General features: G+C 43.9%; 6 protein-coding genes across 10 annotated transcripts; 5 read left to right on the top strand and 1 right to left on the bottom strand.

The window, feature by feature from the left end:
* Positions 1-15,320: 15,320 nt before the first annotated feature.
* Positions 15,321-45,099, top strand: LOC100975037 (phospholipid-transporting ATPase ABCA3-like). 3 transcript variants are annotated; one of them, XM_055099960.2, is made up of 11 exons: positions 15,321-15,873; positions 16,697-16,827; positions 17,698-17,882; positions 19,668-19,776; positions 22,557-22,709; positions 24,648-24,735; positions 31,827-32,014; positions 32,651-32,821; positions 33,247-33,428; positions 37,677-37,750; positions 38,148-38,427. In XM_055099960.2, exons 1-11 carry the CDS (start codon positions 15,814-15,816, stop codon positions 38,286-38,288), a joined length of 1,482 nt encoding a protein of 493 aa, XP_054955935.1. In that variant the 5' UTR covers positions 15,321-15,813; the 3' UTR covers positions 38,289-38,427. The 3 variants fall into 3 exon arrangements, with proteins under 3 accessions (XP_054955935.1, XP_054955934.1, XP_054955936.1); XM_055099959.2 differs by lacking the exons at positions 37,677-37,750; positions 38,148-38,427 and adding exons at positions 40,181-40,322; positions 43,664-45,099 and having other exon boundaries at positions 15,327-15,873; XM_055099961.2 differs by lacking the exons at positions 37,677-37,750; positions 38,148-38,427 and adding exons at positions 40,181-40,322; positions 44,324-45,099 and having other exon boundaries at positions 15,327-15,873.
* Positions 45,100-46,583: 1,484 nt separating this feature from the next.
* LOC100972888 (cytochrome b-c1 complex subunit 2, mitochondrial) lies at positions 46,584-76,605 on the top strand. Its single transcript, XM_003807825.6, has 14 exons — positions 46,584-46,722; positions 50,502-50,585; positions 50,684-50,833; positions 51,802-51,866; positions 55,735-55,791; positions 56,036-56,160; positions 58,680-58,777; positions 61,908-61,965; positions 64,805-64,900; positions 65,203-65,402; positions 67,158-67,238; positions 69,425-69,501; positions 73,800-73,953; positions 76,341-76,605. Exons 1-14 carry the CDS (start codon positions 46,690-46,692, stop codon positions 76,422-76,424), a joined length of 1,362 nt encoding a protein of 453 aa, XP_003807873.1. The 5' UTR covers positions 46,584-46,689; the 3' UTR covers positions 76,425-76,605.
* Positions 76,606-76,626: 21 nt separating this feature from the next.
* Positions 76,627-94,957, bottom strand: PDZD9 (PDZ domain containing 9). 3 transcript variants are annotated; one of them, XM_003807828.5, is made up of 4 exons: positions 94,267-94,957; positions 89,586-89,765; positions 81,834-82,023; positions 76,627-77,905 (listed from the first exon to the last, which is right to left on the bottom strand). In XM_003807828.5, exons 1-4 carry the CDS (start codon positions 94,295-94,297, stop codon positions 77,512-77,514), a joined length of 795 nt encoding a protein of 264 aa, XP_003807876.2. In that variant the 5' UTR covers positions 94,298-94,957; the 3' UTR covers positions 76,627-77,511. The 3 variants fall into 3 exon arrangements, with proteins under 3 accessions (XP_003807876.2, XP_054955962.1, XP_054955963.1); XM_055099987.2 differs by lacking the exon at positions 89,586-89,765 and having other exon boundaries at positions 94,267-94,955; XM_055099988.2 differs by lacking the exons at positions 89,586-89,765; positions 94,267-94,957 and adding an exon at positions 88,511-88,535 and having other exon boundaries at positions 76,741-77,905.
* Positions 94,958-101,531: 6,574 nt separating this feature from the next.
* On the top strand, positions 101,532-178,404 carry MOSMO (modulator of smoothened). Its single transcript, XM_003807824.6, has 3 exons — positions 101,532-101,657; positions 169,251-169,463; positions 174,455-178,404. Exons 1-3 carry the CDS (start codon positions 101,552-101,554, stop codon positions 174,637-174,639), a joined length of 504 nt encoding a protein of 167 aa, XP_003807872.1. The 5' UTR covers positions 101,532-101,551; the 3' UTR covers positions 174,640-178,404.
* Positions 178,405-185,810: 7,406 nt separating this feature from the next.
* VWA3A (von Willebrand factor A domain containing 3A) lies at positions 185,811-251,114 on the top strand. The gene is made up of 36 exons (XM_063598480.1): positions 185,811-185,883; positions 186,022-186,198; positions 186,282-186,410; positions 191,398-191,484; positions 192,105-192,228; positions 194,764-194,888; positions 194,987-195,064; positions 198,049-198,103; positions 204,056-204,154; positions 205,463-205,569; positions 209,919-210,044; positions 211,114-211,222; positions 211,466-211,531; positions 213,245-213,370; positions 215,313-215,448; positions 215,861-215,964; positions 217,428-217,508; positions 217,954-218,048; positions 220,499-220,618; positions 225,766-225,840; positions 226,146-226,290; positions 227,484-227,679; positions 228,960-229,030; positions 232,968-233,120; positions 234,762-234,852; positions 236,187-236,297; positions 237,277-237,374; positions 238,862-238,999; positions 240,851-240,959; positions 242,775-242,919; positions 244,403-244,547; positions 245,311-245,462; positions 247,126-247,249; positions 249,846-249,943; positions 250,130-250,195; positions 250,311-251,114. Exons 3-35 carry the CDS (start codon positions 186,397-186,399, stop codon positions 250,179-250,181), a joined length of 3,555 nt encoding a protein of 1,184 aa, XP_063454550.1. The 5' UTR covers positions 185,811-185,883; positions 186,022-186,198; positions 186,282-186,396; the 3' UTR covers positions 250,182-250,195; positions 250,311-251,114.
* A 99-nt stretch (positions 251,115-251,213) lies between these two features.
* Positions 251,214-286,703, top strand: SDR42E2 (short chain dehydrogenase/reductase family 42E, member 2). Its single transcript, XM_055099957.2, has 11 exons — positions 251,214-260,953; positions 261,423-261,518; positions 263,952-264,009; positions 265,332-265,450; positions 266,754-266,829; positions 272,614-272,696; positions 276,000-276,137; positions 276,693-276,758; positions 278,665-278,728; positions 281,204-281,277; positions 284,632-286,703. The coding sequence occupies exons 1-11, from the start codon at positions 260,150-260,152 to the stop codon at positions 284,884-284,886; spliced, it is 1,833 nt and encodes a 610-aa protein (XP_054955932.1). The 5' UTR covers positions 251,214-260,149; the 3' UTR covers positions 284,887-286,703.
* Positions 286,704-288,358: the final 1,655 nt, after the last annotated feature.

The following is a 288,358-nucleotide window of genomic DNA, read 5'->3' on the forward strand; positions in this document are numbered from 1 at the left end:
AGAGCAACTTAAATACTTCACTGAAGAAAGCAGGTCATCTGTTGCTACCAACAATGTGTTTCCAACTAGGAAGCATCTGATTTCCAACTAAACTGTAAAACCAGGAGCAGCTTCCCCGTTGGTTAGAAATAAGGTTTCTAAATCCCCTCAGTTATGAACACTGAGATTTTTTTCCCAAAAAAAATCTGTGTTTTCAGAAATATAACAAAAAAAACTGGAATAGAGCCACCGTCTCAGAAATACCAGAAAACTCCCTAGTTGCCAAATTATTTTAATACAAATTGATCAAAGCATCCCCAACCAGAACTCAGGTTGTAAGCATTCTGAACCTAAAAGCACAAAATGGTTTAGCATTTATAAGAAATGTCTATTTTTATACAATCTTGACTGCTTAGGTTTCAAAAAATGTCAATGTCAGGCTGTTAGCACCAACAAGATCATCCCAGTCCAATAAATAGAGAACTGTTAAAGAACGGAAATGAGCACTTAAAATGAGGCAATCAAAGCCACAAAATAGAAACTGCAGATTTGAACTCCAAGAAGCAGGCATGAATGTTAGGCTAGTTAGTTAGAAGAGCTGAAAGGGATATCATCTGCCAGAATTAGTGTCTCAATTTAGTGAAAAAAGAAAATCTATCTGTTAAGTCTAAGAATCCTAGCAAGGATCCAAAAATACCTCTACAGCCCCTTTAATATTCTAAAAATATCATGGAGAGAAAAAAAAAGAAATGCATAAATTTCCCCAAAACGATCAAACTGAAGTTAAAGCCTGATGTACATGCCACATGAGAGGTAAGTTTCTAAAGCTCATACCTCAAAAATCGCCTTGGGATGTTTTGCATCAAGTCAATCTGTAAGACAGTCGTTACGATATTAGTGAAGACAGTGGGTTAAAACATTTGTTGTTCAAACATGGAGCAAATATCATTCATGAGTTAGGTGCCTTTAGTTGAACTATGGTCCCATTAGGGTTCATACATTAAAGCAAAAATTGAGGTGGAAAGACACTCTGTGCCTTACAGGATAAAGAGGCTTAATGTGGCAACCAAAAAAATTTTAGTACATAAGAGAATTTAAATGTTAACTATAACATACAAATCACATGCAAATATAGTTACCACTTATTTTAGTTACCTATTCTCAATATACAGAAAAATGCCACAAATCTAGGAGGCCATTCGTTTCAAATGACCGGAATCCTCAGACCTCACACCAACAAGCCACCATGTGCTGGGGATGGTATCGCCTGACTAAATGTAGCCTTGCAGTCCATTCTTGTAAGTATTAGAGAGAAAAAGAGAGAGAGCGTCATCTCTGGAAAGTGTGAAGTCAGGGACTTCCCTACTAGGAAGCATTTCCATAAAGCACCCCAAAATGACTTGATGCAAACACCACACCTAGTGGTGTCACTGGAGTAAGCATCATATTACTTCAAATTGCTTTTACCTAGGTTTATTAAGGGATTTTGCTCTCATGGTGAGATCTAATTTGTAATGGATATAAACCAGGAAATGAGATTTGCACTAAAGCCAATGAAGTAGGAATGTACTTATTCTCTAAAGTAGCAAAGATAGTCTCACTGTCACAGAGCAGTTACAGGATATGTTGCTTTCCATACTAATGGTTAATACCACTTGGAAATGATTTACCCTTCAAAAATAAATTCAAGGTTTTCCCCTGTAATGCCTCTTACCTGGATTCAAACATGCTTTAATGAGGAATAAGAGAAAGGGTGAAACTATGAATAACCCTGGGCCTTGTATCATTACATTAGAAACACTGCTCTAAATATGAGTCTATGGCTAAAATATTAATTTGAGAGGCTCAGGGAATTTATTATACAAATCTCTTCTTGCAGAGAACTTTTAAGTTCAAATTTAATAAAACAAAACAGAACCATTCCATGTCAAAATTGTAAATGAGTATGCATCAGTTTTGCAATACTGAAATATTAAATTAATATAATTTATTGGTAAAACTAGCTTAGCTACCTAAGTATTAAGTGTCTATAATAACCAAATCTTAATTATCCATTTATGGGTGATTTGTTTCCTTTTTTGAGACAGGGTCTCACTCTGTCACCCAGGCTGGAGTGCACTGGCATGACCATAGCTCACTGCAGCCTCGACCTCATGGGTGCAGCCTCGACCTCATGGGTTCAGCCTCTCAAACAGCTGGGACCACAGGTGCATGCCACTCCATTTAGCTAATTTTTTATTTTTATGTTTTTTGGAGACAGGTGTCTGATTATGTTGCTCAGGCTGCTCTCAAATTCCTGGACTCAAGCAATCCTCCCACCTCAGCCTCCCAAAATGCTAGGATTAGAAGCATGAGTGACCACATCTGGACTGTCACCAATTTTTAACTGTCTGTCAACTAAACAGCCAATATAGACTGATAAAATATACTTAACTATTGTAAAATTGTCAAGAATTGTATCTTCACCAACGAGAGGTCTGGCTTTTACCTGTGAATTCTGGAAGGTAATCTCTAAACTCTTGAAATGTCATACCTAATAAGAGGGTCCTGGCCAGGAGCAGTGGCTCACACCTGTAATCCCAGCACTTTGGGAGGCCAAGGCGGGCAGATCGCTTGAGGTCAGCATTTTGAGACCAGCCTGGCCAGCATGGTGAAACCTGTCTCTACTAAAAATACAAAAATTAGCCAGGCATGGTGACGGGCACCTGTAATAATCCCAGCTACTCAGGAGGCTGAGGTTTCAGTGAGCTGAGATCATGCCACCGCACTCCAGCCTGGGCAACAGAGCAAGACTATCTCCAAAAAAAAAGGGGGGGGGGGGCAGCGGTGGGGGAAAGTGTCCTTGTTCATCTGGGGGCTTTAGGCCACAGCAGAGTCTACTAATGTGGCTTATGGTGGGGGCTTTGAGTCACATGGATCAGCTTGGCCTCCAGTGGGGCTGGAGACTAAGGTTAGCCACATGGGCATGCAACCATGGAACCCCAGTAAAAACGCTGGACATAAAAAATAGAGTGAGCTTCCCTGGTTGGCAATAATCCATGAGTATGGTCGCACACCAGTGCCACCAGGAAGGTGTCATTTTTCACAACTCTACAGGGACAGGACAATTCGAAACTCCAACATTTGGAACTTCCCCGAACTCTGCCCTATGCACCTCTACCCTTGGCTCGTTCTAATCTGAATCCCTAAACTGCAATAAACTCTAACCATGGGTATGAGAGCTTTCAATGAGTTCTAGTGAGTCCTCCTGGAAATCATCCAACCTAAGAGTGGTCTTGGCCAGGCACAGTGACTCAAGCCTGTAATCCCAGCACTTCGGGAGGCCCAGGCAGGCAGATCACTTGAGCTCAGGAGTTTGAGACCAGCCTGGCAATATGGTGAAACTGTCTCTAAAAATATAGAAAAACTAGCCAGGCGAGGTGGTGTGTGCCCATAGATCCAGCAACTCAGGTGGCTGAGGTAGGAGGACTGCCTGAACCTGGGAGGGAGGAGTTCAGGGTGCAGTGAGCCGTGATCATGCCACTGCACTCTCACCTGGGTGACAGAGAGAGGCCCTGCCTCAAAAAAAAAAAAAAAAAAGAGTGGTCTTGGGAACCCCCAAACTTGCAACTAGTATTAGAAGCAAGGGTCATCTTATGGACTGGACTCCCTCTTACTCTGCACTCATATTTAAAACCATTAAATACACTGTAGCTCAAAAAAAGTTGCTTGTTTTGAAAAAGGGTCTCACACTGTCGCCCAGGCTAGAGTGCAGTGGTGCAATCCGAGCTCAAGCAAACCTCCCACATCAGCCTCCCAAGTAGCTGAGACCACAGGCTTACTCCACCACGCCCAGCAACTTTTGTATTTTTTTGTCCCATTCTCTACAACATTCCCAAAATGTTGCCCAAGCTGGTCTCGCACTCCTGAGCTCAAGTGATCCACTCACCTCAGCCTCCCAAAGGGTTGGGATTACAGGCATAAGCCACTGCACCCGGCCATAAATTTTGTTTTTTAATAACATTTCTAGCAAACATGATAAAGATTTGACTTCAGTGTTGCTTATTTTCCTTCCAAGGAACCTCTAATATTCTCTATTTTCAGAACTCCAATCAAATTAGCCAGAAAGAGCAAACGAAGCCAATAAATCCAGGAGGGCAATAGATCTGATTTTAACCCTTGTTTCACATGCACAATTGTCTTCAGAGAAAAGCTGAAGAAAGTACCCCCTCACCTCCATGCCCCAATGCTCCTTTTCTCTGACTTCAAGTGGGCCTCTGATGCTGCCCACATTTCTCTCACCAGGTTTCTTTCCTTTCCAAAACATCTGTAAAACTTTCTGCACCTTCTTCCTTCTCCCACCACTACCAGTGGATGACCTTATAGATTTCTGCTCCATGAGAAATAGAAGCCATTTGACAGCACCCTCAGCAAGAGCTAACATTTTAGCTCCTAACAAGAGCTAGTGGGCAACTGATCCAAGCAGTTTACATATGTTTATCATGTCATTTCGTGTTCAACACAATCCTATTAGTTATAACTTGATAACTAACGTTTCATAACTGGCCTAAGGTTGCACAGCGTGTAAAAGGCAGAGTCAGAACTCAGACCCAGTACTGTCTAATGTTTGAGCTCTTCAACACTCCATCACTGCCATCTTCCTTCTAATATATCCACAAATTCACCTGCATCTGCACATACAGCTGTTCTTCCCATCATCTTCGCATAATGGAACAAATAAACCTCCTATCCATAGAAATCATCTGGATCTGTCTATTCCCCCCATTTTCCAAGGTATGTCTTGTCTTTTTTTTTTTTTGAGATGTAGAATCGCTCTGTCGCCCAGGCTGAAGTGCAGTGGCGTGATCTCGACTCACTGCCTCCCGGATTCACGCCATTCTCCTGCCTCAGCCTCCCAAGTAGCTGGGACTACAGGCGCCCACCACCACGCCTGGCTAATTTTTTGTATTTTTAGTAGAGACGGGGTTTCACCATGTTAGCCAGGATGGTCTCGATCTCCTGACCTCGTGATCCGCCCACCTTGGCCTCCCCAAAGTGCTGGGATTACAGGCTTGAGCCACTGCACCCGGCCTGTTTCTTCTGTACGTTGCAAAATCTCCCATTTTACTACTGCTTATCACATCATCAACATACGAGCACTCTCAAAAGTCTTACTTTAAAAAAAACAAAACAAAAACAAAAACAAAAAATGGCCGGGCACGGTGGCTCACGCCTGTAATCCCAGCACTTTGGGAGGCGAAGGCAGGCAGATCATAAGGTCAGGAGATTGAGACCACCCTGGCCAACATGGTGAAACCCCGTCTCTACTAAAATAGAAAAAATAAAATTACCTGCGCGTGGTGGCACGCACCTGTAGTCCCAGCTACTTGGGAGGCTGAGGCAGGGGAATCGTTTGAACCCGGGAGGCAGAGCTTGCAGTGAGCCGAGATCGTGCCACTACACTCCAGCCTGGTGACAGAGCGAGACTGTCTCAAAAAAAAACTAAAGGCCGGGTGCGGTGGCTCACGCTGGTAATCCCAGCACTTTGGGAGGCCAAGGTGGGTGGATCATGAGGTCAGGAGTTCAAGACCAGCCTGGCCAATGTAGTGAAACCCCGTCTCTACTAAAAATACAAATATCAGCCAGGCGTGGTGGCGGGCGCCTGCAATCCCAGCTACTCAGGAGGCTGAGGCAGGAGAATCACTCGAATCCGGGAGGCAGAGGTTGCAGTGAGCTGAGATTGCACCATTGTGCTCCAGCCTGGGCGGCAGAGAGACTCCATCTCAAAAATAATAATAATAATAATAATAATAATAAAATAAATTTAAAAATTAAGAAAATAAGGCCAGGCACGGTGGCTCATGCCTGTAATCCCAGCACTTTGGGAGGGCGAGGCAGGCAGATCATGAGGTCAGGAGTTTGAGACCAGCCTGGGCAACATAGTGAAACCCCGTCTCTACTAAAAATACAAAAAATTAGCCGGGTGTGGTGGTGGGCGCCTGTAATCCCAGCTAGTTGGGAGGCTGAGGCAGGAGAACTACTTGAACCCCGGAGGCGGAGGTTGCAGTGAGCCGAGGTCGCGCCATTGCACTCCAGACCGGGCAACAGTGTGAGACTCTGACTTAAAAAAAAAAAAAAACAAAAAAACCCTTTAACTGCCTTTCTCCCTCTATCAATCTAATAGCCTGGACTCTTCACAGACAAACCTGTTGAAAAATTTATCTTCCTTGCCTTCATTTACTTTTTAACCCACTTTAATCTGGGTTCCACCTGCAACACACCACTGAAGCTATTCCTACTAAGGTAGGAACTGCCACTCAAGGCCTTCTTGGCTCTAAAATCCCATGAACCTTTTTCAGTTCACCTTACAATTTCTCAATACCACTCTAAAGTTTATGAGTTTTTTAGTTAACTTTAATTCCAGTGACTCTTTCTACTTTATCCCAATCCAAGTATTCTCCTCCGTCTTCACTTTATTTATTTATTTATTTATTTTGAGACAGACTCTGACTTTGTTGCCCAGGCTGGAGTATAGTGGTGCAATACTGGCTCACTGCAACCTCTACCTCCAGGTTCAAGCGATTCTCCTGCCTCAGCCTCCCAAGTAGCTGAGATTACAGGCCCCTGCTACCACACCTGGCTAATTTTTGTATTTTTAGTAGAGACGGGGTTTCACCATGTTGGCCAGGCTGGTCTCGAACTCCTGACCTCAAGGGATCCACCCGCCTCGGCCTCCCAAAGCGTTGGAATTACAGGCGTGAGCCAATGTGCCCGGCCCCTTCTTCACTTCTTTAACCAGCTTAGATTTCATTGTGTATCATTTCAACAACACTCTTGCCTATACCCTTAACTCTTAAGATTCTCATCACACCCATCTGGCAAAACCCCAATCCTGGATAAACCCAACGATCCATCAATAAGCACCACACTCCCAGGTCCTCCAGTGTTTACTTCCCATTCTATACATGCACGATCCAGACATTCCCATTCTCTTCAAATTCCAAAATATCCTATCACCTCCCCTCCCCATACACACATTCTACTTCACCAACAAGAAAAAAGGTACCAGCTGGGCACGGTGGCTCACGCCTGTAATCCCTGCACTTTGGGAGGCCAAGGCGGGTGGATCACTTGACGTCAGGAGTTGGACACCAGCCTGGCCAAAATGGTGAAACCTCATCTCTACTAAAAATACAAAAATTAGCTGGGTGTGGTGGTGCGCACCTGTAATCTCAGCTACATGGGAGACAGAGGCAGGAGAATCGCTTGAACCCAGGAGGTGGAGGTTGCAGTGAGCCAAGACTGCACCACTGCACTCCAGAGCCTGGGCAATAATAAGAGTGAAACTCCGTCTCGGGGTGGGGTGGGGAAGATACCATAAAATACTTGCACCCGATTCTAGACCTTACTGAGGATTCCATCTACTTCCATCTTACTGTAACTTTTCAAATACTTTTCCCACTGGACTAAATCCCCCCCATAAACATGCAACACTTTCTAATGTATCCCATTGAAAAATACAAAAACATATAAAAAGGAAAAACTCCATCAATCCCACGTCCCTCCATCAAACAATCTGCCTTTACTTGCTGCAGCCAAACTAAAGTTGTCTAGATTCCCCTCTCCCATTTCTTCACTTCTTCTAGCTCCTTAACACACACTGGTCCAATTTCTGCCCCATCACTCTTGGCAAAATCCATTATGACCTCCAGGCTGCTAAATCCAAGATACAGTTCAGGCCTCAATCTGCTCATCCTTTCAGCAGCTTTCACAGGGCTGCTGAGTAGGGTTGAGCAGTTTTGCCCTGCACACAGGTGCCCTGCAGAGGAATGAGGTGGGCTGAATGAAACTCCTGTTTTAAAAATTCTTGGCTGGCATAGTGGCTCACGCCTGTAATTCCAGCACTTTGGGAGGCTGAGGCGGACGGATCACTTGAGGTCAGGAGTTCAAGGTCAGCCTGGCCAATATGGCAAAACCCCATCTATTAAAAATACAAAAATTAGCTGGCCGTGGTGGCGGGCACCTGTAATCCCAGCTACTCGGGAGGCTGAGGCAGGAGAATCACTTGAACCCAGGAGGCAGAGGTTTCAGTGAGCCGAGACTGCGCCACTGCACTCCAGCCTGGGCAACAAGAGAGAAACTCCATCTCAAAAAAAAAAAAAAAATTGTTTATGCCAACTAATTGTACACCTAAATGCACCAAGTTCATGACTTTCTCCTTGCATTTATTTATTTATTTATTTATTTATTAATTAGGTCTCACTCTATGTTGCCCACGTTGTAGTGCAGTGTGTGATTACAGCTCACTGCAGCCTTGAACTCCTGGGCTCAAGAGATTCCTCTGGTCTTAGCCTCTCCAGTAGCTAGAACTACAGGTATGGAGTGGCTCTCTGCCTTTATTTCTAACCCAAGCTACCTTACAACCTTAAAAAGAGACGCTGCTTCGCCGGGCACAGTGGCTCTCGCCTGTAATCCCAGCACTTTGGGAGGCCGAGGTAGGCGGATCACGAGGTCAGGAGATCGAGACCATCCTGGCTAACACGGTGAAACCCTATCTCTACTACAAATACAAAAAATTAGCCAGGCGTGGTGGCGGGCACCTGCAATCCCAGCTACTCGGGAGGCTGAGGCAGGAGAATTGCGTGAACCCAGGAGGTGGAGCTGGCAGTGAGCCGAGATTGCTCCACTGCACTCTAGCCTGGGCGACAGAGCGACACTCCATCTTAAAAAAAAAAAAAAAATTTATATATATATACATACACACACACACACACACACACACATACACACATCTCCCTAGAAGCATCAATATTTACTGAATTAGAGTATTTCATTACCTGTTACAAAAAACAAACAAAAAAACCTTCCATTATACTAATTTATAAAGGAATCAAAACAAAATGGGTTGGGGGGTCCAGGCACGGTGTCTCACTCCTGTAATCCCAGCACTTTGAGAAGCCAAGGTGGGAACTTGAGGTCAGGAGTTCGAGACCAGCCTGGCCAACATGGCGAAACCCTGTCTCTAATACAAAAATTAGCCGGGCCTGGTGACATGCGCCTGTAGTCCCAGCTACTCGGGAGGCAGAGGCACATGAATCACTTGAACCCAGGAGGTCGAGGTTGTACTGAGCCAAGATCGTGCCACTGCACTCCAGCCTGGGAGACAGAGTGAAACTATGTCTTTAAAAAAAAGGCGGTGTGCAGTGGCACACACCTGTAATCCCAGCACTTTGGGAGGCCGAGGCAGGTGGATCACCTGAGGTCAGGAGTTCACGACCAGCCTAACATGGTGAAACCCCATCTCTACTAAATATAAAAAAATTAGCCGGGTGGGGTGGCACATGCCTGTAATCTGATCTACTTGGGAGGCTGAGACAGGAAAACAGCTTGTACCTGGGAGGCGGAGGATGCAGTGAGCCGAGATTGCACCATTGCGCTCCAGCCTGGACAACAAGAGCAAAACTCTGTCTCAAAAAAAAAAAAAAAAAAAAGTTGGGGTGAGGGGAAGGTTCAACTTAAAGATACAATTACTAAGCGTTTCATAAGGAATGACTTATTTCATAATGGAGTAGGAGTTTGACAACAGCATGGGTAACATGGGGAGGCCCCATCTCTACAAAAAAGTAAAAATAAAAAATTAGCGTGCCAAGCATGGTGGGTCACACCTGTAATCCTGGCACTTTGGGAGGCCAAGGAGGAAGGATCACTTGAGCCTAGGTATTCAAGACCAGCCCAGGCAGCATGGCAAAACCCCGTCTCTACAGAAAACAAAAAAAAATAAAGTAGCTGGGGTGGTAACATGCACCTGTGGTCCCAGCTATTGGGAGGGTGAGGTAGGAGGACTTATTGAGCCTGGGAGGTGGAGGCTGCAGTGAGCTGAGATGGTTCCACTGCACTCCAACCTGGGCAATGGAGCGAGACTCTGTTTCAGAAAAAGAGAGAGGAGGCCAGGCGTGGTGGCTCACGCCTGTAATCCCAGCACTTTGGGAGGCCGAAGCGGGTGGATCACCTGAGGTCAGCAGTTCAAGACCAGCCTGGCCAACATGGTGAAATCCCATCTCCACTAAAAACACAAAAATTAGCCGGGCATAGTGGCATGCACCTGTATTCCCAGCTACTTGGGAGGCTGAGACAGGAGAATCACTTGAACCAGGAGGTGGAGGTTGCAAGTGAGCTGAGATTGTGCCACTATACTCCAGCCTGGGCAACAAAGTAAAGCTCTGTCTCAAAAAAAAAAAAAAAAAGAGAGAGAGAGAGGAAAAATAAATAAATTAGCCAGGTGTGGTGGTATGCACCTGTGGTCCCAGCTACTCAGGAGGCTAAGGCGGGAGGATTCCCAGAGCCCAGGAAGTCAAGGCTGCAGTGAGCAGTGATTGCACCACTGCACTCCAGCCTGGGCAACAGATCAAGAGCATATCTCAAAAAAGGGGAAAGAAAAGAAAAGAAAAACATAAAAACAAATGTTCCTTTAGTTTTAATTTTTATTTTTTAGTTTATTATGGCTGTTTTACTCTCCCCCAAGTAAAACAGCCATACACAATTTGCTGAAATTTTCCTTAGTGTACTTTGAAATCTGTGGAACAGAACTGGCAATCGCTAAATTCTATTTAACTCTAGTTCCATTTAATATTAGACTGGTGTGGAAGTAACTGTGGTTTTTGCCAAAACCGCAATTACTTTTGCACCTACCTAACAGGTATAAAATATGTAACTTCACTTAATTTTATCCTTTATGTATTTCCCTATATTATGTACCTATGGACATCAAACTTAGTACAGACTGATAAAAGCCTGAATAGACAACTCTGGTTTCAAAAATCCAGCTTCTCACAACATCAGACATACTAGTATACAGCTTTTCTAATTTCACAACACATTTCCATTTTTTGGTCTTTCACAATAGAGAAGATGTGTGTACTTTTGAATACTCTGATCTGTCTACAATCTACCCAAATTGGAAGGTGTTTTTATTATACAGTTCCATCCTTTTAGAAATATAGAAAGATCCTAAGTTTGGGCACAGTAAGACACTCAATATAGATCTACTACTAAACAAGTAAGACCAATTACACAATTAATGTCCTAACACCCCGAGTGGAGAAGTAAAATCTACTTGTTTTCTGTTGACTTGAATGCCTTCTCTTCTTTGCTGAATTAATCAATCTGACTCCAATGTCAAATTAATCAATGCCACTTTAGAATATTAAAATGTACAATTATGAATTACACATTTAATTTTAAAACACATCATTCTGATCTCTGTCTTGATTGATACTAGAAGATTATCTTCCAAACTAAGGTGGAAAAAATGACAGACTTTAGCTATTGGCAATGATAGGTCATTTTTTTAGGGAAGAGGAGTAAAGAGGGCCACCTCCATAGGTCAGATATCCCTTTGTTCTAAGAAGCCACCACCCCTGTTTCTTCATATGAAAAAAACCAGAGGCATCCAGTGGTTCCCAAAACCTTCTCAACTTTACGCTTGAGGAACCCACAGATTTCAAATAATACAACTGACCTAAGACCACTCATTTGTTTAACCATTCTTTTTTTAATTTTTTATTTTTATTTGAGAAGGAGTCTTGCTCTGTTGCCCAGGCTGGAGTGCAGTGGTGTGATGTCGCTCACTACAACCTCTGCCTCTCAGGTTCAAGTGATTCTCCTGCCTCAGCCTCCCGAGTAACTGGGATTACAGGCATGCACCACCACATCCCGCTAATTTATTTATTTATTTTTTTTTTAGTAGAGACGGGGGTTTCACCATGTCGGTTGGCCAGGCTGGTCTCGAACTCCTGACCTCAGGTGACCCACCCACCTCAGCCTCCCAAAGTGCTGGGATTACAGGCGTGAGCCACTGCCCCCGGCCTGCTTAACCATTCTTAAATGTCGGGTGCAGTGGCTCACACCTGTAATCTCAACACTCTGGGAGGCTGAAGGTGGGCAGATTGCTTGAGTTCAGGGGTTCAAGACCAGCCTGGGCAACGTGGTGAAAACCCCATCTCTACAAAAAATACAAAAATGAGCCGGGCTGTTGGCAAGCGCCTGTAGCCCCAGCTACTTGTGGATGCTGAGGCAGGAGGCTCGAGCCTGGGAGGTCGAGACTGCAGTAAGCCAAGTATCTGTGCCGCTGCACTCCATCCTGGGTGACACAGCAAGACCGTCTCAAAAAAATTGACAGAAGAGTTGACTGAGAGCACAGTGAATGAAAAGGAAGACTATAAGCCAGTGCCATATAAATGCTTACTGTTGGAGGTATGCTTCTATGGAACACGGGTTTGCTCTCTTGCCATATGACATTCACATATTCAGCCACCTGGAACACTTCCTGTCAGTATGTGTGAAGTATCATGTGTGGTCAAAATTGTCTCAACAGTCATTTTCCACACCAACTGGCAAACTAACACTAAAAGAAATCAACAAGTATTGCTTTTTCAAAAGCCTAAATCGGCTGAGTGCGATGACTTACACCTGTAATCCCAGCACTTTGGGAGGCCAAAGCAGGCGGATCACCTGAGTCAGGAGTCCAAGAACAGGCCGGCCAACATGGTGGAATCTCGTCTCTACTAAAAATACAAAAATTAGCTGGACACCTGTAATCCCAGCTACTCAGGAGGCTGAGGCAGGAGAATTTTTCCCTGTAACCGGGAGGCAGGGGCTGCAGTGAGTCGAGATTACACCACTGCACTCCAGCCTGGGAGACAGAGCAAGACTCCATCTCAGGAAGACCAAAAAAAAAAAAAAAAAAAAAAAAAAAAAGCCTACATCAAGGAAAACAGAACCAAAACACCAGGGACAAAATGGTACATAAGAGGCAAAAAAATTTTCACCAAAATTATTCAGATGAACCATAATAAATGTGCCTGCATCTGAAGATGTTCTAAACCTTCATTTAAGCAAGAAGCAAGATCAAGATCTGTTCCGTCAGTTACCTGGAGTCTGTCATCTTTCTGAATAGGGGACAGAATCACCTCAAATTTAACTAATAAAAATTTATGACTTGGCAAACACCCCAGGTATTTTTATTGACTAATAAATCAGCTATGACAATCTTAGCAACAAATCAAGTTATGCTATGGGGTATGTCCACACTTCCCTGTTCCCTCTACAACAGGAGAAAATCAAATTTTTCCAACATCCTAACAAACTGTTACTGCCTGTAACCAAATGTATCACAGTATCGTCTAGCAAGGCGTTACATCCTGAAACTTTCCTACAAAAAGCACAGCTTCAAAGAAACCTTGCAAGCTTTCTTGTAAGCTCCTCCCTTCCCCCATCGCCCCTCCCCAGAGCCAAGAAATAAAGCACTTGAAAGAAACAACATGGATAATATTTATTAATAGCTCATGTACATATTCCATAACTACATAAGCCATTTGGCTTCATACCTGTCAGCAATGAAGTCAGCTGGCCCTAGCACGTGGCTGCGACTCTTCTCTATTTATTTAGAACTACAAACTACAATTTACACTTTTCCAAAAGCTGTAGGACTATTTGGGAAGGGCACTTTATTCTTCTAAAAGGTTACTAAATTCTCTTATATACTTATACTGATCACAATACTGAAAAATAATAGAAAATCCATTGTCATTCATTTACCACCTAATTTGTTAGATGCCAGAAAATCAAATTTCACACATTTCAATAAAAAGGCAAAACTAAGCATGTCAATCATAGGAAAAAAATACTTAATCAACTAATTTTATTTAAAGCACTCACAAACTCTTAAGTGGTACAAGACAAGTCAACGCTGTTTATCGAACAATTTTTTTTTTACGACTAAACATCTCAATTCTAGACTCAGGCACTAATTATTAAAGTCATCTAGTTATATACACCAATTCTCAACAGACACAGGTTTTTTTGGAAAGGCATATTAAACAGACTAAGATGTGTACTACCCATTAGCCAAAGATAATTTTATTGATTTTTCTAACGAGTCTTCAAATGTTACATTCTAACATCTTAGCAAATTATTTCCAAATACTGCTGGAATTACATGTAACTATCAGGAAACAAAAGGGCTTCTCAACAACTTGTGCGTTCTACATTATCTGGCCAGTTTCCGGACAATTATAATACAATTGTGCTCCAAAGTAGGAGAGTTCCATGAATCAATTACCCCTAAAATATATTTCTGTATATTTAAGGAGTTCTAAGCATTGGGTTAAATTCCAAACAGACTCTGAATACAAGCATTTATTTAGTAAGAGAGGTTAGAATAAATCAATCCTAAATTAGGCACAGCTGCCCTCCCCCCATTGATCAAAAAGACAGGAAATTACATTTATTTAAAAAGTTAATGTTCCTAATATATTCAAATCTAACTAAGCCCCAAAATGGTCTGACATCAAATCCTCCATAAAAGAGGAAATTCTCTAGACTTCTAAGTGGGTGCCCAGAGTTCACTCAAGTGTCCAGGTATGAATTACGATTCACCAGAGTAACCGGCCTTGCACTTAGGGAAAACTTCCATCGCCCAAGACCAGAGTGGGTCGATCCCATCAACAGTCACACAATCTCATCTCACGCTCCCACTAATGAATGTTCTGCCTAAAGTCAGAGCAATGCCTTAGCTGGAGTTTTGTTTTGGTTTTTTCAATATTACCACGTGGGGGTCACAGAAAGGAACAGAGGTTAGAAGAGCTCTCACGTGGCGGCTGAAAGACTGGGGAACCGAGAAAGTGAATGAGTAACAGGGAGGGTCCTGGACTCTCAGGATCTCCCAACTCGGGGTCAGGGGGAGGCGGTAAGTGGAGTGCCCCCCGCCCCCCCACCCCCGCCTCTTTCTCACCTCCTGGTCCGGACCCTAGGCCAGTGCCACCGCCGGGAGCCCCGGGTCTCGGCTCCAGCCCCGGGCTGAACAAGCAGGGAGGGGAGAGGCACTTAGGCCTCGCCTCCCCGCGGCCTTCCTCCCCCAGCCGGGGCGGAGGAGACCCAGGAAGCCGCGCCCGGCTCCCGGGGGTGGAGGGCCTAGGCCCCGCTTCCCAGCCCCGCGGCCCTAGGCCTCGGCCCGCCCGAGGCGGAGCCCAGGAGGTCGGGGCGGGGTCCCGGGCCGGTCACTCACCTGGGTTGCCAGTCATTCCAGCTCCGCGAATAGTTGGTGCCGTTGGTGCCGCCGCCGCCGCCGCCGCCGCTCAGCCGAGACCCCGGGGCTCTGCGGCTCATTACCTTCCCCGACACGACATGGCCAAGCGCCGCCGCCGAGAGAAGCGCGAGTCGCCACCCGAACCGGCCGCCGCCAACACCCCGCTCCGGCCCGGGGCTGAGGAGGAAGCCGAGAAGGAGGAGAAGGAGGAGGCGGCGGAGGGCGGGGGAAGAGGACGGCCGTTCCGGGTTCCGCCTGAGCCCGCAGCACAGGACGAGGAGGCGGGAGCGGCGCGGTGAGAGAGGGGCGGATGAAGGGGAGGCGACGTCTCTTCCAGGGCCGTGCGCGGCCCACGTCGCCGGGGCCCCGGAGGACGAGGACGACGAGGAGCAGGCGGTGGCGGCAGCTCCTCACGCTCACAAGGCCACTGCTTCCCCGCCTCCCGGCTCCGCCCGCCGCGCCGCCGCTATCGCACGGCATGCTGGGAGCGAGAGGCGCGGTCGGCCCCGCCGGGCCTGGGAAGAGAGGCGGGTCCTGTCGGCGGGGATCTCCACTACTGCGGCCACACACTTCTCCCAAACGCTTCCCGGAAAGCACCGGGATTTTAAAAACTTTAGGCTTTGTCTTTTCTTCTTCTTCTTCTTCTTTTTTTTTTTTTTGGTGGGGGAAACAATATAGAAGGCTTTTCCTTCTCTGCAACGATTTTGTGGCTTCCTAGAGGTCAGGAGAGTGTTGGTCATGGGAAAGAAGGTTGAATTCAGTCTGCCCACATGGGCGTGCCTAGCTTTAGAACAGCGCTATTTAGGAGAAGTTGGAAGTTACACCGTTTGGTGAGAAGCTGTGTCTGTTTTTTTCCATGATTGGCATAATTAACTCAAATACCAGCTGTACGTTAGTCCGTATTTCTGTTCATGGTTGAGTTCAGTGTGTCCAGAGACCGGAAGGTGCTTTGCACTCACAGGAGTGCCCATGTGGAGCTCCATGGGATGTGAATTATTGTTGGTCACCAGTTCTGGCTGACATTGGAATCACTTGAAGAGTTTTTATAATATGTGGATTCCAAAGCCCTGTCACAAACCTATTGAATTTGTACCTCCCAGGTTGAATTTTTTGTTGTTTTTTGTTTGTTTGTTTTTTGAGATGGAGTCTCACTCTGTCACCCAGGCTGGAGTGTAGTGGCATGATCTCAGCTCACTGCAACCTCTGCCTCCTGGGTTCAAGCGATTCTCCTGCCTCAACCTCCCAAGTAGCTGGGATTACAGGCACCTGCCACCACGCCTGGCTAATTTTTGTATTTTTAGTAGAGACAGGGTTTCTCCATGTTGGCCAGTCTGGTCTCGAGCTCCTGACCTTGGGTGATCCACCCGCCTCGGCCTCCCAAAGTGCTGGGATTACAGGCGTGAGCCACTGTGCCTGGCCCTGGGTTGATTTTGATGCTTAGCTAGGTTTGGGATCCATTGGATTATTTAACACCCGAGGTGCCTTTTGTTTGTAATGATATTCTCTCAACGTGTTTTAAAAATGAAGCCCATGAGATAGTTATGAGATAGTAGAACTTTTCCCTACATTGGTGAAGTAAAAATCTTGGGATTTTGATAGCCAGATTATCTTAGGCATTAAAAAATATCACACCGACGCCCTCTCTTTTTATAGGGATTCGCAGAGGCATTTTTGGAACATCTTTGGAAAAAATTGCAGGATCCAAGTAATCCCGCCATCATCAGGCAGGCTGCTGGAAATTATATTGGAAGCTTTTTGGCAAGAGCTAAATTTATTCCTCTTATGTAAGTAGCCTAATTTTCCGAGTACTTTTTAATATCATGCTTTAAAAAGAGTATAGCATTGTCTCAAGTCAGAAATATCTCCCATATGTTTTTGGCATGTTTTTAAAGTGAATAAAATTCCTACTCTGTGCAAGATGTTTATATTTCTAAGTGGTGATTTTAGAATAAAGTGTCTCCTTTTTTATATATAAAACCCTGTGTGTAAGGCTTTTGTCATCTCTTTTGTGTGGTTGCACTTAAAGATCCATTTGTTTTGTGGATAGAGGACAGTGTTGTATACTGTTTTGATTCTTTTTGTAGGTTTGTCATTTTTTCATTTGCATTCCAAATCTATTGTATCTGTTAAAGCTGAAGAAAACCCCTTTTAAAGATAATAGACCTATCTAGGAGGCCAGTTTCTTTCAGTGGCCCATGAAGATATCTTTGGACAAGGATGCTGTTGAAACCCTTCCCCAAGAACAAAATTATTCACCATAGGACTTGACTGGATGCATCAGGGAATACTGAAGTCCACCAGACTGTCTTTCTCTTGAGAGGTGTTGGTGAACATGTCCTATTTGGCCAATCACCCTAAGAGGGGTGCCTTTGAGATGGTTAGGAGAACCTGCTTTCCATCCCTTGGGACGTTCTTAGGGGCTCACCTGTTCCTAGAAGGTCAGAGCTACTCTGCCTTGTAATTGGAAGGTTGTCTTCCTACGCACCCATCCTTATCCTTCCTTTCTTTGCTTTTCCTCTGTACCCATGGGTATGATTTAAAGAAACCTATGAACTTACTTAGCATGGTTTGTAATGAAAGGCAGTTGTGTGTTTTTATGTTATTCTGGTTTTTTTATGAAGTGTAAAGTTGACTTGAATTTTTCTTTTCTCTAGTACTGTAAAATCATGCCCAGATCTTTTGGTTAACTGGCTGCACATATACCTTAATAACCAGGATTCGGGAACAAAGGCATTCTGCGATGTTGCTCTCCATGGACCGTTTTACTCAGCCTGCCAAGCTGTGTTCTACACCTTTGTTTTTAGACACAAGCAGCTTTTGAGCAGAAACCTGAAAGAAGGTCAGTGTTGTGGGAGTGCTGGACTGGATTTTCCTTGTGTTCTTGTCACCCATCAGAATGGTGATTCATTACTTTTTTGAGATTTTTATAAAAACTGGATTCAGAAAACTGCATGTACACTCAAACTTTTAATAATAATTTCAAGCAGCTCATAGGCCCCTACAAACCCCTTAAGATAGATTTGAGCTTGAGAACCCTACAAACCCCTTAAGATGGATTTGAGGTTAAGAAAGAGGTTTCTGCCTTTGAAGGTTTGAAATGTGAAGATGTCTCCAGAGGTGAGGCTGAGCCCTGGGCTGTGCCAGCGCCCTGTACAAAGCTTCAGTTGGATGCACCTTCTCTTTGTTGTCCTTGTAACAGCCCAGTAAATGGCAGGTATTCTCCCTTTACAGACAGCACCAAAGCACAGGAAAGTCATTTTCCCAAGATCACATGGTTACTGGCAGGATTAGAAAACTGAAGCCAGGTTCAGCTGACCCTAAAGTTTGAGTTATATAGATTACACTCTGCCTGAAGCCTTGAGACTTAATTGACCAGTATTGTTTTGCTAATTTCTAAGAGTTACTTAGAATTCAAATCTATCAGTTGAAACTTATTAGATTAGTGTATTTTAGTTGAAGAGAGTCTCCAAGAACAGTGTTTATAAGTCATTGTAAATTGTTCTGTTTATGTTTATGAATAATTCATATGGTTTTGTGGGTCACTTCCTCTAAACCAGGGTCTGTCAAGCCTGCATGATTGCCATTTGGGCTGCATCATCCTTCATCATCGGGGGCTGTCCTCTGCACTGTAGGATGTTTAACAGCCTCCACCTACTAGCTGCCAACAGCAGTCCCTGACCACCCCCAGCTGTGACAACTAAAAGTGTCTCCAGACACTGCCAGGTGTCCTCTGTGGGGGTTGCAGCCTCCTTAGGTTAACAGCCACAGCTCTAAACTGAAAGTTGTACGTGTTGCATTATATATGTTTACCTACATCCTACATGCTTCTAAAAGATGTTGTATGAACTAGTAGGATGAGGTTTTATCACAAGGTAAGTAAATACAAGCTCTGCTTTTCTTTGTATAAATTAATGCCAGGGATCTGAATTAAATATCTTGTTTTTGTAAGCAGTGACATCTCATTTAGGTAATTTTTATTGAAATATGCATCAAAGAAACTCCTAAGAAAATATACTTAAGTACAAGTTGGTCAGCTTGCCTCTTAAAATAAATGTGATGTCTTTATTTTACTCATGTAGGAAAGAATTGTATTCATTAAGTCTAAGAAAGTGGCTTCTGTCTAAATTTGCCGTCCGTTGAGGTAGAAGGCAAATTTGGAGTTTTCTTGTTTAGAAAAAAAACTACAGATGACTACTGTGCACCTGAAAACAGCACTCAGCTTCACTAATGAGACATGCAAGCTAGAATCAAATTGCTGTTTTGTTTTGTTGCCTGTCGTGATTGTTAGCTGAAACCAAATCACAAGGTCTTTTTCTCCCTCTGTGTTATCTCAGCATACACTGAGCTTACAAACATATGAACTTCACGTTGTCGTGGAATCTTACAGCCTGCTAAGTTTCCTTTAGAGAAGCTGCCTTGGTGACCAATGAATGTGGTTAGCCTAGTGATACTCTTCTGGGCCATATACTGTGTGACTATCTGCATGGACCTTTATTTAAAGCATTTCTGCAAATAATTTTTTTAAGTTTTTTTTAAATGTGTGATAATTTGTGCTTTTAAAGATATCTTACACTTTTCACTTATTTGTACCTTTAAAAAATGTTTTTTTTTTTTAAAACCAAAGGTTTGCAGTATCTTCAGAGTCTGAATTTTGAGCGGATAGTGATGAGCCAGCTAAATCCCCTGAAGATTTGCCTGCCCTCAGTGGTTAACTTTTTTGCTGCAATCACAAAGTAAGTTATTTACGCTTTCTTGATGGGAGTTAAAAAAAAATTTTTATTTATGTTTATCTAGTATTGTAAGAGTCTGTTAAATTTCTATGAAATTAGTAACATTATAAAAGGCCAGGCGTGGTGGCTGACGCCTGTAATCTCAACATTTTGGGAGGCTGAGGTGGGAGGATTGCTTGAGGCCAGGAGTTAAAAGACCAGCTTGAGCAACATAGTGAGACCCTATCTCTATAAAAAAATTTTAAAAATTAGCTGGGTGTGGTTGCCTGTGCCTGTAGTCCCAACTACTCAGGAGGCTGAGGTAGGAGGATCACTTGAGCCCAGGAGGTCAAGGATGCAGTGAGCCCTGATTGTACCACTGCATTCCAGTCTGGGCTCCAGAATGAGACCCTGTCTCTTAAACAAACAAAAACAACCCAGTCCTTGCAGGAAATACTGTGATACAGCTATTGTTTTCATACTTTGATGGCATTGGAAATTACTACTACTTCTTATCCAAAGGGCAGCACTTTGAAATAAGTATGGCAACCAGTAAGCTGAGAGGGGCAAAGCCATAGATGCTTATTAGAGTGACTCCTGTAATAGTAATAGAAATAAACTGGACATGAGGCAAATGTTGACCTGTAAGAGATTGGTTTAGAGAGTTCTGTTCTCTCAGGTCTGGTAGCTATGGCTAATCCATAGCCTTTCCTCTGTGCCAGGCAGTTCTAAGCACTTTACATAGAACTCATTTGATCCTCAAACAACCCTCTAGGATGAAACCCTGTTTATCGACAGGGAGGTAGAGGTACAGAGAGGTGAAATTACTTGCCTAAAGTCATAGAGCTAGACTGGCAGCACAGATTTAAATGTAGTCTGGCTCCTTTGTAAGCTTTCACTAAGTTATTCTGCTTTATGGAGAAAGCGAATTGGAGAATTGAATATTCAATGAGGATATTTAGGCCAGATCATAGCTTAAAATCTTCAAGAGATAAGAGCCAGCAGCTTGCTGAGCTCTGTCAGCCTCTTTAGTTCTCCTTTGCTAAGTGTCTGGTTCAAGGTGTCCTCTCTTCTGAGTCTCAGTGATAGTAAAGGATTAGGAAAAGGCATAAAGAGACCAATAAGCAACGGCGGTGAGTGGGTGGAGGCTTCAGCACGTTGGTTAAGATGGTGAGCAGCTCAAAGAGTGAGGATGGATGAAGCAAAGCAGAGGCCGCTGCCCCTGGTATGTTCTCGGGGTGGGGACAGAGGACTGCATTTGTGAACCATCTGGTCCAGGGGCTCTCGATTTGGGGTTGGCATGCGCATTGGAGGGACAGAGTGTGATGCGATGTGAGGCTAAGAGCAGGGGATTGAAATAAAAGTCTCTGCCTAGGTACAGATATGGTAAATAAAGGCGTGTACCATTCTGTAGCTGTTGCTTTTGCCTGCTTGATGCTTTTGAGATTGAACCATATTGACACAAAGCTTTAATTTGATTTTAACTGCTGTGTTATGTTCTGGGAATCTTTTTTATTGAGTCTTTGTTGGGATTTCATCTGTTAGTTTTTGTCTTTTTTTTTTTTTTTTTTTTTTTGAGACAAGGTCTTGCTCTGTCACCCAGGCTGGAGGGCAGTGGCGTGATCTTAGCTCACTACAACCACCACCTCCCAGGCTCATGCAGTTCTCCTGCCTCAGCCTCCCGAATAGCTGGGACTACAGGCGCCTGCCACCACACCCAGCTAATTTTTGTATTTTTAGTAGAGACGGGGTTTCATCATGTTGACCAGGCTGGTCTCAAACTCCTGAGCTCAAGTGAACCACCTGCCTCAACCTCCCAAAGTGCTGGGATTACAGGTGTGAGCCACCGCGCCCAGCCGGCTGTGTTAGTGTTTTAGTGCTCAGGAACATTCTTGTGTGTGGGCACACGCTTCCTTGTCACACACCCAGAAGTGCGGTCAGTTGCGGGGTTGTAGGAGATGCAGATCTTCAACTTTACCTGATAGTGCAAACCACCCTCCAGTGTGGTTTTGCTGATGTGTCCTCCACCAGGAGGAGGGGTCAAGTGCTGTGAGCCTTGGCTAACAGGACAGAAATCAAAGTGTGTGGCTTGAAGTTGCCATGGTGACCTGAGAACCTGAGATGGAGAGTGACAGAAGTGAGATCTAAGTCCTCATCTTGGAGAAGCTGTCCAATAAATAATTTTTCAAGTTGCTCAATCATTTAGAGACAACTACTGGAAAAATTAAAAACATAATTGTCTTTATTTTATGTTTTCTTCTATGCATTTAACTGTTCTCACTCGGCATGCCTAGTCCTTTCTGTGCCTGTTTTTGAGGTCATGACTTAGTCAACCCCATGTCCCTCCTTCAGTAAAGGCTTATTTCTTCTTCAGTGCTTCTTCAGCAAGTCTCTTCACCAACCACTATTTCCTCCTGAGTAACTCCTGAATCCCTTTTCCACCAACCTTCTAATTCTTTTGCAAACAGTAAAAATAAAGACACCTGTAGTTATGTAATCTAAGAGTTTTGCCTTGCAAACATTTATTTTTAATGAATAATATCTATTACTCGTTAAAATATAAGCCCAGTTTCACATTCTGAGTGATAGCCACGTTTTCTTTCTCCTTAGCAAACTTGCAGATAGAAGACCCATAGAACGGTATCCTAAAAGTGTTACTTTCTGCTTTATATTGTTATTTTTACCAGCACTTGTTATATTCAGCAATTTCTCTGTGGTAGGTACAGTTGTCACATGCAGCTCACATCCGCAGAGTCACTCCAGCATGTTAATGCCTCTGTCTGTGTTGTTTTTTTGTTCCACAGTAAGTACCAGCTCGTCTTCTGCTACACCATCATCGAGAGGAACAATCGCCAGATGCTGCCAGTCATTAGGAGTACCACTGGAGGAGACTCAGTGCAGACCTGCACAAACCCACTGGACACCTTCTTCCCCTTTGATCCCTGTGTGCTGAAGAGGTAGGTACTTTTAAACATTGACGCTGGAGGAGGTGGATTTTTTTTTCTTTTTGAGACGGAGTCTCGCTCTGTCGCCCAGGCTGGAGTGCGGTGGTGTGATCTCGGCTCACCTCAAGCTCCGCCTCCCGGGTTCACGCCATTCTCCTGCCTCAGCCTCCCAAGTAGCTGGGACTACAGGCACCCACTGCCACGCCTGGCTAATTTTTTTGTATTTTTAGTAGAGATGGGGTTTCGCTGTGTTAGCCAGGATGGTCTCGATCTCCTGACCTCATGATCCGCCCGCCTCGGCCTCCCAAAGTGCTGGGATTACAGGCGTGAGCCACAGCGCCCGGCCAGGAGGTGGATTTAAACGTGATACATGTTTGCTTTTCCCAAAATTGGGATTTAGGGCTCTTCACCAGAAGTGGCCCTTCCTCGCTGTTGATGAGCATCTCGTGGTCTCCCTGCGTATATTTCACAGACGCAAAGTAGAGGATGCCTAGCAGGACTTGCCGAGTGGCGCAGGCACCCCAGAGTGGGTAGATCTTTGCCTCACTAGGAGCCAGACTGACATCAAGGGTTTTTTGGGGGTTTTTTTGTTTTTCTTTAAACTGTTATTTAAACATGTAAGGTTATGGGGATAATGGTGCCAGGATAGGGGAGGGTGCTGTCTTTTCTTGCTTCATAATTTTCTGCCAAGTGTCTTGTTCCTTCCTCTAGAGACCATATCCCATTCTGTTGCACAGGATAAACAAAAAACAAACGATTGGCTGGGCGTGATGGCTCATGCCTGTAATCCCAGCACTTTGGGAGGCTGAGGCGGGCGGATCACTTGAAGTCAGGAGTTCAAGACCAGCCTAGCCAAGATGGTGAAACCCTGTCTCTACTAAAAATACAAAAATTAGCCAGGCGTGGTGGTGGGTGCCTGTAATTCCAGCTACTCGGGAGGCTGAGGCAGGAGAATCGCTTGAACCCGGGAGGTGGAGGTTGCAGTGAGCCGAGATTGCACCACTGCACTCCAGCCTGGGTGAGAGAGTGAGACTCTGTCTCAAAAAACAAAAAAAAAACAAAAAGCGATTTATCTAGATGAGTTATTCTAGAAAACCACTGGGCCAGCCTTAACTTGGCACTTGTATAAGGAAGCAGGATTTTTGCTTATTATGGTATCTAAAATAACTAGCAGCATCATGACCATCTGGGATTGTCTGGTCCCTGAAGTCTTGGTTGACTGAAACCAGATTAGTTGTTTTTCCTAGACTTACTTTTCAGCAAATTACTACAGAAATATAAAAAAGAGAGTTCCAGAATATTACGGTTTCATTTCCATTTGGATATACTATATCTAACTGACTTGTCAGTTTTTGTAAAGTTTAGAAACAATTTCACATGAAAATGGAAAGATGAAAAACGGTAGTTCAATACTCCATCGACATGAGTGAATGAACTCTTATACAGAAAGAGCCACATTAGTTACAGCATTTACATAGAGGGTTGTTTTTTTGTTTTGTTTTTTTCTTTTTTTTTTCTTTTTTTGTTTTTTTGAGACAGTCTCGCTCTGTCGCCCAGGCTGGAGTGCAGTGGCATGATCTCGGCTCGCTGCAAGCTCCGCCTCCCAGGTTCAGGCCATTCTGCCTCAGCCTCCTGAGTAGCTGGGACTACAGGCGTCCGCCACCACACCCGGCTAATTTTTTGTATTTTTAGTAGAGATGGGGTTTCACCGTGTTAGCCAGGATGGTCTCGATCTCCTGACCTCATGATCTGCCCACCTCAGCCTCCCAAAGTGCTGGGATTACAGGCGTGAGCCACTGCGCCCAGCCAGGTTTTTTTTAATGTAATTATTTAAGCTGTAGTTTTCACTTCTTGGTTTTGGGTAATAGATCTTGTGAGAAAAGATCCAAACCAATTTTGACTTCTGCTGAAGTATTTAACTTGACTTTGAAATGTGATCTTTGTTGACAGATCAAAGAAATTCATTGATCCTATTTATCAGGTGTGGGAAGACATGAGTGCTGAAGAGCTACAGGAGTTCAAGAAACCCATGAAAAAGGTCAGTTTGTGATTGATTGAGCACACTCTCGGAATCTCCTTTCTGGTTCCAGGTCACAGTCAGATAGTAAGTGGCAAGTCGCTCGTGCGTGTAATCCCCACACTTTAGGGGGTCAAGGCCAGAGGATTGCTGGAGACCAGCCTGGGCAACACAGTGACACCCTGTTTCTACAAAAATTTTTTAAATTAGCTGGGCGTGGTGGTGCACACCTGTAATCCCAGCTCCTCTGGAAGCTGAGGTGGGAGGTCAAGGCTGCAGTGAGCTGTAAATGCAGCATGGCATTTCATCCTGGGCAACAGAGCAAGACCCTGTTTTCTTTAAAAAAGCACACCGAAACCGTGTCTTACTCATTCTGCCTTTATAAAATTCCAGGCCCAGGTTTTGTTGTTATTTAAAGAGTCTATGGCTTTTTTGGATAAATTGCTTAAACCAGACACTTCACATACTGACATGTGAGAAGCGAAGGTTAATTACAAATTAGCTGAACAAATTTAGATCTTTGCCACTTGCGCATTCTCACCAAGTAACAATCTCCAGTTGACTCATGTTGAAATTGCCCCAGCAGTTTACATTAGTTTTATAGATCTTCATGAATGGGTGGTGAAGACGCAGGTTGCAACATACCCTCCAGGTCACATGAGGTGGAGCTGAGACAGTTACAGTTAGAGAGGAAAGTTAGAATCCAGTAATAAAGAATTTCGCTGCTCTGTTGCTTGGGAGCACATTTGTTTTCTCATTAAAAGCAGCTTCAAGATGGCTTGTTATTGTTGTTTTTCATAAGTAATCATTAATAAGTAATCGTTGGAAAGCCCCACCACACCCAACCAATTAGCTGCGTGTGGTGGCAGGCATCTGTAATCTCAGCTACTCAGGAGACTGAGGCAGGAGAATTGCTTGAACCTGGGAGGCGGAGTTTGCAGTGAGTTGAGATTGCACCGCTGTATTCCAACCTGGGCGACAGCGCCAGACCCTGTCTCAAAAGAAAAAAATAATAATAATAGAAAGTGACCAGGTGTGTTGACTCACGCCTGTAATCCCACCACTTTGGGTGGAAGCAGGTGGATCACTGGAGCCCAGGAGTTTGAAACCAGCCTAGGCAACATAGTGAGACCCTGTCTCTATATTAAACACACACACACACACACGCGCGCACACACACACACACAAAGGCAGCCAGACTATGCACTAGGAACTGCCCTGGGAATCCCTTTGTGTTCTCACAACAATCCCATTTCACAGATGAAGAAACCAAGGCACAGAAATATTAAGTAACGTGTCCAGGTGCGGTGGCTCACACCTGTAATCCCAGTACTTTGGGAGGCTGAGGCAGGCAGATCACAAGGTCAGGAGTTCGAGACCATCCTGGCCAACATGGTGAAACCCTGTCTCTACTAAAAATACAAAAGTCCTAGGGGTAGTCAGCCCCTCTCACCCCGCCCTCATCCTCTCACACAAGAGTCATTTACTGTCCCTCCAGTTATGCCCAGTCATGCAGACAGTCTGCTGCTCAAATGCCCTCACCCCATCCTCAGCCTGCTCCCAGGCCACCTCCCTCCAGAATCCATCTTGCCTGCCAGGTGGCCATAGGGACCCTCGCCATACTGTCTGCTTGTGGCAGTGCCCTCCAGCCTGGGGGTCTTCCAGAGCAGATCTCTGGCCAAGCGCAGTGGCTCATGCCTGTAATCTCAGCACCTTCAGAGGCCAAGGCAGGTGGATCACCTGAGGTCAGGAGTTCGAGACCAGCCTTGCTAACATGGTGAAACCCCGTCTCTACTAAAAATACAAAAATTAGCCAGGTGTAGTGGTGGTGCATGCCTGTAGTCCCAGCTACTCAGGAGGCTGAAGCAGGAGAATCTCTTGGACCCGGGAGGTGGAGGTTGCAGTGAGCCGAAATGGTGCCACTGCACTCCAGCCTGGGCAACAGTGAGACTCTGTCTTTAAAAAAAATAAAAATAAAAATAAAAGAGCGGAGTTCTGATATAAGCTGCCCTGGCACACAGTGAGCCTCCAGAAATGGTCCCTTGACCTCTAAATGCACCAAGACCCAGGGAACACGCCCTCTCTGAGCACCCTGACAATGTCCCAGTCCCAACACGGTACCCTGAAGCTGTCCCCAAAGTTTCCCCTGCCACACTCCCTGACCACTCTCTGGTATCTCAGAGCCCTAGCAACAGCCCTATAGAGGGAGGGTTCTAGGCATGGGGCAGGCATGAGCACTGTGCTTATAACCAAGCAAAACACTCCCTCTGTGCCAACATAGGTGGGGCAGGTCACGCTGGGGTCTGTTTGCCCTGTCTGCCCGCTGCAGCCTCCTCGGGGAGGGCCAGGGTTGTCTGTGCATCCTGTGAGCCCCAGGGTCTATGTGCACATATGTGTGTCTGTGCCTTTCTCTCTCTCTCTCAGTGTGTGTGTGTGTGTGTGTGTGTGTGTGTGTGTGTGTGTGTGTGTACACGGTGCATCTGAATTGTCCTGAGTGCCGTCTCGGGTATCCTTGAGCTGTGTGTGCATGTGTCCCCCTAGCGGTATCTCAGTATTTTTGCCTGTGGGAGCAACACACCGTGAGCTGCAAACCTGAGGGCCAGGTGAGTCTGGGGCTGGTCCTGTGCCTGCGCATCTGTGTGCTGGCGGTGTCTGCATAGTATTCTGTGGCTACATGTATCTGTACACCCCAGAAATGGGCAGTCACCCAGGAGACCTCTCTACAGTGAACCCAAAGGATGGATAGTGGGGTAGGGACAGTATGTTCTTTTTTTTTTGGTCACAGGGGTTTGTTGTACAGGGGCACAATATATTCTTCTCCCACCCCCAAGCTGGGCCCTTTCTGCCCCTGCTCCTCCCACCCTCTGGTGTCTCACATCTCAGGGACAGGTGGAATGAAGGATAAGTTCGCGGACCCCAGATCAGGACAACCGGGAAGCTTCCGGGCTGCTGGAGAGGGTCACAGCCGGTTAGGGGAGGGAGCCAGGAGAGGACTCTGTGGCCCTGGGGTAGGGCTGGGCTAGTTCTGGGTCCCTGGGAGGAGTGAGTGGGGGGCCCTGCAGAGGGCTGGGACCCAAAGTGTGGGTGAGCATTAGAAGAGCAAGCTGGGGGCTCTAGGGCAACTAGGAAGTTGGAGAGGGATGGGAGGCAGGGCTGCTGGGTCCCTAGGAAGGGCTGGAGGAATCCCGGAATGCCTGAGTTCCGGGAAAGCCCCTTCCTCACTCACCCTCGCCAGACCTGGGGCCAGGTCCAAGCAGCAGCAGCAGCAGCAGCAGCAGGAGCAGCATGATTGGCAGGCATGCAGGTACGGCCCCATCGGAGGGTGGCAGAGGTGGGACGGTGCTGCCGGGCCACCAGAGGCAGCAAGCCCAGTGGACACACACCCTGGCTGCCACGCCCTGGCCCGGCCCCCCGACCTCACCTTCCCTTAGGGCCCAGGCGGAGCCAGCTAGAGGCGGGCACCTGGGGCGGCGCAATGGCGTCCTGATCTCTGCATCTTGGTCACTGAAGGGGCTCGAGAGGCCGCGGGGCGCTGGGGACAGGACCGGGAGTCAGGCCCAGGAAAGTCTCCTCGGAATAAGGGAAGAAAAGGCGCTCTTTTGATGTTATTATTCCCCCAGCCCCTCCCCCGCTCACCTAATCCCGTGTGTACAGTGTCATGGAACCTTACCATGTTGTGTGTGTAATCCCGTGTGCGGTGTCATGGAACCTTACCATGTGTTGTGTGTTATCCCCTGGGTGCAGTGTCATGGAACCTTACCATGTGGTGTGTGTAATCCCCTGTGTGTGGCATCATGGAACCTTACCATGTTGTGTGTGTAATCCCCTGTGTGCAGTGTCATGGAACTTTACCATGTTGTGTGTGTAAGTCTGCTCTGTTAGCAGCTCCGCAGGATTCATTCACAGGTGCCCCCTCCACAGTTGACTCTTCTCTTTCAGAGGGCTCCTGGCATAGTCTGTCTGATTTTTCCTTTATACACAACCCTATAGGGAAGATCCTTGCATATATGTCTTGGCAAATAGATAAGTTCCTGGAAGTAGAATTGCTACATGTGTTTAAAAGTTTGTTAAGACGGTAACAGGTTTTCTAGAAATGTTTTACTAATTCTTCCACGGACAGTGCTTGAGAACAAGTTTTTTCTACACCTTTGCTAAGGCTGGTAATTTTTAAAAATGGTGTTAAAGGCACATGTCTACTTTGAAATCATAACTGTTTGTTTGTTTAAAGGAGACCCTTGAGAAATGAAACCCTAAATTTCAGGAATTTCATCTCTTCATCTGTGAAAACACTTTGTCCACACTTACTGTTTTAAAAAGATTTTTTTTTTTTTTTGGCCATAAAGTAGTATATGTTTTATTGTTCTGTTAAGTTTGAAGTGACCAGCCCACCACAGTTAGGTCACTGAGTGTTTCGGTTGCCTGGTTATTCTTTCAGGAATGTTTGAATCGAAATGCTCACAATTTATTCCCCCAGAAGAGAGAATTTTCAGAAATCTCCTAAGAAAGTCTGATGTCCGTTCATATGATCTGTTTGCTTTGTTAGTAGAGAAAACTACCTTTGGAGACTAGTTGTAGCATGGAAGGGGAAGGCAGTAGAAATAGTTTTGGGGTGAGGTGAGCAGTCCCAGGGGAACACGAAGGCAGCGTTTCAGGAGTGCTGCTGGTTAGTTTTCCACGCCATCACTGCACATTATTTTACAAATCCCTGTTTCTAGTTTAGAAGGCAAATGACAGTTTCTTTAGAAAATGTAACACTGTAATCTTGTAAAATGAAAGTGTTCCAGTTACATCATTTTCGGTGATTTCAGAACCATTAAAGTTCTGACAGCCTACTTCCCCAATCTCTTTGTAGACTGTGGCCCAAAGAAGGCTTAGAGAAATAATTTTGAATCTTGATTTTGTTCCAACTCTTCCTTAAATGCCTAAGAACTGTGATTTCTTGAGTATTTGTTAAAAGCCTACTGTGTCAGCCAGGCATGGTGGCTCATGCCTGTAATCCCAGCACCTTGGGAGGCTGAGGCGGGCGGATCACGATGTCAGGGGATCAAGACCATCCTGGCAAACACAGTGAAGTCTCTACTATAAATACAAAAAAAATACAAAAAATTAGCTGGGCGTGGTGGTGGATGCCTGTAGTCCCAGCTGCTCAGGAGGCTGAGGCAGGAGAATGATGTGAACCTGGGAGGCGGAGCTTGCAGTGAGCTGAGATCGTGCCACTGCACTCCAGCCTGGGCGACAGAGCAAGACTTGGTCTCAAAAAAAAAAGCAAAACCTACTGTGCACAGAGCTCCGAGGCCTGCCCCAGTACAAAGCCTGCAGTCTCTGACCCAGGAGAAAGTGTGCACAGCTGCAGGTACCTTGATGTGTCAAACACCATTGCCTCTGGCTGCCGAAGCTTCTGATATCTGCTGATAGTCTTCAGAGACTTTTTTAAAATGTGATACATGGCTTCTGTCTTCCTGATTTCAAGATTCTGTCTCTGTCTTTGGCTTTTGCTGAATTGATAATAACATGTCTTGGTGTGCGTCTCTTTGAGTTCATTTTACTTAGAGTTCATTGGGCTCTTGGATGTTTATATTCATGAAATTAGGAAAGTTTTCAATCATTATTTCTTCAAATTATCTCTCTGCCCTTGTCTTTCTTCTCCTTCTTAAATACCACAATGTATATATTAGTCCACTTGATGGTGTTCCAAAAGTCCCTTAGGCTCTGTTTACATTTCTTTGATCTTTTCTTTTTTTTTTTTCTTTTTTCAATCTTTTTACTTCCTGTTCCTCAGACTCAATAATTGCCATTGTCCTATATTCAAGTTAAGTAATTTTTTCTTCTGCCTATTCAAACATGACTTTCAATCCTACTAGTTAATATTTTATTTCAGTTATTGTACTTTTCCACTCTAGAATTTTTTTGTTTCCTTTTAAAGTTTTCTACCTTATTGATATTGCCGTTTTGTTTGTACATCATTTTCTTGACTTCCTCCACATCTTCCTCTAGTTTTTAAAGCATCATTAAGACAGTATTTTAAAGTATTTTTCTAGTATATCTGCCGTCATGTCTTTTTCAGTACAGTTTCCATTCATTTTTTTTTCCTTTGATCCTTTGATGGGCCATAATTTCCTGTTTCTTTGTATGCTTCTGAGTTTTATTAAAAACTGGACATTTGACTCTAATAAAGTGGTAATTCTGGAAATTATATTTTCGTCATTCTCCTAGGTTTGCTGTTGTTTTTTACTTTTTATTTATTGTTTTTGTTTTTTGGATTGTTGTAGGCTCTCTCGGTGCTTAGGATCAGCCTGGGGTGTGAAACTAAGTTCTTCTCAGGCATTTTCTGAGCCTGTGTCTTTCCCTGAGCATGTGTGGTTACTTTGTATTTTTCTTTATATATACAGTTGTGTTTTAATGCCCTAATACTTAATATATGAATCCCAAAAGAGGAAAATGAGAAAAATGAAGGATGGTGTGTAAAGGGAGCTAGTCCTTTAAAGCCCCTGTCACTTCAAATAGAGGGGCAGGAGCTTGTGCCATGCCAGGAGTTTAGGGGGCATTAATAGTTTGGAAACACTGTAAATTAATTAGTAATTTAATTTAATTTAAATTGACAGCCTTTTCTCTGTCTCTTAGGCTATGTGCACCTCAATGTAAATCAACAGAAGGGTTTGACTAATTGGTGAAGCAACATTTATTGCAGTCTCTGGTTTGGGGATGAATGCAGAAAGGCTTTGCTTCTGGTTCAGCCTTACCCTGGAACAAGATATACATATGGCTCTACAGGTTAAACAAAGCCAAAACATCATGGTTTCCATGCTCCTTAGAGTTCCTGATTAATGAGAAGAGCATCTCATATTCCAATACTCCTCCAAATTGTGTGGCTCTAGAATTTTATTTCTAACTTCTTTATCCCCAAGATCATTAAAACTGAATTACAGAAGCTATTATCCCAATGTCCTACAATAGGTCTGACAGCTGTAATTCTGTAGCCCTTTAGGAAAAAAACAGTCTTGGTAGGACTCTTAGAAGCATGGCTTGGAGGACTGCAGGTTTGCCATCTCATCCATGGATGTAGAGTGGGATGGATGACTTGGCTCTTTACTCAAGGCAATTTTTGTTATTAGGTGAGGTCAAGAATTGGCTACTGTCCTCAATTTGATGCCTTGCTGGAATATATGACTGCTCAGGAAATAATGATTATGTATGCCAGAATATGGGGAGTCTCTGAGCCCCAGATTGGGCTGTATGTGAACAAATGGTTGAATTCACTGGAACTGGAGTCTCATGCTGCCAGGCTTATCAACACCTACAGGTAAGTCACTGTGCTACTGCTCTTTTCTGTTGCTGCTAATATTGAGGTTCTTGCTGTTTGAAATGAAGCTTACAGCTCCACCTAAGCTCCTCTTCCCACAATTACCTACTTGTGAAACTATCTAATGTTCTGCTAGGCTTCAGATGCCAGTAACAAGGCAAATCAATACAGTTCCACATCTTCCCTTTTCAGAGATGAAACGCAGTCTTGGTTCTATTTGAGCTATATCCTCTGAACCTCAAAAAAAGGAGTGTCTTCTCTTCCTAGTGTCCCTATAGTTCTTTGTCTACCAAGTAAGGAGGAATGTAGGCCCTTTGAATTATGATGTGATTTATGTGCCTTGGAAACCGTAACACTCTAAGAACATGGGTAAATAAATGCCACTGATAATGCTGCCAAAATTAATTACATAAAAGTCACTCCTCGATATCTCAAATTAAAATGAATTGATATAGACGTCTGTAATTGGGCCTGCTACCTAATCAAAGTCACATATAATCAGCATTGGGACATCCATGTTAAGTGTTTGCTGGGACTCTCAGCATTTGGGAAATTTGTACTAACTCTTTCCTATACATAGCTGATATGTATAGCCATTTTTTCTCTCACTTTTTCTCTCCTTCTTTGGCCGTGAAGTGAAGGAAACAAACGTAGGCTGAGTACTGCTATTGCCCTAATGGGAAGGTCTTCAGTCATCTTCCTGGATGAGCCATCAACTGGCATGGACCCAGTAGCCAGACGCCTGCTCTGGAACATGGTGACAAAGACACGTGAAAGTGGAAAAGCCATCGTTATGACCTCCCACAGGTATGGCTCATTGGGAGGCTTGGTTGAAGGCTAGCAAGAGTTTTAGTGGCTATAAGAAGAAATTATTTAGGCCCAGTGGATAATATTGGACACTAAACTTGCCTGAGTATGTTAGCTCCTCATTAGGAATTAGGATTCATGTTACTCCTAATAAATCAAATGGCTAAAAATCCTCACTGAGTTTAAAAAAAAAAGTGAGGAAAAGACAGGACTTCAGAAGATGTTCTATTTGAAAATTGAGCACTGTGTTCTTTTTCGTTTGAAAAATGCCCACTTACCATCTATGTGCTTTATGATTGGAAAAATACAAATTCTGATTGACAATAGGGTCACAAAATTCTGGCTCTGATTGAACTACACAATGTCTTCCAAAAGAGAACTTTTTATTTTTACCCTTACAACGTTCTGCCCTTTTGTTTTGCAAGTATGGAGGAATGTGACGCCCTCTGTACCAGTCTAGCCATCATGGTGCAGGGGAAGTTCACTTGCTTGGGCAGCCCTCAGCATCTCAAGAGCAAGTTTGGCAACATTTACATCCTGAAGGTCAAGGTCAAGACTGAAGATAAATTAGAGGATTTTAAATGTTATGTTGCAACAACATTTCCAGGTAAATTAAGTTGTGCTACCTTTGTCAGAAATGTATTAAATTGGCCGGGCGCAGTGGTTCACACCTGTAATCCCAGCACTTTTGGGAGGCTGAGGTGGGCAGGTCATTTGAGCTCAGGAGTTTGAGAAATGTGTTAAATCATATTTGTTGTTCTCACCATCCGTATGATTTATGTCTTCAATACCAGTTTTCTGTGAGTTATTGATAGGTATTGATTTTCTATAATGTTCCTTTGGCAATGTTTGATATTATAGTCTCTTATGCCAGATTATGCTAAGTTTCACAAAAAGCAGAAGTCCTCACAAACTCTTACATCACCTAACAAGGCACTTTTATGTTTGTGCTGTCCATATAAATTAGTTGGGCGCAGTAGCTCATGCCTGTAATTCCAGCAACTTGGAAGGCTGAGGCCAGAGAATTGCTTGAGCCCCAGGGTTTAAGGCTGCAATGAGCTATGATTGTGCCATTGCACTCCAGCCTGGCAAGACCCCATCTCTAAAAAAATTAATGATAATAAATAAAAACTAAAAATAAATTATATATCTAAAGTCCTATTTTAGCATAATTCTCAATTATTTTTACAGATTATTCATGCCAAATTTTAAGGTTTTTTCCTTCACACTGCTCATGCAACTTTATGCTTTTGCTGTCTCAGCTAGGATATGGTATTGAAATGCAAATAAGAACTGGTATTTCTCTCCTTTGAAGAGTAGTTTGGTTTCTGAGTGCTGTTTCTTCATGCTAAATTCAGTAAGCACCTCTCCGCCTACATGGAACAGTACAAGAGAGAGCATGCATTTCGATCTCTTATCTCTCTTTCCTTAACCTAAAGCATGGGCAATGGCAAGGCTTTTAATAATTCTGGTTTTTCATCTTAGTTTCCACTTTGGTAGGCTGAGCAAAATACCGCAGAAGTTCCCGTTGTGTGTTAGGCTAAGGGGTTGAAAATTTGTCTCCTAGGCAATGGAAAATAGCAAAATTGATTACACAGTAAGAATGAAAATCAGGGCCGGGCACAGTGGCTCATGCTTGTAATCCCAGCACTTTGGGAGGCTGAGGTGGGCGGATCACCTGAGGTCAGGAGTTTGAGACCAGCCTGGCCAACATGATGAATCCCATATCCATTAAAAATACAAAAATTAGCTGTACATGGTAGCACACACCTGTGGTCTCAGTTATTCAGGAGGCTGAGGCAGGAGAATTGCTTGAACCGGGGAGGCGGAGGTTCCAGTGAACAGAGGTCATGCCATTGCACTTTAGCCTGGGTGACAGAGAGAGACTCTGTCTCAAAAAAGCAAAAAGAAAAGAAAACCAGAAAATAGATACGAAATGGATGGTCAAGCATATGTGGAGAACGAGCTGTGTAGAAAAATTATCACCTCGGTGTTGGTCATAGTGTTTATGGTGTGCCCTTGACACATGTAGATGGATATGTCCATTAAGAAGTTGAATATTCATTTATGCATTCATGTGGCAAATATTTTTGAGGACTTATTGTGTCAAGAGTTCTATTTGATGTGATCAATAAATCACTTTAGGAAAGCTCTATAGGCTGGGCACAGTGGCTCACGTCTGTAATCCCAGCACTTTGGGAGGCCAAGGCAGGTGGATCACGAGGTCAGGAGTTTGAGACCAGCCTGGCCAATATTATGAAACCCCATCTCTACTAAAAATACAAAAATTAGCCGGGCATGGTGGTGGGTGCCTGTAATCCCAGCTACTTGGGAGACTGAGGCAGGAGAATCGCTTGAACCCAGAAGATGGATGTTGCGGTGAGCCAAGATCGTGCCACTGGACTCCAGCCTGGGCAACAGAGTGAGACTGCATCTTAAAAACAAAAACAAAAACAAAAAGCTCTGCACACTTCAAGATAACACAGAAAAACAATTCAACAAAATCGGGTAAACAATAAATGACCCAGACTAGTAACTTAATAGAGAAATTGAAATTACTTTTTAAAAAATCAAACAGAAATCATGGATATGTAATATACAGTGAATAAAATGAATAATGCAGTAGAAAGCATTAACAGCAGAATTTATCAAGCAGAGAAATATATCTCAACTCAAAATAGGTTTTTTGAAAATATACAGTTAGATGATTAAAAGAAAAATTAAGAGGAATGAAGAAAGCTCATGGGATTTATAGAACAGCATCAAAAGAGCCAGTGTTTACATTATTAGAGTTTGTGAGGAAGAAGAAAAAACAAATTGTTGGAAAGCTTAAAGAAATAAAAGCAGAAGATTTTCCAAATACTAAGAAAAACATAAATATCCAGGTACAAGAGGGTCACATATCTGCATTCGGATTCAATACAAACAAGGCTACATCAAGACATTATAATTAAATGGTCAAAAATCAAGCACAAAGAGAGGATTTGAAAGCAGCAAGAGAAAAAAAAAGCAAATAACATATAAGGGAGATTCCATAAGGCTAGCTATAGGTGTCTCAACCAGGACCTCATAGGCAAGGAGAGAGTAGGATGACATGTTCAAAGTACTGAAGAGAAAAAAACCCTGCCAACCAAGATACTGTATCCAATACTATGTTGAATAGGAGTGGTAAGACAGGACATTCTTGTGCCAGTTGTTCTTGTGCCAGTTTTCAAGGGGAATGCTTCCAGCTTTTGCCCATTCAGTATGATATTGGCGGTGGGTTTGTCATATGTCATGTCATGGCTCTTATTAGTTTGAGGTATGTCCTTTCAATATCTAGTGTATTGAGAACTTTTAACATGAAGCGATGTTGAATTTTATCGAAGGCCTTTTCTGCATCTATTGAGCTAATCATGTGGTTTTTGTCTTCAGTTCTGTTTACGTGGTGAATCACATTTATTAATTTGCATATGTTGAACCAACCTTGCATCCTAGGGATGAAGCCAACTTGATCATGGTGGACAAGCTTTTTGATGTGTGGGTGGATTCAGTTTGCCAGTATTTTATTGAGAATTTTTGCATTGATGTTCATCAAGGATATTGGCCTGAAGTTTTCGTTTGTTGTATCTCTGCCAGGTTTTGGTATCAGGATGATGCTGGCCTCATAGAATGAGTTAGGGAGGAGTCCCTCCTTTGGTCACCAGCCTACATGTACCTGTAGGAGGTAGCTAGAGACCCCTATTGGGAGGTCTCACTCAGTCAGGAGGAAAGGGATCAGGGACCCGCCCAAAGCAGCAGTCTGGCTGCTTATTGGTAGAGCAGGTGTGCTGTGTTGTGTGGGACCTTTCCTTGTTCGGACTGCCTGTATTCTTCAAAGCTGACAGACTGAAGCAGCTGAGTTGACCAAACCACAGAGATGGCAGCTGCCCCTCCTCCAGGAACTTGGACCCATCTCAGGGAGACTCTTAACTCACTGCCATTTGTTGGCTGGGATTCCAAACCAGTAGGTCTTAACTTGTGATGTGACGTGGAAGTGGGGCCTGCAGAATGACACTGCTTGGCTCCCTGGATTCAGCTTCCTTCCTAGGGATATGTACAGATGGACCTCTCACCTTGCCAGGGATCCCAAGGCTAGAGTATATAAAACTCCTGGGTCTCTGTGTGTGCCTGAGTGGATGCTCTGTCAAGACTTCACACAGCTCTGTGTATCAGACCCAAGGCCCTGGTGGTGTGGGCTCATGGGGGGATCTCTTGATCTGTGGATTGCAAAGATCCATGGGAAAAGCGTGGTTTCCTGGGCAAGGTCTCACCATCACTCGCTGCTTCTCTTGGCTAGGGGTGGTGGTTCCTTTGGCTCCGTGTAGCTCCTTGGTGGGCCATCTCCACTCCCTGCTCTTCTTTGTTCTCCATGGGTCGAGTTTTTAGCCTAGTTGGTCCCAATGCGAGAACCTGGATATGTCAGTCAAAGGTACTAAATTCACTCACCCCTCTCCGTTCCTCTCCATGAGTGCTGTGAACCGCAGCTACTTCTAATAGGCCATGACGGATCAGGTCCCTCTGCAAACATTAGACTTTTAGAAGGCTCAGTTTTCTTACATTGGGCATGTCAGCTGATAATTTATTGTACCTCAAATCCTGCCCTCAATAATTGCTATGAACTCCACATAATAAGATGATTTCATGAGGAATAAATCTGAAAGCATTAACCGTGTCATGGATACCAAAAAGAGTGGGTTAGCGGTTTATATCTCCTTTCGTATTGACCTCCTCTATTCACCCCTCCACAGTATATAATTAAGTAAATGTAGTAACATTTTGGCGATTTCAAATGAAGCCTGTAAGATTATTCACCTGTCCTATTTTCCTTTCTTAGGTAGTGTCTTAAAACATGAAAATCAAGGGATCCTTAACTACTACATTCCTAGCAAGGACAGTCGCTGGGGAAAGGTGATGGTAGAAACCTTGCCCTTCTAACATTGCATGTTAAGAGAGCACTAACGATGGGGAGTATTTGGGATTCGGGAATGTGGAATGGGAGCCTGGCATTATTGGAGGAGTAGCACCATTAGGTTGCTTTTCAAACACCCCTAGAGTTTAATAGCTTCAATTTCTTCCCCTGAATTCCATTATTACTCCATATCCATCAAGAGAATGGGAACAGAGAATGGCTTCCTCTCACTTTCTCAATTCTCTGTTCTTCTACCTTCTCACCTCTCCCTTCTGTGCCTTTTGTCCTCCAACATACACTTGATAGGAATTGGGGGAGTGGAGGAGAGGCTTATCTGAGTTGGGGGCTGAAGGGGAGATTGCAATGGTAACTGTGTTTTTGTTGCTGTTGTTAAAGGTGTTTGGCATTTTGGAGGAAGCTAAAGAGCAATTCGATTTAGAAGACTATTCTGTCAGTCAGATCACACTGGAACAAGTCTTCCTGACCTTTGCTAACCCAGAGAAAGCATCCAGTGATGATGAAAACGAGGTGCCATGAGATTCAGTTACAACCAGTGACCCTTGTGTCTCTCATAGATGACACCTGGATGCATAGGGGGACCTTCCTGTGCATGTATATCTTGGTGTACATATATTTATGTAATAAAGCTTTTCCCAAAGGAGAAAGTTTGTCCCCTTCATTGCAGATTTAGATGAGCGGCCTGTGTATCCAGCATGCTCAAATCCAAAGACATTTGGTGAAATTCCCATTTTCTCTCCTTGAGATATGAAAGAGCAGCATTTATCAGGGTTGGGACAGGAACCTGTTCCTGAGTGTTCTGGACATTTGAACAGAAAGATCCAGTAATGATGGAGCTGTCAGATGGGACAGCCCAAAGAACAAGAGCTTTATGTTTCAGCAGTTGAGTTATGGATAAGAAGCGCATAAGGCCTGGATCACATCAGCTTTCCCATGGATACATACACACACACATTCACACTCACACACGCGTGCAGATATACATGCATATAGACATATATCTAATATAAATTCATCAATGTTGGAGGGCTGAGTTGGGTTACTATTTCAGACATCCAAAATAAAGTTCATATGCTTCAGTTGAAAGAGAATTTTTGCACCAAGAACATTTGGGATCCATGACCAGAAAAAAAAAGGATTATTTAAAAATAGTGTGTTTTCTTTTCTACAATTGTCTCACCTCTGATAAAGAAGAAGGAGAAATAAAGTGGAGAGAGAGGGACACAGAGATATTTTCTTCTGATTCTTGCCTAGGTAGATAGATGGAGTCCCCCATAAATAATATGAGAAATCTAATCACCTCTTCAGGATTCATAGACAACTAGGATGGTTCTTGCAGAATTGCAAGATGAAGAGAGTCTATAAAGGTGCTCTATTTTGGGGTGGCTTGTTCAATGTTTTCAAATCCTTAATTGGATATTGTTTATTATAAAGTGACACCCACCAGATGCTTACTGTTCTTTGTTGTTGTTAGATAAAGAGGGGATTTGAGTTTGTTTCTATGAAGTGTCTAGGAGCATACGAAGTCTCCAATTAAAACAAAATTGAGCCGGGCGCGGTGGCTCATGCCTGTAATCCCAGCACTTTGGGAGGTTGAGGCGGGTGGATCACCTGAGTTCGGGAGTTCGAGACCAGCCTGACCAACATGGAGAAACCCCGTCTCTGCTAAAAATACAAAATTAGCCGGGCGTAGTGGCACATGCCTGTAATCCCAGCTACTAGGGAGGCTGAGGCAGGAGAATTGCTTGAACCTGGGAGGCAGAGGTTGCGGTGAGCCGAGATCGTGCCATTGCACTCCAGCCTGGGCAACAAGAGTGAAACTCTGTCTCAAAAATAATAATAATAATAATAATAATAGAATATAGCTCTTTCTCTGGTTCATAGGCTATGCTCACCTGAGTGTAAATCAACAGAGGTGTTTGACTAATTGCTAAAACAATACTCATTGCAGTCTCCAGGTTGGCAGGGTGGGGAAAGGCTTTGGTTCTGGTTCAGCCTTTATATGGACAAGATGTTGTACAGGTTTAACAGTGCAAATACCTCCATGGCGGCCATTCCCCCTGGAGTTCTTGATTAATGAGAAGACCATGTCATAATCTAGTACTCCTCCAAAATGAGTAGGCTGTGGAATTTCATTTCTAACTTCTTTATCCCCAAGATCATTAAAACTGAATTATGGAACCTACTATTCCAATGTCCTACAATAGATCTGACAGCTATAATTTTGTAGCCCTTTAGAAAAAAAATATCTTGGTAGGACTCTTAAAAGTATGGCCTGGAAGACTGCAGGTTTGCCATCTTATCCATGGTTGTCTAGTGGGATAGATGACTTGGGTCTTTACTTAATGCAATTCTTGTAATTAGGTTAAGGTCAAGAATTGGTTATTGTCCTGAATTTGATGTCTTGCTAGAATATATGACTGCTCAGGAAATAATGATCATGTATGCCAGATTATGGGGAGTCCCTAAGCCCCAGATTCAACTGTATGTGAAGAAATGGTTGAATTCACTTGAACTGGAGCCTCATGCTGATGAGCTTATCAACACCTACAGGTGAGTCATTATGCTGCTGCACTTTTTGTTGATGCTGCTAATGTTGAGGTGCTTTCTTTTGTCCCTGCTGTTTGAAATGAAGTCCATAGCTCCACCTATGCTCCTTTTCCCACAATTACCTAATTACGAAACTGTCTAATGTTCTACTAGGTTTCAGATACGAGTAGTAAGGCAGATCAATGTAGCTTCACGTCGTCCTTTTGCAGAAATGGAACAATAAATCTTAGGTTTTTTTGAACTGTAGCTTCTGAACCTCAAAAGGGATCAATTAAGAGGGAGTTTAGGATTGCTAAAGCAGCTAGAATTTGAAGAGCAGGGTGATGATAAAGACGAAGCGGGGGCCCAGAAATTTGAATGGGGTTTGCTGTGAGTCATGAGCTGGCCTGTGCCATGTGCAAAGGGAGAGATGCTGTGAGGCCTATCAGAGAATGGCACCTGCTAGACTGAGAACTGAATGTGTTACCGGTGGAGGATATCTGAGTTACTGGCAGTGAATCTGTGTACATCTGCAGCTACCTCAATTCTTGCCTCCTCAGAAGAAAGAAATCAACAGAGGGGCATAAGGCAGAAAAAGAGACTAAGGCAAGTTTCAGAGCAGGAGTGGAAGTTTATTTAAAAGGCTTTAGAACAGGATAAAAAAGGAAAGGAAAGTATACTTGGAAGAGACCCAACCAGGCACTGAGGTCAAGCGCCCTGTTTAACAGTAATCTTTATAGGCTGGCCCCTTTCTCATGATTCTTCCCTTAGGGTGGGCTGCCCGCATGCCTGGTACCCCCCTCACCCTTTGGAGGTGAGCATGCGCAGCGTGTTTAAGAAGTTGTACCCATGCTCATCGGAGACTTTCTTCCCTATTCTGGTGGAGTAACCCTGGAAAGTCATACTCCGCCATTTTGTCTCTTAATGCACATGCCCAGGAAGTTGCTTCTCCCTGGTGTCTGCATTCAATTAACACTGTTAATTTAGTGCAACGGGTGTGGACTATCAGGAAATGGCCTCTCCAATTTATCTTTTTTTTTTTTTTTTTTTTTTTGAGGCAGAATTTCGCTCTTGTTGCCCAGGCTGGAGTGCAGTGGCGCGATCTCGGCTCACTGAAACCTCTGCCTCCTGGGTTCAAGTGATTCTCCTGCCTCAGCCTCCTGAGTAGCTGGGATTACAGGCACCCGCCACCATCCCTGGCTAATTTTGTATCTTTAGTAGAGATGGGGTTTCTCCATGTTGTTCAGGCTGGTCTCAAACTCCCGACCTCAGGTGATCCGCCCGCCTTGGCCTCCCGAAGTGTTGGGATTACAGGTCTGAGCCACCGCGCCTGGCCCAATTTATCACTTTTAGAGAGGCAATGTGATAACTGCCAAATCATCACCCGACATTCCTGGTGGATGGGGGGAGAGCCCTCTCCTGTCCCGCTCATACCTGTCTAACTACCTGTAACAAAGGTAGACCCAGAGTTTACATAGTGCAGAGAATGTCGGAATTCTTACTGAGAGCCACAGTAGAGATACCTTACTGAGCACCCCTTACAGTTATAACTCCAGAAAAGCCATGCCTTAGAAGTAAAGATCATGTCCTAGAATAAGATCAAAAACCTAAATAGACCCACCCTAATAAAGAATAAAATAAAAGCCTGACAGAATCAAAGGGAGCACGCAAAATATACGAAAGCTGGGGAAAGACGTTTACTTCTGTAAACCAAATATCTGAGACAGGTCTCAATCAATGTGGAAAGTTTCCATTGCCAAGGTTAAGGATAAGCGCCTGAGAGGTATGTCTATGCCTTTCTCCAAAGATGATTTCAAGGGCTTCAATATTTAAGGAGAAAGGATTGATATGGGTGAAAAGGAAGAAAATTTGAAATCTTAATTCCAGCTCTTTGGGAGGCCAGTCCAGTGGACTGCCTGAGGTCAGGAGTTTGAGACCAGCCTGGGCAACATGGCAAAACCCCATCTCTATCAAAAATATAAAAATTAGCCAGATGTGGTGGCATATGCCTGTGGTCCCAGCTACTCAGGAGACTGAAGTGGGAGGACTCCTTGAGCCCAGGAAGTACTGGAAGCACTCAAACGTGAGTGACAGATCAAGACTGTCTCAAAAAAAAAAAAAAAAGAAAAAATTTAAAAATGTGTGGGTATACAAGAGACAAAGGGTTGCATCCCCTTGAGTCTTTGATCAGCCTTTCACTGAATATACAATTTACATGTGAGAGGATGGGCAGAGGAATACTCACTTATGTCATTGTCTGGCTCAGAGAATCTTCATTTTTTTTACATAATACAATGTAAACAATAGGGCAGAGGAAGCCATCAGATACATATTTGTTTAAGATGGACTTTGAGTTCTGTCCTTTGTCCTGCACCTGTGAAAATAAGCTATCAGGCCTGGTGCGGTGGCTCACACCTGTAATCCCAGCACTTTGGGAGGCCGAGGTGGGCGCATCACCTGAGGTCAGGAGTTCGAGACCAGCCTGGCCAACATAGTGAAACCCTGTCTCTACTAAAAATACAAAATTAGCCGGGCATCATGGCACATGCCTGTAATCTCAGCTACTCAGGAGGCTGAGGCGGGAGAATCTGCTTGAAACCAGGAGGTGGAGGTTGCAGTGAGCTCAGATCATGCCATTCCACTCCAGCCTGGGCAACAAGAGTGAAACTCTCCAAAAAAAAAAAAAAAGGGAGGAGGGAGGAGGGAGGGAGGAAGGGAAGGAGAGAGAGAAACAGAGAAAGAGAGACAGAGAGAGAGAGAGAAAGGAAAGGAAGAAAAGGAAGGAAGGAAGACAGCTATCAATTTACATTGCCAGGGTGAAATTCAACAGAACTCTTTTAGGGTAAAGATCCTCAGATCCACATGGAATTGCCCTGTGGGCAAATTGTAAGGTAAGTTATGTAGCTTTTTATCCTTATAGCTATCTTATTTAGGAATAAAACGGGAGGCAGGTTTGTCTGACATCATTCCCAGCTTGAATTTTCCCTTTGGCTTAGTGATTTGGAGGCCCTGAGATTTTTTTTCCTTTCACACTTCCTAACTCATTTTATCTATGACAGAAAAATGCATGAATGGGGGGAATGAAAGTGACAGTTAAAGCCAGTATCACTCTGGAACATAAATGCACAAATCCTAAACAAATAAGTAGCAAATTAGGTCTAGCAATATATTAAAAGAATAAAACATCCAGACCAAGTTGGGTTTATAACAGGAATGAAAGGTTTATTTATAATTTGAATCAATCAATATAACACAGAATAAGACCAATCTGTTCACCTCAATACATGGAAAAAGTATATGTGACCAAAAACAATAATTATAGAATATTAGAAATTGATATGAACTTTTTTTTCCCCCCGAGACAGAGTCTCGCTGTGTCGCCTAGGCTGGAGTACAATGGCGGTGATCTCGGCTCACTGCAACTTCCGCCTCCCAGGTTCAAGCAATTCTCCCTGCCTCAGCCTCCCGAGTATCTAAGATTTCAGTCAACTGCCACCACGCCCAGCTAATTTTTGTATTTTTTTTTTTTTAGTAGAGACAGGGTTTTGCCACGTTGGCCAGGCTGGTCTTGAACTCCTGACCTCAGGTGATCCACCCACCTTGGCCTCCCATAGTGCTGGGATTACAGGCATGAGCCACCGTGCCTGGCCCAGGGAATATTTCATCAGAGATAATACTTGACAGGGTAGGATTCTGAAAGGAATGGGGAAGGAAATGCCAACATCGAAATTATGCATTGGGGAAGCCATGATTAATGCCTCTGGCCCTAAGATGGCAAGGTAATGTTGTTCCCAAGTATAAACCCACATCACCTTCCTCTGGTGTGTTTTACTCCTACTGTTGCCTGCTTTCTCTTTACATTCTCCCACCCCATACTCACCGCGAGCGCTCAGGCTAGGTAGTTAGGCTCCATAGAGTCAAATTGGACCCCACATTAACGAAACTAACAATTCGAGCTTTCCAGCAATGAACTCATTTGCTCTTCCATGTCTACTCTTTTCCTGTCTGCTGGTTTCCTCTCCCAGGGCTTTCAGTGTGTTCTACGCAGAAACCAGTTCAAGGACTGGGTTTTCTTCTGCAATAAAATGCTGAAGTTGTGGCAGAGACCTCCACAGTGAGAACAACCACGGAGTTGGCTAGGAGGTGACATGATGTGGAAGTGGTGGATGTGTCCACAAGATGGCACTCCTAATTTGTAGCTTAATGCTTAATAGGACATTTTGCAATTGACAAACTTGGGATTTTATGACTTATGTAGCTGATATCATGAATTATGTTTCAAATCCTGCCACATTTTGAACAGAATTTATTTTTGCCCCTTTCTGATATTGGGTCATAACCTAAGAATGAGAGGACATTATAAGCAGGGGTGTGTGTGTGTGCGCGTGCGTGTGCACTTGAGTGTGGAGACTTTTGTGTTCCTCCTACCTGACCTGAACTGTTGAATGATGAAGTTACAATGACTGGACTCAGGGGTGCAGCTAGCTAACTTGGGAATTGGGGTTTTGAAGTACTGGAGACAGCTTTGTATGCCATGTTAATGAATTTGAACTTTATCCTGAAAAACGTGGCTGTCGTTGAAGAATTTTAAGCAGGCAGGTAGCTTGATCAGAGCACTGCTTCCCAGATTTCACTCAGTGGTACCTGTATAACACATTCATGATTTTTGCTGTATCTCCGTATCATCAAGTTACTTAACGTTTTTACACCAACTTTTATTATTTTATAAATGTACTTAAAGAGGAAATTCACTACTAGCATTGCTTGCCATAATCAAAATAAATATATTATTAAAATGGAACAGTGCTAAATAAGGTGTACACATGGACATAGAGTGTGGAATGACAGACACTGGAGACTCCGAAAGGTGGAGGGGTGGGAGAGAGGTGAACGATGAGAAAGTACTTAATGGGTACCATGTACATTATTCGGGTGATGGGTACACTAAAAGCCCAGACTTCACCATTACTGCAATATATCCATATAACATAACTGTACTTGCGCCCCTTAAATTTATACAAATTTTTAAAAGGAAAAAATGGAAGTGTTCATCTATGTACCAACTTAAAATCACCTCACGCACCACTAGTGTTAAATCTACCACATGTGGGGAAACTGTGTGGTATGAATTGGGTTGAGGGCGTCCCCAGCAGGCACAGAAATTGGGTTGGTGCCAGGTTCTTAATGCCCAGATCTTAATTAGAGAGCCCAAGTCCGTTGTAGGCCTGGAGCAATTCAGACACAAGGCAAAAAGAAAGTACATTTGCCTATGCCTTGTAACGTCTACACCACCAGCCTTTCTGAAACTATTGTGCATACGAAGTCATCCCAGGATCTTGTAAAAACACCGATTCGGATCCAATATGGGACCTGGAGTTCATACATTTCTAATCAACTCCCAAATGATATTGATGCTGATACTGTCGGTTTCCCAACCAAGCAACGTAGCAAGGTACGAAACTCTAAAGTCCCTAAAGGGCAGGGACCACGCCTCTCGCGTTGGCATAGTGCCTGGCTCAAGGCACTTTCTGGGTTAACACTAGCTGAGGACCGGAGTGAACGCCCCCGCCCCAAGTCGTCACATGACTGACTTTCTCCAACTGCCGGTTTCGGCTCACATAACACACCTACTATCCAAAACATTTCTATTTTCCTAGCACAAAAACTATAGCTAAGTTTTAATATTCTATGTAGCCCCAGCCTAGGACGTAAATTCCACGAGACCAAAAGCCTTGTGATGATTCTCCCAGGTTGCTGACCCTCCCGGTGTGTCCCGGGCCTGCTCTGGGGGACACAGCGGCGAATACGTTGAACGAGGCCCCTGTTTCACGGAGCTAAAGATCCAGTAAGGACTTCACCCAGCGAGAGGCAACTACGCTGGGCTTCGATACCCAAAACCTCTGCAGAAAGGTGGAGTGGCAGGAATCTCCTGAAGCCTCCAACGTCCAGGAACGCGGAAACCCAGGGCCTCCAGTGCAGGTGTCACCCCGGAGGGCGCATGCGGAGTCCCAAGAGAGGCGCGTCCCATTGGACAATCCCGAGAGGAAGAGCCCAAGATAGCGGGGGGAGTTGTGACAGGCTGCTGCAGACGTACTTAGAAAAGGGGTGCATACTGGATATTCAGGCCAGGAGAAGAACGCAAAAAGCAGTGACGTACATTATTCTCTGCATATTTACTTGGGAAATTGTGCGTCTCCCTATTCTGAGTCTTGGAGGAATTGGACTGGTCCAACCTTATAAAGAGAGCAGTAGAGCGCGGCAGTATAGAGAGTACCTCACGAAGGGGACGTGGGAAAGTGTTAGCGGGGAACGCTGGGAAACTCCCGGCCTCCGCCACCATCTTGCTTTCCTTTAATCCGGCAGTGACCGTGTGTCAGAACAATCTTGAATCATGAAGCTACTAACCAGAGCCGGCTCCTTCTCGGTGAGCTCAGGTGGCGGGTTTGGGAAAGGGCTGGGGAGCAGTGTGTCGACAAGGTGATACGAGGCGGAGGTGTCTGGTCTGGGGTCTGGGCCTTGGGATTCGGTCTGCCCTTCAGCTGAACCCTGCGGGCCAAGTGGGCTGCAGACTGGGTCAGGCTTTGGAGGCCCAGCTCATGCTGTGAGCACAAGAGACCTAACACCGGGAAACCTGAAGAGAGGGGCAGGACGTGAGAGCGGAGTTGAAGCGACTCCCTGGAGAGACTTCTGAAGGTCACTCCGGTACTCAAGTGCTGGAGAAAGAGACCGTGAAACCCAGGGGGAGCGGGAGGACGGCGCACTTAGCCCCCCACCTTCACTTTATCCGCTGCAGCCTCTGCTCCTTGGTTTATCACGGAGCGTCAGTTTCCCCAGCGAATAAAAGTATAAGAAAGGAGCTAATGCAGATAGAACACTTATTACAGTACCTGGAACTTCATTGTTAAATACTATGGTGTCTTAGTAGTCTAACGTTGCTTTTCTTGATCGTATGTTAGACGGTTCCTCCAAGACGTCTCTGTTTGTCCTCAAAAGCTCCTTAATTAAGTTTCCCCTTCAATCCTAAATTAAACATAGCTGTCACTTGGGGAAAACTCACACATCAGGGTTATATCACTGTGGGACAGTGGTTATTAAGAGGGCTAAGGGGGAACACTTAAAAAATCATAGCGAGGGACAGAATGCCCCCAGGGAACCGGTGGCGATGTTTGGAGACATATTTCGTTGCAACAACTTGTAAGGAGGGTGCTATTGGCATGGAGAGGCCAGGGATGCTGCTAAACTTCGCCTTACAGCAAAGAATTATCTAGCCCCAAGTGCCAGTAGTAGTACCTGTGTTGAGAAACCCCCCTAGATAGAGATGCAGAAGACCAGACCTGGGCATGGAATGTTCTTATGCTTTATGTTTACATAAATGTGCTGTGGGCTATATCGATTTAGGCTGTAATTGCATTAACCTTCCAGGTATACCTAGACACACCAGTGATTACCCTTGGAGGGAAGCACGGTTAGATTGGCAAAAGACCCCAAAATTTCCTTCTCCATTCTATTTTGCAACAGAAAAAGCTCAGAGAAAACAGTTGGAGAGGCCCAAAGTAAACAAATTGCAGTAAACTTGAAAGCAATTATTTATGTGTCTAATTTTAGCACTTTATATAGGAGAATAAACTTAGATATATCTTGTTATTAGAACAAAATAATTTAGAAAATTGCATGACAGTTACTAGGATAATTTGCTGATTTGAATGGGACGATTAAGAAGCACATTACAGGCCAAGCGCGATGGCTCACACCTGTAATCCTAGCACTTTGGGAGTCAGAGGCAGGCGGATCACTTGAGATGAGGAGTTCGAAACCAGTCTGGCCATCATGGTGAAACCCCGTCTCTACTAAAAATACAAAAAAAAAAAAAAATAGCCGGGCGTGGTGGTGGTGGGTGCCTCTAATCCCAGCTGCTCGGGAGGCTGAGGCAGGAGAATCTCTTGAACCCAGGAGGCGGAGGTTGCAGTGAGCCGAGATCGCACCGCTGCACTCCAGCCTAGGCTCCTAGGCGACAGAGCGAGACTCTGTCTCAAAAAAAAAAAAATTACCAACAAAGAGTTACTATTTGGGCACATTTGGTTGGAAAACACCTAAAATCTCACTTGGTAACGGAATTATAGATTATTCATATTTGAATTGCTATGCCCATATATCTTAAAAGTTTACTTTTTGGAAAATTATAGGCCAAAATTACAAAGAAGGTTAACTATACCATACCCAGCAAACTAAATTGATGACGATAAAGTAAAGCTAATTGTAATTCATAACTGAAAAGCAGTACTAAAAGCAAGTGATGACCAGCAGCCAACCTAGTACAGCACTAATGATGTACAACAAACAGCCTTCTGGACAGCACAGAGTGGAGGCATTGCAGACTGTGCAGGGATGTCCGGGAAACTCCAGTGAGGAGGTGTTCATTGGGTCTTGGGAGCACCAAATTTTATTCACTCATCATCTCCTCTAATAACCTCATGAACTTTAGTCATAATCAGAATGATTTGTATGGCATTGTATAACATTTGCCGAAACAAACTGAATAAAATGAATGCATTTTGGGTCCATTATCTAATATTTAATGGGACCCTTTTACCCTACCAGTAACTGCATTTTATATATTGAGAATCTGATGTGGATGAAGCCATTGTTAATCTCAGGATGACATACATGTCATAAATGTTTTATTTAGTCAAAAAAACTAAGACCTTTGGTTGTGTGGTCTTAATACAGCACACAAGAGTGAAGATACAATGGAAAATATTGAGGGCTTGGAGGAAGTTGGTATATACTTTGTCTTTTTCTTTTTTTTTTCTTGAGACGGAGTTTTGCTCTTGTTGCCCAGGCTAGACTGCAATGGCACAATCTCGGCTCACTGCAACCTCCGCCTCCCGGATTCAAGTGATTCTCCTGCCTCAGCCTCTCCAGTAGCTGGGATTACAGGCATGCGTCACCACGCCCCGCTAATTTTGTATTTTTATTAGAGATGGGGTTTCTCCATGTTTGTCAGGCTAGTCTCGAGCTCCTGACCTCAGGTGATCCGCCCACCTTGGCCTCCCAAAGTGCTGGGATTACAGGCGTGAGCCACCGCGCCCAGCTAGTTTGTCTTTTTTAAAGGTTACTAAGATGATTAAGGAGATGAAACCATTTCATTTGGAAAATAGACTGAACGGATGACATTCATTGGGCAGATAAAAGAAGCAAGAAGCTGAAACCTATAAAAGGTTGTGGACACAGGCCAGGTGTGGTGGCTCCCACCTGTAATTCTAGCACTTTGTGAGGCCGAGGCGGGTGGATTGCCTGAGCTCAGGAGTTTGAGACCAGCCTGAGCTATGGGGTGAAACGCCATCTCTACTAAAATACAAAAAATTAGCCAGGCGTGGCAGCATGTACCTGTAATCCCAGCTACTTGGGAGGCTGAGACAGGAGAATCGCTTGAATCCAGGAGGCAGACATTGCAATGACCCGAGATCGCCCTGTTGCCCTCCAGCGTGGGACACAGAGCACGACTCCAACTCAACAAAAAAGGTTGTGGATGGGGTGATCTGACACTTTTTCAAAAAATGCCAAAGCTTTAGAACTACACAGAACCATGAAACTTTTATAAGGTAACTGAAAGATAAGAAAATACAGTGATTCTTTACATCATTTAAAAAATAAGCATCAAGAACTCTATAAATCACTAATAAATAGAGGTTTAAGAATGGCTTGGGTAAACTGGTGGGTTAGTAAATCCATAATAAGTTATGCAGCTAGGCAGGGTGCAGTGGCTCACGCCTGTAATTCCAACACTTTGGGAGACCAAGGTGGGCAGATCACTTAAGATCAGGAGTTCAAGACCAGCTTGGCCAACACAGTGAAACCCCATCTCTACTAAAAAATACAAAACAAAAACTAGCTGGACATGGTGGCACGCGCCTGTAATTCCAGCTACTTGGGAGGCTAAGGCAGGAGGATGGCTTGAACCCAGGAGGTAGAGGTTGCAGTGAACTGAGATTGCGCCACTGCACTCCAGCCTGAACGACAGAGAGACACTCTGTCTCAAAAAAAAAAAAAAAATGTTATGCAGCTAAATCCTCCCATGGAGGTGGTTATTGCTCCTTCCACCCCCGAACACCCTCTGTCGCTTGGGTACCCTAAGATACCATGCTTTTATGTAAAGCACTGTTCTTGTGAGAAATACGTGTAACCTGTGTTTTTTATGTTTAGAGATTTTATTCCCTCAAAGTTGCCCCCAAAGTTAAAGCCACAGCTGCGCCTGCAGGAGCACCGCCACAACCTCAGGACCTTGAGGTTAGTCCCACTAACTTGCTCGCTGGAAGCTATACATGCCTTACTCTCCTTGGTAATACGAAGACATTCGTTATATCTCTACTTTATTTTAAATACAGTTTACCAAGTTACCAAATGGCTTGGTGATTGCTTCTTTGGAAAACTATTCTCCTATATCAAGAATTGGTTTGTTCATTAAAGCAGGCAGTAGATATGAGGACTTCAACAATTTAGGAACCACCCATTTGCTGCGTCTTACATCCAGTCTGGTGAGTATCTTCACTTCCTCAAGTGTTTGGAAATGCTGTGGTATCTTGGTCCTGTGAAAAAGAAAAACTAAGATCAGTGTCTTTATATTTTGATTCCTTGACCTGCCATAACAAATTACCACGGACTGGGTAGCTTAAACCAAATAAGTTTATCCTGTTACAGTTCTAGAGGCTAGAAGTCCAAGTCAAGGTGTCTAAGCCAAGCCAAGATATCAGCAGGGCTGTGATCCCTCTAAAGGTTCTAGGAAGGCACAAATCCTCCCCTGCCTGTTCCTAGCTTCCAGCAGTTGCCCACAACCCTTCATGTTCCTTGACCTGCAACTGCATCACTGCAGTCTCTGCCTTTGTTGTCACATGGCCTTCCTTCTGTCTGTGTCCACATTTCCTCCTAATAAGGATACCAGTTACATTAGATTTAGTGCCCACTATAATTCAATATGATGTCATCTTAAGTACTTAAATCTGCAAAGACCTTATTACCAAATAAAGTAACATGCAAACATTCTGGCTGGTCATAAATTTGTGGGGGAACACTGTTAAACCCAGTACTGTCCCCTAATGTAAAATGAGAAACCACAAGATATTTGCCACAGAGAAGCACTAAATTAGTATCCATATGAATGTTGATGTTAGAGCATAAGAAATCAGTAAACAAATTTTTAACAGGAAGTGCCGCAAATTGAAAGAAAATTAACTCTTTTTTTCCCATATACAAGTCTCTTTCAGAATAGACTAATGAATCCAGTAAGCTTGTATTTGACAGTGGAAATTTTACATGAATGTACTTAATGTAAAAATCTATACTTAAGCTTTTTGTTGAGCCTTGTTTTATAATTCTTAACTAAAAAGGATGCAGGAATTTAGTAAAATTCTTTTTAAATCTGCTCACAACAGATTTTGATATAGTGTGATGTTTGGCAAACTTGGCATTGAAAAGCTACAAAGATAATCATTCTTTCTTTTTCAAGACGACAAAAGGAGCTTCATCTTTCAAGATAACCCGTGGAATTGAAGCAGTTGGTGGCAAATTAAGGTTTGTTAAATAAGTAATAGAAAATAGTGAAAATGCCAGAAAATATTCAATTTTAAGGGAACTTTTCTCTGTTATCAAGGAGGTTGAGGATTTCTTAAGCAACACAAGAAGAAAAAGACTGATGAATTTGAGTACATCAAAATGTAAAACATCTTTATGTCTTAAAGTAAAAATTTAAGTAACTGTCTGGGAGTAGATATCTGCAATATATAGGCATACCTCAGAGATGTTGCAGGTTCTGTTCCAGACCACCACAGTGAAGGGAATATTGCAGCAAAGCAAGTCATAGGAATTTTGTGGTTTCCCAGTGCATATAAAAGTTATGTTTACACTATACTGTGGTCTACTAAGTGTACAATGACATTTTGTCTTGGAAAAAAAGTACATAACCTTCATTTTAAAATATTTTATTGCTTTAAAAATGTTAACAGTTATCTGAATCTTCAGCAAGTCATAATCTTTGCTGGTGGAGGGTCTTGCCTCCACGTTAATGGCTGCTGACTGATCAAGGTGGTGGTTGCTGAAGGTGGTGGTGACTGATAATTTCTTAAAATCAGACAACAGTGAAGTTTGCTGCATTGATTGACTCTTCCTTTTGTGAAAGACTTCTCTGTAGCATGAGATGCTGTTTTTAGCCATTTACCCACAGAACTTCTTTCAAAATTAGTCAGTCATCTCAAACCTTACCACTTTTTTATCAACCAAGATTATGTAATATTCTTTTTTATCATTTCGACAGTGTTCACAGCATCTTCAACCAGGAGCAGATTCTATCTCAAGAAACCACTTTGTTTGCTCATCCATAAGAAGCATCTCCTCATCTGTTCAAACTTTATCATAAGATTGCAGCCATTCAGTCACATCTTCAGGCCCCACTTCTAGTTCTCTTGCTACTCCCACCATAGTTGCAGTTTCTTCCCCCTCTGAAGTCTTGCCTCTCAGGGTCATCCATAAGGGTTGGAATTGGCTTCTTCCAAACTCACGTTAATGTTGATACTTTGACATCCTCCCATGAGTCACAAATGTTCTTAATGGTGTCTAGAATGGTGAATTCTTTCCAGAAAGTTTTTTAATTTACTTTGCCCAGATCCATCAGCGTCTTCACTATCTGTGGTAGCTGTAGCCTTACAAAATGTATTTCTTAAATAATAAGACTTGAAAATAAAAATTACTCCTTGATCCATGGGGTGCAGAAGGGATGTTCTATTAGCAGGCATGAAAACACTGTCAATCTCCTTGTACATCTGCATCAGAGCTCTTGGCATTGTTGTAGTAATAATTTGAAAGGAATTTTTTTTCTGAGCAATGGGCTTAAAATATTCAGTCAACCATGCTATAAACAGATGTACTATCATCCAGCCTTTTTTGTTCCATTTACAGAGCATAGGCAGAGTAGATTTAGCATAATTCCTAAGGGCTCTAGGATTTTGAGAATGGTAAATGACCTCATCCTAAAGTCACCAGCTGCATTAGTCCCCAACAAGAGTCAGCCTGTCGTTTGAAGCTTTGACGCCAGGCATTGACTTCTCTAGCTACGAATGTCCTGGACGGCATCTTCCAATGTAAGGCTGTTTTGTCAGCATTGAAAATCTGTGGTTTAGTGTAGCCACCTTCATCGATGATCTTATGTAGATCTTCTGGATAACGTGCTGCAGCTTCTATATTAGCATTTGCTGCTTCACTGTGTACTATTATATTAAGAAGATGGCTTCTTTCCTTAAAGCTCATGAACTAACCACGGCTAGCTTCAGACTTTTCTTCTGCATCTCACCTCTCTCAGCCTTCATATAATTGAAGAGAGTTAGGGCATTGCTCTGGATTAAGCTTTGACTTAAGGGAATACAGTTTGATCTAATCCAGACCAGTAAAACTCTGTATTATCAGCAATAAGTCTGTCTTGCTTTCATATCATTTATGTGTTCAGTGGAGTAGCACTATTAGTTTTCTTCAAGAACTGCACTGGTGCAAGAGGCCTAGCTTTTGACCTGTATCCGTTTTTAACATGCCTTCCTGACTTCCTTAGAAGCTTAATCCTTTCTAGCTTCTGATTTAAAGTGAGAGACATGAGACTCTTCCTTTCACTTGTATACTTAGGGGCCATTGTCGGGTTATTCATTAGCTTAATTTCAATATTGTTGTGTCTCAGGAGTAGGAATATCCAAAGACAGGGAGAAAGACTTCGGGAGCAGCTGGTCAGTGGAACACTCAGGACAGAAACAGCATTTCTTTTTTTTTAATTACTTTATATTAAAGACAGGGTCTTGCTCTGTTTCCCAGGCTGGAGTGGAGTGGTGCAGACATACCTTATTGCAGCCTTGAACTCCTGGGCCCAAGCGATTCTTCTCCCTCCGCTTCCCAAGTAGCTAGGACTATAGGCACATGACTCCATGCCTGGCTAATTTTTTATTTTTTGTACAGATGGAGGTCTCACTATGTTACCCAGACTGGTCTTGAACTCCTGGCCTCAGGTGATCCTCTCACCTCAGCCCAGCATGCTGGGATTACAGATGTGAGCCACTGCACCCAGCCCAGATTTTTTATATATTGTGTTGTCAGTGGTAAAGATGATAGAGAATGTCTCATTCTGCTGATAGGAGTATAAATTGATACAACCACTTAGGAAAGAATCGAGGAATATCTGGTAATATTGAAAAACCCCACAGTTTTTAATCACATTCACAAAGGTATTCTTTATAAAGACTGGAAACGATCTAAGTGTCCATCTTTAGGGAAATGGGTAAAGTATGACAGAGTCATGATGAGACCACTATACAGCCATTACGGAATGAACTAGATCCATACATCAACATAGCACAACTGAAGGGCAAAATAGAGTGTGAACAAGCAAGTTTCAAGATTTCTTTAAGGTATTTTAATTTTTTAAGCAGAAAAATACTATGTAGTGCTTATGATTGTGGTTTCCAGAGTGGGAGAGAGTGAGGGAATTGGTCTTGGAAGGGTGCGAAAAGATCTTCAACTTTATTTGCCATTTTAAAAAATTGTGGTCAAATGTATATAACATAAAATTTATATATATATATATATATATATATATATATATTTTTTTTTTTTTTTTAGACAGTCTCACTGTGTCGCCCAGGCTGGAGTGCAGTGGCATGATCTTGGCTCACTGTAACCTCCGCCTCTTGGGTTCAAGCGATTCTCCTGCCTCAGCCTCCGTGGTAGCTGGGATTACAGGCGTGCGCCACCATGCTTGGCTAATTTTTGTATTTTCAGTAGAGACCATGGTTTCACCCTGTTGGCCAGGCTCGTCTCAAACTCCTGACCTCAAGTGATCCACCCACCTCGGCCTCCCAAAGTGCTGGGATTACAGGTGTGAGCCACTGCGCCCGGCCCAAATTTATCATTTTCTTAAGTGTGCAGTTAAGTGGCATTCAGCAACCATCACCAACATTCAGCTTCAGAACTTTTCTATCTTCTCCCACCTGAAACTCTGTACCTGTTGAACAATGGCTGCTCATTCTCCCCTCCCCTCAGCCTTTGGCAACTGCCATTCTCTTTTCAGTCTCTACAAATTTGACTGCTCCAGGTACCTCATAAGTAGAATCATACAATATTTGTCCCTTTGTGACTCGCTTATTATCCTTAGCATAATGTCCTCAGGGTTCATCTGTGTTGTAACATGTGACCAGATTTCACTCCTTTTAAGGTTGAATTACTTGCTGGTTTTTAAAAAAATTTTGAATTTTAGTTGGTTAATATGTGGAGTTTTGTTATATTATTGTTCGCACCTTTTATACTTCAGAAATTTTCTTTCCAAAGGAATTGGTTGATATAACAGAAGATTATAAGGGAAAGCTTACTATACTGATTCAGATGATTTACTCTAGTTTATTTTCCGATTCAGTGTGACCGCAACAAGGGAAAACATGGCTTATACTGTGGAATGCCTGCGGGGTGATGTGTAAGTACCTGTGTGTGTTTAGGACTTCTGCTTTGAAAGAAATACTAAGCTGCTCACTTCTGGTCTTTGTAATGCGTCATTATGACCTCTGACTTCCATTTTGGATTATTGTTCATAAACTGCTCAAAAACACTGCTTACCACAAGACCTAAAGTTTCACATTGAGAGCATTACAGCTATGTAGAATCTCAAATGTTGGCTTTACATTTTTGACTCGTAATTCTTATCTCGATGTCTTCTGTAGTGATATTCTAATGGAGTTCCTGCTCAATGTCACCACAGCACCAGAATTTCGTCGTTGGGAAGTAGCTGACCTTCAGCCTCAGCTAAAGATTGACAAAGCTGTGGCCTTTCAGAACCCGCAGACTCGTAAGTACATTTCCAGATCACATTTGATTCTAAGATACTGGGTTTTTTAGAAGATCAATTTATAGAAGAAAAAAAATTGCTGTCAAAATTTATTTTTTTATTTTTATTTATTTATTGTTTTGAGACAGAGTCTCACTCTGTCACCCAGGCTGGAGTGCAGTGGCACGATCTTGGCTCACTGCAACCTCCAGCTCCCGGGTTCAAGCAATTCTCCTGCCTCAGCCTCCTGAGCAGCTGGAATTATAGGTGTGCACCACCACACCTGGCTAATTTTTTGTATTTTTAGTAGAAACAGGGTTTTGCCGTGTTGGTCAGACTGGAGTTCAGTCTTGAATTCCTGGCCTCAAGTGATCCACCCACCTCAGCCTCCCAAAGTGCTGGTGTTACAGGTGTGAGCCACCATGCCTGGCCAAATGTTTTACTCCTTGAATTTGAAAATATCTTTTTCAAAAATTTGTTATTTAGATTTATTATTCTTTTGTTTCTAAACATTTATAATCATTTTTCATGTTTGATGGTAAGTAAATTGTTTGTAAGATCCTAGAAGTTTTTCCTGTTTCCTTCCCAATGTTTTGTTTTTGTTTGTTTGTTTGTTTGTTTTTGAGACAGGGTGTTGCTTGTTGCCCAGGCTGGAGTGCAGTGGCACAATCTCACTGCAGCCTGAACCTTCTGGACTCAGGTGATCCTCCTACCTCAGCCTCCCGAGTAGCTGGGACTACAGGCACACACCACCGCACCCTGCTAATTTTTATTTTTATTTTTTTATAGAGATGAGGTCTCACTCTATTGCCCAGGCTGGTCTCGAACTCCTGGGCTGAAGTGATCCTCCCACCTCAGCTTCCCAAAGTGCTGGGATTACAGGCGTGAGCCACTGTGCCTGACCCCTAGTGATTTTTAAGAGTTGTTTTGCTTACCCCAAATCCTGCACCAGTTTATTGCTGCTGCTATTATTGCTTACTGTTGTATTGCTATTATTGTTTAGCCATCTCCTCTTTATTGAGTCTTTCCAAAGTAAGTAACTTAATTTTTTTAATAGGAGTCTTTTTTGCATTCATATTTTATGTTTATATAATGTCTAATATAATCTTGACAAGTACAACTGGTAATACAAGTCTGTAAGCAAGCGCCGCTGACTCTTGGGAGTCATACAACTTCTGGTGGGAGCAGAAATGTGCAGGAAGAGCAGAAATAGCTCAACTCAGTGGCTCAGCATGGGACAGGCTCCCCTCCACATGCAGGCCTGGGGACTGATGTTATTTCATGATGATGCTTGGTGTCACAGAGGAGCATGATCTTTGTTGCTCAGGATTTCTACTGAAGAAATAGATAGAATAGTACAATTTTAGAAAAGATGACCTATGTGTCCAGAGTGGCTTCTTCCCCACTGGCGGCAGTGAGGCACCAGCCTGCATCTATTCTGCCTGAACAGTTACTGTGTAGTCTCCTGGCTGATGTCAGCCTCCAGGTTTACATCTTGAGTCCATCTCCCACACGGCCATTACAGTGATCCTTCTGACGTGAAAGTAAGCCTTCTTATTATCTATGGGATAAAGTCCAAACAGCATATACGTATATGGCCTTGCGTGATCTTACCCCAGCCCACTTCTCTTACTTTATGCTCTACCCTCTTCTCCTTCCAGCTGCAATTCCCATTTGAATCAAATTATTGTTATACTTTATGCCTTTGTTTTGTCTGCTTCCTGTGACTAAAATGCTGTTCCCAAATGATTTCCCCTGGGAAACACCAGCTCATTCTGTAAGATGGATCCCACATATTACTTGTATTAATTGTTTTCCAATTCCCACTGCCCTTGCCTTGTACCTCTACTGCACTTTTGACACACTGCCGACATTGCACCCATAATACTTTATTTCACAGTTTTTCCTCTTAAAATTTGAGGGCAGGCATTGTATGTTCCACATCTCTGTATTTCTAGCACCTAGCACAGTGCCTCGCATAGGCAAGTTGCCAGGTAATGAGCAACTGAAGGAAATACTGCAGGCAAAAAGGCATTGAAGCAAGAAAGCAGGGAAAGCACCAAGCACCACAGAGGAGTAAGTCCCAGTGGAAGCTCCCATTGGTCCCCTGAAAGCTACCTGACAATCTCCTTATTACCTAGAGAGGAAACCTAGGAGTAAGTAAAGTTCAGATTAAATGACTTGTCCAAGGTCACATGGCAAGATGGCGGCAGAACCATAACTAGATGGGGACTTCCCAAAACCCAGGCCAGTATACCTTCCAAGTGATACCAGCTAGGTTAAAGTTAGAAAAGTGGTTTAGGTGGACTCCAGTATATAGAAGCTGCTGCCATGTAATCTTTTTTATTTTTTTCTCAGCACATTCTACTGGCAGAAACTGGCAGTTACTAGAGGTTAAATAATAATAAATTTTAAGTCCTCTTAACATATGAATGCCAGAAGATGACCAAATTTGTATAGGCTTGTTGCTTTCTAGGTTTTAAAAATGTTGTCTTTACTGAAAGTGCATTTCCCTAAATGCTTCTTCACTTATCTCACAGATGTCATTGAAAATTTGCATGCAGCAGCTTACCGGAATGCCTTGGCTAATCCCTTGTATTGTCCTGACTATAGGATTGGAAAAGTGACATCAGAGGAGGTACCAATAAAACATATTTTGAAATGTGCTTGTTTTTCACATTAAATTGAACATCTCCCATTTCAGATTTGTTTGTTAATTTTTCCTTTTATCTTCTAACTTTAAGAAATTCAACGTGCTAGCTTTTTCATCCACCTGCTTTTTAACTAAAATTTTATCTGAACAATTTTTGTGTCTCCTTTAAGAAATGTTTTCATGACTAAAGGGACATGATCGTTACAGAAAAATTAAAAAGTAAAATCAAACAAAATGAAGGAAAAGAAAACATCTCACATACCTAAAGGCACTCAGTGTTAATACCTGGTATATTTTCTTCTAAACCGTTTTCTGTGTGTATGTATCTTTTTTGTTTGTTTGTTTTAAATACGGGGTCTTGCTGTGTTGCCTAGGCTGGTCTTGAACTCTTAAGCTCAAGCAGTCCTTCTGCCTATGCCTCTCAAAGTGCTGGGATTACAGGCTTGAGCCGTTGCACCCAGTCTGTGTATCTTTTTTAAACAGTATTTAAATGTTTAAGTATCATAATAGGGGCTGGGCCCAGTGGCTCATGCGTGTAATCTCAGCACTTTGGGAGGCCAAGACAGGGATCACTTGAGGCCAGGAGTTCAAGACCAGCCTGGGCAACATAGCAAGACCCTGTCTCTACAAAAAAAAAAAATATATATATATATGTGTGTGTGTATACATATATATAAAATAGGTCCTTTGACTAAAACTCTTTGGTCTCTCTGAATTTGTAAATAAGACTTGAGCCCACTTCCTTAGCTCCTGTTCCATCCTCGCTCACTCATTCACGTTCTTCAGCACACCAGCCTCCGTTTGCTGGCTATAGGGGTTTGTCACATGCCACAGCCATATGTGCATCTTAGAACTTTGTTTCCAAAACATGAAACATTGAATGCTAAATCTACAAGTGTAGATATGTGCGTATAATCTTAATTTCCTATTCCTACCACCCAGACCCAAAAACAAATTTTATCAAAAGACATTAAGAGAAAAATTTGGAATTATCAACACCTTCAAAGTATATCTGACTCAAAAATTCAAGGTTTTTATTCTCGTTTTATTCTTAGTTAGCTGTTACAGAAAACTAAACTGTATCCCTTGCTCTTTTTGACTTATCAATTAACAGTTTGATGCCTTTCATTCATATGGCACTTTTATTTAGAAATTTTAACTTATATCATCCAACTTGAACAGGCAGCCGTTTTCATAAGACTGGACTCTAATGAGTTTTGAAATTTTTCAGAAATCAAATTCACCCTCATGAAGATGTGTCATTAAGTTAGCTAAAACATAGCAAAAGTTTATCTACAAGGATGGCTATTGTAATACTAGTTTATAATTGTGAAAAATTAGAAACAAGTTAATATCCAGCATTAGGGAACTAGTTAAATAACTTATAGAATGGAACAGTATTCAACCATTCAAAAATATTAGTTGATACATAAAACTCCACAGCATGTTGTCACATAAAGCAATTTATGGATTAGGACATACCAAAGGGTCCCTTTTTTTAATAAAAGGTATGTATGTATGCATTATAGACAAATATCAAGATGTTAACTGTGATAACTTGGTTATCTCAAAGTTAGTAGTATTTTTTAAATGTGTCCCTAGGCTAAAGGAAACTCTAAAGAAATTGGCGCTAGAATACTTGGAGCAATGGCAGCATCAGTAGAAAAACATCAATAGAAAAAGAATATGACTTTCCAAGGTTACTCCATAGATACAGACACCATTCATTTTAGGGCGCGGATTATGATAAATTGATTAAAAGTTCAGTTTCATTACTTTAGCCCAGTGATTCTCAAAACGTTATCACTTTCCTTCCTGAGGAGCCTTTCCAGCCATTTTTTTCTAAACCTCTTACTTTTAATACCACAGATAGAGTTTATGTGCTGTATATTTGTACTTTTTACATAGAAGTCATAAGTTTTTTTTTTTTCTTAGTTACCCCAAACCAATTTTCACCCATCTGGAAAGGATAGCATTTCTGTTGAAAGTACATGTTTTAGCCCTACTTTTGTATATTAAGCCTAAGGTGGTAATATAAACCAGTGATAACCAAGTCTCACCAATCTTCAGATCGCCTGAGTGGTTGATTGGATGGATGGGTAGTTGGTCGGTTTTAAATAAGGATTCTAGGATTCCACATTTAATATTTTATATCAGTCTGTAGGGTAAGTCCCAAGAATGGGGGACAGTGACCGTTTTTGTTTTTCAAGCTGAGTAATTGTGATCTTACAGTTTCGACACCCTGGTATAGACAATGACTTCATGGTCAGAAAAGCTTTATAGAGATTGGCTTCAAAGATGGACGAGAAGGGTGTTGTGGTAAAACTCTGTTAGCCCTGTTATAGAATATTAATAGTGCTTCATTACTACTTATATAAACACAAAAGAAACCTGACATACTACGTAAGCTACATTATAATAAAAATCATAGTCCACGTTTTCAAGTTTAGGCCAGTGTATGCTCTAATTTCTTTTTATTCCTTTTTTTTTTTGTTTTTTTTTTTTTTGAGACAGAGTCTTGCTGTGTTGCCCAGGCCAGAGTGCAATGACACGATCTCAGCTCACTGCAACCTCTGCCTCCTGGATTCAAACAATTCTCGTGCCTCAGCCACCCATGCAGCTGGGATTACAGGCATGCACCACCATGCCTGGCTAATTTTTGCATTTTTAGTAGAGTCAGGATTTCGCTGTGTTGCCCAGGCTGGTCTCAAACTCGTGGCCTCAAATGATCCGCCAGCCTTGGCCTCCCAGAGTGCTGGGATTACAGATATGAGCTACTGCACCCAGCCTCTTTTTATTCCTTTTATAAATAACAGCTTTGTTGAGATGTAATTCACCATACTATACAACCTATTTAAAGTGTACACAATTCAGTGGTTTTCATTATATTCACAGAGTTGTGCAACCATGACCACAATTAGGTTCTAGTTCTTTTAAGCAATAGTTTTTATAATAAAATCCCAGGGTAATTCACCTCAGTTAGTACCTTGTAGTTCATTACAGCAACTTATAAGGCCTTATAAGTATTTATTTTCTTCCAAACTGTACTTTTATGTTTTTACAGCTTTTTATATTTATGCTAATATAACCTAATAAGTGTTTTTAACTTCCTCAGTTACATTACTTCGTTCAGAACCATTTCACAAGTGCAAGAATGGCTTTGATTGGACTTGGTAAGTTTAGAGTATTGCCTGCCTGTCAGTTTGCTTCCTTAAGAGCAGTTCCTTAAACTGTAATTACGTGAACATAGGATTGAACAAAATTTGAAAACTTCGGCCTTCTATTTATGTCAGACAGGCAATATATCATAGGATTTTAATTGCTAGTCATTTGTTTTGGAAAGCAGAATCCAACATTTAAATTTGTAAACCACTGGCTTTAAATTCTTTACAGTATTTGTAAAACCTGTGACAAAAGGTGAATTTCTCAAAGCAAAGAGCTTTTACAAACTTTTTTAAAAGGAAGTACAGCTTACTAGAAAAACAGGCAAAGGGCATGAACAGACAGTTCATGGGAGAAATATGTTTGTATATGTGTAGCCAACTATCTTTGTTTTAAATGATCGGCCTCACTAATAATTAAGAAAATTTTAATCTGTGATATTGGCAAAATTAAAAGATGGACTTTGCCCAGAATTAACCAGGGTATGGAGAAATAGGCACTCTCACAAATTGTTAGTAGGAATATAAACTAGTACAACATTTTGGGAGATCTTTTTGAACATATCTGTTAAAATTCTAGGCTGGGCATGGTGGCTCATGCCTGTAATCCTAGCACTTTGGGAGGCTGAGGCGGGCGGATCACCTGAGGTCAGGAGTTCAAGACCAGCCTAGCCAACATGGCGAAACCCCGTCTCTACTAAAAATACAAAAATTAGTCGGGCATGGTGACACATGCCTGTAATCCCAGCTATCGGGGGGCTGAGGAGGAGAATCGCTTGAACCCAGGAGGCAGTGATTGCAGTGAGCTGAGATTGTGCCACTGCACTCCAGCAAGGGCGACAGAGTGAGACTCTGTCTCAAAAAAATAAAATTCTAAATGTTTACACTCATAGACCCAGTGACTTTTAAGAATTTGTCTTACAGAAACATTAGGTCAAGTTTACAAAGTAGTTGCATAAGAATATCATTTGTAATATTTTTTGTTTTGTTTTGCAAATTACAGCTTAAGATATAATTTACATGCTATAAAATTCACCCTTTTGAAGTGAATAGTTCTGTGGTTTTTAACAGATTCAACTATTACCACTACCTAATTTCAGGGTGTGTTCATCATCCCCCCAAAAGCCGCATACCCATTAGCAGTCACTCCCCATTCTCATCTTCCCCCTGCCTGTGGCATCCACTAATCTACTTTGTTTTTGTTTTTTTTTTAAAGAGATGGAGGTCTCATTCTGTTGCCCAAGCTGGAGCACAGTGGCACAATCATAGCTCACTGCCTTGAACTCCTAGGCTCAGGTGATCCTCCCACCTCAGCCTCCTAAGTAGCAATAATCTACTTTGTCTCTATAGATTTGACTATTCTGGACATTTCCTATAAATGGAGTCATACGATATGTGGCCTTTTGTAACTGGCTTTTCTTACTTAGCATAATGTTTTCAAGGTCCGTCCATATTGTAGCATGTGTCAATTCAATGTCTTATTCCCTTTTATGGCTCAAGAATACTCCATTACCACATTTTGTTTATTCATTGATTGGCATTTGGGTTGTTTCTACCTTTTGGCTGTCGTAAATATAAACATTCACGTGTACATTTTTCTTAGGAAACCTGTTTTTAGTTCTTTTGGTTATGTCTAAGAACAGAATTGCCAGGACATATGGTAACTCTGTTTAACCATTTGGGGAACTGCCAGACTGTTTTCCAAAGTAGCTGCACCATTTTACATTCCCACCAGCAATGCACAAAGGTTTTGATTTCTCCACATCCTCACCAACACTTATCGTCTGTCTTTCTGATTATGAACAACCTACTGGGTGGGAAGTGGTCATTGTAGTTTTGATTTGTATTTCCCTAATGACAAATGACATTGAACATATTTTCATGTGCTTTTTGTCCATTTGTATAACTTTTTTTGTTTGTTTGTTTTTTTGAGACAGAGGCTTGCTCTGTGGCCCAGGCTGGAGTGCAGTGGTGCAATCTCAGCTCACTGCAACCTCCACTTCCCAGGTTCAAGCAATTCTCTGGCCTCAGCCTCCCAAGTAGCTGGGATTACAGGTGCATGCCACCATTCCTGGCTAATTTTTGTAATTTTAGTAGAGATGGGGTTTCACCATGTTGGCTGGGCTGGTCTCGAACTCCTGAGCTCAGGTGATCCACTTGCCTCGGCCTCCCAAACTGTTGGGATTACAGATGTGAGCCACCGTGCCCAGTCAACTTTGGAGAAATGTCTATTCAAGTCTTTGCCCATTTTTAAGTTTTTTTTTTTAATTGTTGAGTTGTAAAGGTTCTTTATATATTTTGGTTACTCAAGCTGTTAGCAGATATATTATCTGCAAATATTTTCCTGCATTTCATGGGTCCTCTTTTTACTTTCTTGATACAGTGTTCTTTGATGGACAATGCAATGTTGTTTTAAGAGCTAACTATTAGAAACATGCTAGCATCCATTAGGAGGGGATTGATCAAATAAATGGTGGTACAGCCATAGAAAGGGATTCTTTATAACCATTAAATATTTGATGTAGACTACTCACTTAGAAATTTGTAAATTATGAAAGATAAGTTAGAAACAATATCAATAGAATGTTACCATTTTAGAAATAAATTGAAGATAATATTAACTACACAGAAAATTCTAGATGAATAGTAATACTAAGTATATAGTAAATAGTTTAGTAATAGTAAACTGTAATTGGGTATCTCTGGGAGAGTGGCATTATGGCAGGAAGACTCTTATTTATTTTGTAGTGTTTGGATTTTACAATCGTATTTTTAAAACAAGGAAAAAATATTTTACAATTGTGTTTTAGTAATTGTGGTTCTAGCTTTGTTTTTGCATCTGTTGAAACAGGTGTGAGTCATCCTGTTCTAAAGCAAGTTGCTGAACAGTTTCTCAACATGAGGGGTGGGCTTGGTTTATCTGGTGCAAAGGCCAACTACCGTGGAGGTAAGCATTTCATTCTATTAGGGCTAATTTATAAGAAGGGCGTTTCCCCACTAGAATAGCATATTGAGGTGGAATAGGCCTGAATATTTACTACTGAACAGTCTCGGCATAGAATTGGATGGCTTGGGTGTTGTATTTTGAGCATATGTTTTGTGTGTGTTTGGGGACAGGATGGCATGGGGAAAGCACCGAGCCGCAGAAAAGACTCGTGGGTTAATACTGTGTTGTAGGAAATACTGGAGAATGAAACCAATGGTGAACAAGCCATTTTCTTCTTCCCTCTATCCTTAATCTGGCCCCAGGTGAAATCCGAGAACAGAATGGAGACAGTCTTGTCCATGCTGCTTTTGTAGCAGAAAGTGCTGTCGCGGGAAGTGCAGAGGCAAATGCATTTAGTGTTCTTCAGCATGTCCTCGGTGCTGGGCCACATGTCAAGAGGGGCAGCAACACCACCAGCCATCTGCACCAGGCTGTTGCCAAGGCAACTCAGCAGCCATTTGATGTGAGTCTGAACAGTTGGTATCTCTCTTTTTGCTTTCAAAGGCTCAGTATTTAAGATATAATTCTGATAATCTACTCTTAAAATGTAAGACAAACACACAGAAAATCTTTGTACAATTGAAGAGATAGCCAGGCTTGATTTTAGTATCTTTGAAGGCCTATCAAAAACTCACTGGCTTTTCTACTTTGTCTATTACTTGTCATTAATAATATAAAAAGAGGAATTGAATGCTTAGAAATAAAGGGAATCCACACATCCATTCCCTTTAGAATAAAGTTGTAGATATTAAACTTTCCCCTAGATTCTAACTAGTCTTTTTTTCTAGATTTTCTTCTGTCCGCTTCTGTTCTTTTGGTTACTTCCTGAATCTCACTATTTGTTTTCCAACCAAGTGGACAAGATGAACACCAAGAAATTGTTTACAGACTCACTCATTCAGCTTGAGATTAAATTTGAAAAGAAAAATGAGAGGCTGGGCACAGTGGCTCACAACTAAAATTCCAGCACTCTGAGAGGCCGAGGTGGGCGGATCACTGGAGGTCAGGAGTTCGAGACCAGCCTGGCCAACGTGGTGAAACCCCCATCTCTCCTAATCCAATGAAGTAATTTAATAGAAATTCCTAGTTCAGAACTCAGCCAGAAATTTAGAGTATAAATAGGATGGCCTCAGAATTATAATTAAAGAAATTGAAGTCCAGGCCAGGCACAGTGGCTCACGCCTGTAATCCCAGCACTTTGGGAGGCCAAGGTGGGCGGATCACAAGGTCAGGAGATCAAGACCATCCTGGCTAACACAGTGAAACCCTGTCTCTACTAAAAATACAAAAATTGTCTGGGCGTGGTGGCGCACGCCTGTAGTCCCAGCTACTCGGGAGGCTGAGGCAGAAGAATCACTTGAACCCAGGAGGCGGAGGATTCAGTAAGCTGAGATCGTGCCACTGCACTCCAGCCTGGGTGACAGAGCAAGACTCTGTCTCAAAAATATATATAAATAAATAAATAAAAGAAATTGAAGTCCCTTCTTATGCTTTACATGGACTGAGCCAATGGTTCTCCAAGTTTATTGTACATAAGAATTACCTGGAACACTTGTTAAAAATCTGGGCTCCCAGGCTGCATCCACAGGGACCTGAGTCAGTAGGTCCATTTTGGGAATCTGAAAGTTTGTATTTTTAATAAGAACTTAGATAATTTTTATGTAAATGGTCCACATAAACACTGCAAATCGGGTTCACCCTAGAGAGCTAAAAGCTCTGCTCAAACCAGATAGCAATATCCCTGTTTGATAGCTTGGACATCTGGATAATGACCACTAAGCAGAAATTTTTCTCTAACTTTTTGACATGAGTGTATAAGAGAAATGAAAGTAAATTGGTGAAAAAGTCCCTACCAACAGCAGAGAGAAGAAACCAGGTCTGCCTAATGCCAAAGCCTATCTATATTATAATAATAATGTTTGCAGATTAGTGTTTGCATAAACCTTTAATCATCTAAAGCAGGTTAGAAAATACCCAGCATAAAGGAAAGGGAGCAGTCATTTTAGAAATATTTAAATGAAAAAACAAAGCCGTGATAGTTCTGAAAGAGGTAACCTATTTACAGAATACTTCAGTTCGTGACAGAACTGGCTAAGTAAAATATTAATCTATTTTGTTTATACCGTGAAGGTCCAAGTTTTTTCTAGGCAAACTTAAAGAAATCGTGCCCTGTTTTACTTGGTAGAATATCATACAGTAAAGTCTCATTATCTTTCAGGTTTCTGCATTTAATGCCAGTTACTCAGATTCTGGACTCTTTGGGATTTATACTATCTCCCAGGCCACAGCTGCTGGAGATGTAAGTTGCAAACTCACCAAACTTCTTTCATGAACAAGTTATTTCTCCCCCCCGCCATAAACATGTTTTCGGTTAAAATATGGAATGTTTGAATGCAATGCAATGACTTATCATAGCTCTGTATAGTATGATGTCATTGAAGCATTATCTGCTATAGGGAAATTTACACATGTATACTAATGCTTCCAGGAAAGAGGAGAGAATTGCCTCCTTCATGTTTTGGTTCTGGTTGGACAAGTTGCATTGAGTTGGCTCTGAGACATCTAAATTGAGAACCCAGGAGAGGGGAAGACCAGGAGGTTTATTTGCAAGTCTTCAGTGTAGAGATTGTGTTGAAATCAGGGATATGTATGAATGATTGTAGGAAAAGAAAACTAAAGCTCAATTTCTGGGAAACAACACCATTTAAGGAGCAAGTGGCTAAGAAAAATGGCCCAGGTAAACAGAAAGATAAAGAGAAGCTGATATATTTGAAGGATAGGAAAGAGAGTATGTTTAACACCATTTTGACCCACAGTGAAATAACATTACCACTGAGAAGTCTGGTAGTTTCAGCAAGCTAGGACATCATGGGTGATCTTAACAGTTTTGACTAGAGTAGTGGAAATTGGCTAAAATGTGTAGTGATTAAGGAATGAATGACAAGTAAGAAATGAGAGGTTGGTGTGGGCTAGTGGAGCTTAGACATTCAAGGAGCAAGTTGTTTTAGGAGAGTTTACACTGAGAGATTAGGTTGAAAGAGACATACTGAACAAAAAGATCGGAGCAGATATCGGAGATAGAAAATTATAAATGGCTCAAGTCTGAGAAAGGAATACGTGGGATCCAGCACACAAGTGGACCTTTTAGCCTTACAGACAGGCTAATATTGGAAGATATTGGGAAGATGGGGAAGTACCTCCTCAGTGAGACAGGAGGCTAAGTCATGTTTTGACAGACGTGAGAGGAAAGTTTAAAGAAAGTAGTGAAGTTTGGGACAGACAAATAGTGAGGTACACAAAAAGTGGGTATTCGCTGTAGTGTAGATGTATCCTTGAAATCAGCGACCACAAATTCATAGTACAGTCAGTCAGCACTGTCATGTAATTTTTCTTCAGTTGCATTCAGAAGCCTAATGGAGAAATGGAGGAGGTAGGTATTAGGGTTAATCCCAGGTTGGAATCCTGCAAAGTGGGCAGGTGAGAAGTATGAGGAGATAGCAAGGGAGTTGGGAGCATTGGCAAGAGTGATTAAAAGGATGACTCAGGGATCTAGGCTCAATAGAGAAGTGAAGCCAGAGAGGGCCTGATAAATTGAAAGACTGGACAAGTCAAGGAACTAGAGATCTTGATAAAGTGGAAGAATAAGGATAGTGAGATTAAAGACTGAGGTCGGGGTCTTAGAATTGAGGGCTTCAGAGGTATGCAAATTTAGGCTATGATCAGGTCTGGGGTGTGGCTCTGAAAATGGGCAGCTAAAATGAAGGGGAAACAGAGGTCCTAGAATTTAGGTGATCAGAGGGAAAAATAAGTAGCAGACCCAGCCAGCACTGGGATGGAGAAAATCATGGTCAGATTTATTTATTTATTCAACAAATATTTACCAAGTACCCACATCCCCGGAACTTTATTCTTTCTTTCTTTTTTTAAATACCATACAAGGATTCAGATTCCTTCTTGACTCTGGCTTACAAAGTATGGACAAGCCTTACAAATTGGCTGTGTATGGATTACTACTCTCTTCTTAGTGAATAGTAAGAGATAGCAGTATTAATGGCATGACACTGCAAGAGTCTGGGGAAGTTTTAAAGGTGCTTATTCTTTATGGGTGATTAGAAATCCATGTGTTTGGCCGGGTGTGGTGGCTCACACCTATAATCCCAACACTTTGGGAGGTTAAGGTGGGAGGATCACTTGAGCCCACACATCTCTACAAAAAAAGCTAAAAAATTAGCCAGGCCTGGTAGCATGCACCTGTAGTCCCAGCTTCTTGGGAGGCTGGGGCAGGAGGATTGTGTATAAACAGCTGCTTTATGAACATAGGAAGAATAAGGAACCCATAGTGATGACAGCATTCCACATGGACACTGTGCTGTTTGTCTGGAACTAACCTTCCATCTGTGTTTTTGCCTCAGTAAAGAAGTGTGTCAGTGCTGCAGGAGACTCTGGTACTGACCACAGATGACCAACTTTTCTTATCTGTCCTAGGTTATCAAGGCTGCCTATAATCAAGTAAAAACAATAGCTCAAGGAAACCTTTCCAACACAGACGTCCAAGCTGCCAAGTAAGTCTCAGTATTAACTGTGTTTTATGTTTTTGTTATTTGAAAGTTGTATTCTTTTCAGATTATAACAATATTACAATCTATGCTCATAAGGACTGAGAAGTACAGAAAAGCGTAAAAAGGGAAACACCCATATCCTACCACCTAAAGATATAATTGTTAACATTTTGGCCAGGCACAGTGGCTCACTAATCCCAGCACTTTGGGAGGCCAAGGCAGGTGGTTCATTTGAGACCAGGAGTTTGAGACCAGCCTGGGCAACATAGCAAGACCTCGTCTCCACCAAAATTAGAGAATAATTGTTAACATTTTTGTTAGTTTATTGATCATGCATTTTTAAACATAATTGTTAATATTGTATATATAGATGCTGCTTGACTTACACTGGGGTTACGTCCTGAGAAATGCGCATATCGAAAATGCATTTAATACCCTAATAACCCAGTCATCCAGCCAAACAAACATAAGTCAAACCATCATAAGTTAAGTTAGGGACCATCTGTATACTTTTTTATCTTATTTAAATAGCATCCTTATTATAGAAGTTTGAAAATTACAAATAAAAGACAAAAATGATCTCTGATTTCCCTAGCAATGATTCTGTTTCCATTGATTCAAATTACTAAAAATTTAAACAATATTCATTGGTGTGTCAAAATACACTTGTGCATTTTCTGCAGTTATAAAGATATCTTTGGGCTTAAAATATTTTTGTGTTTCATATTACTTTCTTGGTGTAGATTCCCAACTAAGTTAAGAGTTATAAACATAACGAAAGACTCCATGTTAGAGTGTGTGTATGTGTGTATGTTTAAATAATACATTTGACTAGGCGCAGTTGCTCATACCTGTAATCCCAGGACTTTGGGAGGCTGGGGCAGGAGGATCACTTGAGGCCAGGAGTTCAACCAGCCTGGGTAATGTGGCAAGACACTGTCTTTACAAAAAGATATTTAAAACTAGCCAGGTGTGGTAGTGTGTGCCTGTAGCCCCAGCTACTCAGGAGGCTGAAGAGGGGGGATTGCTTGAGCCCAGGAGTTTGAGGCCGCAGTGAACTAAGATCACGCCATTGCACACTAGCCTGGGCAACAGAGCAAGACCCTGTCTCTTAAAAAAAAAAAAAATGTATTTCTAAGTCACAAATCTAAAGAGATTGTACCAGTTTATAATCATACCACCAGTATATAAGAGTACCTATTCTACAATAGTTTCTTTCTTCATTACTAATTTATACCCAAAAAAGATCTGATTTTGTTTTGTTTTATAAGAAAGACTAAAATACTTGTCTGCTATTTGGCAATTTATAAATCCCCACTGTCCAGATTGAAAGTGCTATCAACACTCCTAATTCATTAGTAATTCGAGGGTTTCTCTAAAAGAGACAGACTTGGGACAAAGTTGGAAATCAACCTGCATTTTCATACAGCAGCTTAAGACATTTAAGTTTGACTCCATCTACTTAGAACAATTCAAAATGTGAATCTTGCAACTCCAGTGGTTGTTATGATCATTTAGTATTGCCCACAGGGGAAGCAGAATTACAACCCAGGATGGAACAACCTTTTGGTCATTTCTGTTCCCATTAGTATTGTTAGTTTTGTTATGCTGAGCACACTACAAAGTTGCATCTCTTGTATAAGTACAACACAATTTATTAAATATTGTATACATAGAACCAAGAATCGATAGGATGCAGGGCTGCTTGATTGTACCAGAAACAAAACATGATGAGAATACATTGAAACACTGGATTTACTTAAGAAAAACCTAAGTTTTTCAAATCTAATTTATTTAAGAAAACGTATTTTCTTAATAAGTGTAACACAGTTCTTACAAGGTATGGTAATAAGCAGAAAGTAGAATTTTGAATATTAATGTCAAGGTATGTTTTCTGCCATTTTGATGGAGTTGATACTTTTTCTTGTAAGTTCTTCCTGTAGTGAAAGAGAGAAAGTGAGGTGTCATTGCCGAAAGGACACACTAATAACCTCTTGGTAGTTTATTGCAGGTAAAATCATTTTTTAATTAAGCTGACAACGTGGTAAAACTGCAGCATTAAATTGTAATTATGTTTAAATGGAAGTCTTTCTGTAGAGTGTTAAAGGATGATAGTTTGAGGTTCAAATAACTCGACTGTCGTATCAAACACCATGTCTATAAGTAATAAGTTTCTGGGAGAATTGTGAATTGGATTTTGTTTTATTTCAAGTGGATGCTTTTGTGCCCATATTTAAGCTGCCGTTGCTTACAAGACCTGTACTGCCCTTCCCCACCTGCCTTTTCCATCATACCCTATGCTCACAGACAAATCTCAGCAAGAGGCAGGAGTTGCTTCACTAATCAAAACCTTACATTAAAATAGTTTTACCTAGATCTAAGTTCTAGTCCCAAATCAAAAAGCAATCTGTGGAGTTTTCAGTATAATTTCGTACTGACAGCTTTCCAAATAGTAACATAAACGGTACAGTACTTGGTGAACTGAAGAAATAGAATGGAGGCCATTAGCACTGTAAGTTGTTAGTTTGCCTGTTTACCAAAAATATGTTGAGTTTCGGGGCACATACCTTAAAATTGCCCTGTTTCACTGTGTAAGAGGAACTGGCTTGACTACTTCACCCTTGGTGGAAACAAACAGGCCCTAAAAGAGGCAGCAACAGCTGAAGTGGATATCACAGAAATAAACAGACAGCAGAAGCTCTTCAGACACCCCCGAAACCTGCCAAAACTTACAGGTAATACAAGTGAAACGATAGCATAAGAAGAAAATAAACATGAGAATCTTCAAACTACAAGCATTGAACGGTATCCTCCATCCAAGAAGAGAACCCACTTCATACAAGGAAAAGGCAAAAGGAAAAGGTCAAGACTGTGACCTTTGTAACACTGTGACCCCAGCTGTGGGCCAGGTGGAGTTGTCTGTGGTGACACCAAGTACAGGCCTGACACCCTGGTTTGACAGAAGGCTCTTCAAGATCCCTGGTCTTCACACTGTAGCAGCCAAAAGGTAGGTTTACAATATACACTGTCCCCAACTTGCCATGGATCAATTATAATTTTTCAACTTGACTATGGAGGAAAACCATCGCAATTCAGCTTCCAGTCATGGGTCACATAACGATGGGGATACATTCTGAGAAATGTGGTGTTAGGTGGTTTCATCACTGTGTGAACCTCAGTGTTCAGACAAATCTAGATGGTATAGCCTACTACACACATGGGCTCTATGGTATAGTCTATTGCTCTTAGGCTACAAACCTGTATAGCATGTACTATAGTACTGAATACTGTAGGCAGTTATAACACAAAGGTAAGTATTTGTGCATCTAAACATAGGAAAGGTACAGTAAAAATACAGCACAAAAGATAAAAAAATGGTATGCCATTTTTATGGCATAGCTCCTGCTTTCGAGTGAGTCAGTGAGTGAGTGGTGAGTAAATGGGAAGGGCTGGGACATTACTGTGCACTGCTGTAGATACTAAACACTGTAAACATAGGCTACGCTAAATTTATTTTTTTTAAATTGCACTACAACATTATGTTGTCAGTAGGTAATAGGAATCTTTCAGCTCCCTAATAATCTTAACGGGACCACCATCATATATGTGGTCCATGATTGACCAAAAACATCATTATGTAGTACATGACTATACCTTGAATTTCGATCTTTTCCTAGGCTAGTGATATGCAGTACATGAGGTAATCAATGCTTCCTTACAAAATGGGCTTATGTTAGAAGACTTTTGCCCAGCTGCAGGCTATTGTAAGTGTTCTGAGCACATATGAGATAACCTGGGCCAAGCTATGATGTTCGATACGTTAGGTGTATTAAATGCACTTTTGACTGCCATCTCAGTGGATGACAGCCTTCTCACTGACAGCAGAGAGATCTTCCTCACTGTGCCAGTGGGCAGGAGAAAGAGCATGCTGCGACTGGCCAGTGACATGCAGAGGATCCAGATTGCACAACCGGATCCAGAGGCCTTGGGAAGCATTAGGGAGCTCTCCAGCTGTCTCACTCAAATCTGTAGCAGCATATGGACCCACAAATGGAGGCCAAAGCAGGCCCTCAATTGGACACTTTGGCAACCCTGAAGAGACTTCTTCCCTTCAGACTTACTGTTTTAGTATGTTCCAGAGAAGGGAGTGGCGTTCTTCTTGGGGAATTCAGGAAGAGGGAGACACGCTGTTACTCTATCCATTAAATAAAGCTTTGATGTTCACAGCCCCCCGCCACCACTCAGAAAAAAAAAATAATTGCCTTGCTCTCTAAAACCGACTTCTGCCTTTTATTGGACAGGAACAAGCTGAAAGCTGGATACCTAATGTCAGTGGAGTCTTCTGAGTGTTTCCTGGAAGAAGTCGGGTCCCAGGCTCTAGTTGCTGGTTCTTACGTGCCACCATCCACAGTCCTTCAGCAGATTGATTCAGTGGCTAATGCTGATATCATAAATGTAAGTAAATGAAAACTTAACGATTTAACAACAGAGAACTTAACCTTAATGATCCAATTTCAGAAGGATGCATAAGCGTCCTTGGGCAGTGTATTATTCTCATGTTTGGTGCTCATCTACTTAATGTGGAGGCAGGAGGGCTCATTCCCATAAGATCCGCAACAAGCTTCCCTGTCAGCTCGAGTGTATGTATCTTCCTCCTTCAAATAAACTACCATTAGGTTAAACTGTGATGTCAGTAAGAGGGCTGCCATCCACTGAGATGGCAGTCAAAAGTGCATTTAATACACCTAACGTATCAAACGTTAGGTTAAACTAATGGTAGTTTATAAAATGGGCTTATGTTAGATGACTAGAGGTAAAGAAGAGTCAAATATTAGCAGTTTCATATGATCCAACCTAAATAGTGAAGTTTGCTATTTTTCCTCTTCAGTCCTATCAATATTTCACCATCTAGCATCTTAAGATTTTCTTTACTCTTCTCAGCCTAGGACATTCTCCTGTTCTTGCTAATTTTTTTTTTCACATATATTATTGTTCCCTACAATATTGAGCTGTTTTGAGGGCAAGGACTATGTCATGTACTTCTTTGTGTTCCCTACTGTGCCTAACAAGCACATGACCTACAGAATTAATCCAAAGTAAGTGGGTTTTCCCCATTTTCTACATTAAACTTGCCAACTTGCTTTCTACTGTAGATGTCTCAGCCATCTTCTCACCAACAGGTCTACCTTGTATAGGGACAGTGGGGATAAGAAAAAATAAAAAACTAAGCTGGGTGCAGTGGCTCATTCCTGTAATCCCAGCACTTTGGAAGTCTGAGGTGGGCAGATTGCTTGAGCCCAGGAGTTCAATACCAGACTGGGCAATGTAGCAAAACCCCGTCTCTACAAAAAAGTACAAAAATTAGCTAGGCTTGGTGGCATGCGCCTGTAGTCCCAGCTACTCAGGAGCTCAGGGGGCTGAGGTGGGAAGGTGGCTTGAGCCTGGGAGGCAGAGGTTGCAGCGAGCCGAGATCATGCCACTGTACTCCAGGCTGGGCAACAGAGTGAGACCCTGTCTCAAATAAAAAAGAGACAAGGCTATTTTAAGATAGTAACCCTGACTTGATTTCACTTGGCCCCAATTGTCATTTCATACTCTTCTTTTTTTTTTTTTTTGAGACGGAGTCTTGCTCTGTTGCCCAGGCTGGAGTGCAGTGGCGCGATCTCGGCTCAGTACAACCTCCGCCTCCCGGGTTCACGCCATTTTCCTGCCTCAGCCTTCCTAGTAACTGGGACTACAGGTGCCCACCACCACGGCCGGCTAATTTTTTGTATTTTTAGTAGAGACGGGGTTTTACCATGTTAGCCAGGATGGTCTCGATCTCCTGACCTCGTGATCCACCCGCCTCAGCCTTCCAAAGTGCTGGGATTACAGGTGTGAATCACCGCGCCGAGCCCATTTGGTACTCTTTTAAATGGCTGTCTTCATCTTATATCCTATCATGTGCGTCCCAACCCGACTGCTTCCACCACCACCTCTCCTTCATAGTAATAAGATAAGCTGGCCTGACAGAATATGGGGGCTGCTGCTCCACCTACACCTGACTCATGATACTACACTTAACCAGCCTTTGAACTTGGAAGTAGTGGCATAAAGAATCCTCTAGGGTATAAAGTTTTACTTTTAAGTTAACAATCAATGTATTTTTATTGACCCAGACTATTTGCCATTGTAATACCGAAACAGGAAAGTATATCCCTGCCTGAAGCCACACTACTCTATTTGACAGTGTCAGTGTTGTTTTCCTTATCTCTCTTTGAACAGCTACCCTCTTACCAAAGTGTTGCTCTTGCTTGGTTCATTACACATACAATGGGACTTTCAGAGAAACAGCTAAGCTTTTCCTCCCACACTGTCCCAAATTAAAGCACCAGCCATCTCCTAGTTAATTTTCACAACAGCTATTATAGTAATTGCTGGCTTAGAATGTCCTATCGAAGGCCAGGTTGGTGGCTCACGCCTGTAATCCCAGCACTTTGGGAGGTTAAGGTGAGTGGATCACTTGAGGCTAGGAGTTTGAGACCAGCCTGGCCAACATGGCGAAATCCCGTCTCTACTAAAAATACAAAAATTAGCTGGGCATAGTGGTACATGCCTGTAATCCCAGCTCCTTGGGAGGGTGAGGCAGAGAATTGCTTGAACCTGGGAGGCGGAGGCTGCAGTGAGCCAAGATCGCAGCACTGCACTCCACGCTGGGTGACAGAGCGAGACTCCACCTCAAAAAAAAAAAAAAAAAAAGAATGTCCTATCCGTAAATTCTTGAAATGACAAAATAAGTTCACCTGCTTGATGATATATATTTTTATTTTTGTTAATTTTGTCTTTTGTTTGTTTCTTTAAAGGCTGCAAAGAAGTTTGTTTCTGGCCAGAAGTCGATGGCAGCAAGTGGAAATTTGGGACATACACCTTTTGTTGATGAGTTGTAATACTGATGCACACATTACAGGAGAGAGCTGAACATTCTCTCAGCCCAGAGCAGCAAACACATGAAAGTCAGAAGTCTCTAATATATCATTTGTCTTTTTTCCAGTGAGGTAAAATAAGGCATAAATGCAGGTAATTATTCCCAGCTGACCTAAAGTCAATAAAACATTCTGTTTAAGTGTTTTTCTTACGTTTTTCTCAATGAGTTAACAAGTATTTATTATGTGCTGATATCTTTGTTTTAGATGCTTTAAAGGAGACAGGAATATAATTATTGAGTACAGAAGCATCAGAAACTATTAAAATTGAGGCTAAGTGGCTATCGGGGTAAATAGTGCCAGATTACTATTGGTGGCGTTTAAGATGAAAGCAAGTTCAAAATTTGTCATTTTGGGTGTCAACAGCTAAATGGTCTGGTTTTTACCCCTGTTTTGCCTTTTTTGCAATAAAATTATTTCCAAAAAACATACATTTCCTATCAATCATATCCTATATTCCCATTCATTTTTTTATGTCTGATTTATCTTCATTGACAGAGTTTTGTTTTTCTCTCATCTCCTGTCTCTCCCTTATCTGTTACCATCCTGTCTCTTCCAAATAATTAACTCTCAATTCAACATTTACAGTAAAAGAAGGGCTAAAAAGGGGAAAAAAAAAGAATTCTAATGTGAATAACTAGCCAAAGAATTATGTCTCTTAGTTATTTTAATTATAGTACTTGAAGTTTACCAAAAAAAAGAGAGAAACTAAATATTTAAAGAAAAATGTGGTGTTTACATAAAGTGACATTCTCTACTATGTTCAGACATTCTGATATTGGATTTCTCTATGGCATTTTCTAAAAGAAAGAAATTCTTCTCAAAAAGGAGGGTCTTATTCTGAAAATAAGATTTGCGAGGCCTGCAAGAACCCAAGGAAGTCTTTAGATAATCCTGTTGAAGAACATCTCTAAAGGCTTTATAATGCAGTCATAAGAGAAGAGAATTGGTGAGTCTACAGACAGTCCTTGATAAGTACAGCAAACTTGTGCCTGGTGAGGCACAAAACTTGGGTGTCTGCAAGATAAATGCTCATATGACCACAGATTTGCTAACCAACCTTTGATACCAGTTGGGCTTTACCCTCTTCAACTTGGGCACAATCTTCCAGCCAAAATGCATCTGAGGTAGAGGAGGTAGAGGAGGAAGAGCTTTCAGTGTCTTGCTTCACCATTATCCAGTATGGAGAAGGGGCCCTCACTTCTTTCTTGTCGTCTCTGTGAATCATCACGTCACAATTAATGTCTTTTCCTACACTAATAGTATGGTTCTTCTTCTTATATCCATGCCAGTCTCTGGAGATGGATATTGGTCTCCTTGCAGGGTGATGCACAGTTGACCACGGATATCTATAATATTGAAGTCTTTTATCTAAATCTACATTTTCATTATCATCACTGCTTGTGAAAGATTCATCTTTTGCCAGCTCAATTTTCTTTGGTGTGCTGAAATGAAAAGAATAGTGAATAAAATAGATTCTTCATGTCTAAACATTTATGGTCCCCTAACAAGATGCCTTATAACTTGCTTTGACTCATAAAAGATACAATTTAGCTTTAGCATTACCTTTCTGTGTCATTGAAATGTTTCTCTTTTTAAAATTATCTTGAAATCTTTTTCCATTTCTAAATGGAAATCAAATTCTGCCTTAAATTACTTCGCCATACCTTAAAAAGTTTTGCACAGACTTATACTAGACTACTGACCAGAATATTAGGAGGTGTTAAAGGGTAGGTTAATTTCACTGCAGCTAAAGTGACGGATTCAACCTGGCCATCTCCTGAGAACTCTATTCTTGTGGCTCACGTGGCATTAACACAACATTACTGATTTCCAGAGGAGTCAGGAAGTCAGGAAATAGTGGGCCTTAAGGATCTTCAACATCCTAGTCATTAGTAAGTCTTAGAGTCTTTTTTTTAGAGAGGGTCTTGCTCTGTCACCCTTGCTGGAGTGCAGTGGTACAATCATAGCTCACTGCAACCTTGAATTCCTGGGCTCAAGTGACCCTCTGGCCTCTGCTTCCCAAGTAGTTGAGACTACAGGTGTGTATGCTGTATGCCACCGCACCTGGCTAATTTTTATTTATTTTTATTTATTTATTTATTTTTAAAACAGGATCTCCCTATGTTGCCCATGCCTGTCTCAAACTCCTGGCCTCAAGCAATCCTTACTTTGGCCTCCAAAGTGCTAGGATTACAGGCATGAGCCACTGTGCCCAGCCAGGTTTTTGTTGTTGTTGTTGTTGTTTTTAACTTTCTCCAATTATTGACTTTCTTGATTGTTGAAACTAGGTGGTGCTTGCCTGCTAGCACCTCCAGGTCTCTGAACTTTCCTAATGCCTACAGTACCTGTGCTTGCTTTAACTTTCCAGAATGAATGCTCTGTCACCTGCTTTCCCTCATCCTGGTGCTATTGCCCAGCAGAACCAAAACTAGATCTTTGTGATTACAAATCTCTGGTACATTCTGCCCTGCTAAAAGGAAATAGGTTTCTTCCCTGCCAACCTGTTAAGACTTCTGGTGTTATCACTAATAACCTTGGCAGTCTGCCTGTTGTATTTGCTTCCAATAATTTGAATGGCTTTTCCAAAAGTTTATCTCTTCCAGTAATAAACAGTTGATAATGAGTAATTTTTACTGAGAGCCACTAGTCTTAAATACTGATTTTCTTTGTCTGATTTGCCTTCAGACACACCTAGGTCTTCCTGAACAGCACATGAATTTTTTTTTTAAATCCAAGTATTAATAACTTTTTTTTTTCAGACTGTAGGGGGAATCCTTGGCAACTCTGATGGTTAGGTAACCATAAAGGACAGGTAAATTGTCATTAGGTAATAAAGCCACAACCCTGCAGAGGTCAGGATTGGCTAGAAACAAACTTTCTATACCACTTGGCCTACCCAGAGCGTTACATGGAGAATTTCTCCAGTGTGTATACCCAGTGCCATTTTCTCCTGGAAAAGTTTATACTAGCTTTGTGAAAGCATCTTTTTCCTTCTTCTTTCCCTGCCTCGTTATACATAAGTTACTAAAATGCCTCAGATATGGGTACTTTGCCTAATTAAGACAAGGAATCAGCAGGTGCTTGGTATTGTTTGTGGGTTTTCGCCTCATACTTAAGTTGTACTGTTCTATCTTTTCTTTGCTTTTGAATGGTCAGTCTACCATCCTTAGAATTTAATATTCTGGATCTCAAAACTCCTCCATGTAATGAAAATGCTTAGAACATAGTTGTTATGTAATCACATGAGCCCAGGCTTTTAGAGTCGTGCCCTCCAGTGTAGGAGTCGCTGAGTAGGATTTGATTGTGAGTTGTGATCGTGCTACTACACTCCAGCCTGAGTGACAGAGTGAGACCCTGTCTCAAAAATAAGACTTTTAAAATTAAAAATTAAAAACAAGTGAACCACTGACCACATGAAAGTCCTAGGGCAATTTTAGCAAAACAAGACAGACTCAGTCCCTGCCTTCATGGAGTTCACATTCTCCCAGGGAAACACAGTGAACAACTGATTACACACATTATTTCATTAAAATTGGGATAAATGCGAAGGAGCGAGCTGTGAGAGCATATGTCAGGTGGACCTGTTTCTAGGAAGACCCCTTGGAGAAGTTACACTGGAGCCTTCAAGGGTGACTACTGAAGAGCAAAGTTACAAACATGTTGCACACAGAGAAGAGCAAGTGCAAAGACCCTGAGGCAAAACAAAAGGCAGAGAGCTGGAAGCTAAAGGGGGCTAGAGAAGGATGGGGAAAGCAGTATGAGTTGAAGTTGGAATGGTTTGCAGAGGCCAGCTGAACCCCATAGAGCATCATTGGCCAATGTGAGGATTTTGACATTTATCCAAAGAACAAAAAGTCTTAAGAGATTTTTTGCAGGAACATGCCAGGATCAGATTTGCATTACAAAAAGATCATTCTGGCCAGGCTTGGTGGCTCATGCCTGTAATCCAACACTTTGAGAGGCCGAGGCAGGCAGATCACCTGAGGTCAGGAGTTCGAAACCAGCCTGGCCAACATGGTGAAACTTTGTCTCTATTAAAAATACAAAAATTAGCTGGGTGTGTTGGCATGCGCCTGTAATCCCAGCTACCCTGGAGGCTGAGGCAGGAGAATCACTTGAACCCGAGAGGCAGAGGTTGCAGTGAGCCAAGGTCACGCCACTACACTCCAGCCTGGGTGACAAGAGCAAAAGCTCATCTCCAAGAAAAAAAAAATACAGTTTTGGTGATAATACAGTTTGAAAGTAATTAGCATGTGGATAGTCATAGAAACCACAGGCATCAATGAAACTGGCTAGGAGAAAGGACACCAAGAGGAAATGGCCAGAGGTAACAGGAAAATCAGGGGAGTGTGGTGTCACAGAAGCCTGGGAAGTGCTATTTCAAGAAGAGAGTGGGTGGAAATTGTTAAGCGTCTAATGCTGCTCAGAAGTCAAGCAAGATAAAGACGGAAGAATCTAGTGGGATCAGAAGTGTGAAGGCTATGGGTGGCCCTGGGAAAAGGACTCAGCCAAGGGATGAAAGCAAAGCCTAGATTGAAGTGGGTGGAGGAGTGTCTGGGAAGTGGCGTCTTTCGAGGAAACGGAGGTGTCTAATACAGCTTTTAGCAAGTTGGGAGGGGATGCAAAAGACTCCAGTGGCTAAAGAGGGTAGGGAGAGGAGAGTGGACTGAAGATAGGATTTGCCAAGATGGAAGAAGTTTAAAAAGGCTTAGATGTTATTGGGAAGGACCCAGAGAACAAAAAGTTGAATACGGAAAAGAAAATAGGATTTGCAAGAGGCACTTTTTTTTTTTTTTTTTTTTTTTGAGACAAAGTCTCGCTCTATCTCCAGGCTGGAGTGCAGTGGTGCGATCTCGGCTCACTGCAACCTCCGACTCCCTGATTCGAGCGATTCTCCTGCCTCAGCCTCCCGAATAGCTGGAATTACAGGCACGCGCCACCACATCCAGCTAATTTTTGTAATTTACTAGTAGAGACGGGGTTTCACCATGTTGGCCAGGATGGTCTCGATTTCGTGACCTCATGATCCACCCGCCTCAGCCTCCCAAAGTGCTGGGATTACAGGCATGATTCACCACACCTGGCCCACAAGAAGCATTTTAAGGGCTGAGTCGGGAAAGAGGGGCACCATACAGGTAGGCATGGGGACAAAATTCCCAACCAATGACTTGCTTTTTAACTCCAGGTTGACTTCATCGTGCTTTCTCATATTAGATCCTACAGATCTAATACCAGAAACCCCTCTGACAGTGTCACCAGTCCTCCTGTCATGATCCTTATCATTTGATAATTGTCACATTAAACCATCTATGCCTCACAGGCCCTGGGATTCTGTATTATAACAAAGAGTTCCTAAAATGAACTATTTACCTTGTTACTGGGAATTTGGCCTCAGGGATTAAATCATATATTTCTTGCCATTCTTCAGGAATGTTAATAAAATCTCGGTAAACCTTGATTTGTAGCACTGTTCCAATAGTGATATGTTGCAAAAGCTGTAAAAATTCTCGAAGAGTATATCCTAACACATTGGCATGGCCAACACTAATCAGAACATCACCTGAAGAGGGAAAAAATTATATATCAGTAAAACTAGAGGTTTAAAGGGACTGTATTGATTTCTGGCTTTATTGTGAGGTATTTCATTTTCTGGGTTCATATTGTTGATTCTTTTTGAACCAAAACCAGGCTTCAGCCTTTTTTTTTTTTTTTTGAGATGAAGTCTAACTGTCACCCATGCTGGAGTGCAGTGGCATGATCTCAGCTCACTGCAAGCTCCGCCTCCCAGGTTCAAGTGGTTCTCCTGCCTCAGCCTCCCAAGTTGCTAGGATTATGGGCATGTGCCATCAAGCCTGGCTAATTTTGTTTTTTTTTTTTTTAGTAGAGATGGGGTTTCACCATGTTCGCCAGGCTGGTCTCAAACTCCTGACCTCAGGTGATCTGTCCACCTCGGCTTGCCAAAGTGCTGGGATTACAGGCATGAGCCACCGTACCCGGCCCAGCCTTTATTTAATAAAGATGTTCATGTCCATGATATGAATGTCCTTTGCATACTGAAGAATGTATGCAAGATGTTTCTTAATAGCAGTATATTGGTAGACATTATATGATGTTTTTGAGACGTTTCTGAAGTTCTTGGTGTGACAGAGGCTAAAAAACATTTATAATCGGAACCAGCTGTTAGGATTCTAAACATAGATTAGTTTCAGATAAAATGAATGGCTATTACTAGAAAAGAAAAAACCACTTACACTAAGTGATGAATAAATGACCTACTTTCTATTATACCTGCCTGGCAATTTCCAGTGCCCTCCACAGTTAATAGACCATATTAAACATAAAGCCTTTCATTTTAATTCTCTACCCTTGTGCAGTATTAGTTGAGCAAATAATTCTGTATAAAACATTGGGCAATTAGGCATGCTTTAATTAACTGTAAGATGTGTATGCAGTGAGTATGTTGGTTTAAAGGGATTTGACAGCTAGGTTTCCCTACCTTAGGGCAACGCAGGATAAGGAAAGAAACAAGATGGGCAACCATGCAGCTTCCGAGTCCCTGGCAGGTGGGAAGAGGACTACATCTTGAGCACTAATCCCCGAAATCCCCAAATTGAAGGAAGCTAAAAAGACCAATTTTTCACTTGCTCCAACCTCCCCCATGTCCCCACCTCCAGCAGCTAGGTCATGGACCTGTGAGTGAGATCCAGCTACTTGACACTCCCACCTGGGTCACTGAACCTGGAGGAGGAGATGCAAAAGAGTGACAGGAGCTTCTAGTTGCTAGGGGTAGTTACACACAGCTCTTGGTTCTCTCACCATTTTCCAAGCCTGCTTCTCCAGCCTTTTGGGAGATTCTGTCAGACTCAGTATCCCAAATTCAGTGCATTAACAGAAGTGTTTTCTGTTTTTTGCAATGAGGAACCCTGGCTGCTACAACGGCATTCAGCAAGACTTCAGAAAGGAATACAAAGGATTTGCTTTTTAAGGACCAGCTCACGTTGGGCAAAATCTTAAGTCTTCAGATCTTACTAGTACTGACCTTCTGGAGACCCTCAATCAGCCTCATTCTAAGACAGCTGAAGCCTAACCTCAAAGAAGAAAAGGGTCAAGAAGTGCCTTCTCTGATGCATGCACTGGGCTTCCATCAGGAATTACACTGATCCCAAAAGAAGCCTCCAAGGATGCCAAGGACAAATGTCCATAGCTCTAGATCCTATCAGAAACAAAAGTTCCCAGAATTCCAGAAAACAAATACTTACAAGGGTGGAGAAAAACCTTCTACTTTGGTCTTAAGCAGTAGCTGGGGGTAATACAATCAACCATGTATCTGAAGCTCACTTCAGAATGAAACAAGGCTACCTGCAGCTTGAGCAATATGAAACAGCTGCTCATCCTACTGAGGTTAATTACAATGGCAAAACAAAACAAACAAACAAAAAGCAAAAAAAACCCTCCCCGGATGAGCTTACTTACCTAATGTTAAAAGCAGTGTTTATAGCTGAAAGCTATGGCTTGGCATTCTGCTTAATTATGTTGTAAAAGGGTGACTTTTATCAAGAGGGCAGAAAATAAACAGCTTAATTTCCTGACCGTTCTGGCTGTAAACCAAACATGTCAGCATGTGAATGTGATTACTCTAGCAATAGATATTAACATTGCCCTTCATACAGAAACACCAATTTGGTATTTATGAACACCAACCTCATTACACCTTTTTTTTTCTGTTTTAATGGGCTATAGGATGACATTATATAAACTTTGTCTCGATTACCTACAGTAAATCAACTTTGCAGCAGCCAAGCCACTACTGAAAAATATTTTATCTTTTTCATCTCTCCCAACTAGGCTGGAAGTTCCTTAAGTTCCTCAAGGCTAAGGACCATGTCTGTGTCGTTCACCACTACACCCCCAGTGCCTAGCTGGGTGTCTGCACACACCAGGCCTTTAGGAACTGCTTAGGCAGTAGCCAGTCCATGACTTGTATTTACTGTTGAAGCTACATTAATTTCTTTTTTTTTTTTTTCTCCTGAGACAGGGTCTCACTTTGTCACCCAGGCTGGAGTGCAGGGATACAAATACAGCTCACTGCAGCCTCGACCTCCAGGGCTCAAGCAACCCTCCTGCCTCAGCCCCCGGAGGAGCTGGGACTGCAAGCGCATATGCCCACCATGTTGGGCTAGTTTTTGTATTTTTTATTGAAATGGGGTTTTGTCATGTTGCCCCAGCTGGTCTCGAAGTCCTGAGCTCAATTTGCCCACCTCAGCTTCTCAAAGTGCTGAGATTCCAGGTGTGTGCTACCGCACCCGGCCTACATTAATTTCTTAAGACTTAGAATGTCAGAATCTGTTAAGGCCATACTGGCCAAAAGGAACTAAAAGTTTAGCCAGAATAAACTAACACTAAACTAAATTAGGAAATCAAGGTGAAACCCTATCCTGAAACACCAAAGGAGAGAAATTTCAGCACATAGATAAAAGATAATGGGGCTGGGAGGAAACGGGGTCAAAGAAATAGCATGTTTCTACAATTATCATCTCTCAAGATCTTATCATCATTGTCTAAAACCACTCAGTTACAGATTTTAAAGCCTAGAATGATGCCGAGGAGAACTGGCAGGCTTGTCACGAAGAGATTTGGGGCTCTGGACTTCCTCTGTATTCAAATCTCATTTCTAGTTGTTAGGCAATTGGCTAGGAAGGTATGGGCTTTCTAGGCACACATCGGTTCAAATCCCAGCTCTGAACACAGACTCAGTTGTATAACTAAGATGAACAAGTTATTTCATCTCTCTACGCCTCTATATTTCATTATCTACATTTCAGGAGTGTTGCAAACTTTAAATTAGATAACACGTGGGGCCAGGTGAAGTGGCTCATGCCTGTAATCCCAGCACTTTGGGAGACTGAGGCAGGAGGATTGCTTGAGCCCAGGGGTTCGAGGCTGCAGTGAGCTATGATTGCGCCACTGCACTCCTGCACTCCAGCCTGTGTGACAGTGAGACCATGTCTCTTATTCAAATAAAATTAAAAATTGGAGTTAAAAAAAGATAATAGATGGGGAAATATCTCCCACAATGCCTAGGACAAATATTCATTTATTATTTATTTATTAAGCAAAGACATAACAAATGAGCCACAACTTTAGGTGTGACGGTTAATATTGTCAACTTGATCGGTTCAAAGGATGCAAAGTATTGTTTCTGGGTGTGTCTGTGAAGGTGTTGCCAGAAAAGATTAACATTTGAGTCAATGGACTGGGAGAGGCAGACCCAACCCTCAATCTGGGTAGGCACCATCCAATCAGCTACCAGCAAGGCTAGAAAAAGCAGGTGGAAAAAGGTGGAATGAGCAGACTTGCTGAGTCTTCCAGCCTTCATCTTTCTCCTGTGCTGGATGCTTCCTGCCCTCGAACATCAGACTCAAGTTCTTTGGCTTTTGGACTCTTGGACTTACACCAGTGTTTTGCCAGGGTTTCTCAGGCCTTCAGCCACAGACTGGAGGCTACACTGTCGGCTTCCCAACTTTTGAGGTTTTGGGACTCGGACTGAGCCACTATTGGCTTCCCTGCTCTTCAGCTTGCAGATGGAGGGGCAGAACAATATGGTTGGGTTCTGTGTCCCCATCCAAATGTCATTGCCGATTGTAATCCCCACATTTTGAGGGAGGGATCTGTAATCCCCACCTGTGGAGGGAGGGAGGTGATTGGATCATGGGGGTGGTTTCCCCCATGCTGTCATGATAGTGAGTGAGTTCTCATGAGATCTGATGGTTTTATGAGTGTTTGACAGCTCCTCCTTCACACACTCACACTCCCTCCTGCTGCCTTGTGAAGAAAATGCCTGATTCCTCTTCCACTGTGATTGTAAGTTTCCTGAGGCCACCCCAGCCGTACGGAACTGTGAGTCAATTAAACCTCCTTCATTTATAAATTATCCAGTCTCAGGCAGTATCTTTACAGCAGTGTGAGAATGCACTAATACAGTAGGTGAGTCCTGGATTTAAAAGATGAAATTCAAGACTGTTTCGAACCTCAAAGAGCCCACTAACTATAGCCCTGCCATGAGATTCTCTGTTGCCCACCTAAAAGCATACTCCTGTCCCACTCTAGCACCCTGGAGTATGCACCCAGATCATCACCCAGCATCTGTCACCTGACCTTGAAGAAGCTGAGAAGAAGCAGCTTCCCCATGGGACCTGTCCTGGAGTTCTTTTGTTCTGGTAAGTCCAGAACTCTCCACCGGCCGCCGTTTGTTCTCCACCACCAAGTAGTGATGTGTGGGGAAAATGCTTTGGATTTTAAGGTATAGCAAACTGTTTCATAAAACCATTATGTATCTGCTTTCTTCTTTAATCCATTGCTTGGAACCCTTAGCTGCAAATTAGAATCACCTGAGGAGCTTTTAAAACATAAACTGCCATGTCCCAGTCCAAGAACGATTGAATCAAAAACCTGTAGGGAGATAGGGACCAGGCATCTTGGTTTTAAAAACTTCCCAGATGATTCTAACAGGTAACCAGAGTTGCAAACCAGTGGCTTAATCCACTGGGACCCCCATACAGCCATCATTTTTTATTAAAACACACACATGCAAAAGTCTAGAGAATCTGTAAGAACAGCCTAAGAGATGATTGCCAATATTTCTGTAGCACTTCAGTTTTAAAAGCACTTTCATAAAAATTATTTCATCAGGTTGGGCTCAATGGCTCACACCTGTAATCCCAGTACTTTTGGAGGCCACATGGGAGGATTGCTTGAGGCCAGGAGTTTGAGACCAGCCTGGACAACATAGTGAGACACCACCCACCCACCACCTCCATTGCCCATGTCTACAAAAAAATAAAAAATCAAATAAAAATTAGCTGGGCATGGTGGTGCACGCCTGAGTCCCAGCTACTGAGGAGGCTGAAGCAGGAGGATCACTTGAGCCAAGGAGTTTAAGGCCGCAGTGAGCCATGATCAAGCCACTGCACTCCAGCATGGGTGACAGAGTGATACCCCATCTATCAAACAAACATGCATTATTTCATCAAATCTGCGCAACCTCTGACAAACACAGGAATATCCCAATTCACAGATGAGGTGACTAAGGCCTGAAAGGTTAAGTGGCTTTGCCCAGGGTCACAGAACTAAAAAGTGTCAGACCCTGAGCCTGAATCAGGACAGCTAACACAATATGTTTTTTCTTTCTCACCATGGCGCCAGCCCATTCTGCCTCCCCAACTCCTGGGCACAGTACTAAGCCCAGGCCAGGCACTGAGAAAACACCTCTTGAACTGCATGGAAAATTCATTCACCCAAAGACACGAGGAGCAGGGCAGTATTGGTAAAGCCCTTAGGCTCTGGAGTCTGACAGAGAAGGTTCAAATCCCAGCTCCTCAGAGTGACCATGGGAGAGTTACTAAACATCTGATTCCTTGTCTGCAAGGCGGTTTCATGCAGAATCTAGCTCAGGGATTGTGAGAGTGAAATGAGATCATGCAGCTAAGTGTTAGCAACGCTTAATACTGCCTACGAAAGAAAATATCTTTACGCACCGAGAGCCATAGCTCTGGAGTAACATGGTCCCTGAATCCCCACTTAGGAGAAACAGGTGACCTGGACAAGGAACTCAATCTCACTGACCCTCATTAAGTACATTTAATTTTTTTTTTTTTTTTAGAGGTAGGGTCTCACTCTGTTACCCAGGTTGGCATGCAGTGGCACAATCATAGCTCACTACAGCCTCGGCCTCCTGCACTCAAGTGATCCTCCCACCTCAGCCTCCTGAGTAGCTAGGATTACCAGCACACACCATGCCGGGCTACTTTCGTTTTGTTGTAGAAATGGTGATATGGTTTGGATTTGTGTCCCCGCCCACATCTCATGTTCAACTGTAGTCCCCGGTGTTGGAGGAGGGGCCTGGGGGGAGGTGACTGGATCACAAGGGCAGATTTCCCCCTTCCTGTTCTCGTGATAGCGAGTGAGTTCTCATGAGATCTGGTTGTTTAAACGTGTGTAGCACCTCCCCCTACTCTCTCTTCCTCCCGCTCCAACCATGTAAGACGTACCTCCTTCCTCTTCACCTTCTGCCATGATTGTAAGTTTCCTGAGGCCTCCCCAGCCAAGCTTCCTGTACAGCCTGCAGAACCATGAGCCAATTAAACCTCTTTTCTTATAAATTACCCAGTTTCAGGTATTTCTTTATAGCAGTGCAAGAACGGACTAATATAGACAGCATCTCACTGTGTTGCTCAGGCTGGCCTTGAATTCCTGGCATCAACGGATCCTCCCACCTTGGCTTCCCAAAGTGCTGGAATTACAGGTGTAAGCCACTGTACCCAGCCAGAATTAAATGAATTAATATGCCCAACAGTGATAGTTATATAAGTGATAGCCATTGGCTGGCCCATAGAAAGTTCTCAACTAATGTCATATCCTTTTTTTTTTTTTTTTTTTTTTTTGAGACAGAGTCTCACTCTGTCACCCAGGCTGGAGTACAGTGCTGCCATCCCGGGTTCAAGAGATTCTCCTGCCTGAGCCTCCTGAGTAGCTGGGACTACAGGCGCCCACCACCAGGCCCAGCTAATTTTTGTATTTGTATTTATTTTATTTATTTATTTATTTAATTATTTTTTGAGACGGAGTCTCTTTCACTCAGGCTGGAGTGCAGTGGCGTGATCTCAGCTCACTGCAACCTCCACTTCCTGGGTACAAGCGATTCTCCTGCCTCAGCCTCTCAAGTAGCTGGCATTACAGGCATGTGCCACCACACCTGGCTAATTTTTGTATTTTTAATAGAGACAGGGCTTCACCATGTTGGCCAGGCTGGTCTCGAACTCCCTACCTCAGGATCCACCTACCTCAGCCTCCCAAAGTGCTGGGATTACAGGCATGAGCCACTGCTCCCAGCCAGTTTTTGTATTTTTAGTAGAGACAAAGTTTTACCATGTTGGCCAGGCTGGTCTCAAACTCCTGACCTTAAGTGATCCACCCCGCCTTGGCCTCCCAAAGTGCTGGGATTACAGGCATGAGCCAGCATGCCCGTCATATCCTTATAGTTACACTGAAACCCGGTGACCCGAGTCACCCTGCAGGCAGATGGGCAGGATGGGTGGTTGGGAAGCATGGCGAAAGGGCAGTCACCTGGCTGGAGTTTCCCGTCGTTGGCTGCAGCCCCCTTCCTGATGAGGTGGGTGATCTGGAGGTAGGGTCCATGCTGGATGATGATGAGGCCTAATCCCAGGCTACCCACAGTGAGTTTGGTCTGCTGTGTTTTGCTCAAGTTGTGTACAGATGTTTTGACCTTGTTGCTGACTCCTCTTTCTAACCAAAAGAGGGGAACTTATTTCAGTCCTTCACCAAGACAGAAGCATGGCCATACCTACTGGGGTTCTGAAGCCAGATCCCTGGGACAGTTATTTAATCCCTGTTCCTCAGATTCCTTGTCAGTAAAATGAGGATAAAAATGTTCACCTTGGAGAGCTCTTCTGAAAATTAAATGGGTGCATTAAAGGGCTTTTGCAGAGTCTGGCATATTGTGAGTGCTTAATCAATATTAGTTAGTATTATCTGTTCACTTAACAAATATTTATTGATACAGTGTGCTAGGCCCTGGGTTTACCATGGTGAGCAAAACAGATGTGTTGGGTTTTTTGGTTTTAACAGACAATGTCTCACTCTGTTGCCCAGGCTGGAGTGCAGCGGCATTATCAGGGCTCACTGCAGCCTCGATCTCCTGGGCTCAAGGGCTCCTCCCACCTCAGCCTCCTAAGTAGCTGGGACTACTGGCATGTGCTACTATACACGGCTAATTTTTATTGTTTTTGTAGAGACAGGGTCTCACTCTATTGGCCAGGCTAGTCTTGAACTCCTGGACTCAAGCAATCCTCCTACCTCAGCCTCCCAAAGTGCTGGCATTACAGGTGTTAGCCACCGTGCCTGGCCCACATGTGTTTCTTGTCCTCATGAATTTTACAGCCTAGTGGAGGGGACAGATATCAATCAGTCATGTAAATATATGTTGGATAACAAACTGTAACTCATGCTATGAAAGAAAAGGATGGAGGGCTCTGAGAATGAGTAACAGAGGGCCAAAGTCTCATCTGGGGATGGCGGGTCAAGCTTCCAGCAGGGCTAAAATTTGAATTAAGGCCAAAAGGACCAATAGGAAATATTTAGGCAAAGAAAGGTGGATCAGGAGCAAATTGTGTTAAGGTCTGAGAAAGGAAGGAAGAGTCCCGGTCAGAGGAGGGGGAGGCAGGAGGAGCGAGGACCAACCAGACAGAGACTGCTTCTCAGACTTCCTTAGTGAAAAGGCTCCGAAGTGAGTAAAGCTGGACATGGTTAGATGAAATGAAATGACATGAAAATGACAGGGTCCTGGCACATGTCATGGCAGTGACAGCGGAAATGAGCAGTGGATGGACCCAAAAAGCACGTGGGGGAAAATCCGAAGGCCTTGGAGACAAGGGGTAGTGGGAGGGGTTGAAATATGTTTTCTACAGAACCAAATCTCACAAGAAAAATTTCAGGGACTAAAAGGACATTCAAAACAACAAGTTAATTTCCCAAGAGGAAGTTGCTAGGAAACTCCTTTTCGGTACACAGGAAGCTCCTGGGGAGATCTGTTTTCAGCACACTTTTCCAGCATTTCACACACAACTCCTTTCCATAAGGACAGGTGACACACAAGCTTGCCAAGTCCATGTGACTGTGGTGTTTTCAGGGCCACTGCTGAGGGAGAGGCTCCCCCAGCTCCCTACCTCTGGCTGTGGGGAGCTGGAGGGGTTCATGGCCCTTTCCTCTAAAGCAAATGTCCTTGCCCATCTCCAACCTCACCTTCCCCCAAACCACAGATGCTCTCTGTTTGGGAAAATAAAATAGCATAATATAAACAAGATACCATCTTCAGAGACCTTTCAGGGTTCTGGGAGCAACTGGGGGCAGGATACGCCCTGCCTGAGCCTCTGGTTCCTGAGCAAACAGAGAAGTCACATCTTGGGCAAGGTCCAGTGGTTCCTATCTCAGTTTGTAAATTCAATATGCTTATAAGGTAAGCTACCAGGAGCCCACTTTTAAAAGTCAGCAGGGTTAAGTAAAAGAAGCCAGACTCAAAAGGCTCCTTACAGAAGAAGGACATGTCTCAGGAGTTTGATCCAGACCTCTATAAGCAAATGCAGAAGTTCGGGAAGGCAAGAAACACAAGTACATCTTGAAAAAAAACAAAAAAAAAACTTTGTGCAAGGCACGGTAGCTCACGCCTGTAATCCCAGCACTTTAGGAGGCCGAGGCGGGCAGATCACGAGATCAGGAGTTCGAGACCAGCCTGGCCAACATGGCGAAACCTGTCTCTAAGATACAAAAAATTAGCTGGGCATGGTGGCGCGGGCCTGTAATCCCAGCTACTTGGGAGGCTGAGGCACGAGAATCGCTTGAACCCAGGAGGCAGAGGTTGCAGTGAGCTGAGATGGCGCCATTGAACTCCAGCCTGGGTGACAGGGCGAGACTCTGTCTCAAAAACAAAAAAAAATTATCTGGGCATGTTGGTGCATGCCTGTAATCCCAGCTACAAGCCTGGGTGACAGAGCAAGACTCCATCTCAAAAAAAAAAAAAAAAAAAGAGAAAAAAACCTTGACAAAGTGAAGCTGGATGTGGATTTTCTTGGAGCAAGTAAATACATGCAATCTCCTGTCTCAAATGCTAGCAACATACCAGACCACTCTGCTTCATTTTGGAGAGAAGACTTCTCACACTATGTCAGCCATCCATGAGAGCTTCACAGGTTATCAGCCATATGAAGTCACTACTTTAAAGCACTTACAAAACCCTCTGAAAAAACTAGTTGAGAAAGAAGAAAAGAAGCTCACCCAGCAGGAAAGCACAGATGTAACAGTGCAGGAGCTGAGTCAATTAATTTCATTAGAGGATGGAAACCACGAGAAGGAAAACACTGAAGATGGAAAAGGTATTTTATGTGTTTTAGGCAAAGGCTCTTCACACAGTGCATGCTCAGGATGAACTATTAGACATGAAACCTGAGGAAAGTGCTCGCTAGGGCCCAGTGGCAGGGACCCTGGAACCCGAAGGTACTGACAAAGATGACCCTACTGCTGTTGAAAGTGAGATCTTCAATGCTTCCTCCCTGGAAGAGGGTGGGCCCAGAAAAGAGTGAGCCGCTGTGTTTGGGGACAACCAGGTGGAGGAGGCAGCACTATGGTCCTCGGAGAGCCAGACCCCAAGCACCAGACTAAAATATGAAAGACTTACAGGTTTTGCTACAAGGCTAGTCAGACAGCAATGTCAACCTTCCCAAGGACAAGCAGTCCAAATGACAACAGCCCTGCAGTGAAAAAGCCTAAGGCTGCCTGGCACTTGCCTGCCTAGTTCAGCCTCTTTGCCAACCTCAAGTCTTATCAAATCCTGATGCTGTGCGGAAAAAAGCCATAAAGAACAAGAATTGCTCAGTGCAGGAGTCTGCATCCTTCAGTAAGCCCACCTGGGGGCTAGCAGAAGTATAAAGTGATTAGAGCCTGGGCAACATAGTGACACCTCATCTCTTCTATTTAGGCTGGGCATGGTGGCTCACACCTGTAATCCCAGCACTTTGGGAGGCCGAGGGTGGGCGGATCACTTGGGGTCAGGAGTTCGAGACCAGCCTGGCCAGCATGGTGAAACACCGTTGCTACTGAAAACACAAAAATCAGCCAGGCGTGGTGGTTCACGCCTGTAATCCAAGCTACTCTGGAGGCTGAGGCGCAAGAATCGCTTGAACCCGCCTGGAAGGCGGGGGTTGCAGTAAGCCAAGATCATGCCGCTGCACTCTAGCCTGGGTCACAGAGCAAGACTCTGTCTCAAAAAAAAAAAAAAAAAAAAAAATTAGCTGAGTGTGGTGGTGCATGCCTACAGTCCCAGCTATGGGAGGCTGATGCAGGAGGATTGCTTGAGCCCAAGAATTGGAGGCTGCAGTGAGCCAGGAGCATACCACTGCACTCCAGCCTGAGCGACAGAACAAGACCCTGTCTCTAAAAATAAAATACAGTGACCCGTATGCTATTTTAAGATTTATGTGCCCTTTTAATAAAAATGAAAGGGCCAAAGTCCCTATTTACATTGGTATAATTTTTTAAAGGCTCCTTACTATGTGATTTCATTTTTATGATGTTCTCCGTGGAAAAGGCAAAAAAAAAAAAAACACACTGTAAAAAACAGATGGGGGTGTGAGGAGCTGCAGTGGGGTGGGGTTTGGCTGCAACTGGGCATTGCAAAGTAATTTTAGGGAGTGGTGGAACTGTTCCCTATCTTGATGGAGGGGGTGGTTCAACGTGGGTATAGCTTGTCAAAACGGTAGCTGTACTTTTAAAAGGTGGGATCTTACTGCATGGAAATTATACCTTGATAAAAATAACGATGGCCAAGGCGGGCGGATCACTTGAGGTCAGGAGTTTGAGACCAGCCTGGCCAACATGGTGAAATCCCATCTCTACTAAAAATAAAAAATTAGCTGGGCATGGTGGCAGGCACCTGTAATCCCAGCTACTCGGGAGGCTAAGGCAGAGGAATCACTTGAGCCTGGGAGGCAGAGGTTGCAGTGAGCTGAGATCGCGCCACTGCACTCCAGCCTGGGGGACAAAGCAAGACTCCTTCTCAAATGATGATGATGATGATGATGATGATGATGATGATGATGATGATGATGATAACAACAACGATGGAGAGAGGTTATCTCCCAGGCCAAGAGTGCACCGTTGCCATTTTACAGAGGAGGAACATTGACGAAGGCTTGGTCCCCAGGGCTTCTTCACCCGCTTCCTTCTCCCCAGTTACCTTTTTTGTTTTTGTGGGAGGCCTTCTGCATGGTCCCGGGAGGTCAGGCAGCCCGGGAGGGCCTCCCGGAGCAGAGGCTGGAGTCAGTCCCAATGCCAACAGTTTCGAACCTTGCCCGCGGGCACTGCCCTCGGGATGGCCGCCAGGGGGCGCTGCGCCGCCACTGCCCAGAAATTGGGCGGCAGTGAGGTCGCCGCAAGGCTTCCCGTGGACCCTGCAAAACGTGGCGTGGGCATTGCACACCACTGTACTGTATGGAAACTTCTGCAGAGGTTAGCACCGTGCCTGACCCACGGTGGTTTCTTCATTCCTTCTTTTCTTTTTCTTTTTTTAAGAGACGGGCAGGGGGTGGGGGTCTCACTATGTTGCTCAGGCTCAACACAACTGTTGCACTATGGGCTCAAGCGATCTGCCCGCCTCAGCCTCCCAAAGTGCTGGGATTACAGGCATGAGTCACCACGCTTGGCTTCTTCATTCATTCTTGGTGAACCTAAGAAATAGGGAGGGGGAGAAGGCACAGAGGAGGGTGTTTCAAAGATGTGAGGTGGTCTGCAGAGGAAGATCACAGCCAGAAGATCACAGGAGATCACAGAATACCTAGAAGATCAGAGAATCCCCCGCTGCACTTCTAATAATGGTATATTAAAAAAATTGTTACATCAGTAGCTCCAATGCTTTGGAACTGCACTTTTTTTCATGAATGTTTTGAATAAGAAAAGGCCCCAGGGTGGCCTAAAAAAAAATGAGTCACTATTAGGAGAGGCACTATTAATGCTTCCTTCTTTTTTCCAAGATAATTCTTCCTCCCACACACATTCACTCATACAACAAGTATTTACAGGGAGCTGTTCTGTCGTTTACTGATACTGGGGACACAACAGTAAGCAAGACAAACACAGAAACACAGGCTCTATCCTCTTGAAACCTGTACTTAAAAACAGATGAAGTGGACAATTTTAGGAAAATATAAATTATTAAAAATAAATTCTAGGCCAGGTGTGGTGTCTAACACCTGTAATCCTAGGTACTCAGGAGACTGAGGCAGGAGGACTGCTTGAGCCCAGGAGTTTGAGATCAGCCTGGGCAACATAGTGAGACCCTTTCTCTATTAAAAAAATTTAAAAATTAGCTGGGCATGGTGGTGCACATCTGTAGTCCTAGCTACTCAGGAGGCTGAGATGGGAGGATCACTTGAGCCCAGGATTCAAGGCTGCAGTGAGCTATGATTGAGTCACCACCTTCCAGCCTGGGTGATGGAGCAAGATCCTGTCTCAAAAAATAAAAATGAATAAATGAGTTAGTAAATTCTAGAAGAAAGAGAAAACCTAATGAGGTAGGCCCTGGTGTTATCCCCGGTCTGATGAAACTGAGAGGCTAAGCACCTTGCCCCATCCCTTCAACAAACAGTCATTAAGCACCTATTAGGTGTCAGGCACTGTGCAAAGATTTCCATGGTAGATCTGGTTATGTCCAAGCTTATTCTGTTGTTTCTGTGGCTCTACACAGACAATAAGCCAGGGCAGATTCCTTTTTAGGTTCCTTTTTTCTTTTTCTTTTTTTTTTTTTGAGATGGGGTCTCATTCTGTCACCCAGGCTGGAGTGCAGTGACAAAATCTCAGCTCACTGCAACCTCCGCCTTCCAGGCCCAAGCGATCCTTCCACCTCAGCCACCAGAGTAGCTGGGACCACAAGCCTGTGTCACCACGCCCAGCTAATTTTTGTATTTTTAGTAGAGACAGGGTTTTGCCATGTTGGCCAGACTGGTCTCCAACTCCTGAGCTCAGGTGATCCACCCGCCTTGGCCTCCCAAAGTGCTGGGATTACAGGCGTGAGCGCCAGGACAGATTTCTCATTAGATAAAACCTGTGTCGTAGAGACCAGTACAAAGGGCTATTCTCCACCTCAAGTCTCCTGTGGGTGACTTCTTGTGACAGGTCACCTTTCCTCTTCCAAACAGTCTGGCAGTGGTCTACATAGATACCAACTTAATTCTATCATAAAATACATCTTTTTCCTCCATCTTCCTACCAGCAGGAGAAGGGTAAGAGTTTGTGGGAATAGAGCCCATCAGCATATATGGTTCTGTGATGGAGCATATCAGTGCCTGGCCTCCCCTTAGTCTTCCCTCCACCCCAGGCTAAAAAGTGTCTTTAGAGCGGAGGTCTCTACACTCCACCAAGCCAAGTAAGCCAAGGTCACACCGATTGGTGGAACTGCAGGATACAAACTGTCGTGGGTGCTGTGCTGCCCAGATCCCCCTTCAGGGCTGAAAGACTTACACTTCCCACCCTCACTACTACTACTGGCTGGAAAGAACGCCTTGCCCAAGATCTCACCTTCCTAGATTAACTAGCATCTGGTGACTGGTCAATGCAGGGCCATCCCAGGTTCAGAACTCCCCACGTGGTCCACTGCAGCCTGACTTTTCCCTCTGCCCTGTCCTGCTTCATTCCTTTTTTTTTTTTTTAGAGAGAGTCTCACTCTGTTGCCTAGGATGGAGTGCAGTGGAGTGATCTCGGCTTACTGCAACCTCCACTGCCCAGGTTCAAGCAATTCTCGTGCCTCAGCCTCCTGAGTAGCTGGGATTACAGGCACCCACCACCATGCCCAGCTAATTTTTGTATTTTTAGTACAGACAGGGGTTTCACCATGTTGACCAGGCTGGTCTCAAACTCCTGACCTCAGGTAATCTGCCCGCCTCAGCCTCCCAAAGTGCTGGGATTACAGACATGAGCCACCATGCCCGGACCCTGCTTTATTCCTTCTTCCAAAGAGTAGATGCTAGGATGGATCACCTAATACCCAGGTAATAATGAGGTGCCCATCCCTGGTACAGGAGGAGCATAGCTAGCCTCTGGCAGAGGGAAACTCTAAGATGGCTAATTTTTTACAGGCAGTAAATGGGATGGTATACCAGGGGGAGAAAGCAGACAAGAGTATTCAATTACCAGGAAGGAATCAGGCTGAGACTTCACATCGGGGCAGGGAGGAACATTGGGCACCCACGTGATCTATTTAGGTGTCTCTTAGTACTCCTTTGCCCTATTTGGACAGTAAATGGACAAATACAGCAACCACTGCCTGAGAAGTGCACAGCAACTAGGTGCTCAGGCTCTCTAAGGATGGAGGTCTAGACCACCCCATCACGCAGGCCACCTAGATCATCTGAGGTGCTGGCAGAAGAGGAGAGGTTTCTAGGATGGATAGAAGAGGGGAATGAAGGGTATGTTCGTTATGCCTCTAGATGAGCTGTAGCGGCGGCAGGAGCTGTAGTTCCCACTAACCCTCCTCTATATGTTTCCCACAGGAAAAGATTCCCCAGGGTCCTGAAAGTGCTGCTTTCCAAACTTAAGTAGCAAATGAGAGGCACAGCACCATGTGGGCACTATTGCAAATGCTGCACTACACTGCCTCGGTCAGGACTGAAGGACTATTCCCCGCCTACCAGGTGGGTGGTAGGTTGACAGATCTCAGCTGTCAGCCCTCTTGAGGAATTGTCTTTGTCTGAAGAGAGCTGCCCTCCAAGCTCCATGGCAGGTCAGTGCAGGGATGAAAAGACTTGGCCCATTTACTCCAACTCAGGCCAACTCAGCAGCTATCCTAGTTTCAGAACTCCCCTGGGGGTCTGCCAAAGCCTCCCATGACTGCAGCACAGACTGACTTCTCCCTCTTCCCACCCCTGCTTCCCTTTCCCCATAGGACTTGATTCTCAAAGGCTCTCTAATAAACTTTCTGCACTAATCAATAATCGCATTTCTGAGTCAGCTCAAAGGGAACCAATCCATGAAACAAACTGAGATTTGAGCCCGGGCGCAAGCTGCTAACTCTGGATTTAGTTTCTTGTGTCTTCTCTAACCCCAGAAACCCCAGGTACATGTGTGGTGCGTCCACCATGCTCTTGGCCCACGAAACCTAACCCCTAGGGAGACAGTGTGTTTATTGTCAGGCTGAAGATACTCCTTAAAGAGAAGAGTGATCACACAGTCCCTTCCACAGTTTTGCCCGTGGTCCCATCTGGATTCAGCCTCTTCTGGCCAAGGCCTGCCATCCATCACAATAGAGCATGCCATGTTCATGGCCCTTTAACAGCTGCAGAATGGCTGTTTATGACTTCAGGCTGCACAGCATATCTCCCTCCTGGAAGCCTTCTATGTTCTTCTGGGTCCCCAAGGCTTTCTGCCATAAGGAGTCTTGTGGCTCATTTCTGAAAAGTCCCAGCTGCTCTGCTTAGGGGTGGGTGAGAGGATGGGACGCTTCTGTCACCGAGGCCAGGAGTCTTGTTAGGCCAGACGGGGGGAAAAGGCCCAGAGAGGTGACATGGCTTTCCCAAGGTCAAGTCAGTAGCAGGGCAGGAACTAGAACATAGTTCTGTATTCTTTCTGCTTCACTCCATCACCTCTCCCAAACCCTTAGGGTTTGCCTCTGCTAAAATCTAGACTGAGATACAGAGGAGAAGGGAACTGATCTGTCCTGCAGATCTCAGAGACTGGGGACTTTGAAACACCAGCCAGGCACAGTGGTGTGGGCCTGTAGTCCCAGCTACTTGGGAGGCTGAGGTGGGAGGATCACTTAAGGCCAGAAGTTGAAATCCAGCGTGGACAACATAGTGAGACCCTATCTCTAAAAAAAAAAAAAAAGAAAGAAAGAAAGAAAAGAAAAGAGCTATAGGGATAAAAAGAGGGATTAATGGGAAATCTCTAAACAGTTTGGCCCCTGCCAACCCCACCTCCCATTCTGGATGGTAGGAAGGTTTGGGATAGGTGACTATTCTCTGTACTGATGTGCAGCCATTAGTATGATAAAAATGTTTTAAATTCTTTTAACTCAATACTGGTTGTTCTTGTGCTTTAATCTTAGACCCAGAACCATTTGTAGAGGGTAAAAGGAAGAACTGTATTATTTATTTATTTTATTTATTAGAGACAGGGGTCTCACTGTGTTGTCCAGGCTGGTCTTGAACTGCTGGACTCAAGTGATCCTCCCACCTCAGCTTCTGGAGTAGCTGGGATTATAGGTGCAAACCACCACGCTTGGCTACTTGTATTTATTGTAAACACAAGAACCCAATCATCATCATTCTATTCAGCTGGAGTTAGAATATGTGCAAACTGTTCAAACATTCAGCCCTAGGATTCTTTTAAGCTGGCCAGTAGAGAACATCAGTGGATATTATCTGGGAATTTAGTCCTGTATAGTTACAGTTTCTTCTATCACTGGGCAATAGAAAACCCCAACAAGAAGCCAAGAATATGACTCAATTAAATTTCTCCAGTACTTATTTAAAAAAAGAAGAAAAGAAAAAAGAAACTGAAGACTATTGCAGTAATGTGATATGCATTATATCTGGATCCTTGGAGTATATGAATTATCTTGTGTCAATTTCTGTGGCAGAGGAAAAATAAATTGTATAATAACAACAACAAAAAAACCTTTCCCCCAAGAGACCAATGTTTGGACAGAAAAGTCAATATAGACCAGCAATCAAACCCTTCCTTCTCCCAGCTATGTAGTGACACTGATACTCTGTTGCACATTTCTGCAAGGCTGTTGGATTTGGTGGAATTTGAAACCTCCTGAATTTTGTGGACATGTAAGCATTCCAAAAATAGAGACAGATGTCACTCTTCTAGGTCTTTCTAGAGACGACCTATGTGGCATTTAAGGAGAAAATGAGTGTTTCATCTCCATCTGCTGCACGGAGTACCATTAGGGAGAGCTGGATCAAACGTCAGGGTTAGTGGTGATTCGGCCCATGAGCTGTGGAAGAAAAGAAAACCTCCACCATAGCATATGCTGACAAATTATGCAAATGCCTTATTTTCCTGTTTATTCATCCAACTTAAGACGCTGCACACACAACTCAGTAAACGGGCTCATAACACCTGGTTGCTCAGGTCAAAAACTTACTCTTGAGTTCTCTTTCAACTCCTTCCCCACTATCAGCAGGTCCTTCCCTCTATCTACAAAACATCCAAATCTGTCCATTCCTCTCCATCTTCACTACTCTCACCCTAGCCAAAGCTACACTTCTCTCTCGTGGACTACTTGGCCTCTTAACTGGCGTCCCTGTTGTCATCTTTGCCTTTCCCCCATACAAGCTACACTATGGATCTTCACAGATTAAGTAAGATCATGGGATTCTGCAAACACCCTCCATTGCCTTCTCATTGCACTCAGAACAAAATCCAAGGCCCCCAAAGCCCTACACCTGGCCTCTGCCTACCTCTTGTAATACTACTCTCCTGCCACACAGGCCATTTTGCAATTCCTTGGACACGCTGATCTCTTTCTGCCCCCCTCCCCTAATGATCTTTGCATTGGCTGTTCCCTCTGTCTGGTCTTGCGCCAGGTCTTCAAAGTGCAGGTCTTTACGATCGTGATGGTCTCAGCGGAAATGCATCCTTCCCTATCGCAGGTATCGCTCCGACTCCCATCACACTGACCTCCATTGAATTCAGGGATCTGCACCTGAAATTATCTTTATTTTACAGATAGGTTCTTAATGTGTTTCTGTCTCTTCCCACCAGAATGTGAGCTCCCCAAGAGCGGGCGCCTTGCCTCTGTCCACTCCAGTACCTCTGCACCTACAACGTCTGACGAAGAGGGGTGGTCGAAAGCTATTTGCTAAATGGGGCAATCCTGGGAGCTGACGGCCGCGGAACGGGCAATGAGAATACAAGGTGACAGGGACCGCGCGGGGCCCGGAGTCGCTCGGCGGGAGTCGGGGCCCGCCTCCTGCTGGAAGACGGGCAGCTCCCCACTCTCATTCCAGTTTTGCTTCTGAGGGGCTCAGGAGGGGCCGCAGCCTGTGCCCAGTCATCAACATCAACAATCTTATTAGTGGGCAGAAAGCCAAGAGGTGGCGTGGCCTGCCAGAAGAGACCGGGACCCGGGCAGGGACCGGAGCCGGGCCGGTCGGGTCCGGGTCCAGAACGTAGAGGCGGGCGGTGCGGGGAGGGGCCCAGGGCGGCGGGCCGAGCCGGGAGGACGGAGCTGGGGCGCGGCGGCTGGGGAGCCGGGACCGGCCTCGCCAACGCCGCGGCTTCGCTTCCGGGTGAGGGGCGGGCGGGCCGAGCAGTTCCGGGGCGGGCGGCGGTTCCGTCTGTGCGGGCCGCGCCGCGGCTGCTGGTCCCGGGCGCTCGGAGGGCGCGAGCGGCGCGCGGGGGCCGAGGGGGCGCGAGGCAGCGGCGCGGGGACTCCGGGCCCCGGCGGCGGCCCATGGGGCGGGAGGCGTGAGGCCGCTGCCTGTCCGGGGCTCGGGGGGTGGGGGGAGCGGGGCGGGGAGATGGATAAACTGACCATCATCTCAGGATGTCTCTTTCTGGCCGCCGATATCTTCGCCATCGCCAGCATCGCCAACCCGGACTGGATCAACACCGGGGAGTCTGCGGGTGAGCCGCTGGCGCGCGGGGCCGGGCGGGAGATTGGCTGAGGGCGACGCGAGGGAGGGGAGACCCGGACTGAGGAGAGGACGGGGTGGAGGGTCCCGGCCGGAGGCTAGCCTGAGGAGACCGGGGGTGGAGGGGAGACCCGGGCCGCGGAGGAAAGGGATGGAGGAGAGGAAGCCGCCGGGCGCCAGCGGGACCCCCGGGCTGAGGGGAGAGGCGCCCCAGGCCGGGTGAAAAGTGGCCGAGGAGACCTGGGCTGGGCTGGCAAGTCCCGGACCGGGGAGGAGGGGAGCAGCCCTCCGATGTGAGGGATCGCAGAGGAATGAGCTTCGTTCTGGATTTAAAAAAAAAAAAAAAAAAAAAAAGTCAAGGTGGGAGACGGGAGGAAACTGAGGCTCCTGCAAGGGAATTAGAAACCAGGCGGAGAGGCTAGGGCTGGGAGTGAGGCAGCCTGCGGGGCAGTGCGGGAGCCACTAAAGAGCTGGTGGGCGAGGGGAGGCCGAGAGGGATCAGGTCCGACCCCAGACCCTCCACCACCAGAGGAAGCTGCGGCCGGGGGCGAGCCCGGGCTGCGGGCTCTGACCCCACCAGGCAGGGTGAATGGTGGGTGCTGGGAGAGCTGGTGGGGTTGGTGGGAGTGGGGGACGCCGGATTGGAGCCCCTCTGCACCGCCGCCCCCGCCCATCCCCTGCCCGCTTGGCAGTGTTTGAGAAGCTTGTGGCTTCGGATTTTCCCTTTGAAGTGTGTATGTGGTTATAATTCTGCTTTATTTTAGGCCCGGGAGCTATAATACTACTACTAATAAACCTCATTTTATGGAGCGTCTTTCCAGAGCATCACAAAAACGCTGGAGAGATCTTAATAGTAGTTACAAAATTAAATAACACATTAGAGTTGCAGGCAGCCCGGCAGCGGGAGCAGTGCTTGCTGTACCACCACGGAGCTGTGGGCGGGAGAGGCAAGGTGGTGCCCTCGGGAAAGAGGCGGGCATCTTTTTGAAGGGTACCCCAGGTGAATGCGCTTCCAAGATTTTTCTCAGCTTGGGCCACTTCTTTCCCTGCTACCTCTTCTCCCTCCCCTCTTCCCCCGCCTCTCTTTCTCCCTCTCTCCCAGACCTGTGAGACCAAACCTTAATTAATGTAAACAGCTGTCAGGAGAGCTGCTCCGATTTAAGGAATGGTCTTGTTTTTTAACTGCTTGTTCAGTGCAGGTGAAGGAACTTTTGGAGGGTTGGGAATGTCAAGCTCCCTCCATGGATAATTTCTTATAAAAATGCGGCCGGGCGCGGTGGCTCACGCCTGTAATCCCAGCACTTTGGGAGGCCGAGGCGGGCGGATCAGGAGGTCAGGATTTCGAAACTAGCCTGACCAACATGGCGAAACCCCGTCTCTACTAAAAATACAAAAAAAAAAAAAAAAAAAAAAAGAATTAGCCGGGCATGATGGCGCGCGCCTGTAATCCCAGCTACTCAGGAGGTGAGGCAGGAGAATCGCTTGAACCCGGGAGGCAGAGGTTGCAGTGAGCTGAGATTGCGCCACTGCACTCCAGCCTGGGCGACAGAGCGAGACTCTGTCTCAAAAAAAAAAAAAAGAAAAGCATCACTGTGCTGTCAAAACTTACTTTTTAAGTATTACTTATGGTTCTGTATTTATCCTGCAATATTTTTAGCTCTTAGAAAAAAAGTGGTAGCTGGGACATTTGTTGCTTCCTCCTCCCTCCCTTCTGTCCCCCAATCTAGACCTAGTAACACAAAATCATGCTGTCATATTCACTGGTTATTAAAATAACACTCTAAAAATTCTGCTACTTTTCTTGCCCATAGAGTTTTAGCAGAACTCTTAATTGTAAAATATATGAAGAAAGAATCAGGATGGTTTCGAATTTGGTGGTACTATGGGCTTTGTTTATGAAAATATTGTTGCTGCCCGACAACTTAACACGGTTACATGTATGACATCCAGTTCGTGACCTGTTGATGTTTTTATCCTACTTACATGTGTATTGACTCCTTTTATGAGACTTTCAGGCTTCACGTACTTAGGGGAAAAGGGGTTTCAGTGCTGTAGCAGAAGGAATCTTTTTACAAAGAAGTTTTAGATAGAATCCCAATAGATAAAATAGACTAAATGACCATGCAAAAGATATAGTTGAAAGAGAAGAATTGTTACATATAAAAGAGAAGAAAGATAAGTGATAGCATAACATTCCTAAGATGGAAAAGGGCATAGCCGGGTGTGGTGGCTCATGCCTGTAATCCCAGCACTTTGGGAGGCCAAGGCGGACGGATCACCTGAGGACAGGAGTTTGAGACCATCCTGGCCAACATGGTGAAACCCTGTCTCTACTAAAAATACAAAGAAGTTAGCTGGGCGCGGTGGTGCATGCCTGTCATCCCAGCTACTCGGGAGGCTGAGGCAAGAGAATCGCTTGAATTTGGGAGGCGGAGGTTGCAGTGAGCCAAGATCACGCTACTGCACTCCGGCCTGGGCGACAGAATGGTACTCCGTCTTAAAAAGAAAACAGAAAAAAAAAAAAAAAGGGCAAGCTCCTCTTGTATTCAGAAGAAAGCAAGGATAGAATGAGTATAACTCTTTCAAATTTGGAGGCAAAATTGGCTGTGAGTTGCCATGGAGATAGGAGCAATGGATGTCCAAGGTCTGAGGAAATAGAAACTGTTCGAAATAATTGCAGAGAAAGCTTGCCAACGGTGATAAGTAGGATTGTCTAGCAGCACTGATGCGTCGTGGAAGTTGATGGTCATGAACATACAGTGTGATAACCTATCTGCCCTCTTGACCTTTTCTAGTAGTGCTGTGTCATTTTGGTACTAAGGTAGGTGAATTTTCCAAGTGTTCTTGGAAATAAGGAAACATCAAGAATAATGTAAAAGCCTCATATACAATAATGAATAATAAAGAATAATGTGAAGGCTTCATTCAAGGTTGGGGTTTGCCAGATACATTGCAACAAAATGACAGAGCAGCCAAGGTATTTAGGATAGTGGCCAAAGTATTGTAATGATGGCTTATGGAGTGTCAGCTGGATAAAGAGTGAAAATGAATAAAAACTAATGGATTGTTCAGTCGAATAGCAGATGGTACAATGGTACATGGCCAGTGGAATAGGGGACCCAATAAAATTGAAGACCAGTCAGAGTGGGAGTGATCAATCCAGCAAAGTGGAATGGCAGGGGATCGTAGGCACAAGGTCCAGAGTGTAACAGTGACAATGTGTGGCTGATGTGGGATCGAGGAAGTGATTGTTTTTTTCTAAAAGTTTCCCTTGCCATCTCAGGATACCACTCCGTTAAATATTATGGCTAGAAAGAGGAATAAGAGATACTAGGAACATAGGAAATTTTTAAAATTCTTATCTAGCGTGTATTTCTTACCTTACATATGTCAGGCAGTAAACCCCCCAAAACATAAAACGAATGGGACAGTATGTTCCTTTGTTTACTGTTGTGCTTGAGCTTGTATGCTGTACAGTCTCACCTGAGCAGGCAGATGTAGTCCTGAGTTTAAAAAAAAAAAAAAAGTGCAGAGTTACACCTTCCAAATCAATGAAACATTTACAAGAAGTTCAAGTAAGATCTCAGTGGTGACAGGTCTAGCTTTATTTCAAGAGCTGCACAAAAGCCACTTAACCTGGCAACAAAAAGTTAATGTGTTGGTTCCCTTTGGTGTATTATATTCAGTCTATAAAGTTTTGATTGTGATGTTTTCATTGCAATTTTTATACCGGATAAAATGTATTTTAGAAGTAGAACTTTTGGAGCTGAAATAGTCTGCAGAATGTAGCTTGAAAACCACTGCAGTGAACTACTACGGGAAAGTTTCAGAATTCAAGTCTAGACTTCATCACTTCATAGCTCTGTAGCTTTAGGGCAGGTTCTTTAGCCTCTCTTTGTCTCCGTTTCCTCCTGTGTAAATTAGGGATAATAAAAGTATCCATCTCATTGGGATATATTGATAATTAACTGAGTTAACCCATGTCAAACATTTAGAACAGTACCTGGCATACAGTAAATGCTCAATAAAAATTACATATTGTTATATTGCTGTTCTAGTTTATAAGAACAGGTGTCAGAATCCAGTTTTGAAATGAAAGCCCAGAACTGTGAGAAATGATGTTTTCTCTATTAGATGTTCTAGGAAATAAGGAAACATCAAGAATAATACAGCCATGCTTAGAACAAGTTAAATATATGTCCCTCTTGGCTTTGGACTTTCTCTGTCACTTCCGTGCTGTTCTTCCTCTTCCAGTCTTTCCATACTCTAATCTCTGTTCTCAGCTTCTACTTGAACTACCATAGAAGGAATAGGAAAAAAAAAAAAAAAAAGAGTAACTTCCTGAAGTCCCTATTGATAAACTATGTTACTATAAGATTATGGACCATACTTTGGACAGCAGAGTTTTTCATGTTTTTATTGTCTTGGTCTAGATACAGAGAAAGTACATCCCTTTTATTTTCACCTGTGTGATTAACATTTCATTTACTTCTTGTAATGGCTTGTGGATTATGCACAAACTTTTGAAGATCTGAAACATATTGTATGTATGGGGGAAGGCACTCTAATGAAGACTGTTTGTGTTAGTGTAACCAGAAATATTAAATGTAGATGAATACAGTGGCAAAATTATATAATTCTGCTATGCTAAGATCAAATTTCTGCTGGTTACTGGAACTCAACACCAACAGGAATATCTTTGATTTTATATAATGCTTCATAGTTTTTGAAGCACTTTGACATCCATTACTTGATCTGATTCCTTAGGATGTTTATATTTGGCCAATGTAAAATAGTCATTTTCACATTTTCCCCCACATGGTAGTGCTTTGCATGTGAGATTTGAGTTTCAGTGCTGCAAAGATTCCATTGAAGAAAATTCTTCACTGAAGTATTACCTATATGTTATTTATGCACACCTTTTACTTATCTTAAATGAAATTAAAATTCTTCAGTGGCTGGAGGTTTTCCCAGATTACAGAAGAGGGAAAGAAGGAGACTTGGGTTTCAGTCTTGAAGTAATAGTCTTTGCTTTGTACAAGCTTCTTAATTTCACTGTCACTCTCTTCTCACCCCTGAAGAGACTTTTTGTCAGGGGGAAAAATTAGTGTTAATTTTAACAAGATAAACAGTTAAGTAAAGCTGCGTCTCTGATAAATATAAATGGTCTACAGATCCCTTTAGTGAGGAAGGCATTATCCCCTCACAGCAAGGATTTCAGTGACCGTAATCCTACTCATCCTAGATAGATTTGCCTTATGTTCTTTATGAAGATTTCCAGATGTTCCCCAAAAGTCTCTTTCAAGTAGCTGAAAGAACTTCTCCCTTATGTCTCGTCAAAATTTCCCTAAAGTGGTTATCATATTCATGTTATAGTTTGTCATAACGAAGTTAAGGTTAGTGTATTCATTTCTGAAGATATTTTCATTCTTGTTGTTTTTAAAATTGTCTAGATGGGATGTTACTGTTTGTGGGGGGTGGAAATCTCAAAAACTGACATGTTCTTCCCTGCTTGTATTCTGAACTAGTTGAGGGGCAAAAAAATAAGGTATTTAGGGGCTAAAATATTATTTTATTACTAAGAAAGAGGATATTGGAGAATGTCACTTACATTTGGGGGCACGTGACGTCCTACTCCTGGACCTTAAAATTGAGCAGACTTAACAATCCAGTCCCAGACAGAACTGGGAGAACTGCCCCTATAACACTTCCAGCATGACAGAGGAGAGATGAGTGCTTCCAAAGGCAAAATGTTGGATCACATATGCCCAGTATTTTCTCCTAAACTACCAGTCAGATGAAGTCAGTCCTTGTGACCTGACAGGGATTGAGTGAGGAGACACAAATGAGCTAAAAGTATTATGCCAACAGGATTCTGTCCTCTCCCCCGGTCTCCATTGCTCATGGATAATAAAATCGGGAATAAGGAGAAAGCCTTATGTGTTTAAAACCCACTATATGTCTAGCATTTTGTGAGGAAGAGTTTTCATTTTCTTCAGGTCTAAAGATTGGCAGGTGTTCAGGGAAGTGAAAGCCTTGGTGGGGGTATCATTTCCTATTCTGCTACCTCCTACCTACTTCATAGGAAAATCTGGTAAACCTCAGATAAGGGACTGTGGTGCTTGACATCTATCTCATAAGGGTTCAAGATCTACAGGTAGATCCCAGCCTATGCACTGGGGATCCTCAGTTTAAAACACTAAAATTACAAGTTGCTCAAGCAGACCTGTTTATTAAGTAATAGAAAATGATTAAATCATTAGTCCTTTCCCTGGAACTGTAACAACTTCAAAGGTCACAAAGGTACTTTGACATGAAAGAACTCTGTAACATCAGTTGTTAAACAAACCTATCTCAAACTTCATTTTATTAATCACTTTGGACATGATTTATAGAGGACAGGATTTGGTTACCTAAAAGGGCAAATATTTTGAGATTGCGTTCTCCTTGAATTTAAAAAGCATTAATAATATTTCTTCATTGGTCTTTTGAGCCTATTTCCAGTAAATTTTTTTAAAGAGCTTTATTGAGATGTAATTCACATAATACTAAAATTCATCCATTTAAAGTATACAAATAAAGTATTTAAAGTATACAAATCAGTGGCTTTTAGTATCTTCATAAAGTTGTGTGCTACCATCACCATAGTCCATTTCAGAACATTTTCATTACTCCAAGACCAGGCTAAGAGGTGCCTCTTAGCCTCCTAGGCAACCCCTAATATGCTTTCTGTCTGTTGATTTGCCTATTCTGGACATTTCCAATCATAGAATCTATGTGATCCTTTGTGACAGGCTTCTTAAACTTAGCATAATGTTCTCAAAGTTCATACATATTATGACTTTTTTTTTTCTTTAAGAGACAGGGTCTTGCTGTGTTTCCCAGGCTCAAACTCCTGGGATCAAGCAATCCTCAGCGTGGTAGATGCACGCTGCCACACCTAGCTATGTATTTCTTTTTTATTGCCAAGTATTCCATTATGTGAATAGACCACATTTATTTAGCCATTCATCAGTTGGTGGACATTTGGACCACTCAGTTTTTTACTTCCAAGCATAAAAGTCTGTGAAGATAAAGTGATTAAAGATGTTTTTTAAATGTGATTTTTTAAAAAGTGACATTATCAGTGTAATCTATTTCAGCATATCAAGTAATAATTATCAATAAAAATTCAAAAACCGGTCTTTTTACAGTACTCACAGGACATGCTTAAAGCTTGAGATCATTTATGATACTGTGAATTCCCAGAGTGGACTAGATTTTCCAATAGGAAATTAGATCTCCTGAGCAAAGCATTAATATTTCCTTTACAACCTTAGTTCCAAACATCATCTCTTTTATCATTACCAACAGAGATGGAACCACTTCAGAATTAAGACTATAAATAAGCCTAAATGTTTTTGGAGAAGGGGAATTTAGGATGAAGAACATGAACAGCAGGCATGAGTAAATGGAAATCACTAAAAGAAGGAAATTCAGAAGAAAAAAAATTAGAGTAAAGACTGCTGATGCATTTGTTAGATTGGCCATACTTATTGAGTCCTTCCTTATTTGGCTGCCAGAACCCCTTTCAAATTTTGCATAGTAATGGTTACATATATCAGTTCTCCACTGTTCTGCTTAGTGTGACCAAAAACATCATTGTTTAATCCCTTTCCTGGTAAATACTGAGTTTGTATTGGAGTTGCAGTTCTGTAGGATTTGGAGTCAGGCATATCTCTATTTGATTCTTGGATTCCCTTTTTATTAGCTTTATGATTTGGGGCATGTAATTTGATTTTTCAGCTATAAAATGGAGACAATACATTTACCTCAAAGGATAGTTGTGAGGAGATAAAATGTGGCATATAAGAGATTAGCACATTGTCCGATACTTAGTAAATGCTCAAATGTTAGTCATTTATTATATAAAAGATCAAAACATCTGGATTTTTAGTGTTTCCCTTTTGTACTGTCTGTCTTATTTATTTACTTATACCTGCCTTGTTCCAGAAAGAGATTTAAGGCAACATAATGTGTCTGTATTTGAATGTTCGTGAACCCAGCTGGGTCCAATCTGGGAAGAGAGACTGCATAGTCAGTTGTTGTGGTAATACACACTTATGGGACACATGTAACTACCAAAACCAAGGAGTACTTGGGTTTTTATGTTTCTGGAACAGATTGAAGAGGTTTTCTAAGTGAAAGACAGCCTAGCGTAGTGGAAATGGCACACGGGCTTTGGGGCAAACCAACATGTAGCCAAGTCCCAGTCCTACTATTTACGAGCCGTGTAATTGATCTTAGACAAGTTGCAGTTGAGGGTTTTTATTAATGAAAATTATATCATTCAGACCTGATTAATACCTCTTTCAGCACTTCCAATAGTTATGCAGGTTTAGACTCCAACTTTGTTCTCCTGTGGGTTAAAGAATATTAACCACAGTGTATTGTTAAGATCATTTAGTTCAGAGGTTAGTTTTAAAGGAATTTAAGAGCTGGTAGTACAGTTGGAGTATCAAGTCAATTTTTCTCACCTCAAAGTGTGAAAATAAGTTTGAAATATATGAGATAGTTGGTTCTTTATAGAAACCTGGCAAGCGATATAGCTGAAGATTTAGTTTATGGAATAAATTTTTTTCTAGTTACTAGCTTCTGTAATGCAACTGTGAGTTCATTTTTTCCATAACCCATTTCAATGCATACTTAGGTGGTGGGCCATATTGCATAATCTTATAGGGGAAATTTAGACATGTAATGAAGTGTTCCTGTTTATGAAATTGTCACTGTTGAATTATAAATAAGAACTTGTTCGTGCAACCCGAATGCATAATTATTTACATAGTGACCGTGTTTGATATGCTTCTCTAAGAGACCCAGGAAATTAGGTTGTACGGTGACAGCAGTGACAAGTATATAGGTATAAATTTCATATTTACAGCTTTACCTTTGTGATGGTTTATATAACATGACATTCATGTCTTTTTGGTTGTCAGAATGTTGTATTTTCAAGTTCTGAAGCTACACCTTTTTTTCCAAGTACTTTCTAGAATTGCCCGCCCAACTAAGCAGCTAGCAGCTTTATAATTAGAAAACCTGATCCAATTGATAACAACAGATTGAAAGTAGCAGTTATTTCATCCTTTATCAACTACAAACTGATGAAAAAGTAATGTTGGGAAAGCTGTTGTAGAAATCCTAAAGAGGCTTAGATAAGAGCCATGAGGAAACCTGAAGATCTTTGAATATCAGGATACCTAAAAATAGGTACCTGGATTAAAACCATTTTTCAATAATATACCCGTACTGTGTATTTCACCTAAATTTACTGTGTTTGTAAACTTTACTGTGCATTCTCTTGTTAACTGCAAATTACACGGAGGAGAATTCTTGCCAAATATGCAATGAGCAAGTAGAATGTGACGTTCCTTTGGGGTTTATTGCTTTAGATTTGACAAAAAAAAAGAGCATTTGGGTTTGGGTGTTGCTATCAATGGTACTTACATGTATTTGTGAATATGTACCAACTAACATGTATAGTTTGCTTAAGGGAAGTTTCAGTGTGTGACTCCAGTTCACTTTTGAAGCAAACTGACAAATCTTTGAATCACTGCTTTTTTTTTTAATTAGCAAAAGGCTGCACTTTGTGTGTCTCATTATACTAGCTTTGCTATAAATAAAATATCACATTTGGCATTTTGACACTTGCCGTTGTATATATTGAGCAAAAAGGCAGCTGTTGACTTTTAATATAGATCTGTTCAACTAGGGACCATATTCTACTATAGTTAGAGATTAAACAGGAGTAGAAAAAAATGCAGTTGGGTGGGTCAAGTAAGAAAAAGGAAGAACAAAATTTCATTATTGCAATATATTCACAGTAAGTTGTTTACCTGGAACATGGTTGGGTCCAATTTCAGCCATAATAATAGAAGTTCTTTTCAAAAATAGGCCATGTTCAGATCAGTTCTGCTGACCAGGTCACTGACCTCCAAAGACAAAAATCTTTAAGGCCACTTAGACTGTCAAAGAGATATGACCATTTGATTTATAAGGTACCATCATTTTGATAAAAGAAATCTTTAATTTACTATGAATATTTTAAAAATCTTCCCATAGATATTCCCTATGCCATTGGACTTCATTCCAGACCATCTTGCAACAAATGCTATTGACGTATTTGTGGTCTGTAAGGAATCTGTACTGAAATAATCAGAGAGATTATGTTTAAGCAAATGAAAAAAGTCCTTGAGGTACCCTATACCCTGGGAAGATAAAATTGTATCTTGCATGTCTTACATCTTGTGAGTATGTACCAACATATGCATAGGATCAGGCAATCAGAGAGGAGGTGGAATTTGAGCTTAACAGATGATACATTTAATAATGAGTAATAAGGAAGACTTGGGTGGTTCTTGTTCTTGAAAAGGGAATGGCATGAGTAAAGGTAGAGAGGAGGCAGTGAAATTTCTATTCCAGTCCATTTCTCTGTATTGCAACTTATTTTATCTTTCTAAAGAACAAATAGAATAATAAATACTTGTATAGCATTTACTTTGTGACAGATTCTTTTCTAGACACTTTACATGTGTTAATTGATCCCCACAATGCCCCTGTGTAAGTGCTGTTATTTAGACAGCCTCATGAAAATACAGAGAAGTCACTTGCCTAATGTCACACAGTGGATCCTGGCTCTTAACTATTGCGTGTGCTTGTACCAGAAACCTTCAGTGACTTCATCTTCCACAGGACAAAAGACACTCAAGGATTTTCACAATCTGGCTCCAACTTATAATACTTTCTGGCCTTAGATCCTGCTTTTTTCCCCCTGCATGAATGTACATTCTAGCCCCTCTGTATTACTTTCTGTTTCCTGTGTGCAATCAGTATTCTCATCTGTAATTCTTTGGTCCTGTCACTCTCTCCAGTCCCTGTTTTATCAGTATCCTACCCATCTTCCGAGCATATCAGTTGCTATCTTCATAAAACCTTTTTTGATCCCTTACCTAAAGTGATTTTCCAACCCCTTGGTAACACTTTGCACATTTTTTATGGTAGCATATCTGTGTCATGGTTATTTGTGTGGTACTTGCCCTATTTTCTAGTATAATTTTTTTGTAGTATAGATTTTTTTTAAAGTTCTTTGAGAGCAGGGAATATGATTTATTCCTTTGCTGCCTTTGTATCTTAGGCAGCATTCAGTCTAAGCTTGCACAGGGCAGGAAAGAGGAAATGTTATGGTTAACACTAAGATTTTGAACCTGGGCTAGGGAATAAAATTGGGAATTTAGAGAGTGAGGTGATTGTAAAAAGTGAGGAGTTGATTTAGACATGTTCTGTTTGAGGTGATAGTAGGATATGCAAGAAGAAAGGGACTAGAGCTCAGAAGACAGGAATATTTGGCACTCCCAGTCTTATCTCATTTTCACAAGTATGATACTTAAATTGCTACATATCAAATTAGCTGCATATCCATAGAATTCAGGCTTCTTTTTTTTTTTTTAATGTATCAGTTGGGGCCAGGTGCGGTGGCTCACGCCTGTAATCTCAGCACTTTGGGAGGCCGAGGCGGGCAGATCAGCTGAGGTCGGGAGTTCAAGACCAGCCTGACCAACATAGAGAAACCCCATCTCTACTAAAAATACAAAATTAGCCAGGCGTGGTGGCACATGCCTGTAATCCCAGCTACTCAGGAGGCTGAGGCAGGAGAATCGCTTGAACCCAGGAGGCGGAGGTTGCAGTGAGCCAAGATCGTGTCATTGCACTCCAGCCTGGGCAACAAGAGCGAAAACTCCATCTCCAAAAAAAAAAAAGTATCAGTTGGTTTTTATTTAGAAAATGAAGTCCAGCTACTATATAATCATTCCTGACTTTAATTTTTTTTTTTTTTTTTTGAGATGGAGTTTTGCTCTTATTGCCCAGGCTGGAGTGCAATGGCTTGATCTCGGATCACCGCAACCTCCGCCTCCCGGGTTCAAGTGATTCTCCTGCCTCAGCCTCTCAAGTAGCTGGGATTACAGGCATGCGCCACCACGCCCAGCTAATTTTTGTATTTTTAGTAGAGACAGGGTTTCTTCATGTTGGTCAGGCTGGTCTTGAACTCCCGACCTCGGGTGATCCACCCGCATCGGCCTCCCAAAGTGCTGGGATTACAGGCGTGAGCCACCGCGCCCAGCCCTGACTTTAATATTATAAGATGAAACTTAATTTGTAGGTTGTTTTGTTGATTCTCTGGGTCAATACGGAAGTTAGATTTCTAGGCTAGCCCACAAGTCCATGTTGTAGTTGAAATACTTACTTCTGCAACAACAAAATAGTAGAAAGCAATACAGTTGCTTTACTATTTGCATTTTCAAAAGATAAAAAGGAACAAGAAAGGGCAGCTTATTTTTCTTATTCTTGATCGGTTTGACTTCAAAGCTTACAGCATTCCTCCTATGTGATATAGTTGTTCACTGAGATTCTTCTTATATATGTCAACAGTGTTTTGGGTTTTCTGGCCCTATCAGAGGAATTACGGAGAATGTATGTGTAAGAGGTTTCCTGAAGTGGAATAACCTGTGGTAGAGTTAACTCAGTAGAGCTGAGGAAGATACGTATGAGTGAATGCAAGTGCATATGATATGTGTAGTTTGCTGTGGTGGGGGTGGGTAGGGGATGGTGAGGAACTTGTAATGGGTAAATAATCTCTCCCATGAGGAAGCAAGATGAAATGGAAGAGGTTGGATCCAATGTTCCTCATCTGAGCCCACGGGAAGGGCCATTGGTCTGGCCTAGAATGGTTACTGCTCGTTGAGGGGACCTCTATGGTTGGATAGAGTAAGGAGAAAAACAGTATTTTGTATGCCAGTTTAAGTATGATAAGGTGCAGATTAAGTCTTTTATGTTGAAATCTGGGTTCTGATTCTGGCTTTCCCATAGTTGTTTTGTTTGTGCTTGAAAATTTACCTAAATTTTGTTATTCTGTATTTTCCCCCAACTGAAAAATAGTTCCTGTCCCCCTTCATCTTCATGAATATCCTCTTACTTGAAAATAAAAGTGAGTGTATATGATATGTTAAATTCTTAGGAAAGTATTTTATTCAGAAAGTTAAAAGAGTATGGGGGCTGGGCTCACACCTGTAATCCCAACACTCTGGGAGGCTGAGATGGGCAGATTGCTTGAGCTCAAGGAGTTCGAGACCAGCCTGGGCAACATGATGAAACCCTGTGTCTACAAAAAATACAAAAATTAACCCGGTGTGATGGCGTGTTCCTGTAGTCCCAGCTACTCAGGAGGCGTAGGTGGGAGGATCTCATGAGCCTGGGAGGTGGAGGTTGCAGTGAGCCGAGACTGGACCACTGCACTCCAGCCTGGGTGACAGAGTGAGACCCTGTCTCAAAAAAAAATATATATATAGGGTAGAAGTCAGAACTCAGTTCAAATTCTGGTTCTGTTGTTTACCAGTTGAGGGGCTTTGAGCATGTTTCTTGGCCTCGGAGCTATAGTTTTTTCATGTATAAATGGGGATAATACTTCTTACCTTGAAGGGTGGTTGTAAGAATTAAAGTTAATATATCTGAAACATCTACCACAGTACAGGCACACACGGTAACTGCTGTTATTGTGGTTAAGCAACTAAATGGATTAATCTCTTATCACATTTGATACATGGAACATAAACATTGCAGTTGATTATTTGCCCACTATACAGTTACTGAAGGCAATCTGATGTTTTTAAAGTAGGATGTATCATTGTTTTATCCTTGGCTGCCCATATCACTTTTTTTTTTTTTTTCCATTAAAAAAAGTAGTCTCACTATGTTGCCCAGGCTGGTTTCAAACTCCTGAACTCAAGCAGTTCTCCCGCCCTGACCTCCCAAAGTGCTGGGATTACAGGCGGGAGCCACTGCCCAGGCCCTGCCGGTATCACTTTCACGATGTACATTGTAACCATGCCCCTGATACTTGGATTGCTATCTTCTTCCAGCTCAGTGCACTAAGAGTATCAGACAGCCTATCCAAATGTTTATATGCAGGTGCTGTGCTGCATATCAAAGGTAATGTGTATTTGGGGATTTTTCAAGTGTGATGATAGATTGTACTAAGCCACTAGCATCCTTCAACCTTCCTACACTAGCCAACATTTGCTAACTGGGTTATGGATGTAATCTGTAGTCCTAGGGTAGATTTCCCTGACTGGCTAGGTATGTAAACCATAACCCTAACCTCATTAGTTGAGGTTAGTCACTATCATGGACTGAATGCACCCGTCCTTCCAAATTCACATGTTGAAATCCTGACCCCCGGTATGGTAGTATTAGGCAGAGGGGATTTGGGGAGGTGATTAAAAAGAGGTCTAGCCCACTTTGTGCTATATGAAGATACAATGAGAATTTACCAGTTTGCAACCTAGAAGACCCTCACCAGAACCGGACCTTGCTGGCACCCTGATCTCAGATTTCCAGCCTCCAAAAATGTAAGAAATGAATTTTAATTGCTTTTAAGCCACCTGGTCCTTTGTTATAGCAGCCCAAATGGACTAAGACAGTAACCAAGTGTCAGTCAAGGGTTGTAAATGTAAAGGATGATTGATAATCACAGGTAGCCTACAAGATAATTTATGGTATAATCTTATTCATCTTCTTATGATGAAACGTAAAATGTGAGACTCTGTTTTTTTATTCTGTAGACAAAATACTTTGGGTTTAAAAATTTTTTTAATTGAGTCACTTAAGAAACCATAGCAAAGAATCTTACTAAGACAAATGTAGACAGTCATATATCAGCCTACTAAATCACCTTTTAGACTCCCACTCTGGATAAGATTTAGTGGATTAGGATTAGAAGACAAACCCTTTTATGTTGATATGTTGCTAATATAGGACTAATCCTAGAAACCTCATACTCTTTCTGAGGTTCTTACCATTCAGTAGGTAGCTATTATCGTGTAGCCATTTAGAATTGCACCGTTAGTTAAGTAAGATGTTGGCTTTAAGTGGACCACCCTGTATTGAAGATTTAATTATCCTTTATTGTGACTATCTTGACAGTTATCAGGGATGTTGGATACATTATGGGTTTTCCCTACTGTGCTATTTCTTTTATTTTTTGCCTCTGTAAGTTGCTGGGCACTGCTTTTTTTCTCTTTTTATTAGCCTAGAATTAACTAAAAGATTGTATCTCTTATCCATCACCTCCTACTGTGCTCTGCCCTTCCTCTCTAGGAGCCTCTTGTGGCAAATCTCCAACTTGGCCATTCAAGCAGTTCATACCCAGATGAAAAAGTTCAAGGTACAGATATCAGCCATTCTCAGTGGTCAGTTTCCATTGTCTTTACCAATAGCTCTCTGCTGTGCTCAGCTCCTGTTTCTCTGAGCTTGGGGTTTTACTGAGTTTTTTTTAGAAAATCCGTCAACTTATCTAATGAAGAAGACTGTCTTTTGACTGTATTGATATAGGCTACAGAGGTACTTACTCCTTTTCTGTGAACCTGTTTTCTCTTGTATAGATTCAAGAAATTCTTCAGTGATTCTGCTTTGTTGATGGTATTCTTGTCATTTTCTCATGCTGCTATAGAATTTTGTACAAATTATATATATATATATATTTTCTTAAGAAACTTAGTTTATCCAACAAAAGGACTGTAACACTATTTTACATTCTTAATTCTGATATAAAGCACGTTTTCAAATTAGTTGCCAACCTTTGTTTTAAAATTGTATTGAAATCCTGGATCTAGATCTTCTAGACAGTTTCTTTGGTATATTATATTGGTCATTTCAGTGGGGTTTGGAGAAGACAGGAGAATAAATTGACTCACTTTACCTCCCAGCAATGTCTAATGAATGTTGATTGAATGAGTGAAATTAGTGGTTAGGTAGAGCAGTTGATTTGGCCTAAATAGTATTTACAAATATGTATAGGAGATTTAGTCTACAGCAGTTGATTATCTTTGAAAACTTTTTTTTTTTTTGAGACAGAGTCTTGTTCTGTCACCAGGCTGGAGAGCAGTGGTATGATCTCGGCTCACTGCAACCTCCACCTCCAGGGTTCAAGTGATTCTCCTGCCTCAGCCTCCTGAGTAGCTGGGACTATATAGGCTTATGCCACCACACCCAGCTAATTTTCGTATTTTTAGCAGAGACGGGGTTTCACCATGTTGGCCAGGATGGTCTCGATCTCTTGACCTTGTGATCTGCCCACCTCAGCCTCCCGAAGTGCTGGAATTACAGGCATGAGCCACCGCGCCTGGCCGAAAACATTTTTAATAGTGGGAAAGTTATGATACAATAATTTTCTTAAGGTCACACATTTAAGTAACCAGAAAAGGTTTAAGTTTTATGGCTCCTATTTATGGCAGGAACATATGTGTAATCAGTTAGAATGCAGGAGACATTATATTAAAGTGGCTAACAGCACAGACTGTAGAGCCTAGGTTCAAATTCTACCTGTTCTGTCTGGACATGACGGTTCACGTGCCTGTAATCTCAGCACTTTGGGAGGCTGAGATGGGAGGATCGCCTGAGCCCAGGAGTTTGAGACCAACCTGGGCAACATAGCAAGACCGCATCTCTACAAACATTTTTTTTTTTTAATTGCTAGTCATGATGATGTGTGCCTGTAGTCCTAGCTACTCGGGAGGCTGAGGCAGAAGGATCGCTTGAGCCTAGGAGTTCAAGGCTGCAGTGAGCTATGATTGTGCCACTGCACTCCAGCCTGGGCAATGGAACAAGACTCTGTCTAAAAAAAAAAAAAAAAAATTCTATCTGTTCAGCTTACTAGCAGCATGATTTTGGGCAACATACCTCAGAGGTCTGTTTCATGTATATAAAACACTTACAGTGCTTGGCACATAGCACTATGTAAGTGTCAACTAAAGTTAATCAGACTAACTTTTGAAGATCCTTAGCTATAGTCTTTTCGGGAGCCATAGGCAGTTATCTTAAAATTGATCATAAATACTTTATTGTAATAAATATTAAGTTGTAGATATAAATGTTACCGTACCGATTCTACTGTTTACATATAAATTCTAGTCCATGGACAACTGGCCACAATGTTTACCTCATATGAATAGTACCACTACTGTAAAGAAGAGTAGTCTTACTATTGAAAAAAGTAAATTTCAATATTGAATACAAATTGAAATCAGTGAGCCTAACTGTACATCAAATTAATCATGTAACCATCAAGGAAAAAAAGAATTATCAAGTAACTTTTCAACATAAAACTCTGACTGTGCTCTCTTAATGATGGGATATAACCTAAGGACAAAAAGAACTGCAAAGAAATACTGATCTTAGTAGGTAACAAACCCCCTACAACAGCTCTGCAGGGGAAATGTCCCCATTTTGCTGTTGAAGAAGCATATTCAAAGAAGGGAATGATTTACATGGCATTAAATGATGCTGGAGTCATTATACCACACTGCTGTTTTTATAGTGTGCTGTTTCTGATGAGTCCTGTGCTAACCATCCTGGTTTGTTTAGTACCTCTCTCTTATTAACACCCTCTGTAATTATTAGAACCACATTTTCAAGAACTTAGTAACCATTTGAATCCCCTTTTTTCAATAATTTCATTCCATGTAATCAGGCCTAGTTTTTTGAAATCTGCTTTCCTAAGGGGTATTTGACCTACCCATTCTTTACAAATTCTGAGATGACCTAGATGACCTAACAGCTTTTTTCCTAATTCCTCCTGCTTCACCAATAACTAGTTCCTGGAATATTAGCTAGTGTCCAAGTCACAATTATTTATGGTCTGTATGATAACTAAGTCTGGAAGTTGGATATGAGAGAATTGCATTCTTTTTTTTTTTTTTTTTTTTTTTTGGAGACAGGGTCTCACTCTGTCGCCCAGGCTGGAGTGCAGTGGTGCGATTTTGGCTCACTGCAACCTCCACCTTCCGGGTTGCAGTGATCCTCCTGACTCAGCCTCCTGAGTAGCTGGGATGACAGGCACGTGCTACCAAGCCCAGCTAATTTTTGTATTTTTAGTAGAGACAGGGTTTTACCATGTTGGTCAAGTTGATCTCAAACTCCTGACCTCAGGTGATCCGCCCACCTCGGCCTCCCAAAGAGCTGGGATTACAGGCATGAGCCACCGCGCCCAGCCTGAGAATTGCATTCTTAAAGACATTAATCTGTTTGTAATTTAGGATGTCTTATAGTGATTTGGTGGTGAGACATACGGGAAGGGGTGGTAAAGAGTGCAATTGTTGGACCTGTGCTTTTTACGTGAAATAGCGGAAATGAGTATTACTTTACAAACTGGTTTTGGAAATGATTCATTCATTAAAGAAAGCAAATAAAAATAGCAATAAAACTAGGACATAATAACTGGTTGTTAAATGAACTCTATGTCCTTTGAAAAGGAGATGATTAAGGAAGAAAATATGTAAATAACTTGGGTACACAAGCTGCTATTTGAAATTCTGCTGAGTAAAAATGATAGGAGGAGTTAAACTGTTCAGGAATTTAGCTCTTGCTTAAAGTATTCGTGTAGCAAGTCTCTGTTTTTTTTAAATTACAGTGTTTGAAGATCCTCTTCTTGAATTAACAGAATCAAAGTGAAATTGCATTTTTAAAATCACTCCTAAACTGTGTTTAGTGTGTGGCTTTAAAATATAATTCTATGTAATATACTAGAGAAATTCTCAAGAAAATCTAGGACTAGGATTTCAATATAATTTTAAAAGGAAGTAAGGTGGGCAATCAGATTAATTTGAAAAAGTGCTTTATATCACTAGTAAGAATGCAAAACTGTGTTATAGTGCTTTCATTAGGTTAACTGGGTTTCTAAACACCTGGAGAAAATTATTTTAGTATTTTCTGTCCAAAATAGCGGTTTGTGGAAAATGCGCCACTTGTCTGGGGAAATCAGTGTTTATGAGACATCTTTGTTAATGTTTCTAAAGTTTTAACTCTCTGGACAAACATTCAAGAAAAATTTAACCGTTATACAAAAATATTCCTACATAGTAAACTTTGAGCACACCTGTGGAATTAGACTTGGTTCATGTTCTAACCAACTCCTTCTAGCTGGTACCTTGTCATTTAGCCTGTTACTGAGTTTCCTTATTGAATTGTTTTGAGAATTAAATTGAGCATACATAAAGCACTTAATACTACACCCAGCACTAAGAAAGCACTCAAAATATAGTGGCAGCTATTATTATTTATCCTTCTTCCTCTCCGTTTTCTCCTCCAGATTTATAAGTGATAGGGACAGAAAATTTCTTATCAGAGTGCCCTTTATTTTAATCTCAAGGTTTTGAAGTAGAATTTAGGACAAAAATAGATTTTTCTGAACCAAAACACTGAAGATTCTGTTTGGGAAGTGAGAAAGCAAGCTGCTAAACACCTACTCTACTTGTGCAGTGACAAGAAAATTGAATTTCTCATTCGTTTCCTGCCCCTAGCCCTTGCCTTCAGTTTCTCTGCCTCAGTATGAAAGTATCTATATTCCTTTGGGGACAGTTGCCTCACTGAAGCCACAAAGAGCAGTCTCCAGGAGTTGTGTGGCAAGCTAACTATAACCTTTTGGAAGAACATCTGGATACAGTTTTCATTTTTAAAGTGTATCGTTTTTTAGGTCATTAGATTTGTATAGTTCAAATTTATTGGTGTCAGTTCTCTTCCTAGGTTGTACCATCCATTTTGAAAAGATGTATGTCTTTTATCCAGAAGATGTAAAGTATATAGGGTCATAATCAATAAAAATCTCTATCTTCAGTTAAACTACTGGAGTTTTCCCTTCTTCAAGTTTTCAGAATATAATCATTATACCAAACACACGTGTGCGTATGCATATATATCCATCCATACAAATATAACTTTCCTTTATTATGATTACTCAGTTGCAAGCAGTGTAGAAGTTATAATATTTGTTTTATTATAATCATTTCAGCAATATGGATAGGGCTACTGGACCCTGGAATTTGAAAAGAGAGGATCTTTTTTATGTTTTTTTTAAAATTTTGATAAAATATGCATAACGAAATTTACCATCTTAACCATTTTTAAGTGTACAGTTCAGTGGCATTAAGTTTATTCACATTGTTTTACCACCGTCACCCCGATCCATCTGTAAAGCTCTTTTCATCTTGCAAAACCAAAACTCTACGCCCATTAAACAACAACTGAAAAAGAGAGGATCTTAACATCAGAATCACATAATTACTACTCTATAAACATCTGATGGGTGTTTACTTCTAAAACAACTGCTTTCTTTTTTAATTGACCTTTCACTATACTTAGCCTCTTCTGGGAATTATTATATGTAATCTACTCAGTCATATTTTCTTTAATTTTTCTCTTTCTACAACTTTACTTTTCCAAAGGTGATGTAAATTACATGTTTTATGTTCTGCCATGTTTATACTCTACTTAACCTTCCCTCACTCCCATAGGCTTGATGAGTGTATATTGTCAGAGCATTATTTCCTGTACCCACTGCTATGTTTGTTTGTTTGTTTATTTATTTTGAGATGGAGTTTTGCTCTTGTTGCCCAGGCTGGAGTACAATGGTGCAGTCTTGGTTCACTGCAACCTCCACCTCCCAGGTTCAACCGATTCTCCTGCCTCAGCCTCCTGAGTAGCTGGGATTATAGGCACCTGCCACCATGCCCGGCTAATTTTTGTGTTTTTAGTAGAGACGGGGGTTCACCATGTTGGCCAGGCTGGTCTCAAACTCCTGACCTCGTTATCTGCCTGCCTCAGCCTCCCAAAGTGCTGGGATTACAGGTGTGAGCCACCACGCCTGGCTATGTTTATATTTTTAAAAGTCCTAAAAGTCAGATGGTTTAATGTACGTACATTCTTGACATTTTAAATACCTCCAATTTTGAAAGCATTCTTTCTCTGGGCTGTTAGATACATGTGTGATTCATAAAATGAAATAGCGTTGCCTGTAGTTATTTCTTGAGTTGCCATTTAGAGTCTTCTGGCCTTGTCATCTGTCTAGGGAAGAAATCCAGCATACCTTACTGTCATGTATGTCATTGTAGATCTTATAGCTTCAGAAAATTCTCTTTCCTTTTCTTCAGAATTCACCAGTTTTAAAGCTTTTTCCTATCCTTCAATTTTGTCACCAAAATGTGGCTTTGCAGTCACTTGACCTGTAACTTTACACACTTAAGTCTGCTAGACAGAAAAATGCTGTTGCATTCTTAAAAGCTTTTAAGCAGTTATTTGGACTTTTAGTAGAATTAATTAACTAATTTATTTATTTATTTATTTAGAGACAGGGTTTCTCCCTGTTGCCCAGCCTGGAGTACAGTGGTGCAATCATAGCTCACCACAGCCTTGACCCCCTAGGCTCAAGTGATCCTCCCATCTCAGCCTCTCCCGTAGCTGGGACTACAGGCATGGACACTACCATGCCCAGCTAATTATTTTGCTTTTTGTAGAGGTGGGGTTTCACCATGTTGTCCAGGCTGCTCTCAAACTCCTGGGCTCAAACAGTCTTCCTGCCTTGACCTCCCAAAGTGCTGCGATTACAGGCGTGAGCCATGGCATCTGGCCAGAATTTCTGAGTTACCAGATTGCTAAACAACTTCACAGAAAAATTAATAATAGTCTCAAAATATTGTTTTCTTCTGACTCCTCTCACCATAAATTCATGCTTCTCCACTCTGTTCTCCCCAGCAGATTCTGGAAGTTTCCTAGCAAAATTGCATATTGAAGCACATTCAAACTTAAGGTTGAAGAAATCTACACAAAGGACATCATTGTGTTATTTTAGACTCTAGGTGGAGTCTGTACTATTTGTTCTACCTTCACCCATATTTAGAATTGATAAGAATGCACTGAGCCTTAGTACTCTCTGGGGTCTGACTCTGCAGGCAGATAGATATTCACTGGGATCCAGAACCTATCATACATCACTGTAGAAAAAGATTCAAATACAGTCAACGTATTTGAAAATCAAAACCGTATTTTCCAAACAGTCAAGTTAAAAGTGTATGTCTGCACAAAGCCTATCCAGTTAAGACAGTGTGTGTCACTATTTTTCCTTTTGCAAACTTCCTTAGTGTCTGAACATTAAGTGCATATTTCTTAGGCAAATTATGCATCAGTACTTTTCTCTTCACAATTAAATATTTCCAGCAGTTTGGGACTCTTTTTTAACTATTCCTCTCCCTGTTTTTTGAGACAGAGTCTCACCCTGTTGCCCAGGCTGGATTGAAGTGGTGCAATCTCGGCTCACTGCGACCTCTGCCTCCCAGGTTCAGGTGATTCTCAACCTCCCAAGTAGCTGGTATTACAGGCATGCTCACCACACCTGGCTAATTCTTCTATTTTTAGTAGAGACGGAGTTTTGCCATGTGGGCCAGGCTGGTCTTGAACTCCTGGCCTCAAGTGATCTGCCCACCTTGGCCTCCCAAAGTGCTGAGATTACAGGCATGAGCCACTGCACCCAGTCTTTTTTTATTATTATTATTTTAAGCATTCTTCTGAGCTGACAAATGATTATCAAAGTGATTCTGATTTATGATTAGTTTATCCCATTTTTTGAAAAGTATGTTTTACCTTCTCTAGGCCAACCTGCAATAAATAAGACCCAGTTTTAGTGGGAGATACAATTAAACAGTTGACCGGAAGTCAGTAAGAAGAGTGCTAAAATAGTAGTTAAGTGCATATTGCAGTTGAAGCATATTAGATGTGCCTCTAACTCAGTCATGGAAGGTTAGAAACGACTACATAGAGGAATGACATCTAAGCCAAGATGTAAAGAACAGATAGGATTTGGCTAGAGAAGGAAGGGCCGTAAGAATGTTCCAGGTAGAAGGAAGCCTCAGAGGTTTAAAAGAATATATTACATGTAGGGGTCCTGGAAGCTCAGTGTAACAGGAGGAGTTTGAGGGAAGGAGAGGCATCAGATGACTCTGGATGGGGAAACAGGGACTAGGTAATGAAGAGCTATAATGAAATATAATTCCACTTTTCTTTTTAAAACAGATTTATTGAGGTATAATTCACATCATACAGTTTACCCCTTTAAAGTGTACATTTCATTGTTTCTTTAGCATATTCACAGTTATACAATCATCACCACAGTTGATTTTAAACCATTTTTGTCACCTCAAAAAGAAAACCTGTACCTTTTAGCTAGCACCCCTCCAACTACCCTAGTCCTAAGTAACTACTAATCTACTTTCTGTTTCATACAGTTTACCTATTTGGATATTTCATATAAAGGAATGATAACGTGGTCTTTTGTGACTGGCTTCTGTCACTTAGCATAATGTCAAGGTTCATACATATTGCAGCATGTATCAGTACTTCATTTTTATTACCAAATGATATTTCATTGTATAGATACACCACATTTTATTTTTCCATTCATCAGTAAGTAGACATTTGGGTCCTTTCTACTTTTTGTGACTATTACGAATAACGCCTCTGTAAACCATGTACAGGTTTTTGCATGGACATACATTTTCATTTCCCTTGCATATATACTTAGCAATGAAATTGCTGAGTCATACAGTCATTGTATCTTTAACTTTTTGAGGAACTATCAGACTGTTTTCCAAAGTGGTTGTACCATTTTCCATTTCTGTTACCAGTATAGGAGGGTTCCAGTTTCTCCACATCCTCACCAGTACTTGTTATTTGTGTTTTTGATTTTAGCCATCCTGTTGGGTATGAAGTAGTTTCTCTTTTGGTTTTGATGCGCATTTCCCTGATTACTAATGATGTAGCACATCTTTCCATATGCTTATTGGCCATTTCTGTATCTTCTTTGGATAAAAGTCTATTCTGATCCTCTACACTTTTCTTTTTTTTTTTTTTTTTTGGCAAGAGATTCTCACTCTGTCACCCTGGCTAGAGTGCAGTGGAGCAATCTCGGCTCACTGCAATCTCTGCCTCCCAGCTTCAAGTGATTCTTGTGCTTTAAGCCTCCAGAGTAGGTGGGATTACAGGTGCATGCCACCATGTCCAAGCTAATTTTTGTGTTTTTAGTAGAGATGACTTTTTGCCATGTTGGCCAGGCTGGTCTCGAACTCCTGGCCTCAAGTGATCCACTCGCCTCGGCCTCCCAAAGTGCTGGAATTACAGGCATGAGCCACTGCACCTGGCCCTCTACCCATTTTTAAATTGGATTACTTGTCTTTAATATTGAATTGTAACAGTTCTCTTTTCTTTTGTTTTTGAGACTAGGTATCACTCTGTTGCCCAGGCTGGAGTGCAGTGACCCCAATCATAGCTCACTGCAGCCTCGAATTCCTGGGCTCAAGGTATCCTGCTACCTCAGCCTCCCAAGTAGCTGGGACTACAGGTGCACATTACTCTGCCCATCTAACTTTTTAATTTTTTTATAGAGATGGGGTCTTGCCATCTTGCCCAGGCCAGTCTTGAACTCATGGCCTCAAGCAGTCCTCTTACCTCGACCTCCCAAAGTCTCAGCATTACAGGTGTGAGCCACCTTGCTTGGCCTGAGTTAATTTTATATATGGTGTGGGTAGGGGTCCAAACTCATTCTTTTGCATGTGAATATCCAATTGTCCCACTGCTACTTATCAAAAATACTATTCTTTCCCAATTGAATAGTCATGTCACCCTTGTTGAAAATCAACTGATCATAAATGTGAGAGTTTATTTCTGGAATCTCAAGTTTTTTTCCATTGATCTATGTCCTTATACCAGTGCTACATTATCTTGATTACTATAGCTTTGTAGTATTATAGGTTTTGAAATTGAGAAGTTTGAATCCTCCAACTTTTCTCTCTTTAAAAAATTCTATGGCTATTCTGAGTCCCTTACATTTCCATATAAATTTTAGGATCAGCTTATCAATTTCTGCAACAACAACGACAAAAACCCAGCTGGGCTTTTGGTAAGGATTGCATTGAATCTGTAGATCAACTTGGAAGTATCGTCTAAGTCTTCTAATCTATGAGTATGTAATGTCTTTCTATTTATTAAATCTTTAGTTTCAGCAACATTTTATAGTGTTCAGTGTACAAGTCTTGTACTTTTTTTGTTTGTTTTTTTGAGAGGGAGTCTCACTCTGTCGCCCAGGCTAGAGTGCAGTGGCACGCTCTTGGCTCACTGCAACCTTGGCCTCCTGGGTTCAGGCAATTCTCCTGCCTCAGCCTCCTGAGTAGCTGAGATTACAGGCACCCGCCATGATGCCCAGCTAATTTTTGTGTTTTAGTAGAGATGGGATTTCACCATGTTGGTCAGTCTGGTCTCAAACTCCTGACCTCAGGTGATCTACCTGCCTCAGCCTCCCAAAGTGCTGGGATTACAGGTGTGAGCCACCGTGCCCATCCCGTACTTTTTAAAAAAACTTTTTTTAAAAAAACTTTTTTTAGTAATTGACCTTGAGTTTGCAGTACATGGGGTTACATACTGATATAGCCACCATAAGTTGAAAATACCTCTAAGTTAAGGTTGGGCACAGTGGTTCATGCTTGTAATTCCAGCACTTTGGGAGGCCAAGGTAGGAGGATCACATGAGGCCAGGAGTTCAAGACCAGCCTAGGCAACATGGAGAAACTCTGTCTTTATAGAAGATAAAATAATTAGCCAGATGTGGTGGCACGAACCTATAGTCCCATCTACTCGGGAGGCTGAGGCAAGAGGGTTGCTTGAGCCCAGGAGTTTGAGCCTGCAGTGAGCCATGATCATGCCACTGCACTCCAGCCTGGGTGACAGAACAAGACCCTGTTTCTAAAAAAAATAAAAATAAGAAAATATTGTAAATTGAAAATGCATTTAATACACCTAACCTAGCAAACATCATAGCTTAGCCTAGCCTACCTTAAACATGCTCACAATACTGGCCAGGCATGGTGGCTCATGCCTGTAATCCCAGCACTTTGGGAAGCCGAGGCGGGCAGATCACGAGGTCAGGAGATCGAGACCATCCTGACTAACCTTGAAACCCCGTCTCTACTAAAAAAAAATACAAAAAATCACCCGGGCATGGTGGCAGGTGCCTGTAGTCCCAGCCACTTGGGAGGCTGAGGCAGGAGAATGGCATGAACCCAGGAAGCAGAGCTTGCAGTGAGCCAAGATGCACCACTGCAGTACAGCCTGGGCGGCAGAGCGAGACTCCATCTCAAAAAAATAAAATAAAATAAAAAACATGCTCACAATACTTACATTAGCCTATAGTTGAGCAAAATCATCTAACACAAGGCTATTTTATAATAAAGTGTTGAATATCTCTTGTAATTTATTGAACATGGCACCAAATGTGAAAAACGAACTGGTTTTATAGGTACTCCAGTGCATATTGGTTTTGCACCATGGTCAAGTTGAAAAACTGTAAGTCACGGACCACGGGGACACTCTATGTACATTTAGAACTAATCTAAGTTCACTTTCAAATGACACTATACTACTTAACAAGTAGTACAATTACTTTATAACAGAATATTCCCAATTCTTTTGTCCTCTTCCTTATTGCTGTCATTCATTTTACTTATCCATAAGCTGTAATCACTGACACATTGTTGCTATTATTTGTTTTGAACAAACTGTTGTCTGTCAATTAGGAATAAGAAAAAGATTTTATTTTGCTTTCATTTATTCCTTCTGTAATGTGCTTTCTTTCCTTATGTAGGTCCAAATTTCTGACCGAAATCATTTTCTTTCTCTCTAAAGATTTTCTGTTATCATTTCTAGCAAGACAAACTTTCTGGTGAAGAATTCTCTCAATTTTTGTTTGAGAAAGTCTTTATTTCTGTTTCATTTTTGAAAGATAATTTTACTGGATAGAGAAGTCTAGGTTCATGTTATTTTTCTTTCAACACTTAAAATATTTCACTCCTCTCTCCTTGCTCGTGTGATTCCTGATGAGAAGTCTCATGTAATTCTTATCTTTGCTCTTCTGTAGGTAAGGTAGTTTTTTCTCTGGCTTATTTCAGTATTTCCTCTTTATCTTTGATTTTCTACAATTTGAATATGATATACCTGTGTGTAGATTTTATCTCCCTTGATGTCTTTGGGGTTTAGAAACTGTTTTTTTTGTTTGTTTTTTTGGGTTTGTTTTTTTTTTTTTTTTAAGACAGGGTCTCACTCTGTTGCCCAGGGTGGAGTACAGTGGTTGCCCAGTCTCAGGTGATTCTCCCACCTCAGCCTCCCAGGTAGCTGAGACTACAGGCATGCGCCACCATACCCAGCTAATTTTGTTTGTATTTTTTGTAGAGACGGGGTTTTGTCATGTTGCCCAGGCTGGTCTCAAACTCCTGGCCTCAGGTGATCCATCCTCCTTGACCTCCCAAAGTGCTGGGATTACAGGTGTGAGCCACGGCGCCTGGCCTAGACTTCTTAAATAAGGCCTGAGATCTGCAGTTCTTTGAGTTATATTCCCCTTTGATCATACAGGAGTCCTGTCAATATGAATGACGGTAAGGTACATGGGGAGGGGAAGAGTTCTATAATCCTATGAGGAGATCTCAGTCTTTGAGTGAGCCTGTGCCCTGGGCTGTGATCTTCACAAGTGCTTCTTGGTGCCTTGCCCCACTTAGGTGAGACAGGAAAGCTAGAGAGGGCTGGAGTTGGGTATTCAGTTCAGCTCCGGTGAAATAGTTTCTTTTCAGGCACGCCTTGTTGAGAACAGTGTGCTCTGGGCTTATTTCAAAATGACTTATTTCCCCTTTCCCCTGCCAGAAGCAGGAGGGGATTTTTTTTTAATCTTCACTGTGAGAACCTCATAGGGCTCCTAGAGATAAAATGCAAAAATGTGCCCTCACTCTCCTTGCTCAAGCCTGGGCCCCCTGGAATTTTTAACTCTCAGATTTAATCATACTGAGCCTCAGGAATTCCTCTTACAGGTTGGGTTTTCCTACCTTCATTCAGGTTTCTGTGGAGGTTTTGAGGTTTCCGCACCTATAACTTGTGATTTTTTGTATCTACCTGTTTGTCTTTCCAATTTTGCAGGCAGCGGTTTGCCCTGTGTCTTCAGTTCTCTGATGGGTTTAAGAAGAGTTGTTTATACTGATTTTGTTCAGCATTTTTCTTGTTCCATGAATGAGGATGACAACTTGTAACCTCCTTACATGCCTGACTGGAAATCGGAAGTTACCTGCTTAGTTAAATTTATTCCTAGATTTCTTGTTTTGGGGTTTTGTTGTAGTTGTTACTTTTTTGTAGTTGTTTGCTTGCTGTTATATTATAAATGCATTGCCTTCTTAGTTTTTGGATTTCTCACTGCTAGTGTATAGGAATACAATTAATTTTTATATATTGGTCTTGTATCCTGCAACCTTTCTAAGCTTATTAGTTCTAATAATGTTTTAAAGAATTTGTTTTTGCGCTTAATTGCTCTAGATGTTACCTCCAGTACATGTCGAATAGAATTTGGAAAAGTAGAAATCCTTGTCTTTTAAATTTTATTTATTTATTTACTTATTTATTTTTTGAGACAGAGTCTCGCTGTCTCTCCCAGGCTACAGTGCAGTGGCCCAATCATGGCTCACCGCAGCCTTGACATCCTGGGCCAAGTGATCCGCTTACCTCAGCCTCTCGAGTAGCTGGGAACCATAGGTGCACACCACCATGCCTGGCTAATTTTTGTATTTTTGTGGAGACAGGGTCTCCTGATATTGCCCAGACTGGTCACAAACTCCTGGGCTCAGGAGATCCTCCCGCCTCAGCCTCCCAAAGTGCTGGGATTACAGGCATGAGCCACTGCGCCTGGCCTAAAATTTTTATTTGTTTTTTGGTTTTTAGGGTTTTTTTAGAGGCAGGGTCCTGCTCTATCACTCAGGCTGGAGTGCAGTGATCCAATCACAGCTAATTGTAGCCTTGAACTTCTGTGCTCAAGTGATGCTCCTATCTCCGCCCCACGAGTAGCTCGGACTACAGGTGTGCACTACCGTGCCCAGCTAAGTTTTAAATTTTTGTAGAGACAGCATCTCACTGTGTTGCCTAGGCTGATCTCCAGCTACTGGCATCAAGGTATTCCCCCACCCCCACTTGGCCTCCCAAAGCACTGGAATTACAGGTGTAATTCTATACCCAGCCACAAATTTAGTGTTTGAGAAACTGCCAAATTGTTTTCTGAAGGGCCTTTTACACTGTGTTAAGAATTTGGACTCCATTGTAAGGGCAGTAGGAGGCTATTTTAATATGAATCCTGAATTTAATATTTTAAATTTGAAGAGGTTGTCAAACCAGAGAATCTGCCTAGTGGGCAGGTGAAACTCATAAGTCAGACTAGGATTGGAGATACAGAATGAAAAGTCATCAGCCTATGACTGATTTTGGAAGCTATTGTAGGAATATTTTCCAGGGAGAGTAAGAAGAGTAAGGAGAAACAAGAGAACCCAGGAAAGAACCCTGAAGGTCACCAGCATTTTAAGGATGCTGAGAAAAAGCTAGACTCAAGAGGAAAACCAGCCAGGCATGTTGGCTCGTGCCTATAGTCCTAGCTACTCGAAAGGCTGAGGTGGGAGGATCACTTGAACCCAGGTGTTCAAGGTTGCAGTGAACTATGGACTACACCACTGCACTCCAGTCTGGGTGACAGAATGAGACCTGGTCTCTAAAAAGGAAAACCAAACAAAAATTTGATACTATAGAAGCCACGGGAAAATGTGTTTGCAAGAAGAAAGAAGTGGTTGGCAGTCTTGGCCAAAAAGGAATTAAGGTATGAAATCAGTTTCTCCAACTATGTTCTCACAACACGGAAAACTTCTGTGACCAAGTGTGTGTTTTTCCTGCACTCACCAAGCAATTCTATGGCAAGTATCAGCTGGGTGTCCTGTAATTCAACTCAGTTCTGTTGCCATCTACCTGGCAATAGCATCAGATCCCATAGATTGAGGGGTCAAACCTACAAGCTGCCCCCTAATCCTAAGCCAGTTGCAAGCCTCGGGTTGTTTTTACCTGTGCTTCTGATCAACTGGTTAGAAATCAACTTTCCCATCACCTCCTCCTCAGTTTCAACTACTTTGCTGGGACAGCTCACAGAACTCAGGGAAATACTTACTTACCTTTACTGGTTTATTATGAAGGATACTACAAAGAATACAGATGAAGAGGTGAATAGGGCAAGGCGTGTGGGAAGGGGTGGGAAGCTTCCGTGCCCTCTCCTGGCATACCACCCTCCAGGAAGCTCCATGTGTTTAGCTACCCAGAAGCTCTTTGAGCCCAATCCTTTTGGGGTCTTGTGGAAGCTTCATTACATAGGCATGATTGATTAAATCCTTGGCCATTGACGAGCAATTCAACCTTTAGCCCCTCTCCCTTACCTGGATGTTGGCAGGGTGGGACTGAAAGTCCCAGTCTTCTAATCATGCCTTGATCTTTCCCATGACCAGCCCCCATCCTGAAGCTACATAGGGGCTGCCAGCCACCAGCCATCTCATTAGCTACAAAAGAAACTCTTATCACTCTGGAAATCCCAAGGATGTCAGGAGCTGTGTTGGGAAGCCTGATGAAAATCAAATATTTATTTCACAGTATAACAAGATGAAATTGAAAAGTACATTAGTCTTAAAGAGATTGTTAATAGCCTTGGAGAGAGACGTTTCAGAGAAGTGGTAAAGTAGGAGCCTCATTCACAGTGGGTTGAGAAATAACTAGTAGGGAGAGTAAGACAACAGTGAAGATGGAATTTTGCCTGTGCAAGGGATAGTGAGGTTAGTCAACATCCATCGTAATGAGAAGGAGCCAGTAGAGAGGGAGGGATTGATAATGCACCAAAGTTGATAGATCAAGGACCCTAATAGTACCAGAGTGGTAAAGCATAACAGAGGGATAGATTTTAGGAGACAAGAAACACTTTGTGACATGAGGAAAGGAAGTGAGGACCAATGAAGATGAAGTTAGGTTATAGATAATGGTGGTAGGAAATTGAGGGAGTCCACCTCTGTGACTTATAGAGATAACAAGAAGGGTCACTTGCTAGGAGTGAAATGGGAGTGATAATACTGGTAGGAAGTTTGAAAAGAGTATATATTTTAAAAATGGTTGAAAAGCTACTGTACAGAATAAGAGAGAGCCAGCTAAAAAAAACAGATTTCTGGGTTGTATTGAGGGGCTAGTTGGGTCCATAAAGCATAAATTTTTTAATGATGCCAATCTTACAGTTATGTACTTTTATCCAGCAGAGTTCAGTAGTCTGGGTAGAGATGTGGGAAAGGAGACCATTGTGTTCCTCCAAAACTGACATGGGAGAAAGCAATGACATGAGAGAAAGCAATGAATGAACTAAGCATAGTGCTCTGTAATAGACATTGAAGTCAGGTCTCAGGTCTAATCTTGACTGCTTAGTGACTTAGGCAGATTACTTAACCTTCTCTCAGCTTCAGTTTCCTAATAATCATACTGAATCATATCAGTTTTCTAATGATAATAATCTGTTCTCAGTGATGGGAATTAAATGGACAAGTGAACTCCTTAACGCATAGTTTGGGATACATGATACATGTCAATAAGTAGCAGTTTTTAACATTATTTGTGACCTAATTCTGTCACTTATAAGCTAGGTGACCTTAGGCAAGTTTCTTTCCTTTTTATCTATAAAAAGGAAATTATAATACTTGTTAGGGATTTTCAGCTGGGTATATTTTGAGGAAAAGATGTCAAGCTCTATGCCTGATACAGCCTTTAACAACTCAGTAAATGCTAGTTGAAGCAGAATCTGTAAGGAATTTTTTAGAAAATTAGGTTGGAAAGTTAGGTTTGGAAGTTTGGCCTTTGTCTTATCATTAGTAGGGTATCTTTAAAAGTTCATGAGCAGGCTGGGCATGGTGGCTTATACATGTCCCAGCATTTTGGGGGCCCAATGTAGGAGGATTGCTTGAGGCCAGGAGTTCGAGACCAGCCTGGCCAACATAATGAGTCCTTGTCTCTTACAAAAAAAGAATTCATGAGCCAGGAGATAACATAAAAGTGGTATTTTAGAAATATGCATTTATAAGTAGTGTGGTAGGATCTATGTCTCAGCTGGATATCTCCTTTTCAGACAGGCCTTCCCTAACCACCCTGAATCTAAGATAGCAGCACTCCCTCCTCCTATCTAATGCCTTACCCTGTATCATTTTTCTTATGGCATTTATGACTGCAATTACCTTGCTTATTAATATGTTCACTTTTTTACTGGCTCCCTCCACTAGAATATATGCTTCATGAGAAAAGAAATATTATCTGTCTTACTACTGCTATGTCTCAGCACCCAGAATGTGCCTAGCACATAGAAGGCATTGGATCTGTTTGTTGAATGAATGAAATATAGCAGGAACCGGAAGTAGAGAAACTAGTTAAGAAATTATTGGAATAATTTCAACATTAGGACATAAAGATCTGGACAGGAATAATGATAGCAATGGAAACAGAAGGAACAAATAAGAAAAATTGAAAACCAAATACATCATGTTCTCACTTATAAGTGGGAGCTAAATGGTGAGAACACATGGACACATAAGAGGGGAACAACACACACTAGGGCCTATCCGAGGGTGGAAGAAGGGAGAGGATCAGGAAAAATAACTAATAGGTACTAGGCTTAATACCTGGATAATGAAATGATCTTTACAACCAACCCCCATAACACAAGTTTACCTATGTAACCTGCACATGTACCCCTGAACTTAAAAGTATTTTTGAAATTACAAAGAAGGATGATTTTTGACATATTAGAGGGCATAATAAGAAGCAGGCAATAAGAATGATACCAAGATTTCCAAACTGGGTGATTGATGGAGTGACAGTATTGTCATTGAAGGTATCTGCCTTCATTTCCTTCAATAACTTTTTATGACCAGATTTAGAAGAAACAGTGCCTGGCATACACTGATGGGCAGTAAATATCTGAATGAATGAAACAAAATGGGGGAAGTCAGAAGGTTACATGTAAGATACATTATATGTTTAAAGTAGCAATAGAACATCTAAGCAGATGGAGAAGAAGGCTAAAATTCTAGAAAGAATAAAGGGCCTTCGGATTTACAACATTCAACAGAAAAGCTGCAGCCCTAGAGATAGGCAAGCAGCAGGATTATGGTTTTAAGAAAGTAAAGACACAAAGACCCGCCTATAGTCCCAGCTACCCAGGAGGCTGAGGCAGGAGAATCGCTTGAACCTTGGAGGCGGAGGTTACAGTGAGCCAAGATCGCGCTACTGCACTCCAGCCTGGGCAACAGATTGAGACTCTGTCTCCAAAAAACAAACAAACAAAAAAGGTAAGTAAAGACAGTTCCAGGAAGGGAAGAGATAGCTACGAATATTACATGCTTCAGAAAACTGAAGAAAATGGGGACTAGGGAAGATCTTTGGATTTAGAGATTTAGAGGACACGATCTGGGAAAGAACAATTTAAATACAGTAATGAAGTGAAAGTCATATTACAAAAGGTGTGAAGAATGAGTGGACAGTGAGATAAATTTCACCCACAGAGGTAACGAGAAGACAGGCACTGTGGTGATCTGAGGTGGAGTCATTTAAGGGAAGCTTAGCTTGCCTTGTTTTGTTTTTTTATGAATACAGAAGCATAGTTTAGAGAGAGAGCAGAAAGATCCATAGCCTAAGACAATTGTCAATTTTTAATATGCACAAGAATAACATGGGAATGTTGTTTAAAATGCAGATTGCTAGCACCACTTACAGAGAATCCGATTCAGCAGGTCTGCAGAGCAGGACATTTTTAAACAAATAACCCTCATCACCACCAACCCCCAACCTGCACCCAGGTTACAACTATAGTTAAGTATTTAGACCGTACTTTGACTAACACTAGTTCAGGGAGTAATTGAAGTAAAAATAAATGGATGAGAAGGGAATTTGATTTTTACAAACCAAAGTAAAGGGTTAAGCTTCAGGAAAGAGAAGAAGTTCATCTTCTTTATTTTTTAATTTTAACTTTAATTTTTTTTTTTATTTTGGAGACAGGGCCTCACTTTGTTGCCCAGGCTGGGCAGTTGCTCAGTCATGGCTCACTGCAGCCTTGAACTGGGCTCAAGCATTCCTCCCACCTCATATTCCTTAGTAGCTGGGACTACAGGCACATACCACCATGCCTGCCTACTTTTTTTCTATTTTTATTTTTGTAGAGACAAGGTCTCACTATGTTTGTTGCCCAGCTTGGTCTTGAACTCCTGGCCTCGAGCGATCCTCCCATCTTGACTTCGCTAAGTGCTAGGATAACAGGTGTGAGCCACTATGCCTATTCATCTTCTTTAAAACAAACGGAAAAAGAAGATGGTATAAGAGAAATTTTGAGATGTTCGGAACTGAGTTTCCAGGAGATTTTCAGGTGGAGGAGGGCAAATAAGGTTTGCTTCATTTGTATGACCTTGATTTTTTTCCTTTGAGTGGGAAGAAAGGTTATCTACTTAGGGCAGATAGGAGAGAACTAAGAGTGTGAAGAGGTTTGGAACAGCTGCTCTGGGGGCTGCAACAGTCAACAAAGGATGAACATAAGCATCGCTGAGCAGCATTAAGGTTCTGCTAAGTAGGTGGCATATGAGTTTTTGGTGGACCCAGTCGGCAGTTATTTGACACTTTTCTAGGCAAGGAATAGTCCTAAAAACATGTATCTTCTAATAATTCATCCTGGCTCCATCACCTGGAGTTTACTTAAACCTTTTTGGATGCTTTCAGCCTACGCCACTTCCTACAATAATGAACTTTATATATTTACTGTATAAAGTATCTAAAAGTTACCTTTCAACTCAAAAGATACATATTTACATTTGTTCTCTCCATACTGTTTAAATTTTTCTGGATTTGATTACAAGACATGTAATGCTTGCCATCATTTCACCAACTGTTATTTCTAAGATCAGCCCTGTTGGAGGTATATATTTTCACACGGGCACCAGAAGTTACCACCCAGTGCTCTATTACCATAGTTGTCACCAAGCGAATTCAGTACTCTGGGTTAGGGCAAAGGAAACCAACCTGCTGAGTTTTCTCCAGGCTCGCAAAAACGGGAGTCCGTTCAGATGAAGAGGGGGCGAAGCACCTGGGCACTGTGTTGTTATTCTACTCTTAATATATGCAACAACTCTGAGATAGATAACGGAATCTCCCCATTTACAATGGAGAAACTGAGACTCACACGCCTGAAGTGCTTCAGGTCATAGAGGAAAGAAGCTGGAGAGCTGAAAGTCACACCCACATCTGTCTTATTCCATACCCCATACTCCTTTTTATATCATGCTGCATTTGGTGGGATACTGTCCAGCCACTTTTATTTTTATGCATAAATTAACAGTGGGACTATTGACTAATTAACAATTTATAATTGGGAGCAACTTCTTACCCTGTAAAGATCAACAATTAAAGACATGCAGCATTGGGAATTTAACATATGGAAAAATTTTCATCTGTTTCTGTGATCTTTTAACTGTCTTAGGCCATTAGGTTGCTAGCATGACACATAGAAACTGTATATTCTTCATGAGGACAGATAAGCATTATGAATAGCAAGAATTTTAACGTTTTCTGCTTTTTTTCATTAAATTCTGATGGTACCCAGCATTTTAGTCTTTTAGTCACAGCAGTACATTTCCATTTCTGACATAACTATCATTTGACACATATAGGGATTATTTTTCCTTAAATATGTATCTTTACATTGCTCACATGGATGCTTATCATCTGACTATTCACACACTCTTGCCTCATCTTCCTATATTTTATCAATGAATATTTATTGAGCACCTCTTTTATTCCAGCCATTTTGCTAGGTATCCCAAGGAAAGCCTACTGTGTTCTGAAAAATTGGAATTCATTAATTAAATTAAACAGGACTAACATACTATACTTTTCCATCCAGAGAAATGCAAAATTATACCTTGATTCAAGACAAAATAGTTTGTCCCTCCCAGCCATAGAGAAAGCTGAGTTGTTTGTTACTTTTAGATCTTAGGTACAGAATCTGATAAAGTCTAGGTGGTTCTGTATACCAGCAGTTGAATTTATAATCGTAGAGACTTGCCTTAAATATATGATCAGTTTAGGTAAGTTCGAGAAATTCTGAAGTGTCAATTATGTTGTATTAGTCCGTTTTCATGCTGCTGATAAAGACATACCCAAGACTGGGTAATTTATAAAGAAAAAGAGGTTTAATGGACTCACAGTTCCAAAACGTGACTGGGGAGGCCTCACAATCATGGCAGAAGGTGAAAGGCATGTCTTACATGGCTGCAGGCAAGAGAGAATGAGAGAGCCAAGTGTAAGGGGAAACTCCTTATAAAACCATCAGATCTCATGAGACTTATTCACTACCATGAGAACAGTATGGGAGGGAACCCCCCGCCCCCATGATTCAATTATCTCCCACCAGGTCCCTCCCACACAACCCATGGGAATTATAGGAGTTTCAATCAAGATGAGATTTGGGTGGGGATAGAGCCAAACCATACCATATATAAAAATAGTATAGATAATAGTTATATAGAGTACTACCCACTGGAGGGATACATGTTTACCTGTTCCCCCAAGTTAGGTAGCCAGAAGTGTTGTGTTTGCATTGTTGGCACAACCTGTCAACATTAATAATAACTAATTTATTAAGTACTTCTGTGTGCCAAGGATTGTTCCTAAGCTTCCTACAAGAATAAATTTATTTAATCTTCCTACGAATCCTGTGAAGTGGGTACAGTTGAGCATCCCAAATCCCAAATGCTCCAGAATCCAAAACTTTTTGAGCACTGACATGATGCTCAAAGGAAATGCTCACTGAAGCATTTTGGATTTTTGGATTGGGGATGCTCAACCGTAAGTATAATTAATGCAGATATTCTAAAATCTGAAAAATCCTGATATCTGAAACACTTCTGGTCCCAATCATTTTGGATAAGGGATACTCAACCTGTACTACTTACTCTCTCCATTTCACAGATGAAGAAAGTAAGGTAGGGAAAAAGATAAGTAACTTGCCCAAGGTTACAGAGCTGGTAAGTGGCAGAGCCCCAGGCAGCCTTGCTGTATAGCTTACTGTCTCCTAACCACTATTCTATGCTACCTTTCATGGGCCCTCATGTTAAGAGTAACTCTTCAGTTTAGCAAATTATTCTGCATTATATGATGAGCTTACATATAATAGCAATAATAGACCAGAAGCGGTGGCTCACACATGTAATCCCAACACTTTGGGAGACCAGGGTGGGCAGATTGCTTGAGTTCATGTGTTCAAGACCAGCCTGGACAACTTAGCAAAACTCCATCTCTACAAAAAATACAAAAAAAAAAAAAAATTAGCCAGGTATGGTGGTACATGCCTGTAGTCCCGGCTACTCGTGAGGCTGAGGTGGGAGGATTGCTTGAGCCCAGGAGTTGGAGGTTGCAGTGAGCCAAGATCGTGACACTGCACTCCAGCCTGGGCAATAGAACCAGACATTGTCTCAAAAAAAAAAAAAAAAAAGGCAATAATGTAACTAGGTGAAAGGAGAGATTCAGTTCTTCTCTATGGTTTCTTATACACAATCAAGATTCTAATATGTTCATAGTTAATTCATAGTGTAAAGTTTGGGTATTTTAGAAAAATGTGATGTTTTCTGATGTGACTTTACAGGAGTGGGAAAGGCATAGAAAGGCAGCGCTGGGGCTAGAGCACCATAGTCTTTATAAATAAAATGTATTGTGTTATCAGTGTTGGCTCTGGGCCTTGATGGGTAGTAAAATATTTAGGAACTGAGAAAAATGATTAGGTATTAGATCCTGAAAATAAAAATTTGCTTTTTGCATTTCTTAAAAAGATTTCCTACGCTAAAAGGGTGGCAGTAAGTTTAAAAAGGTTTTAGTTACTGTTTTAAAAAAATAATTGCATAGCATATTTCATTTACTCAATAGCCACGTGGATTTTTGGATTTGGGATGCTCAACTGTAAGTATAATTAATGCATATATTCTATGGATCATTTATGGATCCATAAAATATTCTAAAATACTTATGGATAATTTCTGGGGAAAAATTGCAAGTCTTTTTGAATGAATTTAGGTGTCAGTAGTAACTCATTTTGATTTCTTTAATTCTCTTTGGGGGCCTTGTCAAGAAAAATTTGAGTTAAGAGATATATATTTTTTTCTTTCTTCACTAGAACTCTTTTTTTTTTTATACTTTAAGTTTTAGGGTGCATGTGCACAACGTGCAGGTTAGTTACATATGTATACATGTGCCATGGTGGTGTGCCGCACCCAGTAACTCGTCATTTAACATTAGGTATATCTCCAAATGCTATCTCTCCCCCCTCCCCCCACCCCACAACAGGCCCGGGTGTGTGCTGTTCCCCTTCCTGTGTCCATGTGTTCTCATTGTTCAATTCCTGGCCATATCATCACCATGAAAAGCAGGCAGCTGAGGAATGTGGGATTTGAGTGCACAGGAAAGCTAAAGGGACACTTCAACCCCTATTAATGGCTTTATTGCTCTATTTAAAGACTAGAGCTATTGCTCTGGCCAACATGGTTCTTTTTTGTTTTTTAAACTTTAGTAATACAGTCGATTCTCATGTGGTAGTTATGTTCTGTAAAGTCACTGCAAACACTGAATTAGTGAATACTGGATCATTGCCCCTGGGGGAAATAGGGTTAGGTTCCTGCAGGTCTCTGGTCACATTTCATCAACTGATCAATACATAACCTCATTGTATGTCTCTGTTTTAGGACATATTATTTAATATGTATTGATTCAATTACATTAATATTATATATTAATAATCCTGTACAAGAATATATGTCAACAGTATTGTGCCAGAAGCACCGTAACTCATGCCTGAACGAAGTTTCCCTAACACACATATTTTCTCTGAAAGGGAAAATCCTTCTTGCACTTAGGAACACTAGACGGCACTTCAGCACTATAATTGGGACCATTTTAAACAGTGAAATCATGAGTAAAAGGCACAAAAATGTGAAAGACGTGGCGCTGAAGAGACCACAGAAAAGACATGCACTTACTGTAGGAGAACTGAGACAACAGAGCATTGCCATGCTAAGCTGCATATGGGAACATGGCTGTCATGTGACTCAAATTTTTTTGCCACTCTACATGTGGATTACATCCTCAGATGACCACAAAAGTGCCACAACTATTGATTTGGAGCTTGCAGATAAATTTTAGTGAGTAGGCATATTTGCAGGTATGGAATCCCTGAATAATGAGGATCGACTATATATTAATGCATTCTACATTTTAAAATGAAAAGTTAAAATATAGGACTCGCTCATCCCTACCTTTTTCACCCCCTCCTGGCATCTTTCCTTTCTGGAACTACTATCAGTTTTCTATATATTTATAAATATGTGGACTTACAGAAATATATATAATTTTTTAATAAATGGATCTCATGATATATACTATTCTGTGGTTTGCTTTTTTCTCATGTGTTAGAGATCTTTCCACATCAATATACACAGAATTATTTCCTTTTAGTATTCTATACTGTTTATGCACCATAATTTTTTTTGTTTTGTTTTGTTTTGTTTTTTGAGACGGAGTCTTGCTCTGTCGCCAAGGCTGGAGTGCAGTGGCGCAATCTCGGCTCACTGCAAGCTCCGCCTCCCAGGTTCATGCCATTCTCCTGCCTCAGCCTCCGGAGTAGCTGGGACTACAGGCGCCCGTCACCACGCCCGGCTAATTTTTTGTATTTTTAGTAGAGACGGGGTTTCACCATGTTAGCCAGGATGGTCTTGATCTCCTGACCTTGTGATCCGCCCGCCTCGGCCTCCCAAAGTGCTGGGATTACAGGCTTGAGCCACCGCGCCTGGCCTATGCACCATAATTTAACCATTCCTGTAGTGATAGATATTTAGTAATAGTGCTATTATAAGTAATAGTGCGGTGAACATCTTTGTACCTGTTTCTTTTTCCCTATGTGCAGGTTTTTCTGTGGGTTGCATATGTAAAAATGAAATTGCTAAGCTGAAAGGTGTATGCACTTGAAGTTTCCTTAGAAAGGCAGTTGTGTCAGGTCCTCTGGGAAGCTGACACTGAGACAGAGTTAGGACTGCAAATAGTTCACTGAGTACCTGTGAAAGATAGGCAGTCAGAAGCTGAAGGAAGGGAAAGAGCTCAGACTGATTTACATCTAACAGTTACAGCCTATTCAGTGGGGCACTCTGGAGTGAAGATTGCCTATTAGAAGGATAGTACTACCAGTTGGTTAGAAATAGCCAGGCCCTGGTACTCCCATGTATTCAGTTATTGACCTGTGACTGCCAGGGAAGAAAGTGGCCTGATCTTGAAAGACGAGGGAGTTAAGTCCTAAAGGCACATCAGAACTGAACTGCAAGGTATCTTCAAGGGAGATCTTGAGCAGTGTACTTCCATGGTTGCTACTGCGTGTAGGACTGTATAGCATAGCAAATAACAGATTATAGAGCCAAATTCCGAAATCCAACATCTTTGTGTAAGAAAGATGTTACTCTACATCTGTGTGCCTCAGGTTCTTTATCCGTACGTCTGTAAAATGGAGAAATAACAGTCCCTCCCTCATAGGGTTGTGAACGATTAAATGAGCTGCTGTATACAAAGGACTTAGGATACTGGGATATGTTAACACTGTATAAGAGTTAACTGATGCTGCTGCTGCAACATCAACATCAACCCAAAAGGTGCACCAGTTTTTCTTCCAACCCTCTCAACAATGTGTAAAAGTATATTCATTTCTCCGTATCTTTTCCAGTGCTGGATAGTATAAATCTTTTTAGCTTTTGAAAATTTGATGGCCCCAAAAATGGTATTTTGTCTTAATTTGCATTTCTTTATTAAGTTGAACATCTTTTCATGTTACTGGCCACATATTTAATCTTTTGAGGTTTTAAATTTTCTCTTATTAATGTTTGGTACCTAGTCATGTATTCCAGATATTGTTATATAGTTGTGAATATTTTCTCCCAGTCTCACGTTGTTTTTCAAATTTATTTTTCATTATTACTTACGGTTTCTTTTGACAAAGATGTTTAAAATTTTGTGGATCAGTTTTTTTCTTTATGGGTTCAGGGTTTTCTTTCTTACATTGAGAAGACTTTCCTACTCCACGTTTATAGTTCTCTTTTTTATGTTTAGCTTTGTAAAGCCTCTTGAATTTATTTTTGTTCATAATTTGAAATAAGTATCTAGCTTTATGTTTTCCTCACTATAACCAGTTGCCCCCGTGTTCTTCATTAACTAGCCCTTTTTCTCCCCTGATATTTCTTGATGCTATCTCTGCTGTATTCTAAATTCCTATATATATACTGGGTGGGAGGATATTAACATTTTTAAAGGTTTTAATATGTGTTGCCAAATTGCGCTGAGGAAATACATATAGAAATTTATGTTTTTACTGGAGAGTATTTTGTTGAGCTCCCCAACCTGTGTTTCTTGCTGTTGTTTTTAGTTTTTGCCACGTTAATAGTCAAAATATAGAAGTTTTCTTGGTTTGCTTTAAAAAAACAAACAAACCAGGTTCTCATTCTGTAGCCCAGGCTGAAGTGCTATGGCATGATCATGGCTCACTATAACCTTAATCTCCTGGGCTCAAGTGACTTTCTTGCCTCAGCCTTCTGAGTAACCTCAGTCTTACATGGTGGTATGCGCCACCATGCCTAGCTAATTAAAAATCCTTTTATAGAAATAGGGTCTTGCTATGTTGCCCAGGCTGGTGGTTTTCATTTCTTTGGTTACTAGAAAGACTGAATTTTTAAAAATGTATATACTTTTGATGTTCTGTATGCCATCTTATATGAATTGCTTATTCATATTTTTCTCCATTTTTCAATTTTGATTTTAGGTTTCTTGTTGATTTGAAAGGTATCACATATAAAGACTATTACCCCTTCATGTGTATTGCACAGAGGTTATTGTTTACCTTTAAATTATATTTATGGTATTTTTCTTTATAGTCTGACTTTGTATGTATACCTAGAAAAGTTTTCCCTATTCCTAAGACCACAAAGTCAACTAGAATATTTTCCTTTTTATGATTTTAATTTTTATATTAATTTGCCATCTTATTTTGTTGCATGGTAATAAGTGGGAATCTTAATTCTTTTATAAATGTTAAGCCAGTTACCTAAAACAGTTTACTGAATAATCCATTCTTTCCTCTGATTTGTAATGCCATCTTATATATCCTAGCTCTCTTGGGGTGTTTGATTCCATATTGTTGATTGATGTATCTATTCCTGCACCATTACTACACACTCTTCATTATCGTGGCTGTTGTATCCATGCCATGGTTGGAGAGCTCACCTTGGAAAGTAAGCACTCTGTGGAAGTATCATTTCAAAACTGACTTTAATTTTGGAAATTAAAAGGAAAACCCTTCTTAAGCTAGAGCAAGTGGAGTGAATTGACTTGGATCCTGCCTGGGTTCCTCTGTCAACATTCTGTTTTGTGGTCTTTAAATAACATACTTGATTAATTCCATTGGACATGAGGTAATGGCTGCTCTTAAGCTATTCTAAAGCTAGAGACAGAACTGTACAAAAGAATTGTCAGCACCAAGTACTTTAATTTAAAATATTAAACTAAAAAAAATAGTTCCAATGTTTTAGAGATACCTTTCAGGTTAAATACAATTGGTTAGGTCTGATCATTTCTATGAACAGAAGGAAGTATTGAAGGTAAACCTGTTTCTAGAGCAGAGATTCTCAACTAGGGACAGTTTTGGCCACTCCATCTCCCAGGGACATTTGACAATGTCTCAAGACATGTTGATTATCACAGCTGTTAGAGGGAGAGAGTGCTACTGACTTCTAGTGAGTAAAGGCCAGGGATACTGCTACACATCCTACAGTGCCCAAGACAACCCCAGCAACAAGTAATTATTTGGTCCAAAATGTTAGTAGTGGGCCAGGTGTGGTGGCTTATGTCTTTAATCCCAGCTACTTGGGAGGCTGAGGCAGGAGGATCACTTGAGGCCAGGGGTTTGAAACCATCATAGGGGGACCCCATCTCCTTAAAAAAATTTTTTTAAGTAGATGGATGTGGTGGTACATGCCTGTGTCAGGATTGTCTAAGTCTTAGCTACTTGGGAGGAGGAGGTAGGAGGATCACTTGAGCCCAGAAGTTTGAGACTACAGTGAGCTATGATCCAGCCTGGGTGACAAAGTGAGACTCTGTCTCTTAAGAAAAAAAAAAAAAAACAAAAAAAGTGAATGCTGCTGAGGTTGAGAAACCGACTGTAGAGAAAACTCAAACTGAGAGTTCATTTTTTAGTGCAGTCCAGTCTGACAACTGCTGTGTTTAATATATGCACAAGTAATTTACTATTGAAGTAAGAGAAGACCTTTCCAAAAGTATGGTACAAAACCTAGAAGCTATAAAAGACATGATTATTAAATTTGACTCTATGGCTGGGCGCGATGGCTCATACCTGCAATCCCGGCACTTTGGGAGGCCAAGACAGGTGAGTCACTTGAGGTCAGGAATTCAAGACCAGCCTGGCAACATGTTGAAACCCCATCTCTAATTAAAAATACAAAAATTAGCCGAGCATGGTGGTGCACACTTTTAATCCCAGCTATTCAGGAGGCCAAGGCAGGAGGATCACTTGAACCTGGGAGGTAGAAGTTGCGGTGAGCCGAGATAGTGCCTGCACTCCAGCCTGGGTGACAGAGCAAGACTCCATCTCCAAAAAAAAAAAGGACTCTACAGAAAAATAAAATTTCTACATACAAAAAAAATCTACCATAAACAAAAGAAAAATAACAAACTAGGCTAAAATATCAATAGGTCAAACCACAGACAAATGGCTAATTTCCTTAATATTTAAAGAGTTCTTGTACTTCATTAAGGGAAGTACCAACAACAGCTCCATGCCCCTTCCCCCATACCTCACCCTACACATCTCTTCATCTATATCCTTTGTAGTATCCTTTATATTAATAATAAATCAATAAGCATAAGTGATTCACTGAGTTGTGTGACTTGTTCCAGCAAGTTAATTGAACCCAAAAAGGGGATTGTGGGAACCCCAACTTGAAGCCAGTCAGAAGTTTTGGAGGCCCCGGCTTGTGACTGACTGGTGTCTGGGATGGGGTGGGTGGCAGTCTTGGGGACTGAGCCATCAACCCATGGGATCTGATACTATCTCCAGGTAGACAGTGTCAGAATTGAATTGGAGGACACCTGGCTGGTGTCCACTGCTTGGTGTGTGGGGGAGAAACCCCACGCATTTGGTCACAAAAGCCTTCTGTGTTGCTGTGGTGTGACAGAAAAAAACATGGTTTGAGAGTTTTTTTCCTATATATATGTGGAATAATTTGGCAATATCTGTGAACATTTTAAATGCATATACTCTTTAACCCAGAAATTTTATTTCTAGGAATTTATTTTACAGATACAGTTTCATGTGTGAAATGAATTTCGTAATGATAAATTAGGCTGTCCGTTGTTATTGTTTGAAATAACAAAAGACTGGAAATAATCCATTAAAGGGAAATATTGGAGAGTTGCCTCAATAGACAACTGTACAAATACAGTATATCTATATGCTAGAATACTATGAAGCCCTTTAGACAGGATGAGGCAGCCCTGTATATGCTAATATGTAAGATTCTCTATTATATGTTATTAAGTAAAATTGCCAGGCACAGACAGTATCAGGTATTGGCAAGAATATGTAGAGCAAGTGGGACCCTTACACACTGCTGGGAGAAAAGTGAATTCGGACATAACCCGTTTGGAAAACAATTTGGTATTATCTAATAAAATTTAAAGATGTGTATGAACCTTATAACCTACCAGTTTTACTTATTAACAGATTCTAGAGGAATTCTTGCTCATTTCCCCAGGTGACAGAAATGTTCATAGTGCCATTTATAAGAAAACAAAACAGCAACAAACTTCTAGAAATCTGTGTCCAGAGTAGAATAAATAAATGTTGAGAACACTATACAGCCATGAAAAATAAATAAATTATAACAATCTGAATCTTAAACAGTCATGTTGAGCAAGAGAAACAAACTGTGGAAACATACATGTAATAAGATTGGATTCCATTTATATGAAGTTTAATATAATTCATTAAACTGTATGAAACATAAAACTAAACATGTCGTTTAGGGGGGAAAAAATTGTAAAACTACAAGCAAGGAATTAATAAGCACAAAATCAAGGAGAGTGGTTACCTCAGGAGAGAAAACGAGATTAGAGAGGGCACACAGGGGATTCAAAAAGTAATAGTAATATTCTCTCATCTTCTATTTTTTTTTTTTTTTTTTGAGACGGAGTCTCACTCTGTTGCCCAGGCTGGAGTACAGTGGCTTGATCTCTGCTCACTGTAACCTCCACTTCCCAGGTTCAAGCGATTCTCTTGCCTCAGCCTCCCAAGTAGCTGGTACCACAGGCACCCGCCACCACGCCCAGCTAATTTTTTTTTTTTTTTTTGTATTTTTAGTAGCGATGGGGTTTTGTCATGTTGGTCTGGCATGTCTCCAACTCCTGACCTCAAGTGATCCACCCACCTCCGCCTCCCAAAGTGCTGGGATTACAGGCATGAGCCACCGCACACCCAGCCTATTCTTTCTTCTTAAACTGGCATGTGGATGCATGGGGGTTCATGATATGATGGTTTTGTTTAACCTTATGTAATTTTAGAAATATTTTATATTTACTAATTATTAAAAATAAGTTTTGGAAAGTAGGTATTGAACATTATATATGTTACTGTGACTGCATGGGTCATTTAAAAAATAATACACAGACACACACTCATGCTCTTGTATATGCATACATTATCCCTCCTGTAAAGATACACAAGAAGTGGTGCTTGCAGCCAGGCACAGGGGCTCATGCCTGTAATACCAGCACTTTGGGATGCCAAGGCGGGCAAATCACTTGAGGTCAGGAGTTCGAGACCAGCCTGGCCAACATGGTGAAACCCTTTCTCTACTAAAAATACAAACATTAGCTGGGTATTGTGGCGGGCACCTGTAATCCCAGCTACTCAGGAGGCTGAGGCAGGAGAATCACTTGAACCCAGGAGGTGGAAGTTGCAGTGATCTGATATCATGCCACTGCACTCCAGCCTGGGCAACAGAGGGAGACTCCGTCTCAAAAAAAAAGAAGTGGTTATTGCTTCAAGGAAAAGAAACGGAGTAGTTGGAGGCCCATTGTTGAAAGGAAATGTACTTATCACTTTATGCTATACTCTTTTTGTCTTTGAATTTTTGTAGCAAATGTATATAGTACATATTCAAATTTTAGTTTTAAAAATGTGTGTATAGAGAGAAAGGAGAGTCATTTATCATTTGCGAGAGACAGCTGGGGAAATTCCAGTATCATTTCTAACCTTGATGACTTTGCAGGTTTTGCCAAACCATATAAGAAATAAAAAGAAGACACTTTTTTTGTTGTTTCATTTTGAGCCAAAGTGTCCCTCTGTTGCCCAGGCTAGAGTGCAGTGGTGGGATCTTAGCTCACTGCAGTCTCGATCCCCAGGGCTTAGGTCATCTTTGTGCCTTAGCCTCCCTAGTAACTGGGACTACAGGCACATGCCACCACACTTGGCTGATTTTTAAATTTTCTGCAAAGACAGGGTCTCACTCTGTTGCCCAGGCTAGTCTCGAACACCTGGGCTCAGGCGATCCTCCTTCCTTGGCCTCCCAAAGTGCTGGACATACAGGCATGAGCCACCACACCCAGCCAGGAAGACAAATTTTTGTTGAGAAGGTATTTCACCTCTCATGCCAATTTTTCCTTGAAAGTTAGATTCCATGGAATATAATTTATCAAATATCAGTGATACTCTACTCTTAGCCCTTATCCAAAGCCTTACCAACCTTACTCTCTCTTTACTAAGGAGTCTCTGGAATTTTTTTCATGTTTTTTAACATCTTTTTGAGGAAAAATAACTTTCTTAATTCTCTTCATAAGTTCTCTTCAATTCTTAGTAATCAGTACTTATATTAGAGCAATGCTGAACAATTTAAATGCACAAGTATCTCACCAAAACCTTTATTCAGGCCCTACCTGTGATAGGAAACAAAAGTCAGTGTCTGTACCCACTATCTTGACTATTTAGAAAGAGAATCTACTAATTGGACACCTTTCTTTTTCCTTAAGACTGTTCACAGATTTTTTTTTCACATTTTCATTTTAGAGTAATAATTTGGGTCTTATTACTAAATTAAAATTATTTAAACATGTCAAAGGCATTTATCTCCATAAAGTGTTTAATCCATTCTAGTTTGTAAAGATAGGGGTTTTTTTTTTCTTTACATTTATTATGTCTGGTATAGATGATTAAAACTTTGTAAGCGTAACCTGTATTTAGCTGAGTCAGGCATTCTCTTAATAGTGTAAGTCTCTAGCCCACTGAAAAGTCTTGCCTTCTCTCCATTTGTTTTTGAGGGTCAACAAGTCTGGTCAGCTTCTGTGCAACATCATACATCAGTGTAGTACCAATGGCCACTGCAAGGATTGATGCTGTTTCCACTGGGTAGCATGGCATCCACCTGGTCACCTTAGTCAACACACTCCTTCTGCTTCTGTGTGTGTGAAGGAGTCAACACACTCCTTCTGTGTGTGTTAGTCAACACACACCTTAGTCAACACACTGCTTCTGGGTACTGCTACATCCACACCACTGTTTCCTCTAGGTTAAGTGTTGATATACTGTTATCTCCCAATGACAGGACGCTGAAATGAACTACATTATGCTCTACTGAAATAGTTTCATTTTATGTTACACCCTGACATTTACAGTACCACAACAGGATTGCCACTTCCTCCAGTACCTTGCAAACTTTTAAAGGAACTAGCTATTTTTCCTACTACCCTTGCATTCTCCTTGTGCTTAGATACAAATCCACCGGAGGCAAATACAAGTGACACCATGCAGTACTCAGAATCACTCCTTCTTTATGATGGATGGTAAAGACTTCATTACTAGCTTAACTTTGCTTCCTAGACTTTTTCTGTCATGAAAGTAAATTCTTTCCAGAACAATCATCAGTCTTTAATGCAAATAAGTTGCTTGAAAAAGATTTATTCTTGCAGCTCAAGTCCCAAAAATTCTATCCCATATCAGGTTTTGTAATGGAAAGTGGATCAGTAGGTGCTGCTCACATAGCAAGCTGATAATTGTAGTCATCTCAACCTTTAGCCATCACTTTAGGGTGGAAAAGAAATGACTTTTCATTATGCCTCTCTTATATGCCTGTGTTTTTCACTAACTTTAGAGGAAGAGTAGTTAGGCAGCCTTACTGACTTGAATAGTACAAAGCATGCCAAAACTGTGAAGCTGTTTGGTGATATGTCCTCCACACTGTGGTCCCAAAAGACCAGTAAACCTAAAGGGACTAATATGGGCCGGCAGGGGGCGAGGCAGGGTAGAACCTTGGGGTATATTCCTGCTTTCAGAGAGGTGGCAAAAGTAAGCCTGGATACCCTGTGCTAGACTTTGTAGCTTTGCCCGGAAGCCCTCTCTATTTGGGGACTAGGCTTATTTAGTTCTCTTTCTAAAACGTTTTGACAAATATAACTTATATTCTAGGACATCTGCCACTGACGCCTGAGTTCAGACATTAATTGTCAATTCTGTAGTCTTTTTTTCCTTCAAGTTTCTCTTGTCGCTTCCTTTTCTCCCTCCTTTCTTTCTTTCTTTCTTTTTTTTTTTTTTTTTTGAGACAGTTTCGCTCTTGTCGCCCAGGCTGGAGTGCAATGGCGCGATCTCAGCTCAACGCAACCTCCGCCTCCCAGGTCAAGCGATTCTCCTACCTCAGGCTCCTGAGTAGCTGGGATTACAGGCATGCACTACCACACCCGGTTAATTTTATATATATATATATTTTTTGGTAGAGACGGGGTTTCTCCATGTTGGTCAGGCTGGTCTCAAGCTCCCGACCTTAGGTGATCCGCCTGCCTCAGCCTCCCAAAGTGCTGGGATTACAGGCATGAGCCACTGTGCCCGGCCTTCTCCCTCCTTTCAAATTAGACAAACAAAAATATTTTAGTGTCTCTCTGATTTCTCTATGTTTACATTTCACTGTCCCAGGAACCAGCCTAGTCCATTAGGAACCAACATACTCCCCAAGACACATCTCAAATGACAGTTTGCTGGCCATGTTAAAAATGCATTTCTGATTCTATTTAGGGATACCTTTAGTCCATGAAATAAATGAGAACATTATCAGGATTCATAATTATTATCTGGATATGTCCCTAAAATATAGCATGTTTTGCTGAATTACTGAAATACATATTTGTTTCTAGTTTTTTCTATTTCCCTTCCTCTCAAATAGTTAATTAAATAGTATCAGTGGCCTAGGAAAGTCACTGTTCAAACAATTCCTTACTTAAAATGAAGAATGATCGACTATTCTCTAACTTAGTATTTTAGAGAGAGAGAGAGAGTATAATGTGAAAAAATGTGGTGTCTTTATTCATTTTTTGTTGCTATAACAATACCTAAGACTGGGTACTTTATAAAGGGCAGAAATTATTTCTCACAGTTCTGGAGGCTGGGAAGTCCAAGATCAAAGTGCCAGCAGCTTAGGTGTCTGGTGAAGGACCAATCTCTGCTTTCAAGATGGGTCCTTGATGCTGCATCCTCCTGAGGGAGGAACACTGTTCTAACATGGCGGAAGAGAGTGAATTCATTCTCACAAGCTCTTTTTATGGCAGCATGAATCTGCTTATAAGAGTGGAGTCCTCATGACCTGAACACCTTCCATTAGGCCCCACCTCCCAACACAGTTGCATTGCCGATTGTTTCCAACACATGAATTTTGGGTTGCACACTGAATCACAGCATGTGAGTTCTCAAATAACAGACACAAAAGTTACATAGAAGAGATTGATAGTTCATTCACTTAATATTTATTGCAGACATTATATGTCAGGAACTCTGCTAGGCATTAGATATATATTGGAAAATAAGATAGATACTGGCCATATAGAGAACTTATCTAGCAGTTAACAGACAACAAAAAAATAAAAATAAATATAATTGTCATAGTGCTATAAAGGGAGAAATGTAGTTTTAACAGGAACCTATTAACAGGAAGAATTTACGAGGGAAGTCCTCCCTAGGAAAATGACATGTAAACTGGAAATGAAAGGAAGTGCAGGAGTTAGCAAGAACATGAGCAGGGAATAGTTCTGCCGGCAAAAAGAATAATGTGCAAAAGGCCCTGAAGTGGAAAAGAGTTTGGTGCTTTTAGGAGCTGAAGAAAACCAATGAGGCTAACTTGTGTAGAGCCAAGGGGGAGGAGTGAGATTAGATCTGTCTGAAGAAATAGGCATAGTTCAGGTAATACAGGACCTGGTAGGCCATTGTAGAGATTTTGTTCTTTATCCTAACAGTGATGGAAGCCATTAAAATATTTAAGGTAATGTGACAAAAATCAGATTGCATGTTAGAAACAGTTGTTCTAGGCCGGGTGTGGTGGCTCACACCCATAATCCCAGCACTTTGGGAGGCCAAGGCGGGTAGATCACAAGGTCAGGCGTTTAGGACCAGCCTAGCCAACATGGTGAAACCCCATCTCTACTAAAAATACAAAAATTAGCCAGGCGTGATGGCGTGCTCCTGTAATCCCAGCTACTTGGGGGGCTGAGGCAGGAGAATCACTTGAATCCAGGAGGCGGAGGTTGCAGTGAGCCGAGATCGCGCCACTGCTCTCTAGCCTGGGTGACAGAGCAAGACTCCGTCTCAAAAAAAAAAAAAAAAAAAAAAGAAAGAAAGAAACAATTGCTTTGCAGTATGAAGAAGAAAGGATTGGAAGGGATAAGAAATGAGTGCTGAGAATTTACTTTGACTTGGGTTGGGATGTTGGACATGTAGACAGAGAGGACAGGATAGACTTCTGTTTAGGAGGTAAATTCCACTTAGTGATTTCAGAGTGGGAACCTATGGGGGAAAGAAGGGGAAGGAGTTAAGAATAACTGACCTGTGCAACTGAATGAATAGTGGTGCCATTGAGAAGGACACTGGGAGGTTTGAAATGGAGGATAAGTTCGTTTTCGCATTTGTTGAGCTTGAGATGCCTATGAGGCATCCAAGTGGAAATATTAAGTAAGCAATAAGCAGGAATCTGGAGCTTAAAAGAGATGTCTTAGCTAGAAATCAATTTGTGAGTCATTGTCTTTTAGGTGATAATTGAATCAGTGAACCCAGCTGAGATTGCCTAGGAAGAATATGGAGTGAGAAGAAAAGGGCAGCTTGGGAACAAACTTGACAACTCTTTGGTGACGTTCTGTATAATTTTTATTCTGAACAGACTTTGGTTTTATAAGAATTGTACTTTGAAATAACCTTGGTTGTTTTAACTGAGACTTTCTGTTGTGATGTAGTAACCCTCTCTCTCTCGCCAGATATATTGTCATCTTTTTATTTTTTGTATATAATCTATTATTTATTCAAACAGTGAATAGACTTGGCCATTCATTGATCATCCAGAGGTAATATAAGTGATGTTTTCTAAGCATCTGGGTTAAACAGTTTTGTCTAGATACAGTAGTAAGAACCATTCTTACTATATTCTTGTCCTATAAATGGTTGAGGTGATACAATGTTTAGCTGTCTGTTCAGATGTAATAAGGAAGGTTGAATTCTCCTTGGCAGCCTTTTTTCATGAGTTGTTGGGCATCTCTCAGAGACAGCTCTAGAGATAATAAACGTTTATTATTCTGGTGTCCTGACTGATGTCATCTCTTATTGCCTAAGCCTCAGTCTGGGACTAAGATGGTGGGTGTATTCGTCCATTCTCACACTGCTATAAAGAAATACCTGAGACTGGGTAATTTATAAAGAAAAGAGGTTTAATGATTCACAGTTCAGCATGGCTGGGAAGGTCTCAGGAAACTTATAATCATGGCAGAAGGTGAAGGGGAAGCAAGGCACCTTCTTCACAAGGTGGCAGGAAGGAGAATGAACGCAGGAGGAACTACCAAACACTTATAAAACCATCAGATCTTGTGAGAACTCACTATCACGAGAACAGCATGGGGGAAATCACCCCCATGATTCAGTTTCCTCTACCTGGTCTCTCTTTCAACATGTGGGGATTATGGAGATTATAATTCAAGATGAGATTTTGGGAGGGGACACAGCCAAACCATATCAATGGGGTTTTCCCCCTTTGCCACTAAGTAGCCACAGAAGGCAGGATAAGAAATCGACAAATTGGCCAGTTATGGTGGCTCATGCCTGTAATCCCAACACTTTGGGAGGCTGAGGCAGGTGGATCACTTGAGCTCAGGAGTTCGAGACCAGCCTGGGCAATATGGTGAAAATGTGTCTCTACCAAAAATACAAAAATCAGCAACGCGTGGTGGCACATGTCTGTGGTCCCAGCTACTCAGGAGGCTGAGACAGTAGGATCGCTTGATCCCAGGAGGCTGGGGTTGCAGTGAGCCGAGATTGCGCCACTGCACTCCAGCCTGGGTGACAGAGTGAGACTCTGTCTCAAAAAAAAATTGACAAATTGGACTCAAAATATAAAACATTTGTCCTTCAAGAGCCATTGCTAAGAAAATTTAAAAGCAAGGCTATGGGGGAAATATTGGTAAAACACATGTCAGAAGATGGACTTGTATTCAGAATATTCGGAATATATAAAGAACTCTTTAATCATTGGACAACTTGACTTTTTTAATTGATAAAGATTTTAACAGGCCAGAGATGGCAAATAAATACACGAACATATGTTCTATATCATTAAACATTAGGGAAATAAAACCACAGTAAGAGACCTCTACATGCCTACCTCTACATTTTTAGAATGGCTAAAACTAGAAAGATTGAAAATACAAAGTGTTGATGAATATGGTGAACAACTAGATTTTTAGATATTGCTGCTGGGAATGTAAAATAGTACAGCTGGCCAGGCACGGTGGCTCACACCTGTAATCCCAGCACTTTGGGAGGCCGAAGCAGTCCAGTCAGTTGAACTCAGGAGTTCAAGACTAGTCTGGCCAACATGGTGATACTCCATCTCTACTAAAAATACAAAAGTTAGCTGGGCTTTATGGCGCGTGCCTGTAATCCCAGCAACTCCAGAGGCTGAGGCAGGAAAATCACTTGAAACCAGCAGGCGGAGGTTGCAGTGAGCCGAGATCGCATCATTGCACTCTAGCCTGGGCAACAGGAGCAAAACTCTGTCTCAAAAAAAGAAAAAAAAAAGAAAAGTACAGCTACTTTAGCAAACAGTTGGGTAGTTTCTTATAAATTTAAACATACACTTACCATATGACTAAGCTTTTCACTCCTAGGTATTAACACAGGAAAAATGAAAACGGGTCTTTACAAAGACCTGTATGCAAATGTTTATAGTAGCCTTATTCATGATTGCATATGATTTCATTTATATAAAATTCTACAAGAGGCAAAACTACACTGTTAGAATGTAGATCTACCTTGGGAGCTTGGGGGAGGAGGCTAACTGCAAAGGAGGCTGGGAACTTTTTATGGTGATGCACACATTCTATATCATGGTTGAAATGGCTACATATATTTGTCAGAACTCATTGAATTGTACATTGTAAAATGTGAATTTTATTGTATCTAAACTCGACCTCAGTAAACCTAATGTCAGCATTTGTGAAGGGTTATCAGAAGCCTTTTAGGATATCACTTGTAAAATGGGACAGTAGACCAAAAGACAATGAAGCTTTTTGCTCAAAATTCCATGAGTAGTGGTGCCTGTGGATAGAATGCTTATGTTCAGATTCCTAATCCCACACGACTGCACAATTCCCTTGGCATTAACTTACACCCTCCTATGTATTGTGCTTTTTAACTTTCTGTGGATGTGTGTCTGGCTGTGTGTATGGAAGTTCTGGAAACACGGGTCATGTCTTCATGTGTCCTTCATACATCCTACAGTGTATTGCACAGATCTTGTGCTCAGTATTTGCGGAATGAATGAAAGCTTGGTATAGCACACTTGTGCCCACTAGACTTGGACAGAAAAGTCAGGCATAGCTCATGGTGTGGTGCCAGGCTTCTCAAGATCATGAGAAACCTTCTCTAAAGTATGGTTTTTCTAGACCACCATCTCTTTGCTTAGGAGATCATGGCTACCACAAATGTAAGCTAATTAATGAGGGATTGATTTTATATATTTCTGCAAAAGCTTAGGTAGTGTTTTCAGAAGTTGAAAATTGAGGGAGGTATCACCTTACATTTTTAATCTTATGCTGAATTTAACTACAATGAGAAAACAAGCTCCTCTTAAAGATTAAATGGAAGAAGAGATGTCAGAACTAGAACTTTTGTCATTCTCCAAAGCTCTCCACTCTTAAATCTATCCACTTTATAATTGAGGCATCACACTGATGGCACAGAGAAACACTTGTCTCAGTGTTAAACTTGCTTTCCTCATATTTGTGAGGCTCTAAACTTTTACAGTTCTGACTCATTTAAAAACAAGTGGATCTACATAAATTGGACATGAATTCATGATTTTTCTTCTAAGTCTAAAAAAGCAAGAGACTCAGAGGTACTATGAGACAACAATAAATTTAAGAGAAAACTAAAATAAAAAATATATAAAAAATTAAGAGAAAGATAGAATCCCAAACTATGTTTCTCTTATTTCTTTTTTCTTTTCTGATATTTAATTTATTTATTTTAGAGAGAGGGTCTCTGTCACCCAGGATGGAGTACAGTAACATGTTCATAGCTCACTGCAGCCTCAAACTTCTGAGCTCAAGCAATCCTCCCACCTCAGCCTCTTGAGTAGCTTGAACCACAGGTGCACATCACGATGCCCGGCTGATTTTTTTAGTTTTTGTAGAGATAAAGTCCCAGTGTGTTGCCCAGGCTCAAACTCTTGGCCTTAAGTGATCCTCCTGCCTCTGTCTCCCAAAGGGCTGGGATTACAGGTGTGAGCTGAGCCATAGCACCTGGCCTATTTCCTTTTTTAAAAGTATATCGACATAGCAACACATTATTGATAATATTTAACATCTATCAAGTTCTTACTCTGTGCCAGGCATTTGTTCTGAGTGCTCTGTATACATTCTCTCTCTTAATCCACACAATACTGGGAGGTCATTCTGCATTTACTGAGGAAACTGAGGTACATAGAGGTTAATTAACGTGCCCAAAATCTCACAGCCAGTAAGTGGTAGACCTGGATTTCGGTCTTTTTTTTTTTTGAGATGAAGTCTTTCTCTGTCGCCCAGGCTGGGGTGCCATGACGCGATCTCGGCTCACTGCAACCTCTGCCTCCCAGGTTCAAGCGATTCTTCTGCCTCAGCCTTCTGAGTAGCTGGGATTACAGGCACATGCCACCATTCCCAGCTAATTTTTTTATTTATAGTAGAGGTGGGGTTTCACCATGTTGGCCAGGCTGGTCTCGAACTCCTGACCTCAGGTGATCCACCCGCCTCAGCCTCCCAAAGTGCTGGGATTACAGGCGTGAGCCGCCGCGCCTTTTTTGAGTGGCCAGATTTGAGTCTTAATCCAGAACCTGAACTCGAACTGCTGATATGCTATCTACCTGTGAAGACAACACATACATGACTAAATGGTTTAGAATTTGATTTAATGTCAGAGAATTACTGTACTCATGTAAATTGTTAAGGGAGTACAATTTAGTAGAGAAATGATTTAAAGTTGTTTAATACCGGAATATCAACTAGTTGAAAAAGAGCAGTTACTTTAACAGACCTGGAGATCATAAATGGATCCTTTGCTCTTGTGACTTTATAAATTCCTTTATGAGAAGGTAGTAGTGCACATTTTCTGGTCGATGCAAATAGGTAAGACATGTGAGTGTTCATTTTGATGTCTGAGAGTAGACTATAAATAGCCAAGTTTCCTTGGAGATAGGATAAGAGCCTAAAGTTGATGTAGGGAATCCTTTTGTTCTTCAGACAAAGATATTGGGATGTTTCTTTAAGGAGAATAAACCGAGAGCAGGGTGTTCCTTGAACGTTTATGAGAAATAGTGGCTAGTGTAGGAAGAGGTTACATTTTATAAGGAACAAAACCCAGGGGAGCCTCTCCTGTGAACTGACAAGAGGAACCCAAAGATGACATCTCCCTCTATATATATGTTTTTTTACCTCCCATGAAAGTCCTTAGATGCACTATCACTGTGCTTACAAAATTATGATTAAGTCTGTTCTGATAGAAGTCTGAATGTTCCTGGAGGTATTTTTAGGAATACTGTTCATTTTCTTTACTCAATGAATGGTGTTCAGGGAAGTTAGCATCATGTGCTAGGAAGTTTTGAAGTGGGTAATTCAAAACCTGGGTTTTAGTCTCAGCGCTGCTAATTAACTTTGTATCCTTGGATTAATCAACTAATCTCTCTGGGTTTCAGTATTTTCTAAACCCTAATTTGGGGAGATTAGAACAGATGATCTCTGAGATCCCTGCCAGCTCTAAATTCTCTAATTTTATGACTGCTTTTGGCCAGGAGCTTTACTTGAGAGCTGCTATTGTCTGCTCATTGCTTGCTCGTTTCTTGATCATTGTCCATAGGCAGTCCTTTTCTGTGAGGCTATGGGGTCATTAATGTTTAGTCTTTTTGTTAAAATACTTTTACAGATAATTCCACAGTACTTTTCTGGCCACAAGAATTAACCTACCAAATTTAACTTTCATTCTCTTTACCAGTCTCACCTTAATCCAGCTCAGTTCTGTGTACAAACCATGGAGGTTATTCATTCAGGTGAAATAAATGGGTTACTTCTGCCAGATTAATCTGGGAAGAAACAGTAAGTATCCTTGAATGGAATTCTTCCATGGGAGTTTCTCTTAATACCCTAATTGAAATGGAATAGAAAATGCAGACATTGTAATTTAAATTCCATTTTAACCTTCTACCTGACTCACTTTGGTTTATTCTAATTTCCTTGGCATACTCTTAATTTCTTTTAGATCCAGAGCATGTGCTTAAATTCATACATGATTGAAAGATTTCATAGTGTGTAATGTAAATGCAATTAGCACACTTAAATTTAATGTGTAATATCCTATAAACATTTTAGAATTTTAAAATATAAAGCAAACATTCTTTTTTTTCCAAAGACAGAATTGTATGGATTTATCTACACTTAGATAAGACAGAGTAGAAATACAAAGGTTCTCACCCCCTCTCCCCACGTCACCTCCAGTTCTCTTCAACCAGAGTAGGCTACTCTTGGCAGTATGACAAATATCCTTCCACATATTTTCTATACATTATATGGATAGTTTAAACATTGTGGTAAGCTTTTCTTTAATGAATTCTTCATGCACTATATGTTAAGAGCTTCAATAATTGGCAGAGTCATAGTGCCATAGTGAGGACAGATTCTGGTAGCATGTTGTACTTGTCAATAAAGCAGATTTTAAACTAGAGATTTGCTGCTAGTTAGTATTTAATGTCTTTATGGGATTAAACCTAAGGTCACTTTAGGGAGCAAGAGCTAATAAGCTGTAATGTGAGGGCAGTGTTGGGTATGATTTAGTCAACTGTAAAATAAGGCCTCCAAACTACAGTCATGCTTACAAACAGGTGGTAATAGTTGTCTTTTAAATCAGGATAGAGGGAACAGCCAACAGGATGCAAGGAAAAAGAAAATCAAACTTAAAGGCTAATGATCATTTTTTACTTGTTATATAACAAACATTTTGTTATTTCATTATAATAGCAAAGCTTTCTCAATCTCCAGGCTTCCAGCATTGGTATTCCAATAAAATCCATCCCCAGAGCTTCTATTTCAGCAAGCCTGAACTTGCCTTGTGTGTGGTCATCAATCTGAATAATATACTAAAAAGTTGAACAGGGAAGTAATGTCCTGACTACTTTTTATGACCAATAGCCTTAGCACCCTTTTTATGTTGGAATGCAAGTTTCATGAGTACACTACTGTGTTAAATTGGTGTGTCTTGTACTGTCCTGTGTATGTTTTAACAAAAAAAAATATATCTAATTTCTTTTCCTGAAAACTATTATTCAGTGCTTACAGTTCTGATTGCCTTCCAGGTGTCATCTCATTATCTTGTTTAATTCTCACACAGACCTAAATGGTGGTTGTACTATTTTTTTGCTGAAGCAGGCTTGGAAAGATTAACTGACTTGCCCAAATTAGTGACAAAACTGAAATTCAAATTGTGACCTGTTGTTGAGTTTAATTTCTGGAATGGCAAAGTAAGGACCTCCAAAAATCTGCTCCTCCATAAAAGCAACAAGTACACTGGCAAAATTATTAGGTCAACCTTTTCAGAACTCTGGAAATTAAAGCTTGCAACAATTGAAGGAGCATTCGAGAAAATTGCCTGTATTTGGGTAAGAATAGCAAACTTTGTGGCAATTTCAATTGTGCTAATTCCATCTACCTGTCCCCAGTACCCTTGAAAACCAGTAGCCTCACAGCTATAGTAGCTGTGAAAACTAGCAGCTTAGCAACCAATTGAGAGGGCAGGGGGTTTGGTACTTTTTAAAGCCCCATCCCCAGAGAATTGTCACTATTTGATCGGTCTGGCAGCTCACTGAAAATTTCAATTTTTAGGGCTTATCTTTGTTTGATCAGATTCAGAGTTTGCTCTGTTCTATTCCTAGGGCATTTGTTAAAAACAGTCAGCAGTTGTTCAGCATCACAGGTTCCTGAGGTATTGGGGTAACAAAAGACTGACAGGCAAACATGAAGGAAAATTTGAGGAATAGAATGTCCATAGGAGTCTTTGAAAAGCTCCAACATATTTCTGGGAACCTGAAAGGCCACACGCATGTTTGGGACTGTCCACATACCCAGGCAACAACTGGGAAGGCCCTACTCTCTCACCTCTACCTGATTTAGGACTCAATGCAAGCAGGAAGTGAGGGCCAAGGCAGAGTTGTAAATTGCCTGCTGCAGCATTGATGATGTGCCACAGCACAGAGAGAGACCCCCTCAGCAAAGGCTGAGAGTCTTATTGGTTCAAAGAATGTAAAGAAACCTTATTCTAACCATTAGCTGACTACTAAACTAATCTAATAGATGAGGCCACATGCAACAAAGGATACAGACTTTACAGAATGATTCCAGGAAGGTTAGTAAACAGTAACAACAACAAATCCTGGGGAAGGAAGGAATTTGATTTCCATAGTTGTCACATTATATTATTCAAATGTCCAGTTTCAACTAAAAATTACAAGACACACACAGAAACAGGAAAGTGTGGCCTATACACAGGAAAAATAAAAGCGTTCAATAGAAACTGCTCCTGATGAAGCCCAGACATTGGACTTACTAGACAGAGTTTAAATCAGCTGTTGTAATTATAAATATGTTCCCCAAAATAACAAAGAATTAAAGGAAAGTTTGAAAACAGTGGCTTACCACATAGAGAATATCTAATAAAGAGATAGAAATTATTTTCAGAAATAAAATAGAAATTCAGGAGTTGAAAAGTTAAATAGCTAAAACAAATCAGAAGTAGAAAGAATCATCAAACTTAAAGACACATCAATTGAGATTATTGCATATGAGGAACAGAAAGAAGAAATAATGAAAAGTGAAGAGAACATAAGAAATGTGGGACATTATCAGGTATATCAACATACACATAACGGGAATTCCTGAAGAAGAGAGAAAAAGGAGCGGAAAGAATGTCTAGAAAAACAATGGCTAAAAACTCCCCAAATTTGATGAAAAACTATACATTGAAAAATCTAAGAGATTCTAAGTAGGATAGACTCAAAGTAATATACATTCAGAAACATCATAGTTGAAAGACAAAGACATAAGAGAATCTTGAAGGGAGCAGGAAAACAGTGAATCCTCATATGCAAGGGATCTTCAATACTATTAACAGCTGACTTCTCATCAAAAACTATTAGGCCAGGGAACAGTGGGACATGTTCAAAGTGCTGTATCACTCTCGGCTGGATGTGTTATGGTGGCTCACGCCTGTAATCCCAGCACTTTGGGAGGCCAAGGCAGGCAGATCACTTGAGGTCAGGAGTTTGAGACCAGCCTGGTCAACATGGTGAAGCATGTTGTTTAGTAGAGAAACATCTCTACTAAAAATACAAAAAAATTAGCTGGACGTGGTGGCACATGCCTGTAATCCCAGCTACTTGGGAGGCTGAAGTAGGAGGATCGCTTGAAACCTGGTAGGCAGAGGTTGCAGTGAGCCAAGATCGTGCCACTGCCCTCTGCCTGGAGAACAGAATGAGACTCTGTCTCTAAAAAGAAAGAAAAAAAAAAATCACTGTCAATCAGTAATTCTATATCCAGCAAAACTATCCATCAAAAATGAAGGAGAAATGTAGACATTTCAAGATAAACAGAAATGGAGACAATTCATCACAAGTAGACATGTTCTATAGGAAATACTAAAGTGTGTCCACAGGCTGAAATAAAAGGATACTAGTCAATATTTTGGATCCACATAAAGAAATAAAGAGCACTGGTAAAGGTAACTATGTAGGTAAATGTAAAAGTCAGTACAAATATATTTTTGCTTATAACTTTTTTATTTTAAATCAATAATTATAAAACTCTGTTAGGCTTATAGTGTATACATATAATTTGCATAATAATAGTTCAAAGACAAGGGAGAGAATGGAGCTATATTGGAGTAAAGTTTCCATATGCTACTGAATTTAAGTTGGTATTTAAATGATTGTTGGATTTCTTTTGAGGTAATATTCACCATTTTAAAGTGTACAACTTATGAAGTCCTTAAAATGGCCTAAAAAATAAAATGTACAACATAGTGGTTTTTCATACATTCACATATATGGATTTTCTTATAGTATTGTGCAACTATCACCAATGTCTAATTCCAGAATATTTGTAACATTCCAAGAAAAAGAAACCCTGTACTTCCCAATTTCTTTTTCCCCCATCCTCTGGCAACCACTAGTCTATTTTCTGCCTCTTTGGATTTGCCTATTCTGGACATTTCACATAAACGGAATCATACAATATGTGGTCTTTTGTGTCTGGCTGCTTTCACAAAGCATTGTTTTTTCAAGGTTTATCCATGTTGTAACATGTATTAGTAGTTCTTTTTTTTAATTGCTGAAAAATTCATTGTATGGATATTTTGTTTTTTATTCATCAGTTGATGGACATTTGTATTGCTTCTACTTTTTGGCTATTATGAATAATACTGCTATGAACATTCATATATAAGTTTTTATGTAAAGATATGTAGTCTCTTCCAACCCCAAGTTGGTGCACTGCAGGACAATTCAATTCTGACACTAATCACCTGGAGTTAGTGCAGACCTCACAAATTAAGGACTCAGTTCTCCACAAATTCAGATGCTGCCCCCAATGCAGATGCTATCCACAAGGTCAGGGGGTCCCCAGGCTACCTCTGCTTCTCACTGGCTACAACTTTAGGGGTTCCCATGATCTCTTCAGGTTCAGTAAGGAGATACAGTGCTTTGATAGGAGCCCAGAGGACAAGCACTCAACTCAGGATGGGAGTGTAAGAGCTTGTCAAGGAAGATAGCCCAGGAGCAACTTCTAAGCTGCAACTGGAATTTCTAGTCATAGGTAGTAGCCAGGAAAAGAGGTTTGATAGAGTATTGTAGGCAGAGGGAACAGCATATATGAGGGCCTGGGGTGTGTATAATATAAGGAGATATATGAATTAGGAATTAATCTAAGAATTAGAGCATCAAGTATGAAAAGAAATGAAAGACTAGAAGCAGTATAATCCAGACCTTTACAGCCCATTTTAAAGAGTTTGGATTTAGGACAGAGAGTCACTATAGAAGAGCCAGATCCAAGAAAGATCCCTAAAGAACACAAAATTTTAACAAATGGGAAAGAAAAAAGTGTGTATGAAAGGAGGAGAAACTAAAGAGACAGGAGGAAACCCAGTAGATATGGAGGGAGTTACCAAAACCAAAGGAAATGTGTTTGAAGAAGCTATATCAAATGCTGCTAAAATGTTTTAAGTCCAGGACTTTAAATGTTAAGCATCCATTAGAGTTGGTGTTATGGAGTGAGTGAGCTTCACAAGAGCTCTATCAAAATGGTAGTTGGGGCAAAAGCCAACCTTCAGTAGGTTGAAGAGTGAATGAGACTCTGGGAAGTGAAGGTAGCAGAGGAGGAGGAAATCTGGCCATGGCTGGGGGCACGGGAGGTTAGACAAAGCAAGACAGAAACAGAAAGCATGATGCCCCTGGAGGACGTGTTGGCATATGGGATAGTTTTGTTTTATGGTAGGGGAGACTTAAACACATTCAAACATTTTTGAGATCCAGAAGAGGATAGATATGAAAAGAGAAAATAATGTATTGGGCAAGATCCCAAAGAAGGGGAGGATGGGATCCAAAACACAAGGAGAAAGGATTGTGAGAATGAAAGAATGAATGTGTTCAGATACATTTGTAAGTTTGATGGTAGACAGTTGAGGATTTGCTGTCTGATGGCCTCTACTTTTTTCTGAGAAATAATAGAGACTGATACCTACTGAATATGAAGGAAGTGGTAGATTTTTTAAAGGAGAGTGCAGGAGTCTTGGAACAGCCTCAGCAAAGAACAGTGAAGCACGGAATTAGTGAGACCTAATTAGTTTCTAGACAGAGATGACGGCCCTGAGATTAAAATTTAGAAATTTACAGCAGCACCCGTCTGCTCTGATGTGATTTTGTCCATCAGCATTCCACAGCCTGAAGGTTAGTACAAGAAGGAAGAAATTTCTATTGAGTCAGGGCTATCATTTTTGCCAGGTGGGTGCATGAAAGGATAAAAGGTGGTAACATAATGGATCAAGGACTCTAGGCTGGGTAGGGAAAGACATGAAGGCAAGAGGAAAGTGAGAGACTGGGAGAAACTGTAAGGATGGGTGACTGTAAACTCCCGGGAGGGTAAGAACAGGTGAAAGTCACAGGAGGGCATACTACAGTGGAGAGTAGGGCTCAGCCTCAGCCTATTATGTTACTCAGGTTTTCAGACACTGTCCATGTGTAGCTCATTAAGTTTCTTTGCTTTACCTGTTCACTCTTTTTTTTTGGCCAGTTTGCTATTTATAAGCACCTATATCCTAAAATACAATTTAGAAATCATAGCAGATAAAAATCATCACCACTAGCTATGTTTCTAGAGGAAAAAATTAGGTGTGTGACGTTTTTAAGTTACCCGTAGGCTGTTGTTTTGTTTTTGTGCTTCTACTCATTCAGAGGGCGAGCTGCCAGCGTCTGACTTACCCAGGGAGGTGCACAGGGCTGTGTACACTGGGGTCTTTCCCCTTCCTGTTCCCCATCTTCACGTGCCATCCAATTCTAAATTTCTTCAGCCAGCCCATTGCTAAAACATGAAACTCCGTAATTTCAGTTCAATTGGGATACTACCCCTCGCTCAAATACAAATGCTCTTGGGAAAGGCAGTATGTTAAGCTTTTATCAATCATTAAGACATTTGTGGTAGAGTATTTTTTGGCCTGTGTAACCAGTGAAACAGCTTGCCAAGAACAGATTTTATTTCCCCAAGGAGGAAGTAGAGCAAGAGATCCACATCTGTGGTAGGGATTGGGCACTCCAAATCACAGTACCTAGAGCTGACAGGGAGAGCCCCGTGAGAGGAGGAGAGCATTGTCCAGAGGAGGAAAACGTAACAGGGAGATGGAAGAAGATAATAGCTAATGTTAACTTCGCTATTTTTGCTGAAATCCAACCCTGTATGGGAAAACCCTCTCTCTGGCCAGGTTGGCAAGCACTCCACATGATTTGCTCTGACAGACTGGTGGCCGTGCGCCTTTCTGCCTTACAGCCCCTGTGTTACAGATTTTCTGTGACACTGCTTTTACATGTAGTGATGACATACCTTATAATCATCCTCACTGTGGCAACAGACATGCTCAGACTGGCTGTATTAAATCGTTTTAACAGTGTCTGGATTTACAGATGACGAGCGTCGAAGCTTCTTAAGATGCCCCCACTTAATGGAGTAAGACTCAGGATGACTTTCCTTTTGTGTGTTATGCTGCACAGGTGAGATACTGAGAGGCATGTGGGATGCTGTAGTTTCTAGTTCCATTTCCTTTTTCCTATCGTGTACAAGTCTTTTATTTGGCTGGGTTAGTTACCTAGGAAACAGCTGCAGGGTACAGATGGATTGGCTGTTTGGGGAATGGAATTACAGGCCCCTTCAAGAGGCAAAAAGACCTGTTGGATAAAACAAAAATTCGTGAATGGCTGAGCTTGTATTTAATAAGTGTGCAGAAACCACACTAAGATAGCTCTACAGTAGAGAACTTATTTAATGCAGTGCGATTTTAAATTTAGCTTGTTTTTAATACATTTAAACTCACTTAATGCTTATGAATTCCACTACTGCAGGCCACTTTGGGGTTTCCAGTGGAGTGGAAGGTGCAGTTCCCTCCTCTGAAAAGCTCATGTCCTGTTTGGGGATAAAAAGAAGCTACCTTAAAGTAAGTGCATGGTTGTAGGATACAGACTAAATGTGTTAAGGGAATTTAGAAGAAGTAAAAGATCTTGACTATTAATGTGGGTGATGAGTCTGAAGCTCAAGGAGGTAATTCCTTGAGGTAAAATATTAAATTTGAAGACCTGGTGAAAGTTCGGGTACTAACAGACCTGAATTTATAAGATTTAATAGTAACAGCACAGTTAGCCTTGCAAATTCCCCCAGTCAGCTTACAGAAAATATATGACTGTGTTATAAATGTTGTCAACTTAGAGTCTCACTCAAGAAAATGAACTTTAACAATGTTGACTGACCACTGTTTGCATTAGCCCTTGCATATTTAAGGAAAGTCTATTTTTACTGAATGTGTGAGCATATTAGTTGTTGAATCTCTGACTGCTACTATGCTGAGCACGAGAGAGACTCAGCAAAATATTTGTGTATTGGCTGGGTGCGGTGGCTCACGCCTGTAATCCCAGCACTTTGGGAGGCCGAGACGGGCGGATCACGAGGTCAGGAGATCGAGACGATCCTGGCTAACACGGTGAAACCCCGTCTCTACTAAAAATACAAAAAAATTAGCCGGGCGTAGTCGTGGGCGCCTGTAGTCCCAGCAGCTCGGGAGGCTGAGGCAGGAGAATGGCGTGAATCCGGGAGGCGGAGCTTGCCGGGAGATCGCGCCACTGCACTCCAGCCTGGGTGACAGAGCGAGACTCCATCTCAAAAAAAAAAAAAAAAAAAGTGTATTGATTTTCTTATATACAGTATGCCTTCTGTTTGTCGATTAGCATTAGCTTTTTTTCTTCTAGAATAGAGCTGCTATTTGGTTTTGATTTATTGTGATAAGGAATTTGATAAATACAGGACTATAGCTATTCTTTTAAAGCTAAACCGTGGTCAGATTATTTGCAGTTTTATAGAAGGTGTTGAAATTTTCCTACTTGTTCTGTTTGTAGTCACTTGGTGTGGTGTGCTAGACAGAGGAGGAGGAAAGCAATTCCACTCAGAATCTACAGGCACAGGAGGTTAAGTTAAATTTCATTTCTAACGCTGAGAGAGTAAGAAAGTCAACATAAGGATACTCAAATATTTAGAAGGAAAGTTCAGTTATGATGTACTGAACCTACAATTTTTAATATTTACCAGCAAAAAATAATCAAATGTAAATCTAAGTTCAATAGGTATGTAGTTACCTTTGTAACTGTACAGACTTTGTATGTTAAATTGAGAAGAAAGTTGCTAATATAATAATTCATAATATTGCATTTTGTCAGAGGGTCTTTCATTGCCAGCAGTTACATCTTTTATAAATGGAACAGTGACTGGAAAAGGATAATTTGTTAACGGTCTTTTGCTGAATGATCAGGAGGAGTTTCCTGTTAAGAGTTCTCGAGCACTGCTGTGAATGCCTTCTTTATTTCCAAAATTACAAGAAAATGCCTTATCATAAGACACTCCCTCAAGTTTTTTTTTGTTTGTTTTCAAGGAGACTTTTTAGTGTTTTTGTTTAAGAACAGTCATGCAATTCCCTGGTGCCTACTCACCTCTACCAAATCCTCTCTTCTGGTTTCAAGCAATTACCGTGAAACTTAAAAGGTTAGCAATAAATAGTGTGACAATTTTTTTTTTTACTGATTTACTTCTCTTTGGCCTATGAAGTCAATCAGCTCCAAGTAGAAGGTGGTGTGTGGCATAGTGTGTGGCATTTTTGTGAAGATTTGTGTACTTTCTGTCCGGTCTGCCTTCCTCCTGCCTGTGATAACCCCATAAGTATAATGTTGCTTGCACCTGGGCAGGGATCACCAGATGGGTATAGTTATTAGATGACTTGGGAGAAAAAGTACAGCTTGTTTATTTTCTTCTCTGCTTAACAGTTAGCATTTGGGGGAGGACTCAAACTCAACTTGAGAGAACTGATTTCTTGTTTCATTTTATTTCAACAAGTTGCTTTATTTCTCAAAATACATCAATGGCCAAACTCAAGTTGCAGAAAAGCACCCTCCTTCCAGCAGCCCCACCTAGCCACACGTGCACGTGCACACACAAGTCCAGCCCTGCTCTGTCTTCCCACCAGGGCAGCTTCCCAAAATGCCACTAGGAATTTCACCAGTTCCCTTCACAGAAGACATTTGTTTGTGGCAAGTGCTATGATTTCGAGGTCAATGTCTTTTTTATTTTTGTGTTCATATTGAGAAAATAATGCTGGCCAGGCACAGTGGCTCACACCTGTAATCTCAGCACACTGGAAGGCCAAGGCGGGAGGATCGCTTGAGACCAGGAGTTCTAGACCAGCCTGGGAAACATAGACCCCATCTCTATAAATAAAAGAATGTAGACCAAAAAAATCCCCCCAAAATGCAAAAATCTGTTATGTTTCTAATAGCTCCAGAAATTTCCATTCCTATATTTTTGGTAACTTTTCCCATTTGCCATTGCTCTTGGAAGGGGAAACAAGTAGTTTTTATTGAGAAGTACCATTGTAAACATTCTTCTTATTGGGGAAGAAGATAAAATAATTACTCTGTCACCTTTCTAATCTAAGTTTTTATAAATTACCCCAAATTTGATTGAGGGAGGGCCCTTGGGTTTGACATGAGAACATCCTTATGGAAAAATAATGCTTGATGTTTTACCAAAATCACTTTTATTTGAATGGGGAGAGACACTTTAAGAATTACCTTCATGATTTGCCTTTGTGATTTTCTGTGAAGCATGCCAGCCATGGTTTGGCAGTGTGAACACTTGTAAACTCTACAAAAATTGGTGAATATACCAAGTTTGGGACAGAGGGCCCTCCTAGTTTTTCCAACATTTTCTTGAGTTTAATGGAAAACTACTTATACTGTAATATTCTTAGACCTTATACCTTTCATAAACATATTGCTTCTGGCATTTAATCTATTATTTAATTTTATTTCTATATTACAATTAGGCATATTTCAGGTTTGTCTTCAATTTCCTGAAAAGTGATTTTCTTTTCAGCCAAAATGAAGTCATATACAATGAGTCTTGGATCTAGGAATCAAAAAATACCAGTTCTTTCTGCCAGCATGCAGGCTCAGTGAGGGCAGGAACCTCATCCTGTCTGCTGTTATTTCCCTGGAGCCTAGAAAAATACCTGACACAATTACTCAGAAAAGTATTTATTTAATGAATGCCTGAGTGAACTGCCTGTTACGACTTTTCTGAGGTCATTTGTTATTTTTTTAGGTTCACTTTGTATGTTAAACTAAGTATTACTACGTTATGAACTACAGCAGATGCTGAAGAGTAGGACTTAGGATGTGCTTGAATGACCCACGAAGAGATAAATGAGATTTAAGAACTAAAGGGGTGGTGGTGAGGAATATTCCCTGGACAGGCCAAACCCACTAAAGTATTCCCACCATTTGCATCTCCCCAGGAGCACTCACTGTGGGCCTCGTGCGACAGTGTCAAACAATCCATGGACGAGACCGGACGTGCATCCCTCCCCGGCTTCCCCCGGAGTGGGTCACCACACTGTTTTTTATCATCATGGGAATCATTTCATTGACTGTCACATGTGGTTTGCTGGTGGCTTCCCACTGGCGAAGAGAAGCTACAAAATATGCTCGATGGATAGCATTCACTGGAAGTAAGTAACCTGTGCTTACTAAATTTGTCTAGAAGGCACCCACCCACACTGGTATTTTTATGAAGATAATCAAGAATCAGTAATAAGGACTTCATAATCATCAAAGAGCACCACTTGTGTATGGCCGTGAGATAGACTCTACACAGTCCCATCATTTCTTCAAAACTCTTTCTGCAAGACCAGGACATCCACAACTTTAATCACTTTGTATGAAATGCTATTTTAATGAATTTTATTTTTGCTCAGATTGTGACATAAGTGTTCCAGGTTTGTGACTCAGAGTTACCAGTAGCCTGAGTCTTTTCCTCTTCTTGAAGCTATTGGTATCATCTATAAAAATAAAGATAAATATAGAACAAATACATAAAAATATAAATTAGATGAAGGTGGAAATATTTTTTAATATTGATTTTGAGTTTCTGCTGTATGTTGTAACCATTGAAAAATCAACACATTTTGTTATTTAATAATTGTTTATCAATATTTCTTACTCCATTAAGCTCTGCCCAAGGGTATAAGTTTATATATTACACATTCTCTTGTACTTTGCAAAATTGGTTTAATTTCACAACACATCAGAGATTTATCTCAAGTTAAACAGAAGAAACAAAAATGCACAAAGAAAAGACATTTCTGCAATTCTGCTTTCGTGCTTCTTTCTCTCCAAAGCAATTTTGCACCCCAGGGGATATTTAACAATATCTGAAAACATTTTTGGTAGTCACAACTAGGGGGATGCTGGTGGGTAGAGGCAGGGAGGCTGCTAAACATCCTACAAATACATAGGACAGCCCCCCACAACAAAGAATTATCTGGTTCCAAGTAGCAGTAGAGCCACTGTTTAGAAATCCTGCTCTAAAGAAACAGGAGAACAATACCTATGCAAATGAGACTTTTAATTCAGTGCCTTAAAATAATCTCAGGTTTGCATATGTTTTTAAAAATAAATATAACAGCTGACTTTCTCTTGATATTTTCATTTAGAACGCATATAATTGGGATAAGGGATAATCCCATGTATCCCTATTAATGTTAAAACTCAGTTTATCCTAAAGGGCTGCAGGAGAGTGATATTCCTTCATGAGCCTCTGTTTCTTCCTGTATTCTCTGAAATTGATACTCTTTAATGTGTATGTTTCTGGCTCTGTTTATCTATATTGCCCTTAATTTTTAAATTTAGATCAAGTTGCCTTTTATATAAAAAAGGTTCTCCATCCTTGTTAAGCGGAGTGAAACAAGTTGGTGACCTTTCCCCTGTCAAACAGACCTCCTGAGACAATTCTTTTCTGGAGAGAGGGTCCAGAAGCAATCGTAGAAACAGTGCGGCTAAAGTTAAGGATATTGATGAGAAATTTAAAGAGAATCTGCTTCTTTATCTTTTACTCACAGATTCACTAATCCAGATAGAAATCACTCTTCAAGGAGTGAAATAATATCAAAGAAGGATTTAGTTTCTGGATTTAGTTGAAATTTGGGAATGCATATGCCTCGAATACCAAAAACCTAAAATATGATTTAGCAAGGTAGTGTGAGTCGAAACGTTATATGCTCTCATGAGCTATAGATTCTTATGACCCAATAAAGGGAAAGAACTAGGATTATCTGTTTTCCATTCCCCTTAAGCAGATAATATTTAAGTATGTGTAGTTGCCCCCAAATGCAATGTATTTTTTCCTTTATTTTTTAAATAATTTAACTTTTTGAAATAATATGTGCGTATGATGCATAATTCAAAATCTCTGAAAGGGTAACCATGTGAAATCATATTTGGCCCTGTCACCCAGCCATCCCATTAACCCCTTTCCTGGAGGCAACCATTTTTACCAGTTTCTGGGGTTTCCTACTAGAGGTATTCAGTGCACAGAAACATATCTATTATGTGTGTGTTCCATACATACATATTTATGTAAAATTTTTTCTACTGTTCTGTATCTTGGTTTTTAAACGTAATATATCTTTGAGCTAATTTCATTTAAGCAAGCATAGAGCTCCCCCATATCCCATGACAGCCCCACCGAGGACCTCCTGGGGCTCCCTAGTCAAACAGGTTAATGAGTCTAATGGCTCAAGGCTTCTGAGAACCTCCCTGGTGCGTGAGGACCTTGAGGGTGAGGATAAGGGCTGCCTTGCTTTTAGCTTCCTTAAATACATTGTTTTTGGTACCAGAACGAGTGGCTGGGGTGACAGTTCTGAGAGGGATTGGGCGCCCCCTAGTGTTTCCACTCCACCCCTGAAAAATGTACTTTATTATGTGTATTTCTATTCCCGTTAAGCTATAGTTTTCATAATAATGTAAGGGTGATATCTTCTGATGGCCGTGCACAGTGGGGAAATATGTCTCAGAGAAGAGCCCCCACATGATGGGGGTTCCCTATGGGGGCAAGAGAAACCAAGATGAGTCGTCCTGTTCTTCAAGTTTGGCCCTTGTTCTTTCCTTTGCCACCCTGATTTCCACCCTCACCTACCAGTGCACCTGATTTCTGACTCTCGCCACCAAGAAATCTGTGCCATGGAGGATATGAAATTGTGTCTTTACAAACTTATTTAGGATCCAAAGCTCAGCCTTCAAAGTTTGATATTATCAGCATTAATAATATTTTAACATCTAAAGTAACTTAATAGTTCACAATAGCTTAAAAGAAAAACTCATCCACCTGCATTAAATCTGCTCCCAGGAAGTATAGAGAACCTGCTTCCTTGGATTTAAAACTAAGGTTAAACAGGACTTCATTGTTCCCTTAAAATTTAAGCCTTTTCTAACAAATTTGGAAAATATTTAACTCTTGAAAATGTTAAACTCTTTGGTTGCAGAATGATTACTCCATTATAAAGGATAGATCTTTTTTAGAGTAGAAAATAGGAAATGATAGGAACAAAGTTGGCATGTCAACACAATGAACAAATTTAACATCTGCATATTCCTAAAGTACTTTTCTAAATTACTTGTTTCTTGAGATTAGTCAACATTAAGAAAAAAATTGTTTTACAACAATAATTTTGCCCCATTGTTTTTTAAATTAGATTGTGTATAGTTACCTAAATTGTGGTTTCATTTTACTCACCAGACCATATTAAGCCGTGGAACCATTAGAAATTGGTGACAGACAACACTGATAAGTGGGCATTGGCAGCACTAATAGTTATTTGTTGCTGACTATGCAACAAAAAAGCTAAAAGCTATAAAACATAATGCCTGAATTTTTCATTTGTTCTATAGTAGCTATCTAAAAAAATCCAAGTTTGCTTATGTAATATTATTTGGTGTGGTCATTTGCCCAAAATGAAATAAGCTGTAAGTTTGTATAATATAAAATAATCTACCTAAATCGTACAAGTAAGAGTGCTGTTGTTTCTTAAGCTGATGTATTACTTAAGCAAATGTTTTTTCTCATTGTATTGCTGGAGTTATTCCTTCTGGAAGGGGTTCCTAATTGACTTTTTTAAAACTCTGAAAGTTTTGTTGATTGGTTAACACACAAAAAAATGTAGAGACGAGTGTCAGCTGAAATGTTTATCCAGGACTCTGTTAGTATTGCTGGGGGATAGTTTTCACCTGGAGGTGAAAACGCATTCAGTTAATAATGGAAGGTCCAACTCTTCATGTACTAGTAATCTGTCCTCACATTACACTGAAGAAGTATTTCTGCCTCCAGAGAAAGTTGAAGGACAATGAACACTTGAGCAATATGCTTTCAAAAAGCAAAAATATTTTCTTGGAAAAGCTAGCCTATCTGTAAATAGTTTGTGTTCACTAAGAAGACCATTTCTTTGGTAGCACAAGGGAGCAGGCCATTTGCTGAAACACTGGACTGTGGAATCACTTTTACCTGGACATTGGGTTTTCTGATATCCTTTTAAAAACATTTTAACAAATAATATACTCCTTTGTGTTTACATGCAAAACTCAAAGAAGGTTACCTATCCTCCCTGACTTTAACCTACCTCTCTGGGTATTCAGAAACCAGACAGAGATTTTATTTTTTGGAATATTATCCATGATAGGAGATAACCACTGTGACACTTTACTAATCCCAGAGATCTGAGGTTATTTCTACTAGCTGGTTTTATTTTATTTTATTTTTATTTATTTTTGTATTGAGACAGAGTCTCAGTCTGTTGCCCAGGCTGGAGTGCAGTGGCACAATCTCGGCTCACTACGACCTCCACCACCCAGGTTCAAGTGATTCTCCTGCCTCAGCCTCCTGAGTAGCTGGGATTACAGGCTTGCACCTCTACGCCTGACTAATTTTTGTATTATTAGTAGAGACAGGGTTTCACCATGTTGGCCAGGCTGGTCTCAAACTCATGACCTCAGGTTATCCGCCCGCCTCGGCCCCCCAAAGTGCTGGGATTACAGACATGAGCCACCATGCCCAGCCTCTACTAGCTGATTTTAAATCAGAGTAAGATAAGTGATGCTTATTTATATGTACCTTTTCTCCAATTCCTTCTCACTAACACTGAGAGGAACAGAGAATTGTCAGAATAGTAACTATTGTGATAATGGTATGCAGCACTCATTCAGCACTTACTGTTACCTGGCACTGTGTCAGGGACTAGACATTATTTTATTTATCCTTCTAGTATTTCCCCCATTTTCAGAAGGGAACCAGAAGCTTAAGATTACACAGCTAGTAGGCAATAGAGCTGGAATTGAGCCCCTATCTGACTCTAGCTAGTGCCCTTAATTACTATTGTAAATGGCTAGGAATCGTATTTGTGAGGATTTGGTAGGTTTGGAAAAGGACTTTCTTAATCCTGATATTCAGAATTGTCCTAAAACTTACATAAAAGCCTAACCTAGCTTTTACTGTATTGTTAGGCTTCAGGGATACTATGTGACCTGTAATATATACAAATTTTTAACAAGTGGCCCATGTTTTAACAGGTTTGGCCAGCCCTTCTTATAAGCTTCCTTTGTGCCAAATTTTCATTGTTTTTTGAAATCACCAAACCATGTTACTAATGTTGTGTTTTGGTTTGTTTTACAGTGATCCTTTTCTGTATGGCTGCCCTAATATTTCCAATAGGATTTTACATCAATGAAGTCGGAGGTCAACCTTATAAATTACCCAACAACACAGTAGTTGGGTCATCATATGTACTTTTTGTCTTATCAATTTTCTTTACAATAGTAGGACTTCTATTTGCTGGCAAAGTTTGTTTACCAGGCTGATGAATGTCTAAATTGCTTGACTCTTATTATTTTTTATTTTATTTTTTTATTTTTGGAGGGTGGAGAGGACAAAGGCGAGGCATCTGAGCAGGCCTCTCATGGGAAGATGCTCAGATGAAACTGATGCTGAGAAGGAAAAAAAAAATGCTTTGATTTGTTCTCACTATGCACTTTGGATTTAAAAAAAAAAAAAGGAGAGCCTTTTCCATAACCAAATACAGACAATATTGACTAAATCTCCTGAGCATATTCAGGCAGTCAGGTCTGCACTGTGATAGCAACCTAGAGAAGGAGAATGCTTTATACCGAAAAGCATGTGGCCCTTTGTGACTCTGTTGTTCCGTTTTTAATGTCTAATGATTCATTAGAGGAAAAAAAAAAAGTCTAAGTATTTATGTGTCATGGTGGACCAGAGGGATGCAAGAGAAGTTCATGTGGGGCTGGCCTCACCTCCTAAGAAATTAGTGTTCACAACTTCCTTGTAATAGTATGAGCCTTTGGCACCAGAATGGATTGCCGTTGCATTACTGCACCAAGAAGCCAATAGATCAAAACTTGTTTGCTAAAATGTATGTAAAAATTCTGAAATTCCCTCTCTCTGTGTACAAAAAAAAAAAAAAATCAAACACTAAGACACATGTTTTGGGTGGGTGGGTGGGGGAAATCTTCCTTATATTTATATAAATATATATAATATATATATTTTGCTGATGCAGTATACAGTGTGTATATATATGTGTGTGTGTGTGTGTATGTGTGTGTAAATTTATATACACACACATGCAAACAGTTCCTGGAAGAGAATTCTGAATGCTTTGCTAGCAAAACACTGTGGTGTGCAAACCTAGAACCCAATAGAAAAAAAAGCCATTTATCTGAAGGCTGCATAGTGGAGAGAGTCTTCAGTTTACCTCATTCTTTGTAGCAGCCCTTGATTTTAACAGGTTTTTGTAATAGGTACAGATAATCCCATACCTTTCTAGGTGCGATTTTAAGTTAAGCTAAAAATTATTTGTAGGGTTAATTTATTTGTATATGATAGTAGAAGGTAAGATCATGTCAAACCTTATAATTTGGGGAATCTGACACTATTTAAATTATTGGCAACTGTTGTCTATTGTACAGAGATTCTTTTTCTACTGGCTCAGTCTGTTACATTAATAATGCATTTTATATGTTCAGGCACACTTTACATAAATACAAAGTTCGCTAGTAAATATCTGGCTATTTTGGCTATTTACAACACTAATTTCATTATTTTTATCTGTAAGCATTATTAATACATCTTTACCAAAACCTGGGCAATACAATATTTTCTTTATATGTTATATGCCTTTATTTGCTAAAAGCTAATATTTTTGCATTTACTTTAAAGGGCTGTACTAAACCCACAGCTTTAAGTTCTTCCCTAAAAGAAGCATTGCAGCTAACCCTTGAACTCACAGTTTTAAAATACAGTATTTCTCTTCTCCACATCTCCATGCCTTCGCATCAATGCTTGTTTTTCCTGGTGAACACTATAGATAATCTCCTGTTTGAAATGTGGGACAGGGTGTTTCATGGCAGTGGAGCTAAGTTTCTCCTCTTTATAGTGAACTGGTGACCCAAATGTCCCTGTCATTTATAGTGAACTGATGACCCAAATGACTCCCTGTCAGTAGAGTCCCGTGTGGCCCATGCTTCACACAAGCAGAAATGAATGCACTGTTTTTAAGGCTAGATTATCAGTTCTAGAATGATTACTTCAAAGATGGGAGCTACCTCCTCAGATATTCACACTATGAAATGGAGGTGCTTGATGTGTTTCACACTGGCTTGTTTGACAGTCTTCTATCTTACTGTTAATTCAGCAGTATTTTATTGTGAAAGAAAACCCCAGTGTTTGAGCTCACTCAGGAATTGGGGAGAGAGATGGACCACCACTGTGGTGCATTTCTTAAGTGTTCTGGGAGAATGTCATACTTTTCCTTCCCAGAGTAAAAGAAACCTTTGGGAGATCCTGAGGGAGACTGTTTCTCCCCAAGTATGATGATGTCTAGTCAAGTCTTAAGAATACCACTGGACATGTTCTATGGACATTTGGGATTGCAGTTGCTATTCTTATTTGATTGGTCCTCAGTCAAATGGATCACTTTGAAGGAAAGCTTTGGTTGTCACCGTTATATACCACTGAGATAAAGTGTTAGCAAAGTATGGTTCAAATTAACTTATGACATGACCAAGAGCTTTTCTCTTCCAAAAGATGAATTGTATTGTAAATAGTTTCTCAAAATATTTTTAACTGGATCATGAGCATGGGGAGAGAAAGTTTCTCAGCTGCTAAGAATTTCCCCACTGTTTACTTCTTTCACTTATGGTGGTATTGCATTTAAGATTACAAAATTTAAGGTTTTATTTGTATCTATTACCCAAACCATTAAATTGTCTTTAATTTCATTGTTGTCTTGGAGGTCCAGTGCATACAGGGCTGATGGGGGAAAACTCCCTCTAGCCAGTCAGCACTCTAACCCAGGATTAAACCATCCCATCAAGTAGTATGTGAAGTCAAGTCTTCGTACTCTTGCAGACCAGACATTGAAATGGATTCATTCATATAGATTTCTATAAATCCTATAAGTGAAAAGATAGACAACTGTCAGCAGTTGCTTTTAAAAAAGGTCACTATAATAAGTACTATATAGTACAGTATTAATTTATAGCAGGAAATCATATCTTGTAAACTGTATATAAAACACTGTTTTATGGTGCAATCATTTGTCAAACTTTTGTCTGTTTCATTGTTTTTAGAGTGTGTGCATTCTTCTCATACCTAAGAATATCACTGTAAAATCTGCTGAAAACTATTTTTAGGTTTTATTTGCACAAGACTGAATTAGTTTGAAATTTTTGGAAGCTCCTATTGAACATACCCAAACATCTGTAAACATGAAAAATCTTCAATTTATTAAAAGCAAACATTTCAGTATGATTCTTTCCAAAGGTAATCCATGTTCTATGTTGTTAATGTGTGTATGTAATTTTTCTGACTCTTCCACCTCTTATAAACCTATTTTCTGTTTCATTTGTTTTGTTTTTGAAGGATGGCTCTTTTTTCTTTTTAATGTTCTAGATGACCAAAACACTATTGGTTTTTACCCTTTTGCCTAAAGCTTTGATATCCCCACTTGATGTTCTGTGAATTCACTGTTTAATCTATTAAGTGAAATAATAAATAGTCCTGGTGACAAACAATCTGTTGATTTAGAGGAAAGGCCCTGAAAAATACAGTATTGGAAACTAACTTTGCATATGCTGTTAGCTATTATTTTGCATCATGGGCTTCATGGGAAGAACATGTTGCATTTATTTTGTCTTTATTAAAAGACTACTAGCCACAAGTTACTCTGATTATAGTAACTGTTTTATCAACCCACTTCATCTTTAAAAAATTAAATTTACATTCACAATTCAAAACAGTAAGCTGTCTTTCAGAAAATTTTTGAAGGATAAAAACATGAAGGAAAAGATGGCCCGTGTAGGTAGGATTCCCTACACAGGACTTTTAGTTGTATCACCTCAAGAGATTTTGAAGTTTGTGATCAAGGTCTGTATATTATCCCAAACTTTATTAAGAATTGTTTTCTAATTGGTTATAACATTTTTCAATTAATAGTTTCAAAACAAATTGTTAATACAACTGTATAAAATGAACATAATTTTCCTCACTTGTATTTTTGTTATTGAGCAAGTTTATCAAAATAAATTGTCTACTAAAGAAACTAAAAAGGCTTCTATTACTTTGAAATAAGCTTCATTTAAAAAATTGATTTCTTATGGAGGTTTCACATATTCACAAGTGCCACTTCCATGCCTTTTGGGTTGGTTTTTTGTTGTTGGCATTGGGGGGTGAGGGCAGTCTTTCCCTATCTTCTTCCACTCCCACTCTTTGCTCACCGCTAGAGAAGAGATGCCATTAATATTCCAGGACGTCGATTAGGCCATGATTACCCAAGAGTCACTCAGCAATAAAAGACCACATACATGTGGCTTTTCCTTCTGCGTCATGCTTCCATGAGCTAGGAGAGAGAAACCAAGCCAAAGCCCTCAAGCCAACTATCTTTCTCTTCTTTCTTCCTTGCACATAGACCCAAGTCCATCTTTGCTTCAGTCTTCTGTTTCTACTTTACTCCAGGCCAAAAGATCTTAGCTTTTAAAATCTTAAAGTATGGGCTGGAGGAGCAAATACAGAGGCCTTTAGGCCCTGTCACAGCTTAACTATAGCTCTCTCTGGGGGTGTCAAGATTAGCCCAACCGAATAATAATAATAAAATATTTACAGTTTGCTGCTGATTCTTCCTTGTGTGGCCTTTTGAGGAGCCTCCTGGGGAATTGGAGGATTAAGACATGGTAAGATTTAGATGTTCTTGGGTTCTAAGATTGAGGGCTTTCCTTGGAGGTGAGACTTGAAATACTATGTCTGGGAAAGTTCCAGGCAAACTAGGATGAGTTGGTCACCCTACCCTATCTTCACATCATCTAAATCTTCTCCTGATTTGTAACACAGATTAGAGGTTTTTGGGGGGTTATTTTCTATAAACATTAATGAATAGGTCAATTGGAAATTGTAATGGTAGATTTATGCTGAGCTGCTATGGTGGAGGGGACACTTTTTCTATTTGGTAATACCTTAGGAAAAGGTAACACAGTGGCTTTGAAAACAACATGGGTTCAAAAATACTTTATTTTGACTTATTCTTCTATCATCTCTATTCTAGCCACTATGAGAAGATTATAGGAAAAACACCAAGACTAGAGGACTCTGGGTTCCTTTTATGCAAAGTCAACTCTTCTGGGTCACAGTTACCCAGCAACAAAAATAAAGGTAGTTATTTATAAATGGTATTAAAGATAGAAAGCACAATGTATATTTTTTAAGAGTTTTGGTTCTTTTCCCAGGAGAAGAAAACACTGTGGGTTGGTATTTTCAAGCACATTCAAGGGTTTTACAAATCAGCCCCAGTTCCAGTCACACACAATCTAAGACCACCCAAGATAACATTTCAAGAAGAGATTTTTCACAAGACTATAAAATTTCAGTGCTGGATGAAATGTCAAAGAGCATGTCCAGTGTTTTCACTTTCCAGGTGAGGAAATCGAGGCCTCAGACTTTTCCAAAGTCACTCAACTAGATATCAGCAGAGCACTCATCTTTGACATGTGGGCCTTGGACTTAAGACCAACATTCATATTCTCTAGCCATTGAACCAGTCTTCCTTCAACTGGTCTCCATTCACTCTGATCCATCCAAATCAATTCTGCCAAGATACTCGTAACACAAAAGAAAGCATATTATTTCCATGTTCACATTTCTGTCATTCCCATTGTCTACAGAATGAAATCCAAACTCCTTTAGCATAGCTTTGACAAGCTTTCGTGATCTGGCTTCAAGCTCTCTGTTCAGTCATTTCCCACCTCTCTCTCTCGTCACTTCTTACTGACAACCAGCCTGTTCTCCATTCTACATTCACTACAACCTGCTCCCTGCCCCGGTTGTGTCTGTACCACCTCCTCTCAGTTTTAAAGCCCTCCCATATTTGAAATATATCTATTCTTTTGTGCTTTGTGTCTCTTTTTCTTATGCTTCTGTAACAGAACTTGCTAAACAGGCATAGACTGCCTGGATTAAATCTCAATTCCACCATTCCAGTTGTGTGACCCTTAGTAAATCATGTAACTTACGTGAGCCTTGGTTTTTTCATCTGTAGAATGGGACTAATAATATTACCCACTTAATGGGGCTATTGTTGGTTTAAAGGAGATAAAGTTCCAAGCACATAGTAAGCATTCAAATGTTAGTTGCTGATATTGTCATTAGTAAGTGCTTTTGTATAACTATATAAGCTCTTGAATGCAAAGAGTATGGCTTCCTCATTGTGTACTCACTAGAAACCTGGCACAGTGCTTTACACACTGAATTATGAAAATTAAAGTTGGGGCTAGGTGATAAAGAAAAATTATGAAACCATATTTCCTGGAGATTTGAAAGACAGAGTCATCAATCTGCCAGGTTTGTTTCAGTGAACTTCCTCCTGAAGGCAGAGGCTTGCCTAAATCAGCCTTTATAAGGATGGTTACTTTATTAATAAGTATTTGGCTATATAATATATCAGTTCCATTGATCTCCTTAGAATTTCCCCATGGACTCCAGATCCTTTACTACTGAACTCACAGGGCTGTAACACTGATACTATACAGAGAGGACCAGGACAATGCCATCACCCCGTTTATCCTGAGTGAACTCTCCGGAGGCCTCTTCAAGCTTGTGGGTTCTCTGCTGTCTTGAAGCCATCCATCCATTTGATAGGTTTTGCAAAGACTTGGTCCTGCCAAGATGGTTTTAATCATTTCTGCTAAAAGGAATGGACTCGAGGATTTGATCTCATTTTAGATGCAGTTGTCCTCACTTGGCCATTTTACAGCACTTTAGTAAATATGGCCAGTGTATTTGGTCACTATTAAATCAATCCCCATTCATTATCTGTCAGGGCAACTCAGTGAACTAAATACTATGTTCTGACCTCTGGCACTCTTTCTCATGTTGTTTAAATATTTAATATTGTCTAAGGCAATTCAAGTATTTTCTTAAATAAAAAATATGAAAACTCACTCTTTTCCATTCCTTTGTTTTCTATGACAAATGCGAAGAAGTTGAAGAACCAAAATCCTTTCCATTTTCCATAATAAATTGCTCTTTAAAAACTCACATATCTAAGAAGGCTTTTGACTACCTCATCTTCTAAATGTTTTACTAAGATAGGTAGTAAGCAGCAAAATGAACTTATTTGGTGCAGTCCCCACCCTTACATGCACCACTCCAATACTTTACCTAATTTCTGCCTTCAGGGTTATCAGTAACTTTTTCCTGCCTTATGTGCTATTGTGGAGAAAGAAATTATGACCTTGAACCGGGACACAAATTTTCTTTTTACAATAACATGTATCTGTAGATTTTTTTTAAAAACACAAAAATAATATAGGAAACAAAAAGTTCCCTCCTCCACAATCCACCTTCCAGAGATAACCATTGTTAACAGTTTGTTGGGTATTTTAACAGACATTTTACTGATCAGTTTAACAAAAGCAAGATATTATCTATACCTGCCACTGCTTTTTTTTTTTGAGACAGGGTCTTGCTCTGTCACCCAGACTGGAGTAAGTGCAATGGCACAATCCTAGCTCACTGCAGCCTCAAATTCCTGGGCTCAAGCGATTCACCCACCTCAGCCTCCCAAGTAGCTGGGACTACAGGTGCATGTCACCACGGCCTGCTAATTAAAAAAAAAATTTTTTTTTGTAGAAATGGGGGTCTCAGTATGTTGACCAGGGTCGTCTCCCAGTCTCCTCCTACCTTGGCCTCCCAAAGTGCTGGGAGCCACCATGCATGCCCTGTGGCTTTCTTTTTTGACTTAATTTGTGATGTAGATTTTTCTATGTCAGTAAATATAGAGCTTCCTCATTTTAAATGCATAGTATTCCATTTGATACATATCAAATATGTGTCTTCCCATTTTGATGTACATGAGGTTGCTTCCAGATTTTTGTTATTGCAGATAATGCTGCTGTGAACTTAGGCCATGGATAACAAAAACTTCTCAAATGTCATAATAACCTGACATTCTAACTGAAGCGTATCAACTATTAAAGGAATTCCTATTTTCAAAAGCACTGTGGTTAAATAATAGTGGCATTCTCTACGTTTAGAGAAGGAAACTAACAGTAAATTCATGTGTTATGTGCTTTCCCATATGTCATCTTAATCCTCTACCTGTGAAGTACAGGGTGGTGTTTTATAGACTACAAAACCAAGGATCAAAAGGCTGAACACCTTACTCCAGGTTCTGTAACTAGCAACTGGTGAATCTGGGTTTCACAGCCAGGCTCCCTGACTTCAGATCTAGGACTCCTGCTGTCCTGCATTGCCAGTGTGGCTGATCTAAAGGGAATAAAAATAACTTGTCCCGCTTGCATGATTCCTTGGCTCAAACATGAGCAGCTAAATCTATGGTTTGCTTCTTCTGGATGTGGAATGCAAACAACCATAAAAGGTGGTCCCTATTTAGAAACACTTTCCACTTTGTTGAGAGAAAAAAAAAAAAGTAAGAAAAACCTCCCACTTATTAAGTTGTTTGTGTCAAATCTTCCATCATTCCCCTCTCATTGTTGAGCTTTCTCTTTGTAATCATTGTTCACTGGTTTTTGGGTTTGGTTTGGTTTTTGGCTGCTCACTGCAGCCTCGACCTCCTGGGCCACCATCTTCCCACCTCAGCTTCCCAAGTAGCTGGGACCACAGGCACGCACCACCATTTCTGGCTAATTTTAAAATTTTTTGTAGAGATAGGGTCTCACTTTGTTGCCCAGACTGGTCCTGAACTCCTGGCCTCAAGCAGTCCTCCAGCCTCGACCTCCAAAGGTGCTGGGATTACAGGCATGAGCCACCATGCCCCAGCCTGTTGGTATTTTATAGTGCCGACTTCCTTGATGGATGAAGCTAGATGAGGGCATTGATTTTACTGGGGCCCTTTCAGGATTCCAGCATCCAGGGAAATTTTCCCAAACCAGCTGCTCCTCACCCCTACTCCCAAAGCACTTAAAACTCAACTGGATCCCTTCTACTGGACTGGTAGGAATTTACTGGTTATTGGAGTACTCTAAGTTGTGCAGAGGTTCGTGGTTCAAACATTTGGAAGTCCCTCACCCCACCCCACCCCCCGCCGCCACCCACTAGTTGATCATCTGTCTACATGTTACTGCTGAGACATCAGTTGTCCCAGGCTAAATGAGGCAGTAGTTTTACTGTGTTCGTCTCACACTTGGGGAATGACAAACTTTGGTGAGCTAGGAACTCCTGTGTCTGTGGACTCTTCCCTGAATGCACCAAGGACCCACTTTCTCTTAGATATTGCCATCTTACCAAAGTATTGCCACCAAACATGGAACAAGTTTCTACTCCCTCTGATTTTTAGATCTCTGATTTTTTTTTTTAATCTGTCTGGGAGAATATCATCTCCCCTTTGGCTTTCCTGAGAGGCATGTTTGCCTAATACCATGGTCCCTTTGGTTTCAAAAAAAAAGGCTCTTTCTTTTTGGAAAATCATTCCTTTCCTACCTTCGGGCCATGTGGTTTCATGGGGCCAATTTCACATTCTGGCTTCAGAGCTCGACAGAAGCCAGACTTGGCCGGAGGCATGGTGACAGATTCAGAAATTAGCATGGCATGTGACTAGCCTGGGACCTTGCTGGAATAGAGTTGCTAAGTTGTAAGGAAAAGTTTGGTACTGCTGGCAGCCACACCTGAAGAGCCTCCTGATCAAGCCATCCTAGAAGAAAGGAAGCTGAGAAAGGAAGACAGTTCTGTTAACATCACTTTAGCTTTTGGATCAAGTCATCCCTGAAGCCAGAACTATCCCTGGATTCTTGTGTTATTTAGGCAAATAAATTCTTTTTTTTCCTTAAACCAGTTTGAGTTGGGTTTCTGTCTCTTTTAACTGAAATAAGCTTTACACTCCCACTTTCCTCATGACATTAAACACATTCCTCACCTCCCCTGCTTTGGCATGTCACTTTAATCTTTTCGTTAGCTTAGGCTTTTACAAAAGACAGAAAAAACAGTTACTTCAGGCTACTGCTTCTCAACACAACCCAAAGCACCTGCTCCTGGTTTGAAATGGGGGAAAGAAAGAAAACAAAACAAATTAATATCTGAAATATATATCCCACCATATTCCTGGATGGGACCACGCTAGAGCTCCTAAATAAAAGACCAGAGATGAGCTGACCCTGATTCATTTCCAAGAGCCTAAGGTAGGAGAAATGTCTGTTGTGCTCTGATGCTTTCCATGGATGCCATCATGATCTGCATCCCGAAGGGAGCCAAGAAAGATGGTACCCACACAGCTTTCCTCTTGATGAGTCATACAGTCTGAAAGCCTTACTCTGCTTTATCCACCTGGCAGAGATCTATTCAGAATGTGTGTTGTGTAGGCTCAAGTACAAGAAAGCAGGAACAAAGAGTTTCCAGTGTTGGACTTTACTTCTATGCACAGTGTTGAAAACCCATGTATGCAGGAAGCAAAGAAAGGTGTGAGGGTGGTAGACGACCTGCTTGGGGCTCCCGTGCCTAAAAAAAAAAAAAAATGTTGTCAAAATTAGCCAGCCCCTTCCACCCAAAATTTCCATCAAGATGGGCACAAGGACCCTCATCTCTTGTTCACCGAGTAGCCATTGGTTGCTCACAGCCACTTATGACCTTCTTACCTCTTTCTGGTCTTCCTCATTTTCTGCCTTATTGGTGCTGGCCACATAACAAATGCCGTGGTCTTATACATGGTGCTCTCAACCCCGGTGACCAGTGGTTGATAAGCAGTTTCTATTTCGAGCACGTTGGTTGTTTCTGACCTGGCCTATAGGCATGGCTGCTGGGGTCAACATCTGAAAGGTGTTCCCTACCATATGATGACTACCACAAGTGGCATATGTTCTTTATTTTTGAGACAGGGTCTTGCTCTGTAGCCCAGGCTGGAGTGCAGTGGTGCGATCATAGCTCGCTGTAGCCTTGAACTCTTGGGCTCAAGCGATCCTCCCACCTCAGCCTTCCAAGTAGCTGGGACTACAGGCACAAGCCACTGTACCTGACTAATTTTTATTTTATTTTATTTTTGTAGAGACAGAGTCTCACTGTGTTGCCCAAGCTGATCTCAAATTCCTGGCCTCAAGCAATCCTCCCGCCTCAGCCTCCCAAAGTGCTGGGATTACAGACATGAGCCACCACCCAACCTCATGTTCTAACTGATAAAACTTACAAGTTTATAAAACTTATAAAATTCTCAGAAAGTGAAAACTGATTTGAGAAATGACCTGGATATGAAAAACTAAGTACAGATCCTTTAGCGACTTACAAGTTGGTTGACTTTGGTGACATCACTTTGTCTCTCTTGACCACTATAAAAGAAGGGTTTGGAGAGATTCCCAGCTATGGGCCAAGGACTAGTTACATCATAATCACCTGGGGCCATTGTTAAAAAGTCACATTCCCACACCTTTTCACAGTTCTGAATCAATCTGAATGGGAATGTTTTCTTAGCAAACAATCCAGGTGATTCTCATGGGCATCCGGGCTTAGGAACCACTGTGGCAGATGATCTGTTCTGATGCGAAGAGGTCACTGAGCTTGGCTGTGTTATCCAGGTTTAGGTGGGGCTGGACCGGGTAGGGATAGGGGACTGTCTGACCTCTCCCAGGGACTGTGTTCAGGGAACCCAAGGGAATCTGAGAAGGAAGAGAAAGTTACCACCTTTGACACATGTGGCAGAGTTCTCTGGAACCTCTCCTCTGTTCCTACCACAGGAAGGCCACAGGCACCAGGGCTGTACTGGCCTAAACCATAGTTCTGTGCTGACTGAGAGGTTCTGAAATTAGAAAAGAGGTCTAAATCCTGCTTCCAGGTTTTTGTGAGGTGGAGAAAAGCAGAGTGACCTGGGAGAAGTGGTTATCAACAACACAGCTGGTGACTTCTTCCCTGGGGTGAGGAAGGTTTTCCCTTTCCCTGCCCCGAGCTGCAGTGGTGCAGTCTGTTACCTTGGAGACCAGCTAACACATTCCCGCAGGGCAAGCTTCGCTGCTGAGTTGCTTGGAGGAGCTTGGAGAAACCAGAGAAGTGAGATCCAGGAGAAGTAAGGCCCTGGAGTGCCAGGAGCCCTTCTCCCAAAGATGGAGAAATAAATGAAGAAATACAGGTGAGGGTGAGCATCACAAGGGTTGACAGGGGTGGTGAGAGGGTGTGGGGGAGGCCAGATACTAAGCTCTGGACTGAGTGAGAAGATCGAGGGAGCTTGGGGTGTGAAGTGTCCACTCCCTACATGCCGAGCATTGGGCTAAATGCTGGGGTGCCAGTAGACAAGGAAGTCATGGAGCCGGTCTAGGAGACAGGCCATGACAACTCCATATGACCAAGTGAAGGGGCAGCGACAGGAGGACTTCCACAGGAGGAGTGGTTTCCTCCCTGGGGACAGCAAATGGGATTCAGGAAAGACTCCTATTATTATTATTATTATTTTCACCCAATAATCAAGGTTCCCTCTCTCCCTTGGACCAAAATGCCATCTGCCATGGCCTGGTTGTTCTTTTCCTCTCCTGCAATCACCTCCCAGGGTAATTCAGCTCACCTTTGCCTAAACTCTGGACCTGCTCTGAGTGCATTTATTCAACAAATGTTTTTTGAGCAGCTACTATGTTCTAAACTCTATTTTATGCAAAAATGTCCTAGCTGTGAACATTACTAAGTCCCGGCCCAAATGGATCTACTTCTAGTATGTTTATGTGGGAGGGGTGCGCGGGGGTTCAGACAGTAAATAACTAAATATATAGAAAATTTAAAACAAGTAGATAAGCAAATATATAGAATGTATTTACTTTTAAGTAAATAAGTGAATATATATAGTGAAATATGCTGTGGGGAAAGACAAAGCCAGGTGGAGGAGGTGCTGTTTGAGTTAAGGTACTCACAGAAGACCTCTCTAATAAGATTTCATTTGAGCAAAGGCCTGAGGGAAAGGGCTGCGTCCTGTTCATGTCTATCTCCCCAGCACCCGTTCTCTCTGGCACGCAGTGAGCGCTCTATAAATGTTCATGAAACACATGATTGTTTTCGTGTCATATGCTGAAGTGCTTGAAGATGCAGCCCATATTTTATGGTATTCTACATTTGTATAGTACTTCATATTTCACAAAGCAGTTCTACTTTCTCAATTTCATTTGATCCTCTTGATAACAGCATTGAAGTAGGCAGGTCAGTTACTGTTATCCCCATTCCATTCTAAAGATGAAGAAACCAAAGGTTCAGCACTTTTTTGTTTGTTCGTTTGTTTGAGACAGAGTCTCACTCCAACACCCAGGCTGGAGTGCAGCGATGCGATCCCAGCTCACCGCAGCCTCAAACTCCTGGGCTCAAGTGACCTGCCCACCCCATCCTCCCTAGTAGCTGGGACTACAGGTGCGCACTGCCATGCCCAGCTAATTTTTGTATTTTTTTTTTTTTTTTAATATAGAGACGGGGTCTCGTTATGTTGGCTAGGCTACTCTCAAACTCCTGGCTCAAGCAATCTCCCTGCCTCAGCCTCCCAATGTGCTGGGATTGCAGGCATGAGCCATTGCACCCGGCCCCGTGCTCTTTCTGGAACACTATTTTGTTTTGTTATTTTTATGCAGTTCAACCCCTTCTCCATCAGCCTGCACCAGTCACCCCAGAATCTAGCCATGCAGTCCTCTGAATTCATTAAGAGCTGTTAATCACTGGCTGGAGAGAGGGAAGTGAGACACTATGGGGCGGCCAGTGTTCATGAGGCATTTCTATTTCAACAGTCTCTGCCATTAGAGTCTCCCAGGAAAGCTTGCTGAAGTAAAGCCAGTTTTTTTTTTTTTTTAAAGCATTGCCACAGTATCCTGGTGCTTCCCAGAAAACAAAGCATCCTCTGAATAAAAGATTAAAGACTTGAAAGAGAAAAGCAAGTTGCCAAACCATTATTAGGCTGTTTAATTTAATGATTTCACAAGAACACACACTCTAAGTTGCAACTTTATTCAGAGTCTCTCACTTGCTGTGTCTTAGCTGGTATTTTTTTGGTTGCAAATAACAGAAAGCTAAAGGAGCTAGCTGAAGCAAAAAAAAAAGGTAGAGAATTCTAAGAAACAGGGTATCTCATGGAACCCAAGAGCAGAAAGGTCTCACACGTGCCTGGGATATATAATTAGAAATTCAAGAACCAAGGCAGGTTGGGCGTGGTGGCTCACACCTGTAATCCCAGCACTTTGGGAAGCCAAGGCAAGTGGATCACCTGAGGTCAAGAGTTTGAGACCCCCCCGCCTGGCCAGCCGCCCCGTCCGGGAGGTGAGGGGTGCCTCTGCCCGGCTGCCCCTACTGGGAAGTGAAGAGCCCCTCTGCCCGGCCAGCCGCCCCGTCCAGGAGGGAGGTAGGGGGGTCAGCCCCCTGCCCGGCCAGCCGCCCCGTCCGGGAGGTGAGGGGCGCCTCTGCCCGGCCGCCCCTACTGGGAAGTGAGGAGCCCCTCTGCCCGGCCACCACCCCGTCTGGGAGGTGTGCCCAACAGCTCATTGAGAACGGGCCAGGATGACAATGGCGGCTTTGTGGAATAGAAAGGCGGGAAAGGTGGGGAAAACATTGAGAAATCGGATGGTTGCCGTGTCTGTGTAGAAAGAAGTAGACATGGGAGACTTTTCATTTTGTTCTGTACTAAGAAAAATTCTTCTGCCTTGGGATCCTGTTGATCTGTGACCTTACCCCCAACCCTGTGCTCTCTGAAACATGTGCTGTGTCCACTCAGGGTTAAATGGATTAAGGGCGGTGCAAGATGTGCTTTGTTAAACAGATGCTTGAAGGCAGCATGCTCGTTAAGAGTCATCACCACTCCCTAATCTCAAGTAACCAGGGACACAAACACTGCGGAAGGCCGCAGGGTCCTCTGCCTAGGAAAACCAGAGACCTTTGTTCACTTGTTTATCTGCTGACCTTCCCTCCACTATTGTCCCATGACCCTGCCAAATCCCCCTCTGTGAGAAACACCCAAGAATTATCAATAAAAAAAAAAAATTAAAAAAAAAAAAAAAAAAAAAAGAGTTTGAGACCGGCCTGGCCAACATGGTGAAACCCCGTCACTACAAAAAATACAAAAATTAGCTGGGCATGGTGGTGGGCACCTCTTAATCCCAGCTATGTGGGAGGCTAAGGCAGGAGAATCACTTGAACCTGGGAGGTGGAGATTGCAGTGAGCCGAGATCATGCCACTGCACTCCAGCCTGGGTGACAAGAGCAAGACTGTCTCAAAAAAAAAAAAAAAAAAAAAAAAAAACCAACCTGCCCCTTCACCTTCCCTTCTCAAAATATTTATCGAGTGTCTGCCAGTCCCTGCTCTTACATAACTTACAGTGTAAGGGGACAGACACACAAATTTTAAAAAATCCCTCTAATGAATGTATCGTTCCAAATTAAGATACCTGCCCTAAACGAGCATGGTTCTATGAAAGTCTGTATAAAACAAAGGAAACTGAAATAGAATGGGATGCTGGAGATTTCCTGAAGGAAGTGATATTCGAGCTGAAATGTCAAGATGATTAGGGTAGGGGAGAAGAAGAACGTTCCAGAGCAAAGACAGCAGCACATGAAAAGTCCCTGTGGTTAAAGGAACTATAGAGAATTCCAGAAACTGGAAAGGGAGGCCCTTGTGGAACACAGAGGAGAGCAGTGGTGAAGTGGGAAATCTAGAGGGGTAGGTGGGAGCAGCCAGACCTTGAGAGTCCTCAGATGCCATCTGAAGGATCTCAGTCTTCATCCTAGAAATAGAGAAGGCTTTGATCAGTTTTAAGCAGGAGGGAGAAAAGGGGGTGTAACATTGGATTTGGGTGTGGATTTTTGTTTATTTTTTAGAGACAGAATCTCCCTCTATTGCCCAGGATTGAGTGCAGTGGCATGATCATAGCTCACTGCAGCCTTGAACTCCTGGGCTCAAGCGATCCTCCTGCCTCAGCCTCCCAAGTAGATGGGACTACAGGCACATACCACCACACCTGGCTAATTTATCTTTATTATGTTTATAGAGATGGGGTCTCGCTGGTTTGCCAAGGCTGGTCTTGAACTCCTGGCCTCAAGTGACCTCCTGCCTCAGCCTGCCTCCCAAAGTGCTGGGATTATAGGTGTGAGCTACCATGCCTGGCCCCTTGATTACTTTCTATTATCCTTTTAGTTCTTTCCGCACTTTCCACAATTTGTAATTATTTTATTTAGTTTTTTAATATCAGTCTCCCCCTCTAGAATATAAGCGCTGGGAGGACAAGGACAAAGTCTATCTTAGTGGTTCACAACTAGGGACAATTCTGCTGTCCATGAGACATTAAGCAATGTCTAGAGACATTTCTGGTTGTCACATTGGGAAAAAGTGAGGAGGGATGCTACTGATATCTAATAGGTAGAGGCCAGGATGCTGCTAAACATCCTGCAATGCATAGGACGGCCCCCACAGCAAAGAATGATCCGGTCCAAGAGTCAAAGTGTTGAAGTTGAGAAAGCTTTATCTTGTTCACCATTGTATCCTCAGCACCAAGCACAATGCCTGATACCTGGCAGGTGTTCAATAAGTATTTACTGAATGAATTAATTAAAGAAGAGTTGGCTGAGCACAGTGGCTCACTCTTATAATCCCATGACTTAGGGAGGCTGAGGAGGATCTCTTGAGGCCAGGAGTTCGAGGCTGCCATAAGTTATGTTAGCACCACATTACTTCAGCTTTAGTGACAGAGCAAGACCTTGTCAATAAAATTTTAAAAATGGCCGGGCGTGGTGACTCACATCTCTAATCCCAGCCTAGGTGGGAGGATCACTTGAGCCCAAGAGTTCGAGACCATCCAAAGCAACATAGTGAGACCCCGTCTCTACAGTAAACAGAAAGATTAGCTGGGCATAGTGGCTTGTGCCTGTAGTCCCAGCTACTTGGGAGATTGAGGTGGGAGGATTGCTTGAGCCTGGGAGGTCAAGGCTACAGTGAGCCATGATTGGGCCACTGTACTCCAGCCTGGGCAACTAAGTGAGACCCTATCTCAAAAAAAATTAATTTAAACATGTAGAAAAAGAAGCATTGTGCTGAATATAGATACCCCCCAAAACTATTGTCTGTATGCCACATTTATCCTGTTTTCTGGTATTCTTTTCTTCTTTAGGAAAATAAGCATTGGGTGTTTTGCAATGGCTACACAAACTAGTCATGTCTTCCATGGTCAAGAAAATATGTTTCTGGAAAACCAATGGTAAGCATAGTTCTCTGATTTTTTTTTTTTTTGAGGCAGATTCTCGCACTGTCTCCCAGGCTGGAGTGCAGTGGCACAATCTAGGCTCACTGCAAGCTCTGCCCTCCGGGTTTATGCCATTCCCCTGCCTCAGCCTCCCGAGTAGCTGGGACTACAGGTGCCCACCATCATGCCCAGCTGATTTTGTGTATTTTTAGTAGAGACAGGGTTTCACCGTGTTAACCAGGATGGTCTCGATCCCCTGACCTCATGATCCGCCCGTCTCGGCCTCCCAAAGTGCTGGGATTACAGGCGTGAGCCACCGTGCCTGGGCTAGTTCTCTGATTTTGCAAACGAAAACAGCAACAGCATTTTGCTCATGGGAGCTGAGGGTGAGACTGGGTAAATGGTCATTGAATCTTCTTATAGCCACCTGAGGGCTTTAGTTATCTAAATAATAAAATATCTCATGGAACTGGAGTCCACATTTTATCAGGACTCTGCAGGAATCCTTCTCAGTTACTGCACAGAAAAATGTTTCTAGAATCCTTGTAGGGACTAGGGCAAAGAGAGGAGGCACTGGGGGTATCAAACCTATGCCCAGTGCTGGGGCATTGATCAAATTACTTTATGTTTTGTAGCATTAGGAGAAACACTGGCAGAGATTCAAAGAAGCCACTAAAGCAGAAGAATATGAATGGACTTGGTCAAAATTCGGACAATGGATTATTGATTACACATGTTAACCAGACACAGGACTTACTGGTAAAGACCATGGCACTTTAACTGGGTCGTGATACTACAAATCATTCAGAGAATGCACAGTGTGTTAAATTCTGGGGATTTCTTCCTTCTCATAGGATTCTAGGACTGAAAAAGGAGTAATTAAGCATTTATCTCTAATCCTCTGCCTTCAGAAATGACTGAAGAATCTCTATACTGTTTATATAGAAATTCTTTAGCCTATTTGGCCATGTCACTAAATATTCAGGAGCATGTGAAGACTCTGATCATGTTATCAAGGCCTGAAGTCTTAAGCATTTGATTCTAAAATTCCCCTTCCTGAGATTTGCTTTGCTTTTGAGATTCCCTGAAATCGAGATTCAGAAATCCATTTCAGGAAGTGCTGTTGGACAAATGGGGTATGATAGGAGAATAAACCTCTGACCAGACTACGATTTTAGGCTGACCTTCAATGTGCCTTCCCAAGAGGGTGAGTGGATTGTCGAACTCAGAATTCATTCTACCAGGGACACAGTGGCAATCAGTGGTTGCCATGTTCAAGCAAGGCTAGTGCACAACCATGTACCTAACCCACACTAGAGTTTAAATATGATAACTTTGAAATGATAGTCAAAAACAATACAGGTATAATGCTGGCAATTAAACAATCAGAAAAATACTCATGATTTACTTAGGTTCTGGCACTTACAGGAAAGCAAGCTTAATTAAAGGAGACGAGGAAAGGTTGATAGAGTTTTGAGATTCTGAAGAAGTCTTGTAATGGGTTCAGATGTTGATGACATGCATCTTTCCTCTAATTTTATATGAAAATGCATGACTTCCCAGGTGTAGACAGGATCATTCTTATATTTATCAGCCACAGCTGGGGCCTCCTTTGCCTTGCAGATGAACCTGAAGGAAAGAGGGAAAGGATTGCTCCAACACGAAGATCTTACCATTCTCTATGCAAATGAACTAGTAGAGTTACATAATTAGCATGGCCTAAAGTCAAAATCCATAATGTGTTTAATAGTGTATCTTCAAGTGTGAATAATACAAAATCTGTGTCCTAAAACATGACATTATTTGAAAAGCAACACAGATGGAAGAAAGGTGAATTATTAAGTCCACCATGCTCACCAGGCACGGTCGTTCACATCTGTAATCTCAGCACTTTGGGAGGCCTAGATGGGAGGATCGCTTGAGTCCAGAAGTTTGAGGCCAGCCTGGGCAACATGGTGAAACCCTGTTTCCACAAAAAAAAAAAAAAAAAAAAAATACACAAATTAGTGAGGTGTGGTGGCACGTGCCTATAGTCCCAGCTAATTGGGAGGTCTAGGAAGGAGGATCACTTGAGCCTGGGAAGCTGAGGCTGCAGTGAGCTGAGATTGTGGCACTGCACTCCAGCATGGGCAATAAAATGAGACCCTGTCTCAAAAGAAAAAAAAAAAGTACCATGCTCGGTGTTTCCAACCAGGGGGTCTGAAAGGTGAGAAAAAAAAAAAGTACCATGCTCGGTGTTTCCAACCAGGGGGTCTGAAAGGTGAGAAGAGTGACATCTAGTGTCCATGTGATAGAGAGCTGTATTTCCCTAGATATGCGACAGGGACCTACGATTTTAGGTGCCTTTCAAGGGCAGGACATTTGTTAGCACAGAATCACATAATGAGAAAGTAATCTTGCCCATCAGTCCTCTCACTCCTTCATGGAGGTGGTCACAGTTTGGTGCTAGTTTAGACGGACAACATAGTGCCATGGTTAGAAGCATGACTTGAGCTTTACAGCCTGGGTTTGAATTCCACATCTGCCACTTTCTAGCTGGATGACCTTGGACTGATTACCTAAATTATCTGTACCTCAGTTCCCTGGTCAGCAAGATGGGGTTATCATAATGGAACCCACTTTGTAAAATTAAATGAGTTAACGTACGGAAAGTGCTTAACATGTAATAAGTGCTATCTAAGTATTTGTAGTAATTATGAGAGTGTTTTTCACACTTCTTCAACACTTGCTAATTTCCCTTTGAGACAGACAGCCCAGCAGGCCTCAGGCACAGAACTTAAGTCAAGGTCGCTTGAGCCCAGAACTTCGAAGCTGCAGTGAGCTATGATCACACCGCTGCACTCCAGCCTGGGTGACAGAGTGAGGCCCTGTCTCTAACACGGACAAACCAGGGGGCCGGGTACAGCAGCCCATGCCTGTAATCCCAGCACTTTGGGAGGCCAAGGCTGGTGGATCACTTGAGGTCAGGAGTTTGAGACCAGCCTGGCCAAAATGCCAAAACCCTGTCTCTATTAAAAATACAAAAATTAGCCAAGCATGATGGTGCACGCCTGTAATCCCAGCTACTCGGGAGGCAGAGGCAGGAGAATCACTTGAACCTGGGAGGCAGAGGTTGCAGTGAGCCAAGATCATTCCACTGCACTCTAGCCTTGGTGACAAGAGCGAAACTCCGTCTCAAAAAAAAAAAAAGATAGGGTCAGTCTGAGTTGGCGCCCGTTGGGTATCTGTGTGAAGGGAACCTCTTCCTTCCCTCTCTTTCCACTTCACTGTTTGACTCTGGCTTTTGTCTTGCAGAGGCTGCAGGGGAGCGAGACCCAGTCTTCAGACTGGGAGGACTCTGAAGACTGGCTTTCGGCTCACAGTTTAAAATGTCAGAAACTCACCTTGGCTGACCTGATAAGCCAGGGCACAGAAGTGCTGTAAGTCTGAAGCTGTTCCCCGCACCCCCCCACAGCTGCAGTGACACATGCAACCCCCTGGGCCCGAGAGATCCCCTCATAAGGCTTTGCTTCTTCAGGGAGGAGGGCACCAATGTCGTGCAGAAAATATGTTTCTCCACCCAGATCATCCGCCATTTTGAGTCAAAGCTTTCTGAGTAAGTATGTTTCTCACTGTCCTCCCAACACCACAGGACTCAAGAATTATGTCATTTCAGTCCGGGCATGGTGGCTTATACCTGTAATCCCAGTACTTTGGGAGGCCGAGGCAGGTGGATCACTTGAGGTCAAGAGTTTGAAACCAGGCTGGCCAACATGGTGAAATCCTGTCTCTACTAAAAATATTTTTTTAAAAAATTAGCCAGTCCTGGTGGTGCATGCCTGTATCCCAGCTACTCTGTAGTCTGAGGCAGGAGAATCGCTTGAACTCGGGAGGTGGAGGTTCCAGTGAGCTAAGAACACACCATTGCACTCCAGCCTGGGCAACAAGAGCATAACTCTGTCTCAAAAAAAAAAAAAAAAAAAAAAAGAAAGGAAAAAGAAAAAGAAAGAATTATGTCATTTCAGTAGCCTGGAAGTAACTTTGTTCAAACAGCAATCTCTGTGGGACCTTGGGCAATAGAGTGGGCCCCTGTCTCAAAAAAAAAAAAAGAAAAGAAAAAACTACCACTCAGGGAGATGAGCATGTCTCTTCCCACTTCTAGCCCCAATTTCCCCTTTTCTCAAATAGAAAGGTTGGACCAGATCAGTGTCTCTCAGCCTTTTCAAATCCATAGTCTAGGGCCAGGCATGGTGGTCCATGCCTATAATCCTAGCGCTTTGAGAGACCAAGGTGGGAGGATCACTTGAGCCCAGAAGTTCGAGGCTGCAGTGAGCTATGATCACACCACTGCACTCTAGCCTGGGCAACAGAATAAGACCCTATCTCTAAAAAAATATAAAATGAAATCCATAGTCCCTTGGATGACACAGCTTCATCTGGTGTTTAATGGTTAAGAGTAATGACTTTCAATGTCAAATTGATTGCGTTCATAACTTTGCAAATATATGCCAAAAACATGCATGCATCCCCACTCCTAAACCAGATTTTGATAGCACATGTGTATTAGTCCATTTTCATGCTGCTGATAAAGACATACCCGAGACTGGGCAATTTACAGAAGAAAGAGGTTTAATGGACTCACAGTTCCACATGGCTGGGGAGGCCTCACATTCATGGCAGAAGATGAAGGAAGAGCAAAGGGACATCTTACAAGGCAGCCAGGAAAGAGAGAATGAGAATCAAGAGAAAGGGGTTTCCGCTTATAAAACCATCACTCTCAAGCCAGTTAACCAAAAGTCAATTGCTGAATGGCCATTCATGGAATGACCAGTTGCTCAAATTTCTCAAAACCATTTAACTGTAGAATTTATAGTAACTTTTATTAGGTTGGAAGCTTAAACAGGTTTTAAAGAATTCTGCAATGTCTTGGTTTATCAGTTTTAATTGTGAATCCAGTATTTTAAGGAATGTTCAAGTTTAGCTAACTGGTCATTTGGCAAATTGATTTTCAGAGGATTGGCTTTCAGTAAATTGACTTTTAGCAAATTGACTTGGATAGAATCCTGTTGTTACCTTCATGTTGGAGATGGTGAAACTGGGGCTCAGAAAGGTTACCACACCTGTCCAAGGTCACGCAGCTAGTAGATGGCAGAGCTGTATCTCAAACACAAACATATTTTATTATAAAGCTCATCTTCAGCTGGGCACAAGTGGCTCACACCTGTAATCACTTTGGGAGGTCAAGGCGGGAGGATCGCTTGAGTTCAGGAGTTCAAGACCAGCCTGGGAAAAATGATGAAACCCCAACTCTACAAAAAATATAAAAATTAGCCAGGTGTGGTGGTGTGCATCTATAGTTCCAGCTACTTAAAGGCTGAGGTGAGAGGATCACCTGAGCCAAGGGAGGTTGAAGCTGCAGTGAGCCATGATCGTACCACTGCACTCCAGCCTGGGCAACAGAGTGAGACCCTGTCTCAAATAAAAAGAAGAAGAAGATAAAAATAAAGCTCATCTTCTTAGCTCTATTCATAACTCATGTATCCCTTATGACTCTATCTACCACCCACTGCCCCATGATCTCATTTCCAAAGACCTTTTTTGTCCCTCTCTAGGCCCCCAAATCTCACCTGCCCCCAGTAAGAACAAGTCAATTAAATTAAAGTGACCTAGTCCTTACCTTGTGCATATGATATATGCTAGTCTTCAACCAGTCATTGCAAGCCAGGCATGCAATAAGGCAAGTTCAAGAAGGTCCCCCAGCTACTTTTCAGAAACTAGGTTTTTTGTTAATCAATCCAGTAGAAACGATTGCTTAACTGCCTCTGTTGTGCCTTTATGATCAGTTTCCAGGAGACTAGGAACAATTCCTTCTGAGAAGACACAGATTTGAGCAAGTGCAAGGGTGGTCTTCCAACTTTCTCGTAAGAACACCCTCCCCCACCCTCCACAGACCTGCCCTCACCGGGCAGAGTGAGCACAGAGTGAGTGAGCTATGTGGAGAAAGGAGACGAGGTTACATGAGCAGGTTGAAGTCTGGGAGGGCCTGATTCCACCCCTTGATCCACCAAACCATTGTCATTTATCCTGTGCACTGTGTCACCAATAGAGCAGCACCTATACACTCGATCCCTTTCACAATCCCCTTATACCTAGTGCCCTGGCAAACAAGTATCTTCAGTTTTGTCTTTCCTCGATTTTGCCCAGGCTTGAGTGCAGTGGAACAATCATAACTCCATGCAGCCTTGAACTCCTGGGCTCAAGTGATCCTCCCACCTCAGCCTCCTGAGTAGCTGGGACTACAGGCATGCACCACCATACCCAGCAATTTTTTTTATTTTTTGTAGAGACAGGGTTTCACTAGGTTGCTTAAGCTGGTCTTGAACTCCTGGCCTCAAGTGATCCTCCCACGTCAGGCTCCTGAGTAGCCACGACTACAGGCGTGCACTACAGTGCACCTAAAAGGTTCACCACCTTCTTCCAAGAACCTATGCACATTAAAAAAAAAAACAATTATTCATACCTGCCTTTTGTGTATGTAAGTGACTGTTGCTCAGTGATGACGCTGGCCTTGGGTGATGAGTCTTTCTGATGTCTTGACAGCACTATTGAAGTCTATCAAGAGAGAATTCAGTGGCTCACAGAAAACAGCAAGAAGGTAACGGGCATAGATTTCATTCTTTGCCCCCTTTCACTCATTCCATTTGTATTTGTTAGAACCCTTTCAGTTGCAAATGTAGACCTCCAATATAAATTGCTTAAGCTAAAAAAAGGCATTTACTAACCTAAGTAAATGAAAACCCCAGCCACAGCTGGATCCAGGTGCTCAGATGATGTCACCTCTATGCCTGTGGGCTCTGCTTTCCTCTGAGTTGGTTTTATTCTCAGGACATCTCTCTTCAGGCATAGGAAGGTGGTGATCAGCAGCTCCAGTAAAAAGGGACTTCACTTCCTGTTCCCTGCACAACTTCCAAATCCTGGGACTGACTCTCATTGACCAATTTACACCAATCATCATAGCCAAGGAGAAGAAATATACTATCACTATTTGACTAGGCCTGGAACTAGTGCTGACTTCTGGGGCAAAAAAAATAAAATAAAAGACAGGGGGGAAGGGGAAAGAGACTGGATTAGCCCCCCAGCCCTCATGGACTGAAAAAGAGAGACAGATGGTTGCATGTGGAAGGCCAGAGCACTGTTACCAGAAGGGGGAATGGGTGCTGGGCAGGTGAGAATGCAGATGTGCACTGGGCATTTGACTTTAGACCCACAATGAGATTTAGAAGACTAAGGCTGATCATCTGGATATCACTTTTCTTAAAAGTTTGATTAAGGGCTGGGCATGGTGGCTCAGGCCTGTAATCCCAGCACATTGAGAGGCCTAGGTAGGTGGATCACCTGAGGTTGGGAGTTCAAGAGCAGCCTGGCCAACATGGTGAAACCTCATCTCTACTAAAAATACAAAAAATTACCTGGGCGTGGTCGTGCAAGCCTGCAATCCCAGCTATGCAGGAGGCTGAGGCAGGAAAATCGCTTGAACTCAGGAGGTGGAGTTTGCAGTGAGCCGAGATCACGCCATTGCACTCTAGCCTGGGAGACACAGTGAGACTCCCTCTCAAAACAAACAAACGGAAAAAAAACCCCACAAAAGTTTGATTAAGGGCTAGGCATAGTGGTGCACACCTGTAGTCCCAGCTACTTGAGAGGCTGAGGCAGAAGGATTTCTTGAGCCCAGGAGGCTCAAGGCTGCAGTGAGCTATGATTTTGCCACTGCACTCCAGCCTGGGCAACAGAGCAAGACTTGTCTTTTTTAAAAAAAAATTTTTTTTTAATTAAATGTTTTTCTCAGAACCCAAGGGTAGAAGAGTGACCATGGGCAAATGAACACTTTGATTTACTTTCTTGTTTGTTTTAGCTTAATTGCCATCAACTGGCACTTTTCTGGCTTCCCGTTTGCTTCCACCTTAGGCACAATCTTCAGCTCTTGCCTTAAACCCTGGGAAAAGCAGATGCTAAAAGTCATGCTCCCTGCTCCCAGTCCCCACCTCTACCCAGATGCAGATGCTAAAAGTCATGCTCCCTACTCCCAATCCCCACCTCTACCCAAGACTAGTGGGTAACAACATAGTGCTAAGCCTGCCTGTCCCGCCAATTCCAGGCTGTGGTCTTCACCTCAGATCCAGAACCTCCTTCACTTGCTTGGACGAGTTGAGTCAGCAGATGCTCGTCTGCAGCTATAGCTGGACCCCTCTGGTTGCCCATGGTAACAGGCAGAGAGACCCCACGGGAATGAAATCCTCCCATACTCCATAGGCATCCGCGTAGGGCATGCTGCTCTCACCCCCCGACCTCCACTACCCCATCCTCGCACCTTTGTCAAAGTGGGCGGGGATTGATAGCCCCTTCATCCTGCCACCCCTTTCTGATGGAGCTACAGAGAAACCATGGAAGAGCCCAGGGAAACGATCACCTGTAAATCAGCTTACCAGGTCCCTGGGTGTTGAGGCAGGCAGCCTGAGGTGATGGCCAGATAATCGCTGGTCCCTGTTCCTGTTCTGCTCTGTCACTAAGGCCCTAGAAAGTGGCCTCGCTTCTCTGGATCTGTGTCTGCAGAGGATAAAAGGAGAAGTTATAAACTAGTGGCATGCACGCCAAATCTGGCCCACAGCCATTCTGTTTAGGCTCCCTAATTTTAACTATTTTTCAAATTAGTTGCCAAGATTTTTTAAATCCTGGTATTTCACTTTTATGTCTGCTATCAGACTTCTCTTGAAAAATGAGAATATCTGGTATTACCAGGCTCCAATTGCCTCTTATGTACTTGTCCAGTTATTTCTATGGAATAAATGTCTAGAACTTCAATGGCTAGGTTTAGGGAATGAATGTTTTCAATTCCAAAAGCTGTAAAGCCCTCATGGCAGTTTGATTTTAATTTAAAAAAATAGAACTGGCTCTAGATTTCAACTTCTTGCCTCCAGATTGGCAATACCCTAGAATATTTGGGTCATGAATTCAACAAACATGTATTGGGTGATTATTGTATATCAGGCACCGTTCTAGGATTGAGACTACCAACATGACCAGTACTTGCTGAAGGAATGGTTCGCTGTGGGGGGAAGAAACATGACCAATACTAAGGTCCTGCCTTCATGGAGCTTACGTGCTGTAAAAAGAAACAAAGCTGAGTAAGGGAACAGAGGGTGGAACAGGACTATTTAAATGGAATGGTTGAGGCCGGGCGTGGTGGTGCACACCTGTAATCCCAGCACTTTGGGAGGCTGAGGCGGATGGATCACTTGAGGTCAGTAGTTTGAGACCAGCCTGGCCAAAATGCTGAAACCCCGTCTCTACTAAAAACACAAAAATTAGCCAGGCGTGGTGATGGGCGCCTGTAATCCCAGCTACTAGAGAGGCTGAAGCAGAAGAATTGCTTGAACCCAGGAGGCAGAGGTTGCAGTGAGCCGAGATCGTGCCACTGCACTCCAGTCTGGGAGACAGAGTGAGACTCCCTCTCAAAAATAAAATAAAAAATAAATAAATGGAATGGTTGAGGATACTCACTCTGAAGAGGAGGCATTTGAACAGGCACCTAAAGAAAGTGTGGGGGTAAGCCCTACCAATATCTTGGGGAGAATGTTCCAAGCAGAGGAGACAGCAAGTCCAAAAGTCTTGAGGCAGGAACGAGCTTGGTATGTTCCAGAAGCAGCACATGGGCCAGTGCAGCAAGCACAGAGTGAGCTATGTGGAGAAAGGAGATGAGCTTAGATGAGCAGGTTGAAGTCCGGGAGGGCCTGATTCCAAAGCTGAGGGCTTTAATAAAGCAGGGGAGTGACCTGATCCAACAAGTTTCAGAAGAATCATGCTGGCTGCTGCATAACTTGACTGCACAGGGGGTAAAAGTGGAAACAGGACAACCGCTCTGGGCGAGAACGATGGAGGCTTAGACTCAAGCTCTAGGGTCGACAGAATGAGATATGGTAGATTCAATGCATGGCTGGAAGGTAGGACCAGCAGAACTTGCCGATGGATTGGATAGGTCTGGGGCCAGAGTGCCTGGGCCAGTGTTGAATGGCATTTACTGAGATGGGGAAGGCTGAGGGAGAAACAGTCTTGAGGAAAACCGAGAGGTCTTGTTTTGGACATGTGAGGCCTGAGGGACTTAGCAGACATCCAGACAGAGAAGCGGAGCAGGATGTTGGGTGCACAGGTCTGAAGTTCCAAGAGAAATCTGTTTGAAGATGGACCTCAGATAATCATTTAGCATTCAGATGGTATTCAAAGTCATGACACTCAGATCACTTAGAGAGTGATCAAAGAACAGTGGTTCTCCACCAGGGGTGATTTTGCCCCACGGGAACATTTAGCAATGTCTGGAGACATTTTAGGTTGTCATTGCTGAAGGAGAGGGGTTGTTACCTACATCTAGTTTATCAGCAGCCAGGGATGCTGCTCACCATCCTGAAATGCACAGGACAGCTCCCTACAACAGATAATTATCCAGCCCAAATGTCAATAGTGCCAAATGCCAATAGTGCCAAATGTCAATAGTGCCAAAGTTGGCAAACCCTGGGGTAGATAAAGAAGAGAGTGGCCAGGCACGATGGCTCATGGCTGCAATCTCAGCACTTTGGGAGGCTGAGGCTGAAGGATCTCTTGAGGCCAGGAGTTCAAGACCAGCCTGGGCAATGCAGTAAGACCCTATCTCTACAAAAAATTTTTTAAAAAATTAGCCAGGTGTGGTGGCACACACCTATAGTCCCAGCTACTTAGGAGATTGAGGCAGGAGGATCACTTGAGCCCAGGAGTTCCAGGCTGCAGTGAGCTATGATTGTGCCACTGTGCACATGGAAGCTCTTGTTAAAATAAAGACTCTAATTAGGTAAGCCTGGAGTGGGACCTGAGACTGCATTTCTAACAAGCTGGGGGATGGTGATGCTGTCAGCCCATGACCCACACCTTCAGAAGCAAGTTCCTAGGGCACGCCAGTATTGTGACTTTGGAACAAGGAGGAGGGGCTCTCTAGGAAAGGAAATTAAGAAAATATGGCCAGTGAATAGAGGGGAAAGTGGGAGAATATAGTGTCCTGGAAGACACGTGTACTAAGTGTTTTAATTTGTTAAATTGTTGACACAGTCAAACTGTGCTATATGCTACTCAGAGTTCGGGAAAGTCAAGAATTTGGATTTAACCCTTGGGCTTGGCAAGACAAAGGTCATTGATCACCTTGACACGTGTGGTTTCAGAGGAATAGGAAGGTGAGAACCTAACTTGAATGGGTCCCCCGGAGGTAAGGATGTGTGGCTAAGATGGAGAGCAGAAAAATTAAACAGCAGGAGGAAGAGGTAGCATACTGAGAGGTCTATATCTTTTTTAAGATGGGTGATATTATAACCTGTTTGTATGGTGATGGAAATTGTACAATCAATAGGAATGGATGATCCAGGAGAAGGGATGTTTACAGAAGCAGAGTTCCTATCTAGCAAGAGAAGATTCAGTAATGCAAGTCAAATGTTAGCCTAGACCATTGCTGGTTGGCCTTAGATGCATTTTAACTGGAAAAAGGTGAAGTATGTAGGCCTATGGTCTGGTAGGTCAGTAGACTCTGCATGGAAAGATTTTTTTAAATTCTCTCCAATTTGTTTTTGTTTTCTCAGCAAAATTGGAGGCCAAATCACTTGCTGGGAGAGTACAGAAAGGGAGTGCTGGAGGTGTGAGAGGAGATGTAAAATACTCTCTGAGAGCAGAAGAGTGAATTCAACAGGAAAATTAGATATCCAGTAAAGTAGGATTTAAGGAAAAACACCGAATGGAACCTACTGCCCTTAGAGAACTATCAATTTCATATGAATGAAAGTTCCAATCCACAATGCAGCTACAACAAGATGAACATTTATGTGCAGAGTCAAACAGCATTGACAAGTAATACAGACAGTCCTTGACTTAGAATGGTTCAACTTAGGATTTTTCCACTTATGATGGGTTTATCAGGACGTGGCCCCATCATAAGTCAAGGAGTAATAACTGTAGAGTAATACCGTTTAGAAACATAATTAGAAATTCGGATGTGGTGGCACATGGTTGCTTGAGCCTAGGAGTTCGAGATCAACCTGGACAATATAGCAATACGCCATCTCAAAAAGAAGAAACAAGAAACATAATTAGCAACTCAGAGATACCATTGCAGCTGGCGAACCTAACACATCTGTCTTTGATTGATGGAGTAGGCAAAAAATAAATAAGGATATAGAGAAATTAAATCAGATAAGCTAATATAAATAGCCATCAAATTTTATATCTTCAAACAAAGGGTGCTTTTCTATAGTCTCCAGATTTTCTACAATGACCATGTATTACTTCATAAGATTAGACAATAAATATAAGGGGAAAAAAACTTATAAAGAAGAGGCTGCCACAAAATAAGAGCAGATCATGCCCAGAGCTGAAGTCACGACATTGGGTTTTGCTTTTCCCTTATAAAATGGGGTTTCCATCTGCTGCTGCTTGTTAGGGGTGAGGAAAGTGTTTGCATCACTGCGTGGCACAGAGCAGCTCAGTGTAGGAGACACACAGACTTGAACTGGCTGTTTCCAAATGCCCTCTTTGGTTTTAGGCATTTGGCCTCATCAAAGGGGCCAGAGTCAGCATCCTCATAGATGTGTCAGCCATCAGCAGTGGCCCTCAGAAAGAAGAGTTCCAAAAGGACCTCATGGTAAGTCTGTCTGGCACAGAGAAACACCTGGAACCACCCACTACCCCCAGCCTTTCCTTCCTGAGCTTGCTGACGAGCTTGTTTATAGCAAATGCAAGATAGGGTGTCTTATAAAGAACAGTTCACACTTAATTAGCACCTGTGGTTAGAGAACTATGTTGAATTCTACAAAACCCAACCACAGAGTCATTTTCGGTTGTAGTGTGAACTTCCAGTATTCTCACCACGACAGTACCTGCCAACTAGTCTTTGACTCAAGAGCTCCCACGTTTCCCTGGAAGGAGGATGTGAAGTCTCCTGCATAGCATAGCACAGGGCTTCTGGCCTTTTCTGGATGGAAGAGCTATTCTGGTTTCTTTGGAGTTATGGTTCCCGTTGGATACTCTCCAGCTCTAGTTTGAGAGCAGTGAACAGGCTGGTGTTGCTCATTGCTCCATCCCCAACTCACATCCATAGCAGAGAAGCTAAGAACTAGAGTCAGATGGCTGGAGTCAAATCCCAGCCACCTCCACCAATTCCAGGCCATGTGACTGCGTTAACTAATCTCTCTGTGCCTTACTTACCTCCTCTGTAAAATGGGGATGATAACCCTAAGTGGCTACCTAGGGTTGCCATAAGGGTAAAAGGAGCTTGTGCAAGTGAAGCGCTTAGTGAGAAGTCTGGCCTAGAGAAAAAGCCTCTGCAGCGTGATGTGATGTGGACAGGCTATTTTCTTACGGGTACCATGGCAGCAATAGCCAGTTGTATTTTGTACAGGTCCTGCAGAGCCGTTATGAGGCTCAGTGTGGGGCTGTCCTCCAGACTTGTCCCCTGTTCCTGGTCTCAGTGGATGTCAGGGGACAGGTGTCAGAGCAGGCTCCCCCTTCATGACAAGTCCTCAAGACGGAGTTTCCAAAGATCCCCCAGGTGGAGTGGTCTACTATTAGCCAGGGCAGAGCTCATGGGGGTGGCATACAGGTGGAATTTCTAGCTGGCCAGGAAGAAGAGGGAGAAGTTATGGATACTCTCCAGCTCACATGCCTTAGAGAGAAACCTCTGTCCTCCCTCTCTGGGTGCCACAGGTAAGTGCCAAGGGTCCAGCAATAGCACATTCTGAGATGGCAGCCCAGATGCTCATCCCACCCACAGGAGGCCCGGCAGGTAGGAAGTAAATGTCGGCTTGGGGCTGGCTGCTAAGCCCAGCCTCAAGCAGCCCTATTTCAGTACAGCTCACACCCAGCCCAGAGGGGCCAGCAAAGGCCAGAGAGGCAAAGCCAGGCTCCCGATTCCCCTGGCTGTGGGAGCCAGTGATGTCCTTTTGTCCAACAGAGCCTCATCGATGAGCAGCTGAGCCACAAGGAGGAGCTGTTTGTCCTGTCCTTTGGCACCAATGCCAGGTCCCTCTGGCCAGACCCCATGGAAGTCAGCGCCTCCACGTGAGTGGCTTTCCTGCCTGATGGTGATGTTCACTTGTTCATTTTCCTCCCTAACCAGCAGAGTCTTTATTGAATAATTCAACTGCAAACCCCAAGACCCTACTAGATAAGTGAGTACAAACAGACAACTCACAAAAGCAGAAACAATTTTTGGAAAGATGTCTACCCTCATGAGCGGCTCATAAACTGACAGATAAGGTGACCACAAGACACTATTTTTATCCAGCAAAGTAGCAAAGATAGTTTTATTATTGTGAAAATAACACATGCATGTTTTTTAAAAATTCCAACAGTATGAAAGGATGATAAATAATAGCAAATGAGTCTCCCTCTTTTTTTTTTTCAAGACAGGATCTCATTGTGTCTCCCAGCTTAGAGTGCAGTGGCACAATCATAGCTCATTGCAGCTTTGACATCCTGGGCTTAAGCAATCCTCCCACCTCAGCCTCCTGAGTAGTTGGGGCTACAGGCATGTGCCACCACACCCTGCTAAGTTTTTATTTATTTATTTAGACAGGGTCTCTGTTGCCTAGGCTGGAGTACAGTGGTATGATCTCGGCTCAATGCAACCTCCACCCCACGGGTTCAGGTGATTCTCATGCCTCAGCCTCCTGAGTAGCTGAGATTACAGGCATGCACTACCACGCCCAGCTAATTTTTGTATTTTTTGGTAGAGACAGGGTTTCACCATGTTGGCCAAGCTGGTCTCGAACTCCTGACCTCAAGTGATCCACCCACCTCAGCCTCCCAAAGTGTTGGGATTACAGGCACGAGCCACCACACCCAGTCAGTTTGTTTATTTTTGTAAAGATGGGATCTCGCTATGTTGTCCAGGCTGGTCCTGACCTTCTGGCCTCAAGTGCTCTTCCAGTCTTGGCCTCCCAAAGTGCTGGGACTACGGGTATGAGACACTGTGCCTGGCCCAAAACAGTTCCTTATATCCACTTCCACAAATAATCTTTGCACACACATGCATCTGTGTGTTTACCTTCTAATTTTCACATAAACAGGACCTACATAACACTGCTCTGTACCTTGGCTTTCTAGCTGGTCTTGAATTTCTTTCTTTGTCAGTGCATACAAATCTACCTCATTTGTTTTAATGGCTACATAGAATTCTACTGCAGGGATGTCTTTTAGCTGGGGGTTTCTAGCCTGGGGTTTTTTTGAGGGACCAGAGGGAGGTATGTAAGAATTTCTACTTATCCAGTGAGTAGAAATTTATTTTCCGTGAAGGGAATGTCCTCGATTGCCCACCATGTATTGGTTACCATACTAGGTACTTTGCATAGATGATTGTATTTAGTATATAATAGCCACCTCATGGAATGGGATTATTATCCTCATTTTGCTGATGAGGAAATGCAGACTCAGGTTAGGGAAGATGCCCAAAGTGGAAGAATCCCAGGATGGGATTCCAGATCCCAGGACAAGGCACATGCTTTGGCCAGGGCCAGTTGCTCATGCCTGTAATCCCAGGACTTCGGGAGGCCAAGGTGGGAGGATCGCTTGAGCCCAGAAGTTTGAGACCAGCCTGGGCAACCCAGTGAGACCCCATCTCTACAAAAAATTTAAAAATTAGCCCAGTGTGATGGCATGTGCCTATAGTCCCAGCTACTCGGGAGGCTAAGGTGGGAGGTTTGATTGAACCTGAGAGGGAGGTCAAGGCTGCAGTGAGCTATGGTTGTGCTACTGTACTTCAGCCTGGGTGACAGAGAGAGACCCTGTCTCCAAAAGTAAAAAGTTAAAAAAAAAAAGCATGTGCTTAGATTTCTAGGACGGAGGCCCCCTCGCCAGCACTAGCTGTAAAGAGGGGCCCTTCCAGATAGAGAAATGCCCACTTCTGGCAGCTCTGGCTTTGAATCCCAACCCCAACAGTCACTACTGGGTGGTCTTGACAAGTCCCTTATAACTCTCTCATTTGCAGAACAAGGCCAATCCTACCCACTCTTCACAGGACTGTTATGAAGATGAAATGAAAACAAAGTACCTGGCTAGTGCCAGGTACTCAATGAACAAGAGCGTTTTTTACTCTGATTTCCACTTTAGGTGGAGCAGTGACACCTGGGTTGTTATGGATGGCAGCCAAAAGTTCTGCATCTTCAGGAACTCCTGGAATTCTCTTGTCATAACCCTATATCATATCTTTACCATGTGTACTATTGTTTATTTTATTTTTTATTTATTTGGTTTTTTTGTTTTTTTGTTTGTTTGTTTTTGAGATGGAGTCTCACTCTGTCACCCAGGCTGGAGTGCAGTGGTGTGATCTTGGCTCACCACAACATCTGCTTCCTGGGTTCAAGCAATTCTCCTGCCTCAGCCTCCCAAATAGCTGAGATTACAGGTGTGCTCCACAATGCCTGGCTAATTTTCTTTTTTTTTTTTTTTTTTTTTTTTTTTTTGTATTTTTAGTAGAGACAAGGTTTCACCATGTTGACCAGGCTGGTCTTGGACTCCTGACCTCAAGTGATCCGCCCTCCTTGGCCTCCCAAAGTGCTGGGATTACAGGCATGAGCCACTGTGCCCAGCCTACCATGTGTACTATTGTTGATTTTTCTTTACTTCAATTCTATTTATTATTGAAAGAAACTTTTTTGTTTGTTTGTTGTTTTTTGTTTTTTTGAGACAAGGTCTTGCTCTGTCACCCAGGCCGGAGTGCAGTGGTACAATCATAGCTTACTGCCATCTTAATCTCCTGAGCTCAAATGATCCTCCAGCCTCAGCCTCCCCAGTAGCTGGGACTACAAGGGTGTGCCCAGCTGATTTTTTTAATTTTTCCTTTTTTGTGGAGATGGGGTCTGGCTATGTTAACCAGACTGGTTTTGAATTCCTGGCCTCAAGTGGTCCTCCCGCCTCAGCCTCCCAAAATGCTGGGATTGCCGGCATGAGCCACTGCTCCTGGCCTGAAGGAAACTTTCTATCAATACCATAACTGAGAAGCTCATATCATTTGCATGATTATACTTCTATAATCATGCAATTATATTTCTATAATTAGAAAGCAACCATATATCTTTCTTTAATGGCTTTGAGAAAAAAAAAAGAAAGCAGCCATATAAATAAATACGATGAGAGCAAAACAGTGGTTTTAAATTCCAGCTTAAATCTATTGGCTAGAGAAGGTGCTAGACCTGGGACTTATTCTCGCTGTTCAAAAGGGAGACTTGACAGTTATGATCATGAAAGATGAACTTATTAGCACCACACTGAGATTTTCTCTTTCAGATTTTTGATTTTTTGAAGTAGAAAGAACAGACCTCTTTCACTAGTGCTGTGCAAAATTTTAGCCAAGAAACAATCAAGTTATTTTTCTTCTCACCAGTTGTGTGTACCCCAACCCATGTGGGACATAGCCACACAGCCATAAAGCTTTCTCTTAGAGCCTTCTTAGGGTCGCGGAATTAACTCCATGCCTCCTGTTGAGGGCTGGCTCCCAAGAGAGTCGGTATGGGGAAGAAGGAACTCAGCCCCAGACCCTCACATAGCACAATTTCTAAAAGCTCAGATCTTAGAGTCAGACCTGGTTTGAAATCTCAGTTTTAACAGTTGCTTACAGTATCACCCTGGGCAAGTCCTAACTCAGTTTCCTCATCTACAAAATGGGAATAAAGGTACCACCTCGACAAGTTATCATTAGGTTTAAATGAGCTAATATTTGTCCTGGGCCTGGTACCTAATACTACAGGCCAGCTGCAGGGGCTCACACCTGTAATCCCAGCTGTCTGGGAGGCTAGGGAGGGGGACCTCTTGAGGCCAAGAGTTTAAGACCAGCCTGGGCAACACAGTGAGACCCCTATCTCTCTATTTTTTTTTTTTTTTTGAGATAGAGTCTCACTCTGTTGCCCAGGCTGGAGTGCAGTGGCAGTGGCACAATCTCAGCTCACTGCAACCTTCTGCCTCTGGAGTTCAAGCAGTTCTCCTGCTCAGCCTCCCAAGTAGCTGGGATTACAGGCATGTACCACCATACCTGGCTAATTTTTTTGTATTTTTAGTAGAGATGGGGTTCACCATTTTGGCCAGGCTGGTCTTGAATTCCTGACCTCAAGTGATCCACCCACCTCGGCCCCCAAAAGTGCTGGGATTACAGGCATGAACCACCATGCCCGGCCCTCTACATAAAATATAAAAATTAGCCGGGCAGGATGCCACATACCTGCAGTCTCAGCTACGTGGGAGGCTGAGGCAGCAGGATCGCTTGGGCCCAGGAGTTCGAGGTTACAGTGAGCTATGATTGCACCACTGCACTTCAGCCTGGGTAACACAGCAAGCCCTTATCTCTAAAAAGAAATTAAAATGAAATTCAATACAAACAGTCTTATAATTAGGTTGCTGTTGTTGTCTCCTCCCAGCCTCCAGGAACTTAAGCTCTGGGTAAAGACACTGCAGCCTGATGGAGGCAGCAACCTGCTACAAGCTCTGAAGAAGATCTTCACTCTCAAGGGACTGGATTCCCTGGTGGCCATCATGAGAAGCTGGTAGGTCTTCTTTCCTAAGCAGGTGACATACTACATGAAAAGGACTGAAAAACCAAACCACTTTTTGAGAAAAGATTGGCTTGTCACAGTGGCTCATGCCTGTAATCCCAGCACTTTGGGAGGCCGAGACAGGAGGATTGCTCGAAGCCAGGAGTTTGTGACCAGTCTGGGCAACACAGTGAGACCCTATCTCTTAAAAAAAAAAAAAAAGACAAAAATTAGCTGGTCATGGTTGTGTGCACCTGTAGTCCCAGCTACTTGGGAGGCTGAGGCAGGAGGATTGATTAAGCCCAGGAGTTTAAGGCTGCAGTAAGCTATGATTGTTCCACTGCCCTGTAACCTGGGCAACAGAGTGAGACCCAGGGAAGGAAGGAAGGAAGGAAAGGAAGGGAGGAGGGGGTGGGGAGGGAGGGAGGGAGGGAGAGAGAGAGAGGAGAGAGAGAGAGAGATAAGAAAGAAAGAAGAAAGAGAGAAAAGATCATCAACCATGGCTCTTCACACATACATAAGGGAGGGATGGCAGTCACAGGCAGAAAGAAAGAGAGAAAGAAAGAAACAAGAAAAAAAGAAAGGAAGGAAAGAAAGGAGAGAGAAATAAAAAGGAAGAAAGAAACAATGAAAGAAGGAAAGAAAAGAGAAAGGAAAGAAGGAAGAGAAGGAAGGAAAGAGAAAGGAAAGAAGGAAAGATGGAAGAGAGAGAAAGAAAAAAAGAAAAGGAAGGAAAGAAGGAAGAGAGAAAAAAGAGGAAGGAAAGAAGGAAGAGAGAGAAAGAAAAGAAAGAGAAGGAAAGAGAGAGAAAAGATAATCAACAATGACTCTTCACACACACACGAGGGAAGGACTACAGTCACAGGCCACCCGCCCATCTGCAGAGGAGGCAGAGGGCAGACAGGCCTGCAGTCCACCTAGCCCTGCAGCCCACCTAGCCCTGCATGCCACATAGGTGACCTGTGACACAGGTGGCCAGTTAAGAATGGGTAGATGTTCCTTGGGAATTACCGTTTTGCTCTGGAATGTTCTCAAAGTGGTCTGACCTGGGATGCCCACTTCTCTTCTGCCTTCTCCACAGCCCAGATCAGCCTTCTGAAATCCTGTCTGACTACATCCAGCAGTCCACCATGGGAAGAGACCTCATCATCCACTTCATCACCTACAGATGCGATGATCAGATGCCCCCTGTGAGTGCCCGAGATTCTCTGAGGTGCCCCTTGGCTTTGGTGGTAGTGAGCTGGGCTGGCCTTTGAGGCCTCATGCTTGGACAGGCCCCCGAGCTGTGGACCAGAATGCACCTGTCCCTGTGCCTGGTTCTCCCTTTGGTAAAATGGGAAGCTTTGGATAATTGGGAGGTTCAGTCAAGGAGAAGGCTTACTGGAGTATTGGTGTTGCCCTAGTGAGGCCTGACCCTGGCCTCATCCCTGCAGGCTGTCCTGAAGAACCTTGCAGAAGCTGTTAGGGGCTACTACCACTGCTACAGCCCAAAGATGGAGGTAAGCCCTTCTGCCAACACATGGCCCCTCTTCTTCTCTCCTTGTCTGCCTCCAAGGTTGTACCCAGGAGATCTGGGCCAGGACCATACTATATACTTGTTTCTCCTTTTCTCCTTGTCCCCACCTGTATTCAATGAGGTTACACAGGTAAAATCAGGTTAGAATGAATGTGTGGGAAGACCAGGGACAACCTGAAGTCACAAGAGATGCTTTGATCAGCCTGTATGATGCATTGATTGAATGCGTGGGAGCCCAGAGGCCTTTTAAAGCCCTGCCTGCAGAATCCTCAGTCTCTCTCCAGTTGCCGTTAATATAGGCCCCAGCCTAGCTCTGCTCCCACCAAAGCACTGAGTCTGAATTGCCTTGATTTTCTCTCCTAGATCAACTCCTGCTACTGCAGGGAACCCACTGCAGAGCGAAATGAGCAATCCATTCTGTACCGATCCATCCATTACTGTCCTTGTCCCAGTTAATAACTAGACATCAGCCACCCTGTGTTCACAAGGGAGGCAACGATTAGCAAACGTGTGTAGATCCATTTGGAAGATTAAGAATGCAATCATCTGGTCGCTCCCAGGCTGTGTCTTGCCTACCATTAATAACCATGAGTAAATGAGTGTTTGCATCTCACAAGTGAATTCAAAGGTCACAAGGTCCCTGCTTTTCATAGCAGGGAGCCAAGCTCAGGCAGCACTCTATCTTGATACCTCATCATCTAGACTCTCTCTGTAGGTGACTCAGACTACAGAGGTTAGAAAGGTAAAGTAAATGACTGAAACTGACTGGTTTAAGAAATATTTTATCTTAAAACCTGTGGCTTGACCAGGCATGGTGGCTCATGCCTGTAATCCTAGTGCTTTGGAAGGCCGAGACAGGAAGATCATTTGAGGCCACGAGTTTGAGACTAGCCTAGGCAATATAGTGACAGCCCATCTCTACAAAAAATTTAAAAATTAGCCTGGTGTGGTAGCACATGGCTATAGTCACAGCTACTCAGGAGGCTGACACAGGAGGATCACTTGAGCCCAGGAGTTTGAGGCCGCAGTGACCAATGATTGCACCACTGCACTCTAGCCCGAGTGACAGAGCAAGACGCTTTCTCTAAAAATAATAATAAAATAAATAAATCATTATTATTATAGCCATGCTAGTGCGTGTAAAGTGTTTCTTTACACTTTTACAGTTAGAAAACTCTTCAATTGTTTTAAAACACAGCAGGTCAGGATGGGTGCAGTGGCTCACACCTGTAATCCCAGCACTTTGGGAGGCCGAGGCGGGCAGATCACAAGGTCAGGAGATTGAGACCATCCTGCTAACCCCATCTCTACTAAAAATAACAAAAAATTAGCCGGGCGTGGTGGCGGGCACCTGTAGTCCCAGCTACTGGGGAGGCTGAGGCAGGAGAATGGCATGAACCCAGGAGGCGGAGCTTGCCGTGAGCCGATATTGTGCCACTGCACTCCAGCCTGGGTGACAGAGTGAGACTCCATCAAAACAAACAAACAAACAAACAAAACACAGCAGGCCAATTGCACAAACGGAGCACAGCATGTCTGCAGGCTCTGTCTGGCACATGGGTCCCAGTGTATAAGGCCTGGTGGAGAGAGTCTGACCCTCTGCCTGGGCATTGGCCTGGCTGCTTGCCCCTTCCTGGGTTGACCCCTGCAGGTAGTCAAGTGATTCCGGATGTCTGATTGCTCTTGCCACCCTCAGCACTACACCAGCCGGGACATGGATGAGCTCCTGGCAGAAATTCAGAAGGCCCAGAGCCTCCTCAGCCACGTGCAAGCCCTGCAGCACAGCAGCCCCTGTGAGGCGCTCACCTGCACCATGGAGGAGGTAGGTGGTGCGAGTGTCAATTCTGGGGCCTTCTCCCAGCAGCACTCAGCTGGCCTCGTTCCCCTTTCTCACCTGTTCATAGGGGGCACAGCTGCCAGTGCCTGTCACTTCCTAAAATCGAAACAAGGCAAGGCCCACCCTCCATTGCACCCCAGAGCTCTGAGTTGGGTGGGCTGGGTGGGCCCACCATGGTACCAGAAAGATTCTGGTGGATTTACTAACTGTAAAATTTATTTCAGAGAAAGACCAGCAGGCTCCTGCCACCCTCTCTATCCTGTCACTGTCCCCTCCCTTACCCCCAGTTTGGAGAATGATGAAAACCTCAACCACCCAGAATAGGCTGCCTTTAAGAGAGTCATTCTCACCTCAGCCATGGCTTACACCTGAAATCCCAGTGCTTTGGGAGGCCAAGGCCAGAGAATCGCTTGAGTCCAGGCATTCAAGACCAGCCTGAGCAACATGGCAAAACACCGTCTCTACAAAAGATTAAAAAGTTAGCCAGGCACGATGGCATGTGCCTGTAGTCCCAGCTACTCAGGAGGCTGAGGTGGGAGGATGATTGAACCTGGGAGATTGAGGCTGCAGTGAGCCATGATGGCACCGCTGTGCTCCAGCCTGGGCAACAGAGCGAGGCCCTGTCTCAAAAAAGAATTTTAAAAATATACAAATACAATAATAACAATTAGTATTAGAATTATAATAGTTCTTGGCCAGGTGTGATGGCTCATGCCTGTAATCCCAACACTTTGTGAGGCTGAGGCAGGTGGATCGCTTGAGGTGAGGAGTTCAAGACCAGCCTGGCCAACATGGTGAAACCTCGTCTCTACTAAAAATACAAAACTTAGTGAGGCATGGTGGCAGGCACCTGTAATCCCAGCTACATGGGAGGCTGACTCAGGAGAATCTCTTGAACCCAGGAGGCAGAGGTTGCAGTGAGCCTAGATAGTCCCACTGCACTCCATCTTGGGTAACAGAACAAGACTCCAAAAAAAAAAAAAAAGAATTATAATAGTTCTCATTTATTAAGTCCTCATTATGAGATAGGCACAATGTTCAATTATTTAAATGCTTTATCTTAACACTCTGAGGTAAGTATATTATTACTTTTTATAGATGAGGAAACCAAAGTTAAGAGGTTACATAACTTGCCTAAGATTGCAAAGATAGAAATAGATTGAGTTTGGATTGAACCCAGGTCTAAGGCCCAAAACCTTGCCAAGAGTTTCCCAAAATGAAGTGCATGTTCTACTTGTAGTTTGCAAGATGATTTTAGGTGGTGCATGGATTAATATATTTTTTAAATGGTATCTATTTAAAACTAGCTCATTATGGTCATCATAGATCTTCTTTCTAAAATTGTGAAAGGGATTGAATTTTTAAAATTAAAGAAAATTAATAACTAAAAAGCATTAATGTTACATATTGATTCTTAAAATATTAATAATAATACAGTAGCACTCAGATATAGCAAAATTCATGAAGGCAGTGCTCAAATCTCTGAAGTTTGGGACTTGCTGTTCTATTTTTACTTACACATTCGCTATGTAATTTAATCTCTCAGAGTCTCAGTTCTTTACTTTGTCAATGTGGCCACAGGGTGGCCAGGTGGGAGCTCACTAAGTGATTTGCTGCAGGAGTTTTTAGGGGTGACCTGTCATCTTGGAGTCCATGGTGCTGATCTTCATGGTAAGGTTAGGGAAGGAGCCAGGAGCATGGGCCACTGTGAGAGCGAGTTGCTGGGTACTCCTTCCTCTTCCCCTGGAAATTCCAGAAATCTGCAGAGAAGGGGAGGGGATGATGGAAGGGAAAGGCAAAACTGCCTTTAATCTACCAGGGAGTGTTTAAGAAGCTCCACTTGCATTGACTGGGTGGAGGGTGAAGACTGAGGACTTTTCAGCTCTAAAATATGATTATGTAATGAGGGCTTTCTCATTTAATTTAGATTTCCACAGAGATTACAAATGGGCCACTCATAAGCCTCTTGCCTAAACCCCCAAAGCATGACGCTCCTCTCACCATTGAGTTTCCAAACTTGGACAAGACTTCTGCAGAGTGGCTTAAGGTCAATGGTCTGAAAGGTAAATCTCCAAAGAGGGCAGAACCCAGGAAACAGGTGACTGACTAAAAGGCTTGAATCCGGCCGGGCACAGTGGCTCACACCTGCAATCCCAGCGGTTTGGGAGGCCAAGAAGGAAGGATCAGTTGAGGCCAGGGATATGAGACCAATCTAGGCAACATAGCAAGACCCCATCTCTATAAAAAATAAAATTAGCTGGGTGTGGTGGCATGCACCTGCAGTCCCAGCTACTCAGGTAGGCCGAGGCAGGAGAATACCTTGAGCCCAGGAGTTTGAGGATGCAGTGAGTTATGATTGTGCCACTGCACTCTAGCCTGGGTGACAGAGCAAAACCCTGTCTCAAAAAAATAAAAGGCTTGAACCCTTTGGAGCTTCTCAGGCAGTGCCTCCAACCTCACACTTTGTTTTTTCAGCCAAGAAATTAAGTCTATATCAGGTCCTGGCACCCAATGCATTCTCTCCTGTGGAGGAATTTGTACCTATTCTCCAGAAAACAGTATCATCGACCATCCATGAGGTAATTCAGATTCATAATTCTCTCCAGTCCTCCACAGGAGAGCTCCCTTGTGGCTTTTCCTACCTTCATAAATGTTCTGGCAGTAAGAATCACCAGGGATTCAGGCTTCCCACCCAGGACCCTAGAATGCACATCAAATCCACTGTAGCTGTTGGTTTTCAAAGATCTGAAAATTGAACTTGGGAGATGAGGCAAGAGGGATAAATCAGGTACCACGGTCACCTCCTCCATGAAGGTTTTCTCCTCCCAACTCAGACAGGACAGACTTGCTTTCTTTATGTCCTCGCTGTACCTAATGCAGACTTCTGCTATTGCTCCCATAAAGGATTAATGCATGAATTTTTACATATTTAAATCCCCATCAAGTATGAAGTATAAAGAGGGCAAACTCTTCTCTAACTCTCTATCCTCCATGTTTAGTATAAGTAGGAAATCAATGCATGTTTACTGGATGGCTGAGAAGGTAGTTGGAAGAAAGGATGGCAAGAAGAAGGAAAAGAAGGATGGATGGATGGATGGATGGATGGATGGATGGATGGATGGATGGATAGGTAAATGGATGAATGGATGGATGAGTGGATGGATAGATAGATGGATGGATAGATGGGTGGGGGGGTGGGTGGGTGGATGAATGGATGGATGAGTGGATGGATGGATGGATGGATGGATGGGTGGATGGATGGATGGATGCATGGATGGATGGATGCATGGATGGGTGAATGGATAGAAATCTGAACAGGTGGAAGGGTAAAAGGGAAAATGGAAGGATAGATGACAAAATGGAATAAAGGACAAGTGAAAGAATGAAAGTAGAAATTAAAGTAAGGATGGATGGATGGAGGAGGGAAAGGATGGAGAAATGGAAGGAAGGAATAATAGGTGAATAGAAAGATGGCAGAAAGATGGAAGACTGAAAGGAAGAGAGAAGAGTAAGGGACATGTAGGTCTAGCAGTGCATGGATGAATGACTAGATGGATGGAGTGATAGATGGATATGTTGACTTGGTGGAGGATGAAAAAACAGGATGAACAAGTTGGATTTTCAAAGCATCTGTGAAGGCCTGTCTAGGTTCCCAAACCTAAGAAGCTATGGCCAGTATATTTTAAGTTCTCCAACTGTGCTCTCTATTACTAAAACCCTCCAACCATATCTTCATGACTCTGATGTTCAGAAAAGCCTCTCGGGAAAACAGTCTGAGAGGCTTGCTGTCAGGCATCGTCCATTCAGGGGATCACTCTCTCTAAGGCTCTCTACTTCCAGTTCCAGACAAGGCAATGACCTGGTGGTGGTGGTGGCATTGGGGTGTGTATGTGGTGGAGATGTGGGAGGGAGTTCGATCCGACCTCAAATGTGTTCAGAGCCCACTTCACTCTCCTGCACCTGATTTGGAGAACCAGTGCCCAAATTAAACTACATGTACTTCTGTTCACCTGCTCACCCTCCTGCCCATGCCTGAGTATAGAAGGCAATGATACAATTTGAATGGCACGACGGGACAGTGAAGAACATTCATGTGGACCCACCCTTCCTCTATAAGTACCAGGTCAGTGATGGGTTCAATCAGTCAGAAAATGGGGTGCAGAAAGTGGGGACGGGAGGAAGATTCCCTGGGCTATGAAGTCACCAAGCCATTGACTCAACTCCCTCTTGTAAAGAGGGACTGTGTGCTCCACCTACAGGCCCCCTGGAGCTTTGGCCATCTCCTCCCCAAGCAGGGACCTCAATGCCTTTAAAAAAAAAAAGCTTCTAATCCTCTGGGGAAAGATCTGCTTCCTTCCCCATTTGATGCAATGAAATACCGTGTGACTCTTCCCTTCCTGTTCTTGTGGTGAATTTGTTCATGGTTTAGTGGAATGATTATACTGCCTGGATTCCCAGGGACTTGACACACCATTCCCTGAAGCCCACCGAGGCACACGTACTTCCCCTCAGGCCCCTTGGTTGCTCAGCCTTTGAGCAGCTGCTCACTGTGGCCCACACTTCTGCAGAAACAGCTCAGCAGAGCTATGCGGATGTATGAGAGGCGGATTGAGTGGCTCTCCCTGGCCAGCAGAAGAATCTGGGGCACAGTCTGTGAAAAAAGGTACCTTTCTTAAGCAGGGTTCTTATCCTTCATGGGTCTGGTGTGTGACGTGACGTTTATCCGCCTCATGAATTCCCTGTTGGTAGCATCAGAAGCCATCACTTAGATTAGGGATTAGGAATCTCTCAGCAGAACCCCCAGAGGAGGAAAAAGTCACCACCACCATCACTGATGTCAATAATGTCATCATTGTGTCACTGAGCATTTTTGCAATCCCAGCACTTGGGGAGGCCAAAGCGGGAGGATCGCTTGAGGCCAAAAGTTTGAGACCAGACTGGGCAACATAGTGAGACCCTGTCTCTACAAAAAATAAAATAATTAGCTGGGCATGGTGGTGTACACCTGTAGTCCCAGCCACTTAGGAGGCTGAGGCAGGGGCAGGCGGGTCGCTTGAGCCCAGGGGCTCAAGGCTGCAGTGGGCTATGATCATGCCACTGTACTCCAGCGTGGGCAACAGAGCAAGTCCCTGTGTCTACCACAAAAAAAAAAAAAAAAAAATCACACCTCCTCCCTGGCCAGAGCAAATGGGTCATGGATGAATAGATCCTCCCACCCAGCCAGAGGTGTGATGTTCTGATTGGCCAGGGTCAAATGCCCATCCCTGGAGCTTGGAGTGGGCTCAGCTTCACACAACTCAAATTGACTGATAGAGGCAGAGGTGTTTCCCAAAGGAAAATCAGGATGCTGTTGCCAGATGAGGTAATGGATGCTGAGTTGGGAGAAACAATAGTTATCTATTATGGCCATTATTATGATTCCATACCTTGTTTGATGAATTAACATTTACAAAGTATTATATTTTGTAATACTATACATCTATTATTATCATTATTATTATTATTATTAGAGACAGAGTCTTGCTATGTTGCCCAGGCTGGTCTCAAACTCTTGGCCTCAAGCAATTCTCCTGCCTCAGCCTCCCATCATGTTAGGATTGCAGGCATGAGCCACCGCACCTGGCCACTATACATCTATTATGTAATTTTGTTCTTGAAGCAACCCTATGATGAGTCTTACAAGTAGTTTATGGTTAAACTACTTAAACAAAGATCAGAGAGGTTTTGTGACTTGCCTAAGGCCACACAGCTGGTAGGAAGCGGAACTTGAACCAAGGTCTTCTGACTGTAAATCCCAGAGATTTTCTTTTGCTATCCATAGCTGTCTCAAAATGAGAATGGGGCAGAAGGTGGGAATATAAGTTTGAAGTTGTAAAATTAGAGAAAGAACAAATAAGGCTAGAGATCTTAAAACAGAAAGAGAGCAAACAAAAAGATAAAAATATTTTCCAAGAGGCCCAGATACACCTAATTCCTTATGTTACTTGCTCACCTGGTTTTCGTTTTCCCTACGAAGACCCCAACCTGTGGCAGGCATAGTGGCTCATTCCTGTATTTCCAGTACTTTGAGAGGCCAAGGCAGGAGGATCACTTGAGGCCAGGAGTTCAAAACCAGCCTGAGCAACATGGGCAGACCCGGTCTCTACAAAAAAAAAAAAAAAAAAAAAAAAAAAATTAGCCAGGCATGGTGATGTGTGCCTGTGGTCCCAGCAACTTGGGAAGCTGAGGCAGGAGGATCTCTTGAGCCCAGGAGGTTGAGGCTTCAGTGAGCCACGATCGCACCATTGCACTCCAGCCTGGGCAACAGAGAGAGACCGTCTAAATATATATATATTTGTTGTGTGTGGTTTTTTTTGTTTTGTTTTGTTTTGTTTTGAGACGGAATCTTGCTCTGTCACCCAGGCTAGAGTGCAGTGGCGCGATCTTGGCTCACTGCAAGCTCTGCCTCCCGGGTTCATGCCATTCTCCTGCCTCAGCCTCCCAAGTAGCTGGGACTACAGTCGCTCGCCACCACGCTCGGCTAATTTTTTTTATTTTTAGTAGAGACAGGGTTTCACCATGTTAGCCAGGATGGTCCCAATCTCCTGACCTTGTGATCCGCCCGCTTCGGCCTCCCAGAGTGCTGGGATTACAGGCGTGAGCCACCGCGCCCGGCCTTATATATTTGTTCTTGAAGCAACCTTATGACGAGTCTTACAAATAGTTTATAGTTAAACTACTTAAACAAAGATCAGAGAGGTTTTGTGACTTGCCTAAGGCAATATACATATATATATATTTTCATATTCTGACCTATAAAAATATTGAATGCTAATTCTTTAAAATAAATCTGTGAAAATCATTATATGAAGCGCCTACCACTTAAACCATCTCCACCATGAGGCTTTATTCCATTAAAGCACCTCCTGGGAGAGAAGGGGGGCTTCCATGACCCCCTTAATCTACCATTGTAAGCCCACTTCCGTTGGCCTCAAACCACAGAGAAGATTTTGGCCAGCTATGAATTTGGCATGCAAAATTCCCCTGGAAAAAAACTTTAAATAGTAAAATGGAACAAAATAAACATTATCTCAGAGATTCAGTTCTCCTCTTAAAGCTCGTGTTTCCTTTTAGGGTGGTTGTACTGCTCGATATCTCTGCGACCAATTCCATGTACATTATTCATATCCAGCACTCCCTGCGGCTGCTGCTGGAGGAGCAGTTATCCAACAAGGACTGTTTCAACCTCATCGCGTATGTGTCTCCTGGCTCCTGGGGGCAAGGGTGGGTCATGTGTGTTTGGATGCCGTCATTGGGCTGAGGCTTTGGACGTTGCTGGACGATAGATATTGACGTCATGGTCACCCGGCCTCCTAGGATAGCCATCGGTTTATCTGATTTGGATGATCTTGTTTGGGGCATTGAATAATTAAATAGTTGCAGGACTGTCCTACTGGGGCGAAGGTGGTAAATGACCCCATAACACACTGCTTGATCAACCAGGATAAAGTAATTCAGCCCATTGGCCCATTTGGCTTCCAAGATGAAATAGGAAGAAGAGGAAAGGAAGGACCCCAGCCATGCCCTAGTGTCAGTCCTCAGCCTGTCTCCAGCAAGCCATACCTTTTCAAACATTTAGGATTCCAATTCTGAATTTAAATTAAAACTGTATATATAAATTTGGCCAGGTGCAGTGGCTCACGCCTGTAATCCCAGCACCTTGGGAGGCCGAGACAGGAGGATCGCTTGCATCCAGGAGTTTGAGACCAGCCTGGGCAACATAGTGAGACCCCATCTGTGTTTTAATAAATAAAATTATATGTATACATTTAATTATGTATATATATATATAAATGGTATGCAATTTTTAAAACTGTATAATTTAGAATTAAATACAACAAAGATCAGAGAGGTTTTGAAGATTTGAACTTACTTCAAAATTATATATAGTTTTAAAATTATATATAGTATATATAGTTTTAAAATGTTAATATAGTTTTAAAATTATATTTTATATATAATTAAATATAGTACATATCTAGCATTTTTAATTTAAAAACTATATATATAGTTTGTTTTTGTTTTTGTTTTGAGATGGAGTCTCGCTCTGTTGCCCAGGCTGGAGGGCAGTGGCTTGATCTAAGTTCACTGCAGCCTCCTCCTCCCAGATTCAAGCAATTCTTCTGCCTCAGCCTCCCAAGTAGCTGGGTCTACAGGCACACACCACCACACCTGGCTAATCTTTGTATTTCTAGTAGAGATGGGGTTTCACCATGTTGGCCAGGCTGGTCTTGAACTCCTAACCTCAAGTAATCCGCCTGCCTCGGCCTCCCAAAGTGCTGGGATTACAGGCTTGAGCCACTGAGCTCAGCCATAAAAACTATATATATAGTTTTTAAAATTGCATACTATTTTAACTAATAAGGGAAGACAGAGAGAAAAGGAACCCACTTAAAGTGTAGGTTTTTATACAACCTCATACCAAATAGGGCATTTTCTAAACCTATTAAGTCAACAGTTAGTATTAGATATTATTCTGTACCAGAGCCCAGTCATTCCTTAATAAACTCTATATAAAAATATTTAGGGCGGATCACGAGGTCAGGAGATCGAGACCATCCTGGCTAACACGGTGAAACCCCGTCTCTACTAAAAATACAAAAAATTAGCCGGGCGTGGTAGCGGGCGCCTGTAGTCCCAGCTACTCGGGAGGCTGAGGCAGGAGAATGGCGTGAACCCGGGAGGCGGAGCTTGCAGTGAGCCGAGATCGCGCCACTGCACTCCAGCCTGGGCGACAGAGCGAGACTCCGTCTCAAAAAAAAAAAAAAAAAAAAAAAATATTTATGGTAACATTATAGATAAGGAATTTTATTTATTTATCTACCCATTCATTCATTCAGCAATGTTTCATTGACAATCTGCATGAACCAGTCCCTGTGCCAGGCACTGGGGAGATGGACATGAAGACACACAAAACTCATCCTCGAGGAACTCATGGCCTAACAGTGGGAGACAGGGATGTTAAGGAGTGCTGTTAAGCGTTTTCTATAGAAATGAGTAGATAGCTAGGTATGGGACTGCAAGGTATCAGTGGCAGGATCAGTCCATTCCACTTGGGTGGAGTAGGCTCAGGACATCTTCATGGAGCAAGTGCCCCTTTTGCTGAGTCTTGATGAATAAGTAGATGTTTGCCTAGCACCTGGGAATGATGGGGTCCTAGGGAGAAAGGGTGTTCCAGGTAGAGGCAACAGCATGAGCAGAGGTGTGAGGTATGCTAGAACCTTAGGGACCATCAGGTAGTTCAGCATGGATATGGGGCTGAGAGGGAGAGATTGTGCATGACAGAAATACCAGGTGATGGAGGATTGATATAGGCCATGCTCACGAGTTTCCTGTGCTATAGGATATAAAGGCACTGGAGGATTGCAAGCAAGGTACAAATACAATCAGGTTTGCGTCTTCAAATGCTCAAGCAATGCTGTGAAGGAGGAACTGAAGGGATGTAATACTGGAGGGAAGAGACCAGTTTGACTATTGCAATTGCCTGCCCTAGTGTTGAGTGGGCTTGAGCCAAGGTAATGTGAATGGAAGAAAGAGTGCGTGGCCAGTAAGAATGCCATATTAAAGTCAAAAAATAACAGGTGCTGGCGAGGTTGCAGAGAAAAAGGAACACTTACACACTTGGTGGGAGTGTAAATTAGTTCAACCATTGTGGAAAGCAGTGTGATGATTCCTCAAAGACCTAAAAACAGAACTACCATTCAAAGTAGCAATCCCATCCCTGGGTACATACCCAAAGGAATATAAGTCATTCTGTCATAAAGACAAATGCACGTATATGTGCATTGCAGCACTATTCACAATAGCAACAGATGGAATCAATGTAAATGCCCAGCAGTGGTAGACTGGATAAAGAAAATGTGTTATGCATATACCACGGAATACTATGCAGCCATAAAAAAGAATGAGATCATGTTCTTTGCAGGAACATGGATGGAGCTGGAGGCAATAATCCTTAGCAAACTAACACGGAAATAGAAAATCAAATACAGCATGTTCTCACTTATAAGTGGGAGCTAAATGATGAGAACACATGGACACATAAAGGGGAACAACACACACTGGGGCCTACTGGAGGGTGAGGGTGAGAGAAAGGAAATCAGGAAAAATAACTGATGGGTACTAGGCTTAATACCTGGGTGATGAAATAATCTATATAACAAACCCCCATGGCAGGAGTTCACCTATATAACAAACCTGCACACGTACCCCTGAGCCCAAAATAAAAGTTAATCAAGAAAGAGGTGCATGGAGGCTGGGTACAGTGGCTCACGCTTGTAATCCCAGCACTTTGAGAGGCCGAGGCGGGCGGATCACGAGGTCAGGAGATTGAGACCATCCTGGCTAACACGGTGAAACCCCATCTCTACTAAAAATACAAAAACTTAGCCGGGCGTGGTGGTGGGCACCTGTAGTCCCAGCTATTCGGGAGGCTGAGGCAGGAGAATGGCATGAACCTGGGAGGTGGAGCTTGCAGTGAGCCGAGATTGCGCCACTGCACTCCAGCCTGGGCGACAGAGCGAGACTCCATCTCAAAAAAAAAAAAAAAAAAGAAAGAAAGAAAGAGGTGCATGGAAGAGATTTTGGGGAGTTAGAATCTACAGAATGTCATCACTGGCTGTAGGGGGTGAAAGAATGGTGAAGAGAAGATGATGTCCCAAGAAGAACAGATCTCTGAAGGGAAAGATGGTTTTAAACATCCCGAGTCTGAGACACTCAAGAGTTTGGAGACATTAAGAGGAGGAGGAGCTCCAGTGAGGAGACCTAGCCAAGAAATAAGGGGTTTTGAGCCATCAGCATTTTGATTATATGAATGAAATAAATGGTAGTGCAGGGATCGCACCTGTGGAGATGCGAAGGGGAGAGAGAAGACAATCAAAGGCAGCACTTGGAAGACACCAGCATTCGAAGGGTGGGCAGAAGAAGGGAACCACCAAAAGAACACAAGAAAGAAGAACCCAGAGAGGTGGGAGGAAAACAAGAGAGAAAGGTGTTGAGATGCTGTGTTAGTCCATTCCTGCACTGCTCTAAAGGAGTACCTGAAGGTCGGGCGCGGTGGCTCACTCCTGTAATCCCAGCACTTTGAGAGGTCGAGGCATGTGGATCACTTGAGGCCAGGAGTTTGAGACCAGCCTGGCCGACGTGGTGAAACCCCGTCTCTACTAAAAATACAAAAAACAGTGGGTCTCAGCGGTGCAGGCCTGTAATCCCAGCTACTCAGGTGGCTGAGGCATAAGAATCACTTGACCCAGATTTATTATCCAACGATAATAGGGATATATTTCCACTGGTGGGGGAATGGAGGGCATTCTTCATCTCTACCAGGGAATGCCCCCAGGGTGGAAGTTTGACTGCAATAGGTTGAGGAGGTGAGGAAGTGGTGGTATACTGTGTTTCCAGGGAGCTTGTCCACAAGGGGAAAGAGAAAAGAGCGAAGTCACTCATAGAGTAGCTTCCCAGGGGAAGGAGGATGTTCTTGTTAAGTATAGAGAGTCTGAAACAGGTAGAGAGGCGCGGGGCAGAGGGAAGTGGAGAGAAGTTGGGAATGTGTGGATGTGAGGGAGGAACTGTGGGGCAAAGTCTCAGAAGAGATGGGTGATGAGGTCAAAGGCCAGGTGGAGGAATTCATCTCAAACTAGAGAGGGGACAACTTTTCCTTCATAAAGGGTATAAATCCTCTTCTCAAAGATCTTAAATTCTGTCTTACAGGACAAATGAGACAATGTGGGTTTTCTGGATTTGGGGATTTGTTTGTTTTTTGAGATGGGATCTCACTCCATTGCCCAGACTGGAGTGCAGTGGCACAATCATAGCTCACTACAGCCTCAGCCTCCTGGACTCAAGTGATCCTCCCACCTGAGCCTCCTAAGTAGCTAGGTTGACAGACATGTGCCACTATACCCAGCTATTTTTTTTTATTTTGTAGAAATGGGGTCTTGCTATACTGCCCAGGCTAGAGGTATATTTTTTTTCTTTGCCAAATCCTGTTGATTACATAGATGTGTATTTAAAAAAAAAAAAAACTATAGTATGGATAGGGAGGGGAAATGTGCAGTGAGAGAAGCCATGCTAGGGGAGGTTAAAGAGGGGGCCACACGCCATAGCTCAATGCTTCAGAAAGGAAGCTGACCAAAGCTGGCTCACACTGTGTCTTGGCTGAAGTATGTTGGGACATATGACCCACAAGGAAATCTCATGGCTGGCCCAGGCCAGTGACATCCTCACATTTTAGGGGATCTCATCAGATTTTTGTCCCCACTAAAAGCCTGCTAAGCCCAAAGAGGTGGGCCACCAAGTGGACCTCCCCCAGCCTAAGAACGAACTCTCTTTGCTTCTTAAAGGTTTGGAAGCACAATTGAAAGCTGGAGGCCTGAGATGGTTCCCGTGAGTCACAACAATTTACAAAGTGCCTGGCGGTAGGTTATGGGCAGAGACTTCGTGGGGCTGTGTCTGAGGGAAGGTTTGCAGGCATTGTTTTCTCTGTCCCCCTCTCCACCAAGAAGTAGCTCTCTAGAGTCCCTGACCCCAAACAGCCATGGGCAGAAATCAGAAAACAGCTTCCTTCTGTCTGCTGCTCTCCCCACCTGGCCATCTTCACTTTATGAGAGTGATGACATCGACTCCATCACGTCTGAGATGGAAAAGGCTCTCAGCTACTCCCAAAAGGTATGCCCTGGGCATGGGCCAATGACCCTCAGCATGGCCATCTCTGCCTCCGCAGGTGGGCCCTGAACCTGCGGTGTCGGGGCAGCAGGAACGTTCTCAGCGCCCTGCGGAAGGCTGTGGAAGTGGACTTCAAGGACAAAGACAAACACCAATCGCAGGGAATCTACCTCTTCACTGGGGGCATCCCCGACCAGGACATGGTGGGTAGGCCACGTCCTGGGTGTCCATTATCCTTTGCGACCTCATCCGTCTTCCCCCAGGTGGATACCTTGCCAAGGTTTCTGCAGCATGATTTCTAAACCAGTGCTTCTCAAACTTTAATGTATAGACAAGCACCTAAGGATGCTGTTAAAATGCAGGCCCTGGAGACCAGCCTGGGCAATATAGTGAGACCACATTTCTATAAAAATTTTTAAAATAACCTGCCATGGTGGCACATGCCTGTACTCCCAGCTACTCAGGAGGCTGGGGTGGGAGGATCTCTTGAGCCCAGGTGCTCGAGACCAGCCTGGACAACATAGCAACAAGACCCCATCTCTACAAAAATAAAATTTAAAAAATTAACCAGATGTAGCCAAGCACGGTGGCTCATGCATGTAATCCCAGCACTTTGGGAGGCTGAGGCAGGCAGATCACCTGAGGTCGGGAGTTTGAGGCCACCTTGACCAACATGGAGAAACTGCATCTCTACTAAAAATACAAAATTAGCTGGGCGTGGTGGCGCATTCCTGTAATCCCAGCTACTCGGGAGGCTGAGGCAGGAGAATCGCTTGAACCTGGAGGGGGAGGTTGCGGTGAGCTGAGATCACACCATTGCACTCCAGCCTGGGCGACAAAAGCGAAACTCCGTCTCAAAAAAAAAAAAAAAAAAATTAACCAGGTGTGGTGACATGTGCCTGTAGTCACAGCTACTTAGGAGGCTGAGGCAGAAGGATTGCTTGAGCCCAGGAGGTCAAAGCTGCAGCAAGCTATGTTTATGCCCCTGCACTCCAGCCTAGGCAACAGAGCGAGACCCTGTCTCTTTAAAATACATACATACATACATACATACATACATACATACATACATACCTACATAGTGCAGATCCTGGTTCAGTAGGTCTGGGGTGGAGCCTGGGAGTCTGCATTTCTGGCAGGCTTCCAGGGGATGTGGATGCTACTGGTCTGGAACATGCCTGGTATCAGGAGGCTCTCAGGTCCAGCTTCCCAACCACACTCTGTTAAAATATTGAGAGAAACTGCAACCCAGCCTCATCTCTTTCCATCCTCGTGCCAAGGACTGGACCAGGCACAGAGAAGGCCCTGGAGAAACATGGCCAGGCTGGGCTGCCCAGAGCCCCACAGCTTCAAGGCCCTCAGCTGCTGGCCCCTCCTACCTTCTCTTCCCCACCAGCCTACACTCAGTGCCTACATGGCTGAGGCCTGTGGCGGCTGCGACCTCCAGCTGAACGTGTGTCTCTTCTACGTGGGCAAGCCAAAGATGGACACCATGCCCCCTGCCCGCTATGCCAGTCACACTGACACAGCCGCCGCCTACAAGGAGGTCACCCGGGCTGCAGGTGGCCGCTTCCACTGGTTTGGAGACACAGGTACGTGACTGTTTCCTCATCCCTTCAGCTCATTCCAAACAGTTGTCTCAGCACCAGCATAGCTCCCTTAGACCACAGATGTATTCCAGAAAAGCAGCTTGTGAAAATCACATTTTAAAATGTAAAACTGTTCCTCTGAAGATAGATAGCAGTGATGGTTGCACAACAATGTGAATGCACTTAATGCCACTGAATTGTACACTTTTAAGTGATTGAAATAGTAAGTTTGATGTTATGTATATTTTACTGCAATTTTTTTAACTTAAAAGAAGTAGGCCAGGAACAGTGGCTCATACCCACAATCCCAGCAGTTTGAGAGGCCAACGCGGTCAGATCGCTTGAGATCAGGACTTTGAGAACAGCCTGGCCAACATGGTGAAACTCTATCTCTATTAAAAATACAAAAAAATTAGCCGGGTTTGATGGCACATACCTGTAGTCCCAGCTACTCGGGAGGCTGAGGTACAAGAAAATCACTTGAACCCAGGAAGCGGAGGTTGCAGTGAGCAGAGATCACACCACTACACTCCAGCCTGGGTGACAGAGCAAAACTCTGTCTCAAAAAAAAAAAAAAAAGAAGAAGAAGAAGAAGTAAAACTCTAAAAGTATATTATGGGTCAGGTGGTGGCTCACACCTGTAATCTCAGCACTTTGGAAAGTTGAGGCGAGCGGATTGCTTGAATCCAGTTCAAGACCATCCTGGGCAACATAGCAAGACTCTGCCTCTACAAAAAAATTAAAAATTAAAAAATTTATAATTTAGAATGTCATAGAATGTCAGAGCTAGAAGGCACCCTGAACATCCCTTAGATTGTTTTTCAAAGGGTGGTGTGTTCACAGCACATGGTTGGCAAGATAGTTGTACATGGTACAAAAAGCAACATTTTTTTTAGAGACAGGGTCTCCCTCTGTCACCCAGGCTGGAGTGCAGTGGTGCCATCATACTTCACTGCAGCCTCAACCTCCTGGATTCAAGCAATCCTCCCACCCCAGCCTCCTGAGCAGCTGGGACTACAGGTGTCCACCACCACGCCCAACTAATTTTTTAAATTTTTTTTTTTATAGAGAAGGGGTCTCGCTATATTGCCCAGGCTGGTGTTGAACTCCCAACCTCAAGCAATCCTCCCTCCTCAGCCTCCCAAATGCTGGGATTACAGGAGTAAGCCACCATTCCCAGCCCTCAAGTCACCTCCAGGTGGCTTTCTAGTATCCAGATGATGGGGACACTTGCCAGGATCCACACCCTGTCTCACCTTGCTCACGATGTGCTTTGTTTCCAGGCATTTATGAGAGTGATGACATCAACTCCATCATGTCTGAGATGGAAAAGGCTCTCAACTACTCCCAAAAGGTATGCCCTGGGCATGGGCCAATGACTGCACTGCCTTTTGTATTCATTTCCTGGGGCTACCGTAACTGCCACAAACTGGGTGACTTAAAATAACAACCATTGATTCTCTCACTTCCAGAGGCTGGAAGTCTGAAATCAAGGTGTCAGCAGGGCCAGGCTCCCTCTGAAGGCTTTGGGTAGAATCTTTCCTTGCCCCTCCCTGGCTTCTGGTGGCAATTGGTGTTTGTTTGTTTGTTTGTTTGTTTTTAATTGCACTGGTTGCTCTTTTAAAATGGCAAGGAAGACTTTACTTAAGACTATTGCAATAGGGGAGAGAGACTGAACTCAACTCTAAATAATAGCAAAGATAGCTGGAGATTTATAGCCAATGAGCAGAGTCAGTGGATGGAAAAATTACTAAGAGAACTGGATAGATATGATAGGTAAAAGGATTCTTGTTAAACAGGGCTCTTGCTAAAGGCAGACCAAAGGCTTAGATGTCAAAAATAGAACTGGGCACAGTGGATCCCACCTGTAATCCCAGCACTTTGGGAGGCCAAGGTGGGCTGATCGCTGGAGCCCAGGAGTTTGAGACCAGCCTCAGCAACACGGTGAAACCCTATCTCTGTTAAAGAATTTTTTAAAAATAATTTTTTTAAAAAAGGTATCTCAGATGGGAGATGAAGAACTTGCTTGGATATCAAGGATGGGACAGGTCTCACTAAACTGACTTAGCAAAATTCTTTGCCAAAACTGAGTTCGGCAGGCCAAGGTCAAGGCCTCATTGAGAAGATGGCTTAGAGGAGCCCGGCTAAAGTTCGGTCAAGGAGGGAGTCCTTGTCACCAGCAATCTCTGGCATTCCTTGGCTTGAGGAGCATAACTCTAGTCTCTGCCTCTGTCTTTACATGGCTGTTTTCCCTCCAGGTGCATCCCTTCTCCTCTTACATGGACAACAATCAGATTAGATTAAGGACCTGCGCTACTCCAATATGCCTCACCGTAATTTGTATCTTAATTACATCTGCAAAGACCCTATTTCTATGTAAGGCCACATGCACAGGTCCTGAGGGTTCAGACTTCAACATATCCTTTTGGGGGACACACCTCATCCCATGTCAGCTTCCCTCTTCATGTCCTAATCCACTGAGACCCAAGGCTTCAGAAGAAATGAGTGTCTCCTAGAAGCCATTGGTTTTAGGTCTGTGTGCTGCACATTCTGGCCTCCTTTGAGTTCCTTAAACACGTCAAGGTTATTGCTAAACCCATTCCTAAGCTCAGGGCCTTTGCACCTGCTGTTTCCTCTGTCCTTCCCATCCCAGACCTTTCATGGCTTGCTCCTTATCATTAGTTAGGGTTTTGTTTTTTGTTTTTGGGGGATTTTTTTGAGACAGAGTCTCACTCTGTCGCCCAGGCTGGAGTGCCATTGTGCAATCTCAGCTCACTGCAACCTCTGCCTCCTGAGTTCAAGCAATTCTCCTGTCTCAGCCTCCCAAGTAGCTGGGACTACAGGCGCCCGCCACCACGCCTGACTGATTTTTGTGTTTTTTAGTAGAGATGGGGTTTCACCATGTTGGCCAGGCTGGTCTCAAACTCCTGATCTCAACTGATCTGCCTGCCTCAGCCTCCCAAAGTGCTGGGATCACAGGCAGGAGCCACCACACCTAGCCTATTAGTTAGTTTAGACACACTAAAATGTTACTTCCTCAGAGGAGTTGAGCAGGACAAGATACAATGAGAGAGGTAGCTAGGGGCCAGATCCCGTGAGGAGCAATGACTATCTAAGGAAGAATTCCCCGGACTTGCAAGTGATTGAACGGGCAGTGTGAAAGAGAAAACATACAAACTGACCCCCACGCTCCTCACTGGAGCACCCAGTAGACAGTGAGGCCATTGACCAAGATGTAGAAAACAGGAGGAAGAGCCCATGGAAGGATGGAGAGGTGCAGGGAAGGCGGGTCTGGGACAAGGGTGAGTTTGTGGAGCCTGTGAGATAACAAGTGAGGGTACCCTACAGGCAGGTGGGAAAAGACATGGCTGGAGATGGAGATTTAGGGCAGTTCAAGCCACAGTGACGGACAGAGGGCACTTAGCAAGGCTGTGGTCGAGGCAGTGGAGTGGAGGAGGCTGTGAAGGAGACTCCTGGACTCCACCACTTGCAGAAGGACTCACTTCCCAGACTGGATTGTGGACTCCTGGGAGGGCGGGGCCGCATCTCCATCTTCTATTCCTCTGTGGCCACTGGATCTGCAGATCTGTGGCTCCCCCTGCGTGCCTGTGCTGTCTTCCCCAAAAGGGACCCTTTTGGTGCTTTTAAAATATCTCTTCCCAGCTGGGCGTAGTGGCTCATGCCTGTAATCCCAGCATTTTGGGAGGCTGAGGCGGGCAGATCACAAGGTCAGGAGATCGAGACCATCCTGGCTAACATGGTGAAACCCCGTCTCTACTAAAAATACACACACACACACACACACACACACACACACACACACACACGCAAAATTAGCTGGGTGTGGTGGTGCGCACCTGTAATCCCAGCTATTTGGGAGGCTGAGGCAGGAGAATCCTTGAACCTGGGAGGCAGAGATTGCAGTGAGCCAAGATCATGCCACTGCACTCCAGCCTGGCAACAGAGCAAGACTCTGTCTCTAAATAAATAAATAAATAAATAAATAAATAAATAAATAAATAAATAAATAAATATCCCTTACCCTCAGGTGCACATAGTCCCATTCCCTCATCAGATAAACTGATACATATGGTGTTAATGGGCAATGACCGCATAATTCACCTTTCCAGAGGATGCTTATTTACATTTGAATGGTGTCTTCTGGAGCTTTGATTGAGAATAATTGCTGGGGAACCAGTCAGGCTGTTGAGAAAATCGTAGGCAAAAGGCATTGAGTATTACACCATTAGTCTGCCAGCATCTGGAATCAGCCCTGGCATGCGGCAAGCTGACTGGCCCACAAGTGGAGGCCACAGTGTCTCATAATGGAAGGGTGCTGGCTTTGTAAACAGACCCACCTGGTTTGAATTGAAGTTTCTCTACACACTGATAAGGTGGCCTTAGATGAGAACCTTAAGCTCACAGAGCTGTAACTGTAATAGATCTGTGGCCAGATATGCATGGCAAGTCAATGCACAGAGACACTGGGTTGCAGCAGAGAAGTTTAATTGTAGGACTGCCAAACAAGGAGATGGGAGGGAACCTCAAATTTGGTGTTAAGGTTTTTAAGGGTTTTGCAGTGGGCTGAAGTATGGAGATCACTGACTAGTTGAGTGCAGGCTGGAGTCATGGGCGGGGGAGATGAAGAAGCTGTGTTCTCATGCTGTTCCTGTTCCTCTGGGGGTCTTCAAACTGTTGGCATCAGCTGCTTTGCTGGAATTCGGGTCTGAAAAACATCTTAAGCAATTCTTAAACAAAAGCCTTGTGATTCTGAAGTCAGAAATCCTATCTAGAGGAACAACGGGGATGCAAACAGCCAGGATCTGGTGCTATGTGACTTTAGGTTACAAAGAAGTGGGGCTATGTGCAGCCTGATCAGGGCTTCATGATAACTAGATTTTTGTCCAGAATTCTTGTTAACTCTGTGATGACAGCTTCAGAGCTTTGGTTTCCTCATCTGTAAAATGGGGAGACGACACACCTACCCTATCGGCATAGCTGATGTGACTTGTTGGCATGAGGGTTGGAGACCCCCAAGTATTCACTAGCCCAGAGCCTGTGCCTCCCAGGCCCCCATACCTGGTCTTACTGTTGTTCATAGGATTGGTCCATAGCACTTTCAGCCCCAGGTGGCTTTCTAGGGACAAAAAGAGGAGTCCAGGGGACATCAGAGGTTCCAGTGGATACAGTCCCTCCTGCTGTGTGTGTGTGTGTGTGTGTGTGTGTGTGTGTGTGTGTGTGTCTGTCCACAGTGGCTGGGGGTGCCACTGACCCTCCCAATCCCACTGCAGTGTGCCTTCCTCATGGCCTCCCTGAAGAACCATTCAGGAAAAGTACTGGGAAGTTCAGCCCTCCCGAAAGGAAAACCAAAGACACTTCAGCTAAGAAGTCAGCCCAAGAAGCTCTGCCCTCCCAGGCCCACCGTCCCCCTGGGGGCCAGAATGGTTTGACTCCCCTCCTAATAACACGCAGAAGATTTGGTTTCCTGTTTGTCTTCTGGTCTTTCCTGGGTCTTAAAATGGCTGGGGCCAGCAGGGATGGGGGTGGGTGCTTCAGTGGTGAGTGTCCTGTGGGTGCCTCTTGCCCAGGCCTCCAGGGGGAAAATCTCCCGCGGGGGGCCGGCTCCTCAGCTCTCAGAGTCCTCTGTCCTCCCCCACCCCACCCTTGGCTCTGTCAGCCTATCCCAGCCTTTTCCCTACCCTGGTACTGAGGATGCCACAGAATTGACACCCACCTGTTTCATCTGATGGCTTATCCTGGAGAGTCTCTCGGGGGCAAAGGAATTATGGTCTCTAAGGGCTCTTCCCGCTGCCACCCAAGACTTTGCAGAGGCTGATAGGAGCCTGAGGATGGGCTGAGCCTGCTAGGGGCTTATCCTCATTCACAGCCTATCAATTCTGTCCTCCATAAAATACCCACCCACCTTGGCAATCAGAAGGGCTCTAGAGGACAGACCCCAGAGGCACCTGTGCTTGTGAGCAGACTGGGAGGGACACCTGTGAGTCCCTCAGCATTGCATGACTCAGACCCTGTGAGCACAGCCCATGTTCAGAATGTGGAAATCCATCCCAGACAGTAGGTAGCAGATTCCCAGCCAAAGGGCTGCCTTTCCAGGAGAGCCTGTGCAGCCGGGTTCTGCCCTCGTTCGGGGAACTCTGCCAGGTTTCAGGAGCCAGCTCAGGCACTTCGCCCCCTCCTCAGAGGCTGCCTCTTGAGCCTTCAGTGCTTCCTGAGTGCCTCCTGAAACCAGGCCGGGCGCTCCCCAGACAGTGACTGTTTAATGACCGCCACACTCCAGTCGTGGCTGAGAATGAAGGAACTCTTCCCTTAAAACTGAGGTGTCTGGGCCAGGTGCAGTGGCTCACACCTGTAATCCCAGCACTTTGGGAGGCCAAGGCAGGCGGATCATGAGGTCAAGAGATCAAGACCATCCTGGCCAACATGGTGAAACCCCCTCTCTATTAAAAATACAGAAATTAGCTGGGTGTGGTGGCGGGTGCCTGTAATCCCAGCTACTCAGGAGGCTGAGACAGGGAGAATTGCTTGAACCTGGGAGGCAGAGGTTGCAGTGAGTCGAGATCACGCCGCTGCACTCCAGCCTGGGTGACAGAGCCAGACTCCATCTCAAAAAAGAAAACAAACAAACAAAAAAAAACTGAGGTGCCTGATAAGGCACAGAAGTTACCTAAATTTCTGTTGTCATGCTGGAGGCCCAGACATCCCAGTCCATTAGGAAGAGGGGCAGGTGACTGATGAAAAAAATTCTGGCAAACCCCCATAGCTCTCTCACTAGCAGCTCTCTCACTCTCATCTCACACACACACACATGCATACATACACATACGCACATGCACACACACACATATACACTCCTACACACATGTACACACCCATACTTTTTCACCTCAAAACCCAGAGTCCCCTCTGAATCTGCTGCAGGAGAGGGGCCAAACCTGTCTGAGGAGTCCCCTCCCTTAGGCTCCTCCCTACAAAAGTTCCTGATTGACAAATTGAGGTCAGGGTAACTGGGATCCTGCGTGACACAGGGAACACTCCTCTGATGGGAAAGATTGCCTGTTTTCTAGAGCATTAAAGATGACCCTGACAGAGAGAAGAGCCCCCCGCTGAAATCTCTGAAATGGCATCCACTCAGTAGCAGAGTTGGCATCTCACCAGGTAAGGCACGATCACGGTCAGGCAGGGTGGAGGGATGTCACGGTCACGGCTGAGGCATGGGTTAATAATGATAGTAACTAGAGCCAGGTGTGGAAGCTCGCGCCTATAATCCCAGCACTTTTGGAGGCTGAGGTGGAAGGATCACTTGAGGTCAGGAGTTCAAGACAAGCCTTGACAACATAGCAAGACTCCATCTCTACCAAACAAAAAAAGAGCCAGATGTGGTGGTGCATGCATGAAGTCCCCCAACTACTCAGAGGCTGAGTTGGGAGGATTGCTTGAGCCCAGAAGTTCGAAGCTGCAGTGAGCTATCATTGCACCACTGCACTCTAACCTCAGTGACAGAGCAAGACCCTGTCTCTACTTTTTTTTTTTTTTTTTTTGAGACAGAGTCTCGCTCTGTCACCCAGGCTGGAGTGCAGTCGTGTGATCTCAGCTCACTGCAACCTCCACCTCCTGGGTTCAAGCGATTCTCGTGCCTCAGCCTCCTGAATAGCTGGGACTACAGGTGTGTGCCACCACGCCTGGCTAACTTTTTGTATTTTTAGTAGAGACGGGGTTTCACCATGTTGCCCAGGCTGGTCTACAACTCCTGAGCTCACGCAATTCATCTGCCTCGGCCTCCCAAAGTGCTGAGATTACAGGCATGAGCCACCACGCCTGGCCACATCTCTTAAAATAATAATCATGATAGCAATAATGATAGTAACTAAAACGATCAATGATCCTGAGTCTTGATCATGTGCCAGCCCATCTGCTAAGATTGTCCCATTTAAAGCCTATAATGATCAATCCTTTGCATCTGTATTCTATCAGCTTCCTATTGTACTGACAAAGGAACTGAGGCTCAAGGGGGTAAGGATCATGTGCCACTAGTGGTAACAGGCCTTCACAATCTTAATGAAAGTACTCAGCTCGTAGAACCTAAGACCATGTATTTTATTTCTAATGTCAAAGGTATGGCAGAGTGGCTCAGAGCAGAGTTGTGGAGTCAGCAGGACCAGGTAGAATCATGCCCTGCCTCTTACTGGTGGATTCCCACTTACCTTATCTGTAAACTGGGGGACTGTGAGGATGAAGCAAGGCAGCATACTCAAAGCACTTAGCACAATGCCAGGGAAAGATCTGGACTCAGTAAATGGTAGCTATAGCTATTTCTGATCCAAGCAAAGCCAGAGACCTGGGGTGGGGACACAGGGTGCCTTGAAGCCATCTTGGAGCCCCATTTCCTGGGGTGGAGTATAGCTGAACTTGAGTGTCTCTAAGCCAAGCTGGACAGCTGTATTGCAAGAATGCACGCAGCTGTTCCAGCCAACAAGCCAAATGTTCCTCAGCTGCGGCCCAGCCAATGAAAGAAGGGATGATGGAACTGAGGAGGAAGACCAAGTCAAGGGAAGCAGAGACATCTCTTTTACTGTTCTACACAGAGAAAAGGAATGACGTGGGTAAGTTAGAGGCTATACAGGTGTCTGGACAGCCCCCTGGCCCTGGAGGAGCTGTAAGGGCAGCAGGTACCGTGGGAAGGAGACCCCTCCTGCTGTCCCAGGACCTAGGCACTGGTGCCTCTGGAGCAAGCCGTACTCAACTCAGTTCTCCCAGCCCTGGGAAATGGACATGCAAAGTTTTGACAACAACCAGGGAATGAGAGAAGTCAATATTGAAGATGAGACCTCCTGAGATTCTTGGGCACTCCAGCTCTGTCCACTAGGGGCAGTTTCCTTAGTTCTAAGGCAGATGGCAAGGGATGGAGATGATTCCCCTAGGCCAGCCTGATTCACTGCTGTGAAATGGTGCAGATCCCAAGAACAATTCATTGCTAGGCAGGAGGTCCCAAACAGCCTTTCCCCATCCACCCAACAGCTCCCTTTCTACCTCTCAGCAAATTGCACTAAGGACTTTTACAACTGACTTGATTGACAGAGAAATTGACATGAAAAAGGGAGCAGTGGGAGATTCAGGGGGAGGGAAGAGAGGTACACAGGGTGACCATCTTAGTTCATTTGTGCTTGGAATACCCAAGGCTAGGTAGGTGATTTATGAAGAAAATAGGTTTATTTAGCTCAGGGTTATGCTGGCTGGAAGTTTGGGCATCTGGTGAGAGCTTCAGGCTGCTTCCACTCATGGTGGAAGGCGCTGGGGAGCTGGCATGTGCAGAGATCACATGGAGAGAGAGGAAGCAAGAAAATGGGGAGGTGCCAGGCTTTTATTTAACAGCCAGCTCTTGCGGCAAGTAATAGAGGGAGAACTCACTCCCTCCCCACCCTCTCACCAGAGAGGGCATTGATCTATTTAAGAGGGATCCGTTCCCATGACCCAAACACCTCCCATTAAGCCCCATCTCCAACACTGGGGATCACATTTCATGAGGTTTGCAGGGGCTCAACCATCCAAACTATAGCAATGACCTTACTCTGCTTCTCCTAGGCTCAGTGTACAAGAAGTACCCTCAAGGAAGGGGCTTGAGAAGGACTAGCTCTTCTATTGACTTACCCAGAAAGGATACAGTTTGCTCAAGCCAAGAGGTATTAAGTCAACCGTACTAGCACATGCCCATTAAGCAATAGAGTAGTTCTGTCCACCAACCATTACTTCTAGGATGGGGGGGCATAATCAGAAATGAGAACAAGCCAGGCACAGTGACTCACACCTGTAATCCCAGCACTTTTGGAGGCTGAGGTGGGTGGATCACTTGAGGTCAGGAGTTCGAGACCACCTGGCCAACATGGTGAAACCCCATCTCTACTAAAAGTACAAAAATTAGCCAGGTGCAGTGGCACGCACCTGTACTCCCAGCTACTTGGGAGGCTACATCATGAGAATCACTTGAAACTGGGAGGTGGAGGTTGCAGTGAGCCAAGATTGTGCCACTGCACTCCAGCCTGGGTGACAGAGCAAGACTCTGTCTCAAAAAAAAAAAAAAAAAAAAAAGGACAAACCTGATAAGAACAATTGCTTACTGTGGCAGATGGGATAAGGGTTAAATAGACCTAAATTCAAAATCTAGGTCTGCCACTTCCTGCCTGGGTGACCTTGGGCAAATCACCTAGCTATACTCAATCTCACTGCCTTTGTAAAATAAGGACAATTGTGCCAGTCAAATAAGATTGATGTGAAGATTCTTTAAAGTGAAATCAACAGAAACCCCACTTCTTGTGCATAAGCGGATAGTTGTCCCACAGCTATTCAATAAAAGCCTGAGCATGGTTCTGATTGTGCCGATGGCAGATGCCATCCCTGGCTGCTTTGAGCCTGCCCATTCTTGTGTCCCTCATTGTGACAAGGAGACTGAGATTATCCTAATTGGTTTAGAGTCTAAGCTTTAGACCAATCAGGGCTTTCCACTCAAATATTGTAGGTGGGGTGCTCGCTTCAGCAGCACATATACTAAAAAATGTTGTAGGTGGGGTTGAAATGGATGTTAGGGAAGTAACAGTGTCCACTAGACTAGGGTCTGGGAGGTGCGCGATAGATTTTGTTCTTCACCCCCATTATTTCTTTCTTTCTTTCTTTCTTTTTTTTTTTTTTTTGAGACAGAGTTTCACTCTTGTTGCCCAGGCTGGAGTGCAGTAGCACTATCACTGCAACCTGCACCTCCTGGGTTCAAACGATTCTCCTGCCTCAGCCTCCCAAGTAGCTGGGATTACAGGCATGCACCACCACACCTGGCTAATTTTTTGTATTTAGTAGAGATGGGGTTTCACCATGTTGGCCAGGCTGTTCTCAAACTCCTGACCTCAGGAGTTTGAGAACCACCGCTGTCAGCCTCCCAAAGTGCTAGGATTACAGGCATGAGTCACCGCGTCCAGCCTGCCCCCCCATATTTCTTGTGCATTTCTCCCCCAAAGCCAGGGAAGGAATCTGCATGGGATGGATGCTCTGTGAGGACCTGGGAATCCCACATTTCAAACATCATACAGGTTTCAAACATGAGGTTCTCAAAGACCAGTCAGATGATCATTCAGTTGAGTCTGAATTGCCTAAGATAATAGTTCTTTCCTTTATTCTAAAGTGGGTGGCAAAATATGGGCTCAAAAAATTGAAGCTGGAGATTTCCAGATGCATGGGTCCCAACTGCACTCATCAAAAGTCAGGACAGAGGTCAGCATCAGCCAAACACTGCAGCATCTTCCCCAGCGTTGAGATCCATGTAAGTCACAATTTTCATCATCGTCTTTTTTTTCTCCCCCAACTCAGCTGCAAATGGCAGAGAGCAGTGTAGGGCACTGTGGCCTCTATTTCTGCTTGTAGGAACTGCCCTCCTCCCCAAAGTGGGACTCCCCTCACCAAATAGGAGATGCAAAATCCTGTTGGAAGAAAAGCCAACTTCCCAGAGGGCCTAAGATCCCATTCCAGGGTTAGATGAGCTCATTGGAATAAGAATTAGAAACAATTGCTGAGGCCAGGTGCGGTGACTCCTGCCTGTAATACCAAGTGCTTTAGGAGGCTGAGGTGGGAGGACTGCTTGAGCCCAAGAGTTTGAGACCAGCCTGGGCAACATAGCAAGACCCCATCTCTGAAAAAAAATTAGATTAGCCAGGTGCAGCTGTGTGCCTGTAGTCCGAGCTACTTGGGAGGCTGAGGCGGGAGGATTAGTTGAGTCATGGAGTTCAAGGCTGCAGTGAGCCGTGATCATGCCACTGCACTCCAGCCTGGGCCATGGGGCAGGAGCCTGACTCTTAAAACATAAAAAGGAAAAGATAGGAAAAATAGCAATTGCTGAGAAGATTGGGCCGTGGCTGAAGTGTTCACCCATAAGAATGCTGTACCCCAATACTGATGATGGTTCTGTTATGGCAGGAAATAGGGGTTGTGATAGGAAGTGAAGGGTTCTCTTTTCTATTTTCTAATTTTGGGGTGATTTTTTATTGCTTTGACACTGGAACAAGTAAATTTAGTACAGAATGAAAATCTGATCATGTCTCTCCTTGCCCTCTTATCCTACATTGTCAAGATTAGGGGAAACTAAAAATAGCCACAAAATTCAAAATTATTCACTAGAGGAATATAGGGTCGTTCTAGCATGTTGCCCCTCTCCACCTGAAGTCATCTTTCAGTTCAAAATTTATGAACTTCTTACCCCACCATTTAGAGTTTTCTATTTTAAAATTTAGAGATTATTGGCCAGACGCAGTGGCTCATGCCTGTAGTCCCAGAACTTTGGGAGGCCAAGGCGGGCGGATCACCTGAGGTCAGGAGTTCGAGACCACCCTGGCCAACACAGTGAAACCCCATCTCTACTGTAAATACAAAAATTAGCCAGGCATGGTGCTGTGCACCTGTAATCCCAGCTACTCAGGAGGCTGAGGCAGGAGAATCGCTTGAACCCGGGAGGCAGAGGCTGAAGTGAGCCGAGATCGCACCACTGCACTACACAGCCTGGGCAACCGACTGAGACTCTGTCTCAAAAAAAAAAAAAAAATTAGAGATTATTATGATTTTTATTAATATAGCAACTGCATTTACCAAAAAAAAATCTTAATTCCCTACTCCTTTGTAGAACCATAAATCCACTAGTTTAATAAAAGAAAAAAAGGCTTTAAACAAAAAAAAAAAATACACTTAACAGACGGTTGTTTTTTGTGGGTTTTTGTTTGTTTGTTGAGACAGGATCTTGCTCTGTCATCCAGGCAGGAGTGCAGTGGTGCAATCACAGCTCACTGCAGCCTCTACCTCCCTGGGCTCAGGCAATCCTCCCACTTCAGCCTCCCCCAAGCAGCTGGGACCACAGACACATGCCACCACACCAGCTAAATTTTCTGTTTTTGGTAGAGATGAGGTCTCCCTATGTTACCCAGGCTGGTCTTGATCTCTTGGGCTCAAGCGATCCTCCTGCCTCGGCCTCCCAAAGCACTGGGATTGCAGGCATGAGCCACCGTGCCCAGCCAACAAATATTTTGAGAATTGTTAACCACAATGGAATAAACAATTTTAGGGGGTGATGGGGATATGAAGAAATGACTGATGGGGTGGGTGCTTGCCTCTGCTTGCCTTAACCCAGGGAGTGGTGAGACACATCCAGTGGACGCCCAGGGAGATGGAGGTGTACATCAGGCACTTGGAGAAGGTGTTAAGGCGCTATGTCCAGAGGCTGCAGTGGCTGCTGTCCGGTGAGCCTGCCCGCTGCCCTGAAGGGTGGAGGAGCATGAGGGGATGTAGAAGGCTAGCCCCAGGGACCCCAGTGTCAGTCCTTCCAAAGCCAGGCCTTCGAGAACTGCAGATCAGAGGATTAGGCCAGGAACATCATCCACATACAACATGACACTGGGAGGCCGGGCGTGGTGGCTCATGCCTGTAATCTCTGCACTTTGGGAGGCCGAGGTGGGTGGATCACCAGTCAGTAGTTCGAAACCAGCCTGGCCAACATGATGAAACCCGTCTCTACTAAAAATACAAAAAATTAGCCAGGCATGGTGGCGGGCACCTGTAATCCCAGCTACTCAGGAGGCTGAGGCAGGAGAATCGCAGAGGTTGCAGTGAGCTGAGATCGCGCCACTGCACTCCAGCCTGGGCAACAAGAGTGAAACTCTGTCCAAAAAAAAAAAAATGACAGTGGGTTCAGAGGACAGGCAAGGGGCTGGATAACAGGGAGGTGGAACATGGGCCAAAGAGCCCCAGCGGGAGCTCACACGCATCCCAGCCTGCTCTGCAAGGCCACCTGCCACACCTTGCCTTCCTGCAAGTGACAAGGGGCTCACTGTCAAAAGGTTTGCTTTAATATTGACTGGGCCCCAGCAAAACAGCCCCTGGAGATGCAGATGGTAAGGGGAACTGACAGAGCAGAAACCCTCTGTTTTGTTTTGTTTTAGAAACAGGGTCTTTCTCTGTCACCTAGTCTGGAGTCCAGTGGTGCAGTCATGGCTTACTGCAGCCTTGAACTGGGCACAAGCAATCCTCCCACCTCAACCTTGCAAGGAGCTGAGACTACAGGCACGTGCCACCATGCCCAGCTTACTTTATTTATTTTTTTTAGATACAGAGTCTTTCTATGTTGCACAGGCTGGCCCCGAACTCCTAGGCTCAAGCTATCCTCCTGCCTCAGCCTCCCAAAGTCCTGGGATTATAGGTGTGAGCTACTGTGTACCTCTTTACAGAGAGCACCAAGTCCCCTCCAGGAGAGGTGAATGGACAGGGTTGGGCTGTGGATTAAGAGACGGTCTGAAGCATCAAGCCCAAGAAGACAGGCAGACAGCTAGAACTGGACAGGAGGGGATTCAGGCTATGGGGCCTGGAGGGTTTCTGGGGCAACAGGAGGAGGGAGGAAGGGAGTCCTATATAGAGATCCTACAGGTGGCTTTGTATGTGCCACTCAGGGTCCTGTGTAAATTCATTAGGTCCAGTCCTCTGCAGTAGGACCTGGTATAGACAGTCCATGGACAGGGGCGTCATGATGACTGCTGCTTCAGGTACAGTTGTGAGGTCAGAGGCTGAGCTGGGACAGAGAAGGCGTGAGCCTCTCTCCACCCTCGGTTCACATTACCCCTGGGAACGGTGACATAAAACCAGAGATCCAGCGATTTCTTTTGTAGTATGAATCCCCCAGCTCACATACCAGTACACACCCAAACACCATCTAATATTTCAAAACAATATCATGGTACTATTTAATCCAATCACTTAACTTTAAGGATAAGGAAATTCAAGCCCAGGAGGTTATAACCGCTTGTGCAACTCATCACAGACAAAGCCAGAGCTGAAATCTCGATCTCCCAAAGCCCAAACCACTGACCAGGTCTGTCCTTGGACAATCGACCCCTCCCACAGCACCACAAAAGCCGTCTCTTAGTGGGGTGACATCCAATCAATGATCAGGCAGGCAACAGGTGTCACAAGACTTTATAGTTGATAGATAGAGTGAGGGAAACCACCCAGGAGGTGGGACCCCTCACTCCCTCCCTGCCTCTTCCCCACCTGTCTCGGAGCAGGGAGCCGCCGACTGTTTGGCACCGTTTTGGAGAGCAAAGTATGCATATTGCTGGACACGTCAGGGTCCATGGGCCCCTACCTGCAGCAGGTGAAGACAGAGCTGGTTTTGCTGATTTGGGAACAGCTGCGGAAGTGCTGTGACAGGTAGGAGGCGAGGGCTGATCAGGAAGATCAAAGAGGCAGTTCCTGGGGCTTCCCTGGCCAAGCACGCCCCCTCCTCTCAGTGCCAACAGGCCTGGAGTTTCTGAGATGCTCTTCTGAGTAACGCGTTTGAGTAGGAAAGAGCACTGTATTCTGCTCTGCTGTGAAGGAAAGCAGTTTTTAGAGGCCGGGTATGGTGGCTCATACCTGTAATCCCAGCAATTTTGGGGGCCAAGGCAGGAGGATCACTTGAGCTCAGGAATTCAAGACCAGTCTCAGCAACAAAGTGACATCCCATCTCTTCAAAACATTTAAAAATTAGCTGGGTATGGTGGTGTGCACCTGTAGCCCCAACTACTTGGGAGGCTGAGGAGGGAGGATCACTTGAGCCCAGGAGGTTGAGGCTGCAGTGAGCTATGATTGCACCAGTGCACTCCTGCCTGGGCAACAGAGTAAGACCCTGTCTCAAAAAAAAAAAAAAAAAGGAACGCAATTTTTAAAAATTAATTTCAGGCCTAGGGACAATTGCAAGCACAGCAAAGGAACTACCATGTGGCCTTGAAGTATGGCTTTCAGCTGAACTTGATTTGTTTTAAATTATTTAATGATTTAATTTTTTAAATTTTTGTGAACTTGATTTTTGAGTGGAGGAAGTTGTTTATTTTCCCTATCCAGAAGGGTTGACCCGAAGGGGACCCCAGGGGACTCTCATCTTAGACTAGGCCTCGTTCTTGCCTTAATCAGAGTATACATTTATTGAGCACTTTCTGTGCACCAGATGGTTTACACGCATCATTTCATCAACTCTCACAATGAGCCCGTGAGGTGTTGCTGTTATCGGCCCCCATTTTTCAGAAAAGGAAGCCAGGACTTCAAGAGGTTAAGACACTTGCTGAAGATCGGGTAACCAGTCACTGGCTGAGCTAGGATTGTTTGGGTTGTTTGTTTGCTTGTTTGTTTTGAGACGGGGTCTCTGTCTCCCAGGCTGGAGTGCAGTGGTGTGATCATAGCTCGCTGCAGCCTCAACGTCCTGGGCTCAAGTGATCTCCCACCTCAGCCTCCCAAGTAGCTTGGACTACAGGCGCACACCACCATGCCTGGCTAATTTTTTAAAAATCTTTTTCGTAGAGATGGGGGTCTCACTATGTTGCCCAGGCTGGTCTTGAACTCCTGGCCTCAAGCAATCCTCCCAGCTTGGCCTTCCAAAGTACTGGGGTTACAGGCACAGGCCACTGTGTCTGGCTTGAGCTGGGATTTAAATCTATTTCTGTCTGCATTCAAATTGTCAGTGTGTACCCTCTCATTCTCAAGAGGCCCCACAGCCCTCTCCCTGAGGGGCCACAGGGCTCGTTGTAGGGGTCTTCAGTGACAAGCAAGAATAGTCCTCATGAGGGTAACTTATCTGAATTCAATCTAGACAGGCCTGTTCTAACCAATCTCTTTCTCCCCTTCTCTGCCCCTCACCTCCTCTTTTCCTCCTCCCCAGTTTTAACCTGCTCAGCTTTGCAGAGAGCCTTCAGTCATGGCAGGACACGCTGGTGGAGACCACAGATGCAGCGTGTCATGAGGCTATGCAATGGGTGACCCACCTGCAAGCTCAGGGCAGCACCTCCATCTTGCAAGCATTGCTGGCAAGTCCCACCACGGAGCCCGACCTTGACGCAAAACAAATACCATCATCCCCTATGCTGATGCTGCACGATGCTTTAGGATTTACAAAGGGCGCTTTACAATTTACAAAGCACTACATCATTTCATCTTCCCAACACCCCAGTGAGAAAAGGATTCTCAATGTTCTCACATTATAGATGAAGACACAGGCTGGGTGCGGTGGCTCACACCTGTAATCCCAGCACTTTGGGAGGGCAAGGCAGGTGGATCACCTGAGGTCAGGAGTTCAAGACCATCCTGACCAACATGGTGAAACCCTGTCTCTACTAAATACAAAAGATTAGCCGGGCGTGGTGGCACATGCCTGTAATCCCAATTACTTGGGAGGATGAAGCAGGAGAATTGCTTGAACCTGGGAGGCAGAGGTTGCAGTGAGCCGAGATTGCACCATTGCACTCCAGCCTGGGCAACAAGAACGAAACTCCATCTCAAAAAAATAAAAATTAAAAAAAATAGATGAAGACACAGAGGCTCAGAGAGGTTAAGTGACTTGCTTGGGATTAACCAGCTAGGCAGTGAACCATGCTATTTCTCCTAAACCTCAGCAGCTTCCTTAGTCTGTCTGAGGCTGAAAGAGAATCTCAGTCTTTTTGAACAGGTCAGTGGCATCCAATCAGATGCATTTTGGCAGAGGCGGCAGCAGGCACCACCTTTAGGCATTTGGTTCTTGTGTTCTGGGTGAGCCTCTCCCCTGAGCCTGACAGCCTTCCTGCGTTCTTTCAGAAAGCTTTCAGTTTCCATGATCTGGAAGGATTGTACCTCCTGACCGACGGAAAGCCAGACACAAGCTGCAGCCTTGTCCTAAATGAAGTCCAAAAACTCAGGGAGAAAAGAGATGTGAAAGTGCACACCATTTCCTTGAACTGCTCAGACAGGTGCGCAATATGGAGTCTGACTGAGTTTTATTCTTTTTCCACAGCCACACATCTCAGCAGGGAGATCCAAGCCCCTCACCTAATCTAGCTGCTCACTTAGACACAGGTTTCTCCTGGGCCCTAATCCTGTAAATCAGAAATTAGGAGAAGCGGCCGGGCATGCTGGCTCACGCCTGTAATCCCAGCATTTTGGGAGGTTGAGGCAGGTGGATCACTTGAGGTCAGGAGTTCAAGACCAGTCTGGCCAACATGGTGAAACCCTGTCTCTACTAAAAATACAAAAATTAGACAGGTGTGGTGGTAGGCACCTGTAATCCCAGCTACTCAGGAGACTGAGACGTGAGAATCACTTGATCCAGGGAGGCAGAGGTTGCAGTCAGCGGAGGTTGCACCATGGCACTCTAGCCTGGGCAACAGAGTGAGACTGTCAAAAAAAAAAAAAAAGAAAGAAAAGAAAGAAGTTAGGAGAAGCATTGTTTTTCTAGACGGCCCAAGCCGGTGTCACACCACAGGGTGAAAACCCCTCTCTTTACCCAGATATTTCCCTCTGACTTCCTCCAGCCTGGAAACACATTTGCACGGGATTCACACAGTCATTTTACAGTCTTCCCTCCTACTCTTCCCTGGGATCACATTTGTGAATATTTAGGGGACATTTAGGGGAAAAGCCAGAGAGAAAAATATTAATGTAGCATTGTCATGGTTATTTTTTTTTATAAACGATCACTATAGAACATGTGCTATGACCAGGCACAATGGCTCATGCCTATAATCCCAGTGCTTTGGGAGACTGAGGTGGGAGGATCACTTGAGGCCAGGAGTTTGAGACCAGCCTGGATATCATAGCAAGATTCCATCTCTGCAAAACAAAATAAAAATGTGAAAAAGAACACATGTCAGATAAGACATACTCAGCTCCTTCAAAAAAAAAAACTTTATTATTAGCAAAACAGACTGCATAGGGACACATTTTATCTCTTGGTCTAAACCATGAGCCCCATAAGTGTAATATATGTGTCCTTTACAGGCCTAACACATAGTAGGCACTGGATAAATGTCCCATAAATAAATGGGGGCTAGGCTGAGCACGACGGCTCATGACTGTAATCCCAGCACTTTGGGAGGCCAAGGCAGGCAGATCACCTGAGGTCAGGAGTTTGAGACCAGCCTGGCCAACATGGCGAAACCCCGTCTCAACTAAAAACATACAAAAATGAGCCGGGCGTGGTGGCAGGTGCCTGTAGTCCCAGCTACTCAGGAGGCTGAGGCAGGGGAATCGCTTGAACCTGGGAGGCTGAGGTTGCAGTGAGCCAAGATTGTGCCACTGCACTCCAGCCTGGGTGACAGACTGAGACTCTGTCTCAGAAAAGAAAATAAATGGGGGCTGGAGTGTGTGGGCTGTGTGGTTTCAGGGGGTCCAGGCTAAATGGTGACACTCACACGGGGACTCCTCTTCCCTCAAGCAGCAGCAGTTGCTATAGCTGTCCATAAGCTGGTGGGGAAAGTGTCCTCTAATGGTGGTCTCCATGGGACAAGCCACGGCCCATTGCCAGGCTGATTTCTCTTAAGCCCCACGGACTTAAGTTCTCCATGGATGTGGGGAGTCACACGAACTTGCCTGGTCAGTCAGCCTTCCCACCAGCCCTCTGTCCCTTCCTTCCAGAGCGGCGGTTGAGTTCCTGAGAAAGCTGGCTTCCTTCACCGGCGGACGCTATCACTGCCCTGTGGGTGAGGACACACTCTCCAAAATTCACAGCCTGCTGACCAAAGGCTTCATCAATGAAAAGGTAGGTTGCAGAGCCACTGAGCATGAGGTCTGTTGAAACGGCTCGATAAAATATCAACAGGCATGGGGTTTTCCTTCTTGAACTCCTGGGCTCAAGTGAACCTCCCACCTCGGCCTCCCAAAATGTTGGGATTACAGGCATGAGCCACCACGCCCATCCTGGGTTTTCCTTCTGACGAAAAAGATCTCTGCTTTTCGTTGAGACAAAATATTAGCTAAAAAGGATTGGGTTTCCCTGCTGCTGTCCTTTTAGGCTGACTCTCCTCAAGGCTGGGAAAGAAGCAGGATTTGAGGGTGTTATATTTCCTGATGGTCAGGCCAGTTTGCCTTTGTTGGAAATTTATGTGGCTTTATGTAGATAACCTCTTTTAATATTATACCCATTTAACAGATGAACAAGAGGGCCAGCAAGGTTTAAGAATACACCTAAAGCTGGGCACGGTGGCTCACACCTGTAATCCCATCACTTTGGGAGGCCGAGGTGGGTGGATCACTTGAGGTCAGGAGTTTGAGACCAGCCTGGCCAACATGGTGAAATGACGTCTGTACTAAAAATACAAAAATTAGCCAGGCATGGTGGCATGCACGTGTAATCCCAGTTACTCGGGAGGCTGAGGCAGAATTGCTTAAGCCTGGGAGACCCAGGTTGCAGTCAGCCGAGATTGCGCCACTGCACTTCAGCCTGAGTGTCAGAGCAACACTCCATCTCAAAACAAACAAACAACAACAATAAAAACTAAAGTCAGAGGAAGTGGTATAGCTAGAGCCCCAAGACACCCATGATCTTAAACTTTGTGCTTTAATTCCTGCATATTTGTGTCTTCTGGGGTTCAATTCATTGAAATACAGACATTCAAGTTATCTGTTAAGCAATAGATCTGGCAAAGTCATAGGTTATCTATTAAGTAATAAGTCTAGTAAAGTCATAGATTTCAATGATCCACTTCTGACTTAATAGGAAAATTCTGCACTTATTTATACCTTTTAGGAATGCAATGTTGTCAGTGATAACATTCCCAGGGCAACATATTATCAAGTAAGACAACCAATCAGAATTCCAGATTTCTTTTCAGAGGTTAAAGGTTACTTTCACAGGACATGGCATAATTTTTTTTTTTTTTTTTTTTTGAGACAGGGTCTCATTCTGTTGCCCAGGCTAGAGTGCAGAGGAACAATCACAGCTCACCACAGCCTCCACCTCCTGGGCTCAGGCAATCTTTCCACCTCAGCCTGCAGAGTAGCTGGGATCACAGGTGTGCCACCACGCCCAGCTAATTTCTTTAATTTTTTGTAGAAACAGGATCTCACCATGTTGCCCAGGCTGATCTCAAACTCCTAGGATTAAGTAATCCTCCCGCCTGAGCTTCCCAAAGTGTTGGGATTACAGGTGTGAACCGTCAGGCTCGGCTGGCATAATCTTTGAAGCCTGGGTAGCCTTACATGACTCCTTTGGTTCAACTAGCTCTTCTAGGGACAAGTATTATAAATAATACAGAGAACTGAACAAATTGGTAAAAGTAATGAATATTCACCCAAGCGTCCTTATTACACAGGAAAACAAGTGATGATATGTTTAAGGCTCTCAGCTTAATTCCTTATCCAATCAGATTCTCTGAATTGTTTTTGCATGCAGAATGGGATTGCTGTGCTACTACTGCCAGGCAGAAGGGATGGCTTCCTCTTTTTTCTTTTTCTTTTTTTTTTTTTTTTTTTGAGATGAAGTCTTGCTGTGTCACCAGGCTGGAGTGCAGTGGCATGATCTCAGCTCACTTCAGCCTCTGCCTCCTGGGTTCAAGTGATTCTCATGTCTCAGCCTCCCGAGTAGCTAGGATTACAGGTGCCTGCCACCACACCCAGCTAATTTTTATATTTTTAGTAGAGATGAGGTTTCATCATGTTGGCCAGGCTGGTCTCAAACTCCTGACTTCAAGTGATCCGCCCACCTCAGCCACCCAAAGCGCTGGAATTGGTAAGATGTATTTTTAAGGATAGGTGGCGAAATTTTATTAGTTAACATTTTTTTAAAAAGCATGCCTCAGCCAGGTGTGGTGGCACATGCCTGTGGTCCTAGCTACTTGGGAGGCTGAAGTGGGAGGATAGCTTGAGCCCAGGGGGTCGAGGCTACAGTGAGCCATGATCACGCCACTGCCCTGCAGCCAGGACAACAGAGCAAGGCTCTGTCTCTAAAATCAACCAAATAAAAAGCATACCTGTAAGTCTACTTCACTAGAAGAAATGCAAAAAATGGCTGAACAGATTCTACTGAATAGCGCTGAGATAAGGAAACTGTGTCATTTCTGTTCCACTGGCCCAGAGTGGGGCCACCTTCACTCAGTTTCTGACACCATCGTACTTTGCCACCGTCCCCTCCCTACACTGACTCTCAGACACCATATTTCAAAGTTTCCCCTTTGCAGAATGACTGTCTTGATAGGTAGTGAGCTTCCTGACCCTGGAGATATACAAGCAGAGGCTCACAAGATTTCCTGCACTGGATGGAAGCCAGAACGTGATTAGCTCTAAAATGCTTTTTCTGAGATTTTGGATTTTCAGCTCCCATCCAGTCATCAACTTCACACTCATTTCCTCTTTTCAAGGATCCCACATTGCCACCATTTGAAGGAGATGATTTAAGGATCCTGGCCCAGGAGATCACCAAGGCCAGAAGCTTCCTCTGGCAGGCCCAATCCTTCAGGTATGCCCTTCACGCAGCCTCTCCGGCCTGCCATGTGGCTACAGCCCATGCAGACCCCGGACCCCATCGAGAAGGGCCGCACCCATGATGGTACCCTTGCTCCAAGGGTTCCTGCCCTGCTTCTCCCAGCCAGCCCAGAAATCTGGGCACCAGGGAGACCATCTTTCTTCATCTCCTGCCCACCAGATCCCAACTCCAGAAGAAAAATGATGCAGAACCAAAGGTCACTCTTTCCTAGAGAAGTGTTCTCAGGTAAGGGGAGGGGCTAGACCCCATACTACCTGAGTGTGCACTAAGCACCAAGTGGCATGCTCTATTTTGTGGTCAATAATAACTTTGGTTAAAAAATAATGATTCCTCTAAACAGAAAAGTCATCCTGCAAAGGACCACTCACTGAGCAAATCTCAGCCCCGAGGGCAGGATGGGATGGAAGCTGTGACCCGCAGGAAACATGATTCCTGGTACCAGGACTCTCTGGAAGCTGAGGAAGGAAAGACTTTGTCTTTTGTGTGAGGGGCCATTCCCGGGTCTAATCTAACTCTCCAGCCCTGTCCCGCAGCGCGCTCTACTCTCCAGCCACTAGATTGTCCCTCTCTGGGAAGCCCTAAACCAACCCCCTGCCTAAATGGTGGTGCTTCTTGCAAACCAACCCCCTGCCTGAACGGTGCTTCTTGCCCCCTCTGCCTGGAGACTCCTGCTCATCCATCAAGGCACAGCTCAAATGACATCAGCTCCCTGGGACCTATCTAGAGCGAGGGGCCTCCAGTCTTTCTCTTGCAGCATCCTGACCACGCAGACCTCTCGCACTCAGCACTCTATGTCACGCCACCTTGCTCGCTGATCTAACTCTTCTCCTTGATGGTGAGCTCCCTTGGGATGAGACTGGTGTCCCAGGATATGCAGGTCCCCAGAAGCTGCCACATAGGAGACACATGGTGAACAGTGAGCAGGCGGCTGAGCTGTGAGAGCCTAGCTCTGGAAAGCAGCTGATGGGGTGGTCTCCACCCTGGTTCATAAGAGGCTAATGCAGAGTCACAGTCAGCCCATCCTGGGGGAAGAAGAAACAAGTGAGCCTCAGCACCACCCTCCATCCCTGCCCAACCAAACTGAAGTGAAGGCTGCTCATCTGGGTTCATTTTCTAAAATTAAAAACAATTAATTTTATTCTACTAATAGGATCAACATGACTTTAACTGTTTGAAGTGATCATTGGCGTGTGTGTGTGCATAAATTTTTAGTGACATAAAACTTTATTAAAAGACTCATACCATAATATATAAAGAATTTCAATAAGAAAAAGATAAACATCCAATTTTTTTTTTTTTTTGGAAACAGAGTCTCGCTCTGTTGCCCAGGCTGGAGTGCAGTGGTGCAATCTCGGCTCACTGCAACCTCCGCCTCCTGGGTTCAAGCAATTCTCCTGCCTCAGCCTCCTGAGCAGCTGGGACTACAGGGGCCTGCCACCACGTCTGGCTAATTTTTGTTTTAGTAGAGACAGGGTTTCATTATGTTGGCCAGGCTGGTCTTGAACTCCTGATCTCAGGGGATCTGCCCGCCTTGGCCTCTCAAAGTGCTGGGATTATAGGCGTGAGCCACTGTGCCTGGCCCATCTCAATTTTTTTTTTTTTTTTTTAGGCACAGTCTCACTCTTTTTGCCCAGGCTGGAGTGCAGTGGCACGATCTCAGCTCACTGCAACCTCCACCTCCCAGGTTCAAGCGATTCTCCTGCCTCAGCCTCCCGAGTAGGGTAGCTGGGATTACAGGTGCCTGCCACCACGCCCAGCTAATTTTTTTTTATTTTATTTTTAGTGGAGACGGGGTTTCACCATGTTGGCCAGGCTGGTCTCAAATGCCTGACCTCAGGTGATCCGGCCCGACTGAGACTCCCAAAGTGCTGGGATTACAGGCATGAGTCACCGTGTCCAGCCCATCCAATTTTTAAAATGGACAATAGGTACATGAAAAGGTGCTCAACAGCCTTACCTGCCAGGGAAGTGTAAATTAAAACCATAGTGAGATGCCACTACACTCCCACTAGAATGGCTAAAATAAAAAAGACTGGGGTTGGGCACAGTGGCTCATGCCTCTAATCCCAACACTTTGCGAGGCTGAGATGGGAGGATCACTTGATGCCAGGGGTTCAACACCAGCCTGGGCAACATAGCAAGACCCCATGTCTCCAAAAATTTAAAAGAAATTAGCCAGGCATGGTGGCCCAATGCATGTAGTTTTAGCTGCTCAGGAGGCTGAGGCATGAGGATCAGTTGAGCCCAGGAGTTTGAGACTGCAGTTAGCTATGATTGTGCCATTGCACTCCAGCGTGGGCAACAGAGTAAGACCCTGTCTCTTAAAAACAAACAAACAAAAAGACAAGATGGCCAGGCATGGTGGCTCACACCTGTAATCCCAGCACTTTGGGAGGCCAAGGTGGGCGGATCACATGAAGTCAGAAGTTTGAGACCAGCATGGCCAACATAGTGAAACCCCGTCTCTACTAAAAACAACAAAAATTAGCTGGGCATGGTGGTGCACACCTGTAATTCCAGCTACTCAGGAGGCTGAGGCATGAGAATCGCTTGAACCCAGGAGGTGGAGATTGCAATGAGCTGAGACTGGGCCATTGCACTCCAGCCTGGGCAACAGAATGAGACCCTGTCTCTAAAAACAAAACAAAAAAAGAACTACAATATCAAGATGTGGAACAGTTGGAACACTCATATTCCAGTTAGGGTAGGGGTTGGGGTAGGGACGTATAATTTGACTCAATAACTTTGGAAGACTATTTGGCAATTTCTACTAAAGTAAAACATATGCCTACTCTATGATCTAGTAATTCCACTCCAAGGGTAATGAGTGCATATGTTAGACAACAGACATATAAGAATTTTTCCAGCAGCCTTATTCATTAGAGCTCAAAATTGGAAACTACCCAATGTCCATCAGTGGCAGAATGTGCAAATAAAATCTGATACATTTTACAGTGAAATATTATGCATCAATTTAAAAAGAATGAACAGCTCATGTGGTGGCTCACACCTGAAATCCCAGCACTTTGGGAGACCAAGGCAGGTAGATGGACTGAGCCCAGGAGTTTGAGACTAGCCTAGGTAACATGGTGAGAACCCATCTTTACAAAAAAATACAAAAATTAGCCAGGCTTGGAGGCACATGCCTGTAGTGCCAGCTACTCAGGAGGCTGAGGTGCAAGGATCACCTGAGCCCAGGAGAGGTTGAGGCTGCAGTGAGCCTTGATCATGCCACTATACTCCAGCCTTGGCAACAGAGTGAGACCCTGCCTGCACCCCCAAAAAAGAATGATCTATACAGCTATATTCAACAAGATGCATCAGTCTCATAATATTGGGCAAAAGAAACCAGACACAAAGGAGTACATACTGTATAAAGTCATTTATATGAAGTTCAAGAACCAGCCAAACTCCTTATTGGTGATTGAAGTCAAAATACTAGTTACCCTGTGGGATGGGGGACACAAAGGGGACATCTGGTGTGATGAAAATATTCTATATATTGATAAAGGTAGGAGTTACATTGAGCTATACATAAGTAAAAATTCATCAAGTTGTTTAAAAACACTCAGTTGTGGCCAGGTGCGGTGGTTCACGCCTGTAATCCCAGCACTTAGGGAGACCAAGGCAGGCAGATGGCTCAAGGCCAGGAGTTCGAGACCAGCCTGGCCAACATGGAGAAACCCTGTCTCTACCAAAAATACAAAAATTAGCCAGGCATGGTGGTGGACGCCTGTAATCCCAGCTACTCGGAGGCTGAGGCAGGAGAATCGCTTGAACCCGGGAGGTGGAGGTTGCAGTGAGCTGAGATCGTGCCACTGCACTCCAGCCTGGCAACAGAGACTCTGTCTCAAAAAAAATGAAACTCACTTGCTAAGGCTTGATGAGACCCTGCTTTGGCCAGGCTCTGTGCTGGGCCCAGGAAGGCAGTGGTGACCACAACCCCTGCCATGGTAAATCTCAGTCTGGTCCATCTTGCACAGCTGCCATTTTGGGTCACGTCTGTAAATACAGAGAAAAGGGCCTGTGGTGGTTGTATTCATTTGCTAGAGCTGTCATAACAAAGTACCACAGATTGAGTGGATGAAACAACAGAAATGTATTCTCTTATTGTTCTGGAAGCTGGAAATTCAAGATTAAGATGCCCTCAGGGCCATGCTCCCTCTGAAGACACTGGGAAGGATCCGTTCCAGACTTCTCTCCTCCATTCTGGTAGTTCCTTGGCTTTGGGCAGCATAACTACAGCCCTCACATGAAGCTCTGCCTATGTGCATGTCTCTGTTCAAATTTCCCCTCTTTATAAGAACACCAATCATACTGGAGTAGGGGCCCACCCTACTCCACTATGACCTTAACTCATTACATCTGCAGTGACTTTATTTGGAGAGTTAGGGTTAAGTACATGGGATTGGGACTTCCACATATGAATTTTGTGAAGAACACAATTCAACCCGTCACAGATGTAAGTTATGCTTCTCTTTGCAAGACAACATCAGCAGCTGGTACTGGGGAATATGAGTTCTCTGGCCCTGTTGGTGGGAGAAGAAGAGGCTGGCCTTTGTGAATGGAAGGTTGAACCAAACACATGGCTTATGAAGTGGGGAAGGACAGGACCTAGGTTCAAATCCCAACCTCCCATGTAATGAGGAGAACAGCTACCATTGTTTGCACACTGATTGAGCCAGCACCATGCTCAACATTTTGCATAGAGCATGTTAGCCATAAACCTCACAGCATGACAACTATAAAGTGCACATCATTTGCAGTTTACAGATGAGGAAACTGAGCCTCGTAGCTGCTCAAAGACACACAGCAAGAAAGTGGCAAAGCCAAGATTTAAATCCAGGACTGACCCTATGGCTTTTCCCCACCACGTTTGGAGCCCCTTTTCTGAACCTGTTTCCCTGTCTCTAAAATTGAGCTAAAACAGAGTTGTGAGGATTAAACAAGATCTCTTACCATCTGGCTCATAGAACATGCAGACTAAGATTTTGTTTTTCTCTTCCCCACACCTATGCTCACAGAGGGTGTTGTATGGGTGGAGGCTTTTTCAGTTGCCCTTTTCAGAGCAAAGTGACCAGCCCTTCCTGCTCTCAGCCCCTGTGGCTCCATTACAGCAGTTGTGAGCTCTTGGGCACATGCCTGACCCTCCAATACTGCCACTTGAACATGAGTTTTCTTTTACTGAGACAGGATCTCACTCCATTGCCTGAGCTCTCCAGCATGAGACTGCAGTGGCACAATCACAGCCCACCATAGCCTCCACCTCCCAGGCTCAGGTGATCCTCCTGCCTCAGCCTCCCAAGTAGCTGGGACTACAGGCACATGCCACCATGCCCGGCTAATTTTTTTTTGTATTTTTTTGTAGAGATGGGCTCTCACTATGTTGTCCAGGCTGGTCTCAAATGCCTAGGCTCAAGTGATCTGCCCACCCCAGCCTCCCAAAGTGCTGGGATTACAGGCATGAGCCACCACACCCAGCTGAACATGAGTTTTCAAAGGATGATATGATCCAGCACTGAAGAAGCACCCATCAAAATAGAATGATGTGATTGATGCATAAGTCAACAGAGATGAGTGGAAGATTGCAAGACAGGAAGAGTAGATAGATGGGTAGAAGGAAGGAAAGAAAGATATATGTAATGAATTGGATGGGTGGAAGGTTGGATGGATGGAAATTTGGATGGATAGGTGGAAGGATAGATGATGGAAGGTTGGATGGACATGTTTAAGAATGGATGGATGACAGGTTGTATGGACAGGTTGAAATACAGATGGATGGAAAGGACAGGTTGAAATAAAGATGGATGGAAAGCTGGATGGACAGGTAGAAGTACAGATGGATGGAAGGTTGGATGGATAAGCGGAAGGATGGTCAGGGAGAAGATTGGATGGATAAGTGGAAGGATGGATGATGGAAGGTTAGATGGATAGGTGGAAGGATGGATGGATGGAAGGTTGGATGGATAGGTGGAAGGATGGATGGATGGAAGGATGGATGGATAGGTGGAAGGCTGGATGGATGGAAGGTTGGATGGATAGGTGGAAGGCTGGATGGATGGAAGGTTGGATGGATAGGTGGAAGGCTGGATGGATGGAAGGTTAGATGGATAGGTGGAAGGATGGATGGATGGATAAGTGGAAGGCTGGATGGATGGAAGGTTGGATGGATAGGTGGAAGGCTGGATGGATGGAAGGTTAGATGGATAGGTGGAAGGATGGATGGATGGAAGGATGGATGGATAGGTGGAAGGCTGGATGGATGGAAGGTTGGATGGATAGGTGGAAGGCTGGATGGATGGAACGTTGGATGGATAGGTGGAAGGCTGGATGGATGGAAGGTTGGATGGATAGGTGGAAGGATGGATGATGGAAGAACTTTTTTGGTTTTTTGTTTTTGTTTAAATATTTGCAAATCATTTATCTGATGAAGGATTTGTATCCAGAATATACAAAGAACTCTTAAAAGTCAACAAATAACTCAACTGAAAACGAGCAAAGGATTTGAACAGACACTTCTCCAAAGAAAACACATTAATGTGCCAATGAGCACATGAAAACATGTTCAGCAGCATTAGCTATCAGGAAATTCAAATGAAACCACAATGAGACACCACTTCACACCCAGTAGAATAGTTAAAATTTTAAACATAGATAATAATAAGTGTTGGTAAGGATGCGGAAGTATTGGAACCCTATACACTGCTGGTAGGATTGTAAAATGGTTCAGCTACTTTAGAAAACAGTTTGGCGGTTCTTCTCTAAACACAGAGTAATCATATGACCCAGCAATTCTGCTCCTACATATAGATGAAACCCTTTTTCTTGGGGTTCTGGGACGACTTGGCCTGCAGGACAGAGCCCGGCACGCAGGGCCTTTGCGTCTTTTCCCACAAGAAGCGTGGACCATTTCGCCCATCCCAGCCCTACTGGCTTCAGTTTCCCCTCTATGAGAGCCCGCGGGTCTCCACCTGAGAGAATGCAGGTGCTCCCGCGCCGGGAGTGGGCGGGCAGAAGAGCGGGCGGGGGGCGGTCTGGATGCCTCGTCCCGCCCCGCCCCGCCCCTTTCTGCCCTCCTCGGGAGGAGGTGGTGGCCCGGTGGCCCTGGCGGCGCGGAGACTGGCGCAGCGCGGGGAGCACGCAGCGCCGCGGGAGCCCGGGCCAGGTGAGCGAAGCCCGGACGCGGGCCAGGGAGGGACGCAGGTGCTGGCGGGACAGGGAGGGTGAGGGAGCCAAGAGGGGAGGGGACCCCCACCCTGGAGCTGCCCGCGAGCCCAGCGCGCTCAGGGTCAGTCCCTGATGCTCCCCACCCTTTTGCCAGTTCCTTCCACCAAACCCGCTTTTGGGGTCCCCATCGACCTGGATTCCGGCGGAGACACTGTCTGTGACTCCATCAAAGTTTCCTCATGTTCTCTGGGCCTCAGTTTCCACCTCTGGGTAATGGGAACCATAGCCTGTACTTCACTGAACTTCCAAAAGAATGAGTGAAGCCATGTCCAGGGTGGGTCTGGCGCGCGACCATAGCACAGCCAGATCCCGAACATGCCCCAGAGATTTTGTTCACCCAGCAGCATTTGCTGGCCGCCTGCTTTGCGCCAGGCACTGTTCTAGGTGCTGGGACACTCCAGGGAATGAAATCCTCCCGGAGCTTTGCAATCTAGCCTCGCAAGGCATTCTGGCGTCTGTTTTCTCATGACCACCCTGTGAGGAGCCAGAGCAGCCAGAAATATTTGGGTCCATTCGCGGTCGTGGGTACTAAGGTACAGTGAGGTTTTAAGGCCCTTACCCAAGGGCACACCCCAATAAGTGAGTATCCAAGGCTGAGTCCAGCCTTTGCCACAAAAGGCATCCTCTTAGGGTAGAAAGTCAGCTCTGGTCCCATAGACCCTTCCCCAGAACAGAGTCCTCTGGGCCTGAGTACAGGAGGAGGGCTTGCTGTGGGGCTGCATCCTCTCCTCTCCCTCTCGGGGATTTCGGCCCCTGCTCATGATGGTTTGCAGTCTCTCTCATTAAACCCATGAGTGGGCTGGGCGCAGTGGCTCACGCCTGTAATCCCAGCACTTTGGGAGGCTGAGGGTGGCAGATCACTTGAGACCAGGAGTTTGAGACCAGCCTGGCCAAAATGGTGAAACCCCCGTCTCTACTAAACATACAAAAATTAACCAGGTGTGGTGGTGCGTGCCTGTAGTCCCAGCTACTCGGGAGGCTGAGGGAGGAGAATTGCTTGAACAAGGCAGGCGGAGGTTGCAGTGAGCCAAGATCACACCACTGCACTCCAGCCTGAGCAACAGAGTGAGACTCCTTCTCTAAATAAATAAATAAAGCCATGAGTGTTCGTGCTTATACGGGGCAGGACTGTATTCCTCACCCAGACATTTGGTGAGCAGGGCAGTAACAGAGGAAATTAAAAATACAGCCCCTCTAGCTGCCAGAGTCCCTGCCCTGTGACCACCACCAGCAAAAAAACATGGGGCTCATCAGTCCAGTCACTCAACAAATACCCGTTCTTTCATGCAGCCAGTATATGCCATGCAGGGCAGAGATGCACCTATCTGTATATGTAGGGCCTGGCGCACAGAGGTCCCTAGCACATGGTTGCTGTTGTTACGGTTAATGATCACCTAGCCCTGGTCATCCAGCCTCATCCTCAGGTGGAGAGGGAGGTCGGGAGGGGGGTGGGGGGATGGATGATGGTGACAGTGACTGACAGCCTGGCTTGCCCTGAGTCTAGACTGAGGGCTGGGCACAGTGGCTCACGCCTGTAATCTCAACACTTTGGGAGGCCAAGGCAGGAGAATTGCTTGAGTTCCAGGAGTTCACTACTAGCCTGGGCAACAGAGTGAGACTCTGTCTCAAAAATTAAAAAAAGATCTAGGGAGCTGGGTGCGGTGGCTCACACCTGTAATCCCAGCACTTTGGGAGGCTGAGGTGGGAGGATCACTTGAGGTCAGGAGTTCAAGACCAGCCTGGCCAACATGGTGAAACCCCATCTCTACTAAAAATGCAAAAATTCACCAGGCATGGTAGCATGCACCTGTATTCCCAGCTGCTTGTGGGGCTAAGATGGGAGGATCGCTTGAGCACAGAAGGTTGAAGCTGCAGTGAGCTATGATTGTGCCACTGCACTCCAGCCTGGGCGACAGAGAAAAGAAAGTAGTCTGAGGCTGCAAAGAACAGGATCCTCAGTGCTGTCCCCCTAGGCCCATAGACCAGACCCTAAAGCCTGCAGAGGGATTGGGCAGAACCTGTGGTACCAGCCACCCACACTACTGTCGGACCTTGGAGGACCAGAGGCGTCAGGCGTCAGGGTGGAGACAGGCATAGCACTTGGAGTCATGTGCAAGTTTCCAGGGTGCAGAGTCCTTTTGGATCCACGTGGATTCTCCTCCTCCTCCTCTTTCTCTTCCTCCTCTTCCAGAAGGCTCTCCCAATCTCCCCAGTCAGAAAGCAGCCACCTCCCAGTCTGGTGAGGTTCCCGCTGGATGATTTGCCCTGTCTTCCTTTGGTACTCCATGGAAACTGGAATTTTAAGGAACTGGTAGATAAGTCAGGAATGCTTAATGTCAACCTCAGTTACACAGCGTGACTTTGGGCCTCAATTTTCTTAGCTCTAAAATCCAAGTCTTGGCTGCCTTGTCTCTGACTCTGTGCAGAGGACAGCAGCCACACTGGAGTTTTTTGTTTGTTTGTTTGTTTGTTTTTGAGACTGAGTCTCATTCTATTGCCCAGACTGGGGTGCAGTGGCACCATCTCAGCTCACTGCAACCTCCGCCTTCCAGGTTCAAGCAATTCTTGTGCTTCAGTCTCCTGAGTAGCTGGGATTACAGGTGTGCCCCACTACACCCGGCTAATTTTTGTATTTTCAGTAGAGACAGGGTTTCACCATGTTGGCCATGCTGATCTCCAACTCCTGGCCTCAAGTGATCCGCCCGCCTCAGCCTCCCAAACTGCTGGGATTACAGACGTGAACCACCACGCCGGGCCCACACTGGAGATTCTTGAGATTCTGAAAGGGGCAGGTTCCCTGGGAACTCAGAGAGTTTCTAATTTCCACCTGGAGTTCCCCTCAGTCCTAGAGGTCTAATAATTTATGTGACTTGAAACGATTCTAGAGCATTCTTTCTTCTATTTTTTTTCCCACAGGTGGTCGGTTTCTGGGTCTGCATGGCTCAGTAGAGGATGAAGTCCAACCCCCCACGCTCCTCCCTAGAGGCCTGCAAAGCTGCAGGCCAGGGTGAGAAGAGCTGCCCTGTCTGCCAGGCCTGTGGAGAGGTCTCAGGTCCAAGGTCTGGCTCAGGGTCTGAGTCAAGGCCTGCACCAAAGCCTGGTGCCATTCCAGGGCCTGGACTGGGGCCCAAAGCTATTCCAGGACCTCAGGCGGGTTCTGATACTGTTCCAAGGCCTGGTGCTATTTCAGGGACTGGACCAGGTCTAGGGCCTGGGCCAGGAGCTGGGTCCGTACCTGGGCCAGGAACTGGGTCCGTACCTGGGCCAGGAGCTGGGTCCGTACCTGGTCTAGGAGCTGGGTCCGTACCTGGGCCAGGAGCTGGGTCTGTACCTGGACCAGGAGCTGGGTCGGGACCTGGTCTAGGAGCTGGGTTGGGACCTGGTCTAGGAGCTGGGCCAGGAGCTGGGTCTGTACCTGGGCCAGGAGCTGGATCGGTACCTGGGCCGGGAGCTGGATCAGTACCTGGGCCAGGAGCTGGGTCTACACCTGAGCCAGAGCTAGGGCCTGGGCTCAGACAGGGGTCTGGGACTGGGCCCAAACCCAGTGAGTCAACAACAACCCCAACACCAGCGCCGCAGCAGAAGACTCAAGCCAAACCCACAAAGGCTGCCAGGCAGAAGGTTCTAGTGACTGGAGGAGGAGGCTACCTGGGCTTCAGCCTGGGATCCCACCTAGCCAAGAGCGGCACTTCCGTCATTCTGCTTGACCGCCGCAGACCCCAGTGGGAACTGTCCCCGGAAACCAAGTTCATCCAGGTACAAGGAACAAGGGTCTTAATAGACTGGGGCAGTGGTGATGGTCAGGGGACAGTGTTTGATGTGAAACCTGTGGTGTGGAGTTTAGGGGCACACTGTTTGAAGCCAGACTGTTTGAGCTATAGCTCTGGCTCTGGTGCTACCAGCTGGGTAGCTATGGTCACAGAAAGGGGACAACAGTAACCAACACCTACTTCACAGGGTCTCATTGGGAGTTGATGAGACAGTGCACATAAACCTAGCACAGCCCCTGTCACCTACAGAGCGTGATGAATGAGCACGGGATGTTGCTCACGGTGCCCTGTAGAATCATTTAGTGAATCCTGCCCCACCAGCCTTTCCTGATGCTACAGAGGCTTGGCCTGGGCTGGGTCAGGGGGCCAGTTCTGAGACCAGGCAAGGTGCAGAGGTGTTATCTCTTGCCTTGGACTTGAACCCCCTGCCCTCATCTCTTTTTCCTCTGGTGCAGGCTGATGTCCGAGATGAAGAAGCCCTGTACCGTGCCTTCGAAGGGGTGGACTGTGTCTTCCACGTGGCTTCCTATGGAATGTCCGGGGCTGAGAAGGTGGGCTCCTCACACACAACACCTGGAGTTAGACAGAGTGGGGTTCCAGTCCTGGCTCTGCCCTCACACCCATGCATTCCCTATCATGCTTCACCTATTGTAGGAGGGACTTGGGCTACTCCCACCCTGCATCCTGCATCCATGACACCAAATACCAGTTCTGCCATTTTTGTTTGTTTGTTTGTTTTTTTTGAGACTGAGTCTCACTCTGTCACCCAGGATGGAGTGCAGTGGCGCAATCTCAGCTCACTGCAACTTCCATCTCCCAGGTTCAAGTGGTTCTCCTGCCTCAGCCTCCTGAGTAGCTGGGATTACAGGTGCCACCAACACGCCCAGCTAATTTTTGTATTTTTAGTAGAAACAGGGTTTCACCATGTTGGCCAGGCTGGTCTCAAGCTCCTGACCTCAGGTGATCTGCCCGCCTTGGCCTCCCAAAGTGCTGGGATTACAGGCATGAGCCACCGCACCCGGCCCCATTTCTGCCATTTTATAACTGTGTTATCTAGGGCAAGTTTATTTAACCTCTTTGATCCTCTTTCATCATCTGGAAAGTGAGGATATTACTATTGGTAATATCACAACCTCTTCAGAGAGCAATGTAATAGTATCCACCAAAACATATGTATACCCGTTGCCTCAGAAATTACACTCATTTGTGTATTTGCAGCATTGTTTTTAATAACAAAACACCAGAAATAACCTATCAGTTGAGGACTATTTAAATAAATTGTGTTTTAGAGTCAAATTCTATGCAGCCATTCAAAAGAAAGAGGTAACTCAAAGTGTGCAGATTAAAAAAACAGTTTCCAAGGTGCAAAGCAGTGTTTGGCATTCTCCTGTTTGTTTCCAAAAAAAGCTAAAGAAACTATTTATTTCTATAGTCACACATGCTTATATGCTGATATTAATAAGAATAGATTATCTCGAGAAACACTGGAAATTTAACAGTGGCTGCCTCTGGGGAGGGAAAAGGAAGATTTGGAATCAGGAGTAGCAGGGAACCTTCTTTTTCACTATACACCCATTTTACTGTTTGAATTGTTTTTAACCTTGATCGTGTTGCCTATGAAACAAAAACAGCCACAACAAGAATAAATATAGAGCCAGGTGTGGTGGCTCACACCTGTAATCCCAGCACTTTGGGAGGCCAAGGTGGGAGGATTGCTTGAGCCCAGGAGTTCGAGACCAGCCTGGGCAACATAGTGAGACCCCTATCTCTATTTAAAAATAATAAAAGTAAATTTTATTATTTTTATTTATTTATTTATTTTTGAGACGGAGTTTCGCTCAGTCACCAAGGCTGGTGTGCAGTGATATGATCTCAGCTCACTGCAGCCTCCACCTCCCAGGTTCAAGCGATTCTTCTGCCTCAGACTCCTGAGTAGCTAAGATTACAGTTGCACGCCACCACACCTGGCTAATTTTTGTATTTCTAGTAGAGACGGGGTTTCGCCATGTTGCTCAAGCTGGTCTCAAACTCCTGACCTGAAGTGATCCGCCCACCTCGGCCTCCCAAAGTGCTGGGATTATAGGCATGAGATACCACGCCTGGCCAAAAATTTTTAAAAGAATAAATATAGGCTGGAAGCAGTGGCTCATGCCTGTACCCCCAACATTTTGAGAGGCCAAGGCAGGTGGATCACCTGAGGTCAGGAGTTTGAGACCATCCTGACCAACATGATGAAACCCCATCTCTACTAAATACAAAAACATTAGCCAGGCATGGTGGTGCATGCCTGTAATCCCAGCTACTTGGAAGGCTGAGGCAGGAGAATCATTCAAACCCGGGAGGCAGAGGTTGCAGTGAGCCAAGATTGTACCACTACACTCCACCTTGGACAACAAGAGCTAAACTCGGTCTCAAAAAAATAATAATAATAAATATAGCTTAAAAATAAGCATGGAGCTCATCTCCTGGTGTGATGAGAATTAAATGAGATCATGGATCAGGAAGTTCTTGCCCTGTTCCTGGCCCACAGGAGCCCTCACAGCGGCCTAATTTTTGTTTTTCACATCCCAGCTCCCTCATGAGGGCCCAGCCCATATAACCATGTTCACCTTACAGATAGGGAAACTGAGGCTTTGAGAGTAGGAAAATGACCCAACAGGTTCTGAGCCCATCTTCTGTGCCAGGCACTGTACCAGGTCCTCTCAAGTGTCTTATTGAGTCCCGCCCACCACCCAGGGGAGGAGGTTGGCCCTCACTTTACAAATGAGGTTGCTGAGGGACAGATGTGTGGGCAGAACCTCCTCTGGCCACCCAGGAAGATGGTGGCAGAGCCAGGCACCCACACTCCAGGTGGGCCTTCGGGATCCCTGCCTCTGAACTGAACATCCTGCTGCCCTGTCCCACCTGACCCCAAGCTCAGCCTTCCAGCCTCAGCAAGAAGGCATGGGTAGCACCATGACTTTCTCACCTGTCTTGTCTTTTAGCTGCAGAAAGAGCAGATTGAGTCTATAAATGTTGGAGGCACCAAACTAGTGATTGATGGTAGGTGCTCAGAGCCGGGTATGACCTGCTGTGCCTCTCCCCCTCTCTCCCTTCTCCTGCTGCAGGCCTGGCTCCCAGGGTGTAGGGTCAAAGGGAGGGCCTGTGGGCAGCGCATCCTTCGTGCACTGCAGACCTCCCCAGGGCCCTGCATGGGTGTGTCAGTGTGGCCTTAGCATGTCTGGGAACATGGGGACCAGAGTTACCTCTCAGGGCTTAGGGACTGGAAAAAGAAAAGTTGCCGAAGCTGGCTGGGCGTCGTGGCTCATGCCTGTAATCCCAGCACTTTGGGAGACCAACAGGGGTGGATCACCTGAGGTCAAGAGTTCAAGACCAGCCTGGCCAAAATGGTGAAACCCCACCTCTACTAAAAATACAAAAAATTAGCCAGGCGTGGTGGCGGGTGCCTGCAGTCCCACCTACCTGGGAGGCTGAGGCAGGAGAATCGCTTGAATCTGAGAGGCAGAGGTTGCAGTGAGCCGAGATCGTGCCACTGCTCTATAGCCTGGGTAACAAGAGCAAAACTCCATCTCAAAATAAATAAATAAATAAAATTTAAAAATAAATAAATAAGTCTGGGCGAGGTGGCTCACGCCTGTAATCCCAGCACTTTGGGAGGCCGAAGCAGGTGGATCACCTGAGGTCGGGAGTTCGGGGCTAGACTGACCAACACGAAGAGATCCCATCTCTACTAAAAATACAAAATTAGCGGGGCGTGGTGGCGCATGCCTGTAATCCCAGCTACTCGGGAGGCTGAGGCCGGAGAATCGCTTGAACCTGGGAGGGGGAAGTTGTGGTGAGCCGAGATCGCGCCATTGCACTCCAGCCTGGGCAACAAGAGTGAAACTCCGTCTCAATAAATAAATAAATAAACAAACAGATAAATAAAAAGTTGCTAAAGCACCAAAATCGCAGACCCATGTGTGGGCTGCCTGGGCATGTCCTGCCTTATCCCGTATGTCTTTGATTCTAGAGTGTCTTTTTCTAAGTCTCCATCCAGTGAGACCTTCTTCTGACCTGTCTCTGGCAAGGTAGCCCAGGGGTCCAAGCCACAGTGAGAAAGAATAAGGAGCAGACCTGGCTCCCAGGGGCCCACAGAGCAGGAACTTGACCTGCACCCTAAGTTAAGGGCAGGAGACTCTTCCCTCCTGAACAGCTGTAGATTCTGGGAGGGTCCCGGGGGTCCAAATTGTGTGTTGAAAACTTGGTAGAGATCTGCATGACACCTCCTCAGCCGACTCTATGCTCACTTGTGTCCCGTGTGTGTCTGTGTCTTTGCATGTGTGTGTGTGTTTATTTGTTGCTATGTGCACCTGCTGCTGCAGTCTGTGTTCGCCGGCGGGTTCCAAGGCTCATCTATACCAGCACCGTCAATGTTGCATTTGGAGGGAAGCCCATAGAGCAGGGCGATGAGGACTCTGTGCCATATTTCCCACTGGACGAGGTACCTGTCTTCCGGGAGAGGTGGGCAGGACCCGCGGGCCCGGGACCCACAGCTCAGAGGGGAGGGATGGGTGGAAGCAGGGTTGGTTTCACAACTCAGGATACGTCCTAGCAGGAAGGGGCCCCCAAAACTGGGTGGCATCAGCACTCTCCTGTTTCAGTTGGTCACACCTGCAGGGGCATTGAAATCAGACAGGTCTGGCCTTAGCCTCAACCTGGCCACATTCTACCCATGTGACCCTGACCCTGAGCAAATCACTTAAGCCCTTTGAGCCTGTTTTTTTTCTTTCCTTTTCTTTTCTTTTTTTGAGACAGAGTCTCACCCTGTCCCCAGGCTGGAGTGCAGTGGCGTGATTTTGGCTCACTGCAACCTCTGCCTCCTGGGTTCAATAGATTCTCCTGCCTCAGCCTCCCAAGTAGCTGGGATTATAGGTGCACGCCACCACAACCAGCCAATTTTTGTATTTTTAGTAGAGACAGGGTTTACCACGTTGGCCAGGATGGTCTCCATCTCTTGACCTCGTGATCTGCCAGCCTCAGCCTCCCAAAGTGCTGGGATTACAGGCGTGTTGTTTGTTTGTTTTGTTTTGTTTTGAGACAAGGTCTTGCTTTGCTCTGTCACTCAGACTGGAGTGCAGTGTCATGATCTCAGCTCACTGCAACCTCTGCCTCCCGGGTTCAAGTGATTCTCCTGCCTCAGCCTCCCCAGTAGCTGGGACTACAGTCGTGCGCCACCACGCTCAGCTAATTTTTGTATTTTTAGTGGATACAGGTTTCATTGAGTTGCCCAGGCTGGTCTCGAACTCCTGGGCTCAATCGATCCTCCCTCCTGGGGCTGTCAAAGTGCTGGAATTACAGGCATGAGCCACTGCACCCGGACAAGCCTCTGTTTCTTCAACCCAGCATGGTAACACTATCGCCATGGGGTTGTGCAGAGCAGGAAATAAGATAACCGATGTGAAAATGCCATGTGAACACAAAAGAGCCACGTGTAGGTAATTCATCCAGCATGTGTCCAGCATCAGCCTTGCAAGGACAGGTGTCTGGGGCTGGCAGGAGCCTCCCTGAGTCGGCTGCCCCTGGTCATTGTTACTGCTCCGAACCCAGTGCTCCTCTTCTCCTGTGGCTCTGGAAGGAGATGTACTGTTCTCCCACCCAGGGGGAGAGGAAAGGCCATGGGGCTCAGGGCCTGGCCATATCCCAGTGGGAGTCCCCAGGGAAGGTGCAGCCCTGGGGCTGGGCAGGCATTGCCAGCAGCATTGCTGACCCTCTCTGATGGTTCTGTTTTTCCTGGCCTCTGGCAGCACGTAGACCACTACTCCCGAACCAAAGCCATCGCCGACCAATTGACCCTCATGGCCAATGGGACGCCTCTCCCAGGTGAGTATCATGGGGCTCTGCTTGTACCAAATGCACCTGCCCACTGCTGCCTCCTCCAAAATACATGTGTGATTCATGCTAACATGTGTCTGAGGCCCACCTTCCTTCCAAAGGACGGTTTCCCAGGGCCTTACCCATTCATCATTCAGCACATTCTGAGCACCTGCTGTGTGGCTGCACCCCACCAGGGATACAGCCCAGAAGAAGTCAGGCCCAGTGTCTGCCCTTACATAGCTCACAGCTAGGTGGGGAAGAGACTTGAGCAAACCCAAGTCTCTCTCTTTTCTCCTGCACAGGAGTCGATCCAGCTTTAGGGGCCCTCTTTAGACAAAAGAGTACCAAATTATGAGTGTGGAATGAGATATAACACTTTGGAAGGTCCTTGCAAGGGAGAGGCCCAAAAGCTCAAGCTTCAGCAACTTCCCAGTAGAGTCTACCTTGGCTGTCTTAGTTATTTATTTGTTTTAGAGATAGGGTCTTGCTCTGTTGCCCAAGCTGGAGTGGAATGGCACAATCATAGCTTACTGCAGCCTCAAACTCCTGGGCTTAAGTAATCCTCCTGCCTCAGCCTCCCAAGTGGCTGAAACTGCAGGTGTGTGCCACCATTCCAGGCTTATTTTAAATTTTTTTGTAGAGATGGGGTCTCACTATGTCATCCAGGCTGGTCTCAAACTCCTGGCCTCAAGTGATCTTCCTGCCTCGAACTCCCAAATGCTGGGATTACAGGCATGAGCCACCATGCCTGGCCTTGGCTGCCTTTTTATATTGCCTCTTCTGGTTATAGATGAGTAATAGTAGAACGCAAATAGTCCGTATTTCTTGAGTGCACACTACATGCCAGGCCCTATTTTGCATGCTATTTTTTTCTTTCAAATACAATTATTAATCTCTTATTTTTTTTTTCTTTGAGAAGGAGTCTTGCTCTGTCACCCAGGCTGCAGTGCAATGGTGTGATTTTGGCTCACTGCAACCTCTGCCTCCTGGGTTCAATAGATTCTCCTGCCTCGGCCTCCCGAATAGCTGGGACTACAGGTGCATGCCACCACACCTGGCTAATTTTTGTATTTTTAGTAGAGATGGGGTTTCACCATGTTGGTCAGGCTAGTCTAGAACTGCTGACCTCAAGCGATCCACCTGCCTCGGCCTCCCAAAGTGCTGGGATTACAGGCATGGGAGTCTGTGAGCCACCACACCCGGCCCCATTCTTTATTCTACTTTTCCCTTTATTTTAATTTTATCTCATTTTTTTATGGATTCTCCTCCCACAGGTTGCTAACTTTATATGCAAAGGTCTGATTAACCCTTCACAGTACCCCTTTTAGGTAAAAACCATAGATATCCCTTGCTTTCTAAGCTTCAGAACCAAATTTATTCAAATAAATTTCGTGCTATCCAAATTATCACTATTTGGGCCGGTACAGTGGCTCACGCCTGTAATCTCAGCACTTTGGGAGGCGGAGGTGGGTGGATGGCTTGAGTTTAGGAGTTCGAGACCAGCCTGGAGAACATGGCAAAACCATGTCTGTACAAAATATATATATATGTATATGGGCTACGTATATATATGTGTATATATATATATATATATATAGCTTTCTAAAATTCAGAACGTAAAAAGAATCAGACAACTTGGTTTCCCTTCACTATCAAAACTATCTAAACTTGAGAGCCAGGTGGATTTGGAGAGTCGGAGGCTTAAAAATTATAATCCTCACTGGGTGCGGTGGCTCACACTTGTAATCCCAGCACTTTGGGAGGCTGAGGCGGGCGGATCACAAGGTCAGGAGTTCAAGACCAGCCTAGCCAATATGGTGAAACCCCGTCTCTACTAAAAATACAAAAAAATTAGCTGGGCATGGCAATGCATCCCTGTAATCCCAGCTACTCAGGAGGCTGAGGCAGGAGAATCCCTTGAACCCAGGGAGCAGAGGTTGCAGTGAGCCGAGATCGTGCCACTACACTCCAGCCTAGGAGACAGAGCGAGACTCCATCTCAATAATAATAATCCTCAATGTACAGGTGAGAAAACAGACAGATGAACTGACCTCACTCAAGATCATCCAGCTGTTAGGTGGTAGAGGTGGGATTTGAACCCCAGGAGAGTTTAACACCAGAGCCTGGGGCCTAATCACTGTGCAGTGCTGCAGCCCCAGCTGAGCAGGTCCCTGAGCATCAACTCTTTTCCCTAAAATCTTCCCCACCCCCAGCCCCCACCCCACTCCCCATCACCCTGGGCCAGTTAGGCCTGGACCCCTGATTCCAGTAGAAATATCCAGCTATTCTCCCAGGAGTTTCAACCTTGTGCAGTTGAATAATATTTTCTCTACCTGGGGCCTCTGCCAGCCAGCCCAGTAGCCTGTACTCTAGACACCTAATCCTCCAGCCAAGAATTATTTATATGAGCATCTGCAGCTTTCCATGGTCAGGAGAGTCATGGATACCCTGGCCCTCCGTGAAGTAGCTGTTCAATGCCCCGCCTGCCAACGTCAGCTGCAACCCGACCTCCCCCCACTATGCCCAGGTGACCCAGAGTTTAAAATTAGCTGCAAGCTGTTTACAGGAAATCTCACCCAATATCTGCCTTCCAGGAGTCCCGCTGCAGTCACCTGGGGTCATTTCCACTCCCTACTATCAAAGCGGGTTCCTGAAACTGTTCTTCTGACTCGGCGCAGAGGTCCGTAGTCCTGGGAGCAGAGTCCTGAGGCGTGCAGATCCTAGCTCAGTGTTAATGCAGTTATGTCCTCCCGTCTTCTGTCTCTGGGTGTGTTAGTATCCTGTGGCAGCTGTGACAAATGATGCCACCCAAACTTGATGGCTTAAAACAATAGAAATGGGCCGGGCATGGTGGCTGACACCTGTAATCCCAGCACTTTGTGAGGCCAAGACGGGAGGATTGCTTGAGCTCAGGAGTTCAAGACCAGCCCGGGCAACATGGCAAAACTCCATCTCTACAAAAAAATACAAAAATGACCTGGTGTGGTGGTGCACACCTGTACTCCCAGCTACTCGGGAGGCAGAGGTGGGAGGATCACCTGAGCCCAGGGAGGTCAAGATGGCAGTAAGCTGTGACCCTCTCTCAAAAACAAATGAACAAAAGACAATCGTTTCTTCTCTCACCATCCTGGAGGCCAGAGTCTGAAATCAAGGTGTCTGCTGGGCTCAAGTAGGCTACACTCCTCCCTTTTTTTTTTTTTTTTAGTCTCCCAACCACTTGGGAGACTAAGGTAGGATGATTGCTTGAGCCCGGGAGGTTGAGGATGCAGTGAGCCATGACGCACCACTGCATTTCAGCCTGGGTGACAGAGTGAGACCCTGTCTCTAAAAATAATTAATTAAATAAGTCATTTTAGGCTGGGCACAGTGGCTTACGCCTGTAATCCCAGCACTTTGGGAGGCTGAGGTGGGTGGATCACCTGAGGTCAGGCGTTCAAGACCAGCCTGGCCAACATAGCGAAACCCCTCCTCTACTAAAAATACAAAAATTAGTGGGGTGTGGTGGCGGGTGCCTGTAATCCCAGCTACTCGGGAGGCTGAGGCAGGCGAATCACTTGAACCTGACAGGTAGAGGTTGCAGTGAGCCGAGATCGTGCCATTGCACTCCAGCCTGCGCGACAGAGCAAGAATCTATTAAAAAAAAAAAAAGTCATTTTAAATATTTTCTAAAACTCTTTTTTTAAAAATAGTTATAGTGTTCTATAGCACTATATAGTGACTATAATTAACAACTATTTATTGTGTATTTTCAAATAGCTAGAAGAGTGGATTTTTTTTCTTTGGGACAGGGTCTCGCTCTGTCGCCCAGGCTGAAGTGTAGTGGCGCTATCATGGCTCACTGCAGCCTCAAAGTCTTGGATTCAAGTGATTCCCCCACCCCAGCCTCCAAGAACATTGGGCCTGTAGGTGCACACCATGGTGCCTGGCTAATTTTTTTTTTCTTTGTCAGAGATGGGGGTCTCGTTTTATTGCCCAGGCAGTAGATGTGAATGTTCCCAAGACAAAGAAATGTATTAATAGATATGCTCATTACCCTGATTTGATCATTACACACTGTATGCATGTAGGTAAAAACCTTAGGTATCCCTTACGCTCTAAACTTCAGAGCCAAAACATCACACCTTACCCCACAAATATGTACAATTATTATATGGCAATAAAAATAAAAGAAAAAATTTTTAAATCTTAAACATGAATTATGAGGATAAACTGAATACTTTGTAGGTGTTATTTTATTTTATTTTTTAATAAATAGTAGAGACTCACTATGTTGCCCAGGCTGGTCTCGAACTCCTGGGCTCAAGCAATCCTCCTGCCTTGGCCTCCCAAAGTGCTGGGATTACAGGCGTGAGCCACTGCTCCCAGCTAGTAGTAGGTGTTCTTAAGACAAGACTGACATATGTCTGTGGCAGCCCTTCAGACTGTAACCCCAGACCACCCCAGGAGATACATGTTCACCTGCTTCTGCCATTTGGGTCCCTCCAGTGGAGAATTTGGGAAGCCCTAGATTGAGCTCTGTCAGGGTCTGGGGAATTCCGCTGAGATAGAGCAGTGAAAGGGGTACAGACCCCGGCTCTTTCCTTTCTCCATTGATTGGAAAGTGTAGCAGCTGCTGCCACTTCCAAAGCACCCATTTTCCATGTGAGGAAACCAAGGCTGAGTTGGCTAAAAGACAGGGTTCACTGTTTGCCTTACTGCTGAGAAGCGGAGGTATTAGTGGAAACGGTGTGGACTTCAGGTCCCCATCTCAGCTCCACTGCGCTGATCTGTGTGACTGGAAGCAAATCACATCCTTCTCTGAGCTGTGGTTCTTTTATCCATAGGCAGGGTTTATAACATCTCCAACCTTGGCGTATCAGAGCACCAGGAACATAGAAGGACCTCTCTGAGAGTCCTTATCTCTTAGATATCTATTATATAGTCCTTATCTATACATAAGGACCTCTCCTGGTCCTTATCCAACTGCTGATTAGAAAAAGGAGAGAACAAGGCCGGGCGCGGTGGCTCATGCCTGTAATACTAGCACTTCAGGAGGCCAAGGCGGGTGGATCACCTGGGGTCAGGAGTTCAAGACCAGCCTGGCCATCATGGTGAAACCCTGTCTCTACTAAAAAATACAAAAATTAGCTGGGCATGGTTGTGGGCACCTGTAATCCCAGCTACTTGGGAGGCTAAGGCAGGAAAATTGCTTGAACCTGGGATATGGAGGTTGCAGTGAGCCAAGATTGCGCCACTGCATTGCAGCCTGGGCGGCAGAGCAAGATTCCGTCTCAAAAAAAAAAAAAAAAAAAAAAAAAAAGAAATAAAGAAAGAAAAAGAAAAAGGAAAAGGAAAAAGAGAGACCAAGAGCTATGGGCATGAGGGCATGTGCATCTATGTGCATCTGTAAAATGGGCACAGTAGTACTCTCAAGGGGCATCAAAGAAAATCACTCTGCCGAGTGCTTGGTAAACAGACCGGCCGTGCAGATGTTTGCATCTGGCTCTTACCTTTGTGACTGCACTGTGAGCAATGGGAGGGCAGGGACCATTTATTGGTCATCCTTACATTCTTCATAGGATCCATCCAGGGTGGGGGGCAGGGGGATTGGAGGTGGGAGTGAGACTCTGAATAGTGTCTGTTGAATAACTGACTGACTAAGAGAATAATAAATTGAACGAGGAAGCCCCTGGGCCGGTCTTCCCCTCTAGCCTGTCCAGGTAAGCACCAACAGATGGAGGTGGCCTCTCTCTCCCTCTCCCTGTGGGCTGCTCCTCCCCTGACCCCTGACCACGCTTCCCTGTGTGCTAGGAGGAGGCACTCTTCGGACGTGTGTGCTCCGGCCTCCAGGGATCTACGGCCCTGAAGAGCAGAGGCACCTGCCCCGTGTGGCGGTACGTCATCCCCGCCTTCAGGACCCAAGTCAGAGAAGGATCCTGGCTGAGGTGCACACTGGTCGGGCCCTCCCAGCCCCTGGTCCCTGCATCGGTCTCGAGGCTAAGTGTCCTGAGCCTGGAACCCTCAATTCTACAAGATGTCCCTGCCCCCACTGGTCCACAGGCCCCTTGGAGCTCCTGGCAGGAACAGAGCTCTCAGAGTGTACCAGCCAAGCCAAGGCACGGGTAGAGGAGCCATAGAGCTGTGACCCCAAAAAGGCAGAAGAGAGCCTGTTGCCCTCACTCCCATGTGGGCTCCCTGAAGCCTGGATGGTTTATTCCATGCTGAGAGCACAAGTGTCTTCATACAGAAAGCCTCTAAAGGGTTGGGTGCCAGAAATACAGCTACAAGGGGCTATAGGCCCTGTCCTCGAATTTCTCAGGGAGACAGACACCACAGTCACAGCTTCAATGTGGGGAGGGCTGTGGAGAGAGGAGCACAAGATGGGCCTGGCAGGGGAAACCCAGGAGGGCTCCCTGGAGGAAGTGATGTCTGTGTTGTTTGAAAAAAGAAAAAGGAATTAACCAAGGAAATGAAGTGGTAGAGAGAAGATAGGCCAAACAGAGGGGACAGCTTGGGCACAAACCTGGAAGTGAGAAAGGTCATGATTGTTTTAGGAAGCAGCAAGAGGTCCCTGTGGCTGGATCTGATCTGGGAGTACGGGATTATGAGGAGCTAGAGTTATTGGCGGGGAGAAGTTCCAGTCTGCAGTTTCAGAACATTCCTCTGCTTGGCTATATGTCTTTTTGTTTACAGTCAGGGTCTCACTGTATCACCCAGGCAAGAGTGCAATGGTGTGATCATGGCTCACTGCAGCCTCCACCTCCTGGACTCAAGCGATCCTCCTGCCTTCTGAGTAGGTGTGACTATAAGTGTGCACAACCATGCCTGATTGACTATTTTTATTTTTTGTAGAGATAGGGTCTCATTATGTTGCCCAAGCTGGTCTCAAATTCCTGGCCTCAACCAATCCTCCTGCCTCAACCTCCCAAGTTGCTGGGATGACAGGCGTGAACTACTGGACCCAGCAATCATTTTTTTTCTTTTGAGTTAACTGGGTTCTTAAGGAATGTGGTCAACCCCAGTGACTCTCTCCCCATTCATTTATTCATTCATTCAACGAATACTTACGAACTTCTAGTATGTGCCCCGCACTGTTCTAGGTTTGAGGACAGATCAGTGAACAAAACAGATGATTCCTGTCCTTGTGGGGTTTATCTTCTCATATGAAGAGACAGATAATGAACATGTTAAATTATAAGGTATGTTCAGGCCAAGTGCGGTGGCTCATGCCTGTAATCCCAGCACTTTGGGAGGCCGACAGGGATGGATCAATTGAGGTCAGGAGTTCGAGACCAGCCTGGCCAGCATGGTGAAACCCTGTCTCTACTAAAAATACAAAAAATTAGCCAGACGTGGTGGCGGGCACCTGTAATCCCAGCTACTCAGGAGGCTGAGGCAGGAGAATCGCTTGAACCTGGGATGGGGAGGTTGCAGTGAGCCGAGATTGTGCCATTGCACTCCAGCCTGGGCAACAAAAGCGAAACTTCATCTCAAAAAAAAAAAAAAAAAAAGATTCCAGGCACTGTGGAGAAAAAGAAAAAGTGAGGTAGGGTGAGGGAATTGGGCTTGTCAGGTAGTCACGGGGGGACTCATTTAGAAAGGGACATTTGAGCATCCACTTGACAGAGGTGACAAAGTCTGAAAGGCTCTTCCTCCAAATACCTTCCAGACACTGGGAACAGCTCATCCAAAGCCCTGAGATGGGAACCTGCAGCAGTGTCCAGGAAGAGCAAAGGGGCGGTGCAGCTGTGGTGGAACGAGTGAGGGGGTTTGGTAGGAGATGAAGTCACAGAGGAGCTGGGGCCAGATCAGGAAGGGTTTGACAGCCATTGTCAGGACTTCAGCTTCCAGCCTAGCAGGATGGGAGCCCCTGGAAAGTTCTGAGCCGTGGAACAACATGGTTGTACTTAGAATTTTTAAAGGTCCTCCTGGTTGGGCATGGGAGCACATGCCTATAATCTCAGCATTTTGGGAGGCTGAGATGGGAAGATCCCTTGAGCCCAGGATTTCAAGGCAGCAGTGAGCTATGATTGCACCACTGCACTCCAGCCTGGGTGACACAGGGAGACTCTATCTCTAAAAATAAAAGGATCCCTGGCTGAGCACGCTGGCTCATGTCTGTAATCCCAGCACTTTGGGAAGCTGAGGAGGGAAGATTGGTTGAGCTCAGGAGTTCAAGACCAGCCTGGGCAACATAGTGAGATCCCCGTTTCTACAAAAAAATTTAAAAAGTATCCAGGTGTGGTGGTATTCATCTATAGTCCCAGCTACTCGGGAGGCCAAGGCAGGAGGATCACTTGAGCCCGGGAGTTCGAGGCTGCAGTGATTGCACCACTGAACTCTAGTGTGGGCAACAGAGCCTGACCCTGTCTCTAAAAAACTATGAAAGAATCAAAGGATCTGGCCCGGCATGGTGGCTCACACCTGTAATCCCAGCACTTTGGGAGGCCGAGATGGGTGGATCACCTGAGGTCAGGAGTTTGAGACCAGCCTGGCCAACATGGTGAAACCCTGTCTCTACTAAAAATACAAAAATTAGCTGAGCGTGGTGGTTTGTGCCTGTAATTCTAGCTACTCAGGAGGCTGAGGCAGGAGAATTGCATGAACCCAGGGGATGGAGTTTGCAGTGACCAAGATCTTGCCACTGCACTCCAATCTGGATAACAGAGCAAGAATCTGTCTCAAAAAAAAAGAAACAATCAAAGGATCTGCCTGGCTGGGCAGAGAACAGACTACAGGGGCTGAGGGTGGACAGAGGGGGACCAGTTAGGAAGCAACTGTGGTGTCCAGGTGAGAGGAAGGTGGCTGTCAGAGTAGCGAGAAGCTATCAGATTCTGGACAGATTTTAACAGTTGAACCAATTGGATTTGCAGGTGGGTTGGACATGGCGTTTAAGACAAGGGGGAGTCAAAGGTGGCTTTAGGGTTTTAACCTGAGTGGTAGAGTGAACTGACTGGTCCACTGGGAAGGGAGGGAGGAGCGGGGTGGGAGAGACGATCAGATGCTTGCTCCAGGAGCTGGTGAGTTTGAGTTTTCTGTTAGACAACCCGTTGCTGATATTCAGAGAGCATTGGATACATGAGCCTGGAGCAGAGGGGCCTGACCTGGAGCTAGAACCTGGGGAGTCATCAGCATCTAGACGGAATGTAAAGCCACACCGGACACAAGCCTGTTTATCACCCACTCCTCTCCACCAGGGCCACATCAAGAAGAGGCTGTTCATGTTCCGATTTGGGGACCGCAAGGCACGGATGAACTGGGTCCACGTACACAATCTGGTACAGGCACACGTGCTGGCGGCCGAGGCCCTCACCACGGCCAAGGGCTACGTGGCTGTGAGTCCCCTCTGATGCCCCCAACCACCTTCCCCACAGGGCTGCAGGCAGAGCGCCCCATCCCTAGGGGATTTCTGGATGGCACACAAGATTTCCCTCCAACTTAAGAAGGCTGGTGGGACTCTCAGCCCAGGGGAGCTTGGGGGAAGCAGGTAGGTGGGGTGCGGAGTTCTTTATAGAGCATCTTTAGCTCTTCTCTATGGCCATGTGAGGTTGGCGTTGTTGATCCCAGAATAACAGCTGCCAGATGCTAAGCCTCCACACATATTGTCGCATTTAATCTTCACAGTAGTCCAAGAAGGAGATCCCATTATTATCCTCCCATTTCTCAGATGAGGAAACTGAAGTACAGAGAGGTTAAGCAACTCCATGGAGGTCACACAGCTAGTCAGTGTGGTCGTCCTGGAATTCACAGGGAATAGTTCACGTGTGTCCTCAGGTATTGGAGCTGCTCCAGAGAACTCAGGGTTGGAGCAGCTGCTGGGAGCCATCTGGAAGGGTGGGGCAGGCTGCTGGGGAGAAGGCTGACCGTCCCCTCCCACATGTCCCCTTCAGAGTGGGCAGGCGTACTACATCAACGATGGGGAGAGCGTCAACCTCTTTGAGTGGATGGCCCCACTGGTAGGTGCACAGATGCCCACCCACCCCGAATGATCATTCTGGGATCCCTGACCTTCTCTTCCTTTTTATTTTTTTTTAAATTTTTTGAGACAGAGTTTTGCTCTTGTCACCCAGGCTGGAGTCCAGTGGTACAACCTCGGCTCACTGCAACCTCGCCTCCCAGGTTCAAGCAATTCTCATGCCTCAGCCTCCCGAGTAGCTGGGATTACAGGCACACGCCACCACGCCCAGTTAATTTTTTGTATTTTTAGTAGAGATGGGGTTTCACCATGTTTGCCAGGCTGGTCTCAAACCCCTGACCTCAAGTGATCCACCCACCTCGACCTCCCAGAGTGCTGGGATTACAGGCATGAGCCACTGTGCTCGGCCTGCGGCCTTCTCTTCTTGTCCTTTTCAATTTCCAAAAAGCCAGAAGATTTCACGTTAAAAACCAACTCTTTGCCCAGTGAGGCGGCTCACATCTGTAAGCCCAGCACTTTGGGAGGCTAACACAGGAGGAACGCTTGAGGCCAGGAGTTTGAGACCAACCTGGGCAACAAAGCGAGGACCCCTGTCTCTGCAAAAATAAAAATTCAACTAGGCAGGCATGGTGTTGGCACACCTGTGGTCCCAGCTACTTGGGCAGCTGAGGCGGGAGGATCTCTTGAGCCCAGGAGTTCAAGGCTGCAGTGAGCTATGATTGCACCACTGCACTCCAGCCTGGGTAACAGAATAAGACCCTATCTCTAAAAATCAATTTTTTAAAAAAACACCTCTGGCAACATTGGAACTGGCTGGAGCCCTTGAGGGGCGCCATGTGTTCCTCAGTTACCTGCAGTTCCCTTCCACCCTGCTTCCAGGCGTTTGTTTTGTTTCATTTTTTTGAGACAGTCTCACTCTGTCACCCAGGCTGGAGTGCAGTGGTGTAATCTCAGCTCACTGCAACCTCTGCCTCCCGGATTCAAGCGATTCTCCTGCCTCAGCCTCCTGATAGCTGAGATTACAGGTGCACACCACCCTGCTCGGCTAATTTTTGTATTTGGCTAATTTTCGTATTTTTAGTAGAGACAGGGTTTCACCATGTTGGCCAGGCTGATCTCGATGCTTCCAGATTTATGTTGGCTTCTAGCCCTGTGGAGTTTTGCTTGTGAGCCACCCATTATGTGTTGAGGCTCGGAAGGAGGCATGTGGAAGAGACAAAAGTGCAAGGGAGGTGTTTGGCTTTGGGGCCTCCCCACACGGCAGCCCGGGAACTCTGGTGTCCTCTCTGAGCAGCCCAGACTCCTAGCAGCCAGGCTTGCCTGGAAGGGGTAGACCAGAAAACCCAGGCTAAAGGACACAGGTTTCCTCCTGACCTGGAAAGTTTTTATGCCAGTGAAGAGTTCACCTTATCCCATGCCAGCCCATTTCTGCTGCATATCCTACCACCCTCCACAGAAAAGTCAATTCTGGAAAAATCAGATTCTACATAAATGCCTTGGAGTGTCTCTAGGTATAGACAGATGTAGGTGATAATTAAATGATGTGAATGATCCCAAGTTAAAAAGCTACCTGGTGGGTGTAATGGCTTATGCCTGTAATCCCAGCACTTTGGGAGGCTGAGGCAGGAGGATCACATGAGGCCAGGAGTTCAAGACCAGCCTGAGCAACACATCAAGACCCCTGATTCTCTGCAAAAAAAAAAAAAAAAAAAAAAAATTTTTAACTATCCCATGCTTTCAATTCCTCCTTGGGTTTTCTGGGTCAAGGTGCGGATTTCATTTCAATACTGGCACAGGCCTGGGGTTGGCTGCAGGGTCTGCCCCCTGGGGTGGGTTGGTGGGGAGACAGGAGGTACCTCTGCTGGTCCCCGGTAGAGGGAGCATGTGGTCTTTCCACACCAGCCCCTGAACCACTTGTTCTCACTCCAGGTCGTGTTTCTTTGCAGTTTGAGAAGCTGGGGTACAGCCAGCCCTGGATCCAGGTGCCTACTTCCTGGGTTTACCTGACAGGTAAGGAAAGGAGTGTGCATAGTAAAGCCCTCCATGTGCCAGGTGTACCTTGCATTGCCTTAATTGAAACTCAGGGGCCAGGCACGGGGGCTCACGCCTGTAATCCTAGCACTTTGGGAGGCTGAGGCAGGCAGATCACCTGAGATCAGCAGTTCCAGACCAGTCTGGCCAACACAGTGAAACCCCATCTCTACTAAAAATACAAAAATCAGCCGGGTGTGGTGGCGCACGCCTGTATTCCCAGCTCCCTGGGAGGCTGAGGCAGGAGAATTGCTGTAACCCAGGAGGCAGAGGTTGCAGTGAGCCGAGATCCCGCCACTGCACTCCAGACTGGGTGACAGAGTGAGACTCTGTCTCAAAAGAAAAACAAGAAAAGAAAAAGAAACTCAGGCAGGACCAGGAGTAGGGTGAGGACAGTGAGGCACTGTGGTCACAAAATTTAAGGAGGCCACGCAGCAGCTCCAAGCCTGAGTTTGCACTTGGCTGGTGCCGGAAGCAAGTGCCTCCTTAAATTCCACACCCTAGGTGTCTCACTTCCCTCACCCTAGTCCCACCTGCAAGGCAGCTGTGATGGGCCCATTGTAAAGATGAGGCGACCCAAGGCTCTGAGAGGTTAGTGACTTTCTCAAAGTGCCACAGTGAGAATGCGGGAGAGGCGGAGAGGAGGAATTCACAACTGGGCTTGGTGGGCTCTTTGTGGTGCTGCTGGGAGGTCTCATGCCAGTCAGGAGGAGAGAGAACCCTGGGGCTGTTCTGTCCCCCAAGGTCACCCTGAAGTTAGGGCTACTTTAGGACAAACGGAGGCTCCATTTTGATCCTAGATTCTCCTCCTGTCCCTGAAGGTCAGTCTCTGCTCCCACCTCCACCCCCGACAATGCGTCTTGGCTGCTCCCCTTCCCTCTGTCCCCAGCACCCATCCAATGGCCTCCTCCCAGCTGGAAGGCAGAGCAGCCTTCAGACATGGAGTGACCAGCCTGAGGGGATGGTGGCCCTCCAGTCCCAAATAGCTGTGTTCCAGGGACTCCTTGGCAGGATCTCTTGTGTTTTAAATGCATAGAGTGGCTTGCCATTAAAAGCAGGGGGTTGCAAATTTTTGTTCACCAGGGAACACATGCAGGGCAACTTCTCATGCACAGCATTGCCGCAGTGATTGGTACTCCCAGCCCTGAGCCACGGCCGATGGCACTTGGAGAGGATTGTAAAGGCGTTCCCAGTTCCCAGTGGGCTAACAGTAATTCAGTGCTTCTCAACCAGGGCTGCACTGCACAGTCACCTGGGAGCTTTTAAAATAGAGAAATGTCTCAGCCACACTACTGACCAATTAAATTGGGATTAGCAGGGAGGAAGCGGGAGGAAAGCATCAGTATTTTTTATTTTTTTAGAGTTAGGGTGTTGCACTGCCACCCAGGCTGGAGTGCAGTGGCATGATCATAACTCACTGCAGACTCAACCTCCTGGGCTCAAGCAATTCTCTGCCTCAGCCTCTCAAGCCTCTAGGACTACAGGCTCCTACCACCAGGCCCAGCTAATTTTTATACTTTAGTAGAGATGGGGGTCTTGCTATGTTACCCCAGCTGGTATCGAACTCCTGGCCTGAAGCGATCCTCCCACTTCAGCCTCCAGAGTAGTGGAGGTAACAGGCATGCACCTCCATGCTGGCTATTTTTAAAAATTTTTTAGAGATGAGGGCGTCTCACTTTGTTGTCTAGGCTGGTCTTGAAGTCCTGGCTTCAAGAGATCCTCCCTCCTCAGTCTCTTATGCTGGGATTACAGGCATGAGCCACCACACCTGGTTCTCACCAGTATTATTTTTAAATTGGTCCCACATGCAGCCCAGTTTGAGAACTGTTACTCCAACCTCTTTCTCTCCTACTCCAGAGAGCATTGGAGTAGAAGTGAGAGAGAGATTATTATATGGATAACTTTGAATCTGTTCAGATTTATTTAAAAACTTCAGTCGTTCATTTTTTTTTTTTTTTTTGACAGAGTCTTATTATGTTGCCCAGCCTGGAGTGCAGTGGTGCAATCTCAGCTCACTGCAATCTCTGCGTCCTGGGTACAAGCGATTCTCCTGCCTCAGCCTCCCCAGTAGCTGGGATTACAGGCATGTGCCACCACGCCCGGCTAATTTTTGTATTTTTAGTAGAGACAGGGTTTCACCATGTTGACCAGCCTGGTCTCGAACTCCTGATCTCAGGCAATCCGCCCGCCTCAGCCTCCCAAAGTGCTGGGATTACAGGCTTGAGCCACTGCACCCAGCCTGGTCATTTAATATTAAAAACAAGTTACTTGTGACATATTTCACAGCTAAACAAGGCACCCCAGCAAGGGCTGCTGATTTAAAGGAATCCAGTGACTTCTGCAAAGTGACCTCTAGCAAAGCAAATGGTGTCCCCCATTGATTTGTCCCCAAGGGCCTCCCTGGAGTTTGCATAATGTGAGGCCCCTGGTCACTGGCCCCCTCCTTCCCTGCAGCGGCAGTTATGGAGCGCCTCCATCTGGCCCTGAGACCCATCTGCAGCCTCCCACCGCTGCTCACTCGGAGTGAGGTAAGTGGGCTGCTGTTATGGGACCTAGGCCCTGCTCCCCATCCCTCCCTTCCTACCTCTCCCCACCATCCCCACTGCTGCCACTCCTTACCCCTTTGACACCATGATGACACATGCTTGTCTGAAGTCTCAGAACTTTCCATGTGGGCCCAAAGCTGGTGCTAGCTCTGTTATGATCACCCCAACCTCTGGGCTTTTGCTGAGGCTGTGCTTTCTGGGTCTGAAATGTGACAGCTCCAAGCCCATCCATCATCACTGTTTCTTCATTCATAAGCATCTTGTCTTTCCAGCCAGACTGGAGGTTCCCAAAGGCAAGTTTCAGGCCATTCACTTCTTTGAATGCTACCAATCCCACCAACTCTCAACACATACACACACACACACAACAGCCTGGTGGTCCTAGGCTCATAGTTCATGCTTACTGAATAATGAGTATATATTAAGTCCCTACTACATACAGAATATAATTATTTTTATGAGACAGGGTCTCACTATATTGTCCAGGCTGGTTTCAAACTCCTGAGCTCAAGAGATCCTCTTGGCCAGGTGTGGTGGCTCGCACCTATAATCCCAGTGCTTTGGGAGGCTGAGACAGGAGGATCACTTGAGGCCAGGAGTTTGAGACCAGCCTGGGCAACATAGCAAGACCTCATCTCTACAAAAAATTTTAAAATTAGCCAGGCAAGGTGGTGCATGCCTTTAGTCCCAGCTCAGGTGGGGGATTACTTGAGCCCAGGAGTTCAAGGCTGCAGATTGCACCACTGTACTCCAGCCTAGGCAACAGATGGAGATCCTGCCCCTAAAAACCAAAAAAAAAAAAAAAAGATTCTCCCCCCTCAGCCTTCTAAATAGCTGAGATTACAAGCATGCGCCACCATGCCTGGCTCAGAATACTATTCTCATAATAATGATGATGCAGGTTTATATTTGCTTAGTTAAAAGAGAGGATGTTTTCATCACAGATTGTAAATAGAAAAGTAATCGGTGGTATTTGAGGTTATTTGCAAAAATCCTTCCAGTCCAGTCGGGCACGGTGGCTCACACTTGTTCCCAGCACTTTGGGAGGCTGAGGCGGGTGGATAACCTGAGGTCAGGAGTTTGAGACCAGCCTGGCCAACGCAGTGAAATCCTGTCTCTACTAAAAATACAAAAATTAGCTGGGTGTGGTGGCACATACCTGTAGTCCCAGCTACTCGGGATGCTGAGGCAGGAGAGTCGCTTGAACCTGGAAGGTGGAGGTTGCAGTGTGCTGAGACCACACCATTGCACGCCAGCCTGGGTGACAGCACAAGACTCCATCTAAAAAAAAAAAAAAAAAAAAATTACTTCCAGTCCACTCTCCTTTTATTGTCTCTGATGCCCTGCTAAGTTAAAAAGGTCAAAAAAAAATCGTGATCTCCATTTTATGATGAAAAATTGAGCACTAGGAAAATTATTGATTTGTCCAAGGCCACACCATACTGGAACTGGCTTCAGACTCCATGTTCAGTGCTCTTTAACAAGGGGAGTCAGGGGGGGAGAGTGGAGAATGGGCCACAGAAAGAAGTAGTCACCTATGGCTTCTCCTTTGAGCCATCCGGATCAGTGAAGGAGAGAATAAGATGATACTGACAATCTCTTGAGTTGTGACAGTATGCCAGGCACTGTGCTTTATCTCATTTAACTGAGTTGTAGACGACATTGTCCTCTCCATTTAGAGAGGAGGAAATGAGACACACAGTGAAATAACCTGCCCGTGATCACTCACTTAAATGGTAGAGCTGGGATTTGAACCCAGACCTCAGTGATTTCAAGCTTAACCATTAGCTTGTGAAAATGCATCAGGAATCACATCCACATAAAATAGCTGCCAGGGTGCAGCTGAATTGTGGTCAGGCAGGGACTTGGCTCCTCTCCCTCTTGTTTAACTTGGGGATTTCCTTGTTCAGCTCAGGGGCAATGTCCTTAACTGTGGAAGTTCCTTGGCTGTGGCTCGGGTACCCTCTGCTGGTCAATCTGTGACACATCAACCAGCCCTCCAGTTTGACTTTATAGCCTTTTATGCATTTAACATAAATGTTACCAGGCACTGTGCTGAGCAACGGAGGCAAGAAGACATAGTCCTTGCCCTTAGGGAGCTCCTAGTCCAAAGGGGAAGACAGCCCACTAACCAGGCAACTCAACACTGTAATTAGAGCCATTCTTGGGAAAATCGCGAGAAACTCCAGTGCACACAGAAGGGGCGCCTCAGCCAACTCTGAGGAAGTCAGAGAAAGCTTCCCAGAGGTGACATCTAGAGACATCTAGGTGTATTAGGGACCCTGCTTATCTAGCGTAACTCAACTCCTGTGCTCCCCAAAGCCCTGCACTTACTGACTAGGACAAAAAGGGACAAATACTGGCCTCTCTCCTCACCCCCCATTAAGCATCCAAGACCACAGGTTTGACCCCAGGGGCTGTTTCAATGCCATGGGAGAATCCAGCAGCTGGTGGATTCTTCCCCAGGGTCCGGCTGAGGAAAAAGAGAGGAAGAAATGAGTCAGGTGGGAGAGCATCTCCAGGTGCCAGCACAGCAGGGTAGAAATTAGGCTAGAACCTGGCTCCCCTGTGCGACCCCAGGCAAGTCACTCAACCTCTCTGACCTTTTTCCAAGTATGCACAGAACAGATAGTGCTAGTACCACCTGAGAGGATTAAATGAGGTAGGGCATAGAAAGGATTTAGTCCAGGCCAAGTGCAGGGTGTGTGTTCCTTAACTGCTGATAGCTATCATTACTACCCTTCAAACCAGTGGGCCCCAAGCCATCTGGCAGCAGGGGAAACACAGCTTAGACCCTGGAGAGCAATCAGTTCTGCATAATCGAATTCCTCTCTTAGGGAAGCTTAGTTAATAAGCGAGGGCATGAAGGCTGCGACTGGGGCCCTCCTGGTCACAGTTGGTCTGGGGTTGGGGGCAGGAAGCCAAGGTCGTTTCCTGCAGATGTTTCTGGCAGGCGTTCACCTTCTCCTAGCGGATGCCTAAGAATGTATCAAGGGCCTCCTGAGTCCCAGCACCGTGCTAGGCCGGGAAGATGAGTGTAGAGGTGAGACCTTTGCTTCTTAGGGACCAAGGAGTTAAATAGGGTGCGAATTCAGCGGGGCTGGAGGGGGCGACGCAAAGGCGGCACCCTCCAATAAAAATGAACATGTAAGGAAGAAAGGAAGACCTCTCTAATGAGGGCATCGCAGGAGCAAGACGCTGCACTCGGGTCCTTTTATATCGCTATGTAATGGAGGAGAAATCCCTGCCCTCTCTTTTCCCTTTCCGTAAACAACGAAGTAGAGGATGTCCTCCTCCCACGAGCCCCGCCCTCGGATGCCCCGCCTGTCCCCGCAGGTGCGCAGCGTGGCCGTGACGCACACCTTCCAGATAGCCAAGGCCCGCGCCCAGCTCGGCTACGCGCCGGATAAGTTTAGGTTCGCCGACGCCGTGGAGCTATACGTGCAGTCCACGACCCGGCGGCCCCGCGGCTCCACGGCGCGGACCCTCCTGCGGCTGCTGCTCGGGCTGCTGCTGTTCCTCGGCTTGCTCGCCCTGGCCCTGCACTTCCTAGGCCTGCAGCCTCTGCACGCCGCCGTGGAGCGCCTGTGACCGTCCGCCGTCCGCCGCCCGCCAGGGTCGGCCCCGCTGCACCCTCGCCCACGCCCGGCTCCCTGGGCTTCTACCAGCCCCTGCCCCGCCTTCTGGGTTTGAGCGCGCCTCCGCTCCGCCCCTTGAATCCTGGTCACGCCCCTGAGCCGCTCTCCAGACCTAGCCCGGACCCCCGACTTCTGGCCACGCCCCTATCTACTCCCAGACCTTGCCTTGCGCCCTTCCTGTGTTTTGGCCCCGCCCCTGTCCTGTCCCGCCCCGCCCTCCGAAATGGGCACGCTCCTGCTCCGCCCCCTGAATCCCGGCCACGTCCCTGGTCGGCCCAGACGCGTAGCCCCGAGTCTCTTTCCATGTTTTGACCACGCCCTTGACCCGCCCTTCAAATTGGGCACGCCTTCTTCCCCGCTCACTGATTTCCTGGCCTAGCCCCTGAGCAGACCTCCAGACCTAGCCCCGCCCCCGTTTTATAACCCCGCCCCTGCTTCACGGCTTGGGCACGCCTCTTCCCCGCCCCCTGACTTCAGAGCCTAGTCCTGAGCCGCTCTCCAGGCCTAACCCCGCCTTCATGTCATAGCCACGCCCCTTCCCGCCCTTCCATCTTTGGGCACGCCTTCTGAGTCCTGGCCACGCCTCTGTCCCGCCCCCTGAATCTTTCCTACGTCCATGACCCTCCCTCCAGGCCCTGGCCCTGCCCCTTTTTTCCTCCCTCCGGCCTGTCCTGGTTTCTGATATGGGCCAAGGCTCACAGCTTCCTCCGCCTTCTGGACCTTCTCCTAGTCCCTGCCCAGTCCCGGCCCACCCCCAGATTCTCCCTCATTCTGGTTTCGCCCCCTTTCTGGTCTTCCCCGCGCGCTTGAGCCCACCCTTTGGCTTCTCCTTTTGGGTCTGTCCTTGCTCCTGCCTCTCGACCCGGTCCCGCCCTTCTCGCGTGTAATTGAGTCCTGGCCCCGCCCCCTCCCTCTCTGGCTTCACCCCTTTCCAGCTCCGCCTCCCGGGTAGGTTCTCCCCGGAGCAAGGCTGCCGCGTCGCTATGGGCTAACGCAGGCTCGGGTGACGTTGGTATGAGTTTGCGCCGTCGGCTGCTGCTCTGTCTGGTAACATTGCATTCGATCCACCCCGACCCAATGTTCTGGGCTTCTCATTCACACAGATCTGTGTGTTGACAGCCAGGGATTGGGGAAAAACCGAGACTCAAGCTTCTGCCGAGCCCGACTTGGCCTTTTTGGGTTCCTGTCTGAGGATGACAGCATAGTAAGCACAGGTTTTAGTACCAGAAAGAGCATGAAAAATTAAAAAAAAAAAAAAAGAACTCTTAAAATAATTGGATGTCTCGATGAAGTACCAATAAAGCTATAATGGGAAAAATAGAGTTTAGTTGGTTATATTTTATGATTTAGTACTGTTTCTATTTATTAATTAGAGGTAGTGGTGATCACCATAATCTTTAAAGTTTAAGGTCACAAAACTTCTTTATCTAGCCCTGCTCTCCACAGAAACTTCGCCCCCTATCATCTTGGTATCAGTTATCAGTTGTAAGTACCAAGACATCAGTGTGTAAATACAACCATGTATAGATCATAATATGCACACGTGGGACTGGCAGAGAAGAAAAGCATCACAAGCCTGAGGTGGATGGGATCGAAAGGGCTCATCAGAACCAACATGGCCACCGCAGTGTGTGTCCCACTCTGCTGAACAAGGTGAGCAGTTTGGGAAGGAGCTAAAAAAAAATGTATGCTCCTCTCTGCTAGGCTGAATTTTATGTGTGTATATAATTTTTGAAAGATCAATAATAATCCTATGTCTGTTTAATGCTTGACAGTGTGAAAGAGCTTTCATCTATATGATCTTATTTAATTCTTACAGCTACTCTTAAATAGGGTTTATTACTCTCCTTTTATAGATGACGAAAACTGGGGCTTTGTCTCATTCCAAAGAGCAGAGGAGGGTGGGGGTTTCTGCTCTACAGCTGGGGGAATTTGGAGGAGCACCGCCTAAGCCGCCACTGGCCTAAATACAACACGTGGTAACTTCTACTCTTCTACACCCTGGCCATGCCAAGGCTTGCGGTTGAACTCTGGTCTCGTTCTCTCAGAGCCGCAAACCTCGGACCATTTGAAGCTGGCGGTCCTGGGGCTTCCTTTCCTCTCGATAACATGTTTACATCCAAACTCACTTCCTTCCTCTCTTTCTTCTCCCTGCTAATCCTGGGAAATCTGTTCTTCGAGCAGGAAAAACAATCTCACACTGCTCACGTTATTTTCTAGATCTTTTGACTAGTGCCAAACCTACTTTTGAAAATCCAAAAACCAAGAATCAATTTCTTTGTTTTCTGGATTTCTCCAACTCATCTATTTCCTAACACTCTGGAAGCAGAATGTGTAAACCCTGGGCATGGGGACAACATGGATCGCTATGTCAAAAAAGCTTTTTTCCTTTCAAGCATCTTTATCCAATGGAAAAGGAGGTGGCATCCCCACCCAACAGGAAAACTGAATCACTGTAAGAATTTTTGAGACTGCCCAGACCACTAGCCTCCATGAGGTTCTGAAAGGGCAAGTAGGAGGTTCTAGCTTACTTGGAGACGCTAAGGAGAAGCATCGCAAATGCAGAAAACAGAACTGTCACAGTGGGCAGCCCAAGGTGACGTAGTCGATCTGAAGGGATTATCAAGACAAACTCATAAGCTTTCCATATGGGTGCTGAAGCTATTCCCAGTTGTAAACCCAATGCCAGGCATCTAAAACATCCTCAAGTCTCTCTCATCTTGAAAATATCTTCCCAGCAGGGCACAGTGGCTCACACCTGTAATCCCAACATTTTGGGAGGCTAAGGCTGGAGGATTGCTTGAGGTCGGGAGTTCAAAACCACCCTGGGCGATTTGGTGAGAACCCTTCCTCTACATAAAAAAAAAAATTTTTTTAATTAGCCAGGTGTGGTGGCACCCAGGAGGCTGAGGCAAGAGAATCACTTGAGTCCAGGAGTTTGAGTCTGCAGTAAGCTATGATTGCACCACTACACTCCAGCCTGGGCAACAGGGTGAGACCCCATCTTTAAAATAAAAAAAAATCCTCCTTTGATTCCCCCATTTTCCCTCCCACAACTGTTCCTTTTGCTCCTCCTTTTCAAAATCAAATTTTGTGATGAATTGACCATACTTATGTTTCCATTTCTTCTCCTCAACCCATTCCAAAATGGCTTTCAGATCATCAGTGATCTTGTCCATAAATCTTAATAGATATTTTTCCGTCTTTATTTTGCCAATTATCTTAGCTGTGTTCAGCATAGTTGACTGCCCCCTCCTTCTTGATCTGCATTTCTTGGTCTCTATGAAACCACACCTGTTTTCCACGTATATCGCTGGCCAGTCCTTTCCCGTCTCTTTCGCATCTCTTTCACTGGCTTTTCTTCCACTGCCCTCCCTTTAAGATGATGTCTCTCGGGTCTCTGTCTTGGCCCCTCTTCTCCCTCT

This window comes from Pan paniscus, chromosome 18, assembly GCF_029289425.2.
Source record: "Pan paniscus chromosome 18, NHGRI_mPanPan1-v2.0_pri, whole genome shotgun sequence".
NCBI classification, from domain to species: Eukaryota; Metazoa; Chordata; class Mammalia; order Primates; family Hominidae; genus Pan; species Pan paniscus.

Excerpts from the sequence above, each read along its gene's own strand:
- LOC100975037 (XM_055099959.2), top strand. The coding sequence starts at position 15,814 with ATGGGCGTGCCTAGCTTTAGAACAGCGCTATTTAGGAGAAGTTGGAAG. Across the intron at positions 15,874-16,696 it reads GTTGGAAGTTACACCGTTTG|GGATTCGCAGAGGCATTTTT; the intron begins GTGAGAAGCTGT and ends CTCTTTTTATAG. Across the intron at positions 17,883-19,667 it reads GAGCAGAAACCTGAAAGAAG|GTTTGCAGTATCTTCAGAGT; the intron begins GTCAGTGTTGTG and ends TTAAAACCAAAG.
- LOC100972888 (XM_003807825.6), top strand. The coding sequence starts at position 46,690 with ATGAAGCTACTAACCAGAGCCGGCTCCTTCTCG. Across the intron at positions 64,901-65,202 it reads AAAGGCCAACTACCGTGGAG|GTGAAATCCGAGAACAGAAT; the intron begins GTAAGCATTTCA and ends ATCTGGCCCCAG. Across the intron at positions 73,954-76,340 it reads CTAATGCTGATATCATAAAT|GCTGCAAAGAAGTTTGTTTC; the intron begins GTAAGTAAATGA and ends GTTTCTTTAAAG.
- PDZD9 (XM_003807828.5), bottom strand. The coding sequence starts at position 94,297 with ATGCAGAAGGCCTCCCACAAAAACAAAAAAG. Across the intron at positions 82,024-89,585 it reads CGACGGGAAACTCCAGCCAG|GTGATGTTCTGATTAGTGTT; the intron begins GTGACTGCCCTT and ends TTCCCTCTTCAG. Across the intron at positions 77,906-81,833 it reads GCCAAATTCCCAGTAACAAG|CACACCAAAGAAAATTGAGC; the intron begins GTAAATAGTTCA and ends TTTTCATTTCAG.
- MOSMO (XM_003807824.6), top strand. The coding sequence starts at position 101,552 with ATGGATAAACTGACCATCATCTCAGGATGTCTCTTTCTGGCCGCCGAT. Across the intron at positions 101,658-169,250 it reads CAACACCGGGGAGTCTGCGG|GAGCACTCACTGTGGGCCTC; the intron begins GTGAGCCGCTGG and ends GCATCTCCCCAG. Across the intron at positions 169,464-174,454 it reads ATGGATAGCATTCACTGGAA|TGATCCTTTTCTGTATGGCT; the intron begins GTAAGTAACCTG and ends TTTGTTTTACAG.
- VWA3A (XM_063598480.1), top strand. Across the intron at positions 198,104-204,055 it reads TCACAGAAAACAGCAAGAAG|GCATTTGGCCTCATCAAAGG; the intron begins GTAACGGGCATA and ends CTTTGGTTTTAG. Across the intron at positions 218,049-220,498 it reads GGCACAGTCTGTGAAAAAAG|GGTGGTTGTACTGCTCGATA; the intron begins GTACCTTTCTTA and ends GTTTCCTTTTAG.
- SDR42E2 (XM_055099957.2), top strand. The coding sequence starts at position 260,150 with ATGAAGTCCAACCCCCCACGCTCCTCCCTAGAGGCCTGCAAAGCTGCA. Across the intron at positions 264,010-265,331 it reads CACCAAACTAGTGATTGATG|TCTGTGTTCGCCGGCGGGTT; the intron begins GTAGGTGCTCAG and ends CTGCTGCTGCAG. Across the intron at positions 276,138-276,692 it reads CGGCCAAGGGCTACGTGGCT|AGTGGGCAGGCGTACTACAT; the intron begins GTGAGTCCCCTC and ends TGTCCCCTTCAG.